The sequence below is a fragment of the Rhinopithecus roxellana genome, chromosome 4, assembly GCF_007565055.1.
Source record: "Rhinopithecus roxellana isolate Shanxi Qingling chromosome 4, ASM756505v1, whole genome shotgun sequence".
Classification (NCBI taxonomy): Eukaryota; Metazoa; Chordata; class Mammalia; order Primates; family Cercopithecidae; genus Rhinopithecus; species Rhinopithecus roxellana.
The window spans coordinates 66,312,419-66,583,612 of NC_044552.1; the positions used below are offsets into that span (position 1 = coordinate 66,312,419).

Below are 271,194 nucleotides of genomic sequence, written 5' to 3' on the forward strand. Positions count from 1 at the left end.
TCTGTAATCTGCTCTAGGAAAATCCCACATCTAGCACACTAACTGCAAGTGAAGCTATAACTTGGTTGAGTTTGCAGGAACCTACTGTAATTTGCCACATCCATCTGGGTTTTTCAGAGATCAAATTGGTGAACTGAATAGGTATAAGTGGGGACCATTATGCTTGTATTCTTAAAGTCATTAAGAGTGGCATTAATCTCTGCCAATTCCCTTAGATGTAATATGGATTATTATTTACTATCTTTCCTGAGAGAGGTAGCTTCAAAAACTTCTATTTGGCCTCTCTATATTTGGCCTGTGACTGTTATTATTGGTCAAAGAACCAACACGAGAATTCTTCCAACTGCTAGGTCTGGCTATTCCAATTATACATTTAGAAACCATTGAGAACAAAGGTCATTTATTACTTGACCTCTGTATACCCCTACCTTAACACAGAGGCCATGTTATTTTTTTAGTAGTTCCTGGGAATTAGAAACAATGTGGGCCCTGTATACAACTTCTCTTGAAAGATTTATGTATTCCCCTTCCCCACTGTACAGTTGCCCAAGTAAATGGTTATAGGTTCCTTTGGGAAGGACTAGGGGAATCGCCTGTATCTTATCTCAGGGTGTATTAGTTCATTTCCACACTACTGTGAAGACATAGCCGAGACTGGGTAAATTATAAAGAAAAGAGATTTGATTGACTCACAGTTCCACATGGCTGGGGAGGCCTCAGGAAACTTACAATCATGGCAGAAGGGGAAGCAAACACATCTTTCTTCATGGCAGCAGAAGAGAGAAGTGCAGAGCAAAGGAGAGCAGGAAAGTCTCTTATAAAACCATCAGATCTTATGAGAACTCACTCACTATCATAAGAACAACATGGGAGTAACTGTCCCCATGATTCAATTACCTTCCCCCATCCCTCTCATGACATGTGGGATTATGGGAACTATAATTCAACATGAGATCTGGGTGGGGACTCAAAGCCTACCCATATCACATGGTGTTGTTAAAATCATCTTCCTCATGAGAAACAAACAGCCTCCTCTTGAGGGTTAGGTCTCAAAACTGAACAAGGGATTGTGACTTTCTTTTGAGGCAGCTGGCTTCAGGCTTCTGCATATCCACTCTGGATTGTGTGTGTGTGTGTGTGTGTGTGTGTGTGTGTGTGTGTGTGTGTGTGTGTGTGTAGAGAGAGAGAGAGAGAAAGTTCCTATATGTCTTGTCTTTAGAAATGCCACAATCTATTGTTCTATTAGCAATCTCCCAAGATCTTCCAAGATCCATATGGTTGGTCCCATATGGTCAAGGCCCCAGGTTGCCATTGCAGCCTTGTGCCTACTACAGTAGTTCTGAATATCTTGCTTGCTTATGACTATAAAGTGCTACCATCTGGCCCCTACTATTCCAGAATTCTGTCATCCCCATTGCTTCTAGATAGTTATTTTCCCTCACAGCATCTCCTGACAGCTCCCACCTCCACAGGACAGCCACCATAAGCTTTTTAATGATGCTAATAGCCCCCTCACCGGTGCATCCCAATTGCTTTGGCAAATAATGTCCCACCAAGGCACATTATCTGCTAGTGGGTTTCCTGGTTTAATAATTCAATTTTTTTTTTAGTTTTTCCCCTACTTCTCTGGGCACTTGCATCCCTTCCTCCACAATCTGCCTGGCAGTTCTGGCATCTCATCTTCATTAAATTTGGGACACCATTTTCCAGGCTTTCAAGGAGAGTCATTTCAGCAGCATATTAGTCTCCCAGGACTTTTGCCCAGCATGAATTCTTGTGGCAGACAACACTGATGGTGTATTAAGCCTATATTAATAACCTCTCCCTTGTCTTGCTTGATATTTTGTTCTTGCTTCCCTTGATCCAACCTTCAGGATCTACTCCCAGGCGTTGTGTCATGGTTCCTGCCAGTGAGTCAGAAGGTTCTGCAGTTACTTGATGTATAAGTGCCTTCCTCCTTTAGTCGGACTAGCCCTTCCCCCATTGGCTAATACTGTTTGGTCCTACTGACAAATAGGCAGCCAAGGTGGGGAAATTGGGAGACAGCCTAGCAAGGCCAGGCATTGTCTTATAAGGTCCCTGCCTCATGGGAACCCTCTGGGTAGTTTTCAAGCCTGGGGGCTTGGAGCCCTATGTCCCAATAAGGAGGAGTCCACTTCTGTTGCAGGCTCAGACATTTCAGGTGAACCTGGGGATTCACATTTCTCAAGCTTCTTTACCTGTGCATCCCCATTCCAAGTCTCAGGGCCTTCTTCCTTCTCTGTCAAGATCCTGACTTTGACATTAAAGACTGGCCGAGGCCAAGGGTTTAATCTTCTTTGAAATTCTGTCACTCTTGGACCTGATTTTCAGCTCTTTCTGCCTTCGGACTACAGAAGATTAGTATTCATCGTTAGCATCTCTCTGAATGTTGCCCAAAGAGCCACTCTCCAATGCTTTGCTTTAAATTGTGAATAAACCTGAGCCTGTTATTCAAGCCTGTTCCTCTCGTCGATGCATCAATGGCACTCAGCAACTGTTTTCCCCCATACCTGTCAAATGCCAGAGACACGGCCCCGGCTGGTCCACCCTCTTCCCCCTGTGTCTTGTCTCTGGTCACCACAGGTAGAAGTCTCAGCAACCACAGACCACAGGAGGTGTTGTCCTAATTGGCATGCAGCTGGCTTTGCAACCAAGTAGCACCCATCTCTCTTATTCCATCCTTACAGTCTGTATCCTGGGTCCTTTCCAGTACTAACTGCCTTAGGCTGGAAGCAAAGCCTGAGAAATGGAGTCTTAGGACTGTGATTTATTGAAAGAATGCTTTCAGAAGGGATTGAAGGAAGCAAGACAGGACAAGGGGGTGGGAGAAGCTAAGCAAGGCTGTGACCTCAGTTGTGGACCAGATTCAGTCTGGTCCCTGGGGGAAACTCTGGAGCACGCATCCTACCGTAGAATTGCTTCCATTATGAGACAAGGGCAAGAGAGGGGCAGGGCCTTTTACACCACATCTGTCAGTCATTGGTTGTGGCTGCCATGGTTGGGGATGGGGAGCATAACCTCCTAACCTGAGTGGTTTTCATGTAGCTGAGGGAAATTTTCTGAAAAAGGAACATGCTATAAGCTGCAAAAACTCATAGCCACTGGAGAATGAAAGCTCTGGCCAGGTAAAGGGATCTGGGCAGGGCATCAACAGCATCCACAGCAAGAACATTTGGCATGGGGACAATAACGTGCTAAATCTCCAGGCACCCTGTTTGCCTGGGAATTTTGTTCCTTCCCCTTACCTCCTACCTCCTAGAAATGCCAAGATAGGTTCAGAAGAGACTTCAGGGTTGATGTTGTGTTTATGCCTTCCTAGAATACGCGACTGGAAAAACAAGCAGACTGGCATCAAGGAATTAGCTATAAATCCAGGTTGGTTCATTTGTTTGAAGAGAAATGACAAACAGAGGGCTGGGCGTGGTGGCTCGCACCTATAAGTCTCAGCCCTTCGGGAGGCTGAGGTGGGTGGATCGCTTGAGGCCAGAAGTTTAAGACCAGCCTGGGCAACATGATGAAACCCTGTCTCTACTAAAAATACAGAAAAGTTAGCTGGGTATGGTGATGTAGGCCTGTAATCCCAGCTACTCACAAAGCTGAAGCACAAGAATTGCTTGACCCTGGGAGGCAGAGGTTGCAGTGAGCCAAGATCACGCCACTGCACTCCAGCCGATAGAGTGAGACTGTGGAAAAAAAGAAAAGAAAAGAAAGAGAGAGAGAAAGAAAGGAAGGAAGAAATAAAGAAGAAAAAGAAAGAAAGAAAGAAAGAAAGAAAGAAGAAAGAAAGAAAGAAAGAAAGAAAGAAAGAAAGAAAGAAAGAAAGAAAGAGAAAGAAAAAGAAAGAAAAGAAAAAGAAAGAAAGAAAGAAGAAAGAGAGGAAAGAAAGGAAAGAAAGAAAAGAAAGAAAGGGAAAGGAAGGGAAGGGAAAGGAAGGGAAGGGAAGAAGGAAGGAAGGAAGGAAGGAAGGAAGGAAGGAAGGAAGGAAGGAAGGAAGGAAGGAAGGAAGGAAGGAAGGAAGGAAGGAAGGAAGGAAGGAGGGAAAGGTATAATGTTCAGGTTGTGGTTACACAGGTCAGGACCAATGAAATTCTGTATTATCCATGCATTTCAACATCAACACCCACTCAGAAAAGCCCCCTCACACTGTCGTGGGGGAAGAGCTACAGATTAGGTCGAATCCATCAGTCTGACATGGTACCAAGCAGATCATAAACCTAAGATGTTAAGATCTAAATTATCTTTTGCTTGGTGATACTTGATTCTCAAAAGTGATTTTGTAATGCTTTGTCTTTAAATGCAGGTATTGTAAAAATCTGATTTGCTAATTAAAATACTGTCCCCATTGCACCTGTGCACACATAATTTTTATTTTTGTTTTTATTTATTTTATTTTATTTTTTGAGACCAGGTCTTGCTCTGTCACCCAGGCTGCATTGCAGTAGCATGATTATAGCTCACTGTAGCCCTGAAATCCTGGCCTCAAGGGATACTCCTGCCTTAGCCTCTCAAGCAGCTGGGACCTGGGACTACAGGCAAATTCCACCACACCCAGCTTTTTTTTTTTTTTTTTTTTTTTTTAAGAGACAGGGTCTCATTATGTCTACCAGTCTGGTCTCAAACTCTTGGCTTCAAGCAATCCTCCTGCCTCAGCCTCCCAAAGTGCTGGGATTGCAAACATGAGCCACGGCTCCCAGCACTTGATTTCTTAAAAGCCAGAAATTTCTTGCTTTTCCCCTCATAAAGATGAATTATCTTTCCTATGGTGAACATATCTTGAAGTCAAATTCAAGTTACATGGTGTGAAAAACGACTTTCATGCTTGTAGCTAAAACGTGGAATTCCTGGGATTTCTGGGAGGTGTTGCTGGTCCACCAGGACTCAACAGGATATCTGAAATGGAGATGTGAGGTAAGCAGGACAGCGTCCAGGCCAGTGTCACTGGAACCTGTGTAGACATAACAAAGGGGAATTTAAGCTGCAAACTGACCGAGCTTAAAATAGATTCACCTGGATTATCCAGGTGAGCCCACTGTAATCACAAGGGTCCTTAAAAGAGTCAGCCCCGGCCAGGACCAGTGGCTCATGCCTGTAATCCCAGCACTTTGGGAGGTCGAGGCAGGCAGATCCCCTGAGGTCAGGAGTTCAAGACCAGCCTGCCCAACATGACGAAGTCCCATCTCCACTAAAAACACAAAAAATTAGCCAGGCGTGGTGTTAGGTCCCTGTAATCCCAGCTACTACTCAGGAGGCTGAGGCAGGACAATCACCTGAACCCGGGAGGCGGAGGTTGCAGTGATCCAAGATCACGCCACTGCACTCCAGCCTGGGTGACAGAGTGAAACTGTCAAAAAAAAAAAAAAAAAAAAAAAAGGAAAAGGAAAAAGAAGCCCCAGGAGGAGGCAAGGAGAGAAGGAAGGCACGAGGTGCAAGTTGCTGACACTGAAGCTGGAGGAAGAAGCTCAGAGACAAGCAAAGTAGGGCACCTGTAGCCCAGGGAGTGGGCAAAGAAATGAATTCTCCCCCAGAACCTCCACAAGGAGTGCAACCTTCCTCAAACTGTGAGGTCACAGATTTGTTGAAGCTGCTCTATTTGTGGTAATTTATTATAGCAGCAATAGGAAATAATATGAGATTGTTCCAGAAATCAGGAAACACATGGAACCTATGCCTTTTACTAATCCCTTTGGTCTAAAATAATTTTTACTGCTTCCATGTAGGAGCCTAGAAATATTTGGTGGTGGCAGGACAAAGAAACAGAAGGTGAGCTTGGCTTGTGAGGTGAGAACTGGGAGAGAATGAGGAACAAAATGAAAACTGTGTGTGTAGACAGTAGTCAAGAGCATGAATGAGTTCAAATGCAGGCTGATTCCCTCTAATCAGTGGATCCAAAAGAAAGGCAATTTATTAGGCTATTTCATTATTTTCTTTGTTCATTTTCAAATAAATATCTCATATGTTTTAAGGAGCTTGTGTATCACAGTTTGTAACTTTTATAATATGCAAATTTTTAAAATTTTTTGAACAAAGTGTGGGTCCCTAGAAATAATAATAAGCAATATAATATGCAAGTCAAATGTAGTGGTCCAATGGCAATTTTTGAAAAATCTACATATCATTGTATTAATAAACCTATAACTTGAGAACCACTGGAAAAGATCACATCGGTTATTTTTTAAATAGATTTCCAATATAATTAGATCTGTTATTTAAAAATAAAAATAAGTCTAGAGTCTAGAAGTGATTTTGATGACTGCCACCAGAGGGCACTGTAGCCTTTGTAGACGATCAAAACGCAGCCATTAAACACTTCCCAGCCACATGTTTATTTCTTTGAGAAAGCAACACTGCAGGACAGAAAATGAACACCAGTAGTATATTTCAACTTTTTTTCATGTCATTTTACTAGATATATATGTTTTTCTTATTTTTATTTTTATCTTACAAGTCAACCTCAAAAACATAAAGTAGGTGAGAAATGAGCCATGCCTCTTTTTTCAGTTTAGAGAGGTAGCTGACACAGGATGAGAGCACAGAAAAACTTAAGCTAAGATTTCCACATTAATATCTTGCTCCCAAACACCATGCAGTGCTAAAAGTCACATTTCCATCATGCAAGCACATTAAAATATATGGCGATTAAAACTCCTGGTTTTTATTTTACGGCATTTGCTCTTTCCATGGGGCACACTTCCCTTTTGAGCTAAAGGTTAAAAAAAAAAAAAAAAAATCAAATACAGAGCAGTTAAGTATCCTTACAGCAAAAGAAATATAAAGCGTCTTTCAATGAAGAATCCATTTCAATATTTTCTAAGTGGTTCTGGGGTCATGTGGGAAAGAACTGAGATGTGCTGAAAAGGCAAGGGAATGTTTCCCTGCTCCACGACACAGAGAAACGTATGTCTGCTCAATGTCTCATTCAAGGAGATGAGTGGCTTTCTGTGAGGAGAGAAATTATCCCCCTTCCACAGTCCATTTCATACAGGCTACAAACATTTAGTTTCAGGGGCTTTTATTTTCAATTATGTATTCCAAAACCCTGGGCAGGGCAGTCATCTCCCAGTTCTAGTACTCGATTTCTCCTGTGAGGTATACAAAAAAAAACTGGAAGAGAAATAAATTGGAAAACCACAATCGGATATCATATTCTTGTTAGACTGAAGAAGAAATGCCCCCTAAAACTTTATGTGGATACGGCAGCTTTTCTGTACTTAACATTACTCATTAAATCACGTATGTGGCTCTATCAAAATACTGTCTTTCGGCCGAGGGTGGTGGCTCACGCCTGTAATCCCAGCACTTTGGGAGGTAGAGGCAGGCGGATCACCTGAAGTCAGGAGTTTGAAACCAGCCAGGGCAACATGGTAAACCCCGGTCTCTACTAAAAATATAAAAATTAGCTGGGCATAGTCCCAGCTACTCGGGAGGCTGAGACAGGAGAATCACTTGAACCCGGGAGGCAGAGGTTGCAGTGAGCTGAGATTGCGCCACTGCACTCCAGCCTGGGCAATAGAGTGAGACTCCGTCTAAAAAAAAAAAGTCTTTCTTACTAAGAGATAATGTACCTACGAATTTAAACATGGCTTAAATTTGAATAGCACTTCTTTTCAAGACTTAAAAACATTTTTTCTTTGAATCTGTTTCTGTGACATTGTTTGTGACTGGAGTGCTACCTGAGTAAATTATCATGATTACATGAAAAGCAATTAAGAGAAGAAGGTCAAAGGACCAACCTCTAATCACTAACTTGGGTCTCAGACATCTGACAGCACATGCCTCAAAAAGCAAACAAAATAAACACTCTCCATTTCTTTAAATACATGTTTTTCATCCAAGGATCTCACAGCACTTCCCAAGTAGTCTAACGTACAGAAAGAAAGGAAAGGAAACACAGCATGATTAAGTGAAAACTCAATCCACAGACAGCCCACCAGCAAGTTGAGGCAGGGCCATTAGGAGGAGACTGTGCTCAAGCACAGAGAGGGCCCCTTAGGTTTCAAATGGAGAATGTAGCCTAACAGCCACCAGGGCCGGCCCTATGCTGAACCCAGTGCAATGAAACACACACTCCAAGTCAAACTTCTTGGTTTCCTAGTGGGCTGTCTGCCAACAGCAACTTAACAAGGTAACAGGTGAAGCAAGGTGGGGGGCGGAGAGAAGGGAAAGGGCAGAGAGCCACTGGGAGTCCTGAGACTCAAGTTCCCGCTTTACCACTTGGGGCTCTGGGCCAGGCACTTCCCTGTAATAATCCACAATCATCTCACAAAGAGCGTGGGGCAGCGGGAGGGGGCTGAAAACACACCCATTTGCAAACTACAAAGTGCCGTGTAAATATAAGGCATGGGTTTCACATTGAAATCTGACTCCAGACACAATCTCTTTCTTATGCTTCCTGGAGTCTCTGTAATCCTATACTTTAGGAGTCTTTCTAGGCCTTTGATCCTACTCTAAGATTTGAGCTCTTGTGGCAAAGCTAAGAATTCTTTAAAGCAACAGAGGCCCTTCCAATGCAGGGCCCAGCATGTCTATTTGCAATATATTAACCAGTGAGGGCATCCCATCAGGCTCCGTTCTGGATCTACACGCTAACAATAGAGGGAAAAGGTCCTCTTCACAACCCCAAAGAGGAGTCCTCTCCAAATCCTAATCTTTAGCAAGTGCCACAGATTTGGATCTACATGTGCTGAGAGATTCTCCACTTCCTTCCTGAGCAGCCACGGTTTTCTCTCTCATTCCACAGTTCACAGACACTGTAGAACTGGGTATAGGAGTTGGCCCTTGGACCCCATGAAACTACCCCAAATGCATTTCAGAGATGACCTGGTCTCAAGAAATATGCTGAAAGTAATCCAGTTTTCCCAATATTCTTTGGACCAGAAAAGTGGCATGAGGCCGAGAGAAGCCTGTCTTCCTACATTGAGTGTCATGGAAAGTGTCACCCACTCTCCCTTTCACTCCTATCTCCCCACCCACGTCTCAGTGTCCACAACCTAGGCTGAGAACTCACAGAAGCAGCCCTACTTTGTAGTACAACCTGGTCAAAAGCAAAAGAATTTACAGGGGGAAAAACACGAATGAGCAGGCAATGGAGCTCCAGAAAGCTAGGTGCAAAATTGTGAAGTTCAGTTTTACTTTCACTTTGGGAAGCTCTGCAGTCAGCTTTAACTAGCAAAGCGAAAACTTCTAGGCTAACGTTCTTGACGTAGCTTTGAAAAATAACTTTAAGCCTTGGCTAAGTAATCCCAGGGATCTTTTTTGCCTTTAAGTTTGAATGGTACTAAAGGAGTTTACATTGAAAGGCTGGGGAAATATGTCTTCAAGAGAAGCCAAAGGAAAGCATTCGAAGGTATTCACAAACCCTGCTCAAAAGTGTCTGGAGCTCTTCAATTTAAGAAAAACTGGAAGTCTACAGGTTGGTGTTGCAAACCAAAGAAAAATAGATGGAAAGGTACTTTGTGTCACACTGTTATTTCTGCTACTGTTATTTGCCGTCCCTTCAATACTCTTTACATTGCCAATCCTAAATAATTTCCCTTCTAGGATCTGCTAATCACAGAAAGAATCAGTAGTTTCCAGGGCCAAAAGGTTAAAGCACTGCTCTCCCAAACCAGGGCATCAGGGTGCAATCTGAGGATCTGAATGTTCCCTCCGTCAGGTCACCACAGGTCAAACTCATCTTCACTAGCTTCCCTAGGTGGAGAAGTACCCACATGTTTGCTGGGCCAAACTGATTGGCCTGGCCTCTTATCTTAGAGAAGCTTCTAGTAGTATAACTTGCTTCTTGTTTTTTATTTTTATTTCTTTCTTTTTTATTTATTTTTTTTTTTTTGAGACGGAGTCTCGCTCTGTCGCCCGGGCTGGAGTGCAGTGGCCGGATCTCAGCTCACTGCGAGCTCCGCCTCCCGGGTTCACACCATTCTCCTGCCTCAGCCTCCCGAGTAGCTGGGACTACAGGTGCCCGCCACCTCACCCGGCTAGATTTTTGTATTTTTTAGTAGAGACGGGGTTTCACCGTGTTAGCCAGGATGGTCTCGATCTCCTGACCTTGTGATCTGCCCGTCTTGGCCTCCCAAAGTGCTGGGATTACAGGCGTGAGCCACCGCCCCCGGCCTATTTTTATTTCTTAATGCTAAGGTTGTTTTTTGTTTGTTTGTTTGTTTGTTTACAGAGTATTAAGGCTTCTTAGTAAAGCTTGGGGAAATACTCAACAACTATTTCCATTTTGTTTGCAGATATAATTCGAGTGGTTTCTTCCATTTGAATGTCAAGCCACACTTTGAAGCTATAAAACAAAATAGGTTATGTCAACAATTTGTCAGGGGTAGGCAGGGCCAACATGAGTACTTGGTGGGTTGTGGTTATTCCTATGATGAGAAATATTCATGGTGATTAGTAAGGGAAGACTTTCATATTGTTTCTCTATGAGTTCTCTTTACCACAATGATTTCCAAATTTCTATTAGTCTTTAATGAAAAGACGACATTAGTTGTGTTGCCTTTGATCTAAGGTTTGCAGGCATAAATGGCACAAAGCTTAAAGTTTATTTAATAGAAAGGATAATCTAAGATGAAAATCCTTTTCTGGTTAAAAGAGTGACTGACAGGAGATAGAAATCTAAATGTAAGAGCTCATGGGGTTTGGGGTGGGGAAGAAAAAGAAAAATTATGAATGCATGCCCCATTTTTTTCCCACAAGATTTCCTGAGCATTCCTCAGACATTATAGTGCAACATCGTAACACCAGTGAATCAATAGTATTTCTATTTTTCTCAAGCAAAAAGTCTAGACTCATCAAATATATACTAAGCACAATATATAATAGTATATCATCTTTTAAAACACTAGTAATTTGAACTTCTATAAATATATTTAAATAACAAACATAGATAGCTATTCACATAGCACACAAGTGACATATAAACATACAAAAATAAAACCATCATGTTTAACTCTTTTGCTGTTTCCGTGGGTTTTTGTTTTGTTTTTTGTTTTTTGTTTTTTGTTTTTGAGCAAAGATATTAAAACAATTCAGATGCCAAAGTCATCTTGTCAATATTGATCCTGGGAAATCTGGATATAAATTCACACTATGTATAGGGATCACAGCCAAGGACAAGAGCAGTAGACATTCTTTGCTGGACATATTACTATCTCCTACCGTTGAGTAGGAAAGTTCGAAGGGAGTAGAGGTCTCCAATTGTGATGAGATGTTTTCTCTAGCTGTTGTAAGGAAAGGAAACATTAATCAGATCCCCTAACCTGCACAAAGTGTGAAAACACTAAGCTGTCCTTTGAGTGAGTGGAAAATGGAACATGCCTCCTCCTTCAGCTCTCCCACACGCCACTGTCTATTAAGTATTTCTCAACATGTGGAAAAGGCACCACCATTCTATACCAAAGGCAAGGAATTTTTGCTCTGCAACACCACGTTTGTCCTTGTAGTCACTGCTATAGAAAACATTCCTCCACTCAAAAAGTTATTTGGACCACACAGCTTCCCAGCCAAGTGGCATATGTACATTCTTCTTTTGAAAAACAGAATGTTTCCATGGACAATTATTCCTGGTAAAATTTGATTTTTGCCCATAGCATTCTCTGGAGAGCAAGGAACAGAAGAGACATTTCTCACATCCCTCCTAGAGCCCTGCATCACCATGAGCTCCCAGTAGGAACACAAAAAACGCCTTTCAACTGAACTCAATCATTCCAGTCTCAATGGACGCGTTACGACTGGAATGAGGAGCCCTGGTGTATTTGGTGATTATCTTCATGTAAGATGCATCTTTAGATGGGAAGCTGATGCTTGAAGGACTGGGATTCAGTTTTCCTTTTAAGGAAAAATGTAAGCTTTTGCAATATCTTGAAGAGTTGCTTATGATAAAATATAAGAGGATAAAACCCTGACTTTGTGCCTCAAATGGAATTTTCAGCACAGGGAGAAGAAGGTGATTTCTTGAGTTCCTGGGGGGTGTCATCAGTGTCATCAGGAGAAGGCGAAGCCCGCTGCTGCTGATAGATGTCCTGGATCAGCAGGGTGTTCATGACTTTCCACTCTCTGTATTTCCTGGCTGTCAGCTTCGGGTCATCCAGCAACTGGTTAATCATGGCCAGATCATGTTCTTTACACTGTGCAAGTAGAAAAAAAGGGGAAGGGGGGATGTTGAGAGTGTCTTAATTTACATAAACCATCTTTACCAACTCTTTTACAAGTACCATATACATTCACATAAAATTACCAAAGCATTTTTGCACGTTCATATTCTAATTCCTGCATCAAGCCTAACAAATATGACATTTGTTTGCATATGCTAGCCACAAAGAAGTGAAGTATCCTACCCAAGAGTTGGTGGAAGAGCTAGACATTTAGCAAAGGTCTTCTATGGTGCCTTTCCCTGATTAATCCATTATTCCACACCGCAGTAACAATTCTACCTTGGTGTGGGACTCATGCCTCCTAAAACGTATCACTGAAGGTGTTAGCATTTCATTGACTATTCATTTTCACTAAGTAAAACTGGAACGTAACACTTTACCTAGGACATAAGGCAACATAAAATATATCTTTTAAGATTTTATTAAATTATCTTTATTTTAATAAATCCCATTAATTTAATTAATATACACAGACTAAATACACAGGTTATCTTTCTAGTCAAAGAAGAGGCTATTAACCTTCCATCAAAACAGTATGTATTCCAATAATATTAATAAACAACCTATTGGTGCTATTCCACTCTGCCTCCTCTGTAACCAATGACACATATTTCTGAAATGTCTAGCTCAGCTTAGAGTTTTCTACAGACAAGGAATGGAGTAAAAATAAGATGTTCATCCTCCATATTAAAAACAAATATTCAGCCCTGACAATTGTATCTCAAATCTATGCCTGTTTTCTCTATCCCTGACCATAGTCCTAAGAATGGATATCCAGTTCAGTGTATCACACTTGATCTGCTGACACAGCCTCCTGAGCAAGACCACTGCCTCCATTGCCCACATCAACTCCACCTCCTTTTAGCAGAGCAGGGATGCATCAAGATGCCGAGTCCCCCTCATGGATCCCCTTACACCAAGGCTCCTCACCTGCACTGGCACCATTTGTTGATACTCTGCTTCCTTCTGACTTTCCAGTCTAATGTACTGGCATGCATTTTCTCACCCACACAACACTAGCTCACACCTCCGTGTCCTTGTGCCACATGGAGAATCTTCCTTGCCTTTCTTCACCTGATAAACTCTAATATTTAGAGTTTCTTTTACAAAGAACACTTTCCAATTTTTCTTTACCCAATTCTTTTCTTTTCTTTTTTTTTTTTTTTTTGTTTTTTGTTTTTTGTTTTTTTTGTTTTTTGTTTTGTTTTTTTGTTTTTTTTTTTTTTTGAGATAGTCTCACTCTGTTGCCCAGGCTGGAGAGCAGTGGCCTGATCTCAGCTCACTGCAACCTCTGCCTCCCAGGTTCAAGCGATTCTCCTGCCTCAGCCTCCTGAGTAGCTGGGATTACAGGCATGCGCCACCACACCTGGCTAATTTTTCTATTTTTAGTAGAGACAGCGTTTTGCCATGTTGGCCAGGCTGGTCTCAAAATCCTGACCTCAAGTGATACACCCGCCTCAACCTCCCAAAGTGCTGGGATTACAGGCGTGAGCCACTGCACCCGGCCCACCCAATTTTTCATAACCCGTAAATCTTACTCACTTGAGGCATCACATTATAAAGGAAACCTCCCCCGCACGCCCAAAATTGGACCGATAAGCTTTTAAGTTTTTGTGTTCTCATGCCTTCCAATGAAGCCCTCTGAGAACTTACCAATGTACATTTAGGTATTTACGAATAAGTCATGGCCCCTCTTCTAAAGCTTAAAGAAGATGACAAGAAACATTTCCTTCATCCCTGTATTCCCTGCACCTAACACAATGCCAAGTGCCATGTAGACATTCAATTAATGCATGTGATTGAACCACCCTTTTTGACTATCCCCAGAAAAGCATGTGTGAAGCTAAAATTCACAACCACTGCCAGCAAGTGGATTTTCACTACTCTCCGGTCATCACACTTTCACATCCCTTTTCTGGCAGTCTCCCAAATAACTATTTCAAAACCTCTTCTCATCTCAAGCCGCCTCTCTCATCCTCACTCACAGCTGATGGCCTTGCTGTCTCTTTTCTGAGGAAACGGAAGCCATCAGAAGAGCACTTCTCCCAAGTTCCTATTGCCCATGAACTACATGGATGCAAATCTATGCCGCCTTCCGCCCTGTTCACAAAGACGGAGCATCTGTGCTCCTAGCAAAGCCCAGTCCCTCCACCTGGGTACAATGGCCCCCACTCTCCTACTTGAGAAATTCATCCCAGCAATTCTCTTCTCTCCTGTGACTCACCAATTTCCCAGATCCCTTCCAGCAGTTTCACTGGTATACATGTTCACTGTTATTTCTTCCATCTTAAAATTCCTCTCTGCCCCCAAGTCCCTGTCCAGCTAATGCTCCACTTTCTCCCTGTCTCCAATAGCCCATTCTTCATAGATTCAGTCGCACCAGGCTTTGGCCCCCACCGTTCACCAAAACTGCTCTTGTGAAGACCATCAGTGACCTCCATGTTGTTAAATCCATAATCCATTAAATCAATGTTACACCAGTGATCCATCTTCAACTTATTTATCAGCAGCACCTAAACCTATTGACTACTCTTCCTTCTTGAACACTTTCGTCATTGTGCTCCTGTGACACATTCTCCTGATTTTTCTTATCCCACAATTGCTACTTACTCTCACCTTGGTTTCTAGTTCCTCCTCGTCATGCCACCTCTTCTCACTGGAGTGTTCTAGAGCACCAGCTTGTATGCTCTTCTCTGCTCTATGTTCATGCTCTTGGTAATCACATGTACTCTCTCCCACTCTCCTATGTGCTGAGGGTCCCAAATTTATATCTCTCCTTACTTCTCCCCTGGACTCCACCATCATTTATCTAAACTTCCTCTTTAGCAGTTCCACATCAACCCCTAAAAGCATCTCAAAAATATCATATCTAAAGCTAAGTTCCTCTTATTCTCTTCATCCCCACCCAACCCACTAACTTCCAATACACATCAAACCCTGTTCCTAATGTAGTCTTCCACAAAGCACTTAATGGTAACTCCGTCTTTCCAGTTGCTCAGGGCAAACACTGGAGTCATTCTTGACTCCTTCTATCACATCCAATCCACCAGCAAAGCCTGATGATTCTACCTTCAAACATGACACAAAGCATGCCATCCCTCTGTTCAGAACCTTCCAGAGGGCCACTGTCTTACTCCAAGTAGAAGCTGGTGTTTGCAATGGCAATGAGGTCCTCAGTGGCTCGAATCCCCGTGTCCCTGGCACACTGCTGCTCTCCCCATGCTCCATCCCCACTACATTACAGCTACCCTGACCTCCCTGCTCTTCCTTAAATGCCCTAGGCACACTCCCGCCCCAAGGTGTTTGCATTTTTGGCCTCAGAAAACCTCAAGCCTCATTCCCTTTCCTTTTTCAGATTTTATACAAATTATGTCTTTCAAGGAGGCCTTTCATGTCTTTCCTATTTAAATATCAATTCCTCAATATTTTATATACCCTCTCTTTTCTGTTCTTTATCAAATTTATCATCACTTATTATATTATAAAACTTAATAGTCAATTATGTTTGTTTATTCTCCTACTAAAACATAAGCTTCCTGAAGGCAGGCCTTTTTGTCTCACATGCACACTGCTATATAGCCCCAAGTGCCTGAAAGAATGACTGACACATGTAGACATCCGTTGAATACTTGTTGGAAAAATGAATATATAAAATAAGAAATAAATGAATATATGAATTACCCACTTGCTTTTTATTTTCTTTTGCATTCTGAATCCTATTTGGAGTCTGAGGAAATCCTTTCCATTAAACAAATAAAGTAGACATAGATAGATTCATAGATCAATAGCTGGATGGATAGATAGATACTGATAGATAGGCCAGCAGATAGATAGATAGATAGATAGATAGATAGATAGATAGATAGATAGAGACAGACAGAAGATAGACATATAGATGGATAAAGATACAAAGCCTTCCTTCCAAAATGGAGAAAAAATGGTGCAGTAGGAAAGCAGAGAGATTATTTATAGAAAGTTAGACAGGGCCAAAAGAGCATATTTCTTCTCTCTGAGTTTTCAATATCTATGCTTCCAAAACAACTTTTCCAAAAAAAAAAAAAAAGGCTTTCTTCCTCTGATATCACCATAGTGCTATTAATGTAAAGTTATTTAAAGAGTTTTATTTTGTTCTAAAGAAATTTAGACATCTGCTTCAGAGGAGGATCCTAATTTTTTATATTAAAAACTAAAGATCTTCAAAGATTAATAAAAATCAGGGAAATTGACTTGGAAAAGCAAACATGAATTAACCCTTCTTTTATATCTAATAAAATTTTTCGAAAAGGGTCTCTTTAATTTTGGGCATTAAGATGACACTTCTCATGTGGCTTTTGGCTCTAAGCAGTTCAAATTTTTTACCATTTGGCTCTGTGTTCATTCTTTTCTGGATGAAAGAAAAAAAATGTAGATAATAATACAGAAGAAGGAAATTAATGAAACAACAGAACCTTCCAAGCTCCTTCCTACACCAGGCACCCTGGGGCTGGGCCTCGTCCAGCAGCCCAGCTTCTCCTGGATGGTGCAGGAGGCTTTTGGAGGGCTTTGAACTGCTTTCACAACATCCGCTCTGCTTTCTGGCAGACAAGCAAGGTTTGGCAGGGATTCTAAAAATATCATGAAAGAGAGAATGCTATACTTTCAGTTTTTACTCCAAATAGTCAGTGCGTAGCTTGACTTAAGACCTAAGCATTGGAAATGTGCTCTACCAGAGCAGCTATGGGAAGAGGAGGTTCACCGCTCTTGTGACATAGGCCAGAGTAACTCAGAGACAGTTTCAGTTGGACCCCTTAATCATTCCATTAATAATTTATTTTCAAATGAAAACAGGCTTAGCCAAAAGTCAGTGAACGGTGAGCTGTTAGAAATTCCTAAATATCTGTATTTAGTGTGCAGCATAATACGATCAACTTTTGCTCAAGGTCAACTTGGAAGTTTGCTCAACTTCCTAGAAGAATTTCCCTGAAGTGCATTCATTCCAGCACTATCCCAGTGCAGGGATTTTTCTTATTTACGGAATGCGCCTATGGCAAATATAAACATTATTGTTAAAACAGTTTCCTTGTTTCTGCATGAAACTCTGTTGTCTTTGCTTGTCCACGCTCCTACTTTGAAGCTTTTAAAAAATAAACATTTCCTCTGTGTATGATATATTCTCTGTGCAATATATAATACTCAGAGAGAAGTGCACAAATAGAAGAAGTGTGCTTACAGAATTATCACAAAATAAACACTTCTATACAACTACTACCGAGGTCACAGAAGGACCCGCAGCCAGCACTCAGAAGCTCCATTCACATCCCCTCTCAGTCCCATCCTCTCCTCTTCCTCAAAGGCAACCACTCTCTTGACTGCTTTGAATTTTAAAAACAATTAGAAATAATTATTATACCCTTCCAATATGAACATGCACACATGTACCAAGTTCTCTCTCTCCTTTGAATAGGTTGACGTGCTTTGCTTTTGTTTGGCTTCTTCAGCAAGACCAATTTCCACATCAGCATATCCTCTTACCTCCTGAGGTTAATAGGACTGCATGACGTGGGTCCTGTTGCATTTTATCAGCCCCCAGCACTACACTTTGGGGAAGCCTAAGGGATCTATGGAAAGAGCTGCTTCCCACAAATGTCCAGAGAGAGCAGTTCCCCAGCTGGGTGGGGCAGGCAGCCCTGAGCGGGCCCCTAATCTTCTCTGCTTCCTGGTATTCAAAACCTTGTGTAATCTCCTCCCTGAAGACGAGATGACCTAATGACTTGCTTCTACTGAATAGAATACTGCAAAAGTAATGTGATGTCATTACTGCCACTAGGTTATAACCCATCTCACTCACTCACTCTCACTGTGTTGCTTGCTCTGAAAGAAGCCAGTTTCCAAGTTGTGACCTGCCCTATGGAGAAGCCCATGTGGCAAGGAACTGAGGGTAGCCTCTGACCAACAGCCAGAGAGCAACTAAGACCCTCAGTCCAACAACCTGAAAGGAGCTGAATCCTGCCAATGACTACATGCAAGGGTTTAGAAACTGATCCCTCTCCATGGAGGAATGAATGCAGCCCCACCTGACACCCTGATCACAGCCTTGTGAGAGACCTGGAGGCAGATTCATTTCACCAAGCCACACCCAGATTCCTGGCCACAGACACTTTGAAATAATAAATGCTGATTGTTGGAAGTTGCTAAGCTTTGGGCAAATTTGTTACCTAGCACTGGATAACTGATACCCTGACAGAAAAGCAAAAGCTGCTGAATTCACCAACGACATGGTCATACTGCATGGAAAGCATAAGGTCACAGAGACCCATAGTGAATGGTAACACTAATTCTTTTCACAAAGTTGGCCCCGCAGTGGCCAGGTGAGGGCATGGTGCCTGTAAAGATCTAAAATCCTGAGTCTGCTGCTCTGTGGAAGGCCTGAGGCCACAGCCTTTTTCCTTCTACTAATGACTCAAACTGCACATGCTCTCCTTGGCCTCTACTTCCTACTTCTCCCAACATGGACGACAGCTTATTATCCGTTAATAGACATTCCACTTCCTTGAATGTCCTTCTCTTGCTATTCATTTCTTCCTGACTCATGGACTTCGTGACAGTGTTCCTAATGCCCCCAGTAAGTCACTTTCCCCCTCAGGCCACCAAAGCACCCTGAGCACATCTCAACTGTAGTATTTTTGCACTTCATTTCAGTCATGTATTTGTTTCTACACCCAGTAGAGTCCATTCAGTGGTCCCAGTCACCTAGAAGAGTGGCTGGTACATAGTAAGAGTCAGAAAACACTTGCTCAATGACAACTTTACTCATTCCTATCAGCTATCACGGACGAAGAAGACAGTAAAATCTCAATACACGATGACCTATTACATTGAATAATCAAACATATTCATCAGCTTTGTACATACTGTGAAATGGCGGCCAGTGATATCTTTTATTATCAATAAAAATTTTAATATTAAATAAGAGTGAATTTCTCTGCATTTGTATTCTCTTTGTATAATGAAAATTCGCTTTTCTTTTTCCATTCCAGCCTCATTTTTGCAGCCTTTTAGGGTGTTCAGATGCTCTCCTGACTAACGGGGACGCCTGACTAAGAGCCACTCAGCCGGCCTCTGTAGGCTTGTCCTTTCGATTGCTGACATTTCTTCCTGGAAAATGACTCAAGTTCTTCATGCCAAAGGCCACAGACAAAACAAAATTCACTTACAGATTTTATCAAAGCTTTTCAGATAAATCGTCTGCTAAATCAGGACTGTTCGACAAAGTATCCTGGCCTCCACGTGTTCCTGCTATAATCTAAATGTGAAAGCAGGACACTTTTGTTAGGAAGAACCATTTCAGCTCAGGGAGGCCCTGAAAATAGCTTCAGTACTTCCTGTGCACTGTCCCTCATTCCCATTGTGAAAACATCTGCTGGTCTATTACCACCGAGTGTGTACTTCCCACTGTCGGGCTCTCACGGTGCTCCTTGGCTGCAATGCCCACAGCTGACAATCACTACATCTTAGATGCAGCTGAAGTCAAAACATTTTCTTCTGGATGTAGTCCTGAAGAATGACACCTTGCATGAATCAGATGAAAACTCGAGATCTTATTTATACCATTGTTTAATCTCACCAGTTGATGATCTCTGTCTCTCATCAACATTTATTGAACCAGGTACTGTGCTAGGTATAAGGGTTACAAAAAAAATTATGCATGGTCCTTGTTGTCTAGGAGCTTAAAATTTGAAATTTTATATCAGAGTGAATGCAAAAATCAAGGCCTATTGTGAAAAACTGCCTTGGGCGCTACCACGTGAATGTCCTAGTGCTTTAAGAATGTCAAGGTCATCTTACCCTATAAAGATTATATTTACTTTTACAGCCCTTCCCTGCACCCACACAAACACGGTGTGATTAGCAAGAATCTCTGCAGAACCAGCCATTCCTTGCCCCCACATTCATAGAGTTCATCCACAATTTGAAATTTTGTTACCTTTAATGTGCTATTCAATGTTCGGATTTTGTGGAGTTTCTCATTTATAGATGGATTTTTACACCGCTTAACAAAGGATTTTCTCAACTCCTTTTTAGTCGAAGGCCGTCGGTCCCCAAGAGGAGATAGACTAGCTTGCTCTAACGATTTGTACAGCTTCTCCATTTCGTCATCTTCAGACACTTTTATCTCTTCTATTTGAAAAAAAAAAAAAGAAAGAAAGAAAGCAATAACAATTAACCCAGTAAAAAAAAAATCAAAGAGAGAACATTCAATACTGTGGTCCTAAGGCATGGCCCTGCTGGCACCCCTCATCTCAGACTTCTCTCTAGAACTGAAAGACAATAAATGTTTGCTGTCTAAGTCACCCAGTTGGTGATACTTTATTATTGCAGAGCCATGTTCCCTGTGAAGGCACCAGGGAAGGAGTTTTTCCAAGCCTCTCTCCTGGCTTCAAGTGGCTCCTTGGTTTGTGGCAGCATAACTCCAATATTCACGTGAGGTGTTCCCTGCATGCATGTCTCTGTGTCCAAACTTCCCCTATTTATGAGGGTATCAGTCATGTTGGATTAGAAACCTGCCCTATTGCCCTCATCTTAACTAGTTAAATCTCCAACAACCCCGTTTTCCAATAAGGTCACATTCTGAGGTATTAGGGGTTAAGACTTCAACATATGAATTTTATTTATTTATTTATTTTATTATTATTATTATTTTGAGATTGTGTTTTATTATTGTTGCCCAAGCTAAAGTGCAATGGCACAATCTTGGCTCACTGAAACCTCCGCCTCCCAAGTTCAAGTGATTCTCCTGTCTCAGCCTCCCAAGTAGCTGGGATTACAGGCACCCACCACCATGCCCAGTTCATTTTTATATTTTTAGTAGAGATGGGTTTTCACCATGTTGCCCAGGCTGGTCTTGAACTCCTGACCTCAGGTGATCCACCTACCTCAGCCTCCCAAAGTTCTGGGATTGCAGGTGTGAGCCACCACGCCCAGCCCAACATATGAATTTTAGAGGGACACAATTCAACCCATACAGAGTCCACCCTCTAGCCTCCTAAATTCATGTGTTTCTCATATGCAATACATTCACCTCATCCCAACAACTCCAAAAGTCTTAACCCATTCCACCATCAACTCTAAGACTAAAAGCTCACCAAGATATCATCCAGGCCGGGAGCGGTGGCTCACGCCTATAAGCCCAACACTTTGGGAGGCCGAGGCAGGCAGATAACCTGAACTCAGGAGTTTGAGACCACCCTTGGCAACACAGTAAAACCCGTGTCTACTAAAATACAAAAGAATAGCTGGGCGTGGTGGTGCGTGCCTGTCATCCCAGCTACTTGGGATACTGAGACATGAGAATCACTTGAGCCCAGGAGGCGGAGGTTGCAGTGAGCCGAGATCACACCACTGCACTCCAGCTTGGGCTACAGAGTGAGACTCTGTCACCAAAAAAATAAATAAATAAAAATTTAAAAAGTGGAAAAAAAAAAAAAATATATATATATATATATAATCTAAACCAGGTACTGGTGAAACTCAGTGGGGCAGTGATTCATCCTGAGGCAAAATTCATCTCCATGTTTAAACCCAATGCAAGTAGAAAAATATCTGCTTCTAAAATACAGAGTGTGGGACAGATAAGCCCTAGCAAATGATACCCATGCTAAAGTTTGAGAACTACTGCCCTAGATGATTGCTTAATTTCCTTCCCAGAACTACCCTTGGAGAGAAGAAACCTGTCTGTGGTCTGTGGTTTTGAGTAGAAAGTGATCATTCCTCATTTTGCCACACAGACTCCGTCTCCCTTCTTAACCACACTTTGCCAGCCTCGGCCCACATGACTGCAGTGAAGCCACTCCACCATAGGAACTACTGGGGACCATGTGGACTGGATGAGGCCAATGACAGTTCCACCATTCTGGCCACAGTCACTGATTCAGAGATAAACATGTGTCTCTGGTCAGGCCATTTGGGGCCAAGGAGACTCAGTTCCAAGACTCTGGAGTATCAGATAAGTAATCTCTCTTTTTTCTTAAGCTGAATGTTGTGATAGTGTGAGCTGGAAGCTTCCAGGAAGCATCCCAAGAATAATGACACTGGAGCCAAAATTCTGAGACACAGATTGGATGATACCGTTGGAGCCCTCTCAGCCTACGGGAGCTAATATGTTACCCATGTTAAGCTACCCCAGGTTTGTTTTTCAGTCATATGCACCTAGATGGGCCTCAAATGATACAGAGGTTACTCAAAGAAAGTCTTCATCTTTTGATGTTGCTTTAATTTCTCACTAAGAATGTTAGTCTGTTATTCCTTTATTCCCTGAAAATAAGCTTGGGAAAGAAATACAATGAGATTTCTTTCTCCACCACATATTCCTTAATGTTTATATGTTTCACTTCCTGTCCAAAGAACCAGCTTGAAAGAGGACTCTATAGAAAGTATGGCATTAGAGGAAATGGAAAAACAGCCTCTCCACTGGGTAGAGAAAAGCATATAATGGTAACCTAGGAACATCAAAACCAAGCAAACTTCACATACCTTAGAGTTTACTCCTCTATGATTAGAAATCTTTACGCAAGAATTAGTTGCCCCCCATCCATCCCAGAAAGTGACCAATACTCTTTCATAAAACAGAAAGCAAAGATGATGCACTCACTTCATAGCTGAGTTAAAGTGTTCGTCAGCACAGTCTCTTTTTTCTCTACCAAACCATCTCAAAAAAGGGAAGAAAATACTCAAAACTACATCTGAAGACAATAAGATTTTTGGCTCAGGCCATGTGCAGACATCAAAAATGGGCTTTTGTCAATAAGCACATGAAAAGATGCTCAATATCATCAGTCATGAGGGAAATGCAAACCAAAACCACCATGAGATGTCCCTTCAACCCCAGGGTGGCTACAATTAAAAAGACAAACAGTAAGTGTCGGTGAGGATGTGGGTAAATTGGAATCCTCATACATTGCTAGTGGAAATGTAAAACAGAGCTGCTACTTTTATTTGATTTTATTTTATTTTATTGTTCAGTTTTTAAAGACAGGGTCTTGGTGTGTCACCTGGGCTGGAGAGCAGTGGCATAAGCATAGCTCATTGCAGGCTAGAACCCTTGGACTCACTAGATTCTCCTGCCTCAGCCTCCCAAGTAGCTGGGACTACAGGTGCATGCCACCATGCTCAGCTAATTGAGTTACCACTTTAGAAAATAGTTTGCCCATTTCTCAAAGTGCTAAACATGGAGTTTAGCATGTGCCCCAGCAATTCCACTCCAACATAAATACCCAAGAGAATTGAAAACATATATTCACACAAAAATTGTACACTGTTCACAACAGTATTATTCATAACAGACTAAACGTGGGAAGAGTCTAAATGTTCATCAGCTGATGAAAGGAAAAACAAAATGTGGCATCTGCACGTGACAGAATAGTATTCAATAATTAAGATAAATAAAGTACTCAATTGTCCAGAATACTTCAACATGGGTGAACCTTGAAAACATTTTGCTAAGTAAAAGAAGCCAGTCACAAACAACCACATTTTGTGTGATTCCATTTATATGAAATGTCCAGATTAGACGAACCCACAGAGACAGAAACTAGAATAATAATTGCCTGGGGTCTGGGAGGGGACAAGCAGGAATGGGGAATGGCAGTTAATGTGTAGGAATTTCTTTTCGTGAGGCTGAAATGTCCCAAAATTAGATTGTGATGACAGTTGCACAACTCCAAATATACTAAAAACCAATGAACTGTACACTTTCATGTGTGAATGTTATGATATGTGAAATATATCTCGATAAAGCTATAAAAAAGTAGTCATTTATGAGATTGTCATGAGAGCTGATGCTACATAGCAGAAATACTAAGCATGGCCACAGTTCTGGGGTCAAGCTGGAGACACTGGAAAGTCTTAAGGAAGTTAAGTGGAAAGAAATCTGACTCCTAAAAGGGGGCATTAGGATTGAGGACTTGGAGTTTTCAGTTTTAAGACACATAGTTATTTTACATGTCCTTTAAAAAAAAAAAATACAGCTAACAAGGTAGAATTCTACTTAGATGAAAGCAAAAACACATAGCTTTCAATACCACAGTATTTTTGAATTAAGGAATATATGTTGGCTGGGCACAGTGGCTCATGCCTGTAATCCTATCACTTTGGGAGGCCGAGGTGGGTGGATCACTTGAGGTCAGGAGTTCGAGACCAGCCTGGCCAACATGGCGAAACCCTGTCTCTACTTAAAAAGAAAAAATTAGCTGGGCATGGTGGTAGATGCCTGTAATCCCAGCTACTCCGGAGGCTGAGGCAGGAGACTTGCTTGAACCCCAGAGGTGAGGTTGCAGTGAGCCGAGATCGCACCACTGCACTCCAGACTTGGGTGACAGAGTGAAACTCTGTCTCGAAAAAAACCAAAACAAAACAAAACAAAAAAACAAACATCAACAAGCAAACCGAACAAGAGTATGACAAAGATAAATAGAATGGTTTCTTCACATTTCTCTGTGTTCACCAAGTAGCTACATTGTGCTACTAAAGACTGTGATAGAAAACAACTTACCAATTGAGCCACTAAAAGAAAAAAAAATACTTTTGGCTAAAACAATTCATTTGTAATTATGTCACAGTAACAATGATTATCATTGCTTCCAAGATGGCTGAATAGGAACCGCTCTGGTCTACAGCTCCCAGTGAAATCAATACAGAAGACAGGTGATTTTTGCATTTCCAACTGAGGTACCTGGTTCACCTCACTGGGACTGGTTGGACAGTGGGTGCAGCCCATGGAGGGCAAGCTGAAGCAGGACGGGGCATCGCCTCACCCGGGAAGTGCAAGGGGTTGGGGGATTTCCCTTTCCTAGCCAAGGGAACCCATGAGTAACTGTACCTGGAGAAACGGTACACTCCCACCCAAATACTGCGCTTTTCCCATGGTCTTCGCAACCAGCAGACCAGGAGATTCCCTCCCATGCCTGGCTCAGCGGGTCCCACACACGTGGAGCCTTGCTCACTGCTAGCACAGCAATCTGAGATCATCTTGGGATGCTGGAGCTTGGCAGGGGTAGGGGCGTTCACCATTGCTGAGGCTTGAGTAGGTGGTTCTATGCTCACAGTGTAAACAAAGCAGCAGGGAAGCTTGAACTGGGTGGAGCCCACTGCAACTCGGCAAGGCCTACTGCCTCTCTAGATTCCACCTCTGTGGGCAGGGAATATCTGAACAAAAGGCAGCAGACAACTTCTGCAGACTTAAACGTCCTTGCCTGACAGCTCTGAAGAGAGCAGTGGTTCTCCCAGCACGGCATTTGAGCTCCAATAATGGACAGACCACCTCCTCAAGTGGGTCCCTGAGCCCTCTGTAGCCTGACTAGAGCCTCACCTCCCAGTAGGGGCTGACAGACACCTCATACAAGTGGGTGCCCCTCGGGGACGAAGCTTCCAGAGGAAGGATCAGGCAGCGATACTTGCTGTTTTGCAGCCTCCGCTGGTGATACCCAGGCAAACAGGGTCTGGAGTGCACCCAAGGGCAAACTCCAACAGACCTGCAGCTAAGGAACCTATCTGTTACAAGGAAAACTAACGAACAGAAAAGAATAACATCAACATCATTAGAAAGGACATCCACACCAAAACTCCACCCATAGGTCACCAACATCAAAGACCAAAGGTAGATAAAACCACAAAGATGGGGAGAAACCAGAGTGGAAAGGCTGAAAATTCCAAAAACCAGAGCGCCTCTTCTCCTCCAAAGGAACACAACTCCTCACCAGCAAGGGAACAAAACTGGGTGGAGAATGAGTTTGACGACTTGACAGAAGTAGGCTTCAGAAAGTCGATAATAACAAACTTCTCTGAGCTAAAGGAGCATGTTATAACCCATCCCAAGGAAGCTAAAATACTTGGAAAAAGATTAGATGAATGGCTAACTAGAATAATCAGTGTAGAGAAGAGTTCAATGACCTGATGGTGCTGAAAACCACAGTACAAGAACTTGGTGAAGCATACACAAGCTTCAACAGCCGATTCAATCAAGTGGAAAAAAGGACATCAGTGGTTGAAGATCAAATTAATGAAATAAAGCGAGAAGACAAAATTAGAGAAAAAAGAATGGAAAGAAACCAACAAAGCCTCCAAGAAATATGGGACTATGTGAAAAGACCAAATCTACATTTGATTGGTGTACCTGAAAGTGACGGGAAGAATGGAACCAAATTGGAAAACACTCTTTAGAATGTTATCCAGGAGACCTTCCCCAACCTAGCAAGGCAGGTCAACATTCAAATTCAGGAAATACAGAGAACACCACAAAGATACTTCTTGAGAAGAACAACCCTGAGACACATAATTGGGAGATTCACCAAGGTTGAAATGAAGGAAAAAATGTTAAGGGCAGCCAGAGAGAAAGGTTGGGTTACCCACAAAGGGAAGCCCATCAGACAAACAGTGGATCTCTCTCGGCAGAAACCCTACAAGCCAGAAGAGAGTGGGGGCCAATATTCAACATTCTTAAAGAAAAGAATTTCCAAACTAGAATTTCATATCCAGCCAAACTAAGCTTCATAAGTGAAGGAGAAATAAAATCCTTTACAGACAAGCAAATGCTGAGAGATTTTGTCACCACCAGGCCTGCCTTATAAGAGCTCTTAAAGGAAGCACTAAACATGGAAAGGAACAACCGGTACCAGCCACTGCAAAAACATGCCAAATTGTAAAGACCATCAATGCTAGGAAGAAACTGCATCAATTAACGGGTAAAAAAAACAGCTAGCATCATAATGACAGGATCAAATTCACACATAACAATACTAAACTTAAATGTAAATGGGCTAAACGTCCCAATTAAAAGACACAGACTGGAAAATTGGATAAAGAGTCAAGACCCACCAGTGTGCTGTAATCAGAGACCCACCTCACGTGCAAAAACACACATAGGCTCAAAATAAAGGGATGGAGGAAGATCTACCAAGCAAATGCAAAGCAAATAAAGCAGGGGTAGCAATCCTGGTCTCTGATAAAACAGACTTTAAACCAACAAAGATCAAAAGAAACAAAGACGGCCATTACATAATGGTAAAGGGGTCAATTCAACAAGAAGAGCTAACTATCCTAAATATATATGCACCCAAGACAGGAGCACCCAGATTCATAAAGCAAGTCCTTAGAGACCTACAAAGAGACTTAGACTCTCACACAATAATAATGGGAGACTTTATCACCCCACAGTCAATATTAGACAGATCAACAAGACAGATAATTAACAAGGATATCCAGGACTTGAACTCAGCTCTGGACCAAGCAGACCTAATAGACATCTACAGAACTCTCCCCACCCCAAATCAACAGAATATACATTCTTCTCAGCACCACATCACACTTATTCTAAAGTTGACCAAATAATTGGAAGTAAAACACTCCTCAGCAAATTTAAAAAAATAGAAATCACGACAAACTGTCTCTCAGACCCCAGTGCAATCAAATTGCAATTCAGGGTTAAGAACTTACTCAAAACTGCACAACTACACGGAAACTGAACAACCTGCTCCTGAATGACTACTGGGTACATAACGAAATGAAGGCAGAAATAAAGATGTTCTTTGAAACCAATGAGAACGAAGACACAACGTACCAGAATCTCTGGGACATATTTAAAGCAGTGTTTACAGGGAAATTTATAGCACAAAATGCCCACAAGAGAAAGCAAGGAAGATCTAAAATTGACACCCTAACATCACAATTAAAAGAACCAGAGAAGTAAGAACAAACAAATTCAAAAGCTAGCAGAAGGCAAGAAATAACTAAGATCAGAGCAGAACCAGAACTGAAGGAGACAGAGACACCAAAAACCCTTCAAAAAATCAGCGAATCCAGGAGCTGTTTTTCTTGAAAAGATCAACAAAATAGATAGAATGGTAGCAACACCAATAAAGAAGAAAAGAAAGAAGTATCAAATAGACACAATAAAAAATGATAAAGGGGATATCACCACTGATCCCACAGAAATACAAACTACCATCAGAGAATACTATAAACACCTATACACAAATAAACTAGAAAGTCTAGAAGAAGCTGAGAAATTCCTGGACACATATACCCTCCCAAGACTAAACCAGGAAGAAGTTGAATCTCTGAATAAACTAATAATAGCTTCTGAAAATTGAGGCAATAATTAATAGCCTACCAACCAAAAAAAGTCCAAGACCAGACAGATTCACAGCCGAATTCTACCAGAGGTACAAAGAGGAGTTGGTACCATTCTTTCTGAAACTATTCCAATCAACAGAAAAAGAGGGAATCTTCCCAAACTCATTTTATGAGGCCAGCATCATCGTGATACCAAAGCCTGGCAGAGACACACACACACAAAAAAAGAATTTTAGGCCAATATCCCCAAAGAACATTGATGTGAAAATTCTCAATAAAATACTGGCAAACCAAATCCAGCAGCATATCAAAAAGCTTATCAACCACAATCAAGTCAGCTTCACCCCTGGGATGCAAGGCTGCTTCAACGTATGCAAATCAATAGATATAATCCATCACATAAACAGAACCAATGACAAAAACTACATGATTATCTCAATAGATGCAAAAAGTCCTTCGACAAAAATCAACAACTTGTCATGCTACAAACTCTCAATAAACTAGGTATTGATGGAATGTATCTCAAAATAATAAGAGCTGTTTATGACAAACCCACAGCCAATATCATACTGAATGGGCAAAAATTGGAAGCATTTCCTTAGAAAACTAGCATAAGACAAGGATGCCCTCTCTCATCACTCCTATTCAACATAGTAATGGAAGTTCTGGCCAGGACAATGAGGCAAGAGAAAGAAACAAAGTGTATTCAATTAGGAAAAGAGGAAGTCAAATTGTCTCTGTTTGCGGATGACAAGATTGTATATTTAGAAAACCCCATTATCTCAGACCAAAGTCTCCTTAAGCTGATAAGCAACTTCAGCAAAGTCTCAGGATACAAAATCAATGTGCAAAAATCACAAGCATTCCTATACACCAATAACAGATAGAGAGCCAAATCATGAGTGAACTCCTATTCACAATTGCTACAAAGAGAATAAATACCTAGGAATCCAACTTATAAGGGATGTGAAGGACTTCTTCAAGGAGAACTACAAACCACTGCTCAGTGAAATAAAAGAAGACACAAACAAACAGAAGAACATTCCATGCTCATGGATAGGAAGAATCAATATCATGAAAATGGCCATACTGCCCAAGGTATTTATAGATTCAATGCTATCCCCATCAAGCTACTACTGAGCTTCTTCACAGAATTGGAAAAAATTACTTTAAATTTCATATGGAAGCAAAAAGGATCCTGCATAACCAAGACAATCCTAAGTCAAAAGAACAAAGCTGGAGGCATCACGCTACCTGACTTCAAACTATACTACAAAGCCACAATAACCAAAACAGCATGGTACTGGTACCAAAACAGATATATAGACCAATGGAACAGAACAGAAGACTCAGAAATAACACCACACATCCACAACCATCTGATCTTTGAGAAACCTGACAGAAACAAGCAACAGGGAAAGGATTCCCTATTTAATAAGTGGTGCTGGGAAAACTGGCTAGCCATATGCACAAAGCTGAAACTGGATTGCTTCCTTACACCCTACACAAAAATTAACACAAGATGGATTAAAGACTTACACGTAAGACCTAAAATCATAAAAACCCTAGAAGAAAACCTAGGCAATACCATTCAGGACATAGGCATGGGCAAAGACTTCATAACTAAACACCAAAAGCAATGACAACAAAAACCAAAATTGACAAATGGGATCTAATTAAACTAAAGAGCTTCTGCACAGCCAAAGAAACTATCATCGAAGTGAACGGGCAACCTACAGAATGAGAGAAAATCTTTGCAATCTATCCATCTGACAAAGGGCTAATATCCAGAATCTACAAAGAACTTAAACAAATTTACAAGAGAAAAACAAACCCATCAAAAAGTGGGCAAAGGATATGAACAGACTCTTCTCAAAAGAAGACATTTATGCAGCCAACAGACATGAAAAAAATGCTCCTTATCACTCATCATCAGAGAAATGCAAATGAAAACCACAATGAGATACCATCTCACGCCAGTTAGAATGGTGATCATTAAAAAGTCAGGAAACAACAGACGCTGGAGAGGATGTGGAGAAATAGGAACGCTTTTACACTGTTGGTGGGAGTGTAAATTAGTTCAACCATTGTGGAAGACAGTATGGCGATTCCTCAAGGATCTAGAACTAGAAATACCATTCGAGCCAGCAATCCCATTACTGGGTATATACCCAAAGGCTTATAAATCATGCCACTATAAAGACACATGCACACATATGTTTATTGCGGCGTTATTCACAATAGCAAAGACTTGTGGATATGTCCATCAATAATAGACTGGATAAAGAAAATGTGGCACATATTCACCATGGAATACTATGCAGCCATAAAAAAGGATGAGTCCATGTCCTTTACAGGGACATAGATGAAGCTGGAAACCATCATTCTCAGCAAAATATCACAAGGGACAGAAAACCAAATACTGCATGTTCTCACTCATAAATGGGAGTTGAACAATGAGTACACATGGACACAGGAAGAGGAACATCACACACTGGGGCCTGTCGGTGGGTGGGGGACTGGGGGAGGGGTAGCATTAGGAGAAATACCTAATGTAAATGACAAGTTGATGGGTGCAGCAAACCAACATGGCACATGTATACCTATGTAACAAACCTGCACGTTGTGCACATGTACCCTAGAACTTAAAGCATAATAATAAAAAAATTATTACATTAAAATCACATACCTGATTCAATACCCATTAAATCAGTAAAGATAAAAATAACTTTAGAATCTCGGGATAACACGGCATATAATATATTCCCTACATGAAAAATAAATGGAACTTCCTTTTGGATAGTTTTATTATTATTTAATGTATTTATATGAAGACATATGATCTTTATGTTAAAAATATCAAAGGGTATCTTCCTCCCCCTCTTCCATTTCCTTTTCTAACTTAAACTTTGGGTTGGGCAGCTGTGTACATGTAAATATAGCTTGATCTTCTAATAACTAACTAAACTTTAAAATTAACAAACAGATAAAGTGAACCTGTTGCGGTAACCAGACATGAAAACAGAATTCATCTAAAATTTCATATATTATGTTCGAAAAAAACAAACATCTTCTATTTAAATCCATCCAAAAATGAGATCATGGCAAGAAGTATGTATGTTCAGATAGGATTAAAGCTGTTCAAGAAATGAGGGAAAAAATGAAAGGCAAATTATCACACAGCTTCCTGCCTCTCAGTCATCCCTCTCTCCTCAGAGAAAGCCTAGAACTGAAAGACTGTGTGTCTGACCCCTAATAACCTGATTCCAGAATCACCCACAAGCATAAAACAGTAAAAATAATAAATGCTGGTGTTAGGAGTCAAGAAAATACCCTTATTGGCTGTTTTGTGTGTCACAATCTAAGAGGTCTGCAACATATCACTAAGTACTCAGGGGATACACCTGTGCCCCAGGTCCACGACTCAGTCAGGGACATTATATGGTTTATATTGTTGCTAATGGCTGGTGCTTAGATCTTCACAGGGCCATAAAATGAACATCCAATTATAATGGAAGCAGGTGATAAGTAGGATCATAGGACAAAAACAGACTCAAAAGGTACAAGTGCAAAACAAAACACAGCTTGTACCTGACCCCAAAGCAAATGCGAGAATCCTTCTCAATTGCTATACTAAGACTACAGCAGGCTTGTCAAACCTTTCTGGCTACCCTTGTACCTCCCAAGAGGCTTTTCAGTAAAGCAGTATTTTTAAAATTTCCCTTTTGCTTTTTATATATTTTTCTAAATTAGGATTTCATAGTAGAAAACACTACATTATTTCTCTTATCTTACAAGATCATAAAGAGCGAAGAAAACAGATTGGCAGAAAAGACCGCTTGTCTCTCTCCCATTGGAGACAGAAGCCAAATTAATTATTTCCACTCCCCTTATCTTCTGAAGCAAAATAAATGAATTTTGTCTGACAGTCAAGTGTTTCCAATGCAATTTTTATCCTTCCTTTCTAGTGTATATTTTAGTCTTCCTACGTAAAACAGCAGGACTTTGATTCTGCCACAGAAGACGCTTTAAAGTCTATCTTACCTCACCTCATACATGTTTTGTCAAGGAAGATGAAAACTATTTTTATTTTATGGATGAGAAAAATAAAGACTCCAGAAAAACAGTAAGTGATCTTTTCAAAATGCAAATTAGTGATGGAGTTAAGAATAAACGTTCACTTTCACACCGTGCAGAACCATGCCCTTCTAGAGCAGTCCTCTCAAACTTTAACAGGCATTCACCTAGGAATCTTGTTAAAATGTAGATTCCATTTGAGTTCATCTGGGATGGTGCCGAGATTGTGAATTTTTAACAAGCTCCTAAGTGATGCTGGAATTGCTGGTCCATGAACCATACTTGAGTAACAAGGCCAGTCTGTTAGCAATTTTTCATGCAACGCTAGCCTCAGGTCATTGGAAGAGAAAGCGACTAGAGTTACAACTAGCACACTGAGATTTGTCCATAAACCAGCACTCTGTACTATGTCTTAATTAAAAAACCAGAACACAGAATGAAAGAAAATTTGGCTTTGCTCAAAGGAGTATGTCCAAAATCCCTGCTTAAAAGTGTCAGTGCCTCATATGTTGAGTTGGTAGGAATGTGGGTTAATGTCAGTGACCCTTCACATGTATTACACTAACTTAGAATGTCTCAAGGGGGTCAGTTATCTAACTAGTTAGACTCAAGAAAGGAGATATATATATATACACACACACACATATATAATATATATATACATATATAATATATATACTGAGCTGGTTTAACAACAACAACAAAACAAAACAACAAAAACATATATTATATATATATATATTTTTTAAACAAGATCCTTCTTGGTGACATTAGCAAATGAGACAAAACAACATTTTTAACCAACAGTTAGAAGTTCACTTCTTTCCAAGATCATGCCAAATGAATGTGCCGCTCCCTTCTCCTCCTCCTCCATACCCCAGTCTATTGTCTGCTCTGACAGCACAGGCATGCCCCAGTAGGCCCAGAATTTGGCTGTCAAGAACACTGTATGCAGATTATCTCTTTAAATGCTATATTTTCAACTTTGCCTCCCCCACTATCTTATTTTTGGTCTTTCCTTGTGCTTTCTAGAATGTGGCTGTTTATTTTCTACTTAGAACCTAAACGCTGGATTCAGAAGACAGGAGGGGAATTCATATGCCATATTTCCTATCAGAATTTGAAAGGAAATTTGTTTCAGATTAGGAAAGTCTAAATGATGTCCCAGGGAAGATAATTTTAGTTCCCCAACATGCAACACTTGGAAAAGCTTAGGTAGAAAACAGCATTTCCTGTTCATATGCAATGTTCTAAGTGCCTGAGAAAGAAAAGACCGTGGAAGGCACTTGTCACTAAGAGCAGAAAAAACTATATAGTCATTTGGGTATTTTGCATACACTTTAAGGCTTTACAAATGTTATTTAATATAGCACCTGATGCCAAAAGATCAGAAGAATTGTATAGGCTTCCTCTAATTAGTAAATTTGACAACTCTACAACGCAGCAAAAGATTTGAAATCATAATGGTAGATTTAAATTATTTAATTAAGAAAAAAATCTGGATAACTCATTTTAGTAGTGAGGACACTACTGACCAACAACATTGGCATAGTATAATTTGAGAGAGAAATCTATTTTTGCTGCTGTTGGGTAGAGATAACGGTCATACGTTGAGTTTTTACTATGTGATATGCACTGTGTTAATTCTTAGACCAACATTATTTCATTATCTTTTAACACTTCTATGAGAAAAGTATTATTAACCCTGATATAAAAGGCAGGATATCAAGACATAGAAAGATTAAAACTCTTTCACCAAATTCACAAAGAGACAAACCTAGGTTCTGACTCGAAAGCTCATTTTCTTAAATACTATGCTATAAATTTATGCTATAAATTTACATAGCTATACTATGCTATGAATATATATCTGATGCATTCTTTTGAATAAAACTCAATGAAGACTATATATTTCCAATCAGGCAATATATAGTCCCTGAGATGGTAGTTGACTGAACTGGACAGACCAAGGCTCAGATCCCTGCTTGAACTACTACATCTTCAAAGGGAGCAATCCCCACCCAGAGCCTCTGCTGCTGAGGTGCCCAGGTTTTGTACCTCAAATTCTGTCTCCACAAGGCCACAGGGCACGAGACCTGAGAGCAGAAAATTGATAAGCCAGCCAGCAATCTAGGACACAAACCACAAAATCAGATTACCTTCTTGGGGCCTTGAACTGGACACTTGAGGATCATGAACCAGTTGAATCAAAAGCAGAAGGTAATAATCATAAATGCATGTGTACAAGACCACAACCATGTATTAAAGAGAGGTATGAGTGCTTAGAAGAAGAGAATGTCAAGTTGGGAGAACACTCTAGTTGGGAAAGGTGAGGTGATTTTAAAAGATGGCAGGTTTGTAACAAACCTGCACATCCTGTGCATGTATCTCAGAACTTAAACTTAAATTAAATTAAATTTTTTTAAAAAGATGGCAGGTAAAATAAATTCCATGAGAAACTAAACATATTAAGAGAAAGAGAGAGAGAGAGAAACAACCAGGTATAAAGCTAAGGTTTTTACTTGTGCTCTCATGAATCTGAGACAATAGTAGTTTCACTTTGATTTCCCTCATTTTCCTCTATTTGTTTTACCTTCTCTGCCAGAGTCATATACGTATCTTCTCTCATGTGTTTGATGTTTCTGTTAAGACAGCTCAAGACTCTTCTACTGTATTATTGCTTTTATCGATAAGAACAAACCTAGTCTATTGGGTGATCTTTAATGGTTGTTTTGTTGTTGTTATTATTGAATCTCGAGGCAATCGTTTTCTGAAATAATCTTAAGTTGACTCCATTGCTCAACTATCTGATTAAGTAGCTTTATATTCTTAAAACAAATATTTCATTTGTTTTTAAATTTTACTCTTCCAAATATATGAGCAGCCAGGATAAGGCAAGATATTTAAAGTAGACATAAAATTACTACATTTGCTCATATGCTAAGAAAGCAGAAAACGTTGGTGTGCATACAAAAAAGATACTTGATCCTTTTTTTTCTTTTTAAAATACGTTAATGAGGTAGAGGCTGAATGAGAACAAAATGGTAGCAGTGGGTGGGAAGCTGGAAAATCACCTAAATTCTAGGATACGAATCCAATGCATTGTAGATAAACATGTCAGCTATGGCCCCCAAACCCACTGAATCCATCAACCATGTGGATCCATGATGGGGACAAGTGAATACAAAGGGTAAAAATGAAAATTTTAGAAAAAGGAAAGGAATGAGGCTAGGGGACACTTCAGGTCAAGAACAGAGAGGAAAGAGAAAGGAAGAAGTTAGCTTATCTCAATTTCACTGGGCAGAATATGAAGGTTGAAACAGATAAATGCCATTATCTTTTTTTTTCTTTCTTTTTTTTTTGAGACAGGGTCTCGCTCTGTTGCCCAGGCTGGAGTGCAGTGGTGCAATCTCGGTTCACTGCAGCCACTGCCTCCTTGGTTCAAGTTACTATCCTGCCTCAGCTTCCCAAGTAGCTGGGACTACAGGTGCCCGCCACCACACCCAGCTAATTTTTTGTATTTTTAGTAGAGATAGGGTTTCACCACGTTATCCAGGATGGTCTCGATCTCCTGACCTCATGATCTGCCCACCTCGGCCTCCCAAAGTGCTGGGATTACAGGCGTGAGCCACCGCGCCCAGCTGCCCTTATCTTTTCAAGATGGCACTCTCATTCCCTTATCGCTATGACTATTATCTACTGCAATCTATGTACTTGCATAATATGACCTAACTAGTTAGATATACCATATTCATGGATGACTTAATGCTTTAAAGGTAGTACTTCTTGCCAAATTAATCTAAACATTTGAGAAATTTTTGACCAAAATCCAAAAATTATATTCTAAATACAACCTGAAAATTAAATTCACAAGATTACCTGAATGATCGTGCCAAGGAGAGGTACACTCTACAGAACACCAAAGAATGCTATAAAGTTAGATTCTAACTACCATACTGACAAAGTGATAAAAAGAAAGATTGGCCCGGGTGATGGCTTACACCTGTAATCCCAGCACTTTTGAGGCCGAGGCAGTCAGATCAGTTAAGGTCAGGAGTTTGAGACCAGCCTGGCCAACATGGTGAAACCCCATCTCTACCAAAAATGCAAAAATTAGCCAGGTGTGGTGGCATGCCTCTAGCTACTCAGGAGGCTGAGGTGGGAGAATCACTTGAACCCGGGAGGCAAAGGTTACAGTGAAAAGAGGTCATGCCACTGCACTCCAACCTGGGTAACAAAATGAGACCCTATCTCAAAAAAAAAAAAAAAAAAAAAAAAAAACAGGAAAAGAAAAAAATTGTTTTGAGCTCAGAACATTTAAGCAAATTTCAAGTACACAATGTAGTATTGCTGACTCTAGTCACTATGCTGTATATTCAATCCCCTGAGCATATTCATTTTATAGCTGAAAGCTGGTACAGCTGTTGTTGTCGCTTTTTTTAAGGGAAAGTTTTCAGTGTATCTCAACATTTAAAGAATTGCTTGGTCCAAGGGCAAGTACACTTTCGAATGTTGAGATACACTGAAAACTTTCTCTTAAAAAAAAAAAGCTGTATCAGCTATCTCAAAAAGTAATAGCACTGGTATATAAACTGATACATGTTAGAATGTTTACTGTAACACTCTGTAATAATAAAAAATTGGAAATCACCTAAATTTCCATCGTTTGAAGAATTAATAATACTACTATACTAGCAGTAGTGTAATATTCACACCACAGAAAATGATGCAGTTATCAAAAATAACAAGGTAGAGCTGCATGTACTAACATGGAAGGTTTATGTGGAAAAGCAAACAGGCTACAGATGGATATTTATCATATAATTCTATTTACATTTTTTTAAAAAGACCAGTGGCGTGTGTGTGTGTGTGTGTGTGTGTGTGTGTGTGTGTGTGTGTATCTGCATTGGTACACAGAAAAAATACACTCCAAATGTTAACTGGAATGCAAGATCCAGAACACAAAAATTGTAGGCATAGTGCTTAGAACAGTTATTACCAAATAATACAAGTACAGTATTTTTTTGAATGAATGAATAGTAACTTTAGTGATAAAGATATGGTAGCATTGGGAAAATGGTGGTAAAGGAAATCTTTATTTGTTCTTGGTATCTTTCTAGATTGTTTGAGATTTTATCAAGTATGTTATAATACTTTTGTGATTAAAACTTAAATATAGATAAAAATACACTCTTGCCTTCCCCCTTCAGATAATGTTATGATGTGTCACAAGAAACAAACAAAGTTCTTGGTAATAAAACAAAATTATTTGTAAAGTACTACCAGGGCCAGACTGCCTGCATGTAGCCCTTTTTCCTAAAAAGTAAAAAATCATCCTAAAAATTGCAGATTTCTGATCCTGCTACATGGCATGACTAGCTAGTCCTTCAGGTTAAAAAATATATTCACTGGTGATAAAGAGGCATACTGAATATTATTGTCCCCTGAGCCTCTTATCATGATATACTCAGCTGTATTTGAAAGCATTTTGAGAAAACAGAGCCTAGCAAGGGGTCTCATGCCAATGGGTCCTGCCAAGGAGGAGGGTCTTCTGTATTTCCAGGGAGCAGTTATAGACATGGAGTTTAATGACTGCCTAGGTGTTCAAACTTCCAAGGCACACTTCATTGCAAATAGGAAGACATTCACAATGTACCTTTCAAATATTTAGAAAATATTTCTAACAGGTACTTTGTAATTTTTAATGGCAAAATGTTAGAGTTTAGATTATGACTGTTCATAACTGCCACGTCTTGCCCTCAAACTTTGCAAATCAGTTCGGTGTTATTTTACATGGTTAAAGGTCTAGTTTGTATGGCTGATATAATACATGATATGTTAATAAATATGGTCATAAAATTGCTATAGATTTGGCTTTGATTTTAACACAAAATATGCCATAGGCTTATTATACATATTTAGTGTCAAGTTCTGTATTGTGATTAATTCAATTCCTCAACAGTCAACTTTTAATCCAGGGGTGTCCAATCTTTTGGCTTCCTTCGGCCACCTTAGAAGAAGAATTGCCTTGGGCTACACGTAAAATACACTAACAATAGCTGATCAGCTAAAAAGAAAAAAAATCACAAAAAATTCTCATAATGTTTTAAGAAAGTTGATGAATTTGTGTTGGGCCACATTCAAAACTGTCCTGAGCCGCAAGTTGGATAAACTCGTTTAATCTTGGCTTTTTGCTAAAAGCTAAAAGCATTTGGCTAACTGATACCTTTTCTGACTTAGCCTCCAGAATAACCACCCTTTTGGTTCCCCTTCTCCCTTAACAGCGGTGAAGTTTTGCTTGTGTTCTTTGCAGTCTATCAATGTTGGGGCACCCCAGAGCTCAGATGTGATTTTTTTTTTTTTTTTTTTTTTTTTTTTTTGAGACAGAGTCTCGCTCTGTTGCCCAGGCTGGAGTGCAGTGGTGCGATCTCAGCTCACTGCAAGCTCTGCCTCTCAGGTTCACGCCATTCTCCTGCCTCAGCCTCCCGAGTAGCTGGGTCTACAGGCGCCCACCACCACGCCCGGCTAATTTTTTTTATTTTTAGTAGAGACGGGATTTCACCGTGTTAGCCAGGATGGTCTCGATCTCCTGACCTTGTGATCCACCCGCCTCGGCCTCCCAAAGTGCTGGGATTACAGGCGTGAGCCACCGCGCCCAGCCAGAACTGACTTCTTCCTTCTCTGTACTCTCTCTCCCCGGGTGATCTCAATTAGTCCCAATTCTTCAAATACAACTATATGCTGAAGATCACCCATTTTAAGTCTCCAAGCCCTCCGCTAAAGTCCAGACTCACATATCCACACAGACTTGACTTCTCCGCCTGGATTTCAAATTCAACTTCAAATTTTTGATTGATATCTCCAAATGGTAGGTCTTTTCCATCTCATGATATGACAACTCTATTCTTTTATTCATTCATGCTGAAAGTCTTGAAATCATCTTTGACTTCTGTCTTTTTCTTCCAAACCTCATGTCAGCAAATTCCATTGTCTCACTTTAAAATATACACAACGTCTGACCGCTTTCCATCTCAACCTAATGTTTTCTTCCTAGCAAATCCCATCACCTCCACCTGAACACAGGCAGCAGTCACCTGCTTTCACAGATGCAGTTCCTGCTTTCACAGATGCTCCCTCATGTCCGTCCACGGAGCCAGAGCAGCTCTTTCCAAACTTCAGTGAGATGGCATTGCTCCTCCCTGCAGCCTCCCTGTAGAGGGAACCCTGCAGGCACTTCGCCTCCCACTTTGAGCAGAACCCAGAGTGCTCACTTGCCTACATGGCCCTATGTGATGGGATCCCTGCCCACCTCTTGCACCTCTGCTCCTGGCCACACGCCCTCCACTCTACGCACTCCACACTGCGTCTTCCTGCCGCTAGTCTTCAATCACCTCCAGCACTGTCGGACTGCCCTTGGTGTGCTTTTTGCTGGAAAACTCTTCCCCGAATATTAATTTGGCTCGCCCTCTCCCCTCCATAGTTTTCTGCTCAAATATCGACTTATCAGAGAGACTTTCCAGGACCACCAATGTAAAATCACACACCCCACCCCATACCCCACCTCTGTCCAGTCTCTCTAATCCCCTTGCCCTGCCTCTTGTAAAAAAAAAAAAAAAAAAAAAAAAAAAAAAAAAAAAAGCATGGCTTTTAACAACCACTGAATCTATCACACGTGCTGTTTCCTACTGTTTCCCTACCAGTCTCTCCCCTCAGTGTTAGCTCTATGGGATTGTTTATTTTGGCTTTTTCTTGCTTTTTGCCCAGCTCATGGCATGGTGCTTGACATATAAAAAGCACTTGACAAATATTGTTGAATGAATGGAGTTCCCACACCCAGTGATATCATAATAGTATTTACATGCTTCTATTTCTAGCGTTAGGTGGGTGACCTGTACTACTTCACCAGTAGTTATTGAAAAACATGCAACATCATGATTGTCGAAGGAGAGAAATTATCTTAGTTATATGTGGCTTGGCTCACATCATGTCTAACTCAACCTTGTGTCTTGCTGATTACTCAGAATTATTCTTAGGTATTAAGTTGATTAGAATCTCAGGCTGTGGAGTCAAACAGAACTGCATTTCAGATACAACTTTCACACTTACTAGTAACATGACTGTTTTAAGTAATTTACTTAATCAGTTTAAGCCCCAGTAAAATAGAGATATTTTTCTTCTTCCATAAAATAGAGGTGATGAAAAAGTACCTACTTCTAACTTGGTAGTAGAAGTGATGAAAAAGTACCTACTTCCGACATGGTGGCAGAGTAGAAACACAGAAACCTTTCTGTCTGAGATCAAGCAACCAGAAAAATGCCCATAATCGCTATTTCTATCAGCATTGTACTTTGGATCTACCCAAAACAAGAAAAATAAGTAAAAGATATAGTGTTTGGAAAGGAAAAAAGCAAAACCATTATCATTTGTAGAAATATGATCATATACATTAAAAAATTAGGATAATTACTAGAATTAAAATGAGAACTTAGAAACCTTGATTCTTAAAAACGCATTTTAAAACCTAATTGCATTCATGTACACCAGCAATAGTTATAAAATGAAAAAGAGAAAAATTGATTTTAAAAATAGCATTTAAAAATATGAAATATATAGCACTAAATCTAACAAATATTTTCAAGACTTTTAATAGAAAATATAAATTGTGAAATTTTATTATAAGATGCAAGAAAGACAAATAAATGGAGAGAGGTAAAGAGACCAATTTCAAGTACTGGAAAATTTTAGACTATAACAATTTCTGTTTCCCCCAGATTGAATCTAAAAATGTAACCGAATTCGCGTCAAATTCCCACAGACTGTGTGTCTGCATGCATGTGCATGTGTGTGTATGTGTGGGTAATTTCACAGGCAATTCTAAAAGGTATATGGAGGTTAAAATGGCCAAGAGTATCCTAAACACCCTTAAAAAAAAGAACAAAGTAGGAAAACGTGTGCCAGATTTTAAAACTTATTTTGTAAAAAGAATGGTATGAGCCAGGGTAGAAAAAATAGCCCACTGGAGACTTACGTGGATGTTTGGGAGAAAAATGGCATGTACAGAAATGATACTAGGAAAATTATATATGCATATGGAGTAAGATGATATTGTATCTCATTCATGGAACACATCAAAATAATTCCAAGTGGACTAAAGTTTATAAAACATGGAAGAATATCTTGAAGATACCAATGTAGGGAGAAATTTCTTAATCAATACCATAAAAACCATTTAACCATAAAGGAAAGGATAGATCATTTTAATCACCTTAAAACTGAGTTCTACTTATTAAAAGATACTACTTTACAAGAAAAGTGAAGTAAAAAAGTAGAAAATATATTTGCAATATGTTAAACTGACAATGAAGGAGTATCCAGAACATATACATTCCTAGAAATCCATTGGAAAAACAAAAATACACCTATGGGTAAAAGAGTGAAATAAACACTCTTAGATGTGCTAATCCATAATCAAGATTACCACCCGTCAATTTTGCAAAAATTTAGAAACCCAACTTTACCAATGAGGATGTGGGGCTTTGAGAGCGCTCACCCATGCTGAAGAGATGTATTTTGGTGGAACCAATTTATAAAGCAATTTCATCTAGTAAAGTTGAAAACAGACATACATCATGGCCAGCAATTCCATTTCCAGGTATATACCCGTAGAGAAACACAGGCATATGTGGACCAAAATAGTTATGTGAGAATTTTCATTAAGAACATTTAAAGACAAGCCAGAGACTAAAAGAAAATATTTGCAAAACACACAAATAAAGGACTTTATAATAGAGAGACGATAGCAAATAACAATGTAGTATATAGTTCAAGATAGCTAGAAGAGAAGATTTTGAATGTGGTTACCACAAATAAATAATAAATGCTTACAGTGATGGATATGGTATTACCCAGATGTGATCATTATACTAGTATAATGAATATATTCATGCATTGAAACATCACTCTGGGCCGGGTGTGGTGGCTGACGCCTGTAATCCCAGCACTTTGGGAGGCCGAGGTGGGTGGATCACCTGAGGTCAGGAGTTTGAGTCCAGCCTGGCCAACATGGTGAAACCCTGTCTCTACTAAAAATACAAAAATTAGCTGGGCATGGTGGCTGTAATAGGGAGGCTGAGGCGAGAGAATCACTGGAACCTGAGAGACGGAGGTTGTAGTGAGCCAAGATTGCACCACTGCACTCCAGCCTAGGTGACAGAGTAAGACTCAGTCTCAAATAAAATTACAAAAAAGAAACATCACACTGTACCACACTAATATGTACAATTATTTTAGGTCAATTACAGGTAAGAAATTAAATAAAAATAAAAAACAAACTGTTATCAATTATAGGTAATTGATCTTACCTATCAATTATAGGTAAGAAATTAAATAAAAATAAAAAACAAACTATAAACTATCTTGTAGACAAAAATGTATCATCAAACTGAATATTCTGCTCTCATGTATTTCCTATACTTATATTGACCCAGTTTGAATCTGGTCCCAAAAACTTACAAAATATACGACTGCCACCAACATCACATAAGCAAAAATCATTAACTTGTACATGTAGAGTAATAAAATGTCGTTTCACGTTAAAAATATCATTCATATACACACACATACAAAGACTCAAAAGAAAACAAAAGGCTAATAAAAAAATAGGCAAAAGATCTCAACAGATACCTCACCAAAGAAAGTATATACAAAAATTAATAAATTCTGAGCAGCCACCTTATATTAAAGAAAAGAAGGCATATAAATAGCAAAAAAGCATCTGAAAAGATGCTCAACATCATGAGTCATTAGGGAATTCTAAATTAAAACAATGAAATGTTACTACCCACCTACTGGCATGGCGAAAATCCAAAACACAGACAACACCGACCGTTGGCAAGGATGTAAAGCAACAGGAACTCTCATTCATTGATGGTGGGAATGCAAAATGGTACAGTCACTTTGCAAGACAGTTTGGCATCTCTTATAAACCTAAACATATTCTTACCATACAATCCAGCAATTGTACTCATTGGTATTTACCCCAAAGAGTTGAAACTTGCATCCATGCAATAATCTGCACCCACATGTTTCTAGCAGGGTTATTCATAATTTTAAAAACTTGGAAGCTACAAAGATGTCTTTCAATAGGTGAATGAGTAACAAACTGTGATGCATCCATACAATGGAATATTATTCAATGATTAAAAAGTAACCCATCAAGCCACAAAAGACTTAGAAGAAGCTTAAATTCATATTACCAAATGAAAGAAGCCAATCTGAAAAGGGTACATACCATTTGATTGCAACTATGTGACATTCTGGAAAAGGTAAAATTAAAGAGGTAGTAAAAAAGACGAGTGGTTGTCAGGTTCTTGGAGGAAGGGTAGAAGGATGAATAGATGGAGCACAGGGGATGTTTTTTATGGCAGTGAAACTAGTCTATATGATACTGTAATAGTAGATACATGACGTTATACATTTGTGAAAACCCATAGAACTGTACAACATAAAGAGTGAACTCCATGCCAGACGCAGTGGTTCACGCCTGTAATCCCAACACTTTGGGAGGCCGAGGAGGGTGGATCACCTGATGTCAGGGGTTTGAGACCAACCTGGTCAACACAGTGAAACCCCGTCTCTACTGAAAATACAAAAATTAGCCGGGCATGGTGGCGAGCACCTGTAATCCTAGCTACTCGGGAGGCTGAGGCAGGAGAATCACTTGAACCCAGTAGGCAGAGGTTTCAGTGAGCCAAGATCGCGCCACTCCACTCCAGCCAGGGTGACAGAGTGAGACCTTGCCTCAAAAAAAAAAAAAAAAAAAAAAAAAACCTAATGTAAACCATAGACTTTAGTTAATAAAAAAGTATGAATATTTATTGCCAGTTGTAACAAATGAACCATACTAATGCAAGGTGTTAATAATAGAGGAAACTGTGTATGGAATGGAGGGGGTATATGTAAACTCTGCACTTTCTGCTAAATTTTTTTATAAATCAAAAACTGCTCTACAAAGTTAAGCCTATTAATTTAAAAATAAGAATGTCTACAGCAGCATTTTACATAACAGCCCACAACTGAAAAAAAAGAGTGTTCACCAACAGTAGATACATTTATTGTTGTATAGTAAAACAATGGAGTACTATCAAACAATGAAAATAAATGAATTCCAACTAGATTAAGAGGATATTACAAGGGGTTTCTGCCATTATGCCTGCATTTCTCTAGGGGTATACACCTGGAAATGGAATTGCTGGCCATGATGTATGCCTATCTTCAACTTTACTAGATGATGACAAATTGCTTTCTAAATTGGTTCCACCAAAATATATCTCTTCAGCATGGGTGAGAGCGCTCTCAATACCCCACACCCTCACAAGTAATTTGCTGGCTAATTATGTTTCTCAGCCCAAATGGTGGCCACATGCTTATTGTTTGTGTGTGCATGCATGTGTGTGTATTTATGGAGTATTTTAGATAGAGAAAGAACACGCTTCTATGCATATGATACTTTTCAGTATAATTAACAATTTCCATGAAACAGAAGAAATGATGAAGCATGTAAATATCAAGAGTCATGAAAAGAACTAGAAAACCAAACGTTTGAACTTAATTAAACCAAAAAGCTTCTGCACAGCAAAAGAAACAATCAGCAGAGTAAACAGGCAACCCACAGTGTGGGAGAAAATCTTCACAATCTGTACATCTGACAAAGGACCAATATCCAGAATCTACAATGAACACAAAGAAATTAGCAAGAAAAACAAACAATCCTATCAAAAAGTGGGCTAAGGACATGACCAGACAGTTCTCAAAAGAAGATATACAAATGGCCAACAAACAAGAAATGCTCAGTTAGTGATGGAAACCACTAATTGTCAGGGAAATGCAAATCAAAACCACAATGTGACACCACCTTTTTTCTGCAAGAATGTTCATAATCAAAAAATATTAGATGTTGGCATGGACATGGTGAGCAGGGATCACTTCTACACTGCTGGTGGGAATGTAAACTAGAACAACCACTGTGGAAAACAGTGTGGAGACTCCTTAAAGAACTAAAAGAAGAACTACAATTTGACCCAGCAATCTCACTACTGGATACCTACTCAGAGGAAAGGAAGTCATTATACGAAAAAAGATACTTGCATGCATGTTTACAGCAGCACAATTCGCAATTGCTAAAATATGGAACCAGCCCAAATGCCAATCCATCAATGAGTGGATAAAGAAATTGTGGTACACATATACCATAGAATACTACTCAGCCATAAAAAGAAACCAAATAACGGCATTCACAGCAATCTTAGATTGAATTGGAGGCCATTATTCTAAGTGAAGTAACTCAGGAATGGAAAACCAAAATTGTATGTTCTCATTCATAAGTGGGAGCTAAGCTATGAGGATGCAAAGGCATGATAAAATGGACTTTGGGGACTCGGGGGAAAAGATAAGAGGGAGGTGAGGAATAAAAGACTACAAGCTGGGTTCAATGTATGCTGCTGAGGTGATGGGTGCACGAAAATCTCAGAAATCACCACTGAAGAACTCATTGATGTAACCACACATCACCACGTGTTCCCCAAAAACCTATGGAAATAAAAAAATTAAAAATAAATAAAAATATACATCTATCTGCGTATAATTTTACTCTCCTGCTAAGGAGTAAATAATAATGACATCAATAACATCAAAAAAGAAAGAAAGCCAAGGAGTTAATCAACAACAAGAAGTTATAAGAAAGAGAAGAAAAATTGAAGACCCCTCTAATAACTTTCCAACCCTCTACGCCACTCGATCACATGATAAGCAAAACAAACACTTCTGCTTTGGTGCCAGACTGACAAGGAGGAGATGTCTGTGACAGGTCACTTTGGCTCAAAGCCACATCAATTTAGAAATGATCCCAGCATCAAACATGACAATACTACCTATTTTTTTCTTCCAGTGCTGTTTTCCATACTCTATACAGACAAAAAGTGCTCAAAATATTGTTGATAAAACACAATTCTAGTAGCATAGTATTAAAAGGGATGTCCAACATGACAAACTTCAAAGACGTATTTCTGTCATGACAGATGCAGTTTTCATCTATAATAAATGTTGTTTTCTGGGCAGGAATTTGTGCAGGAGCAGTGGTACACCTAGTGTACTTAACGCCCAGGGCAGATCACTGTTAATACCCACTCCTCAATGTTTCAAACTGTTTTACATCTAAAATCATGGTGGCTAATATCTGTAATTCCAGCACTTTGGGAGGCCAAGGTGGGTGGATCAGCTGAGGTCAGGAGTTCAAGACCAGCCTGACCAACATGGAGAAACCCCATCTCTACTAAAAATACAAAATTAGCCGGGCGTGGTGGCTCATGCCTGTAATCCCAGCTACTCGGGAGGCTGAGGCAGGAGACTCACTTGAACCCAGGAGGCAAAGTTCGCAGGAACCAGGAGCCAAGATCATGCCATGGCACTCCAGCCTGGGCAACAAGAGTGAAACTCCATCTAAAATATAAAATAAAATAAAATAAAATCCTCACCTCTACATTTACTCATTTCTGAGTGGAAGATTCCTCTTACCTTATTCACATTCTGTCTCCTCTGAGCCTACTACCTTCCTTTTTCAATTATGCCCTGCAACTCCTCAACCCCTCCTATTTCTTTCAAACTGTCATCGCCACTCTAAGCTTACATACCTCCAAATTCTAGATTACATTTGTCACCATCTCCCATACCTTTGCCCCAGTGACTTCCCACCACCTACCACTCCTAACTCCTAGCTTCAGGAAAAATTGTAGGAAGTAGGATGAAAAACAAAGATGATGTAAAATCTGAGTACTATGAATGGCCTAGTTAAATCACACAAATTTGCAGGTAACTTAATCAGCACGACTTCATGACAACTCATAGAGATCTTTAGCCACATGACACAGGATCAGAGAAAGCAGGTGATGAGTCACCCATGCCTGAGATCAATGCCATTGATGCCAATGGTCATATATTAAAGGTTTTCCCAATATCAAATAATACTTCACAAAACAAGATTACTAGGAAATGTTCTAGGAACAAAATTAAGTGTTAAGGATACAAAAACCAAGATCAGTCTTCACCCTGATAGGCATGCTGCAGAACCTCTCGTCTCCCCTTTCCTTCCTCTCTCCACTGCCACCTCAGCTGCTACACAGGCTCCCTAAACCTCCTCATGTCCTGTCTCCCCTTATTCTATTCTTCCCGGCACTCTACAGCTCAAATAATTTTTCTAAAGCATACTTCCAACTCACCCTCATTAGAAATGGTCATCCATTAGCTATTGAAATTAAGGAACACCTATCCCAGTATTCAACCTCAACCAAATGTCCTTTCCATCCCCTTTTCCAATGCCTCCCTTCTCGATGTATAGATCTTGCCACTTAGATGAGATCTTCTCTTGGGTCCCTGCTCTCTTTTAAACCTCTGGAGTGCTCTGTATCTCTTCTGTGGCACCTGTTTTACTCTGCTTTCTTTTGTTAAATGTGTCTAGTTCCTCCCACTCAGCCCATCGGTGTTAACATTTTTGAGACCAGAATTGTACCTTGTTTACAATTTTTTTTTTTTTTTTGAGATGGAGTCTTGCTCTGTCATCCAGGCTGAGGTACAGTGGCATGATCTCGGCTCACTGCAACCTCTGCCTCACAGGTTCAAGCAATTCTCCTGCCTCAGCCTCCAGAGTAGCTGGGATTACAGGTGTGTGCCACCACACCTGGCTAATTTTTGTATTTTTAGTACAGACAGGGTTTCACCATGTTGGCCAGGCTGGTCTCGAACTCCTGACCTCGTGATCCGTCCACCTCAGCCTCACAAAGTGCTGGGATTACAAGCATGAGCCTCCGTGCCCAGCCCCTCTTGTTCACATTTTATTCACTTCAGCACAAAGTACATCAGTACATGTATGTTAGGTACTCAAAAAAAGATATATGCACAATATAATAATGCAAAATTAAATGGAGTCCAGTTTTGGACTTATTTTTTATTACATACTCACTTCCTGAGGAGGCATACTACATGATTACAACAGCAACACTCAAAGTAGCTAGCTCAAGTATGGTTCACACTCAGATTGTGTATAATTTTGTTAATATTTTTTAAATCCTAAAATCTGGCTCATTGATGTCACTTTCCTGAAATGTCCTGCGTGCTCTAGAATGCTTGTCTCTTCTTTAACAATTTTTTTAAAAATTAAGCTTGTTATCTACATGAATCCCAGATCAATTCTGGCTGTGCTTGTACCTGGTAATTTGTTTGTATAAATTGGGTATTAGTCTTATTCACTTATTAAATTGGGTATTAGTCTTATTCGCTGACATACAGCTTTTCAGCATCCAGAGTAAGGTTTCTCCATTCATTAAGTAGAAGTGACATTGTCTCCACATTGTCAGCAGGTAGTGTGTGTTGTACATATGTCTGGAGAGACACACTGTGTGGCTTACTATCACACAGGCATAAGTCATGGCTCAAAAAATTTCTAACAAAAGAAATGAGGAGCACAGGGTAAAATTGAGATGAAATGAACATGTCATTAACCCTCTCACCTCTTTTCCCATTATGCTTTGTGAAATTAATCAGTGAATAATTCCTAGAGCTCTGGAACCTGGAACTCTCAGTGAAGGAAGGCAATAGGACACAATTAACACCCTGATTTTATTTTTTTAATAGCTTACACTACAGGAGGAAATGTCTAACAGAGTATTTAAATTCAGCATAAAATCCTAGCAACCACAATTTTAATTGCATACTAACTGCAAAAATATTTCTTTCATTGTCTAAATAAAAGGAAGGCTATAATACGTGCTGTCTGCTTATTTCAGGACTCAGGTATTAATCTTTAAGAATCTTTGCTAGGATGAAAGCCTCTTTCTCCAGCAAATGCATCTTGAGACCAGGACTTAATCTTTTAAAATCCTAACTCTCGTTTTGATCTATGTTAAGACTTCTATCCCTGACATAAAAGCACCTTGAACGATTTCAGACACAAGAATTTCAGGAATTTTTTATTAGTAACTCAAAAACACTACCTTTTAAAAGTCACAAAAACGAAAAGCTACCTTTGTCTGCAACACATAAACACACATGTAAAAAAAACGCACAATATGAAATTTGATTACTCAACAGCAAGTCATCACAAATGCAAGCAAAGATTGGGTTGCTGTTTCCATAGACATGACTTTAAGTGGTTCAGTTCTTCTGGGAATTTAACCAAAAATCCCCAGCAGCAGCAGAAAATCATCAGCAAAAATTCTGTAACATATGGCAACTGCCAACAAATCAATGAGAAACGAAAAAAAAAAAGCTTTCATTTTCTTTTCCTTTTTCATAAGAGGAATACCGTCACATTGAGCTGTTTGAAGTATACAGATTTTGCTGCACACTCTGCATGTAACTCAAAACTAAATAATACCAGGTTGCTTCATTCTTACATTAAAAGGGCTGTTGGTATCCAGCCAGGCTCTACAGCACATGCAATCCTGGAATGACATTTAGCCAGGAACAAGGACTGTTGCATCTTCCCATGACTCTCTGGCTATGGTCCTAAAAGAAAACTCTCAAGCTCCAGGGTTATCTCTTGGGAAAGAATGCAAATGGGATTTTATTCTCTAGTATGTTTTTGAAGCTATGCTCATCTTGGGGTGTGTGTGTGTGTGTGTGTGTGTGTGTGAAATTTTTTTTACTTCTACTTATGACCCAATGATTAAAGTAAGTGTTTGTCGGAGAAAAATAATAGATGCAGTACTTTTTATTATTTTCTTTAGTTCCACCAGTCCTATATCTGGAAGTCTCTTCTAAGTATCAAGGTAGAGGTCATCTAGTTCAAGATACTTAAAATTATCTCTTCAGTATATCTTTTCAAGAACAAGAAGGCAATCAATAGTCAATGAAAATGTTTGTCTCAGAATGAGTAAACAACTCCAGTGATAAGAAATGCATTACTTTCCAAGGAACCCATTCTATTTTGAACAGCTCACATCAAAAAAAAGTTTTTATGCTGAGCTTCAATCTATCTCCTTTTGCCTTGCACCATTGAACTCAATTTTGTGTTTCCAAGGAGATACAATGAAGCTCAATACTTTGTCCAAATGACAGCACCTCACAAACCTGAGGGTGGGTTCAGACTACTCTTCCTCACAGTCTAATCTTTAGTCCTCTCCATTCCTCAGTGACAAGGCTTCTTTTCTCCTCCCTATGCTACTCATTCACCTCTAGAAATAGGTTGGTTTGCCAATGACTTGATTCACTCCAGTCCTTCTAATGTAAAATAGACAGATGGCCTAAGAGGGGAGGGGTATAAGAAAAATGCCATCAAGGCCAGGCAAGTCTGTGTAAAGCATCTTAAGGTAAGGCCTCAGAGAGTGGTGACAACTGTTGTAACCTAGAAAATTAGTTACCAGGTTGAGTATTCAAATGTACATACTTTTAAAATACTATACACACACACACACACACACACACAAAACTTGGTCTGCAGTTGTGATCCTTGGCCAAATTACTCTGGTACCAAAAATTAAATTAGCAGGGTACCCATCTGAAATTTGTGAACTTAAAGAAACATTCCCTGACTAGGCTAGAGGAGAGGGGAGAACAGTCATCTGTGTCATTAGATACTCTGGCAAGTGATTATGGGAATTTAGCAAGTCAACTTTCTCTCAATGGCACACCAAAAATATACAAACCAAACTCATCATTCTTTAACTGCTCAGTATCTTCCATCAGGTAACCGTGTTTTACAGCAGAATGAATAGCGCACAATCAGAAAAGACGCGTCATGATTGAACAGTAATAAAAACAAGCTAGTCCTGAATAAACGATAAGGACTAGTTAGCTATCAGAGCATTTTTTTAAACCTCATATTATCAACTTCATCACACAATTAATTATTTCCTTTGTTAAGACGTAAAATGTTTTTTGAACGCATAAGTTGTGCTCTCCTTTATATATAAAGGTTCTAATGCTGCACAAAGTGCGTGCAAATTGTCTGTCTTCCCATTAACCACACAGGAGCATTCAGGAGACGATGGGCTAAGAATTAGGTACTGTCTGTGGCACAGCCCAGGGAAAGTGGCTGCTCCAAACTCATTTTGAACTATCAAGGTGATGTTATGAACACAAGACTACAAAATCCTGACTTAACCACCACAAGCTCCAGTGCATGGGACGTGGGACCAAAAACAAAGAGGCAAGTTTTTTCTCCAATGGGTGGAAAAGTATCATTATTTTATGATCACATGTCTTAGAGTTCTGAAGCAGTTGGTTAGTGACACTTATAGCAAGTAATTAGTGGCCTAGTAGCTGGAGTTGTCCACATGCAAACTCCTCTACAAAGCAACATCTGGGCATAGCCCCACTTGACTAAGTATTGAATCACCGTGCATGAGTTTAACCATTCTTGTTACAAATTAATATCAGAGTTCCATACACACACAAATACTCACTCTCTAACAAAGAAAAAAGAATTTCTTGGTTTACCTTTGTCCATGATCTTTGATCCAGCAGGCTTATCCGGGACAATAAGATGGTCATGATTGCTACTCAATGAAGAAGTATCATCACTAGATAAAGAGTTCAAAAATCCACTTTCTGATGTGACAAAGCTGTTTTCCGGGGCCTTGTAGCTGCCTGCCTCTGAGGGTGCAGGTGAATGAACTTGTACAGCAAACGTTATTGGTTGTCCCTCATCTTCAGCAGCAGATGAACTGTTAACTGTGTCAGGCAAGGATTGTCTCTCTTTAGATAAGGAGGAAGGAAAACTGCTGGGTGTCTTCATTGCATTTTCCAGGGAAGAGAAAGAACACGATGTTCCACTCAGGCTGGGTGAGGATGAAGATGCCTGCTGTGCAGCCTATTTTTTTCACAAATAAAACCAAAAAAAAAGAATAAAAGACATCATGATTAAACCATCATTCTTTACCTTTCATTTTCAATCACAGTGTCCCCGTGTTATTTCAAAAAGTGACCAATAATAAAACAGTCAAAAGGTAAAGGCATGATATTTATTTCTGCTTGACACACACTAGGATTTCATTCTCCAAAACTGATTTATATAACTTTACATTCACTGTTCTAGGATCTGAAAAAAATCTCCTTACCATGATTTGTCCTATTCTTCAACACTCCCCAGAAACTTAAAAGACCTCTTTTGGGAATCCTTCAGAATACTGCATTACACTTTGAGCAAAATATAATTTGCAATCTATCACTTAATTCACACTGATGGAACCAGAAAGGTAATTATGAAAAAGGAGAGGCTGGGTGCGATGGCTCATGCCTGTAATCCCAGCACTTTAGAAGGCTGAGAGGGGCAGATCACCTGAGGCCGGGAGTTCGAGACCACCCCGGCCAACATGTTGAAACCCCATCTCTACTAAAAATACAAAAATTAGCCTGGCGTGGTGGGACGTGCCTATAGTCCCAGCTATTCAGGAGGCTGAGGCAGGAGAATCACTTGAACCTGGGAGGCAGAGATTGCAGCAAGCTAAGATCATGCCACTGCACTCCAGTCCGGGTGACAGAGCAAGACGCTGCCTCCAAAAAAGAAAAAGAGAACAAAAGCTGGAGCCATTCCAGAAACAAAATACGAACTTAAACCCTTGAACATCACTCACATATTCCTTAGTGCATTAAAAGCCTTGGCGACATTTTCATCAGTACAGAGAGAAAACATCAAAGCAACATCACCAATGATATGGTTGGCTCTGTGTCCCTACCCAAATCTCACCTCAAACTGTAATCCCCACATGTTGAGGGAGGGACCTGATGGGAGGTGACTGGATCATGGGGGTGGTTTCCCCCATGCTGTTCTCATGATAGTGAGTGAGTTCTCATGAGATCTGGTGGTTTAAGAGTATTTCGTAGTTCCCACCTCACTCACTCTTTCTCCTGCCACCACGTAAGATGTGCCTTGTTTCCCCTTTGCCTTCCTCCATAATTATAAGTTTCCTGAGGCCTCCTCAGCCATGTGGAACTGTGAGTCAATTAAAATCTCTTTTCTTTATAAATTACCCAGTCTCAGGTAGTTCTTTACAGCAGTGTGAAAATTGGCTAATATAACCAACAAGGATACTCTTGGAAAGAACTTGATTTATTCTGAGATTTTTGTCTTTGCTACATTCTGATGCTGAAATATATGCCTTCTTTTAAAAAAAAAAATGGTTACAGTACATATAAGCCTTTGTCTCTTTGGAGTTTTCTTTTTTTAATGTCCTGTGTAGCAAAATAAAGATTCAGCAACTCTATCTTGTTCCTCCATTTTTAATTTTATTGACCAATAAAATCCAAAATCTAGACTCCAGTGCTCTGTGGATCACCCTATATCTCCAACAGCAGATAAGACAGAGAAGGCATTTTATGGTTCAGTTGCATTACATCATCCTATTGGACATGCCTGTCAACGTCAAGCATTCAAAACTCCAAGGAAGGCCAGGCACAGTGGCTCATGCCTGTAATCCCAGCACTTTGGGAGGCCAAGACGGGCAGATCTGTTGAGGCCAGAAGTTCAAGACCAGCCTGGCCAACATGGTGAAACCCCGTCTCTACTAAAATTACAATAATTAGCCAGGCGTGGTGGCTCATGCCTGTAATCCCAGCTACTTGGGAGGCTAAGGCAGGAGAATCACTTGAACTCAGGAAGCGGAAGTTGCAGTAAGCCAAGATCACATGATTGTACTCCAGCCTGGGCAACAGAGTGAGACTCCATCTCAAAAAAAACAAAAACAAACAAAAGAACTCCAAAGCAGTGTCAGGAAGGTTGATAGAGAGAGGAAGCCAAAGAGCAAACTATGATTCTCCTCAAAAACCTCAGAATCATTGCAACTGATTCAGAAGAGTTGACTTTCTTCCGAATCAATATGGCCCCCAGGAAATTTGTAGATTCTGAGCTCTGAGTTTTGATGGGAGAAGCCAATATTTACCCAATGTGTGCCCAATTAGCTCCATGCTAGACATGGATTGTCAGATAATCAAGAAATACACTTTTAAGTAGCATGACATCAAAATCTCTAGTTAAGATACTAACTAATCACACATATCTTCTCAATAATCATATAGTGGAACAGACATAAAAAAAAAATCCATTCAGGAATATGTCAAGTATCTTGTAAACTGGTTACCTTACATCCCTTAGATCTTTAATAACCAAGAGATCAAAGATCTGTAATTTCAATAAAACCCTAGTTATCTAGAAGAGGAAATGCACTACCCCCAAATTGTCTAAATAAATGGCAAGAACAGTTTACTCATTAGCAGGATCTACAAAATAAATATTAACAAAAATATCCATTCTGGCCCAGTCCTGACACGTTCCCCTATTGTGAGCTATTTTAGTAAAACTCAACTTCTATATGATCAACTTCCTTTTTTGAAACAACACCAAACATGAGCTTTTCCTGTTACTCCTGCTGACTCTACTTTAAATTAGATTATAGCAAACTGGGCTGTTTGAACAAGAGACCATGTACACAGGTGCTACAGCACTGTCTGTGAGGTTTTTTGAACCTCAGAACTCTGCAAAGTATCAAGACCTGTTAAATGAGCATCAGAAGGATCTGTGAAGTATCATCCTGTTTGTGGTGCTACTCAAACACAGTGCAAATGCTCTCTCAATCCATTTTCTCTAGGCATCAGGCACCACTTATAAATTTCACTTTTAAATGGAGAAAAGATGAATGAGGGGAAAAAAAGAAAGAGAGAGAAAGAAGAAATAAGAAGACCTGGAGAAGAGGAAAAGGAAAATGAGAAAGCGACTATATGCTCGGGTCGGGGGAGTTTTCATTGGAAAAGAGATTGATAAAATATAAATCAAAGTGAACCTGGAGTTTCAATTCCAAGGATTCAGTATGAAAACACACTTTATAGACCGTGTAGTGCTAAGGCATGGTTCATTATTTCTAACATTATGGAGAAACCAATAGCCAACATCAAGCGTAGAAGTCTTAGCTCAGTGCCTTCTGTGAACCATCTGTGCGATATACTCATAAAGCTCCCCAATGAAGATCACATGAAGAAAAAGGCAGTGCTAGTCTCTCCTCTCCACCCCACCTCTATTGGTAAATACGAGCCCATCCTTCATGTGTCTGTTCAAACACCAAATCCTCCAGGAAGCCTTCTCTGATAGTCTCAGAGCCAGGTAGGTGCTTTGCCTGGTGTTTCTGGGCTTATTTCTATCATAATAGATGGAATGTCATTTTGTGTATCAACTTACACAGTTGTCCCTTGAACAGTAGGGATTCAAACTGCACAGGTCCACTTAAGCACAGATATTTTTCCAATAAATACAGTCGGCCCTCTGTGTCCATGGATTCCAAATCCACAACCAAATGGGGATGAAAACAGCATTTGCGGGATGCAGGATGAGAAACTCGAGGATACAGAAAGCTGACTTTTCGTGTAGGTGGGTTCTGCAGGATCCACTGTGGGACTTGAGTATGCACAGACTTTGGTCTCCATGGGGTTCCTGAAACTAAACCCCCACAGATACCAAGGGGCGACTGGATTGCAACTACTGATTGACTGTTCATCTTTTTGATGAGCTACCTGAGAACAGGCCGGTTTTAATCATTTTTTGCACCTCCATTTTTTGCCTCTTGTTTGACACATAATTGGTAACAAAGTAATGACAAAGAATTGGCCAGAATCAGCTTTGTGAAGAAAAGCACCCCAGAGTTATTCAGCCTCGGGGGGAGAAGCTCCCTGAAATCCTCCATAAAGTTGCTGAGTGATTTATCCAAATCCCAGGATCAAGGGGTTATCGATGCCAATTACAATGCAAATAGCCTGACAAAATGTTCTCATAAGCTCAAATGAAAGTATTATTTTATTTAGTTAGTGATTAATAATTGTATGTGGTTTCATTTCTTTCAGAACACTTAGGTATTAAGTATTTTACATTTAAATGAGGAAATTAAAGACATTTCAAAAATCTTAGTTCTAGTTAAGAGACCACATTAAAAATTAATTACATTAAAATTTACATTACATTACATTAAAAATTAATTACATTACATTACATTAAAAATTACATTAAAAATTAATATTGATTTTTCCTATTGTCTGTATAGGATAGTTTTAATTCTTGAAGAAGCTTCATTCAAATGTTAGCCCTAAAATCTTTTTCTTGGAATTGTTTTTCAAACACAAGTTCGACATGGTAAAAAAATAGTTCAAAATGGCCACCCAAAGCCTATAATTAGGCAGAAGTGAGTAAGCATAGAAATCTTAAGGAGTCAAAGTACATGGAAACAAAAAAGTCCAAACAAAACAAAACCAAAATGAGAAGAAAGGAAGAAAAGTACACAGCTTCCCTTTCCTTATATTGGCCATATTAGCAAAAACAAAAAATAAACCAGTCAATTGTTGTTAAGCCCCAGAAGTATCATGTTTGTATTTCTCCTATATGCCAGGAGAAGCATTACCCTAAATACCAAAAGACCTTGTAATAGTATACTCCTTCTCTGCCACTGACCTTCCACATGACCTTGGGCAATGTGGTGACCGAAGATCTACTCATCACTGTGATCCTTAGTATCCAAGTGACCTTGAAGAAGTCATTTTACCTCCAAGTACCATTCTACTGGCTTCCTGCCTTATCACTACTCCCCACCCCACCCCAGTCCATCCTCCAAACCACAGATAGAGTATTGCTAACACATACAAAAAGTTCACAATATTCCTCCGCAGAAAACCCTCTCGTAACTGCCCATCTTAAGTAGAATAATATCCATAGTCTTCATTAGAGCTCAGAAGGTCCACATGAACCCCTAAGGTCTCCTCTCCCTGCATCTCCTCCCTCCTTCTCCACTCCTTCCTAGCCACACTGGCCTTCTTTCTGTCCCATCAGCACATCTCTGGTCCCTCTTGCCAGAAAGGCTTCCCTGTGGATGTTGGGTGGACTGCCTCCTTCCCATTGCTTGGACCTCCACTGAAATATCACTTCTTCAGCAGGGTCTTCTGTGACACAGCAGACAGAGCAGTATCCTCTCCACCCTCAACCCCTGACCACTCTCCAGCCCATTGCCCTACTTCATCTTCTTCATAGCATTTGTCAGTCCTTGAAGTAATTTGTTTGAATTATTACTGCATTGTCCCTCTTCCTCAACACAGAACTCAAGATGCTCAAGGGAGAAGACACCATCTAGTTTAATTCAGCGTCCCTGTATTTTTTTTTTTTTTAATAAAAACAGCTTTACTAAAACACTGGCTAGGTGTGGTGGCTCATGCCTGTAATCCCAGCACTTCAGGAGGCCGAGGCAGGTGGATGACCTGAGGTCAGGAGTTCAAGACCAGCCTGGCCAACATGGTGAAACCACGTTTCTACTAAAAATACAAAAATTAACTGGGCATGGTGGTCCATGCCTGTAATCCCAGCTACTTGGGAGGCTGAGGCAGAAGAATCACTTGAACCCAGGAGGCGGAGGTTGCAGTGAGCCGAGATCGCACCACTGCACTCTAGCCTGGGCAACAAGAGCAATACTCTGTTTCAAAATAAAAACATACACACACTGAGAAACACATTAATTTATTATGTATTATTATTTAATTAGTTAGCTAACTAGTTAGTGTATATGTTGCTGAATATGAGTGGCTGTGTATTGCAGAAATATTTTAGAGGACAATGAATAAACTGCAATTAGGACAAGGTGCACATTTTCCATTTTTGTTTACCCCAGGCTGCCACTTAAAATCAAATGCTATCACATTTGATGATTCCTTCCTTTCTAACACATCATAAAGTTTTGTATCTCTATGCCTTTTCTTGTGTTCCTTCAACTAGGATTACAATAGCAGACACTTTAGGAACTTACCCAGATCCCCTTTTCCTGGCTCTGCTGCAGCCATCCCCAGCTGCTGCTAGGCCTGAAACTAATGGCTTACATCTGAGGCTTTCACTAGAGGATTACTTTGGCTATTAAGAGATGCCAGGAGACTTTATTCTCAAAAGCTCTTTATGGCACCCCCATATTGGTAACAGTCCCTGAAACATGGTAAATACACAAAAATATTTATCAGCTGCCTAACTCAAATTTATCAAGAGGGGCAAATGATATCCCATAAAGAATATTCTTCATGAAACATAAGCAGCTTGCAAATGCTACCTACGATAGCTATGTTTATTTCTCTGGAACCTGACTTCCTCATTTGTAAAACTCATACAAGATTTCTGTGAGAGTCAAATGAAATCATTCTTCTCAAAGCCATGCAAAAGCACCAGACAAGTGGAAAGTAGTGTATTTCTCATTCACATGAGAAAATATTTATGGAGCAAGAAATTTGTGGGGGTTGTGGATGAAGTCTCAGTAATGACTCACTCACCCATCCATCTGTCCATTAAATGTTTATTTAGGTTCAAATGTGTGCTAGGCAGAGTCATAAATGATGTGGGTAAACAAGAAGATATCAGGCACTGGCTCTGACTTTAAGAATGTAATAATTAGAGAAATAAACCAGTTATACAAAATCTGTAATCAAAAGCAGATTATGATAACAACATGAAAAAACTGTCAAAAAAAAAGAAATACTACAAGAATACAGAGAGTTCAGAAGAGGAAAGAATCACCCTGACCTAGAGGACTAGAGATGTTCTCATGAAGGAAGCTACATCCGAAGCTACCATTTTGAAAGACATTTAGAAGGTGGGATTGGGGTGGGAGTCGGGGGCAAGTGGTCCTGCAAGTGGGGAAACTTTATACCTACAGATGCAAGGGCATGAAAGTCTGGAACGCTTTTGGGAAACAGCAGGCCATTTGTTGGGCTGATGACAAAGGTAAAATCAGCAGCAAGACTGTAAAGGCAGTCTGAAGACAGCCCAAGGGCCTTGAATACCAAGCCAAAGACTCGGGAGGTAATTTAAGAAGCAATGGATTAGAGACTTAAATGTTAGACCTAATACCATAAAAACCCTAGAAGAAAACCTAGGTAATACCATTCAGGATATAGGCATGGGCAAGGACTTCATGTCTAAAACACCAAAAGCAATGGCAACAAAAGCAAAAATTGACAAATGGGATCTAATTAAACTAAAGAGCTTCTGCACAGCAAAAGAAATTACCATCACAGTGAACAGGCAACCTACAGAATGGGAGAAAATTTTTGCAATCTACTCATCTGACAAAGGGCTAATACCCAGAACCTACAAAGAACTCAAACAAATTTACAAGAAAAAAACAAACAACCCCATCAAAAAGTGGGCAAAGGATATGAACAGACATTTCTCAAAAGAAGACATTCATACAGCCAACAGACACATGAAAAAATGCTCATCATCACTCACCATCAGAGAAATGCAAATCAAAACCACAATGAGATACCATCTCACACCAGTTAGAATGGCAATCATTAAAAAGTCAGGAAACAATAGGTGCTGGAGAGGATGTGGAGAAACAGGAACACTTTTACACTGTTGATGGGATTGTAAACTAGTTCAACCATTATAGAAAACAGTATGGCAATTCCTCAAGGATCTCGAGCTAGAAGTACCATATGACCCAGCCATCCCATTACTGGGTGTATACCCAAAGGATTATAAATTATGCTGCTATAAAGACACAGGCACACATATGTTTATTGCGGCACTATTCACAATAGCAAAGACTTGGAATCAACCCAAATGTCCATCAGTGACAGACTGGATTAAGAAAATGTGGCACATATACACCATGGAATACTATGCAGCCACAAAAAAGGATGAGTTTGAGTCCTTTGTAGGGACATGGATGCAGCTGGAAACCATCATTCTTAGCAAACTATCACAAGAACAGAAAACCAAACACCGCATGTTCTCACTCATAGGTTGGAACTGAACAATGAGATCACTTGGACTCGGGAAGGGGAACATCACACACCGGGGCCTATCATGGGGAGGGGGAAGGGGGAGGGTTTGCATTGGGAGTTATACCTGCTGTAAATAATGAGTTGATGGGTGCTGACGAGTTGATGGGTGCAGCATACCAACATGGCACAAGTATATATATGTAACAAACCTGCACGTTATGCACATGTACCCTAGAACTTAAAGTATAATAAAAAAAAAAAAAGAAAGAAAAGAAAAAAAAAAGATGCAGTTCTGATCACATTGATTCACCTGCACAAAAGCTTCCAGTGAATTCTCATTGCTTCTTTTTTTTTTTTAATTATTATTGTACTTTAAGAGAGCCAAATCATGAATGAACTTCCATTCACAATTGCTTCAAAGAGAATAAAATACCTAGGAATCCAACTTACAAGGGATGTAAAGGTCCTCTTCAAGGAGAACTACAAACCACTGCTCAGTGAAATAAAAGAGGACACTAGCAAATGGAAGAACATACCATGCTCATGGATAGGAAGAATCAATATCGTGAAAATGGCCATACTGCCCAAGGTTATTTATAGATTCAATGCCATCCCCATCAAGCTACCAATGAGTTTCTTCACAGAATTGGAAACAACTGCTTTAAAGTTCATATGGAACCAAAAAAGAGCCCGCATTTCCAAGACAATCCTAAGTCAAAAGAACAAAGCTGGAGGCATCATGCTACCTGACTTCAAACTATACTACAAGGCTACAGTAACCAAAACAGCATGGTACTGGTACCAAAACAGAGATATAGACCTATGGAACAGAACAGAGTCCTCAGAAATAATACCACACATCTACAGCCATCTGATCTTTGATAAACCTGAGAAAAACAAGAAATGGGGAAAGGATTCCCTATTTAATAAATGGTGTTGGGAAAATTGGCTAGCCATAAGTAGAAAGCTGAAACTGGATCCTTTCCTTACTCCTTATATGAAAATTAATTCAAGATGGATTAGAGACTTAAATGTTAGACCTAATACCATAAAAACCCTAGAGGAAAATCTAGGTAATACCAGAACTGCATCTTAGGAAGACTAATTGGGAGGTGGTTTTTAGGAGGAGAGAGAGAGAGAGGGACTAGAGACAGGGAAAGAAAAATAGCCTGTTATTTCAATAACTCAGGCCAGGGCTGATGAGGGCCTCCACTAGGCAGTGGGAGCAGAAGGCAGGAGACTGGCGGGGGGACAGCCACCAGGCTGCGTGACTGACTGCCAGGAGAGCAGGCCGTGAAGATGAGCTGTTAAAGTCAGAGGCAAAAATATAAAGACAAATTTTAGCCAAGTCTTAAAATCAGTTAGATATTCAACCATATGGCTTACAATCATTTTTTGAATCTTGAGGAGAAAGGGTGAATTTTTTTCTCTACCTTTTTCACCCAGCTACCCACTTGCATTTCTGTTCTTTCATTTAGTACAGATACTGAATAATCAAATGACTTTGGTAGACAACTGTTCAAGATGTCTTGTTAAGATTAAATGTGAATTTCCAAAATTAATTTCACCTCTTTCTGTGTTTAAACTTTTGTTTTTTTTTTTTCTGTAAAGACGGGGTTTCATCATGTTGCCCAGGCTGGTCTTGAACTTTGGGGCTCAAGCCATACACCACCTCAGGCTGGTGAAAACTTTGACTTCCTCCTCTGTCGCTGCCCAAGGGCCACAGTTTGCAGGATTTATTTTTCCTTATTGCTTCTTTTGTTTATTTTAACTGATCTTTTCCCCTCATTTCAGTATTTAAAAAACTACCTCTGAAAAACATCAAAATGTGAAGATTGCTATGTTGAAATAATCTGCATAAGCTGCTGGAAGCTGGGATTATAAATATTTATCTCCTCTGTCTCATTTGATCTGCCTATTTGAAGGTCTACCTTCCAAATGGATTCAAAATCTAACCATTCCATTTCTCTGCCACCCCACTGCTATCCCCTGATGGAATCACCACCATCTTTCGCAATAGCTTACTGTATAACTCCCTCTTAGTTTTCTGATTCTATGCCAACCTCCCAGAGTCTTTTGCACAGAGCAGATTGAGGGCTCCATTTGAAATGGAAGTTGATTGCATCCCTCCTCTGCTCAAACCTTTCAAAGTCTGCCTAAACAACTCAGGTGTCAAAAGTCCTTAACTGGTCCATAGGCCCTCCACGACATGGCTACCACTATGCTTTGGCTTCATTTCCTACTACTCTCATCTTGGTTCACCCCGCTTCAGCCACAGAGGGCTCCCTGCAGTACTACACATCAAGGAGACCTTGACTCTCACTGTTCCCTTTGCTTGGAAAACTTTTCCCCCAAATATCCACTTGGCTGACTCTCACACCACCTTTCAAGGTTTTGCTCAGATCTTAGCTTTCAGTCGGGCCTGTCCTGGCTCCTCTATTCTTTGCCACAACCCAATATCTACCCCAGCACATCCTGGCTCATTGGAGTCCACTTCTCACATAGCATATATGTTCCTTATTATATGGATTGTTTATTAACAGTCTCCGTCAACTAGAAGTTTGGCTCCATGATGAACATGAATCACAGTCCACTTTATTCACTGATGTGTCCCAAGTATTTAGAACTCTGACTCTCAATAAATACTTGTTGAATGAATGAATATGCCCAGAAGCATAGACCAGGTTATCTCGTGATACTTTTTTAAAATTAAACTTGAAGGAAAAATACCTGGAGTAGATTTTTAGTGACTTTTATAGCTCTTAACTCACTTTGTAGCTTATAAAATTACCAGATTTGAAATGGAAAGTTGGTTCCTTTTTTGCTCTTTTGTGAAACTAAAGGAATCACAGATAATGATTTCTATAGATTGTCTTTCAGAGTGAAACTAAAAGTCTCGCATCTACTTGGAGCCCTTTCAGTAAGCCTGATAAAAGCTGCCCACTTGCAACTTCTTTGAGAATCAATGGATGTTCTTTCCACTATCACCCCTCTGAAGGCTTCAGAAGAAGAAGGAACATAACATAAAAACCTCTTCCTCACTCAGGGAAGATTTCCTGATATGTTATTATCTTGCGAAATGTCATTCAGCCCATTAGAAGCAGAAATCCAAACTGGTTTCATTGTTTATCTTGACTCTATAGCAATTAGAATGATTGGACCCTGAATTAAATATTTTCAAGATTTTTAATTTTTTGAGATAATTTTCCAAAATAGTATTATTTTATACTGTTGAGTTCATTAGAACAAAATGAAAGTTCATCACCCAAAATAATTTTTTTTTTTTTTTTTTTTTTTTTGAGGCGGAGTCTCGCTCTGTCGCCCGGACTGGAACGCAGTGGCCGGATCTCAGCTCACTGCAAGCTCCGCCTCCCGGGTTTACACCATTCTCCTGCCTCAGCCTCCCGAGTAGCTGGGACTACAGGCGCCCGCCACCTCGCCCGGCTAGTTTTTGTATTTTTAGTAGAGACGGGGTTTCACCGTGTTAGCCAGGATGGTCTTGATCTCCTCACCTCGTGATCCACCCGTCTCGGCTTCCCAAAGTGCTGGGATTACAGGCTTGAGCCACCGCGCCCGGCCCCAAAATAATTTTTTAACCAAAAACTTGGGAAAAAAAATATTTTTGCCCCTAAGCTTGTATACCTGAGTCATCGCTAGCCTATACTGTATTGGGCCAAACACTAGCTCAATTCGCTTTCTGGATAAAAGTTACGACTGAGTGCAGTGTCTCACACTTGTAATCCTAGCACTTTGGGAGGCCGAGGTGAGTGGATCGCTTGAGTTCAGGAGCCACAGACCAACCTAGGGAACATGGCAAAACCCCATCTCCACAAAAATTTAACCAGGTATGGTGGTGCACACCTGTAGTCCCAGCTACTCGGGAGGCCAAGGTGGGAGGATGACCTGAGCCAGGGGTGAGGCTGCAGTGAGTTGCAATCATGCCACTGCACTCCAGCCTGTGTGACAGACTGAGACTGTGTCTCAAAATAAAAAAAAAAAAGTTACTATATATATATTTTTAATTTCATCTGCTTAAATAAAAAGCCTAAATGTTAGTTTAACCAAGTGCCTTGCATGTCTGTTTTTCAGAAACAAGAGAAAACAAAAACAAAATCTGCCTGGGAAATATGTGAGCAGGAGGAACACATTCTGTTGCTAAGGGGAAAAAAAAATCTAACTGTTCAACATTTATCTGACTATTTCCAATATATTTCTTTAGAAAATGCTGGCATTAATGGCCTGCCAAAAAATGCTCAACTTAGAACTTCTAAAAAATAACACTTGATTGATGATTCAGAAAATTGAAAGATCCTTCTGAGTTCAGTGACCTAACTTACTGTCCTCATGAGTATCCCTTCATTTATTTGTTTTAAATCAAGTATTCCCTGAACTTCTATTGTGCATCAGGTTAGATTGTCATTACATAATGCAATTGAGCCATGATCCATCATCTAAGAAGGCAATTTGTTTGCCTGTATTTCACCAGGGAGAGTTCTAGAAGGCTCTCCATGATATGGCTACTCGGTTGCTTTTATTTCACCAGGGTGGGTTCTAGATGCCTGACAATGCTCGTAGCAAAGTAACCTGGGATACTAGTTTGCCATTATAAAACTGAAAGTGTCAGTATTTTACAACTAAATAATCATAAAAGAGGTATATTGGTGGGCACAGCGTGAGGGAGAATAAACGAGGAAAAAATGGAGGGAGAACAACTAAACATTTGCATGTCACAGGTTAAAATAGGAGAGTGACACAGAGGCAGACATAGAGACAAAGACAGAGACAGAGAGAAACTTAGCAAAAAGACATAATCCTCTCTTAAATCAACAAAAGGAACATTTTTTGAAGACCTATTCAATACAAAGTTGATAATGTCTTTAGAAGCATTAAAGGGTAATCTAACCGGAAAGTTGTCAAAAGCTGGGAAACATTGTAAGGTCTGACAATATCATTAAGTTTGAATGATATAAAGAAAATAAAAGCTTTTTCTAAAATCCAAAATTGATTTTTAAAAAGAAGAAGAATTACACTAGGGAGAAGCTACGAATATATTGAGAAAGAATAATATTATAAATGTAGTTCAAAAATTGTTCTAAATTTTACCATATTCAAAGTTTAATTGTATTTGTATCTTGCTTAATTTTGGCTAATCATATTTAACAGATATTTTAATAAACATTTATTCAATAAATATTTATGTCTTTTCTTGGCTGCTAGCCAAATAAATTAGAAAACTGACCACAATTCTCCACTGACAGTGTGAAAAAAACAGTAGAGGTCATTATTTAAACAATCAAAATAATACCTTAAATCCAGGAACTTGCAAAACACAATAAAGATAAAAACTATCATACTGAACAGAAATTCTGGCAGAAAAGGTCTGGTAAGTGAATGAGCTACTGTAAACTGTCAGAACCTGTCATCATTTGGGTCTACGATGGACAGTGTCATGGTTCAGTAGAAAGAGCAGGTCCTATAAAGCTAAACAGACTGGGATTCCCATCTCAGGCACTCACTGGACATCTGAACATGCCATTCAACATCTCTGAACCTCAGTTTCCTTAACCATGAAATGAAGACAGGAATATCTACTTTCTCATGACCTAGGATAGGAAACAATTTTTGAAACCAGGGGGAAAAAAAGGCTCTCACCACAATTAAAGTGATGGATAAATCTGACATGTTTTTCAAGAACATGTGTTTACAAACAGAAATTGTGGAACAGTTTTAAAAAGATTAAAAGTGAGATTTGGTGCAAAATTAATTGTGTGTTTTGCATTATTTTTCATGGCAAAAACCAGAATTACTTTTGCACCAACCTATAGCTGACAAAGGACTAATATATAGAATAATAAATTAAGAAATTCTATCATTCCTAAAGAAAAAGGAGGAGGAGGAAGCAGCTAAAAATGTAGGAAAGACTTAGACACTTCACAAAAGAGAAAGTTTTAATGGCTAACAAACATGAGAAGGTGTTTGGCCTCATTAAATGCAATGCATTAAATAAAATGCAAGTTAAATCATACTACTTCTCAGGGTTGCTTGGGGAATTAAGTTTATACATTGAAAGCACTTACATACATCCTCGTACATGGTTGGTGTAAAAACCATAAACCAACTTCCCCAATGATCATTGTATGACCCTTTCTCGAGGCCATTACCGTAATGCTAAGAGCACCCAAATAGGACGCAACTCTCCATAGACTTCACATGAATTAATAATGTGAACTTATTTTTGGTGCTTCCAAAGCTTAGAATCAAATTTGAATTCCTCTCTAGTGAATAGACAAATCACTCCGTGTGCACTTTTAATGCACTATCCCCACTCCCAACTTCCTGCTCTCTTTCTGGCTCTCCTTTTTTCTTTCTGCTGTTTTTTCATCCTAAGTTCGTTTTGCATTGCTATAGTACATGCACATAGGCAAGGCATTTAAATTCTTCCCGAGAAAAAGTAGGGCATAAATAAACACTGTCAAACAAGTCTTTGCAAGCACCGGCCTATCACCTAGAAGCCCTTTGCGTCCTCATGAATCCTCTGAGTACGGTACATCTTTGGGTCACACACAAATAAACCAAGTTTATCATACCAGTGGGTTGCTATGGAGAAGGCTCAAAATCAGCACCCTGAAAATTGCACTTGCTTATTGGCAGGTATCTTAATTTAGCCCATTCTAAAAATTTATCGGTCAAGCTACTTCCTACCCAATTGGAAGAAATGACATCCACACATCTGATCGATGACCAACAGACTACTTATGTCGGTACATACCGAAGACTGAGTCTGGGAAGCGTGAGGAGGGGGTGGTGTCTCTGCAGCTATTTCAGGATCTTCCTGTTCACTTTCACTGTAACATTCTATAACAAAAATGAAAATGCTTAATGCTTTAATGCTGTCATCACTTATTCCACAATGCAAGCAGAGGTTTATCTCCATCTGGCTATTGCAATTTTAATCCAATTCAGAAAGTTCATATCTAATGAACTACCTGGTAACTACCTGGTGCAAAGGAATTACATAAGAGGCAGAAACAAATGGCCAGTTCGGGGCTCCTGAGCTCAAAGAGCATCCAATATGCAGGAAGAAGACAAACAGTAGCTTGGGGAAAGTAAAATAATTCCTCAAAAGAGGTGTGAGTCATAATACCAATAGAGCACAAAATCAGTGGTAATTTTGATCACAGGAATCATAGTGAATTGAAACTGGCAGGATCACTAAACCATCAATGGTGCACAAATTGTGAAGGGAAGTCCCAGGCTGAGGGAGCAGGCTGGGCCAAGTACGTGGAGAACCCTACAGGATATGGCAGAAAACGAAGCTGGAAGGTGGTAGAGGCCATGTCATAGAAGGCCTTACATACCAGGACAAGGAGAAGTTTTGTGTGTAGTTTTGTACTAACTCACAATCTATAAATAGACAATGGGTGCTTATTTTATGGAAAAGAGGACCAAGAAAATGGTTAGGACACAACTGACTTCATGGGTATTGCATTGTACCCCTTTATTGTTTCAAATGAAGTTACCACTTTCCCATTTCTAACTCACTCTAAGATTTTGTGATTTTGTATCAGAAGATATAACTCCCTACTTCCAATTCCCAAGCCCTTTTGGGGTCTGAGCATTTCAGAAAGACTATGAGTTTGGTGGCCCTGGCAGCTAAATCCTCCCTCTTCTGAACACCAAGGTGCAATTGCATCATTAAGAATTAGACTCCTGTAGTTTTTGAACCCTGAAAGCTACCAACTGAGCTAAAAATATGGCCTGTGTCCCAATATGACCTTCAGGTTCCTAGTACAATCTTAGGGTAATTAGTCTCAGCACACATCTGGTGGAAATATCAAAATATCAGGGAGGAAATAGTGGAATGAAAGTCATCTGACCAGCTCATGACGAGATCATGTCTATGAGTAAGAATTCCACAAGTGGAGCAATTAAACATTTGCATCAGCGACTGTTTGAGATGTCATGAAGCACACAGCTGCCGGAGTGTGGGTGAAGTGTGGAAAGCATTCATAGCCAGCATGGGAAGCTCTATTCCATGTTGGTGAGTCTGTGTGAATATGTCTGTCTCCACATATTCTCAGATCATTTTAAATGCCAAAGCATGTTTCCTCAGGATCAGACTATACATAGAACTTAACATTGTTTTTTCACCCTGTTTCAACCTATTCTAATATTCTTGCTAAATTTTCAGAAATTTAAAATAGAACATACCTTCATCCTTTGTAGTGGATTCCTGATGGATTATAGCCAATCCAAGTTTATTTAACCACCTAAAATTAAATAGAGAGCAAATGTTGACCAAAGAGATTAGCCCCCCACCCATTCACCTTCCCCCAGACTTTGTTATGAACTTAGGTAATAATTCTACCATCAGTCTGCACATTTCCAGAAACATCATAAGTTTGTGCCATCGAAACCTAAGGCCTCTGGTTTCACAATACTTTCCATACTCAAGGTATCTTTTGTAAGGTAAGATGTGAGGTGGCCCATTACTCAGTTGGTTAATGATGGCAGCTAAATTAGGTATTCCAAATACATGAACAAATACATCTTCTGTAATTGTGCATTTGAAATTTTTAGCAAGCATCAAATCCTTTATCACTGGATTTAGTAACTTGGCTATTAAAGTTATTGGGTGTTACTCTTAATAATGTCTTAATAATGTCAGTTTATTTTAGAAAAAATTTAGAAAAAGATCATCCATGTTTAATCCAGGAATATTTTTATGTCAATCAGTAAAAAAAATCTGGCTAGAATTTGACAGATATTTTTAAACTAGAAAAAATGTTAATTCCTTGAAGAATTTTATGTAACGTAAAAACTGAAAATGTCCTATTTATCATTTTACTGGCAATGAATTCCAATTAAACATCAATAACAAAAACAGAACGAGACAGAAACTCAAACTTGGCTTATCACTGCAGACCACTGTAGTTCCTTCTCAAGGGTTTACTTAGGAAGATATCTTGAAACACAAATTTTTAAAAGATGGAACACAAAGTGTATCTATGACATATACTCCTAACTCTATTATCTTCCACTTACTGGGGAAGATCTTGTTTATTTCTGTACTTACTTTGAGACAGTGAAAATCCATGCTACGCATTTATCAATTCATCTATGCTTTTGATGTCTTCTAGTCTCGCACTGGGCCATGAACAAGCCATGAACAATTCAGCATGCTACAGTTGCACTAAGCCATAAATATTGCACCTTCCCACCTGTGTAACTGTCAGATAATTAGGAATCCTTATGCAACCCTCAACCTGCCATGGTCTTGTTGTACCTGTTATTTTTTAACAGAAAATATATAATAAATTCAATGCCAGGCGCAGTGGCTCATGCCTCCCAGCACTTCAGGAGGTCAAGGTGGGCGGATCACCTGGGCTCCAAAGTTCAAGACCAGCCTGACCAACATGGAGAAACCCCGTTGCTACTTAAAAAAAATACAAAATTAGGTGGGTGTGGTGGCAGGTGCCTGTAATCTCAGCTACTTGGCAGTCTGAGGCAGGAGAATCGCTTGTACCTGAGCCAAGATCACACCATTGCACTCCAGCCTGCACAACAAGAGTGAAACTCCATCTCAATGAATGAATGAATGAATGAATAAATAAATAAATAAATAAATAAATAAATAAACAAACAAACAAAATAGGAGTTTCTAAAGAACAAAGATGAGCTCCAACCTTTGTTAAGAAATCACCTTCAGCACCATAATAATCACAAACTCCTTAGTAGCCACTTAAAATTGGACCAATAAAGAGCCCAGATATGCAATAGGAACCCAAAAATGTATATCAAGTCTCAATAGGATAACAGGCAAAATAAGGGAACAGAAATTTACAGGAAAAATCAAATAGCTAGACAACATGTGAAAAAAACTTTTCTCAGCCTCAATAGTATTTTGAGAATGCATACTCAAACACAAGAAAATATTTTCACCACTAGATTGGAAAAAAATTAAAAATATTATTGATTTCAAGTATTTAGCAGGAAACAGAAAAAGAAGCATTGTCACCTTTTATTGAATTAAACATGAAAACTGATACAGCCAATTCTGAGAAGGCAATTCAATGGTAATATTACAAATTTAAATATCCATTCCCTTCACCCAACAATTCCAATCATAAATATCAATCCTACAAAAACACACTTTCATATACACAAACAAATGTGGCAGACTGTTCACTGCCAACAAGGCTTGCAATGGCAAAAAAAAAAAAAAAACATTAATAAGAAAATGGATAAATTATTTATTCTATCAACACTGATTCTATCAATTTCCTGTTATAATGAAGCTAATGAGTGGACTAAGACGGGGGTAGGGGGTGTTGGTAATGACTTGGAAAAATATATGAACAAATATATGTACAAATTCATCTTTTGTAATCGTGCTTTCGAAATTACAAATTTCCAAATTTGTAATAGAAATGTGTATAAAATGGAAAGCCCTAATATGCTCTTAATTGAGAAGATCAAGCATACAACAGTATGTTTAGCCTGATCCACTGTACTTCAGAGACTATATATTTTTGTATGTGCATGAATTGGTATGCATAGAAAAGGGTCAGGAAGAATATAATCTTACTGTTAAAAGTGGATGGCTGGGTGCAGTGGCTCACACCTATAATCCCAGCACTTTGGGAGGCTGAGGCAGGTGGATCATGAGGTCAGGACTTAGAGACCAGCCTGACCAACATATTGAAACCCTGTCTCTACTAAAAATACGAAAAATAGCCAGGCCTGATGGCACGCACCTATAATCCCAGCTACTTGGGAGGCTGAGGCAGGAGAATCGCTTGAACCCAGGAGGCAGAGGTTGCAGTGAGCTGAGATTGCACCACTGCACTCCAGCCAGGGCAGCAGAGCGAAACTCCATCTCAAAAAAAAAAAAAAAAAGAAAAAAAAGTGGATAACCCTCTTCTTCCCCTAAGTGGCCTGAGGTGATCTGTGAAAATGGTTTGCAATTCACTTGACCCAGAAAACTCCATAAAACCATGCAAATCAAGAGGTTCAAATCTTTGTGTTCACTTTAAGAACACCTGTGAAATTCCCTAGGCTATCAAAGGTATGCATATATGAAAAGCCACCAAGTTATCTGAAAGATGTCACTTTACAGAAACAATGTGTACCATTCCAACCCTCCAAGGGTGGAGTTGGTAGGTGTGCACAGGCCGAACAACAGGGCTGGACACAGGGCTGGTGGCCCAACAAGAATGCTCAATTTTTCCTGCACATGTTTACAAGTGCAGAGAGTAATGCTGAATTCAAGGGTTTAGATGTAGATTCTCTGGTCATTGACATCCAAGTGAATGAAACACCCAAGATGGGCCACTGTACTTTCAGAGCTCATGGTCGGATGAATTTATATGTGAGCTCCGTCTGCCACATGGAGATGATCCTCGCTGGAAAGGAAGACATTGTTCCTAAACCACAAGAGATGGCTGCATGGGGGGAAAAAAAGTGTCCCATAAGACACTGAAGAAACAAAAACTCACAGCACGAGCATCGATCCTGCATAAAATAAATGCAAATGAAAGCAAAAAGAAAAAAAGTGGTTATCCCTAAGGAGAGTAGTTGAATTAGAAAGTGAGGTGAGGATATAGGAAGTCTTTTGCTTTGTCTAACAAGAATACATTTTATGTATTATTAACTAAAATAAGCATTTAAAAGTTCATTTTTAAAAACTGACCAGGCAAAACACAACACATTTCATGGTTCACTTTTAAAAACACCAGAATAACAATTTTTAGCTTATACGTTAGTTCATAATTGTGTAAGTTGATTCTCCCCCACCCCCAAAAAGCAACTAAAAGTGAAATAGGCAAAATATTCTTTAAAGAGACAAAAAAAAATAGTTTTCACTTGAGTGTCTGAAATAAGAAAAGGCATTTCTAAGCTCCTTTCCCAAACTTGGAAATAGAGCAAAATAGAAGACCGTTGACAATAAAGAAAATATATTTCTCAGCCCTTACGCAAAACTTATATCCTTTTCATCACAACCATTAGTTACTTGCTGTGAAAAACTGGTGATGGTTTAGAATCTTGTTTGACTGTTTTCTTTCTAGGATCCACTGGCTTAGAGTACCTTCTTTGGTAAGAACTTTTTTTAAAAAACATCATGGCAGCAGGAAAATGTCTATCTGTGGCTAAGTAGATGGATGCACAAAAGGACTTATATTTACATAAAAGAAAATGACAGATGTTTCCTGGGAGTTTGTTGTATATTAATTTGACGTGAGTGTGTGTGTTGGAGGAGAACAAGTGTTAAGAAATTGATGTACAAAACAAGAGCATTCTTCCCACAGTGTCTGAGAAAGGCAGCTCCCGTCTTTGCTGAGAAACCAACTCTTTCATTACCCTTAATTATTTACCCCTATACTTTTAAATTGGGACTCACTACAGAACATGCGGAGCTTCTACCAAACTTAATTACATTTCCCTTCATCGTCCCTGAGAGAAATGTCACCATCCAGAAATGCAGTTGCCCAGGGAGAGGAACTTCTAAAACAAGGACTCATCACTCCAAATGCTACCCACTCCCTCCCCCACACCTCTCATCTTACCAAGTAATACCCAGATACATTATTTCCTGGCTTAAACCGGCTGCATCAGTAAGAAGGGACATTCTTCATGTGTTATTGCAAAGTAAATCTCTGTCATCTGCATAATCTTGTGGGAGAAGGGAGAAGTTGCATTGTTCACTACTAGAAAAGTCATTTTTAGAGTAATGAAACTCTATAATGATATTATAAACATGAGAAATTATTATAGATTTCAGGCCCAAACAAAATGGACCATTTAGCCGGATGGACAATTTTCAAGTCTAAAGGTCACTAAGAGATTCGAAAACATGGAGTCCAGACACCTTAAGTTCAAATTTCAATTTGCATCTTGTTTGTCAGCTGAAAGATAACCCCTAAAAGAATTTTAAGTAAAATGAACAGATCTTCATAGCATAGACAGGCGATAAGATCTTGACAATGATAACTGTGAAAGACTTTGATTTCACAGCCAACAGGATGAAGTATATCTATCATATCTACCCATGCAACTCTACTTACCATTAGGTAGGTTTCTGCAAAGGGAGAACATACAATTGGAAGATAAATAAACTGGAAATTTAAATAAACACTGGGGTAGTGAGGAGGGGGATGTAGGATTTACAGAGCACACCTGCATGAAATACAGCCGATTCAGATAAACATGGAAGGGTCTCACACTTTCATTGGTTTAAAAATGCACCTTACAGTGTAGGAGGAAAAATTCACTAGGTAACAAACAAAGCACTTAGAATCAATGGTTTCTCTGCTACTGTCTCACTCACCTCTTGGTGGAGAGAGGAGAACTACTTGCAAGGAATCAGCCACAGAATGAGTGGGAAGGACAGGCCAGGGATGGAAGCTGGAGATGCAAGGCGCTTTTAAAGAACAGCCAGGACAGCAGGAGGTATTGGGCAGGGGAGAGGCGGGCAGCACTTTTTCACTGCCATTCAAGACCAGAAAGGACCATTTGGGATGAACTGAGGCTCAGCGGCGGACTGACCTCACTATCACAGGGCTCCAAGTGCTAGTGGGCAAGACCTTGTGCCTTCCACATCCCACTTACACAGCAAGGGCTTTGCTAACCATCAGGATTTAGCAACTGATGCAAATAAAAAAAAATAAGTAAAGAGCTTTGATGTGGAGATTTTAACATCCTCTCCGTTCATGTATCTGTTCTTATTTTTCTCAGATGCTTAAGAAAACCAAGGGGAGAAAAAAGCTAAAACTAGAAAAAGGGTAGAAACAACTTCTCTCTTTGTCCAAGTAAATCAAAGCTTTGTTTGGAAGACTCAACTGTCAGTTCCTCGCCTTGTTATTTCTAACACAGGGCTTCCCAACTTTCTACAGTACAAAACCATTCTGTCCTCACCTGGAGGGTGATGCTAGGGAGGTGAAGATAGGGGACAGATGAGAATCCTTCTAGCTGGACAAAGCTACTGAAGGAGAGTGTGCGTGTGTGTGTCACGCGCGCGTGCCCATGCACACGTTTGGTGAAAGACAGTTGCTTTTTTCCTTCATGTTTCTAGAGCAAGAGAGCAAAGAGAACTACATAGGGCACATAGGTAAGGAAATCATTATAAGTAAAACAGATTAAGCGTAAGCTCTATGAATGGAGGAATTATGTGTGGTTTTTTCATTGCCATTGCCCACCATCTGCTGCAATGGGGCACGTGGTAGGCGTTCCATAAACGTATTTTCAATTGGTCATTTGAAATAATAAGAGACACTAAGAATTCTGAAAATATGGCTACATTAAATAGAATGCCTTCTGATACCTCCAGTTGGCACCTCAAATACAGCCTGATTCAAATAGCCATTGTTGACCAGGTGAGGTGGCTTATGCCTGTAGTTCCAGCACTTTGGGAGGCTGAGTTGGGTGGATCACTTGAAGTCAGGAGTTCGAGACCAGCCTGGCCAACATGGTGAAACCCTACCTCCACCAAAAACACAAAAAAATTAGCTGGGCATGGTGATGCATGCCTGTAACTTGGGAGGCTGATGCAGGAGAATCATTCAGACTCAGGATGCGCAGGTTGCAGTGAGCCGAGATCGCACCACTGCACTCCAGCCTAGGCAACAGAAAAAGACTCTGTCTCAAAAATAAATAAATAAATAAATAAATGAATAACAACTATGGTGATCACACCTGAATCTAAACCATTAGGAATGGTGTAGAGCAGGTTGTACTCTACACACAACCCACTTATTTTCACAGACCACCTGGCAAATGGAGCTAGGGATCTACAATTTTAAGTTCAATGTACTCTGAGCAAAGACATTTTGCAAAATGTTCGGGACAATACATGGAGAAGTGATAAATACATGAATCATCACGATAATCACACAGCATATATTAAATGCTATAGAGATATTTTGCATGTAGAATTCTGAAAGTTGCAAGATCAGTTACATAATACTTTCAAGCCTCTCTCCTTGTGATGCTGATTCTCCTTTTAACGTGTTCTTTTAATGACTTCTGTCCACTCCTTTCTCTACTTAGTGGTTCCCTGAGAGGAACTGTACAGCCTCTTCCTAAAATAGTCACTTTGATATGTGTAATTCTCCAAACTGTTTCCAAATACTAGAGAAGAATGAAGGCATTGCAAGTGCTAAATAAATTAATCCTTAAAGTAACAGAAATAAATAAAACAATAATTGATATGAACATATGGTTAAAATTCCAACGCCTAACCAAAGTTAAGTACACTCCCATTAAGGATTGGGTTTACCAGTTTCCTCTACTTACACATTCATTTCCTGCACATTCTCAGCTGCAAAATAAAAGGTCTTGATCTGTGGATGGCTGATCTTAAAAGCACTTGAAGGAGGAAAAGCACAAACACATAAAAAATTAGTGTTTATAGTCAACAATGGATCTGAAAATAAATCAGTAAACCATAAGCTTCGTAAATTTGTCTGCTTTCTTCATAAATTTACAAAAAATAATTTGGTAATATTAAATACCTATTGTCTAGTCTCTATTTCGTATAGGGAATTGAGAGTCAATTTTTATGTCAGAATATCCAGAACAGGGCTGAGTCTTAGCTGGTCAGTAGTTTCCATTTAAAATATATAGGCATAACCTTTTCCTCTCACTTGCTAACTGCTTTGCTATAAAGATACAATAAATTCAATTTTAAAGTGATAGAAATGTCACTTCAAAATATTCAGAACAACTACTTCAAGCAAGGTATTTCTTCACTTTCAATCAAATATACAGAAGAATTTTTATAGGAAAATAATCAGGTATGGAACATCCACTCTGCAGCAACACATCAGAAATCTTATCCAAGGCATCCTTTGTTAGTAAAAGAGAAATATGAAATAGATTTTAGTATAAAAGAAAAGTAGAAAACATTGAAGATAACAAACAAGAAGTGTTTCCACTTCGACCTTTAGGCAGGAAGTCCTGCAGCACAGCACAGGCCAGGGTTTTTGTCAATAGTCAATCATTTTCAAACCACAAGAATCAACACTGGACATGTGCAACCACACCACAGAGGCAAAGACTTAAAGTTAACACCAGTTTACTAATCTTGTTAAAAGTACTCAATTGCTGCAACTAGTAACATAGGACAAAAAGGAAAGCCCCCTTCTGATAAGACTGGAAAAGATGTCAAAGGTTGAAGAAATAATAAGAAAAAGGTGGAAATGGACACATATGCAAAATATAGCAGCCTGCTATCATGGGAAGAGCACTTGAATGAAAGTCTAGATACCTGGGTTTACAGCCAGCCCTCTCATGAGATCTAAGCAGGTCACAGACTCTTTGGGCTGTTTCCTTCTCAGGAAAACCAGGACCATGAGCTGGTGATTTTTTTGGTCCCTGTCAGTTCTCAAATATTTTGGATTTAAATTAGATCAGAGTGTAATCTCTAAGCTTAAGACATCTCAGAAAATTCAATTGCAAGGGTGCATCTGATTAACTCCATGAACTAAGAAAGAGAATCTGGTCTTGCTGGCATATCTGCAACTCGGGTGAGTCCTATTTAACTGCTTGTTCTTTTCTTTACTAGAACTGAAGCTTGACATCTGACCTCCCTGCCAGTCCTGGAGGGGTTTTATTCCATCACAGACACAGTCATCAACAACAGTCCATGCCAAGGCTTCATGGGGGTTTTAAAATCCATCTGCTCCACAAAACAAAACTTCCAGAAAATGATAGGTTAAATGCTTTTATTTCTATGTAGGGTGCCAACCCATAATGCTCCAAAATCTCAGACATTCCAATGTTACCTTCACTCACTTCTAAATTATGAAAAGATAGTATCCTGGCTCAGAGTTTTGTGGAAGATGAGAGACAACTTACTGTTTTTTCTTGCATTCGGATGCTCTTTCTACAGTGAAATCAGGCAGGTTGACAAATCCATCAGCTTTCTCTGCCTGAAACAAACACATACCACAAATAGGAATGAATGCATCAATCTTGGGGATTTGTGTATTGAGATCATGTACATGGAATAGGGATGGTATAAATGAAATGAGGGAGAATCAAGAGATACCACCCTGAATCACCATGGAGGTGCCCCAGATACACAATTCATGAGAAAAAAATTAATGTTTTCCTGACAAGTCACTCAGAATCTTTCCATGAGAAGTGACATGACATGACAGAGCTTAGGGATGGTCACCATATAGCAGGCATAGGACCTGCCTCCACCCGCTATGTCTCCGTGGAAAACATAGCTAACCAAACAGAGTCTTATGTCTGCTGAGCCCGTCAGCATCTATAGCATCTTCTATTCCTACTACTCTAGTCAGCTAGCACATAGGAAGAAACCTAACTCACATTCTTGATATATATGGTACCCAGAGCCCTGACTTTGGAGTTAGCAAATCTGCATTCCTATCATGGATCGACCACTTACTGGTTGTTATGATTTAAATGAGCTCAGATAAACAAAACAGCTAAGAGTCACTCAACACACATTATTTCCCCTCCCAAGTCTGTAGGCAGGGCCTTGGGGATTAAATCACAGAGCTACATCTTTCAGAACCTCAGTCCCATCGTTGATTCCTGGGGATTCTTTCTACAAAGAAAAGACTGTAGAAGAAAATTACATTTATGAGGACATAGCATAAATGTCACTTTACATCAGCAAAAACATGTATAGGAAATATAATCACTGTCCCACCTCTCTAAGAATTTGTTGATCTGTGTTTTACAAATAAAGTTTAACTAAGCCATGATGAAGTTAGATTGTTTGTCACCCATAGAATTCAAATCTTCTCGCGTCTACACTGATGTCTCTGAGTACAGAAATAGAATCCACAAGATTAAACATAAATGAGTCTGTGGTTACTGGGAGATGAGTAAAAATGGATTTCGAAAATACAATCTTAATTTTACAAGTTGGCTAGCTATTAAGTTAGTGTCATGGGTGCTTTTAGTTTACTTGATCATTCTGCTCTTTCCTTTATTGTCAACTAGAGTGCAACTTGCATTCTTTTCTTCGGAAAAATTAAACGGTGAAGCATCTAACCCTATGCCCATCTTCTCTCTCTTATGTGACTCAACTCATCTAAATTCTTCATCTGAAATGCCTTCTTCTTATAAGATTCAAAACTCAAGGCTGGGTGCAGTGGTTCATGCCTGTAATTCCAGCACTTTGGGAGGTTGAGACGGGTGGATCACTAGAGGTAAGGTGTTCAAGATCAGCCCAGTCAACATGGTGAAACCCTGTCTCTACTAAAAATACAAAAAAAAAAAAAAAAAAAAAAAAAAATTTAGCTAGTCATGGTGGTGGGCACCTGCAATTTCAGCTACTTGGGAAGCTGAGGCAGGAGGTTAGCTTGAACCTGGGAGGTAGAGGTTGCAGTGAGCCGAGATCACGCCACTGCACTCCAGTGTGGACAACAGAGTGGGACTCTGTCTTAAAAAAAAAAAAAAAAAAAAATTCAAAATTTAATTCTAATGGATACTCTCTTCTTTAAACATTATTTATGCATATGTGTGTGTATACAGAATGAATATGTATTCATTCATATGTATATTATATATATGCAGCTTCTCTCTTGACAGGCTGCTTAATTACTGGATGCTGATTCTCAAAAAGAATATAAGGTATTCAGAGAATACAGACTAAGTCAACTTTCTGTACAATGCACAGTGCTTCCTGTGGATTCTCAATCAACCTTACAAAAAAGTATAGTTTTGAAAAACTATGTTAGGGCCCATCAATTCCACTTTTAGATCTACAAACTGAGTATCCCTTAATTGAAATGCTTGGCACTGTAAGTGTTTTATATTTCAGAATTTTTCTGATTTGGGGATATTTGCATGTACAAACAAGTCAAGCATCCCAAATGTGAAAATCCAACACCCAATGAATACTCCCTTTGAGCATCATGTTGGTGCTCAAAAACTTTCAGATTTTGGAACATTTTGGATTGGATTTTTGGATTACGGATGCTCAACTGTATGCCCAAAGGAATTGAAAAAGGGTACTCAAATACATGTGCAGCCCTGTTCACAAAGCACTCACAACAGCCAAAAGGTAGAAACAGCCCAAATGCCCATTAACAGACAAATGGATAAATTAATTGTGCTGTATCTATACAATGGAATATTATTCAGCCTTAAAAAAAGAATAAAGTACTAATACATGCTATGTGGATGAATCTCGAAAACCTTGTGTTAAGTGAAAGAAACGAGACACAAAAGCTCATCTCTCATATGATTCAATTTATAGGAAATATCCAGAAGTGGAAATCCAGGGAGACAGAACAAAGCTAATTGGTAGCTACCCAGGGCCTAGGCAGTAGGAAATAGGGAGCAACTGCTCAATGGGTAAGGGGTTTCCTTTTGGGGTGATGAAAATGTTTGGAATCTAGATAGGTGAGGAGGTTGCACAATGTCGTGAATGTATTAAATGCCACTGAATTGCTCACTTTAAAGTAGTTAATGTTAGGTTGTATGACTTTCATCTCAATTTTAAGAATCTATGTTAGGGTAAGGCGTTTTTATGTAAATTTCCATAATTAATTTAGAAAGAAAAAATCACTTAGACTCAGCATTTGTTTCTACTTCCTCCTCCCATTCATTTCCATATGTTCCAGAGAAACCGTAGAGACCAAAACTCCGCCCATGTTGCTAAATCCCCTCTACTGTTTTCAGTCCTCACTTAATTGAACTCTAAGTGGTGCTGTAGCTGCTCTCTCCCTCTGGAGCCACCCTCCTGTTGTGGCCTTTTTGACAACACATTACTGCTGCTCCCCTTTTTTCTCTAACTATGCCTTCTTCTCTTTCATGGGGTCTTGTTCTCCTGTCTATTTCTTAAATGTCAGAGTTCCCTAGAGTTCTGTCCACAGACTTATTCTCTTTTTGTTCCAAAACTCTCTATGGATGATCATACACACTCTCATGGCTTCATCTGTCATCACTGTACACACATATCCAAAACCCATACCTTGTATCACCACTGTCTACATATATCCAAAATCCATATCTCAAACTGGGATTCAATCCAGGAACTCCTGTCCCAGATTTCCAGCTGCCTAGTAAGCCTATTCCCATGGGCCCCACAAGAGTAACAAATCCAAAATCAAACTCATTATCTTACTCCATAAAATGCCTATTCCTTTCTCCTGTGTTCTCCACTTCAGTGAACAATATCACTTTCTAGCCAGTTGCCGAAACAGGACATCTGAGAGACATCCCCAACTCTTCCATTCCCTTCTCGGTGCCCATGCACGTAAACTCAAAGTTGTATTGTTGCTGCATCTGCTCACGGGTCTTCAATCCATCCATTACCTACTGCCTCCTTCAACTTACCCTTAATGTTTTGTTGAATTACTATAAAAGTCTCCTAAACTATTCTCCTTCTCTGTAATTCTGCCCTTTCATCAAATTTAGTGTCCAAATCACAGCCACAGTCACAGCAAATCTTTACATCATGAGCATTCTTCATGGCACTGTTCTGATTAAATACCCTGCACGGTGTCCAGTTGCCCTCGGGTCAACTCTAAATGCCTCAGCAGAGGATTTAGACCCTTTATACTCAAGCCCTGATTAGTTCCACAATTTCATCTCTCCCCCTCCCCCATTTAGCCAAAGCCAAACAGAAAAATCAAAAACAAAGGAAAGACAATACTTCTGGCCAGGTGCAGTGGCTCACGCCTGTAATCCCAGCACTTTGGGAGGCCAAGGTAGGCAGATCACCTGAGGTTAGGAGTTTGAGACTAGTTTGGCCAACATGGTGAAACTCCATCTCTACTAAAAATTGCAAAAAGTAGCCAGGCATGGTGGTGGACACCTGTAATCACGGCCACTTAGGAGGCTGAAGCTGAGGCAGGAGAATCGCTTGAACCAGGAGGCAGAAGTTGCAGTGAGCCGAGATCACACCATTGCACTCCAGCCTGGGAAACAGAGCTAAACTCTGTCTCGAAACAAAAAAAAAAAACAATTAACAAACAAAATAATAAAAAAAGAAAAAACAATAGTTCCATGGAGCTGAATTAGAATCAGCACCCAATTTATGGCATGATTAGTTTCTAGAAAACTCATTTTCAGTACAATAAATCTATCTCAAATGATATAATACACAAATCAATCAACAAAAATGTAACATACCTACATACACTTTTAGTAATATTTTTATTCATCTAAAAATAAAATTGGCCAGGCTCAGTGGCTCACACCTGTAATCCCAGCACTTTTGGAGGCCAAAGTGGAAGGATCACTTGAGCCCAGGAGTTCAAGACCAGCCTGGGCAACATGGTGAAATCCCATCTCTGCAAAGGTATAAAAATTAGCCGAGTATGGTGGCACACGCCTGTATTCCCAGCTACTTGAGAGGCTGAGGTGGGAGAATCACCTGAGCCCAGAGGTTGAGGCTGTCATGGGTTGTGATCACACCACTGCACTCCAGCCTGGGTGACAAAGTTAAAATGTGTCTCAAAAAAATAATAATAATAACTAATTAAATCTAATCAATGTAAAAAATAAATGGTAAATCTTCATTTGGGTGGATTCCTTTTCTGCATAAGTGAAACAGCTGACATTCCCTTAAATAGGAGCCTAAATACGTTTGGGTGAAAACACCTTAGTGTTTCCCCAGGAAATTATCACTTTAAAAGCAGAAGCTTTTTTTTTGTATTCTGAAGACAGTTGAGTTATATTCAAAATCACAGATAATTTATGTCAAAAACGGTCCTTGCTTATTTGACTTGCAAAAAAAAAAATGCCTCAAAAATGACAATCACACAGGGCAAATCCTGAGAGAATGACAGTTTTCTTCTCTTCCTCCTCCTTTTCCTCCTCCTACGTTTCTCCAGATCCCTTGTTGCCTATTATATTAACTAAAATGAGTTTGTTGAATGAGATCCTTCTTCTTCAATTCCTAACTTTCTAAAAAGTTTCTTGCAGGTGGCCAAATGGGGTGGCTCACGCCTGTAAACTCAGCACTTTGGGAGGCCGAGGCAGAAGGATCACTTGAGCTCAGGAGTTCAAGACCAGCCCAGGCAACACAGGGAGACCTTGTCTCTACTGAAAAAAAAAAAAAAAAAAAAAAAAAAAAAAAAAGGTTTCCTCCAGGTTCTATATGGGTACCTGCAAGTTTCCCTCGAAATCCTGATATCATAAAAAACTTGTTCTCCTGCCAGAGGTATCAAACCCATCCTTTGGCCATTGTGCAAACTTCTCTTTCCAAATCTAATCTTAAATTCAGAAGAAACACATTCCTTTTACTGTATTTAGTTATCTGGTTGTTTGCCTGCTTCTCCAGTGGATTGTGAGTACCTTGAAGGTAATAACTGTGTTGTTCATACATTTACTTATAAGGTATGGAATAAGTACATGTAAAATAAATAAATACATTTTATGAATGAATGAACGAACTATAATCTTTTTCCTCTAACAATAAAGTGTTAAAATGAGATGCAGAAGGTAGTGTGAAAAAGTTTGACAGTTTCTTTTTTTTTTTTTTTTCAGACGGGAGTCTCTCTCTGTGTTGCCCAGGCTGGAGTGCAGTGGCGCGATCTTGGCTCACTGCAAGCTCCGCCTCCTGGGTTCACGCCATTCTCCTGCCTCAGCCTCCCTAGTAGCTGACACTACAGGCACCCACCACCATACCTGGCTAATTTTTTGTATTTTTTTTAGTAGAGACGAGGTTTCACTGTGTTAACCAGGATAGTCTCGATCTCCTGACCTCGTGATCGGCCTGCCTCAGCCTCCCAAAGTGCTGGGATTACAGGCGTGAGCCACCACACTCAGCAGTTCGGCAGTTTCTAAAAAATGTAAGCATATAATTACCATACAACTGAGCAATTCTACCCCTATCCAAGAGGAACGGATAAAAATGCCCATGCAAAGGTTTGTGTGCAAATCATTACAGCAGCGTTATTCATAATAACCCAGAACTGGAAACAGCCTAAATGCCCATCAACTACTAAATAGAGTAGGACACAGCCATACGATGAAATGCTATGTAATCATGAAAAGGAGCAAACCACTGACACTTGCTGAAACATGAATGAACCCTGAAAACATTCTGCTAAGTGAAAGTGAAACACAAGTGATCACTTATGACTGTGTGATTCCATTTCCATGAAATGTCCAGAAAGGGCAAATCTATAGAGACAGAAAGCAGGACAGTGGTTGCCTGGGGTTAGGGGTGGGCATTAACTGTAAATAGGGATGGAGGATCTTATTGGTACAATAAAAATTATTTAAAACTGTTTTATTATGATGGTTGCACCACTCAGTAAATCTACCAAAAATGGATGAACTGCAAATTTGAATAGTGTGAACTTTATGATACATAAAATGTACCTTAATACAGCTGTTTTTAAAAACATGAGGTGTAGAAGAAGTTTGGAGAATAATATGCAAATGAAATCTCTCCTAGTTGGCCATCAGTGAGACTTGGAAGCAGGTGAAATAGGAGGCTTCTGACAATCCCACTGACGATTCAGTATGATTGGTTCAAACTTCAGATACCAAATTAGGTTTCTATTTCCAATACTCCATGGTTTAGTCTTAACTATAGTTTCAAGCTTGGACTATAGGAATTTTGGAGACACAAATATTTCATGCAATGTTTGCCATACTTCAGACATTTGTAAAAATTAACTAAAATAGAACATTAAATTTTAATGTTTAAATGGCAGAGCACAGAGGCTTTTTAGGACAGTGAAAATACACTGTATTTTTTTAAAACTGGATATATGTCATTATACATTTGTCCAAACCCACAGAATGTACAACACCAAGAGTGAACCCAGGATGAACTATGGAGTCTGGGTGACAATGATGTGTCAATGTCGGCTCATCAATGATAATAAATCTCCCATGCAGATGGAGATATTGATGATGGGGAGGTTGTGCATGAGTATGGGCAGGGAGTAGATGGGCAATAGCTGTACCTTCCTCTTAATTTTGCTGTGAGCCTAAAACTGCTCTAAAAAGATAAAGTATTTTAGAAATTAACTAAAATAGGACATCAGATTTTAGAATTTAAATGCAAAAATAAGTGTTCATTACCATGATAACATTTGGCCTTTTTATACCACAAACATTTTGGAAAATATACAAAATTACTTCTTAGGTACCTACACATGTCAGAAAAGCAGAAAGGCTGACCAGGAGAAATGAGAGTGACGTGTATTCGCGAGTCTAAGTAGGTCAAAGAAGACCAAGCCAGAAGCAGATGAATGGTAATATAGGAAACTGTCATGTAGTTCCTGGTTAAAAAATGAAAAGTAATATTCTCTCTCTACTTTCAATGAAACCATAGTTCCTTAATTCTAAAGCCCTGATTTCTTTACACTTCAATAATTCTGAAATCAGAAGGCACCTTAGAATCTATGTATATTTTCATTGCAACGTTTTCTCCCCTAAAACCTGTTATTAAATAAATTTTAGGTCTTCAATAGAATCTTGAATTCAAGGAAAAAATTAGCTAAAAAAAATTCTTTCTAATATACTTTTGTGTTTTAAGGGAATGTAGAATTGAAATTCTTGAAATTACCTTAAGCAAATTTAATGAGGTTACCCAATGATGATCTGAATCAGGAGAAGCTGCAAAAGTCTCCATTTCTCCACGTAAATCTGTTGTTTTCTCAGTTATTCCCCAGAACCCCCAGGGCACTGGAAACAGATGAGGTCTAAACTCTGAGCTGAGCTGCCCATTCTCATGCCACCTTAGAACAGTTGTCACTAGATTCTCACACTACACACACACTCATGACCACTAGAGAAATCTGAATTATATTCTTTAAAATAGAAAGTGCAAGTAAATGGAGATCGAAGAAAAGATAGTTTAAAATTCACTGTAAAAGTTCTAGTTCTATGGAGAAATAGTCATTCTTACACATTGCTAGTGGTAATGCAAAATGGAACTCAACAGAAGGAAACTGGATAATAATCAGCAAAAACGCACTTGCCCATTGACCCAGAAATTCCATTTCTGGGATCTGTCCTAACTATACCTTGGAGAATATATGGAATGACATGTGCATTGCAGCATTGTTTGTATTTACAAAGGATTGCAAAGAATGCAAATGCCTATCATCAGGGGACAGTTGAATACACTACGGCATCCACACACAGTGAATAACTATGAAAAGTGCCATACGACACATACAGCAATCTCTAGGACATAGTGAGAGAAAAAGTAAGGTTCAGTACTATATATGCAATATGCTAATTTTGTGTAAGAAAGGAGGATGGGATTTGACTCAATATACACACTTGCTGTATTTGCGAAAAGAAACATGGAAAAATAAACCAAAAACAAACAGAAAAGGGGGAAGAAAGAGGATAGAGAACAGAGATGCAAAGGAGACTGACTTGGTTGTAACTTGTTACAGTTTTGACTTTGGAATCGGGTACATGATTGATTTTTTAAATCAAAAACAAACATGAAAAAGAAAAACAATTCTCGAAATTAAAAACAAATAGAAACAAACCTAACTGAATGTAAACATGGTGACATAGCACTACACAAATAATCATTGCTCTGAGACACCTCAGAACTTTGACTATACATACTTCACGGCACACAGGCTAAGTAAGTACTCTTCGCAATGACATGTTATTGTCATCTTTACATAGTCTTGGTAGGTTTTTCTTTTCTTCCCCTCTAAAATTGTACCGAATCTAAAGCTTCCCTCCTTCTCTCCATACAATAGCATCCATGGCATTGCAGCTCATCTGCCCTTTCCTTTCAGAAAAGGAAAAATGAAGATTAGCACACCAACACAATCTACATTCTGCAACTATCACAGAGAGCTGCACGTATTAGCATCGGGCTGTGACAAGCACTGCACCAAAAGAAAGAAAAAATGTCTGTATTTTATTTTCTTGTAGATATCAGAAGCAGACACGGTAGGGAGTGTGCTTGGAATCCTTTTAAGAAATAATAATCTTGAGTAACATCTAATAAGACCTAACATTTATTGAGTGCTAAGCATATGCCAGTGAGGCAGTACTACGATCACAGCCTTAAAAGGAAAAGTAATCCCATGCCAAGTGCCAGAAGCTAGAACACCAAGCTAGCCTGGCATTATACTATGGGAACCCCCATGTGGTACTATTAAAGTGACAGGACTCAGACGAGGACCCAGCAAACAGTCGAATAATTCTAAAGACAAGACGGAAGAAATTCTTCAGAGCTAAAATAGGTTCAGGAACTGAAATGGGAGGAGGAGAGAATCTGCAGTCAACGCATGGCACAGAAAAAAACAACCCTGGATTTGGAATTAATGTCTCGATGCAAGCCACATACTCTGACATCCCAGGCAGAGTACTTAACTTCTGTGAGCCACTGTCCTCACAGTGAATAAGCAGCTACAACCAGCTTCTCCAGACTAAATAGAAATTAACATAGATGTATGTAATAATGTAAAATTTGATAAAGCTATAAAAAATCCAAGAATTTATTATTACTAGTTTCTAGAAAAGCAGGAAAATGGGTGAAAGGAAAACAAAAGAGAAGGACTGACCCTGAAATTAATGTAAAATAAGGGTCTTTTTTTTTTTTGAGATGGAGTCTTACTCTTGTCACCCAGGCTGGAGCGCAGTGGTGCGATCTCATCTCACCGTAACCTCCGCCTCCCAGGTTCAAGTGATTCTTCTGCCTTAGCCTCCCAAGTAGCTGGGGTTACAGGCACGTGCTGCCATGCCCACCTAATTTTTGTATTTTTAACAGAGACAGGTTTTCGCCATATTGACCAGACTGGTCTCAAACTCCTGGCCTCAAGTGATCTGCCCACCTCGGCCTCCAAAAGTGCAAAATAAGTTTTTTGACTGAGTGCACTGTAAGCTGAGCCCTCCGACTAGCTGTTTCTGTGTCTCAGCTCTCCTCTCTTTTCTTTGCATCAGATTAATGGTTGAAAAAAACATTTTAGATTATTTGGAGAATAATAATGCTAGTAAACTTACTATATTCTTCATGTATTATTTGGGGTATATTTTTACTAAAATATTGTTTCATTTGGGTTTAGCGAACATTACCCTATGAATATAATTAGATTTAGATCCAGAGAGACTTTTTTCTTACAAACACCTAGAAATAGATATTCTACATAGACAACAGTTGGTAAATGTTTTTGGCTAGAAAAAAGGCCCAATTTCCTACAGAACCCAGAGAATCTTGGCATTGATTATAAAAACAGACAGAAAGAATTGATTACGCTAATGAGGATGGTTCTGGGGATACTGAGGCTCCAACAGGGGGAAGAGGGGAGGGTTCTGCAGTAAGGAGATCACTTACTCTCAGTGACCCTGACACATGCCCTGTCCTTACCACCCGGGGCACACTGGCAAGACTTCCTGCACCAGCACCTGCATCTCATTGTGGGAAAGCTTCTCTGGCTGCCCTATTCCACTCTTTCACCTGTACAGAAGTCCTCAGAGATCACTGCTCCCTGGGACGAGCTCTCAACCAGCAACGAATGGGACTTGGGGCAGAAGTGCCCCCAGCTAGGTCAGACACCATGGCTCACACCTGCAATCCAAGCACTTTGAGAGGCCAAGGCAGAAGGATCTCTTGAGGCTAGGAGTTCAAGACCCGCCTGGGCAACATAGTGAGACATCTCTCTAAAAAACATACAAAAATTAGCAAAGCACAACTATGTGCACCTGTAGCCTCAACTATGCAAGAAGCTGAGGCAGGAAGATTGCTTGAGCCCAGGAGTTGGAGGTTGCAGTGAGCTATGATCACACCACCACATTTGAGCCTGGATGACAGTGAGATCCCATCTCTAAAAAAGGAAAAATACATAAGTAAACAAATCAATATCCCAGTTCCTTTTTCCCTTAGTGTGAAAACTCTGGGGTACATGTTTTTCACAGGCTTCCAGGGTTCCCCAGGATGAAACTTTGGTTATCCACAGTCACACCCTGCTTGCTAAGGAGAACTTTATTAACTAACTTTTCTACCCTCTCTCACTTCCCTATTCCCTTTCCGAGTATCTCCTGGGTCACTTCTCAAGTAAACTGCTAGCACCCAAATCCTCTTCTTAAGAGTCTGCTTCTGGGAAACCTAAACCAGGGTGCTATTCCCCTTGCAGAAAACATTCCCTCCCAAGAACAGCCCAACTGCTCAGCACAACAATCCCTCCTTACTATTCCCTCCTAAAAGTCAACCAAGGATATGACTATCTCACTATCACATTACATCATATTTAGATTGGTGACCAAGAAGTGGCTGGCATCCTGTTCTATGCTTTGTAAGTCACCTCTCCTAGCTAGCCACTCACAATCTTTCATTCTCTCCTTATGGAGAAAGAGGGAAAGGGCTCTGAAGTAAGGAGACTTCTTGGAGCAAAATCATATTTTAAGTGAAATTAAGCTACTAGTGAACTTTCAGGTAGTCTGACATACAAAGATAGGAATTACCTTCTGAAATGTAATTTTCAAAAACGATTAAGATGCAAACCTCAAAATTTAATAGAGTGTTGTGTAATTGTTCTCTGCCGTGTAAAAACCTTAGCTTCGGCTCAGTCTCATCTCTGCCCTATTCGTTTGGAAGCTTGAAAATCCCAAATGTGCTATTGTTTTCACATATATGGGCTGGTCTCTGCAACAGCATAGCCAAAAAAAAATGAAAGAAAACAATACATATGAAGGAAAGGTTTTAAATGAATCGTAAGAAATTTGATAAAATCTCACCATTACAGACTAAATTTTATCTCTTGCTATCTAATTCATCTACCATCCATGGTTATTGCATGACTTGGGAGAAGAATAGATAAAGGAGCACCATTTAAGAAAATTTAAAATCAGATGCATTCTCTTTGAATATTAGAGATTTAGAAGTAATAGGCCGGGCATGGTGGCTCATTCCTTAATCCCAGCACTTTGGGAGGGCAAGGTGGGCAGATCACCTGAGGTCAGGAGTTTGAGACCAGCCTGGCCAACATGGCGAAAACCTGTCTCTACTAAAAATACAAAAAATTAGCCAACCATGGTGGCGGGTGCCTACAATCCCAGCTACTCGGGAGGCTAAGGCAGGAGAATCACTTGAACCCAAGAGGCGGAGGTCGCAGTCAGCTGAGATCGTGCCATTGCACTCCAGCCTGGGCGACAAGAGCAAAACTCTGTCTCAAAAAAAAAAAAAAAAAAAAGAAGACAAGGTTAATTCTTTCAAAATCCCAGTCAACACACCACATAATCTTGCCTTCATGCAATGTGAAGTTATCAAATACTTCAGGAACTTTCAAATCTCTTCAAGCTGTTTTCATGAGTTTCATGTGCACTATTAAAATACATCACCACCACCACCATGAAGAAAATCCAGTTCAAAAATGGCAAAAGATATTTCTCCCAATAAGATAAGGAAATGGCCAATAAGCACATGTGAAAGTTGCTCAAGGACAACAGTCATTAGGAAAAGGCAAATCAAAGCCACTGTGTGATGGTACCTCACACCCATTAGGATGGTTACTGTAAATAATTAATTAATTAAGTAACAAGCGCTGGTGAGGATGTAGAGAAACTGAAACCCTTGTGTTCTACGGTTGGGAATGTAAAATAGTGTAGCTGCTATGCAAAATAGCATGGTAGTTCCTCAAAAAAAAAAAAAAAAGATAGAACTACCATATGATCCAGCAATTCCACCTCTAGGTATAAAACCGAGAGAATTGAAAGCAGGGTCTCAAAGAGATATTTGTATGGCCATGTTCACAGCAGCAATATTCACAATAGCCCAAAGGTAGAAGCAATCCAAGTGTCTGTCAACAAATATGAATGAATGAACAAAATGTGGTACACACATCAATGGGATAGGATTCAGCTTAAAAAGGAAGACAATTCTGAGACCTGCTTCAACATGGATGAACCCTGAAGACATTATGCTAAGTAAAATAGATCAGTCATAAAAGGATAAATATTGTATGATTCTACTTACAGGAGGGAACTACAGTAGTCAAATTCATAGAGACAGAGAGTAGAAGGGTGGTTGCCAGCGACTGGGAGGAGAAGGAACGGAGAGTTATTATTTAATAGGTACAGAGTCTCAGTTTTGCAAGATGAGAGTTCTGGAGATGGATGATGCTGACGGTTGCACAGTAATTGGAACTTATTTAATGCCACTCAACTATACCCTTAAAAATGGCTAAGATGGTAAACTTCATTAAAAAAATTAATTTTAAAGTTACTACTCTGAAATCGTTGTCAGTAAAAAATGAAAATGCATTTGCCACGGTGAGTTTTACAAGATTCAAGGTGTGAAAATATCAGTGGCTGACAGGCTGCTAATGAGCACCATCTCTTCCACAGGTAACAGACATCTATTCATGCTTCTGTTGAACAGACACAGAAGCGAGGCCCAGAGATGGTAGGTGGTTTGCCCAGGCCGTCAAGGAGCCTCAGCATCAGGGTAGAATCAAGGTAGAATTAAAATTGGGTGCATTTGCTTTCAAGGGAATGTAGAGATACTACACTGTGAGCCCGGGGATATCTTCCCCTGCAGCGTGCCTTTTCCTTGCATCTTTTCTAAGACATTGTTTCAAACATGCTTCGCTAAATTCTGACTCCTTACAGAAATATTCCAATATTTTTTAAACTTTCCACTGCATAGTTTCCTTTTGAAATCTTCTTGAAATATGCTCCATGGAAGATTAAACACAGCAGCACAGTGACAGATGAGTCTAGTTTGTCTGTAGAAGAGGCAGCTGGAACCTGACCCTTAAAAGAGCTTGCCCGAGACAGATGGTAAATCTTCAAATAAAGACTTCTCAGGAAAATCCTCAAACCTAATGAAAAGTTCAGCTCATCCCATGGGCCACTTTGCATTCTGTTGCTTGGGAAATGCGCCCACACTCTCACCACTAACTCATGTGTTACCTGAACTCTTCCTCCAGGGTGGAAAACTCTGTATTGACAAGTACATAATGTCTTCTAGTCTTTTCCCCTGTCTTATAGCTTAAAATCATCCTTTACATGGGGTCGGTAGGTACATTTTTAGACTTTCCTACACAGGACAGGTCATAGTCACTGAGAGAAACCATTCCTGGTGTCTGAAAATTCCTAGCACAATTCTTCTGCATCCTAAAATCTCAATATTTCAGCAAACACATTGCTTTTCTTTGTATACATTCCTTTGATTTTTTAAATATTGCTTTTAGATGCATTCGATCTTCTCAAAGTAGCTTTGAATAATATAGAGACGGTGTTCTTGGTCAACATTTACTTGCAAGAAAATAGATGCATAGAGATTTGCATCACTGACTTAGAGCTACAAGACCTCATAATAAAGTACAGGACTAGAATCCAGGTGCCGTATGTCCCTTATACCATGCTGCCGAAATCCACCTTACTGCCGGCTTGCTTCAAGAATGATCAAATTATATACACACACATATACATATACGTATATTTATACACATGTATATCTAGATATATGTTAATATTTATATACATACATATATGTGCCAATACACATTTATGCACTATAAACATCAATTCAATATATATTAATTTATATTTAAGTTAGTGTGTGTGCACTTATGTACTCTATTTCCTGTTAACTATTTTAAACAATTTTAGGATAAAAGGCATTTTTGATTTTACATTCTACACATTGGCAAATCAACTATCATATATTCATATATAATTATTACAGCCATCAGAAATGATATTGTGGATATACATGTATCAACATGGAAATATGTTTCTAGGTATTACTTAGTGAGCAAATCAAATGACAACAGCATCATGCATAATATTATTTTATTTTTGTAAAACATAGAAACGAATGCTTGGAAACACATACATCAAAATGTCTAAACTCATGCCATGGTGGTAGGAAGCTGTATGATTTTTTTTTTTTTTTTAGATGGAGTTTCACTCTTGTTGCCCAAGCTGGAGTGCAATGGTGCTATCTCGGCTCACTGCAACCTCCACCTCCCAGATACAAGCGATTCTCCTGCCTCACTCTCCTGAGTAGCTGGAATTACAGGCATGCACCACCATACCGGGCTAATTTTGTTTTTGTTTTTATTTTTTTAATACAGACGGGGTTTCTCCATGTTGGTCAGGCTGGTCTCAAACTCCTGACCTCAGGTGATCTGCCTGCCTTGGCCTCCCAAAGTGCTGGGATCACAGATGTGAGCCACCACGCCCGGCTGACCCTGTATGATCTTAAATCATTTATTTATCTCTGTTTGCTTCCATGTCCGTCTTCTTTTTTTTATTTCACTTACTTCTATTTTCAAATTTTTCCTATGAGCACATACTACTGTATAATCTTTTTTACAATTTTTATTTTAATTTTTAGCTGTTTTTTAAGAGATGTGGTCTCACCATGTTGACCAAACTGGTCTGAAACTCCTGGCCTCAAGTGATCCTCCCATCTCAGCTTCCCAAAGTGCTGGGATTACAGGCATGAGCCACCATGCCTGACCCTATTGTATAATCTTTTATTTATTTTATTTTATTTTATTTTATTTTATTTATTTATTTATTTTTTTTTTTTTTTTGAGACGGAGTCTCGCCCTGTCGCCCAGGCTGGAGTGCAGTGGCCGGATCTCAGCTCACTGCAAGCTCCGCCTCCCGGGTTCACGCCATTCTCCTGCCTCAGCCTCCGGAGTAGCTGGGACTACAGGCGCCCGCCACATCGCCCGGCTAGTTTTTTGTATTTTTTTTTAGTAGAGACGGGGTTTCACTGTGTTAGCCAGGATGGTCTTGATCTCCTGACCTCGTGATCCGCCCGTCTCGGCCTCCCAAAGTGCTGGGATTACAGGCTTGAGCCACCACGCCCGGCCTTGTATAATCTTTTAAAGCATTTTTCAGTCACTTTAAATTTCCAAAAAGCAAGAAGTTGGACTCTATATTGTTGTTTTTAAAAAAAAAAAAAAAAAAAGAAGAAGAAGTATGGAAACACCAACAAAAGTACTATGCACTGTCCACCAGAGAAAAGAGGGAGGCTGTGTCCCCTGAGTGGGCACCTCACTGCTGTGAGCTAAGAAGACTGTCCTCTAAAATACCCCAACCACAGCATTCACTCTGGCAATGCCCAAGCATATCACCACCTTCTGAGAACAAGACAAAAGAAACCAACATTTCCTGGCTCTCGGTGTTTCACAATTAATATTGAAAAGTTTGGAAAGAATTTAAAGGAAAATAATATTGGCAACATGAGCAATTGTTCCCATATGACATGGAGTTAGCAACAAGAAGTTATTGAGAACTGCCTATCCCAACTACAGATAGTGTGGGCATAAAGCTAGGACAGGGGAACTATTATTTTAGAAATACATTCAAGGATCTGCAAACGAAAATAATTGTTAGAACACAATGATACATTATAGACAATAAATAAACCAAATACCCATTTAAAAATTAATTTCCACGCATGTGAAATTACAATGTCAGAAGTAACAGATTTCAAGAAACTCCTCAATCATTCTAACATTTAGGTTTCCAAATGTTAACTAAGCAAGTATTTTTACCCCTTTGATCCATGAGTCATTGTCTTATGGTAAACCGGTCACCTACAGCTGCAGAAATGTCACGTTTTGCCCTGTCTAGACATGTCAACATTCCACCTTCTCATCCTCCTTTCTAATACAAATTCTAGGAACATATGTTGGTCAAAAGTTCATCAATTTCACATGGTTAGTTTGAATTGTCTTCACTGAAGAAACTTTTTTTTTTTTTTTTTTTTTTGAGACGCAGTCTCGCTCTGTCGCCCAGGCTGGAGTGCAGTGGTGTGATCTTGGCTCACTGCAACGTCCACCTTCCATGTTCAAGCAATTCTCTTGCCTCAGTCTCCCAAGTAGGTGGGACTACAGGCATAGCCACCATGCCTGGCTACTTTTTACATTTTTAGTAGAGAAGGGGTTTCACATGTTGACCAGGCGGATCTTGAACTCCTGACCTTTAGTAATCCGCCCACCTCAGCCACCCAAAGGGCTGGCACTACAGGCGTGAGCCACCGCGCCCAACCTTGAAGAAACATTTCAAAACATTAGAGTTTTGTTTGGGATACGCTCAGAGGCTGGTTCTTGGCTAAGACAATAAATATAGAGTTCAGCCGGGCGCGGTGGCTCACGCCTGTAATCCCAGCACTTTGGGAGGCCGAGGCGGGCGGATCATGAGGTCAGGATATCGAGACCATCCTGGCTAACATGGTGAAACCCCGTCTTTACTAAAAAATGCAAAAAATGAGCCGGGCGTGGCGGCGGGCGCCTGTAGTCCCAGCTACTCGGGAGGCTGAGGCAGGAGAATGGCGGGAACCCGGGAGGCGGAGCTTGCAGTGAGCCGAGATCGCGCCACTGCACTCCAGACTAGGCGACTGAGCAAGACTCTGTCTCAAAAAATAAATAAATAAATAAATAAATAAATAAATAAATAAATAAAGAGTTCAAATAAATTAAAAGCCCATAATTCTCATTTTGGTAGAAGTCTGGGAACACGTCAGTGTTCAACAATAATGCTCAATTTAATTAGTTGGTTCCTACAACTAATTGATAATTAAGTAATGTAATAATTAAGCAATTCCTTCAAAAAATACTGGTACATGCTCTGTACCTGCCAACTTCTAGGATATAGAGACACAGTTTAAATCAGACAAGTAAAGAATACGTCCTCCGCTGCTTATGTTGGAGCTGGGGGAGAAAGAATATAATAAGCTATGATTAATGTATTCATAAATTCCTATAAAATTTTTTTGCATCTATTGTAAACTCACTCAGACATTTTCCAAAATGTATGCTAATCTATAGCTACCGATGAAAGGTTCAGAAGACTTAATGTCACTTTCCCAGGGAAAGTTAATCCCATCTTTATTTTTTTTGAGCTGAAAAAAAAAAGCGTACTCTATATTTACTGAAACTTTCAGAATAGTTGTCTCATGAAAAGCAAACAGTTTGACTTTCAAGTAACATTTTCTACAAGGGTAAATTCTGCCCAATGTAAAAAGTGATTAGATCTTCACTATAGAGATTCTCATAAAACTGATTTCAAGAAATATGCCTTCCAAAGATAAGATCCTCTGAAATTCACATGAAGTGCACATGCAGCTAGAGATGGAACACGTCTCGTGCAGACAGTTACTTCAATCCCCAAACATGCAAAACTTTCACCATTCAGAAAGTAAAGAAGAAATACAATCACAATTGCACAGACACATTGGATTCGCAAAAAACTTTAAAGTCTCTGTAATATATACTAAACCAGATATTAACCTACAAACCTCTTCAGTTTGTCTAAAGTTTTTATGAAATAGATAGTTGGGGCCGGGTGCAGTGACTCATGCCTGTAATCCCAGCACTTTGGGAGGCTGAGGCACGCAGATTATGAGGTCAAGAGATCAAGATCATCCTGGCCAACATGGTGAAACCTTGTCTCTACTAAAAATACAAAACTTAGCTGGGCATGATGGCGCACGCCTGTAATCCCAGCTACTCGGGAGGCTGAGGCAGGAGAATCACTTGAACCCAGGAGGTGGAGATTGCAGTGAGCCAAGATCATACCACTGCACTTCAGCCTAGCAACAAAGTAAGACTCCGTCTCAAAAAAAAAAAAGAGAGAGAGAGAGAGAAACAGATAGTTGGATGATTCACTTTTTCTAGTTGAGGCCCAGGGGCCTCAAGGCTTCCTTGAACTGGTGATGCAATGGCACAAATGGTGTCAATAAATGAAAACTAAAAAACACAAGTATCAAGTCATTTCATACAAAGAAACAACATACAAAACTAAAATAAACCAAAAAAAGTAAGCAATGGTGAATCTAAATGAAATTCCACCCTTCTTAGTCACAAACTCTTTGTCCCTCAATTTTCATATTATTTTCCCAGTCTCCCCAGGCTCTAAAACTTGGAATCATGCTTATCTTAGCTTCAATTTTTTTGTGTCTTATATCCAAGCACTCTTCAAACCTTGCCCCTTTTTATTTGCATAGTGTGTCCTAAATTCTCACGATGGCCACACTCTAGTCCCGGAGCTCATGTCTGAACGCCTGCATTTTCTCACCATCTCCTAACTGGCCTTCTGGCAGCTCCCTCACTCTCCAAAATATCCAGTTTATTGCTGCTAGGTTCATATTTTTCGCATGCCAATTTCACGTGCTCACCTTCCGGCTCAAGAATAGGCAGTAGCTCCCTACTGCCTGCTGGATCAAACCTACATTCCTACACTATCACTACGTGTCTCAGTCCTCCATTCACTGGCCCTAAGTCACCTCCAAATGGAGAAGCCGTGCAGCCTGGGGAAAAGAGCCTGGCTTTGTTGTTGGGAAACCTTTGTTTCAAATCCCAGCTCTGCTATTTACTCCTTATGAGACTTTGAGCAAGTTACTTAAATTCCCTGAGCTTCAGTAAACTCCCTTGAAAAATGGGAATAATAAAATCTATCTTGCTCGGCTATTATGAGAATTCATTATAATCACTAACACAGTGGGTTGGCACAGCTCATTTATATTTTCATTCCTTTGTTCACATTAGTCCCCAGAATGCACGTCTCCCACCTCTACTCCTCAAAGATCCTAACAATGTGTTAGCAAAATGGGAACAGCTGCGCAGGACCTAATCCGAACCTTGGGCCTTTCTAGCAAATTCAGATTGCTCCTTTTCCCATATCTGTTTTTAAAAACAGAGGTGGAAATCCTCTCCTGGAAAATTATTTTCTGTCAAAATCAGTCCTCACACATGACTCCATTTCTCGAAATTCCCATGGGCAATGTAAATGCTAGAGATTCTTAATTCTTATTTATATATGAAATCAAGAACTATTAATTGAGAGCCTATTAACTGCCAGACACGGAGTAAGTTGCTGAAGATACACCCATGATCTTGTCCTACAGAAATGATCACTTATGGAAAACAGCAAGTCTGACAAGCAAGTACCCAAAAATGAGGACAAGTATGATAGTATGAAAAGTATAGGCCAGGCGAGGTGGCTCACACCTGTAATCCCAGCACTTTGGGAGGCCAAGGCAGGTGGATCACTTGAGGTCAGGAGTTCAAGACCAGCCTGGCCAACATAGTGAAACCTTGTCTCTACTAAAAATACAAAAATTAGCCGGACATGGTGGCCCATGCCTGTAATCCCAGCTACTCAAGGAGGCTGAGGCATGAGAATCGCTTGAAACTGGGAGGCAGAGGTTGCAGTGAGCCGAGATAACACCATTGTACTCCAGCCTGGGCAACAAAGCCAGACTCTGTCTCAAAAAAAAAAAAAAAAAAAAGAAAGAAAAGAAAAGTATAGGTCACTCGGGGAGCAGAGAGGAAGTCAAATTTAGGTCAGGGGAGAAGGTACGTGCCTCTAGAAGAAGGCTATTTAAGCTAAAATGTGACCTATAAGGAGGGATAAGCTTGATGGAATTGGATAGGAGAAAGACTTCAGGGCATGGAGACAGAGTTTTCTGAGCAGGGAAATAGCATATGCGAAGGCTTAGAGAAAGCCAGACCATGTGCTAACAGGAATTGAAAGAAGTGCCATCTTTAAATGGGTTGGGCTGACAAGTGTGAGGAAGTAAGAAAGGTTACCAGTTAAGGTGATTCCCACAAACCAGAAAGTGAGTTTGTACTTTCTCATAAGGGCATGGGAAAACAAAACTATGGATTTTTAAATCCAAGATTTTACCAGCCTGGATTTCTACGGCTGTTAAACTTGCATATGGTTTTGTAGGACTTGGCGAGTAATCTTGTGTGCTGCACCACACTCTAAGCACATAGCATGTGGTGTGAAAAATGGCAGATGAGCCTCTGGACTTGACTGTTCTCAATGAATTCTGGGTAGTACAGTTTGAAGCAGCAACGTGTGGTGAAAGAAAAAGGTAGACCATGCATTGGGTCACTGGGTAACAACAGCACAAAACAGAAGAGAGGCGATGCTGGTCTTCCCAGGCAGTGTCAGGGAATGATAGAGGAGACAAGCAAAGAGAGTCAATGACAATGAGATCACATGTGGTTTCAAAGGAGAATTACCCTAAATTTCATTTCTACAGCTGTTCTCTCAGAACCCCGTTGAAGGCAGAAAACAGGGTGGTCTTAATTGTGTCATGGATCCTGGCCCCAGAGGGAGTCAGGTTGGTATGCTGTAAGTCATGGGCCTAGGAGTCCAAGGGACCTGAATGTGAATCTGTTTTTTTCCCTTTACTCCCGTGTGACTTAGGATAATTGACACAATCTCTCTGCATTTCAGTCTATCCCACTTTCAAAACGTGGAGACAATTACTACCTCTCAGGGTGATTCTGAGGAGTAAATGAGAGCATATATGCAAAATACCTTGAATCATCTATCCCTTGGCCTAGGGTAGACACCAAGTAACAGGTGGCTCTTCCTAAGATGCTATGTACTCTGCTACCTCTCAGCATTAGGTTATACGAGAATGTATAGGGACAGGGCTGGTCGTAACCCAAGGTTAAGGAACATGGAAGGTAGAATGAGAATTCTGCTCTTACGTGCTTAGGCTTAGGTGCTTTGAGAGTGACTTTGTTGAATCTGAATTCTTTTAAGCGGCAGAAAGTAAATAAAGCTTCTTGGCTTGACAGGACATGCTTGGGTCTTATTTCACAGTTGATGTCCACACAGACAAGAGGAGTATGACTGCTAATTAAGTATTCATTGAGTAGCCTTTTCTCCCCCACAATACACATATAATTAAGATTCAGGGTGGGTGTGTGTGTGTGTGTGTGTGTGTGTGGTGGAGGAAGAGAGAAGAAGAATTCCTCTACATGCCATTAGTTTTATAACCATTAGTTTGCATACCATTAGTTTAATCCTATAGTTCCCTAGCCAGATAATGGCAAGCTTATTCTCCATTCAATGCTGCTAACCTAACTGTATTCAAGTACATGCTTTGCAACCTGAATATTTCTTTCTGTATTGCCATGAAAGCAAGCCAGGGCAGGAATGGGTGAGTGTATCTAAGGCTCTATCCCTTTCCTCTTTCTAGCCTAGTCTGTCAACACTGCTGCTCCTTGTGGAAGCATGAAGTTCCTAATGCCTAAAATAGGCTCCTCTAAGAGAATCATAAGCTGAATGAGCTGATGAGGCCAAGCCAACCCAATCTGGAAGCCTGTGTGGTTCAGAAGAACTTCCTTTAAATTCTGTGAAGACAGGGACAGCAGACAGAACATATTTGCTGAATAATTTGATTCCCTGAGAAGATGAACGTCTTGCTTCTATCCAAGCTTTATTACTTCCCACAGACATGCCAAGCTCTATCAGCATCCAACCTTTCTAACAACCTCTGGAAATGCCCTGACCACTATTAAAAGGTAAATCAGCAGGTTCTCTCATGTTATAAAAGATGAAGAGGACAATCGCTTGCCACAGCTACCCCAAAACAGGGGCCTGAAATAATATGAAACAAGAAAGAGACATTTATATTAACCTTAGTTCCTCTTAAGAAGGAAGCTGGCCGGGCGCGGTGGCTCAAGCCTGTAATCCCAGCACTTTGGGAGGTCGAGACGAGCGGATCACGAGGTCAGGAGATCGAGACCATCTTGGCTACCATGGTGAAACCCCATCTCTACTAAAAAAATACAAAAAACTAGCTGGGCGAGGTGGCGGGCGCCTGTAGTCCCAGCTACTCGGGAGGCTGAGGCAGGAGAATGGCGTGAACCCGGGAGGCAGAGCTTGCAGTGAGCTGAGATCCGGCCACTGCACTCCAGCCTGGGCGATAGAGCGAGACTCCGTCAAAAAAAAAAAAAAAAAAAGAAGGAAGCTGTATTTGTTTAGGAAAACTCTCTTACAGTAGAAGGCAAGACCGCAGACCCAGGTTGCCTTAATTTGGGAAAAACCATTCATGCTAGACAAGATGAAGAATGTGTTCAGGAGGGGAGAAGAAAAGAGAGAAAAAGGATGCCAGTGGAAAACTGCACACTCTGCCAGTGACTTTTTGTGAATCCCTTAAAACTTTGATAAAGTTGTTATAACTCACCAAATGCTTGAAAAAAAAAATGTATTTTTAGGGAACCCAAAGAGGAGCTTTGTGCCACATTTTTCATGAGGTGAAGCTGGGGCAATAAGTTTGGAGGCAGAGGAGCAGAGAGGAGTGTGCTTATTCCCAGCACTGGAATTGGATTTGGGTCCGGTTTAACCAAATCTTTAATGAACAGGTGCCCAGGGGTATGTGAGTAACAAAAATTAATTAGTGGCTAGTGAATGTAAATGCATCAACTAAAAATTTGGCCCACAAACCATATGCAGTACTTATTTTGCATGTATAAAGTTACATGATGTACAGCTCTGTTGCTTGAATGACAGGCATGCCCACGTCATTTCACAAGAAGAATGTCACATAAAAAGAACTTTCCTGGCTTATAAGCAACTCCTAAGTACTTTTCCCTTAATTGATTAAAGGCCATCCAATGCTGATCTTCACAGTGCCACAGAGACTCTCACTGTCCTGAGAGCAGCAATCAAACCTCACCGGGGCTTGTGGAGAGCATTCCTCCTTGGAAACGCATCCTCATTTGACGTTCAACAACATCATCACTTTCAACAGGATTCAGGTCATGAAAGATCAGCACGCTTTCTAACAATCACTTTATTTCCAGCCATTTTCAACAGAAAACTAGCCTGGGAAGCAGATCACAACAGTATACTGACTTTTTAAGGAATAAACTAGGCAATTATCTTTTCAAATGTTGTCTAAGCACGACTAGTTTAATGCCATTACAGAGCACACCAGGGGACAAGAGGTGACCGTTGCCAACGCAAAGCTGGCATAGGGGTTAGTGATTCCAAACCAACCCATCTGATAAAGCAGGTCAGGGGGAAAGAAGAAGAAGAAGAAAGTAAAGGAGGAGAAATTGAAAAAGCTTCTCTGAACTGAATCAATTGATACCCTTGTAGGTCGTGAAGCTGAGTCTCCTTTTAGTAGAGAGACCTTAACTATGTAAAGGTGCTATGTTATGTGATGCCCACATAAATCCTGAAACTATTACAATCCCTCATGGAATAGTAACATTATAACAGAACTTAAAAGTCTCCTTTAGCAAGGATGTAAACGTCAACACTCCCTTCCTCCCCAACCAGAGTAGCCAAACAGGATGGGTTTCTTCTCCATAAAACACAATAGCATAACCTACATATCTACTGGACCAGAAATGGCTTCTATAACTTATTTGTTTATTTACTTAGCTCCAATTCCCAGAAATCAAAATTAACTTTCCCACAGGGATCACCTGATCCCTTTAACGTGCCCCTCATTAAAATGGCTGGGAACAGGAGGAAGAAAGCAGACTCACCATTTGATTGCTATACCAGTACAGTGACGACCCCTTCAGTATCACCCAGAACTTTTTCCATTTGTTGCTTAGGAAACTTCCCTTTTCCTTTTTCTTATACAGCCACCCTTGGCAGTCAGCATGGCCCAGATCTTTACACGATATCCTCCTCCGACTCATCGTGAGAAAACCTGCAACGATTACATGAAGAGGTAAAGTATTACCCTGATTTGGTAGGTAAAGTATTATCCTGATTTATGTGACAGAGTGAAAGGCAACTTTTAATTGTTAACCCCCCCAGGGAGTTGGATTTTTCACCAAGATTTATGCAAAGCCTATGCAAAACCAATGCAAAAAAAAAAAAAAAAAAAAAAAAAGCCATGTGTCTGTTTTATTTTTAAACATTCGTTTGATGCTTAGAAGGTATAAGATACAGCCAAAGAAACAGCGCAGCGGGGCTGATATGCAAGTATTAGTCTAAGAATAGTATTCACCAAGAATAAGTTGAAAATAATTAAAATCGTAAGGCTGACAGGCATATCAGTGCAGTAACATCGCTCCTCTCAACAATAACAGCGGTAGTTATGCAATAGATGTTAAAGGGTTAATGGCCACCTCAAAACACAGCTACTTCCCGACTCACTGCCAGTTTTTCTAAGCTCTTTCGACATACCACGAGGGATTAATCCAAATGAACAGCATGTCGTCATTTCTTAAAATCAATTCAACAATAACCAAAAATTAATCTGCCATCCACCTCCTCATATTAGCATTAAGAGACAAAAATCTGATCCCAAGGAAGGCATCCCGGAGGAAAGCCACACTCAACACACACAAAAAGGAGATAAAGAAACAAAGGAGATCTAATTACCTTGAGTTTTCCTCCTCGGCTTCTGACGCAAGGGAACCTGCTGAAAATGCAGGAAGGAAAGAAAAGAGGAAATTTCTGATTGTGTTGTAACATTTGTAAAGAGAGAAGGAGGGAGGAGGTGGCAGTGTTTATGAGCAGGATGGAATCTAAAAAAAAAAAAACCTCTCCAGGCAGAGCTAACGGGGAGCTACTAGCTGAGGCACAAAATGTGCTAATTAGAATCAATATACATTGAGCTGAACCTGAAAAAAAAAAATGTCACAGAGCATTTATCACTAATGTTTCCTGTTCCCACCCACTAGCTGCTCTCTCGCTACTACTTTAGTTATGATAGCACAGTGTTCACGGAAGTTTTAAAAATCAAAAAATATTTCCCCTTTTGTGTTTTTGTGAGAGAAGGAAAAACAGATCTGCTTCTTTTGCAATTTCTAAATAACAATGATTATTCAGATCAACCTGGAGGATAATTGCTACAATCTCAAAATATTAGAGTCACTTGACTATTCCGTTCATAGTCCTGCTCCCACATAGGGTTACACCTAAACCACATGAATTAAATATCCCAGAAAATGAAATTCCACAACCTCTTTTAGTGAGAGTTCAGTAGCAATCAACCCTCCTTATCAGGAAATTCTTATTTACAGAATTGTATTGAAATATCTCTGAATATTTCTCACGTTTTATGGAAGATAAATTAGCTACCACCTACTATTCTGTACTAGCTCTTCAAATCTTCAAATAAGACATATTGTATGAAATATACAATTTTTACACAATACATTTTAAACAAACATAGAATCAGACTACCAGCAAAAATAAAAAATATTTTTAAGTATTTTCAAATATTTGTGTGTCTGTGTGTGTAGAGAGAAAAAAAAATGTGCTTAAAGAAGTTTTGTTTTTTCTTTACAAATATCTAAGCTGAATTGATTTAAATTTGAAAGATAACCTTTTCTGTTAACAGGTAGAGAACTCAGGGGGAAAAAAGCGTAAAAATGAAAAGCAGTTCTAAATTTGGTATGCAATCTTAGTACAGCATTTTATAATGTTTTCTAGAGATGCCTGGCTTATATTCTACATATCTAACTATTGATCTCATAGCTATTGTATATGGTTCTACTGTATGTTTGAAGAAGGGATATGACAGTGAAAAGAGGAGAGGGTCTTTAAATCCAGAGGCCTGGAACCAATTCCTGGCTATATTTTTTTTTTTTTTTTTTTTTGAGACGGAGTCTTGCCCTGTCACCCAGGCTGGAGTGCAGTGGCCGGATCTCAGCTCACTGCCAAGCTCCGCCTCCCGGGTTCAGGCCATTCTCCTGCCTCAGCCTCCCGAGTAGCTGGGACTACAGGTGCCCGCCACCTCACCCGGCTAGATTTTTGTATTTTTTAGTAGAGACTGGGTTTCACCGTGTTAGCCAGGATGGTCTTGATCTCCTGACCTCGTGATCCGCCCGTCTCGGCCTCCCAAAGTGCTGGGATTACAGGCTTGAGCCACCGCGCCTGGCCTAATTCCTGGCTATTATAATTAGTAGCTGTGTTGCCCAAGAAAATAGCACCCTCTGAATCTGCTTCTTCATTTATAAAATGAAGATACTGATAATAATTCTAATCCTATAGGCCTTATAAAGATTTGACAAGATTTATTTGTGAAAATCCTCTGAGAACTAAACAACATTCCTTTATGTGAGTATATGTAATATAATATATCGTTGACATAAACAAATACTTTATATCTAATAAACAGAAAAAAATCATGATTTGTGTAAGTATGATTTATGTTTCCTTCAGCAATTATAATGAAGCTAAAGTGTCTAAATTATATTTCCTGGGAAATACACATCCCACAAAATACTGCACTGACATTTCATCTGACAAATGTTAGAGTAAAATTTATCCCCCCCAAAATTAATCACCCATAAAGATGGCAATAATTGCCTTAAATTTTAAGCAAAGATAGACATGTTATAATCATGGCATGTTACTAAAATCCAGGCAAGTTATCATGAAAAAGACCTAGTCTCAGCTTCACCTCACAAATATCTCCCACACTGACCTGTTTGTGTTCTAAAGTTCCTGTCATTCCCTCAAATCATCTCCTGGGACCTTTTTTTGATATGCCAATTCTCTGAGATCAGTAAAACCCAACTAGTACCTATTGGCAAAATATTTTTGCCCAAATATGTATATCATTTGAGTGGCTAAATGTTAGCTGAGAGCCAAGACTAAGGACAAAGAAGAGAATACGTGAATTTAGATGCTGGATAAGATTTGGGAAATCTGGGGTCCAGGAGTTCCTAGGGGGCACTTAAGACAAACCAAGAACGAGGCTAATAGGGAGAAAAGGGCGTTGTTAACAGTCATTCCTAGAGTGCTCAGGCCCCCAATGAACAAGATGAAATTACATTAGTTCAAACAAGAAGAGCAGCCTTCAGATGAACAAATGAGAGAGAAGTCCCTGGAGGGTAGCAATGGGATCAGCCAAGGCAGAGAGGGAGTGATGCTCCTTCCATCACTCCCAGCTGGGTACCAGTGAGCATTCTCTACCCATTCGTTGTGAGCACCCAGTGGGACTGGAGCCTTCCAGCTCCACCTTCAAACCTTAGGGCTACTTCCAGGGAAAGCCCCAAAATGTGAGCTTTGTCTCAATTCTGCCCAAGACCAACCCTTGTTCTATACCATGTTCTTGTGCCTAGGATGGGATGAGAACAATACCCCAAGCAGAGCGGGCACCCAACCCAAAGAAAGTCTTTTTTTTTTTTTTTTTTTAGAGAGGGGAGCTTAGTTATTGGGTCATTGAGTCACCCCTGTTCTGACAGTAATTCTCTTAAAGCAAATTATTAACTGTTAAAACTGTTCTCCCTGACCAGAAACAGACTGCATTATAGAAATAACAAATTCAGGGAGTTTCGGTTTCACTTAATATACATGAATTTGAAACCTAAATTGGTTTACATGAGACAATGAAAACAATCTTTGAGAACTTTATTGCATCTAAGATAGATTTTACTCCTCACAACAGGAAGTGGAACCCGCGAACTAGTCAGTTTCAAAAAGATCTTCATGTGGTTTTTAACTAGGTAAGTTAAAAAAAAAAAAAAGCAAGCAACCAGTTGAGCATTTTATGAGATGGTTTTTCAATAGGGGAAATTATAACTTGTTATCATCATAAATATTCAGAGCCTAGTAAGATATTTTCTCATTCTATTTTCTTCCAGTTTGAATGCTATAGGTAAAACTAAAACATTATTCTTAAAATCTAATTTTCCCCTAACTTGGTTCTAAAATTGAGGGGAAAATTTTCTTTGAAAATATGTATTTCTTTTTTATTGAAGAAGTGTATTTTTCTTTAACTTTTTAAAGGATGGTTCAAAAACTTCATTTGGCCACGAATCACTCAAAAACACATAGAACAGTAGAAAATACACAAAGGAAACTCCTTTGATGTTGAATGATGAGACTAATGCCCAGGTTACAGGTAACTACTATATTGACTTACAATCCATATAGTAGTTGTTAAACCTTGCAAGCAAAATTTACCCCAAGATGTATTAAAATTCACAGTAAGATGCTCTGTCATTACATCAGACTTCTCAGTGATCCTAATCTTTAGCAAAAACCATACAGTGATATGCTGGTAAAATGGGCTCTCTGGTTGCAGGAGCCCTAACTTGCGGATTTTGTCAATTTCCATGGTACAAACCCTCACATCATTGACAATTTCAAGCTACCAGTATTTTAACAACCAAGCCACAAAAATTCCTGACTATTTTAGAGCCGTACCAAATCGGCACAGCACTGATAGAGCTGTTAGGGATGTTTCTCCAGAAACCCCTGACATCACAACCGTTTTTTATCCTTCCCGGAAAACTAGACTCAACTTTTTAAAGGAGAATCTAAAGCATCCAATTAATAAACATTTACCTGTGAAAACATGAAAAGTTTCCTTAATTTTTTCAGAAGACTAACCACCTTAAATAATACTTAATACATTAATTGAAATAATCTCTCATAGTAGTGAATAATGGAGACAGATAACAGACATTCTAATAATAATAATAATAGAAGCAGAACTAAAAACAGTGACAGAGGTCGGGTGTGATGTGATGACTCACACCTATAATGCCAGTGATTTGGGAGGCTGGGGCAGGAGGATCTCTTGAGCCCAGGAGTTCAAAACTGGCCTGGACAACATAGCAAGACCCCATCTCTTATTTTTAAAAACCACAACGACAGCTAAGAAATATGAATAAAGCTTGCTGGGCGTGGTGGCTCACGCCTGTAATCCCAGCACTTTGGGAGGCCGAAGTGGACGGATCACGAGGTCAGGAGATCCAGACCATCCTGGCTAACATGGTGAAACCCTGTCTCTATTAAAAATACAAAAAATTAGCTGGGCGTGGTGGCGGGCACCTGTAGTCCCAGCTACTTGGAAGGCTGAGGCAGGAGAATGGCGTGAACCCGGGAGGCAGAGCTTGCAGTGAGTCGAGATTGCGCCACTGCAATCCAGCCTGGGTGACAATATGAGACTCAGTCTCAAAAAAAAAAAAGAAAGAAAGAAAGAAATATAAAAAGAAACGTGAATAAAGTTTAATAATCATATCATGCTGATGGGTGCCAGGCACTGCTCTGAGTCTTTTCAAGATACTGGCATTGAACTCTCATAGCCACAAGAGCTATTTCAAGAATAAAACTCTGCAGAGTAGACTGGTAGGGGATTTGTTTGCATTGTTGCTGTTTTGTTAAGAAGTAGGGCAGGGGCTGGGCGCGGGGCTCACGCCTGTAATCCCAGCACTTTGGGAGGCCGAGGCGAGTGGATCACGAGGTCAGGAGATCGAGACCATTCTGGCTAACACGGAGAAACCCCGTCTCTACTAAAAATACAAAAAATTAGCCGGGCGTGGTGGCGGGTGCCCGTATTCCCAGCTACTCAGGAGGCTGAGGCAGGAATAAGCAGAGGCAGGAGAGAAGGTGGTCGTGGAGCAGAGGGAGGAATACAAGAGAAAGGTAGGTCCAAACCTTCCAATACGGTCAGTGTGAAAAAATAAAGGACAAGCCCTTCTTGACCAGGCACGGTGGCTCTCACCTGTAATTCCAGAACCTTGGGAGGCCGGGGCGGGCAGAGCATGAGGTCAAGTGTTCAAGACAAGCCTGGCCAACATGGTGAAAACCTATCTCTACCAAAAATACAAAAATCAGTCGGGTGTGGCGGTGGGCACCTGTAATCCCAGCTACTCAGGAGACTGAGGCAGGAGAATTGCTTGAACCTGGGAGACAGAGGTTGCAGTGAGCTGAGATCATGCCACCACACTCTAGCCTGGGTGACAGAGCAAGACTCGTCTCAAAAAAAAAAAAGAAAAGAAAAGAAAAAACAAAGGACAGATTCACTAGAGATTTGGCAAAAACAGTTTAACTATTGTGTGGGGCTACAAGACCAGTCCGAGTGGGTTGAGAGACGAGTGGGAATGGAAGAAATAAAGACAGCGTTGCAGACTACTCTTTCAAGAATCTTCACTGAAAAGAGGCGTCATGATAGTAACAGGAAGGCACACTGCCAAAGGACAGAGATTGCTACAGACCTCCCTCAAAACCAAGCTTCTGTGCTTAAACCCTTCTATTGCAGTAAGATACAGATACACACTTAGAAAGCTCGTCAACAATACAGTAGCAAAGGCTTCAATTATATTCATATTCTAACTCATTGATCATCCATTTCTTTCTGCTTTTTTTCTTTTTGAGATGATTTTTAAGGGAATTAAGTATACTGTTATCTCTCTGTGTACCCCTTCCCTTTTTCATTTCTCTCTCATTCTCCTCACATTACACTAACTGAATGTGATGTTGATCATTTCCTTGCTTTTTTTTTTTTTCTCGCTCTGTTTCCCAGGCTGGTCTCGAAATCATAGGCTCAAGAGATTTATCCTCCTCAGCCTCCCAAAGTGCTGGGATTACAGGCTCGAGCCACCACACCCGGCCTCCCTCGCATTTTTACTATCTATATATAATATTTTAACAAAACTATAAGTAATAACATTAACACAGACATTTAATTTTCACTATTATGTTTCTGTAATGTTTTCACATTGATACATGTATCTCTAGTTCATTTTCAATGCTGCATAGTGCTGCAGTGAAGAAAAATGCCACAATTTATCTCTACCTATTGATGCACATTTAAATTATCTACAGTGTTATGCTATCACAAAAATGTCACAATTAACAATTTTGTATAACTTCCATTATGCATATATGCAGGTGTCTTTCTGGGCTACGTATGTGTCTGGAAGTGGAATTGCATGATAATAGGATATGTGCGTCTTTAACTTTTTAGATATTCCCACATTTCTTCAAAAGTGTCCTACTTACAGACCCTCCTGCAATATATAAAATTTAGCTCTCTACAACCAGGAATATGTTTTAGTCTTCTATCTCAGAATTTCATAAATCTTTCCTATGTCTCCTTCTACTGTTTCTTTGTTTTTTTCTCTTTCATTAATGTCTGCTCTTATTACCCTTATTTATTTAAATTTTTTAAAAATTTACTCTGTTATTCTTTTTCCAGCTCCTAGAGGTGATGTTTATCTTATTTATATTCTTTGCTTTTATTATAATAAAACAGTCAGAGTTATACATTTACTGTGAATTTTGCTTTACTTGTATCTCCTTGTTTTTCCATCCTAAATCATTTCTTTAGAATGAGACATTGGAATGTATATTTATAGGTTTCTTAGCATATGGAAAATTTTCACCATTTTTTTAAACTTCTAAATTCATTGCATTTTTGTTCAGAACATATGATCTTTATGATACCAATTTCTTGAAATTATTAGCATTTATTTGTGACTTATTACATAATCAAATTTTGTAAACATTCTGTATTAGTCCATTCTCACACTGCTATAAACATACTACCTGAGACTGGGTAATTTATAAACAAAAGAGGTTTAATTGACTCACAGTTCTGCATGGCTGAGGGAGCCTCAGAAAAGTTACAATCAGGGTGGAAGGCAAAGGGGAAGAGAGACACGTCTTACATGGTGACAGGAGAGAGAGAGAGAGAAGCAGGAAGCACCAGATACTAATCAAACAATTAGATCTCATGAGAACTCACTCAATATCACGAGAACAGCATGGGGGAAGCTGCTCCCATAATCCAGTCACCTCCCACCAAGTCCCTCCCTCAACATGCAGGGATTACAATCTGGATTACAATTCCAGATGAGGTGGGGACACAGTCAAATCACATTCTATGTAAACTTAAATCAAAACTGCTAATTTTGTTTTCCAAATCTTTTATATCACTCTTTAATTTTTGTTGCTGGAGTTACAACTTTGTTAGTATTTCTGTCCTTTTATTTTCAAACTTCCGTGTGATTGTTGGCTGGTTTTTGCCATTCCTTTTATAAGGACCGTATGACTACATTTTGATGTTTTTAATATAACAAGATTATCTGTGCCTTTTCATAGGTGAATTTAATCTGCTTACATTTAACAGCATTTTTATTTTGCGGTTTTGGTTTCATTCATTTCATTTTTTATTTTTCCCTTTTTTCTTTCTCACATGCGACTTCTTGGATGTTTAATTTAGTATTTCTAAATTCACCATAAATATAACATAACTTAGCATATTGTAACTCCTGTTTGAATGACTGCTCTCTTGTTATTGCAGTCTACATATTTATTTTTCCATTAAAAATGTTGAGCATATTATTATTCTTAATCATAAATTTATTATGATTAAGTTATTATTTCTCAATCAGAATTCACAAGTTTTCCTATTTCTGGGATCATCTTTGTTTCATTTATCATATAGCTTCCCATTGGATCCACTTTTCTGTTTAGGAGGGTGCCTCTTTGAATAGTCCCTTTTAATGACAATCCATAGGTAGTAAATTCTCAGTCTCCGTGTATATTGTAATGCCTTTATTTTCACCTCAAAATTGAACAATAATTGAGGTGGGTATAAAAGTATTTTCGCCCCTGGCACTTTGACTATTTTGATCATTGGTCTTCTAACAACTGTCACATTGATCAGATTTCTGCTCTCAGTCTATCATTCATTGTACTTGATTTTTCTTTTCACTCTCTTAAGGCATTCTCATCATCCTTGAGATACTGTAACTTTACTGCAATGTTTCTAGTTATGGACTTATCTTTATTTATACTGCTCAATCCTCTAATTGATGCTTGCATCTTTTTTCAAGCATGGAAAATTTTAAAAGGTCTTCAAATAGTGTTTTTCTGCCATTTTCCTCATTCTCTTCTTTTGGGACTACTGTTAGATTTATGTTAGAGATGAGTGATTTTTTTTCCATATCTTAGCTCTTTTTTAATCTCTTTATCTCTCTATGCTACTTACGTCTTATATCAATTTTTCAAATCTAATTCCAAGTTACTAATACTCTTTTTTGAAAGCATCCAATGTTTATGCCATCTATTGAGCTATTGCAAGGAAGGCATTTTCTGACATTTCTAATTTTTTTCAAAACCAACTGATAGTTTATTATTGGTGCCTGATTTTTCTTCAAAAATTTTTAAAAGTTTCTTTGAACCTCGTACTTAAACATTTTGTCGAGTTTTTAACTTTTTATTTAATTTAAGATTAAGCTATCTTCTAATTTTTTATTCTGTATTCTATCTTTCTTAGCATTATCATTTGTAAATGTGTTCTGGGATTTGTCTTAGTCAGTTTGGACTGCTGTAACAGAGTACCATAGATTGAGTGGTTTAAACAACAAATATTTATCTCACAGTTTTGGAAGCTGGGAAGTCCAACATCAAGATGTGGGCAGAGCTGGTGTCTGGTGAGGGCCCTCTTACCGGTTTGCACATGGCCATTTTCTCATTATATCCTCACATGGCCAGGGAGAAAAGTCATCTCTCTCTGGTCTCTTCTTTTTTTTCTATTTTTTTTTTTTTTTTTTTTTTTTTGAGATGGAGTCTCACTCTGTCACCCAGGCTGGAGCACAGTGGTGTGATCTTGGCTCACTGCAAGCTCTGCCTCCAGGGTTCACACCATTCTCCTGCCTCAGCCTCCCAAGTAGCTGGAACTACAGGCGCTCGCCACCACGCCTGGCTAATTTTTTGTATTTTTAGTAGAGACGGGGTTTCACTGAGTTAGCCAGGATGGTCTCAATCTCCTGACCTTGTGATCCACCCGCCTCGGCCTCCCAAAGTGCTGGGATTACAGGCGTCAGCCACTGCACCCGGCCTCTGGTCTCTTCTTATAAGGGCACAAATCTCATTCATCAGGGTGAAGCCCTCATGACCTAATTAACTCTCAAAGGTTCCACCTCCTAAAATTATTACACTGGGGATTAGGGGTTCCATGTATAAATTTGTGAGGACTGAATAGGAGGGACACAAATATCCAGGCTATGACAGAATTTAAATTTGCAGAATTGCAAGTGAAAAAGTATTATGTCTTCTCTTTCTCTGCCTTACTGTCTGTCTATATGGCATTCTCTCTCTCTGTCTCTCTCTCTCTCTCTCTCTCACACACACACACACACTCACTCACTTTCTCTCTCTCTTCCAATCTGTGCTTATGGCTTTCTCTTTTGTGGTTTAGAAGTTACCTCCATTTACTGCAAAACTAGTTCTATAATAATATCCTGATTTAATCACAGAGAATCTTGCACAGATGGTCCCCAATGTATGATGGATAGTTTGACTTACAATGACTTTATGATAGTACAAAAGAAAAAGCAATATGCATTCAGTAGAAGTTGCACCTCAAATTTTGAATTTTGATATTTTCCTGGGCTAGCAATACGTGGTATGATACCTTCACATGGGATTTTCAACACTTTATTATAAAATAGGCTTTGTGTTAGATGATTTTGCCCAGTCGTGGGCTAATTTAAGTGTTCTGAACATGTTTAAGGCAAGCTATGCTAAGCTATGATGTTCAGTAGATTAGGTGTATTAAGTGCATTTTCAACTTAAGATATTTTCAATTTATTACAGATTTATTAGGACATAACCCCATGGTAAGTCAAGAAACATCTGTATGTTCTGTCACTGATCCAGTTGGTGACTAAATTTAGCTCCCGGTTTGGTGCCTGTGTCTGTATCTCCTTCCTCCCAAGGCCCACAACTAGCAAAATGTGTCATCTCAGGCAGTGATTTGGCAACTGTTTCCTCCATTTATCTTTAGCTCCTTTCACAAGTGGGGAAGCTCCATTGTCATCATGGAGTGAAGCTAGCTCTCCCCACATTTAGTGGAACATTTTTTACACCCCCATCCCTTAACCTACAGGCGGAGGCAAACTACTTCCTGCTTCCAGACCAGGTGCCCATCCAGCTCATGGCTTCAGTCACACTGCATTTTTCATTTCTGATCCATAGAGATGCTTACCATGTTTCTGAGACTAACTATCCATTTTTGTCTTTCTATGTTTTTCTTTGTCTATCAGTGCTATATGTTGAAAGATGAATGGAATGTCAAAATGTGTACCATCTTTGAATGGAAGTCAGTTATTTCATTTATAAGATTCCATCTTAAAACCACAAATGACAAACCAATCTCTTCCCATACTGGCCTCAATACACCACCAAAACTTTTTGCTTTTTTGTTTTGGTTTGGTTTGGTTTTTTGTTGTTGTTGCTGTTGTTTGTTTGTTTGTTTGTTTGTTTGTTTGTTTTTGCTTGTTTGTTTTTTGAGACAGGGTCTTGCTTTTTCACCCAGGCTAGAGTACAGTGACATGATCATGGCTCACTGCAGCCTCAAGCTCCCAGGCTCAAGCGATCCTCCCACCACAGCCTCCCAAGTAGCAACTGGGACTACAGGCATACACCAGGACACCTGGCTAATTTTTTATTTTTTGGTAGAGATGGAGTCTTGCCATGTGGCCCAAGCTGGTCTCAAACTCCTGACCTCAAGTGATCCTCTCGCCGAGGTCTTCCAACGTGCTGGGATTATAGGTGTGAGCCACCATACCCAGATAACTTTTTTCTATTCTGCAGAAATATCGGGCACTTTAACAGTTCCTTGCTTTTGACTACTGTATTTCCCTGCCCATTCTTCTCCTGGTTAATGCTTACTCATCCTCTGAGATCCAGGTCAAATGGCACCTCCATATGAAGTCCTCTCTGACATTAGAAGGTGGTTAGTTCTAATACTAATCTCATATTCACCCAGTGTTATTTATTTGTAGCCCCTGTAATAAGCTATTTATGTTATCTCCGAAGATCTTCATGGTAGGTACTATTTTTATCCTCCTGTTCACAGATGAGGAACTTCAGCTTGGTGTGGTTAAGAAACTTCTCTACAGATCACACACAGGTAGTAGCAAAGCCAAGAATGGGACCCAGCCAGTCAGACTCCTAAGCCTATTGTTTAATTACATATTCTCCTGCTGTTCTGTCTTCTATGTTCTCACCACGTTTTGCTATGCCTCTGCCATTGATATTAAAATCTGTTTATTTATCTGTGTGGGACACCATGGTACACACACTGTGGTAACATTGCCTACCCAATGGTCCAACCCAGAGATTACTCCAAACCTGTGAGTAATCTCAGGTTTGCCCTTTCCCCTCTCCTACACATTTGCTCATGCACCACCCCTGTCCAGGTTTCTTCCTAATATTTATCAAATCTCTCTTCCCTCTCTATCTCCACTATTGCTGCCTTAGTCAGATCTGTATCAGTTTTCTCTTAAACAATGACCAACCATCTCATTCCTGGACTCCCCGTCTACAGTCTAGATCCTCAAAACCCATTCAACACACCACTGAACAACTACAACTCTGCTTAAAATGCATCAATGACTGGCCAAGAATTCAAGACAGAATTGATGTTCCTGAACATGCCATGTGCTCAAAATCTAGTACCTAGCCCAGTGACTGACACAAAGTAGGCACTCAAAAAAAATTTAACAAAAAGATTTATGGTCTTATATCAATTTTTCCTTCCTATGATGCCTTTAGTAAGCATGATGACTTCCTAGGTGCATGGCAGATAGTGGAACTTTGACAGATGTCTGCAAAGCCATCTACTGCTCAATTACTCAGAGTTGCAAAACACCTTGGCTAGTAAATAATATCAGCAAAGTTAAGCAACACAAAAGTTTCTCCAATACCTTTCTCACTTCCAAAGAGGCACATCCATAGAGAAAACCACATAGGATTGATTGACATTAAGCTTGAATTCACAGGAAAAGTTGATTCTTGGTATTTTCTTGAAGGTAAAATGGGCTTTTGCTGAACAAATCTCTAGTTCTACTAAAAGACTATTTCCTTAAAATGCACAATACCTTTCTCCCTCATCTTCTTTCAACAAACCCTCCAAATACTGAGAATCTGGAACCAAAGAAATATAGACTGTGGGCCAGATGCGGTGGCTTACACCTGTAATCCCAGCACCTTGGGAAGCCAAGGTGGGCAGATCACCTGAGGTCAGGAGTTTGAGACCAGCCTGACCAACACAGAGAAACCCTGTCTCTACTAAAAATAAAAAAATTAGCCAGGCGTGCTGGTGCATGCCTGTAATCCCAGCTACTCGGGAGGCTGAGGCAGGAAAATCGCTTGAACCCCAAAGGTTGTGGTGAACCGAGATCGCCCCATTGCACTCCAGCCTGGGCAATAAGAGCCAAACTCCATCTAAAAAAGAAAAGAAAAGAAAAGAAAAGAAAAAAGAAATACAGAATGCATGGGGCAAGGGTGGCATGTGAGGACAGAAGTTTTCTAGTTAATGAGCCCCTCCCACCCCTACCAATAATCTATTCCCCAGAGAGCTCTCATGCCCTTCCCACCTAAGTCCTTGTGACAGGAAATATGTTCAAGTCTCCTGTGTTTGACCCGTGTGAAGAGCAGCTTTGGCCCCTTATTTCAACATGGGTTATGTTGATGTAGCCTGAAAGCAAACTGCAAAGTTTCAGCTTTTTTTAATTGACCAGAAACATGAAGAATAAACTCCTCGCTTCTTCTCCCTGAAGTTCACACAACGAGCACGGAGATGGAGTGAGGGGTGAGACATGCATGCTTCATGCAGGCAGAAATCGTGTCCGGGCTGTTTACTACACATAGTCACATAAAGACCGACGCTTTTTAAGTGACAAATGCAGAGCTGTCTTGTGAAGCAAACACAGCAAGTACCAGTTTGCTGTTAGACAGATCATCCCACAGGTGAGAGTCCAGGCAAGAGTAAATAACCACAGTAGCAGACATAAACATGCATTCACATCCACTGACCATTTCCTTGTCAGCAAGAAAACTGAGTGAAATATCTATGATTTATACACATAATTTTTTTTTCAGGGAAAACTTTTTAGGAGCTTTGGGTACAGGAACTACGTATAGCAGTAAAAGAGATTATCTGCCTCATTCCCTGTGAGCCCTGTGATCCTTAAACTAGGCTGTTTTCCTTCTTTAGTTGAACATTGTTCCTAAAATCTATCTAAGACCAGAGAACTTTTTTTTTTTTTGAGATGGAGTCTCGCTCTGTCGCCCAGGCTAGAGTGCAATGGCGCCATCTCAGCTCACTGCAACCTCCACCTCCTGAGTTCAAGCAATTCTCCTGCCTCAGCCTCCTGAGGAGCTGGGATCACAGGCACCCGCCACCACAACCGGCTAATTTTTATATTTTTAGTAGAGACGGGGTTTCACCATGTTGACCAGGATGGTCTCAATCTCCTGACCTCGTGATCCACCTGTCTTGACCTCCCAAAGTGCTGGGATTACAGGCGTGAGCCACCGCGCCTGGCCAACAAGAGAACTTTATAATCAAGCCTTGAAGATTCATATGTGCCAGTATTATTTATTCATTTATTTATTTATTTTAATGAGAAACTGATCTTAAAAGAAAAATAAGCAATCATGATTTCGGGCATAACAGTTGGTTATCACCATAGTGTGATTCAAGGAAACTTTATCAATATCAAGGACTACATAAACCAGTTCTTAGAGAAGTTCGAGGGTAGTACCAAATCTGGTAACTATATTGAAGATTCCCAACACACAATGAGCCAGATTCTAAAGGCATGTGTGTGTGCATGTGTGTGTGTTGAGACAGGGTCTTGCTCTATAGCCAAGACTGGAGTGCAGTGGATCACTGCAGCCTCTATCTCCTGGGCCCAAATAATCCACCCACCTCAGCCTCCCAAGTAACTGGGACTACAGACATGAGGCAGTACACTTGGCTAATTTTTTTTTGTAAAGATGGGGTCTCCCTATGTTGCCCAGGGCTGGTCTCGAACTCCTGGCCTCAGTGATCTTCCCACCTCAGCCTCCCAAAGTGCTGAGATTACAGGCATAAGCCACTTCTCTCGTCCTTAAAGTATGAAGTTCATCCAAAGGACAATGGGACATTGTACCAATGAAAGCAGGCAAGTGGCATAATCAGACTTCCATTTAAGAAAAATTCACTCTGGTTGTCGTGTGGCAAGTGGATTGGAGGGACACAGGGCCAGAGGCAAAAGCCCAGGGGAAGAGGGCAACAGCTGTGGCTGTGAAGATGGAGAAATATTTAAGAAATTGAACTGATAGAAATTGGTGGATTGATACTTTTGGATCTGCATGAAACTTTAGCTTTGAAAATCCCATTGTTTCATTTAGAAGAGAGAAAAGAATACTATCAGGTAACAACTCAGCTTAGCAAAACAGGACAATGCTATTTGGCATACACATGATACAATTTCAAGTAGCACTTCAAATTTAGTTGTGAATTCTGAGCAGTTTTCTTAGCACCAGGTACCGTACCAGCCTCAGTGAAAACTAGCAGGCTAGGATCAACAAAAGGACCTTGAAGGCATATTCCTTCCCCCTACCCCCAACAAGATGGTATGCTCCTCATCTTTATACCCCAGCACCAAGCAGTTTGCTCAACTCATATAACTCAATAAGTGTTAGTTTAGTGGAAATGAAGTGCAATTCAAGATGTGAATTAGGTCAAAGGTGTCAAACCTACTGAAACTACCTAGCATAAAAATAGGTCTCCTGTGCTACATTTTATTTAGAGAAGAAATGACAGCAGAAAATTGAACTAATTTTCTGAACGGAAAGATAAAGTAGGGTAACCACTGAAAAGCTGCTGGAAGAAATGCTTAAAAGAAATGTTCAGCAGTGCCACCCAGACACTGACGGCTGTGAGATAAAAATAACGGAAAAATAGACACATGAGGAGAGCTGGCTGATTGACTCTAGGAGTGGAGATGGCTCATGAAATGAGAAAGATCCGTAAATAGCCAGAGTTCCCACTAATAAGAATAGAATTCATTTGTACACAAGACCAAGGGAAACAGGTTACCTATTATAGTGGTAATGGCTCTAGGTTGGAAATTACATGGATGATATGTTAGTCCTTTGGTAATCACAACTGTGATCTTATTCCAGTACCCAGGGTTATACTTGACGTAGAGACTTTAACTTGTCCAAAGCCAATTAAATCTCCAGTTCCTACTCTTCCTGGCACAGTGCCTGATGCATGATAGAATCAGGATAGGTAAGGGTAAGTAATATTAAGTGAATGTTCCAATGAACGAATAAATTTTTTAAAGCATTTAAATGTTCTCTTATTACCTTGATTTCCAGTTCTTCTTAAACACATAAGATGAACTTCCTCCAGTTGGAAGATTACATCCTTTCAGTGGAAAAGGTGGAGCAATGTAAGAATTAAACATTGCATTACCTTTCCCAAGGGTACAAGAATCCTAATCCTTTCTTTTTTATGTCTTTGTTCCAAATAGTACATACACACATGCTTATAATCTTTTTTTTTTTTTTTTTTTTTTTTTTTTGTGACAGAGTCTTGCTCTGTCACCAGGCTGGAGTGCAGTGGTGTGATCTCAGCTCACTGCAACCTCCAGCTCTCAGGTTCAAGCAATTCCCCACAGGTATGGGCCACCATGCCCAGTTAATTTTTGTATTTTAGTAGAGACAGTGTTTCACCATGTTGGCCAAGATGGTCTCCAGATCCTGACCTTGTGATCCAACTGCCTCAGCCTCCCAAAGTGCTGGGGTTACAGGCATGAGCCACCATGCCCGGCTTATAATCTTAAAATGGATTTTTTCCTATTTAAAAATTTTCATTTTTGTTACTCTGAACTTCAACTTCCTTACTTTATTTTTATAGATCTGCGATGTCCATTTGCATTAAATCTTGACCACAGGACTCCCTTTCAGCATCCTGTAAACAAGTTTTTATATCAACTCCTAGCCAAAGCCTCCTACTGCAGCCACATTGATTCTCTTATTTGTTCCTCTTATTTATGTTCCTTGCAATTATTCACATTTCTATTATCAAAAAACACCCATCCATCCATGCCCATTGGATCACACCTTCCTTTTCTCCAAGCTTTAGATGGCAAATATCCTACAATGCATGACTTCTTTTTTATTTATTTATTTATTTTCTGAGACAGAGTCTTGCTCTGTCACCCAGGCTGGAGTGCAGTGGCACCATCTCGGCTCACTGCAAGCTCTGCCTCCCGGGTTCACGCCATTCTCCTGCCTCAGCCTCCCGAGTAGCTGGGACTACAGGCACCCGCCACCACACCAGGCTAATTTTTTGTATTTTTAGTAGAGAAAGGGTTTCATCATGTTAGCCAGGATGGTCTTGATCTCCTGACCTTGTGACCCGCCCGCCTTGGCCTCCCAAAGTGCTGGGATTACAGGCGTGAGCCACCGTGCCCAGCCAACTTCTTTTTTTTAAAGAAACACCTTATCCCTTATTGGCCACTCCCCATTCATGATTCAGGCCTGCCTGTGTGCGGGTGAGGCCATCCTCCCTGTTGAGTTAATTTTTATATCTGGTGTGAGGTAAAGGCCCAGCAGCATTATTTTATTTTATTTTTTTAATTGAGATGGAGTCACCCCTTGTTTCCAAGGCTGGAGTGCAGTGGCGGATCTCAGCTCACTGCAGCCTCTGCCTCCCAGATTCAAGCGATCCTTTCACCTCAGCCTCCCAGGTAGCTGGGACTGCAGATGTGCAACACCATGCTCGGCTAATTTTTGTATTTTTAGTAGGGACGGGGTTTCACCATGTTGGCCAAGCTGGTCTCAAACTCCTCACCTCAAGTGATCCACCCACCTCAGCCTCCCAAAGTGCTGGGATTTCAGGCATGAACTACCGCACCCGGCCAATACATAACTTCTTATAATTTGTGTTTTCATTTTTAATTTCTGCAGTCTGGTATTTCAAAGTTTCCTGCATTTTTTTCATATCTAACAAGTTTTCTCCTTAATTAGAATTACCACCAGAATTAAAGTGTTTTCATTGCTTTTTCAATTTCTGGGATGTGACATTGTTAGCAAGTCAAGCAAAGGATGTATCAGCCACCCTGCATTTTACTAAGGTGTCCCTTTCAGGAGCCGTCTAGTTAACTCAGTTTCTTCATCCCTGTTACCACAAACTCCCTTGACATCCATTTTCTAATTTGCATCAAGAAACCACAGTCCACATTCCAGATCTGGCAGAAAGTCTATACTTTATCCTCCCAACATACCACTTCTGATTATGCTTTTAGCTCTGCTCCTAAAATTCTGTCCTATACATCCATCATGAGGTCATTCGATTTGCCAAAAGAAGCACACCATACAATCCCACACCACTCCCCACAGTCCCTTCTATTAGAAATGCCATGTTACTGACATCAACTTCCTAATTTTTCCCTGCGTAAGTTTCCTTGTCTAATAGAATTATATACTTGCTCAATTCCCTGACTTATCTTAGGCAAATATATGACTATAAAATTGTTTTAAAAGATACCCATGATTTCAGTGAAATTATTTTTATTTTTTTGAAGGAGAGTCTTGCTCTGTCGCTCAGGCTGGAGTGCAGTGGCGCAATCTGGGCTCATTGCAACCTCCACTTCCCAGGTTCAAGTGATTCTCCTGCCTCAGCCTCCTCAGTCGCTGGGATTACAGGCGCATGCCACCACACCCAGCTAATTTTTGTATTTTTAGTAGAGGCGGGGTTTCACCATGTTGGCCAGGCCGGTCTCAGACTCCTGACCTTGTGATCTGCCCGCCTCGGCCTCCCAAAGTGCTGAGATTACAGGCATTAGCCACCGTGCCCAGCCCAATTTCAGTGAAATTATTAACAGAATTTTTCCTATAGAGTTTGCAGGAGAGGTTCCACCAGTACCATAGCTAGCATCTTCTTAAAATATGATTTATGTACAGTATATTAAAACCATGGTATGCAGCTTAAACTTTAAAAGTAAAAATCTAGAGGTCTTAAATGCTTGGTGACCATAAGACCCTTTAAACCTAGCAACAGGGTCTTTGGTTCTACTGTGGCTAATGAAATTGAAGACAATAAATTGCTGGCCAAACTTGAAGTCAACCTATTATTTTACTCATTCATCAAACTGACAATATCTAAAGCCTGGGGTATTCCAAAGGATACTTACAAGAGCACTGCCATCAATAGTCATGTATGATGTCATCTTAGTAGAAACAAAAGCTAGAAGAGAAAAAATACTTTCAGTTAAATGTGAGATTAAAGTGTTCATGAAAACATATCTCTTTGAGTGGGGAGAGAAAATAATTCTATTGTGATTAATCAATTTTACAATAAAAGTAATTCATTAAATAGCCTTTCGGCCAGGAATGGTGACTCATGCCTCTAGTCCCAGAGCTTTGGGAGGCCAAGGCAGGATGATTGCTTGAGGTCAGTAGTTCAAGACCAGCCTGAACAACATAGGGTGACCCTGTCCCTAAAAGAAAAAAAAAAAAAAAAAACATAGCCAGTTATAGCGTCACACACCTGTAGTCCCAGCTGCTCAGGAGGCTGATGTGGGAGGATTGTTTGAACCCAGGGGTTCAAGGTTACAGTGAGCTATAATGGCAGCACTGCACTCCAGCCTAAGTGACAGAACAAGATCCTGTCTCTTAAAAAAAATTTTTAATGAATAAATAAATAAATAGTTTTTTATTTCAGAACTCAATAAGTCAACTCTTTAAAGTTGAGTTCATAAGATAAGCCAGAATTTCATTTATACATTTGTCAATATTCTTTTCAAGTATTCAACAAGACATGTACATGATTTAAACACTTAATATTGCTTGCTCTCTCTAATATATATATACACACACACACACACATTTTGAGAAGTGGAAATCTTTTCCTCTTTGTGACAAACAATGCAACTAAGATGTGAAAATGTGGCCCATCACTATTATCCAACTTTGAAAACACAGCTAACGCCCCTGCCTCTGAAGTCCCAAACTTTAATACCAAGATGGGCTCCTTTTGATGTTTGCACTGTGTAGTGGGTTGCCTGAAAAACAAGACACTCTGTGGTTTCAAGAAAAGCAAACGAAATCCTCATGTTTTCAACTTTGACAAGCAAGAAACGTGTTAAAGATCCACAAGCCACTGAAACTCTCCCCAAAGCAGACAGCTTTTCAACTTCTTCCCAGTGACACGACAAGTACACATTCATGACCTGTTTGTTTCTTACACCAGTGGAGGTTCCCAAATTCTGAGTAATGGAAACTCCTTTTTCATATCAAAAATGCTATGTTTATATTACGTAGATATTAATAAGACATTTAGTGGTAAAATGTGAAAGAGAGAAACCACAATAAAAAGACTGATAAATTTAATTACTTAATTTTAACTTATTTCTTAAAAAAACACTAAAACCTAAATTTAAAAAATCAAGTCACAAGCTGATAAAAATATCTGAAATATACATTTAATAATACATAAGAACCATAAAATAGAGTTCTTACATGTCACAAAGAAGATAATAAGCAAAGTAATAGAAGAACAAATAAAGGAAAACTGAAAAAAATAAAATACAAATAACTAATGCTTCATCTCATTAGTAATAAAATAAATGCAAAATAAAATACCATGATTCAATTTTTAATCTTCAAGATTGGAAAAAATTAAGTGATGGAAGCCAATTTGGCTGGAGGTGGAGCTGTGCTGAAAAGAATACTCTCAGCCGGGTGCGGTGGCTCAAGCCTGTAATCCCAGCACTTTGGGAGGCCGAGAGGGGCGGATCACGAGGTCAGGAGATCGAGACCATTCTGGCCAACACGGTGAAACCCTGTCTCTAATAAAAAATACAAAAAACTAGCCGGGCGAGGTGGCGGGCTTCTGTGGTCCCAGCTACTCGGGAGGCTGAGGCAGGAGAATGGCGTAAACCCGGGAGGCGGAGCTTGCAGTGAGCTGAGATCCGGCCACTGCACTCCAGCCTGGGCGACAGAGCGAGACTCCGTCTCAAAAAAAAAAAAAAAGAAAAGAATACTCTCACAAGTCGGGATATCAAAATGTTACAGGATCTTTGGGTTGTTGCTCTTCTGGCCAGAAACTTCTGTGGCCAGTGGCACCTTTGCCCAAGTTCTTGTCCTGCATCCAGGAATAATGAGGTACACAGACAAGTAGAAGGGAGCAGGATGAAGAGGAGCTTTATTGAGTGTTAGAACAGCTCAGAGAAGACCCATAGTGGGTAGTTCCTCTCCACAGGCAGGTCGTCCCATGGAGTGTTCAGCTTTCAGCAGAGAGGAGGCCCTGGAGTGGGTCACTCCTCTCTGTAGCTGGTAGTCCCAATGTCTCTGCAGGTCCTGAAGCTCTCAGCAGAGGGTAGCTCCTCCCTGCAACTGGTTGTCGGGATGTCTGCTCAGCTCTGTCTCATCTTGGGGCTTTTACGGCCTCAGAGGTGAGGAAATACACACAGATTGGTCCATAGGTGGCCACGGGAGGGCCCAGAAAAGGCACCACAAGTTCCCACTCCAGTTGGTGAGACTGGCAGCCCGGCCCCCAGTCTTCAGGCCCTCCCCAGCCTGAAGGTGGGCCTCACCAGGGACCTGCCCCCTTCTGCCCTGGAATCTGTCTGCCTCCTGCTGCTGTCCATGCTGCCTGGGCTTGTGGGGACTTTGCTCCCGTCAGAGCAGGCACTGACAGCAGGGAGAAGCCAGGCAGCAAGAGCAGGCACCCCTGAGCCTGCAAGGACAGCAGGGGCCTTCTCAGGCCCCAAAGAGTGCAGTGATGCCTGAGTCTGGGGGTGGGTAAGTCCTATCTACTCTTTGGAGTGGGAGGCCTGGGTTTGCAGCTACAGTTTGGGTGGCTGTAGCTGCACCTGGGAAGGCAGGGCTCCTGCCTGCTCCTGGCCCCCCAAGAGCACAGGGAGACTCAGATCTGTAGGTACAGCTTGGGTGGCTGCAGCCCTGCTCAGGAGGGCAGGGGTTCTGCCTGCCCCACTGTGATTTGGGTGGCTGCAGCAGCACCCAGGGAGCTCCATCTCAACTCAGAATCTTTCTTTTGTATGCATTTTACCTGCTTAATTCCTAACTATCCCTTAAGTCCTCTCTGTTCACACCTATTGCCATCATCCTAGTCCAAGCCATCAGCACCTCCCTCTCGGACCACTGCAAGAACATCCTAGCTGATGTCCCAGCCTTCTCTCTGGCCCAGTGATTTTTTTTTTTTCAGTGCACATCTGACTATTTACCTCTTTCCTTAAATCCCTACAATGGTTATTTGTCGTTAAAGATCAAAATTGTGAAAACCTCCTACAAGTGAGGTTTTGCACCATCTGACCACTACCTCATCTTCAGCCCTTCCTTGGGTTGTTTCCATATCTGTTTCTCTCCATCTCCCTTACTGTCTTTTTTTTTTTTTTTTTTTTTTTTTTTAAGCCCTCAAACACATTTATTTCCATTTCAGAGGCTTGGTGCATGCTTTTTCTCAACAGTCCCCACCTAGGATGGCTTATACCATCTAATTTTTCAACTCTCTGACAGAAGGTCACTCCATCAAGAAAACCTTCCCTGATCCTTAGGAGAGAGCGATCACCTTTTATAGCCTCTCACATTACCTTATTTTTTATTCATAGAAGTTTTCCTCATTGTAGTGAATGATTAATTTTGCAATTGGTTCTTTAACATCTGACTCTCCATTATAATATATCCTACCTGAAGGCAGCCACTGTGTCTAGCCTTGTTCACTTATTTGCTGCTGTGTCCCCAGTCTCTGTATACAGGGGACTGTATATGTCATGCTCTGTATATGTAGTTCAATATATATTTGTTGAGTGAATGAATTAAATATACAAGCAATAAAACCACTCACTATAGATGACTTTCCATAAAGGAAATTTGTGAATTCCAAATTTTTGTTTTGTAAAATATTGGCATCATGAATATCCCATTAGAAGGCTCCTCCCCAATCTGCAGGATATGGAAATGAGATGGTATTGATGTCATACTTCCTTTGGTCAAAGAGCAAAAGGTCAGAAATAATACGCAGTCACTGGCATGGGTGGTGGAGGTGGAATGGGAGACAGCTAGGGCTGGATGTCCCTTTGTGGAGTCTGTGTATGAGCATTTCATTCATAATCTTGAAGTTTCAGTACTTTGTTTCTTTTTGTGTGTCTTTATTTTATTTTATTTTATTTTTAATTTTAAATTTAAAAAAAAATAGAGACAGGGTATTGCTTTGTCGCCCAGGCTGGTCTCAAACTCCTGGTTTTAAACAATCCTCTTGCCTTGGCATCCTAAAGCATTGCGATTACATGAGTGAGCAACCATGCCTGACCAGTACTTTGTTTCTTGAAGTAGTTGAAACATATGAAATCTAAATTCCACTAAAATGATTCAAAAATAATTTTGGGCAGAAGAACCGCCAAAATAAGCTAAGTTCAACTCTTGGTTCTCCTCTTCCAGACAAAGCTCATGGCCATAACCAAGAAGAATTAGGAAAAGAAATAAGGGCTATGGAGACTCATGTACATACTTTTGATTATTTGGACAATGAGAACTGGTTCAGTTATTATCCAGGACACATGGTGTCCATATGTTGATAAGCTAAATGGGTAGCTCCAAGGTTTTGATGAAAATATGTATATAAAGCACACAATAAAAGCAGATTGTGAAAAAAATAATCCTGGCAAAGATGTTTTGAAAGTAATATTTTTTCAGTATTCACAATCCTTTCTGAGAATATCAGTTTAAGCAAAGCGCCTATAAATAAGAATTGAAGGAAGAAATAATGACAATTGGATATGTCTTTATAATGAATTTCTGAATTACCACAAATTTAAAAATAGATAAGAACCTAATGACAGGGTAACAAAACACTTTTGTATATCAAGATGTTTCCAGTTCTTTGCTTTCAACAAAATTAAGGAAAAACCTATTTGAATTGTCTACGGATTATGAAAGTAATTGTTCTGATACATCACCATGTGATATTTGGCATACCCTTGGAAGGAGTTCAAAAAGTGCTCGATTCCTACATATTTACTTATGTGAAAAATATTTCTAAGTGCTTACATACATAAAAACCAATAATAGGATTAAAATTAGTTCTCAGCTCTCTCATTGTAGTAATAAATAATGTTCATTCATGTGTCTGTTACATAATTGGGGGGAATGTCTCATCTATCTCATTAAGTACTGCATATTCAATAAAAATATTCATCTGTTTTATTCAATCATTATCAGTCAAAATGGGTAGCATATCATATTAATGTTTGTTAAATTATGTACCAATAATAATTATAACAATAACTCTGAATAAAATTTTTTGGCTTAAATAATTATGTCACCAAAAAAGTTTTAAATTAATTTCAATTTAAATATGTATTCTTGGCCAGGTACGGTGGCTCATGACTCTAATCCCAGCACTTTGGGAGGCCAAGGTGGGCAGATAGCTTGAGATCACGAGTTCAAGACCAGCCTGGCCAACATGGTGAAACCCCATCTCTGCAAAAAATGCAAAAATTAGCCGGGTGTGGTGGTGCACACTTGTGGTCCCAGCTACCAGGGAGGCTCAGGTGGGAGGATGGCTTGAGCCCAGGAGGCTGAGGTTGCAGTGAGTCATTGCAACTCCAGCCTAGGTGACAGAGCCAGACCCTGTTCCCCCACCACACACACTGAAAAAAACTATTCTTTTAGCTTAAATGTATGATAGAATTATCAATAAAATATTTTCAGGCATAAAATTATATAATAGGACTTGGCACAATGGCTCACACTTGTAATCCCAGCACTTTGGGATGCTGAGGTAGGTGGATCACTTGAGGTCAGGAGTTCAAGAGCAGTCTGGGCAACACAGCAAGACCATATCTCTACAAAAAAAAAAAAAAAAAAAAAAAAAAAATTATGGGACATACCAACTCTTTATGATATCTATATTGCATAGGTTACTTTTATACAGAAGTGTAACCTTTTTAATCATTAATATTTACAATATGCCAGAAAACGCATCTTTTCAACTACGTGTATGACAAAACCTTTAGGTGACAATTTGAAGTATAAGGGGCTACATGAGGCTCCCAAGTTCTTTTATGGGTTTATGGGTACACAACCAGAAATATATGCTTAAAACTAGGCCGGGTTCAGTGGCTTACATCTGTAATCCCAGCAGTTTGGAAGACCAAGATGGAAGGATAACTTAAGACCAGAAGTATGAGACAAGACTGGGCAACATAGCAAAACCCTCATTTTTACAAAAAAGTTAAAAAATTAGCAGGCTATGGTGACATGTACCTGTAGTCCCAGCTACTCAGGAGGCTAAGGTGGGAGGATTGCTTGAGCCCAGGAGTTCAAGTCTGCAATGAGCTTTGATTATGCTATTGCACTCCATCCTGAACAACAGAGTGAGACTCTGTCTCTAAAAGAAAACTACTGCACTAAAGTATGTAGATTAGAGTCAAGCAGCTTTAAGTTCAAATCCCAACTCTGCCACTTGTTAAATGTGAAAACTTATGGAAATTGCTTAATGCTCTGACTAATAAATGCCTCCTCTTTGAGTAATAATAACCAACTCATAAGGTGTTTGTGAGAATTAAACGAGATATCATATGGGAAGCACACAGGGCACAGGGCATGCTTAGTAAGTGGTAGCAATTACCTAGAATGGGAGCCATTACCTAGAAATAGCTTCATTATACAAAACTATTCTTCCTGATGGAATTAGTATACAACTAAAGGGATTGAACAAGTGTAATAACAGGTTTCATCAAATAAAATAGCTTTCACACTTCAAGGTTGGTTAAACTCCCTAGCCAACTCACCAATGCCATTTCTGGTGCTTTGTTTCAGAGTTTAAGGGAATGGTTATCTCGATCATATTTAAAACAGTTATCTTCTTTAAAGAACAATTTTTCAACATACTACAACATGAAACATAGCCAAACCAATGAAATCGTTAATTGTTTAAGTTGGTTAAATGAAATACAACGCATTCCTGATAAACTCTGCAACTGAAAACTGGAAAATATGTTTTGTTAGCAAATGAGTAATAAAGTCAATTGCAAAGAAGAGATTTTCCTTCACATATATTAATAAAGAATCATTCCATTTTGTTTTAATCACAAATTGCATGGTTCTTAAACCAAGTGTGTTCTAGCAATTTTAGAAATTGTTTAGTAAGTTATTTAAGATAGAAATATGGACTCTCATTCTATGTTATTTTAAACCCAGAAAATAAACCAAGAATATCAATCTGCAACAAATAAACTATTTATAAAGAAGGCTAGCATAATTAGTATTTTCTTAGGAATCAAGAAAAAAATTCCACTAAGGGAATTTATTGATTCAACTGATGCAAAAGTAACTGTCTTGGTTATTCCCTAGACTGTTAGCTATACATTATCATCTTTGGAATCATGCAGCAAAATAAGTACCATGACTAATGTTTTCCATGTTTTTAAAAAGAAGATAATTTATTGTGATTTAGAGACGATTTTCCAGTTGAAATAACACAGGAGCTAGGTCGATTCTCTTTCTCACGGAGCCTTAAGTGAAAACAAAACAGGTCTGAACTAAAATTTTTAAAACCCACAGATTAATTTATCCTTTAAAATTATAATGCTAGCATTTGCAAGACATCACAGCAGCAAATGCATTTATACGAAGTTCACAAACACAGGCAAACAATGTGCATTATTCTTAATCCAGAAGCCAGAGCTAAGAGGAAACAAAAAATGCTTGTTATCGTCGTGACAGAAGTCTTGACCATCGTCAAGCAGGTAATCCATGTGGCAGCAAACGTCCACACTCTACTGGAGACAAGCACTGTTTGTAAGCAAGCATGTTCTGTTAAATGATAGTCCATCACAGCAATGCCATGGAAAACAGAAGAGGACATTCATCTTTGCTCTCATATAAAAGCAAAGGACATGCGATAATCCATTCATTTTGCCAATTAGTAGGAGACTTCACTTGTCAAGGCAAAGCAGGAGAGAAGAAAGCAAATGCAAGATGACTTCCCTACTAGCCTGTGTACAGTGACATATGGGGCAGGGGCGGTTTGGGGTTGTGACTTTGTTCAGGAACTTTATGAGGGAGAAAACAGCTTCATCCAAATTATTTTAACTTTCTTTCTCTCTCCTTCCTTCCTTCCTTCCTTCCTTCCTTCCTTCCTTCCTTCCTTCCTTCCTTCCCTCCCTCCCTCCCTCCTTTCTTCTCTCTCTCTCTCTCTCTCTCTCTCTCTCTCTCTCTTTCTCTCTTTCTCTCTTTCTTTCTTTCTTTTCTTTCTTACATGGAGTCTCGCTCTGTCGCCCAGGCTGGAATGTAATGGCGCGATCTTGGCTCACTGCAAGCTCCGCCTCCCGGGTTCACGCCATTCTCCTGCCTCAGCCTCCCCAGTACCTGGGACTACAGGTGCCCGCCACCACGCCCTGCGAATTTTTTGTATTTTTAGTACAGACGGGGTTTCACCGTGTTAGCCAGGATGGTCTCGATTTCCTGACCTCGTGATCCGACCGCCTCGGCCTCCCAAAGTGCTGGGATTACAGGCTTGAGCCACCGCGCTCGGCTGCATTTTTCTTTTTAACTTAAGCTCAAAGTGTCATTCTGATTCCAATCCGTTTTCTACTTGCTATAGAATATTCTCATTCTTTCTCTCTCACTTATCTTCCCTTTTTTATTGTTGTCTTTTCCGCTTATTTCATTGCATTTCTTTTCTGCCTTCTCTCCGCTTTGATGATGAATTGACAGATGGTTTTAAGAACCACAGCTTTTTTCAAACAGAAAAACGATGATGCTTAAAATTACTCTATTTTTGACACCATAGAAATACTGCAATCCATCATCTGCAGAGACTGGCAGGCCTCTTCCCTGCTTTCCCTTCACGAATTCCCACATAAGCTGTCAGCCCTGACAATCAAGGCTCAGACACACAAAATCCACAAAGCTAAGGGAGATTAAAGACTTTCTTTCAGCCAATAATGTCAATCTGTCCTCTCACTGGACCGTTTTACCATAATAACAAACAGGTGGAAAACTGCAAGAGCTCTCAAACGATTTGCCTCTTTTACATCCTGGAAGGGCCTACCAAATGCCAATGGCTATTGGCCATGCCCCTCTTGGAGGTACAGAGCTCCCCTGAGCTGCTGAACTACAGGGGTCTCTTGTCCTTCTGTGGGCCTCCTGAACCTGAAACTTCTAAAATGTGGTCTGCACCTGCAGGGGCCATTAGGCTGGGGCAAGCAGAGACCTGCCGTGGGCTACACCCTGGCCGATCCTCTTCAGAGCACCCAGAGCCCAGCCCGGGCCCACATGCACGCTGTGTTGGCTGCACCCAATCAAGGTTCCCTTCACCAAACCATGGGGTAGACCAGAGGCCCTGAAAAGCACTGGCACTTGTTTCTACAGAGTTGGGTTTGTTCTGTGGTTGTCTTAAGTTCCATGACACCTGCCTGAAGAGCAGTTGTTGTCACTCGTTCTCCAAAACAGAGATAGATGTTCAACGATTCCAATTATTTATATAGGCAGGGGTACCACAACGCATATTTGAACCTACCCCTCAAAGACACACAAACATACACACCTTAGTGGCAGCTCTTGTTCAGTTTTATCAGTGCAGATAAAACACACCATCACACCTGCTTCTCCTATGCCAGCTCCAGATCCAAGGAACCTCTAGGAGCCAGTCACTCTAGGATCCAAGCTAGCTGTGTGCTGAGGTGTGATTCTCAGGGATTGTGACTGAAACTCCAGGAGCCACCTCAAAAGTTTGTGCTGTCCTCAAGCTGCTACATCATAGGAGAAAAGGGGCACCAGCTCCCTAATAAGGACACAGGAAGCACTGGTAGCTCCTAGATAAGGTATCAATTATGAGGCCTACTGCAATCTACCATAGTCTGTTCCATGAGCAGAGCCTGGTTCCTTCCAGGTCCCTACTAGGGCATCCCCCAAATAATACCCCCAATTCCTAGTTTGCTTCACTCTAGCCTGTGAGGCAAGAGCTGACACAGTGCTCTAGGATGAGCCAGTTAGGAATAGCAAGTGATGGCCCTTACCTTTCTGCAATTTGCATCTCTCCATTTCTCCACATGAATAATAATTACATTTTCTGTCTGCAGAAGATGAAATATTTTTCTACTTGGTGAAATTCAGACAGTGTACATGGCTCTGAGGCAGCCAGTCACTTTATTTCTGCTTTGCCAAACATTATTCCATTCAATGCCCTTTACACCAAAGTGAGCAACTATACCCCATACAGCAGGGAACTCTGCAACTGAACATTCACTGGCTAGAAGGCAGCCAAGAAAAAAAATGATTATAAAAGCTGTCAACCGTTTGCACCCATTGCTCTAGAGTTGGAGCCAAATCCTCTTCTGTCTGGCTAGATCTTTCCTTAAGAAATATCATTTCAGGGGTTGGGCGCAGTGACTCACACCTGTAATCCTAGCACTTTGGGAGGCCAAGGTGGGTGGATCACTTGAGGTCACGAGTTCGAAACCAGCCTGACCAACATGGTGACCAAACCCTGTCTCTACTAAAAATACCAAAAAATTTAGCTGGGTGTGGTGGCAGGTGCCTGTAATCCCAGCTACCCAGGAGGCTGAGGCAGGAGAATCGCTTGAACCTGGGAGGCGGAGGTTGCAGTGAGCCAAGATTGTGCCACTGCACTCCAGCCTGGGCAACAGAGAGATACTCCATCTCAGAAGAAAAGAAAGAAAGAAGAGAAACGGAGAAAATAGAGAGGAAAAAAAAGAAAAAGAGAAAAGAAAAAAAAAAAGAACGAAAGAAGGAAGAATAGAAAAGAGAGCAGAGCGAGAGAGAGAGAAAGAAGAGAAAGAGAAAGAAGGCGGGAGAGAGAGAGAAGAAAGAGAAAGAGAGAAGGAGAAAGAGAAGACCGAGAGAGAGAAGGAGAAGAAGAGAAAGAAAAGAAGATAAGAAAGAGGAAAGAAAAAGAAAGAAAGGAAGAAAGAAAGAAAGAAAAGAGAAAGATGCGGGAGGGAGAGAAAAAGGAGGAAAGAAACGAGCAAGAAGAGGGGAGGGAAGAGGGAGGGAGGGAAGGAAGGAGGGAGGGAGGGAGGAAGGAAGGAAAAGAAGGAGGGAGGAAAGGAAAGAAAAGAAAAGATCATTTTTAGGGGCCTTGTAATTTTGCAAAGGTCATGCCCAAGGGTTACCAGACAAGAGAGACCATAAGGAGTTAAACTACTGTATATAATCATGGTAAGGGCTGCTTTACCCAGAATAGGGTGACTTTTCTTGGAGGCTCTTATAATGATATTTGGCAGAACTATTGCAAACTGTTTTCAGCCTTCACAGCAACGCTGTAAAGTAACTTACACTTTTACACATGAAGATACTAATATACAGAGTAGGTAGACTAACTGGTTTACACAACTAGCAAATTAAAGCCAAATTTAAATTCAGATTTTCAAACCCCAGGTCCGGGACCCTGTGGTCATCAGCAGTGCTGTCTCAGAATAATCTTTGCCTTTTCAAATTCTCCTTAGAAGCAGGCTTTTTTTTCCCCCCCCCAAACAGTAGATCTCATTACATTCTTAGACAATGAATGAATCTAATAATTCTTACAGACATTGAAGGCAAGACATGCAGTGGGCACCTAATAAATATCTGTTTACTTACATTGGCCCTGCCTCAACTTTAGGACAAGTTAGAATGAGTAAGCTATTTACCAAATTTAGACAATTCAAGGGAACCTAAGGTGACTAGCAGTGATCTTGTGGCTGCCCAAAGGGCCACTCGTGGGATCACAGTTCAGCTGCCACTGTGTGGTCTGGGAGGGTCTGATCAGCAGGCAATGCAGCTCTCAGAAAGCGACACTGACGAGCTGCACGCGGCTCGTTTGGGAATTGTGCATCCTAGGTGAGGTTTCATTCAGAAATGATGAAGGGCTCACATCCTGGTCAGAATCCCACATAGGCAGGCTATAAATTGAAGGCTTAAACCATATCATGCTGGTAACCACACAGGCACAAGGACCTCAATTTTGCATCTGCTAAAAAATCTGGGTCAGCGTCTCCCAAACATTGAAAGCAAGAACGAGAGAAGTCACTAAAAGACACCTATTTATTTTTTAGGAAGGACTGAAATTAAAGTCATTCTTAAATACCCACCAACCCAAATTGAGATATTTGTTGATACAATCCACATAAGTGAATGCCTTCAGGAATAGATTCGCTTTCTCTGAAATCATAACATGTATGCAAAGAGACACCTAGTGGAAAAATACCTAAGTACAATATTTACCTTAAGACAAAAGATTAAATCGTCCCCACTCCCTAATTTGACATTCTTTCAATTTAAATAGCGCATTTTTAAAAATCACTAGAATCATAAACTCAGAAATCTAAGTTTTCAAAAAGAAAATTTTCAATTTGTTTTTCCAGGAAGCATTGGCTCTTTTATTGGTTGTTGTTGTTTTGTTTTTTTTTTTTGTTTTTTTTTTTTTTATACTTTAAGTTCTAGGGTACATGTGCATAACGTGCAGGTTTGTTACATATGTATACATGTGCCATGTTGGTGTGCTGCACCCATCAACTCGTCAGCACCCATCAATTCATCATTTATATCAGGTATAACTCCCAATGCAATCCCTCCCCCCTCCCCCTCCCCATGATAGGCCCCGATGTGTGATGTTCCCCTTCCCGAGTCCAAGTGATGTCATTGTTCAGTTCCCACCTATGAGTGAGAACATGCGGTGTTTGGTTTTCTGTTCTTGCAATAGTTTGCTGAGAATGATGGTTTCCAGCTGCATCAATGACCCTACAAAGGATGCAAACTCATCCTTTTCTTTGGCTGCATAATATTCCATGGTGTATATGTGCCACATTTTCTTAATCCAGTCTGTCACTGATGGACATTTGAGTTGATTCCAAGTCTTTGCTATTGTGAATAGTGCCGCAATAAACATACGTGTGCATGTGTCTTTATAGCAGCATGATTTATAATCCTTTGGGTATATACCCAGTAGTGGGATGGCTGGGTCATATGGTACATCTAGTTCTAGATCCTTGAGGAATCGCCATACTGTTTTCCATAATGGTTGAACTAGTTTACAATAATTAGACTATCTTACTGTATAAAGTACTGCGAAGTAATACAAAAATTACAGAGCAGACTATAACTGGCCAGTCACTTCACCTTTCTCTGAACACATGTGGGCTTATTTTTTGTTTCCATCCCTTTCTATAGACTTTGCCTGTGAGATTTTCCGCTTGTCTTTGGGTTGCTTTTTTCTTGCTTTTAATTAAGTAAAGTCAAAGAGTTTTTTTTTCCAGCCAGCTTCCTGTGGTCCGCCCAGCTTCCTGTGGTCCACCCACTCTCGTCTTTACATGCTCATTTTCTCACTCGCACCTCACCTACACGCTGTACTGCGCCCACCTCCTCACCTTCCATGCACAGATGCACCTTCCTCTCTCCTTCCTGCCCTAAATACCTTCATTTAACCTCAAAAGTAAAAGTCTGTCATCGCAAAATAGAAGGAATCACCTATTTTTTTCTTTATTCCATAGTACTAAAATTCAGCTATGACAATTGTTTAGATTATTATTTTTAAGCTCCTGTGTAGAAAAAAAAAGTTTAGATTGGAAATTGATTTTTAATTTAACAGATATGTTTAATTGCAATTTCTATGACTTCACAGGCTCAACTTCATGGGATTTTACATCTGAAAGAGGAACATATGCTCTAGCAGAAGCCAGATTGACATTCACCAGGTCCAGGTTCCCTGATGCTGCTGTGCTGCAAAGAGCCAAGCCCTGTGGACAGGCCCAGGAGAACGGGATGCCAAGTAGAGAATGGGAATCCAAGAGACGCCAAGGCTCCAGACGTATGGATGCAAAAGTGATCTTGAAAGTAGGGATCCTCCAATCCTAGTCACCCCAGCTAAAGTCACATGGGTCAAAGATGAACTGCCAAGTCAAGCCAAACCCTCTCCAAATTCCTGTCATGGTCAAAACAAAAAGGTCCTTACTCCACTGTTTTCAATAAGTAAGAAGGTCCTTATTCCTACATCACATATTTGATGGTGACATGTTGAAATATTTTCCTTTGATATTAGCAATAAGCCAAAGATTCTCATTATCACTTAACAACATTGTCTCAAAAGTACTGGAAAACAATGGTAAAAAAATTATGATTAAAAGGTAAAAAATCAAGATTGTCATTATTTTCAGATGATACACTTTTACATGCAGAAAGAATCTACATATTAACAATTACAATTAAAAAGTGGGCCAGGTGTGGTGGCTCATGCCTGTAATCCCAGCACTTTGGGAGGTTATGGTGTGTGGATCGCTAGAGCTCAGGAGTTTGAGACCAGCCTAGGCAACATGGAGAAACCCTGTCTCTACCAAAAATACAAAAAAAAAAAAAAAAAAAAGCTGGTCATGGTGGTGTGCACCTGAGGTCCCAGCTATTTTGGGGGCTGGGGTGAGGAGATCCCTTGAACCTGAGGGATGGAGGTTGCAGTGAGCTGAAATCATGCCACCACTTTCCAGCCTGGGTGTCAGAGCCAGACCCTGTCTCAACATTTTAAAAAAGTGGACATAAGAAGGTTGCTAGCTACAAAGCCAATATGTTAAAATCAGTAACATTTCTACCAGCCACCAACAGTTTGAAAGTAAAATTTCTAAGAAAATAGCAGTATCATAAAAATTCAAATATGTTAGAATGAATCTAATAAAAAAAGATGTATAAGACTTCAATGAAGAAATCAATTTTTGAAAGAAACTTTAAAAAGGTATAAATAAATGGAAAGATGTTGTGTTCATTCATTGGAAGAGTCAATATTGTGAAGATGACTCTGGCTAGTGCTTTTCCTTTGCTGTTATCTTCATTATTCTGTAGTCATAAGGATATTGTCCTACTTTTCCTTCTACAAATTTGATTGCCTTGTCTTCCTTATTAGATCTACAATATACTTGGAATTGATTTTCTATTATGGTTTCAAATAGGGGTCAAGTTTCATCTTTTAAATTAATAGCCAATTATGTCAGTATCATCTATTGAAAATACTGTCATTTCCCCCACTGGTTCTAATCATAAAGGAAAAGCTGTAAGTTGAAACATATTAGAATTAAGAATTCCCATTCATCAAAAGACAACCTTAGGGACTGAGAAAACAAGCAAATGAATGAGAAGAAATATGTGTCATACATATAACTTGCATGAGGCCATGCATTCAGAATCTGTAAAGAACTCCCATGAATCAATAAGGAACAGGCAGAAAACCTAAGACAAAAATGAGAAAAGTCTTACTGGCCTTTGACCAAGGAGGAACATCAATTAGCCAATATATATAGGAGAGACACTAAACCTCATTAACCATCAGGGAAATGCAAGGCAGAACAGCAATGAAACATAATTAAACAGCCACCAAAACAGTGTAATTTTAAAAGACTGACAATGCCAAGCGTTGGCAGGATTGTGGAACCACTGAAAACTCAAAATATTGCCAGTGGAAAATTATTTTGGAAAAGTGTTTGGTAACACTTGCTAAGGTTAATTACATGCATAGTCTATGCCCACAACCTTTACTCTAAGGTGTACATGCCTCAGATATGTGTGCAAATGTATTCTGAAAATGTGTAACAATGGTTCTATCCAGTTCGTTAATAACAACCACAACAAAAAACAGGGCTGGGCATGGTGGCTCAGGCCTATAATCCCAGTGCTTTGAGAGGCCAACGTGGGAAGATCACTGGAGGCCAGAAGTTCAAGACCAGCCTGGGAAACAAAGTGAAACTCTAGCTCTACAAAGAAGTAAATCATTTAAAAAATTGTTTAAAAAAAAAAAAAAAAAAAAACAAATGTCCATCAATGGGAAAATGAATAAATTGTGATATAGTCATTACAATGAACTACATAGCAATCAAAATGACTACTTCTACCCACAGTGACATAACTTTGAGAGAAAGAAGCTAGACACAAAAGAATATAAATTATATGCTTCCATTTATATAAAATAATACAGCAGCCAAAACTAGATCATAGTGTTTAGGGAAGTGTACTCGGCTCATAAAATTATAACAAAATGCAACCACAATGACCGCAAATGGCAGGAGAGTGGTAACCTTTGAGGAGGAGTCAGGAATTATTTATTGGAAGGGGTATAAGAGGGGATTCGGGATCCCAATGGTATTCTATTTCTTGATTCAAGTGGCAGTTGCAAGAATTTACACTTTATGATAAATCATCTAGCTATTTCATTTTTTTCATGTTTTCCACTGTATGTATGTTATATTTCAAAATAAAAGTCATTTTGAAAAGTGAGAACCAGGCCAGATGCTATGGCTTATACCTGCAATCCCAACACTTTGGGAGGCCAGGGTGGAATGATTGTTTGAGGCCAGGAGTTTGAGACCAGCTTGGGCAACATAGTGAGAATCCCCATCTCAACAGAACAATTTAAAAATTAAGTCCAGGTGCAGTGGCTCACGCCTGCAATCCCAGCACTTAGGGAGGCCGAGGCGGGCAGATCACTTGAGGTCAGGAGTTCAAGACCAACCTGGCCAAGATGGTGAAACCCCGTGCCTACTAAAACACAAAAGAAAAAAAAAAATTGCCAGGCATGGTGGTGTACATCTGTAATCCCAGCTACTTGGGAGGCTGAGGCAGGAGAATTGCCTCAGCCTGAACCGGCCTGAACCGGCCTGAACCCGGGAGGTGGAGGTTGCAGTGAGCCGAGATCACAACACTGCACTCCAGCCTGGGTAACAGAGCAAGACCCCATCTCTAAAAAAAAAAAAAAAAAAAAAAAAAAAATTCAAAAAGTAGCCTTGTGTGGTGGTGCATGCCTGTAATCCTAGCTACTTAGGAGGCTGAGATGGGAGGATCACTTGAGCCCAGGAGTTTGAGGTTGCAGTGAGCAATACTGCACTCTAGCCTGGATAGCAATGTGAAAGCTTGTCTCTAAATAAATAAATAAACTCTTGTTGAAGACTTTAGTTTTCCTTGAAGCGAAATGGGCAAGCTTGGCCAGGCATGGTGGCTCAAGCCTGTAATCCCAGCACTTTGGGAGGCCGAGGCAGGTGGATCACCTGAGGTTATGAGTTCAAGACCAGCCTGGCCAACATGGTGAAACCCCATCTCTACTAAAAATACAAAAAATTAGCCAGATGTGGTGGCACACAACCTGTAATCCCAGCTACTTGGGAGGCTGAGGCAGGAGAATAACCTGAACCCAGAAGGTGGAGGTTGCAATGAGCCGAGATGGCACCATTGCTCTCCAGCCTGGGCAACAAGAGTGAAACTCCATCTCAACAACACCACAAAAAAATAGCCTGGCATGCTGACACTTGTCTGTAATCCTGTACTCGGGAGGCTGAGGCAGGAGAATAGCTTGAACCTGGGAATCGGAGGTGGCGGTGAGCTGAGATTGCGCCATTGCACACCAACCTGGGTGACAAAGCAAGACTCTGTCTCAAAATTAAATAAATAAATAAAATGAATGGCTTTGTAGGGTTCTGATCTGACAAACACATTAACAGCTCTGGGTCCAGCACTGAGAACAGACTGAAAGAGAGAAAAGACATAAACAGAGAAATCAATTAAGAGGCTACTGGAATGATCCAGGGAAGAGATTACAGTGTCATCTCTTTTGTTGGACCAGAGCGGTAGCAATAGAAGTGGTAAGAAGTAGATGGATCAAAGTACTTACTCCTCTTTGTCACAATGACCAATCCAGAAAGGAGTACGTGCATCAAGTCAAGATAATCAGGAAATCCTGTCTGAAATATTGGGAAAGAGATTTGTCCCTCTTTTCTGGGGTGTCAGCCATGAATGCTCTGCAAACCTGGAGTTAGCAGTGGTCACCTTTGTGAAATAGTGGAGAAAAGAGATTGAAAATGAAGCCACAACAGCAGGAAGCAGAACCCAGGGAGAGAGTGGAAAAAATCTTCTATGCTACAAAATAGTCAATCCCACAAATTTTCAAGGATGCACATTTGAGGGCGGGGCACGGTACCTCATTCCTGCAATCCCAGCACTTTGGGAGGCTGAGGCGGGTGGATCACCTGAGGTCAGGATTTCAGAACCAGCCTGGTCAACATGGTGAAATCCCGTCTCTACTAAAAATACAAAAAAAAAAAAAAATTAGCCAGGTATGCTGGTGCATGCCTGTAATCCCAGCTACTCAGGAGGCTGAGGCAGGAGAATCACTTGAACCTGGGAGGCGGAGGTTGCAATAAGCCAAGATCATGCATTGCACTCCAGCCTGGGGCACAAGAGCAAAACTCCATCTCAAAAACAAAAAACAAAAAACAAACAAAAACAAAAGGCCGGGCGCGGGAGCTCACACCTGTAATCCCAGCACTTTGGAAGGCCCAGGCGGGTGGATCACGAGGTCAGGAGATGGAGACCATCTTGGCTAATTCAGTGAAACCCTGTCTCTACTAAAAATACAAAAGTTAGCCAGGCACGGTGGTGGGCACCTGTAATCCCAGCTACTCAGGAGGCTGAGGCAGGAGAATGGTGTGAACCTGGGAGGTGGAGCTTGCAGTGAGCCGACATTGCGCCACTGCACTCCAGCCTGGGCGACAGAGCAAAACTCCGTCTCAAAAAATACAAACAATACAATACAATACAATACAATACGATGTAAGTTTGAATATATCTTGTGAAATTTCAGAATTTCAAAGTATACAGAGAATTCTAAAAGTTTACAGACAGAACAAAAATGTTCTATCTCTAAAGAAACAAGAACAGCATTAGATTTCTCATGCAAGATGAGCTGCTGAAGGACATGGGGACAATACCTTTGAAGTTCTTAGTGAAAATAAATTTGTACATAAAGTTCTATATCCAACCAAACACACAATTATTGTGAGTGCAAAATAAACATATTTTAGACATGTTTGTTTATTCCTTATGTGCCCTATGTGAAAACATTGCTTGGTAAAATACTTTAATAAACTGATAAAGACATTTAAAAAGAAAAACATGAGATAGAAAAAGGAAAAGAACATGAGATTAAGATTCAGGGAAAGATGAGCATATAATTAAAAAAAGATGTACACATAAAATACAATCTACTGAAACTATGCAAGTATAGTTCCATATTTCCAGCTTGATATCCCTTAAATTGATTTTGCAATCAATCGTCACACATTTGCAGTTACATTTAATTTCAAGTAATGATTTTGTTGGGAAAAAAGAAAGTACCATTAATAACACCAATGAAGTCTATAAACAGATGAAGGCTAAAATGTAATTAGACATTTTTCTGCTGTTGATGGTATCTATGCCTTCACTAATTCCTTCTTCATAATCTTTGTTTCACTTGTTCTCACCTAAGCTCAGAAAGTAAAAAATGTGAAGTTAATTTTAAAATATCAAAATAACTCAATTACCTGGCAGAACAGAAGGAATTGTAAGTGTGACTGATTTAGAAAGGAAGGGTGTTATATAGAGACACTGGATGTGATAACTTTGCAGCACATAAAATCAGATAAGAAATTGCTACTGTGCTCTGTGTCTAGCTCTCCTCTTCTCCCTCAGCCCCCAGGAAGACCTCCCAGGCCCATGCAGTTAGGAGAGGACACGTGAGTTGTTCTGACCAATGGGAACTTGGCAGAGGTGATGTCATCACTTTGTGTCTGGAGAAGAGTATGAGTGCCCCACACCCTCCTGTGTCATGGCCAACTCTGAAGCCACCTATTGACATGGTGGTGTTGCAGGATGGTGGAGCTTTCATCAGCCTGAATCCCTGAGTGATTATATGGAGTAGAGGAGCCCTCCCCTCCTGATGACCAGCACTGAACATAGAGTTTGGGTAAGAAATCAGAGATACAGCCAGGCACAGTGAGGCTCACGCCTATAATCTCAGCACTTTGGGAGGCCAAGGCAGGTGGACCACAAAGTCAGGAGATCAAGACCATCTTGGCCAACATGGTGAAACCCCGTCTCTATTAAAAATTAGTCAGGCATGGTGGTGTCTGCCTATAGTCCCAGCTACTCGGGAGACTGAGGCAAAAGAATCGCTTGAACCCGGGAGGCAGAGGTTGCAGTGAGCCAAGATCGTACCACTGCACTCCAGCCTGGGTAACAGAGTGAGACTCCGACTCAAAAAAAAAAAAAAAGAAATCAGAGTTACTCGAGAGTTAATTTCAGCATAACACAGTCTAGTCTAATAAGAGCTCCTGTGCCTCATTAATTATTAACAGAAGTCTTTTCTATATTTCTTCAAGCTCTATTTAAATTTTTTCTGTGTAAACTGACATACACCCAAGATAGTTAGTTGCCCTTTTTAACAGTTTGGCTGGAAGGTGATTTTATTAGGAAAGACATTGATGTCTCTACTGAGGATAATAAACTCAGGGAAAATGAAAATGGCAACAAGAAACCTTTTGCTTGCTGAGAAAACTTGATCTTTTCTATTCCCTTTTCCTCACTGTCTACCTATAATACATGCAGAAAATTTTCTGAGGAAATGCCCTATTAATGTGTGGAAATAAAAGATTTAGAGATTTTCAGTTAGTACCTCATCATTCTTGAAATTGGATTCTATTTTTTAGAAAGCTATACCCATATTTTTGAGCTACAATTTTAAAAAAGCAAAAATATTATTAACCAGGAAAACAATAGCTCCAATGTTAACCTGCCCTCTCAATAATCTGAAAAGCTTACAGATACTGTTTTCAAGAAATAATGTCCATATAAGTATTCTTTGGCCAGTTCTTTTTTTGTAATCTAGTTGCCACATTCTTGTTCATATTGTTATATTTTGCACACATATGCACAAAAATTATGAGCCTTAAAGAAGAAAATACATGTGGTCATCTATTTCTTCACCGCCAGCACACAAGTTTTTAACACAGAGTTTATTTTAAAATAAGGCAAGAAACCCTTGGAGTCTGAGTTGTTTCTTTATTAGAGGTGTGAGACCTGGCCCCACACGTTTCTGTTCTGGAAAAAGTCCATTGACACCTTGAATCACTTGGTAACATAAATCAAAATTAAGCCATCCTTAGAACATAAGTTTCATAGGCCATAGCAAGTAAAACATAGTAAGAAAAATATAACCTGATGTTCAAATGCATTCACATAAAACTTCACAATATTTACTGCCCAGCAGGAATATGTCAAAATAATTAGACAAGCATTCTGTACTTAAGAAATCTGTGGAGAACTCAAAATAATTATGGGGCCAAAAATGTAGGCACATGTGAATGAAAACTAAATAGGAACTGTTTGCTCCCACTACACACTCTTGAACTAAGAACTATGTCTATTACACACCAGGACCTGTCGGGGGTGGGGGGCAAGAGGAGGGAGAGCATTAGGAAAAATAACTAATGCATATGGGGCTTAAAACCTAGATGACAGGTTGATAGATGCAGCAAACCACCATGGAACATGTATACCCATGTAACAAACCTGCACATTCTGCACATGTATCCCAGAACTTAAAATAAAATTTTTTTAAAGAGAACTATGTTGATAATAGATTAGAATGACTGGATAAACAAGATTCCTTTAGTATAGCTTAATGACAGGATTAAAAGATGAAAATTGTTAACATACTTTTGCATGAAGTTGGAGGACATTTTATTATCCTAGTAACTGGTTCAAGACTTTCTCTTATGTAAACATTTGACTTTGCTAGAAAAATATCATAATAAACCCCTTTGTCATAAAATCTGAAATCCAGCGGTGTTTGGATGTATGTGGAAAGACCTGCAATGAGGCAGGGAGGGGAAGAGGAGAGGTGGAGCCTGTAAAATGGGGAGAGCAGTGTGATGGAAGAAAGGACACCACGATGTCAGTTTCAGTAGAAAGCGGTGAAGTCTGAGCTTTGCCTTACGTTTGCATCAGGTGGAACCAAGGCAGTATATAAGCACACCTGAAGAAGTAAGTTGCTGGGAATAAAGGCCATGGCTGATGACAAGATCATTCATCACCATCTGATATGGTTTGACCCTGTGCCCCTACCCAAATCTCATGTTTAATTATGATCTTCAGTGTTGGAAGAGGGGCCTGGTGGGAGGTGACTGGATCATGGGGGTGGATTTTCTCTTGTTGTTCTCATGACAATGAGTGAGTTCTCATGAGATCTGGTTGTTTAAAAGTGTATAACAGATCACTTGAGCTCAGGAGTTTGACGTCAGTCTGGGCAAAATAGCAAAGCCCCCTTTCTGTTTTTTAAAATTAAAAAATAAGAATAAATAAAATATAAAAAGTGTGTAGCACTTTCCCCTTCTCTCTCTTTCTCTCTCTCGTTCTGCTATGTGAAGACTGTGACTACTTCCCCTTTGCCTTCCGCCATGATTGTAAGTTTCCTGACACCTCCCCAGCCATGGTTCCTGTACAGCCTGTGGAACAGCGAGCCAATTAAACCTCCTTTCTCTATAAATTTCCCAGTCTCAGGTAGTTCTTTATAGCAGTGTGGGAATGAACTAATATATCGTCATAACTAATACTTATTAAGTGCTTAATTATGCACCAGATATTGTTCTAAGAGCTATATTCATATTAACACATTAAATCCTTACATCAGCTATGGGTACTAATACTGTCTCCATTTAACAGATGAGGGAAGTGAAGTGCATAAAAGTTAAGCAGTTTGCCCAAGGTCATACAGATTGGTGTGTATTTGTGTCACAGATAAGATTCAAACCCCAGAACTCTGAGCTCAGAACCTCCCCTTTGTACCATTGTGCTATCTCTTATTTCATTACAAGAGACTATAAAGTTCATCTAATTCAGTCTTCCAACAAACGCAGTTTCTTATAACAAGCCATGTTCTTACTAGATGGCCACTGTGATGGGAGGTCCCTAATCTGAGAGTCAGAAGTGTTATACTGGAAAACATACTTGACAACTTTTGAAGACAGTAAAATCACCCACTTTTGTCAATACCTTAGGGTAATCAGTTTTGTGTATCATCAATGAAAAGTATGAGTATAAAAAAGCATCAGTTAACATTCCTCAACAAAACATCAAATTTTATAGTAAATAAAGCATTCTTTACTGCAGAAGACAATGCAGACATCTTACTGACTGACTCATGAGTAAATGCGTATCTTTCATACACATGTTGAAACAACAGAATTTATGTCTTAGAAGATGTCTGAACCACTAAGGTATGCACCAAAGCTAATTTGCGTGTCCATGAGTTGGACAACCAGGACAACCGGTTTTAATAACTACAGAATGCCGGGCGCGGTGGCTCAAGCCTGTAATCCCAGCACTTTGGGAGGCCAAGACGGGCGGATCATGAGGTCAGGAGATCGAGACCATCCTGGCTAACACGGTGAAACCCCGTCTCTACTAAAAAATGCAAAAAAACTAGCCGGGCGAGGTGGCGGGCGCCTGTAGTCCCAGCTGGTCGGGAGGCTGAGGCAGGAGAATGGCGTAAACCTGGGAGGCGGAGCTTGCAGTGAGCCAAGATCCGGCCACTGCACTCCAGCCTGGGCCACAGAGCGAGACTCTGTCTGAAAAAAATAAAATAAAATAAAATAAAATAACTACAGAATAAGAAAGAGAAGGGCAATGGTCACCAAAAAGCACAATGGTGACTAATGAGTTATGACTAACAATGTTTCAAAGACAGTTGCAACATTATTGGAAATGGTAGAAACTACATACTGGGGACAATAGTAATTATTTTCTGGGTCATAGGAAATAATAGCATTTAAGTTATTGCTTAATGACTTAAGCAATTCTGGTAAATTTACCAGAATTTCAATTATATCTATAGAGTCACAAAAAGATGTGTCCTTAATAGATAACTGTGGGCAGCCAGGCACAGTGGCTCACGCCTGTAATCCCAGCACTTTGGGAGGCCAAGGCGGGTGAATCATGATGTCAGGAGATTGAGACCACCCTGGCCAACATGGTGAAACCCCACCTCTACTAAAAATACAAAAAATTAGCCAGGTGTGGTGGCAGGCGCCTGTAGTCTGAGCTACCAGAGAGCCTGAGGCAGGAGAATGGCATGAACCCGGAAGGTGGAGGTTGCAGTGAGCCGAGATCACGCCACTGCACTCCAGCCTGGAGACAGAGCAAGACTCCATCTCAAAAAAAATAAGATAACTGGAAAAGAATACTTCCTTTGAATTCCCCAGCAAGTTTAAAATTGTGTTTCATCTTTGGAAAAAAATGAATTAAGGCTTAGTGCAATGGCTCACGCCTATAATCCTAGCTCTTTGGGAGGCTGAGGCAAGAAGATCACTGGAGACCAGGAGTTAGAGATCAGCTTGGGCAACATAATGAGACCCCGTCTTTACAAAAAATTTTAAAAATTAGCTGGGCATGGTGGCATACTTGGGAGGCTGAGGTGAGAGAATCACCTGAACCTGGGAGATCAAGGCTGCAGTGAGCCACGATCATGCCACTACACTCCAGTCTGGGGGACAAAGTGAGACACTGTCTCAAAAACAAACAAACAAGAGTTAAACCAAATAAAAGATGGATACTTTAGTGAGGAGCTAAGACATATAATTCTTTTAAAATCATTTTATAATAGAAAATCAGAGTAATAATGAGAAGAACACACAGGCATTCAACTCCAGTCTTTCCTAGATCATTAGGAATAAACTTATAAACTTTAGAGGTGGGGACATCTTCGGATTGTTTCACTGTTCTACTATAATTATTAAATATAAATATTTAATTGTAATTATTAGTAAATTTGAATCAGTAAGTACTCCATTTCTAGAGCATTCAATTTATACTCGGGCATTTAAACACGCAATTGCTTGTAAAATAGTCTCTTCACATAATTATAGTTTTAAAGCACTTTGATAGTCATGGTATATTCCTTACTCTGAGAGAGGCAAAAAAAAAAAAAAAAGAATCAACCCATAAATAACTAAATAAATTACTTAATTCTCCCACTGAAAAGTAATCTTCAGAGGACCAAAGGTAGTAATACTATGAACTTCCCTCTGCATAAATCCTAGACTAGGATAAACATATCTAGACTACACTAAGTTGATTCACAAACTTGAATGACAAAGTGAAACTCAGGCCTTTCAAGCCATAAATATCACTAAAGAGAAAGAATTTGTTGCAAAGAGTTTTCAATTACATACCAAAAACTTATGAACTTTCTTGGTCCAGTTCTGTTGTCTTTGACCTTTACGGAAAAAAAAAAAAGAGAGAGAGAGAGAAAAGTGAATCATGAGATTTCTGCCTGGACTCAATCACCTGGGAGAAAATCAGAATCCTACCACATCAACCCCAAGAATAAGCAACAGAATAGTAAGTCAATCATCATGATAATGTTAGGGTAGATAGCTAATCAAACACAAACAGGTCAGGCAATGTTAAACCATCAGGTGATGGTCAGGTAGTTGTTAAACTGGCTCTCTAAAATAATAATTGGTGGCAGCTGGTGCCAGGGACAGGCAGTCTCCCAATAGGTAGGAAACACTTGAAGTTGGCAATCAGCAGCTTCCTGATAAGATCTCAGGAGTTGGCAAGTGGGCCCAAGTATGTGTACTAAGGGGCAAAATGGCAGAGTTTAACTAGTATATGACCTCCCTCTAGGAACACTCAACTGGTAAGGGAAAAATGCCTCAAGTGAGCACGCACACAACTTCAGTAAATACACTGAGCATGCTCCCCTCCCAAGTGCTGGCAGGCCACTACGCATGCGGAAAGCTAGTCCCAAGGGAAGAATCAGGGGAGGAGAGACAGAAACCCCTGTACCATGCCGATGTATAAAACCCCAAGTCAAAGATCAAACAGGGTACTTGGATCTCTCAAGTTGTCTGCTTGGCACTTTTCCAAATGTCCTTTACTTCCTTTGGTTCGTGCTCTAAAACTTTTTAATAAGCTCTCACTCCTCAAAAACTTGCCTCAGTCTCTCACTCTAAGTCATGCCCCTCAATCAAATTCTTTCCTTTGAAGAGGCAAGAATCAAGTTGGTGCAGACCTACACAGATTCACCTCTGCTAACAATAACTTCCCAATGTCTCTCTCAAAAAATGAAAACAAAAGTTTAATCTCATAGGAAAGAAGATCCGGGTAGCAAATTATCACAAAATCATTAAACTGAGATCCTCAAATGTGAATTTTTTCTAAAGAGGACAGTAAAAATAATGTTCTGTCCTTTTGAACACATCCCATGATACATTTTTACTTCACTTTTAAATACCACAAAAGATGTGCACATGGATTGAGAACTTCTATCTATTTTCCTGGAATTTTTCCAGTGGGAATGTATTTCTTTTTTTTTTTTTTTTTTTTGAGACAGAGTCTCACTCTATGGCCCAAGCTGGAATGCAGTGGCACACAATCTCAGCTCACTGCAACCTCCACCTTCCGGGTTCAAGTGATTCTCCTGCCCCAGCCTCCTGAGTAGCTGGGATTACAGGCAAGTGCCACCACGCCCAGCTAATTTTTGTATTTTTAGTAGAGACAGGGTTTCGCCATTTTGGTCAGGCTGGTCTTGAACTCCTGACCTTATGATCTGCCCGCCTCCGGCCTCCCAAAGTGCTGGGATTACAGGCATGAGCCACCGCGCCCAGCCAGTGGGAATATGCTTCAAATTAGTAACAATAATCCTGTTCATTGCCTAAAAGCATACATTTATAAAAACACAGATTTTTCTTTTTTAAAATCTATATATCGGCATCTCACAGAAAAATAAAATTGCAGGAAGACATGCTCTGTAAAGGACATATTTCAAGATCTGTATTTTTGAGTACCTGGATTTTTTCTTCTTAAATTTTTTTTCCAAAATTGTATTTTGAAAATGTTTAAAACTGTAGAAAGGTTGTAGGAATAGGTAGCAATGAACAACTAGATGGCCTTCACCTTGATTCCCAAATTATGACATTTTTCCACATTTGCTTTATCTCTCTGTATATCTAAATATTTTGCTGAACCATTTGAATCACTTGTAGACATAAAGATGGTTCACCCCCTATATACTTCAGCATATACTTCCTAAGAGCAATGATCCCACCATAGTTACATAATAATGGTCACACTCAGGAAATTTTTTTTTTTTTTTGAGATGGAGTCTTGCTCTGTGGCCCAGGCTGGAGTACAGTGGTATGATCTTGGCTCACTGCAAGCTCCGCCTCCTGGGTTCACAACATTCTCCTGCCTCAGCCTCCTGAGTAGCTGCGACCACAGGTGCCCACCACCACGCCTGGCTAAATTTTTTTTTTACTTTAATAGAGATGGGGTTTCACCATGTTAGCAAGGGTAGTCTTGATCTCCTGACCTCGTGATCCACCCACGTCAGCCTCCCGAAGTGCTGGGATTACAGGCTTGAGCCACCATGCCCAGCCGAAAATTTTAAATTGACACAATGCAATCAATATACAGTCCAAATGTTCCAATTGTATCACTAATGTCTGTTTCAGTGTGGAATATTTGTTATATTTTATTTTAAATCCTGAATTTAATCAGGGATCACCAAGGCATGTCTACAGTCTCCTTTTACCTTTCACAACACGTTTTTGTAGAGTCCAGGCCAGTTGCTTTGCCTAATACCCCTCAATTTGGATTTGACTGTTCCTTCACAACTAAGGTAAACATTTCTGGCAGAGGTACTCACAGGTTGGAATGCTTTCCTTGTTTTTATACATTCGGAAAACCACATAACAGGCTGGATTAATACTTCCTTTCAATCACTTAATAACACTTAGTGATTGTCTCGTATAAAGTAAATTTAGGGTCACAGTTTGCAATTTACAAAATGCTTTCATATGGATTAATTCATGCAATTTGCACTACAGTCCCATGAGGTAGGTTTTTTATTTTGGTCATCTTTTCTCTTCTGAATGGAATTTTATCCAAGTTCATACAATCAGCAAGTCTAGTTCAGCGGCCAAAATTTAAGTATAGAATTCCTGTAAAAAACACCCTGGAGTAAGAAACCCTCTATTTTCATGTCAAATAAATCCAGATCTCTTTTTCTGTTTTGTAACCTGTACTCCCTGTTGTCCAAACCCTTTGCCTTACAGTTCTTATTTTGTGGTGTTAAATTACAAGGTAGTGAGGCATCATGATTTATCTAAACATTTCCAACCATGATTATTTCAAATTATACTAGTTAAACCAGAAACAATGGGAAAAATTGGTATTAACTTAAAAGTGGCGATATGTTAAAATAAATGAGTGTTAGCTGTATCAAGTAAGCTAACGCTCAAAGTCACTGACTTTTCTTCACGTTTTTGCCTCTGCTTTGGTGCAACTAATAATGTGCTAACTCTTTCTTTCTCCCCAGAACAAGATCTTATGTCACTTCCTCCTACTTTCCAAAGCAATGAAAACAGTATTTCCTGATGTAGTCATCTGTATGTTTGCAAAAACTCTCTAGCATATTAAATTAGGTAGTTTTTCTTATTTACTTTTTGCCTTGGGGGCCTCACAATTGCAGTGTTGTTTAGTCTAGAATCAAGTCAAGAAGAGTTTGGGAATCGGTGTATATAACTTGAGTCACAACCTATAACATGAATCTCTAAAAGACATTCCAGCCAGAAAGAGAAACAAACAGGTTTCCCAACCTATAGCTCAAGGGTACTGACACGGGCAAAAGCCAGACAAGGTTTAGAGTGATACTGAAATCTAAAAAGCAGTACCACCCAAGTCCAGGTCATCGCAACTGCAGATGCTTATCTGGGTGGCATTAGACTCAGATGTACCATCTAAATCATTTTCAGTATAGAAAGATATTCAAGAAAATAGGGTACAATGGTCCACTGACAAAAACCACTTTACTAAGCCTCAAGCTGAGATAACAGATCAAGATCCATTCACTGCTTCATCAGTGCACCATTTCTCTAATACTCAGTGATCTGAATATCTCACTTCAAAGTAAAAGAGAAATTAGAGCAATTGAAAATGTCTGAATAGCGAGTGTGATATTATTATTATTGTCCAGTGTTCAATTTCCTAAAGAAGCAGGAACAGACTCCTGAAAAATATCCAGAGAAAAAAATGAACTATCTTTTCCACTTCCACAGAGCTCTTCAAGCATTACATAACTTTCTTTTGAATTGGCATATTAGGCATCCCCTAAAAGAAATCTCTATACTGGAATCCCAAGGAAAGCATTATTCTTATTCTTCATTTGAATTACTTTTTATGCCAAATACAGTAAAGGAAGTTGCATTGATGATTGTGCTTAAATACACAAATTGTGGCAAGACAGAGAGCAGTAAGAAATGTTTCAACTGTGAAGTCTTTAATAGAACATGTATCATTCATTTTTCCCCCCTAATCCTCAACAGACTCCTATTATCTTCAAATAATAAGAGAGGCTGCCTGCCATTAATTTAATCACTGTAATTTCCTAAGAAATAAAGACTGATGTCTATTGAAAATTATTCCAATTATGTCTTTGAACATGAGTTCAAAACTGGTAAAATTACCACTTTCAATAATATATTAACCTCCTAATTGTTATTAGTTATTCTCACAATCCTCTTAAAGCAAAGAATGACACTGGGGTCCAATTCTTTTGTTCAACTTTGAGACACAATTATTTTTAAAACTTTGCTCAAGTTCAACCCACTTCAGGTGTAATCTAACTCTTTAAAATACATCCTAAGAAGCAATTTCTCTGCTTAAAAACAAAAACTGGGCCGAATCCTTTTTATTGTATCATGTAAAATCAAACTATGTAACCACTTGCAAACAAGTAGAAGTAGATAAAAGTAAAGAAATCTCACAAAAGCACCAATGATAAAAGCACTGGAGGCTAGATGCAGTAGGTTATGCCTGTAATCCCAGCACTTTGGGAGGTCAAGGCTGGGGGATTGTTTGACCTCAGTGAGACAGCCAAGTATAAAGGGGTTCCCAGAGAACACTCGAGTGGCCTTTGCACAGGGAGGCGTGGGCACTGGGGTGGAGCCACGGAATTTCACACCATTTGCAGAGGGGAGGATTCTGGGATGGTAAATGGGAATTCAATCTGTGAGGCAGGAAGCCTACCAGCAGAACTCTCGCTTTGCTGAGAGTCCCTGTTTCCCTTTTTATTTCCTTTTTGCCCAATAAACCCTGCCCTTCTCACCCTTCAAAGTGCCTGCGAGCCTAATCTTTCACGGTTGTGTGACAAGAACTCGGCTCTTAGCTGAACTAAAGAAAAAGTCCTTCACCACCAGGAGTTCAAGATCACCCTGGGCAACAGAGTGAGACCCCATCTCTTTTAAAAAATAAAATATAAAAATTACTTTTTAAAGAAAGTACTTGGCTGGGCATGGTGACTCACGCCTGTAATCCCAGCACTTTGGGAAGTCGAGGCAGGTGGATCATGAGGTCAGGAGATCGAGACCAGCCTGGCTAACATGGTGAAACCCTGTCTCTACTAAAAATACAAAAAATTGGCCGGGTGTAGTGGTGGGAACCTGTAGTTCCAGCTACTCGGGAGGCTGAGGCAGGAGAATGGCATGAACCTGGGAGGTGGAGATTGCAGTGAGCTGAGATTGCACCACTGCACTCCAGCCTGGGCAACAGAGCGAGACTCCACCTCAAAAAAAAAAAAAAAGAAAGTACTAATAGCCAACATTTGTTAAGCTCTGATTATTTAATTTGTACAGTCATGTGCTAGATGCTGCTCATGCATTAAATATTTCATTTTCACAGCAACCCTGTGAAGGTGGTGCTATTTTTACAAATGAAGACCACTGCCCTGGCATCTCCACTCTGGCTGCTGTTGACTGCTCTGTTGGCAGCTGCCACTCTATTGCTCATGGATGGCTGCTGTGCTGCCCCCAACCTCCTCTGGGCACCCCCATCTCACCACAGCCACCCACCAACACACACACACCTCTTTCTGCTCATTACTTTGACGAGGACTTTCCATGGTGGCACGCACTTTGCTGTGGGCATTGCTTGGGGAACAGAGAGCACAGGGGGTCTAGGTCAGCAACGCCTGCACAAGGATCTGCTGCCTCTTCCCATATTGCTAGACTTCTTGGCTCATCTTGGTTTTTGCCAGCAGCCCCATGGCTCTCCCTCCAGTCCAGCCTTTTGTGAGTCTCAGTCCATCAGCTAAGTCTGTACATGTCTAAACCAAAACTGCAGAGAAGTTTAGACTCTCTTCCCCAGAGCTTTGGGACTCTTGCAATACTCCTGGGCATGCCTCTGTCCTGAACCATCTGGAGCTCTCTGACAGCCAGGAGGTGGCTGCCTGTCACACACATGTGTACACATACACACACACACACATACTCTTAGCAGTTGGTTGGTCACCACCTAATGTAGCAGGTCATGTTAGCACACTGTCTTCCCTGACTATCAGGGGAACCCATCCCCAATATTTCAACGTAGGTTCTTTCTATTTTGGGAGTAGGTCACCACACGCTTCAAGGGGCAAATGGCAGAGCAAAGATCACATGCTTCTGAGGAAACAGGGCAAGGACAAAATCAGAAACTCCTGATAAGGGTCTATGTTCAGCAGTGCACATACTGTCTTGAAAAACATCTTAACAGAAAACAGGGTTCAAGAGCAGAGAACCAGTCTGACCAAAAATTTACCAGGCTGGAGTTTCCCAATCCTAGTAAGCCTGAGGGTACAGCAGGAGATCAGGGCATATCTCAGTGCTTATCTCAACCACATAGGACAGACATCCCCAGAGCAGCCATTTATAGACCTCCCCCAGGAATGTAATTCTCTTCCCAGAAAATTAATATCAATATTCCTTGCTAGGAAAAGAAATTAGCAATATCTTTCCTACTTGCACATCCGTTTATAGGTTCTCTGCAAGAAGAAAAATACGGCTCTTTTTGCCTGACCCTACAGGCAGTCAGACCTTATGGTTGTCTTCCCTTGTTCTCTAAAATCGCTGTTATTCTGTTCTTTTTCAAGGTGCACTGATTTCTTATTGTTCAAACACACATTTTATAATCAATTTGTACAGTTAACACAATCGTTACAGTGGTCCTGAGGTGATGTACATCCTCAGCTTACGAAGATAACAGGATTAAGAGATTAAAATAAAGACAAGTGTAAGAAATTATGAAAGTATTATTTGGGAACTGATAAATGTCCATGAAATCTTCACAATTTATGTTCCTCTGCCATGGCTCCAGCCGGTCACTCTGTTCGGGGTCCCTGACTTCCCACAACACCTGACACTGTTCAAAATATTAGTCCCAAATTATTAGCTATATGAAGGACCTGACAGCTACTACTCTCAAACATCTCAGTGTTCTGAGTCTAAATATGCTGTGGACTCTGCGCATACATTTCATGAGGATAAAGGAAGCACAGGGAGATAGGGAAGAAAGGGAACAAGACAGAAATGAAGGAAAAGGAGCCCTTTAGGGCAAGCAGTTTCCAAGATGTGCTCTTGTCGGGTTTTGACCACCCAGAGGGCACCAGGAGGACAGAAACACCAGAGGCAGGGGAAGAGCTGCTATAAGAAGAGGATGTAAAGAAGACAAGGGAGTGTGAAACACAAAAGTCACTTCTCAGATCCACTGTTGCCTTCTCTGCTTCTCCCAGAGGCCAGCACCACATCTTTTCACCTGTTTATCCCACCCTCAACGCCACCACACACCCTAGAAACTACCAGGCTAGAGATTCATTTGTGGCCACTACCAGCACGCAGGCAAAACTCTGTCTGTGTCTCTCCTTGACCAAAATGTATGTACCACCCAAAATGTTGTTAAAATGAGTATCAGCCAGGCGTGGTGGCTCGTGCCTGTAATCCCAGTGCTTTGGGAGGGCGAGGCAGGCAGATCATGAGGTCAGGAGATGCAGACCATCCTAGCTAACATGGTGAAACCCCATCTCTACTAAAAATACAAAAAATTAGCTGGGTGTGGTGGCCGGCACCTGTAGTCCCAGCTACTCGGGAGACTGAGGCAGGAGAATGGTGTAAACCCGGGAGGCGGAGCTTGCAGTGAGCTGAGATCCGGCCACTGCACTTCAGCCTGGGTGACAGAGAGACACTCCATCTCAAAAAAAAAAGGAGTATCATCCTCAATGGCTTTGGATAAAAACAGCGAAAGAACATTAAAGTGAGAAAGACTGACAGGGCCCCAGCCACAGTGGAAGTCAGGAGGATTGGATGCAGAAGGGTTGGATGCAGATCCTGAATGTGTGATATACAATGACACTGATCTCTCTGCTTCCCTACTGGTCCAAAGTCATTACATTTCTTTTTTTCTTTTATTTTCTCTCTCTCTTTTTCTTTTTTCTTTCTTTCTTTCTTTTTTTTTTTTTTTTTTTTTTTTTTTTTTTTGAGACAGAGTCTCGCTCTTTTGTACAGGCTGGAGTGCAGTGGCCGGATCTCAGCTCACTGCAAGCTCCGCCTCCTGGGTTTACGCCATTCTCCTGCCTCAGCCTCCCAAGTAGCTAGGACTACAGGTGCCCACCACCTCGCCCGGCTAGTTTTTTGTATTTTTTAGTAGAGACAGGGTTTCACCGTGTTAGCCAGGATGGTCTCGGTCTCCTGACCTCGTGATCTGCCCATCTCGGCCTCCCAAAGTGCTGGGATTACAGGCTTGAGCCACCGCGCCTGGCCTCGTTTTTTTTTTTAATAGGGTCTCACTCTGTCACCCAGCCTGGCATGATCATGGCTCGCTACAGTCGCAAGCTTCCTGGGCTCAGGAGATCCTCCTGCCTCACCCTCCTAAGTAGCTGGAACTACAGACACACACCACCCCACCTAGCTAATGTTTGTATCTTTTGTAGAGATGGGGTTTCGCCATGTTGCCTAGGCTGGTCTTGCACTTCCGGACTCATGCAGTCCACCCACCTCAGCCTCCCAAAGTGCTGGGATTACAGATGTGAGCCACCGTGCCCAGCCGAAAGTCATTACCATTCTAGGTATTTGGTCCTTCTGGCATGTAAGCAGGTTCCTGACTCAGCACCCCTACCATGAGCATATTTTAAATCCCAGGTTGACGTGCAGGTCTGGCAATGCTATTGGGCAGCTTACATTCAGGGCTCACGGTCACCATGTCCTCACTCTGATTTTGGCTCTGCCAATAACTACAGCATCTATTCCACTTTTTAGAAAACTATGTTGTTTTGACATTTACAAATACATATTTGCATTGTTGTAGGCTTAAAAATGCAAACGAAAAAGTTAATAGAGGAAAACAAAAATCACCATCATCCCCAGGTCCACAGGTACCCACTGTGAACTCATTGTTCATTTCCTGTCCACTTTCTTCTTTTCATTTTGAAAATTTGTAACATAACAAGGGTCATTCTGTACATACAGTTTTGTGTCTGCAAGGCCTACTCTTAGAACTCTGCACGGACAGGGATGACAGCTAATATTTTGGCTGCTTGAGAAGTCACATTTAGATCCTTTCATCACAGTAGAGGCCCTGACATTCCACTAACTTTATCAGGCATGGATGAGATTTTGGACAGCACTTTAATGAGACGCAGTGCTCTGAAGAGCCTTCTTTTCTTATCTCGGCTGTTGAGCGTGAGGTGCTGGGGTGCAGAATAACGTGAAAGTCCATATGAACATTTTCAGTGTTTGAAAACCAGCATATAACACACAGAAGTGCTTCTAAGAACAAGGTCAGGAACACTTTTGAGGCTCAATGGGTAGGGCTATCCAAAATATTTTATTTCATCGTTCAGCATTTCTACGTTCTTTTAAATAAAAGCTACATAAATGGAACAATGCAAAGATTGTTTCACCTAAAAATTCACTTAGTTATTTAAAAAATTGTCAGATTCAAGATCTTCTGGCTCGATTTCAGAGAACTATAAAAACTTTTTCTAAGAAAACATTTTGAGAACACGTTACAAAATATATTGTAATAAGCTTTCAAATACACACCACTTTGATTTAACAATTTCCCAGTGGTCCCCAAAATGTCTTTGCAGAGTTGGTTCCTAGAAAACCTCTTAATCATAATTTAAACTAAATTTAAGTCAGCAGTTTCACTTTGACTTTGCAAACATTTCATGAGTTATTATAGTCAATTACATAATCTCAAATCAAGAGGGCATTGTTATTTGTTCATTGAAAAAACAGACTGTGCCCTGCTAATTCAACTGAAAAATGACTCAAACCCAAAGAAAGCAAAGAAAATGGAGAGCAATCTTCCTTTAAAGAGAGAAGAATGGTTAAGAGTCTCTTCTTTCAACAGAGAATGAGTAACTCTTATATATGTTACCAACATTATGGGCTGGGTGCAGTGGCTCACACCTGTAATCCTAGCACTTTGGGAGGCTGAGGCGGATGGATCAACTGAGGTCAGGAGTTTGAGACCAGCCTGATCAACACGGTGAAACCCTGTCTCTATTAAAATACAAAATTAGCCAGGCATCGTGGCACATGCCTGTAATCCCAACTACATGGGAAGCTGAGGCAGCAGAATTGCTGGAACTCAGGAGGCGGAGGTTGCAGTGAGCTGAGATAGCCCCATTGCACTCCAGCCTGGGCAACAAGAATGAAACTCCATCTCAAAAATAAAATAAAATAAAGATTACCAATATTAGCGTTGTGCACGTGCATACAAACATAATCTAAGGAAGAAGGATGCCAATGTTCCTCTTTATCCCAGGATGTCAACCCAAAGAGTTTAGGAAATACTGCTATTTCTTTCACAAATCAGTTGTGAATTATTCATGCCTTAAAATCCTGTTGTCAGTGGTTAGCATCCTAAAGCCCCTCTCAGTCCTCCCATGAGTGATTTATTTATTTATTTGTTTGTTTATTTATTTATTTATTTATTTTTGAGACGGAGTCTCGCTCTGTCGTCCAGGCTGGAGTGCAGTGGCACGATCGCTGCTCACTGCAAGCTCCGCCTCCTGGGTTCACGCCATTCTCCTGCCTCAGCCTCCCGAGTATTTGGGACTACAGGCACCCGCCATCACACCCAGCTAATTTTTTGTATTTTTAGTAGAGACAGGGTTTCACCGTGTTAGCCAAGATGGTCTCGATCTCCTGACCTCGTGATCCGCCCACCTCGGCCTCCCAAAGTGCTGGGATTGCAGGCGTGAGCAACCGCACCCGGCCTCATGAGTGCTTTATTAAGCTGGAATAAAGCTACTCCATGCCCAATAATAAGCAAGGCTCTGTGCAGTTGAGAGAAGAGACGGGGGACAATTGCTGAGAGCCTAGGGGAAGTGGGCGGGTCCACACTTAGCAGTTTCACTTGGGCTACAGGGCATACTTTTATTCAAAGAAAGGGGTCTATCATGGAATCAATCCAAATGCCCACCAATAACAGACTGGATAAAGAAAATGTGGCACAGATATATCATGGAACACTATGCAGTCATAAAAAGGAATGAGATCATGTCCTCTGCAGGGACATGGACGAAGCTGGAAACCATTATCCTCAGCAAACACTGCATACTCTCACTTATAAGTGGGAGCTGACCGATGAGAACACATGGACACATGAAAGCGCACAACACACACTGACTGGGGCTTCTAAAGAAGATGGGAGTAGTGAAAACATTGGGAAAAACAGCTAATGCGTGCTGGGCTTAATACCTAGCTGATGGGCTGATAGGTGCAGCAAACCACCATGGCACGCATTTACCTATGTAGCAAACCTGCACGTCCTGCACATGTATACTGGAACTTAAAATGACATAAAATAAAAACTTAAGATGGATTGATGGATGGATAGAGGGATGGATAAAAGGACGGATAAGCAATAAAGCAAATACCTTAAAATGTTTAAAAAAAAATAAAAAAGAAAGTAGTCTATGACTTAAAAAAAAAAAAAACTTGGAAAACTGGGAATTTATCCTCTTCAATTTTGCAAAAATTTAGCAATTCTGTGCCCAAATCATGTGTAAAATTCATCAGCTGGCATATGACTTTAAAAATGAAACCCCAGGCCGGGCGCGGTGGCTCAAGCCTGTAATCCCAGCACTTTGGGAGGCCGAGACGGGCGGATCACGAGGTGAGGAGATCAAGACTATCCTGGCTAACACAGTGAAACCCCGTCTCTACTAATCTCTACTAAAAAATACAAAAAAACTAGCTGGGCGAGGTGGCGGGCGCCTGTAGTCCCAGCTACACGGGAGGCTGAGGCAGGAGAATGGCGTAAACCTGGCAGGCGGAGTTTGCAGTGAGCTGAGATCCGGCCACTGCACTCCAGCCTGGGCGACAGAACAAGACTCCGTCTCAAAAAGAAAAAAAAATGAAACCCCAAAGTAAATGAAGACTTCACCTCCCCACTCGTTTTCCAAGCCCCAGGCACGGAGGAAGCATTTCTCCCATGACTGGGAACGGTGTTTTGTCTTCCCTCCCAAAAGGAAAGAACAATTACTTTACATCTTCAATAAAGCTGAAATGCAGGCAGACCTCTTTGTGGGTAAAGTCCAAAGCAGATGCAATTTTAGGTTAAACATAGAGTATTATTACTTATTCTGATTCTTCAACTGAGCCTCTGAAAATATTTGTTTTCTATTTGTTTAAATGTAGGTATTGAGAGACGTGGCTTCTTTTTTTCTTTCTTCCTTAAACAAATGATCAGATGCGGTGGCTCATGCCTGTAATCCCAACATTTCGGGAAGCCGAGGCAGAAGGATCACTTCAGGCCAGGAGCTCCAGAACTGCCTGGGCAATATATGAAGACCCACATCTCTACAGAGAAATGAAAAATTAGCCGGGCATGGTAGCATGCGCTGTAGTACTTAGCTACTTGACAGGCTGAGGTGGGAGGATCCCTTGAGTATGGGAGTTTAAGGATGCACTGAACTATGATGACAACAGTGCACTCCAGCCTGAGTGACACAGTAAGACTCTGTGTCTAAAAACAAACAAACAAAAAAAACACTAACAACATCAATAACAAAACAAAAAGCAAAGTAGATTATTCCTCCTCACCCCAAAAAAACATAAAGTCCAACACAGAAACACCATATTCCCCATGGGCTTTGAAGAAGTAGACATTTTATGCCCCTTAGCAAATTACTCTTGGATAAAATTGACAGCACTCTACTGACTTAAATAAAGATTCTTATATTTGAAAACAATAGTTCTTATTGTTATGGACTAGGAGTGGCTTTCATGGAAAAGTTGCCCTGTTACTTGATCACTGAGAAAGAAGAGCTACAGCAGACCAGCTGTTCTAAACCCAAAGTAATTACTTTTGTTACACTTAGCTCCACATTTAAGTGGCTTATAATCAATAAATCTATAAAACAAGTTAATTCGGCCACTTACTAGAGCATATTTTGCAGTCAATTATGTTGGCACATACACCAAAAAGTTATATTAATTACACTTAAAATATTACATATAGGCTGTATTTAAATTTTAGAGTTGAAATTAACATGTAGTTATACCTGTTTAGATTTTCCAGGTTAAAATCATTGTTGTCATAGTCTCTGGTCTACATGTGTGTCCCGGATCCCTCACATTACAGTTTGGACTCAGCTGGGATATGAGGAAGGAATGATGAGGGAAGGGACCAGCATTCTTATGTGGGTCTTCATCTCCTGGGACCATGCACTGGTAGGAACTAGAGATTTACGATGCTCCCAAACGGGTATGAGACTCTTGGGCACAAGGGTTGAGGCTATCTGGTCCAGGCACCCCTTAAACCTTGAAATATTGGCATGGTGTTTTGTTAAATGCGTCTGTGGGTATACCGTTCTCCAAGCTACAAAATCACTTGTTTAATCTACAGCATAGAACAGGCTGCATTCCTATTTAATGCTGAGAACACTTAAATCCAACTGGCTGATTCTCAATCCATGTCAAAGGCTCAGTTACAATAAACAGCATTTATGTAATATTCTTAAAGGCACATCTATTACTCTGTATCCCAGAGTTATTTATTGAGTCCTGGGACTTTGGGAGACCATGATCGCTGAAATTGTGGGCATAATTTAATGTGATATGTGCATTTACAGCTTTCATCATAGTCTCAAATTGGACCAGGACATATAAAAAGTAAGAATCACGAATCTACATTTTAAGATTAAGTATCTCAAAGGAGGTAGTACTAACAAGTAAAAATAAATAATATCTTATACTCTCAAAAGGTTAAAAAAATTATACTAAGTATTTTTAAATCTACTCCTATATTAAGCTGGGCCAGCATAAATGTGTGTCATTGATTTCCACTGAGAAATTATAAGAGATAGTTCAATGAAACAGAAAGTTGTTTTGTTTTGTTTTGCTTTGAGAGGGAGTCTCGGTCTGTCACTCAGACTGCAGTAACTGCAACCTCCCCCTACCCACCCCTGTTCAAGTGATTCTCGTGTCTCAGCCTCCCAAGTACCTGGCATTACAGGTGCGTGCCACCACACCCGGGTAATTTTGGTATGGTTAGTAGAGATGGGGTTTTGCCATGTTGGCCAGGCTGGTTTCAAACTCCTGACCTCAAGTGAACCGCCCACTTCGACCTCCCAAAGTGTTGGGATTACAGGTGTGAGCCACTGCGCCCAGCCAAAACTGTGCCCAGTCTATTTCTTAAGTTTGCATTTGCAACATCTGAAACGGCATTCAACAGCTTTATGAAACTTTGGGTCAACATTTCTATTACTGAGAGAGAAAAAACAGATTATTCAGCATATAAAATATCTATTAAGAAGCAGTACATCTGATTCAATCATTTGAAGACTCATTTTATACGGTGCAAATTATCCAAGTCCCTTCCTTTTATTTATTCTTCTTTGTATGTCAGGCTTCTTTTGTATTTTTATCGGATACTTTGACACTTTTAGCACAATTGGAATAGGACAAAAATAAGGAAGTAAAACAAAAGGCTGTCAACACAATTACTTAGTACACATTTAAATATCCTTTTTAGTTACAGTTATGAGAGGGCCTGGTACAAGGAATGTGTGTGTTTGTGTGGATGTTTTGGGGGCAAGGGAGATAGTGTACATGTGGTGAGACCACCCCAAGAAGGACATGGGTAAAGGCCTTTGTCCCTAGTTTCCAAGATTGCATGGCCTAAGATGAGGAGAGGGAGTATGAACCCACTGGGGGCCGGGCGAGATGCCTCATACCTGTAATCCCAGCACTTTGGGAGGCTGAGGTAGGAGGATCACTTGATGCCAGGAGTTTGAGACCAGCCTAGGCAACATAGTGAGACCCTCATCTCTACAAAAATAAAAAATTAGCCAGACATGGCAGTATATGCCTGCAGTCCTAGTTACTCAGGAGGCTAAAGTGGGAAGATTGCTTGAGCCCAGGAGTTCAAGCCTGCATGCACTGAGCTACAATCAAACCACCACACTCCAGCCAGGGTGACAGTGCGAGCTTCTGTCTCAAAAACAAAACAAAACAAAACAAAAAACCCAACTGGGAGATTTCCTCTAACTACCACTACTCCCCACTGCAGTGACAGTGGGAGTGGGGAGTGAGGACATTAACTGGGTAAATTCACAGGAATTATGTCATTTAATCCTCACAAACACCCTGTGTCCTAAATTGTACAATATTCACTTTACAGATGAAAAAGCTGAGGCTTGGAGTGTATGTTAGTTTCCTCAAAGTCCCACAGCTATTAGGAAGCACGGTTGATCCCTGGGATGGTGAAGTTTTCCTCTCTCTTCTTCAGACCAACAGGGGTATCTTATCCCTGGGTCATCTGCCCCATTTCCAGTGAAAGCTATGATTGGAAATTAGAGTTCATAGTTGAATGATACTACACCAGATTATCTAAGATCCTCTGAGTATGCATTACTTTGCATAACTAAAAATTTTCCGAGATGGCCGAGTTCCTATTCATTTAGGCAATGACACATTTTCATGTTACTTATTTTGAATAAGTGAATGTCCTATAAATGTACTAGATACCTCCTGCCTACCTAGAAAAGTAGCCTGAAATTCATTTAATTTTATACTGATGACTCTGGGTCGACGGTGAAAACCCCCACTTTCTTGCATGGATGTGTTACAAGGGCAATCCCACCTATTGAGGGTCTCTCACCGTAATCTGAATTAACACTAAGATCTTTGCATTCTTCCAACTGCTTTGTTTTTTCTTTTGTCTTAATTACTTCCTGTCAGACATCACTTCTATTTTCAGTAATACTATGGAGAGTTTCTTCCATCCTCCTCTAGATTAGAAAATCGGAGAAGAATTAATAAATAGATTCTAACTGAGGGCTTGAAGGCATTTGGAATGGAATAAACAGCGTGGTGCCTGAGACTTACCATTTGTTGGTTTTGACATCTACTTGAGCACTCATGGAGTTTTGCTGATTTGCTGATTCCTTGTTGTGTGCTGGATGTGTGAGCTTATAGATAGACAACTTCCAAATAAATGAGATTCAACTACACTTCATTTTCTGTGGAAACCATCCAGAGAGTTCTCATTGCTCAAATTTGTAGATCCATATACTAATGCAAAGAAATGTTTATTCCAGTCTTTATCTGACAGCTACCTTCTGTTATCAAGTTAAATCTCCTGAATCCAGTAACAGAAACATTTATAGACCTTGACTCCACAAACCACTAGGTTCTGCTGTCAGAAATCTCTGAGTCACGCTCACTTTCTGAGGCAGCAAAACCAAATTTGCCCACTTCCTCTTTCTTGTGTGCTTTATTTGTCTCATTTAGTTGTAACCACACGATATGGTGGGAGGAGTCTGGACACGTATGGAAATCCTGCTTCTGCCTTCCCACTAGCTGTAGGACTTTGGATAAACTATTATTCTTTCCAAGTCCCAGCTTTTTCTTTTCTTTTTTTTAGTCGGCAGGGAGGGGATCTTGCTGTGTCTCCCAGGATGGAGTGCAGTGGCATGAGCTCAGCTCACTGTAGCCTCAACATCCCAGGCCCAACTGATCCTCTCGCCTCAGCCTCCCGAGTAGCTGGGACTATAGGCATATGCCACCACGCCTGGCTAATTTTTATATTTTTTGCAGAGACAGGGTTTCACCATGTTGTCCAGGCTGGTCTTGAACTCTCCAGCTTGAGCAATCCACCAGCCTCGGCCTCCCAAGTGCTGGGATTATAGGCATGGGCCACCGTGCCCAGCCCAAGTCTCAGATTTGTCATCTGAAAAGTGACTATAACTTAGGACCCAGAGTGCTTGTATGGATTAAGTGACATAATTTTCATGAATTTGCCCAGTTATCATCAGGCACTTAAGTAGATGCTTAATAATTACTTATTTCCTATCCTTTCCCACCTTCCTTTATTTTGTTTATTGACTCTGCAACACCCAAATACATGGATCACAATAACTAGTTACCATCTTTAGTGAGGCAACATTGACCAGCAATTCAACAGCTTTAGTAAATCTTCCTAAGTTCCCGTCAAATTTTGAATGCAACTATATGATAGCACTTTTCTTTCTGTCTTTTTTTTTTTTTTTTTTTTTTTTTGGACAAAGTCTCGCTCTGTCACCCAGGCTGGAGTGCAATAGCACGATCTCAGCTCACTGCAACCTCCGCCTCCCGGATTCAAGCTATTCTCTTGCCTCAGCGTCCTGAATAGCGGGGATTACAGGTGCATACCACCATGCCCGGCTAATTTTTATATTTTTAGAAGAGACGGGGTTTCACCATGTTGGCCAGGCTGGTCTCAAACTCCAGCCTGACCTTATGATCCGCCTGCCTTGGTCTCCCAAAGTGCTGGGATTACAGGCGTGAGCCACTGTGCCCAGTCTATGATAGCACTTTTCACTTTGTCGTTTGATTATTAGTGTACGTATCCATCAGCTCTCAGAACATCAGGGAGTTGTTTTCTGCAAAACCTCTCCAACTTTAATGACATAATATAGGAAGTGGAGAGACAAGAATGACTCATTCGCCCTTCTTCTTTTCTATCATTTGTTTTGAAGAGAACTAAACACAAAAAGAGCATGATTCTCATACATTCTTCTGTAGCAACTATTGCCCTACTCTAAAATGTACTCCTGGGCAGGCACACTGGTTCATGCCTGTAATTCCAGCATTTTGAGAGGCCAAGACAGGAGGATCGCTTGAGCCCAGAAGTTTGAGACTAGCCTGGGCAACAAAGTGAGACCCCCTCTCTGCAAAAAATTAAAAAATTAACGAGGCATGTTGGTGCACCTGTGGCCCTAATTACATGCGAGTCTGAGTCAGGATGATTGCTTGAGCCCAGGAGGTCAGGGCTTCAGTGAGCCATGATTGTGCCACTGCACTCCAGCCTGAGCAACAGAGCAAGACGTTGTCTAAAATTAAAAAATAAAATAAAATGCACTCCTTAACCAGGCAAGGTGTCATACATCTGTGGTCCCAGCTACTCAGGAGGCTGAGGCAGGAGGATCTGGGCCCAGGAGTTCAAGAGTAGCCTGGTGCAACATAAGGAGATCCCACTTTTGTAAAAAAAATTAAAATTTAGCCTGGTGTGGTGGGGCACACCTGTAGTCCCAGCTACTTGGAAGACTGAGGTGGAAGGATCACTTAAGCCCAGAAGTTTGAGGCTGCAGTGAGCCATGATTTTGCCACTGCACTCCATTCTGGTGACAGAGCAAGACCCTGTCTCAAAAAACATCTTTTAATTAAAAAATAATAATAAACAAATAAAATACACTTAAAATACATCAATAAGCAGCCTTAGAACAGCGTAGAGCAAAAGTCTGCTCTTCCTGAAAGAGTATCGTGTTCGTGCCAATTTTTTCAGACTTCACTTATGTTGAGAATACTTCCTGAAATCACTCTCGTTCTCAATTTCGTGTGATGCAATTTAATAGACAGATAAGCTTAGCATGAATTATTACAGGAAGGGTTGGCATCTCATTCATCTCTGTGTTCCCAACTCATAGCCCATTACCTAGGACACTAGTAAACATTTAATAAATGAATAAAAGAAGAAACCACCATTTATATATTCTAAATGAAGGTTTGCTTGTATGAGTCGGTTTTGGATCTGATATAGTAAGTATTTGGATCAGAAGCCAGAGATCCCAAAAAGCAAGAGGATCTTCCTTTTTATGACCAATATGACCAAATCCATAGACAGTCAGTTACCTATTGAAGGCTCTCTGCTGACCTAATAACACCACGCTCGGCTCATACTTGGGAAATTTCCCGCCTTTATCTCCAGTTTGGAAAAAGAAAAAAAAAAAATCGTCATCTGCATTTCTAGACCAAGTCAACCTGATTTTAAAGCATAAGAAAAGGCCGGGCACGGTGGCGCACGCCTGTAATCCCAACACTTTGGGAGACCAAGGTGGGTGGATCACCTGAAGTCAGAAGTTTGAGACCACCCTGACCAACATGGAGAAACCCTGTCTCTACTAACATGAACATTAGCTGGGTGTGGTGGTGGGTGCCTGTAATCACAGCTACTCCAGAGGCTGAGGCAGGAGAATCGCTTGAACCCAGGAGGAGGAGGTTACAGTGAGCTGAGATTGCGCCATTGCACTCCAGCCTGGGGGACAAGAGCAAAACTCCGTCTCAAAAAAAAAAAAAAAAAAAAAAAAAAAAGGAAAGAAAGAAAAGAAAAGAGAATACGTGAGAAGGCTGGTGCCTCCCCTTGCTGTTACTCGGCCCCCTCCATCTCAGAGTTTACCCAGTCAGGTGTCTGTCTTTGGACAAAAAAAAAAAAAAAAAAAAAAAAAACAGCAGGAGGTCAATAGGCTGGTGCATGTCACCTGCTTTTCAGTGATTCGAACTCCCTTTCTCCTTCCTCTGCTGTTCCCACCCCATCAGTAATTCTACATGCATTCCTCTCTGTGCGTTTGTCCATTTCCACAGCAATCTTTCAGGCACTCCTATGTTCATACTTCTGCCTGTATCTCTGTCTTCTGCCTCCTACTGTACCTATCTATCCCACATACACAACCATACACTACCAGAATAATCTTTCACAAAAATCACATCTCACTAGTTTAAAAACAAAAATCACTAATCGTTCTCCATCCTGGGCTTTCCTTTTCAACCACTGAAACTAACTTCAGTGTGATGGTTAATATTAAGCGTCAAATGGATTGGATTGAAGGATGCAAAGTATTGTTCCTGGGTGTGACTGTGAGGGAGATTAACTTTGAGTCAGTGGACTGGGAGAGGCAAACCCACCTTCAGCACAGATGGGTACCATCCAATCAGCTGCCAGTGCAGCTGGAATAAAGCAGGCAGAAGAAGGTGGGAGAAACCGACTTGCTGAGGCTTCTGGCCTCCATCTTTCTCCCATGCTGGATGCTTCCAGCCCTCAAACATCAGCCTCCAAGTTCTTCAGCTTTTGGACCTTTGGACTTACACCAGTAGTTTATCAAGGGCTCCTGGGCCTTTGGCCGCCGTCTAAAGGCTGCACTGTTGGCTTCCTTACTTTTGAGGTTTGGGGACTCTGATTGGCTTCCTTGCTCCTCAACTTGCAGATGGGACTTCACCTTATGATTGTGTGAGTCAATTCTCCTTAAAAAACTCCCTTTCATATAGACATATATCCGATTAGCTCTGTCTTCTAGACAACCCTAATACACCCAGCTTCCTTCTCCCTGCCTGCCCACCCCTGCCATCTAACTCTGGAAGTCACCCCACATCACTTACATTAACCTCACCAGTGCTTTGCTTCTCATAATTTACTAACATTTCAGCAGATCTATCCAGAACCCCCTACCTTGTCTTCTCGCTCAAGCTTGCTTCCTTTAATTCTTTAAAAATATAAACTTTCAGAGACAGAATGACCTCGAGTTAGAGTCTAACAGTGCAGCGCAATCTTTTCTTTTTTTTTTTAGTTTGAATTGTTTGCTGTATTTTGTTTTAACTTATTTTTATTGATTTATTTATTTTGTAGAGACAAGGTTTCTCTATGTTGCCCAGCTGGCCTCCAACTCCTGGGTCCAAGGCATCCTCCTGACTCAGTCTCCCAAACGGTGGAGATTACAGGCATGAGCCACTGTGCCTGGCCCATTAACAGTCAAGAAACTAAGACCCAGAGATGGCTCATGACACCATGCTGTCAGAAAGCTCTCAGGGTCAATGAACCCTAATCCTATGGGCCCCCTAGGAAAGAGCACACACAGCCAGGGCAGAGGACAGGGAGGATGGATACTGTGCAGTGCCTACCAGCAGCCAGGCTCTGTCCCCGTGCCTTCGCAGGTTTCTTGTGGTTCTCATGAGCCCAGTTTATGACTTCGAAACTCAAAAAGTTTAAGGAACTTGCTCAAAGTCAGACATCTAGTCAATGCCCACACTCAGCTCTCAGACTGAATCTCACTTTTTTTGTATATCTTACTTCCCTCAACCTGCAGCTGCTATAACATTCACATTTGTATTCATGCCTCTCTGTGCAGGTTGCTGGGTGTCAGTGGTTATACTAGTTTGCTGGGAAGCCATCACAAAATACCACAGACTGGGTGGCTTCCACAACAGACATTCATCCACTCACAGTTCTGAGGCCAGAGTCTGAGATCAAGGTGCCTGCAGGTTTGGTTTTAGGGCCCAAACTAATGACCTCAGTTTAACTTAATTACTTTTCTAAAGGCCCTGTCTATCTCCAAATACAGTCGGATATGGTTTGACTCTGTGTCCCCACCCAAATCTGATCTTGTCGCTCCCATAATTCCCACATGTTGTGGGAGGGACCCAGTGGGAGATGACTGAATCACAGAGACAGGTCTTTCCTGTGCTGTTCTCATGACAGTGAATGTGTCTCGTGAGATCTGGTGGTTTTAAAAATGGGGGTTTCTCTGCACAAGCTCTCTCTTTGCCTGCTGCTATCCATGTAAGACATGACTTTGCTCCTCCTTGCCTTCTGCCACGCTCATGAGGTTTCCCCAGCCACGTGGAACTGTGAGTTCTCCATTAAACCTCTTTCCTTTGTAAATTGCCCAGTCTCAGGTATGTTTTTATCAGCAATATGAAAACGGACTAATACACAGTCACATTCTGATGTACTGGGGTTAGGACTCCAGCATATGAATGGCAGTGGGGGGTATGGAGAGATACAGTTTAAGCTTATAATGGTGGTCCAGAACTGTCTTCTACTTCTGTTCTCCTTAATGCCATACCCGCCAAGTAGTCTCTTTCACCAAATTATAATAAAATCACACACATACTAGACAATTTATTTACATTTAGGCTTTTTTGCAAATCTGCATTTAATGTGAGAAGAATCTAGATGTACATTCACCATCTTTATTGCTAACTATACCCTACTCTTTGCTTCAAACACTCATCAAAAACAAAGTGAGTAAAAATGAATGTGTACTCACAGCATGAGTGCCTCCTCTGTGTACTATTAGATGACTGAGCTGCCCTTTCCATCTCTGCATCCTCACACCCGCCCACTGACAAACAGTCACAACCAGCAAGCAAACAGAAAACTTCCTAGGAGGCTCTCACCACTGAAAAGAAGAAAGATAAGGGGTGACTTGAACGTTGCCCCTTTAAATAAAAATGGTTCTCCAGCCATCTCAGGAATTTTGGCCCCGAAAAGGGGCCAAAAGATATGATTAATTTACTTATGTCCTTTCTGTGATCTAAGCTGGAGTGCAGTGGCGCAATTATGGCTCACTGTAGCCTCAACCTCCTTGGCTCAAGCGATCCTCACACCCCAGCTTTCCAGGTAGCTGGGATCATAGGTGCATGCCACCATGCCCTACTAATTTTTGTGTTTTTTTGTAGAGATGTTTTGTATTTTTTTCACCATGTTGACCAGGTTAGTCTCTAACTCCTGAGCTCAGGTGATCTACCTGTCTCAGCCTCCCAAACTACTGGGATTACAGGCATGAGCCACCACACCTGGCCCTTTCTGAAATATTTTAATGAGGGCTCCACATTTAAAATTATACCATCTAATTTGTCTTTTTACAAATCTTACCCAGAAGCCAACCTTCTTTCCCAAAGCAATAGAGGTTTAACAGAGAACATAGTATTCTTTATGTTAGTATCAGACATCTTGAGAATTAACATCGTTCCTTCAGCAAAGCCTATCTTTGCTGTTTAATTGAAATCAATGATCTCGACTAATAAAACTAGCCATGACTTTGTGTGGCTTTTAAGGGAGTTTAACCTGAAACTGGGGATAAAATTAATCAATTTGTGTTGAAGGACTGTAAAGGAATCACGAACACACAACCATTATTACAGTGCAATAAGAGGTAACATGCATTTGTAATTTCTAGATTCTTCATAAAATAATACTTTAGAATGTTCTTTGTTGTCAAATTTTACAGGATGAGACTATTTTTCAATTTAAATTAGATGTGATAAGGTGTGACATCTGCAACTTAGGAACATCTGCTAAAAATGGGTTGCAGTTCTCATTTTAAAAGCGTAAACATCTACATTTGTTTTTTGGTTCTTTTTAAAGGAACTTCTTGCAAATATGTTAAGTCGCCTCAGATGAGCTCAGTTCCCTGAGCTGTCTGAGTCAAACTACCCATTACATGGTCTCAGAATGCCAATAACCTCTCATTCACAGCCTTTATCAATATCACAAATTTGGATATATTTGTATGATTAAGATTAATATCTGTCCCCCCACTCCATGGTGGCAGGGCTCACCATCTAATCCCAGCACACTACCTGAAACGTAACAGGAGCTCACAACTTGTGTTGAGTGACACCCGACCGATGGAAGAAACCAACAGTTATGCTACCTTCGCATCCCCAATGCATCCTACTGTCTCTTATTCAACAATCTCACTGTTCTTCACAGAGCTGTTATATACCATCCTTATATACCTGTTACCCTTCTCTTCCTATTGAACACCAATAACTTCACCATGTTTGGGAGGTGCCACCCTCCTAGTTCTTGGATAAGGCATATTTACTGTCTCTTCTCTGTTCTGTTTTTTTTTCTTCTGTCCTGTATCTTTAGACAATTCCTCTCTACTTTCCTCTTCGATCCACAATCTTTGTGAAATCCTACCCACCTTAAAATAATATTCTTTCCACTAAAGCAATTTAGTCACCGTGCTTTTGTTGTTGTTGTGTGGGTGGGGTTTTTTGTTTGTTTGTTTTTGTTTTTGTGTGAGACGGAGTCTTGCTGTGTCACCTAGGCTGGAGTGCCATGGTGAGATCTTGGCTCACTGCAACCTTCACCTCCCTGGTTCAAGCAATTCTCCTGGATCAGTCTCCCAAGTTGCTGGGATTACAGGTGCCTGCCACCATGCCTGGCTGATTTTTGTATTTTTAGTAGAGATGGGGTTTCACCATGTTGGCCAGGATGGTCTCAAACTCCTGACCTCAAGTGATCCGCCCACCTCAGCCTCCCAAAGTGCTAGGATCACAGGCGTGAGCCACCGCGCTCAGCCATCACTGTGCATTTTTAAACTTTCCCTTTAGTCAACCTTTGTAAAAGAAGTCAGTTCCTGCTGCTCCAATTCTTACTACACACTCAGCTCTCCAAGACCTAATAATACAAGTGGAGCTCAACCTCAACTGAATCAAGATGCCCACCTCAAAACTGCCAGGCATTTCTCAAAAGAGAACGTATGATTGGCCAACAGATGTATGAAAAAATGCTGAACATCACTAACCACCAGGGAAATGCAAATTAAAACCCCAATGATATCACCTCATACCTGTTAGAATGGCTATTTTCTTTCTTTCTATTTTTTTGAAAACTAGAGGAAGGGGAGGAGGTCTAGGATGTTGGCAAGGAAGCAGAGAAAAGAGAATCCTTGCACACTGTTGGTGGGAATGTAAATTAGTACAGCCATTTTGGAAAATACTATGAGGTTCCACAAAAACTAAAAATAAAATTACCATATGATCTAGCAATCCCTATTCTGGATATATATCCAGAGAAATTGAAATTAGTATGTCAAAGAGATATCTGTACTCCCATGTTTATTTCAGCATTATTCACAATAGTTAAGACACAGAATCAGCCTATGTATTCAACAGATAAATGGATAAAGAAAATGTGGTATGTATATACATAATGGAACACTACACAGCCTTAAAAAAGAAGAAGAGTCTGTAATTTGCCACATGGATGGAATTGAAGTACATTATGCTAAATGAAATGAGCCAGGCACATAAATGCAAATACTGTATGATCTCACTTATATGTGGAATCTAAAAAGTTAATCTCATAGAAAGGGAGTTAATAGGTGCTGAGGATGGTGGGGGAAGGGATGGGGAAAGGGGAGATGGTGATCAAAGGGTACAGAGCTTTAGTTAGACTGGAGGAATAAGTGTTGGTGTTGTATTGCACTGCATGGTGAACACAGTTAATAATAATGTATTGTATATTTCAAAATTGATAAAAGAATTTATTTTTAAAGTCCTCACCCCAAACAAATGATGTTGGAAGGGAATAAATACACTAATTATCTTGACTGAATCTTTCTACAGTGTATACATAAATCAAAACAACACATTGTAACCCACAAATATGCACAATTACTATTTGTCAATTAAAAATAAATTAATAAAAAATAAGAAAGAAAAATTGCCAGGCATTTTCTTCTTGCTGAGTTCAAGGAGCGCTTTTCAATCTCTCTCTTACTAACCTCCCTGCAGCACAGGATCCCATCCTAATACTCTTTTCCCTTGGCTTTCAGTACTCCACTTCCTGCCAGTCTTCTTTCATCTCTTCTCAGGCTCCTTGCAAACCCTTGCCTCTTTTAATCCCTTAAATATCAGTGTTCCTTATGATCTTATTCATGTTCTTTTTACATTCTCTTACTACCTTTTATTGAGTTATCACCAGTGCTAATGGCAACCAAATCCATATTTCAAGCTAGACCTCTTGAGTTCCAGAGCTATTCTTCCAATTGACCACTGGCCATCCCCCTCTCCATGAATCACAATTTCCTAAATATGTTTAAAAAAAAAAGTGCTCATTATGTTTCCTCAAACACTTATTTTTAAATAACCTGATTTTTTTAATGGGCAAAGAATCAGAATAGACAGTTCCCGAAAGAAGACAGACAAATGGCCAACAAGTGTATAAAAAATTTTTCAACCTTGCTAATCATTACAAAAATACAAATTAAAACTGTAGTGAGATATCACCTCACACCTGTTGTTAGAATGACTCTTTTCAAAAAAAGATGAATGATAACAAGTGTTGGTGAAGATGTGTAGAAAAGGGAATTCTTGTGTGTATTCAGTCAATGGGAAGGAAAATTAATACAGCCAATATGGAAAACAGTATGGAAGTTTCTCAGAAAATTAAAAATAGAACTACTATATGGGCAGAAACCTCTTTATCTTTTGGATAAATCCTGGATATTTATCCAAAAGAAATGAAATCAGTATATTAAAGAAATGTCTGTGCCCCACGTTCATAGCAGCACTATTCACAATAGCCAAGATACAGAATCAGTCTTTGTCCGTCAACAGATGAACAAATAAAGAAAACGTGATCTATATGCACAATAGAATACACTTAAAAATACTTTTAAAAGAAGGCAATCCTGTTATTTGCAATAACACAGATGAAACTGGAGGACATTTTGTTACATGAAATAAGCCAGTCACAAAAAGATAAATACTGTATGATCTCATTTATATGTGGAACCTAAGAAAGTCAAATCGAGAGAAAGAGAATATAATGGTGGTTGTCAAGGGCTGGTGTAGAGGGAAGGATTGGAGAGATGTTGGTCAAAAAAATCAAAACTTTTTTTTTTTTTTGAGACCAAGTCTTGCTCTGTCGCCAGGCTGGAGTGCAGTGTCATGCTCTCGGCTCACTGTAACCTCAACCTCCTGGGTTCAAGTGATTCTTCTGCCTCAGCCTCCTGAGTAACTGGGACTACAGGCGTGCACCACCACACCCGGCTAATTTTTTGTATTTTTAGTAGAGACGGGGTTTCACCATGTTGGCCAGGCTGGTCTCAAACTCCTGACCTCGTGATCCGCCCGTCTCAGCCTCCCAAAGTGCTGGGATTACAGGCGTGAGCCATCGCATCCAGCCAGAGTCAAAACTTTTATTTAGACGAGAGGAATAAGTTCAAGAGAGCTATTGTACAACATGGTGACCATAGTTAATAACAATGAATTGTATACTTGAAAATTTCCAAGAGAGATTTTGAGTATTCTCATGACCAAAAAAAAGTATGTGAGGTAACACATATGTTAATGGGCTTGATTTCGCTATGCCACAATGTACACATATTTCAAAACACCATGTTGTAAACCATAAATATGTACAATTTGCATTTGTCAATTTAAGATGAATAAATAAAATTTTTTTAGAACTTATTCTTGGGCAGGGCACAGTGGCTCACATCCAACACTTTCGGAGGGTGAGGTGGGAAGATCGCTTGAGCCCAGGAAGGGAAGTTTGCAGTGAGCCGAAATCATGCCACTGACTCCAGGCTGGGTGACAGAGTGAGGCCCTGTCTCAAAAAAATAAAAAATCATGGCCAGGGCACAGTGGCTCACACCTGTAATTCCAGGATTTTGGGAGACTGTGGAGGGCAGATCACCTCAGGTCAGGAGTTTGAGACCAGCCTGGCCAACATGGTGAAACCCTATCTCTACTAAAAATACCAAAATTATCCAAACGTGGTGGTGGGTGCCTGTAATCTTAGCTACTCAGGAGGCTGAGGCAGGAGAATCACTTGAACCCGGGAAGCAGAGGTTGCAGTGAGCCGAGATCACGCCACTCCACTCCATCTTGGGCGAGAGAATGAGACTGTCTCAAAAAAAAAAAAAAAAAAAAAAAAATTAATGTCATACAGATCTCTTAGAGAGTTTAAACTATATATGGTATTTCAATTTAACACTGTAACAGAATGTTTTAAGAGACTACAAAAGTCTATCCTATTGGATATTGGAAACATTTTTCTTTACTATTTGTCTATACTAATGACTTCATTAAAGAAAGATGTTTCGGTTAAGCCTAATCTCTTCAACTCAATCACTGTTCTAGTTATTATGGCTTTACTGTACTGTTATATAGGCAGGTAAATTCCAAAATGGTGTAGAATTGTATGTATGCTTTTATATAAAAGAGATGTAAAACACCAAGGAGCCAAAAATTCATCTTCTGGTGTTTTTTTTTTTTTTTTTTTTTTTTTGGTCTGTGTTTTTGAGACAGGGTCTTGCTCTGTCACCCAGGCTGGAGTGCAGTGGCATGATCGTCGTTCACTGCAGCCTCAAACTCCAGGACTCAAGCAATCTTCCCTTCTCAGCCTCCCAAGTAGTTGAGACTACAGGTGTGTGCCAGCACACCCAGCTAAGTTTTTTCAATTTCTTGTAGAGATGGGGTCCCACTGTGTTGGCAGGGCTGGTCTCAAACTCCTGGTCTCAAGCAATCTTCCCACCTTGGCCCCTGAAAGTGCTGGGATTACAGGTGTGAGCCACCATGCCCAGATATCTTCTGGTTCTGTTTTTGCCTCTGCCATTCTCTGGCATCAAAAAGGGAGTTAACCCAGGTCCTTGGCTAATAATCATAGTACTTACATTTTTGTACTTTTTATAGAGTGCTTTTAATCTGATTTCATTTTGATCACAAAAAACAAGCCTTTGGAGGATTATCAGTTCATCTTAGATAAGAAACTGAGAACAGAGTCAGGGGAAATGCCCAATATAAATGCCAATAGGAGAATCAAATTGGCCACTACAGCTCTGTGCCCAGTAATTCTTGCAAAAGAGGGCCAAGCATATTGGAGAGATTAATGACATAATCATTTGTATATACGTTTGAGCCCATAACTAAAAATACAAAAAAATGCAAACATACCTATGTTTATATTACCAACAAAGATACTAAGAAAAAACTAGTGAAAATCAGATCTATCTTCCTAGAAAACTTTGCTTTCTTCTTACTTTTTAAAACTTGTCCTTCCTCTTGTGTTTCTCTTTCTACTTTAGTATCCTAAGAATTCATTTGCCGGCCGGGCGCGGTGGCTGAAGCCTGTAATCCCAGCACTTTGGGAGGCCGAGACGGGCGAATCACGAGGTCAGGAGTTCGAGACCATCCTGGCTAACACGGTGAAACCCCGTCTCTACTAAAAAATACAAAAAGCTAGCCGGGCGAGGTGGCTGGCGCCTGTAGTCCCAGCTACTTGGGAGGCTGAGGCAGGAGAATGGCGTAAACCCGGGAGGCGGAGCTTGCAGTGAGCTGAGATCCGGCCACTGCACTCCAGGCCGGGCGACAGAGCGAAACTCCGTCTCAAAAAAAAAAAAAAAAAAAAAAAAAAAAAAAAAAAAAAAAAGAATTCATTTGCCTCATCTAACATTAAAGAAAAACTCAGAAAAGTATTAATTACTGTTTCTAATTGAATTCTCATATCTATTGACCATTTCCCCAGTTGATCTCAAGTTTTCACATGAAAAATACAACAGTCTAAATAGCTCTTAGTTTTGTAAAAGACAAAATTGAGATAAGATCAAAACCACAAAAGAACAAGTTTTTGAAAATGTTTTGTATCCCTAAAAATCTCAGGGATAAGTACTCACAGAAAGGGGTTCCTTTCCCTTCAGGGAGGGCCCCATCTACTTTGTAATGATGCCTTCACTAGTGTGATTACTTTTTTTTTTTTTTTGAGACGGTATCTTACTCTGTCGCCCTGGCTGGAGTGCAGTGGCACAATCTCGGCTCACCGCAACCTCCACCTCCTAGGTTCAAGGGGTTTTCCTGCCTCAGCCTCCCAAGTAGCTGAGATTACAGGCATGTGCTACCACGACCAGCTAATTTTTTTGTATTTTTAGTAGAGACAGGGTTTCACCATGTTGGCCAGGTTAATCTTGAACTCCTGACCTCAAATGATCCACCCGCCTTGGCGTCCCAAAGTGCTGGGATTAGAGGCATGAGCCACCACGCCTAGCCCACTAGTGTGATTACTTGATTAACATCTGTCTCTCCATTAGACTAAAAGTCCTTGGAGAACATGGACAGTGAATATTTTTGCTCACCTTTGTACCCTAAGCACTTAATCATCTTGGTGCTCAGTAAATATTTGTAGGGCCAGAGCATTTCTATGAACATGACATTTCTACAGGGAAAAACAGGGTCCAAGAAAGTAAAGAGTGGGAGCCCTTAGAAACTGAACAGCTTTCTCTAATAACAGCTGTTTTATTGACATGAATAAACTGAGTTATAAGTAGCCCAGATCCCCAGTATGGAGTTCAGTGTTAAGATCCTTATTTTGAACATAGTCACAAGGCATAAGGCAAGAACTAGAGTCAGAGGCTCTAAGTCAATTTCTTTTGTGGCAAGGATCACAGATGGGAACGGGCCAGTATCCACCATTAATGACAACTAAGTCCCGGATTTTATCTTAGTCCTGTGGATCTACACCAAGCTCGGGAGCTGATAATCCAGACACACTAGCATCCCTGTATTTGGTCCTGAGATATCAGTCCCCCATCGTTCTTCGAATAGGGAAAACAGAGCCAAATTTAAAGTTTTAAATATAAACATTAATGGGAAATTGATGAAAATCGAAGTACAGAAATTTAGAATCAAAATTAAAATGTGCAATTTTTTTTTTTTTTTTTTTTTGAGACAGTCTCATTCTGCCTCTCAGGCTGGAGTACAGTGGCCCAATCTTGGCTCACTGCAATCTCCGCCTCCCAAGTTCAAGTTATTCTTGTGCCTCAGCCTCCCAAGTAGCTATGAGTACAGGCATGAACCACCAGGTCCGGTTAATTTTTGTATTGTCAGTAGAGACAGGGTTTCACCACATTGGCCAGGCTAGTCTTCGACTCCTGGCCTCAAGCAATCTGCCTGCCTCAGCCTCCCAAAGTGCTGGCATTATAGGCAAGAGCCACTGCTCCCAGCCAACATGTGCAAATTCTTAACCCTCACTTTAGGTAGCACTCTGTAAAACCCTGGTTGGGTTGCCATTATTGGCCCTCTCCTTCACTCATAGGGAAGCATATTTTTTTAGACATATGCTATTATACACTTAATAAACTATAGCACAGCATAACTTGTATATGCACTGGGAAACCAAAGAAATGAATGTGACTCACTTCATTGTGATACTCACTTTATTGCTGTGGTCTGGAAGCAAACCTGCAATATCTCCGAGTTATGCCTGGATACACAAGGTATACTATTCTGCCTTAATAAAAGAAGGAAATCCTGTCATTCACAACATGAATAAACGTGGAGAACATTATGTAAATGTTATGCAATAAGCCAGACACAGAAAAAGCAATACTGCACACTCTCACTTACATGTGGATTCTAAAGAGGTTGAACTCATAGATGCAAAGAATAGGATGGTGGTTAGTTACCAAGGGTTAGGGGAGGAAGAGATGTTGGTCAAACTATACAAAAGTTCAATGAGACAAGAGGAATAAATTCAAGAGAGCAATTGCACAACAAGGTGAGTACAGTTAATAACAGTATAGTGTATTCCTGAAAATCACTAAAAGAGTAAATTTTAAGAGTTCTCACAACAAAAAATGAGTGTGTAAAGTTAGACAATGTTATTTAGTTCAATTTAGCCATTCCACAATATATACATATATTAAAACAACATGTACCTAGTAAGTAGATACAATTTTGTCAATTAATTCGTTAATAGGAATAATAATAATACTGATGGAAAAACTGGATAGTCATATGAAAAAAATTAACTTCAATGCCTACCTCACAGACCTAAACTTGACAGCTGAAACTATAAAGCTTCCAGAAGAAAATATAAAGTAATATTTTTGTGATCTTGGGGATTTCTTACTCAGGATACAGAAAGCACTAAACATAAAAGAAAAAAATTCTAATCACAAGTGACGTTAATAAAATAAGCGAGCCACAAACTGGGAGAAAATAGTCATCAAACATATATCTGTCAAATAATCTGTACCTAGAATACATAAAGAATTCCTCCAACTCAATAATAAAATGACAAGCAGACCAATTAAAAATGAGCAAATGGGCCAGGCATGGTGGCTCACGCTTGTAATCCCAGCACTTTCGGAGGCTGAGGTGGGTAGATCACGAGGTCAGGAGTTCGAGACCAGCCTGGCCAACACAGTGAAACCCCATCTCTACTAAAAATACAAAAAATTAGCTGGGCATGGTGGCAGGCTTCTGTGTTCCCAGCTACTCAGGATGCTAAGGCAGGAGAAACACTTGAACCTGGGAGGCGGAGGTGGCAGTGAGCCAAGATTGCGTCACTGCACTCCAGCCTGGGCAACAGAGCTAGACTCCATCTCAAAAAAAAGAACAAAAAAGAAAAAAAGAGCAAATGACATGGACACTTAACCAAAAAAATGTAAAAATGGCCAATAAACACATAAAACAGTGCTCAACATAGTGAATCATCAGGAAAATGCAATAAAACCACAATGAGATACCACTGCACACCCACTATAATGGCAAAAGTCAGAAAGATGTTGGTCAGATTTGAAGCAAAAAGAACTCTTATACAAAGGTGAGAATGTAAAAAGCTGCAACTGTTTTTTTTTTAAATGTTTGGTGCTTTCTGATAAAGTTAAACATAACATGTTCTGTGACCACCAGTTCTGCCCTTTAGTATTTACTCAAAAGAAAGAAAAACATGTATCCATGCAAAGATTTGTCTATGAATATTCTTAGCTAGTTTGCTTATAATTCAGGTTGGAAACAACCCAACTGTCCATCAATAGGAACAGATAAATTGTAATATGTTCATAAGACAGAATATACAGTAATAAACAGAAACAAAATACTACTGATAATTTTCCCAAGAGCATAGATTAATCTCACACACATCATGCTGAACAAAAGAAGTCAGATATGTAAAAGTACAAGCCACATGATGCCTTTGCTATGAAGTTCTGGAACAGGCAAGACTAACCTTTGGAGAAAGAAATCTGAACAGTGGTGGTCCCCAGTGAGAGTAGAGGCTGGTGGGATTGACCTTAATGGAGCAAGACGGGAAATATTCTGTTTTTTGGTAATAGTTTGAGTTCCATGAACATACATATGCATTTGTCAAAACTCATGGAACTGCAACACTTATGACCTGTGCCTTTCACTACATGAAGGCCATGCCCCAATAAAATAATTTAAATCACAGAAGGTAATTAGAGAATATTAATTCTATGAAATTAAAATTTAACTTGAAAATAAATAAAGGAATAATGTAGGGCAGGACTCATTCCACTCTTCCGCTTCAGAAGGATAAGCCCCAGATTGGGACCGAGATGGAAGGCACAAATCTGCTTTCATTTCCACCTTACTAGAATCATGATGTGCTTCTAGCCGGGTATGGTGACTCACGCCTGTAGTCTCAGCACTTTGGGAAGCCAAGGTGGGTAGATTGCTTGAGCCCAGGATGGGAAGGTTGCAGTGAGCCAAGATCGCACCACTGTGCTCCAGCCTGGGTGACAGAGAGAGACCCTGTCTCAAAAAAAAAAAAAATAGAAGAAGAAGAAGAAGAAGAAGAAGAAGAAGAAGAAGAAGAAGAAGAAGAGGAAGAGGAAGAGGAAGAGGAAGAGGAAGAGGAAGAGGAAGAGGAAGAGGAAGAGGAAGAATAAGAAGAAGAAGGAGGAGGAGAAGGAGGAAGAAGAAGAAGAAAATACATATTTTCTATACAACATGCACCCGATGTCAATAATTATTTTTTCCCTCATTCCATCCATAAACAAAAGCCAGTTTTATCTTCCGGAACCTTCAGAAGATATGATCTGTTTTGGCACTGGCCACATTAGCAGACCTATGTGTGTCTGTCTCAAACATGATGTCAACAAGGGCAACTTTCAAGGAAAAATGTGAATGTTTGTAATTTTTGCTTTATGTGCTGACTTTAGAACCTAACTTAAGATAAGTTACAATTCCATAGTAATTTTATCTATGCAGCAGGGTGATAACTAATATCTTAGATTTAAATGTATAACTAAATTAATGTCATATTATTCTTAGTACTCTGGTTATAATTGAACATACTCATTGTGCGTGAATGAAGTATATTAAAATTCATTCTGCTCTTTTCCCTTCCCTCCCCTTACCCAAAAACAGGAACTATTTATAAAATTTTCAGAGTCTTTTCATTTGGTTTTACTTATCTGGACACATAAGCCATGCATGGTAAATTTCAGACCTATAATTTGTGGCTTCCTGCTTCTAAGATCACTCCAGAATAGTTCTCATGTGACTGTTTTTCTAGTTAAATATTTACACATATACATGGGGTACACAGGCAGTTCATATTTGACATGATTTAATAGCATCTACATCTGTTTCTCACTATAACATGGCAGAAAAATGTGCCTACTAAACATTTTTAAAATATATTTGTTCAAAACATTGTTTCTACTGCTAAGATGTTTTCCATGTTAAGAAAACAGAAGATGGTCCCCCCCACCCGGCCAGGTCCTTTTTAAATCCCTTTCTCTGGTTCAGGGTTCTCTCTTTCTATCAATCATTGCTTTCCAAGCCTAACCAAAGCATGTGTCATGTCTTATTTTTATCAGTGTGTGAGAAGCACAGAATTAAATTGAGACACGAAGAGGGGGGAAACATCTTATTTAAATTTAAAAAGCCTTCAAAAGCAGCAACTAGCTCCGGGTGTGATACTTCAAGATTAGCAAGATCGTGTTTGAATGCACTCCCTGCCTATATAAACAAGCCTGAAGTCTGTTCCGCGCTCCCAATACACGGCTCAGGCATGGGCTTTTTTTTGGAAAAAGAGAAAATTCTTGGCTTTCAAGAGTTCTCTTAATCATTGCTATGTCCCCAAAATTTCAAATCACAACATAAATATCTGTTCTAACTCTCCCCTGTCTATTTAAGGAGGCCAATCATATTTTAGATTTGAGCATTTTTTTCCAAAAATATAACATGTAAATTATGAGAATATTCCCTTCCGAGCACTAATTTAGAATAAATTGCTCTTATCTAGCTTTTATTCTGTTGTTTTGAGTTTCAATCTGCAAAACTGTTTCCTCATTTTTATTCGTATGTTGTTATCTAACCAATAAAAAAGTGAAAAAGAATGAAAACAAAACTCCAAAACTCCTGAATTATAAATCCTAGAAGCTAACCATATAGTTCATAAGTATCAAATAAGCAAAAATAAAAGGAATAATCATTTTCAACTATTTCAAGACATATTTTTCCAATTTGTATCTAATTCAAAACCTCGCCTTTTTCTTTTCTCTTTCCTGTTCATCTTTTGGCCACTTCACAGCTCATTTCACTCTAGAGAAAAAGAGATTGGGGAAAATACAAAGAGATGAGACTCAATAAGTGCAACTGGCCTCAACTGCCCCAAGGAAAAGCTTTGTTTCCAAGAAGCCTAGAAAAACTGGCTCTAATAACGACTGTGGTGCATCTGAGAATTTAAATAAACCTTAATATTCTTAATTCCTGTCACTGATTAAAAAGGGTAGTAGTCAATATTTAGACACTTTGGTTTATGGAATAATAAGAAAAATTGTTTAAAGCTGGCTGTCACACTATGTATCCAGAGAACCCCTTCCTAGGATAGGAAGGACTGAACGTACCAATTGTGCATGAATAAAGTATATTAAGTTTCCCATACAAAACTATACGTACATGGCCGGGCACTGTGGGACGAGCCTGTGATTCCAGCTACTTGGGAGACTAATGTGGGAGGACTGCTTGAGCCCATGGGCTCTAGATCAGTCTGGGCAACATAGCAAGACACCATGTTTAAAAAATTATGTATATAATTTTATCTATAGATATATATATAGACACTCACACATATACGTGTGTATATATGTATATGTGTATACATGAATTCTTTTTTGTTGTTTTTGAGACAGGATCTTGCTCTGTTGCTCAGGCTGGAGCACAGTGGTACAATCAGGGCTCACCAGCCTTGACCTCCTGGGCTCAAGCAATCTTCCCACCTTAGCCTCCTGACTAGCTGGGACTATAGGCGCACACCACCACACCAGGCTAGTTTTTGTATTTTTTGTAGAGACAGGATTTCTCCATGTTGCCCAGCCTAGTTTCGAACTCCTGGGCTCACGCAATCCTCCCATCTCAACCTCCCAAAGTGCTGGGATTACAGGGGTGAGCCATCATGCCCAGCCTATATGTAAATTCACGAATAAATGTTACATTTGAACAATGTTACCTTTGAATAGTAATTCTGACGCTTCAAGTATCTATGCTAATTTTAGAAGGTAATTATAATATGTGTATAAATAAAACCTACAGATGATGCAAAATAGTTTTTACTTATAAACTTATATACTAGATAAACATTTCAGGAAAGAAGGTGATATGTATATTTATAAATTTCCTTCTCAACCTTTGGAGAAGTAAAATATAAAAAGCATCCAAAAGACCCAGGTCAGGCATGGTGGTTCACATCTGTAATCCCAGCACTTCGGGAGCCAGAGGCAGGCAGATCACCTGAGGTCAGGAGTTCAAGACTAGCCTGGCCAAAATGGCAAAACCCCATCTCTACTAAAAACACAAAAAGTTAGCCAGGCATGGTGGCACGAGCCTATAGTCCCAGCTACTTGGGAGGCTGAGGCAGGAGAATTGCTTGAACCTGGGAGGCAGACGCTGCAGTGAGCCAAGATTGCACCACTGCATTTCAGCCAGGGTGACAGAGAGAGACTCTTCCTAAGAAACAAACAAACAACAACCAAAAAAAAAAAAAAAAAAACCCAAGGAACCTTACAAAACCTTTTAGAAGGTAGAAGGTAGAGGAGGAAATAATTCTCAAGTGTTTTCACGAGGACAATGGAACCCCGATACCAAAACCTAACCTGAACATTTTAAGAAAAGAAAACTGTAGACCAGTATCTCTCATGAACATGGATGCAAAAGCTCTTACCAAAATATTTGCAAATTGAACTCAACAAAAAATAAAAAGGATATTATACAATGACTGTGTGGTTACCCAAACTTAACATTTGAAATTCAATCAATATATATCATCATATTAAAACAATAAAGGGGAAAAAAACCACATGATTAACTCAATAGGTGCCAAAAGCGCATTCACCAAACTTCAAAAACATTTATGATTAAAAACCAAACAAAAAACCTTCAGGCATGCAAGAAATAGAAGGGAACTTCATCTCATGAAAAGGCCACCTACAGGCTGGGCAAAGTGTCTCACACCTGTAATCCCAGCATTTTGGGAGGCTGAGGCAGGAGAATCACTTCAGGCCAGGAGCTGAAGACCAGCCTGGGCAAAATAGTGAGGCCCTGCCTCTACAAAAAGTTTTAAAATTTTAAACACACACACACACACACACACACACACACACACACACACACACGCACCCACCCCTATGGTTGGGAAAAATGCAAATGATGTGCTATTGCATACTTCTGCTATCATCGTACCGGCAGTATTAACCAATGTGATAAAATAAGAAAAAATAAAAGACTTAAAGACTTGGAAAAGAAAAGGTAAAACTGCCTCCTAAAGAAAACGTTGGCCAGGCATGTTGACTCACACCCATAATCTCAGCATTTTGGGAGGCTGAGGGAGGCAGATCAATAAGGCCAGGAGTTCCAGACCAGCCTGGCCAACATGGTGAAACCCCCTCTCTACTAAAAATACAAAAATTAGCTGGGCATGGTGGTGCATATCTGTAATTCCAGTTACTCAGGAGGCCAAGGCACGAGAATCACTTGAGCCGGGAAGGTGGAGGTTGCAGTGAGCTGAGATTACACCATTGCACTCTAGCCTGGATGACAGAATGAAACTTTGTCTCAAAAAACAAATTATCTCAAAAGAAATGAGCAGCCTATACATTAAATGCAATTTTTAAATGTAGAAATTGTAATACATAAACTATACTTGAAATCTAATTCAAACAAACAACAAAAACAAAACAAGTGTATGAAACAATTAGAGGAATTTGAACATTATTTAATATTATTAGAGAACTTTATTAATCTTTTTAGATGTGACAAGTGCTTTTTAACAAGAGATTCTAGCAGGTGTTGTCAGCTCTGCATCCCATGCCCTTGGTTCTGAACCATTGCCTTAGATACCCTGCCCAGTTTCTAACACCCAGCATCTGGGTCCCTTTGACTGAGACCTTTACTAGCCCCAGATCCACATGCACAAGGGACTAGAAGTGCTGAGGAATCCACACAGCTGTCCTCTCCATTCTCGCCCCTAGCGCCCCTCAACCAATGACTGCTGGGGGTTGATGAATACATATTCCAGTTCCCTTGCTCCTTGGGGACAGGGAACATGTATTCTCCACAGCCTCCAGGAATTCTGCAGCAGGATGAAGCCATAGTTGGTGGTGACAAACTTTTTGATGCTCGCCCTATTGATCTGTTTCCCTTCCCTCTCTCATTCTACCAAACATTTATTTGGTATTTACAAATAAATGTCTATTTGGTATTTACACATAAATACTTGCATTACCATCTTTGTCTCAGGGTCTGCTTCTGGAGTAACCCAAACTAAAACAGATACATGCAGAAATATCTCAAAATGACATGATGTCTGATTCCCTCAAAATAATATCCAGAGCCCGGTGCAGTGGCTCACACCTGTAATCCCAACACTTTGGGAGGCCGAGGTGGGCAGATCACCTGAGGTCAGGAGTTCAAGACCAGCCTGGCCAACATGGTGAAACCCTGTCTCTACTAAAAATACAAAAATTAGCAGGGCATGGTGGCAGACGCCTGTAATCCCAACTGTTTGGGAGGCTGAGGACGGAGAATCGTTTGAACCCGGGAGGTGGAGGTTGCAGTGAGCCAAGATGGCACCATTGCACTCCAGCCTGGATGACAAAAGCGAAACTCCATCTTAAAAAAAAAAAAAATATATATATATATATATATATATATATATATACACACACACACACACATACACACACAGAGGGAAGATACAGATGAAACATGACTGATCACATTGAAAGTTTTGAAGCTAAGTGATGGGTACAATGGGACTTCATTTTATTATTTTGTCTCCTTTGATAAGTTTGAAATTTTTCATAACAAAGTTAATTTTTTAAAATGAATGCAAAAATACATTGAAAGTCAGAACGTGAAACAGACAACATTTCAAATCAGCAGAAGCATGTGGCTTATCCAACTGGCTAGCCATATGGAACACATCTAATAAAGCTACCTTTTATCAAAATAAATTGCAGGTGAATCAAATATTTGGATATATAAAATAAAATCATGATCAGTTACAGTGGTTCATGCCTATAATCCTAGCACTTTGGATGCCCAAGGTGGAAGGAATACTTGAGCTCAGGAGTTTGAGACCAGCCTGGGCAAGATGGCAAGACCCCATCTCTATTTGAAAAAATAAATAAAATGAATAAATAAATAATAAAAAGAAAATCATAAAACTATTCCAGGTAAATGTGGGATAATTTATTTCTTTTTGGATCTGAGAAGCCTTTTCTACACAATGTACAAGACCGGGTGCAGTGGCTCACACCTGCAATCCCAACATTTTGGGAGGCCAAGGCAGGCAGATCACCTGAGGTCAGGAGTTCGAGACCAGTCTGGCTAACATGGTGAAACCCTGTCTTTACTAAAAATACAAAACTCAGCTGGTCATGGTGGCAGGTGCCTGTAATCCCAACTATTTGGGAGACTGAGGCAGGAGAATCGCTTGAACCCAGGAAGCGGAGGTTGCAGTGAGCTGAGATCGTGCCACTGCACTCCAGCCTGGGTGACAGAGCAAGATTCTGTCTTGAAACAAACAAAAAAATACACAAAACCCGAATTCCAAAAAGATTAGCAAATGTGACTACATAAAATACATTTGAGGGTTTTTTCCAGCATGGAAAAAAAATACCATACAAAGTCAAAAGACAAATGATCAACTGGGAAAAATATTTCAACGCATATGACAATGAGTTCATGTCTTTCATGAATAAAGACCTCTTACAAATCAATTATAAAAGACCAGTAAACCAATAGAAAAACAGGCACAAAGCTTAAAGAGGCAGTTCATAGAAAGGAAACACAAATGGCTTATGAGCACAGGAAAAGACAATCCACCTCAATCATTTTAAAAAAGTAAAATATCAATGAGATAAAATTTTTCATTTATTAGATGGAAATTCTCAAAATATATTCATAAGATGGCTACTAAGTGACAAAATATCAAACATAGAACAGTCTGTAAACTATGCCTCCACCAGTGTATAAAAACTATATATTAATATATATGCATATCTATAGATACACATAGATAAGTATATGTACATATGTGTGTATATGCTTAAATATGCATAGGACATTCTAGAACTACATTGTATAAACTGGTTAGTGATTGCTTCTGAGGAAGAGAACTAAGAGTGGGAACCCAAAGTCTTAAGTGAGAATAAACGTCACTTCCCACCATGTAATTTTTAATGTTTAAATGTATATCTGCATAGTTTTCCAATTCAAAAATAACTGGGTAATAAAATAATCTGAATTACTTTATTCCACAAATATTTACTGACTGAGCATCTACTTTCTGACAATCACTACTTAAGGGTTGAGAATAGAGGTGGGGATGACCAGCGTGAAACTCTGTCCTCACAGCTCTAACATGCTTCTGGGAAGAGAATAATAAAAATCTTCAGTTAATCCTGGTCAATCTAGTAATTTTGACTGCAACTTAATTAATGTTTTCTTTGAGTGTGCTTTTTTGGGGTGTGCTGTTTTACAGTGAATATATTTAGTTTTATATAAAATCACTACTCCAGAAACACATTCTTTAGAACAGACACAATAATTGCCATCATAATTTGAAAGGCCTTGACAAGTGAGAAGAAATGAGAAGAGGTTTGTTGTTCAAGCCTCCATGCATAGCCACATTATTTAAGAATTTCATTCTTGGCTGGGCACAGTGGCTCACGCTTGTAATCCCAGCATTTTGGGAGGCCGAGGCAGGTGGATCCCTTGAGCTCTGGAGTTCAAGACCAGTCTGGACAACATGGCGGAACCCCATCTCTACAAAAAATACAAAAATTAGCCAAGTATGGTGGTGTGCACCTGTGGTCCCAGCTACTCAGGAGGCTGAGGTGGGAGGCTTGAGCCCAGGAGGCAGAGACTGCAATGAGCCAAGACTGCACCACTGCACTGCAGCCTGAGTGATAGAGCCAGACTTTGTCTCAAAGAAAAAAGAAAAAAGCTGTTAACATTGTTTCACATAGAAAAAAATACACATTTTGGCAGATGACATAATCCTGTATCTAGAAAACCCCATAACCTCAGCCCAAAACCTACTTAAGCTGATAAGCAACTTCAGCAAAGTCACAGGAAACAAAATCAATGTGCAAAAATCACTAGTATTCCTATACACCAACAACAGGCAAATAGAGAGCCAAATCATGAATGAATTCCCATTCACAATTGCTGCAAAAAGAATAAAATACCTATGAACACAGCTAAGGACAGAAGAAAAGGACCTCTTCAAGGAGGCCTAAAACCACTGCTCAAAAAAACCAGAGAGGACACAAACAAATGGAAAAACATTCCATGCTCTTGGATAGGAAGAATTAATATCATGAGAATGGCCATACTGCTCAAAGTAATGTATAGATTCAATGCTATTCTCATTGAACTACCATTGACATTCTTCACAGAATTAGAAAAAAAAGATTTTAAAATTCATATGGAACCAAAAAAGAGCCCAAATAGCCAAGACAATCCTAAGTAAAAAGAACAAAACTGGAGACATTATGTTACCCAACTTCAAACTATAATACAAGGCTACAGTAACCAAAATGGCATGGTACTGGTACAAGAACAAACACATAGACCAATGGAAGAGAAAAGAGATCTCAGAAATTAGACCACACACCTACAACCATCTGCTCTTTGACAGACCTGACAAAAACAAGCAATGGGGAAAGAATTCCCTATACAATAAATGGTACTGGAATAACTGGCTAGCCATATGCAGAAGACTGAAACTGGACCTCTTCCTTACACCTTATAGAAAAATTAAGATAGATTGAAGACTTAAATGTAAAACCCAAAACCACAAAAACCCTGGAAGAAAATCTAGGCAATACCATTCAGGTCATAGGCACAGGCAGAGATTTCATGATGGAAATGCCAAAAGCAATTGCAACAAAAGCAAAAATTGACAAGTGGGATCTGATTAAACTAAAGAGCTTCTACACAACAAGAGAAACTATCATCAGAGTGAATAGAAAATCTGCAGAATGGGAGAAAATTTCTGCAATCTATCCATCTGACAAAGGTCTAATATCCAGAGTCTACAAGGGACTTAACAAATTTACAAGAAAAAAACAAACCCATTAAAAAGTAGGCAAAGAACATGAACAGACATTTCTCAAAAGAAGATGTGGCCGGGCGGGGTGGCTCACGCCTGTAATCCCAGCACTTTGTGAGGCTGAGGCGGGTGGATCACGAGGTCAGGAGATTGAGACGATCCGGGCTAACACAGTGAAACCCTGTCTCTACTAAATATACAATTAGCCAACTGAGGTGGTGGGTGCCTGTAGTCCCAGCTACTCGGGAGGCTGGGGCAGTAGAATGGTGTGAACCTGGGAGGCGGAGCTTGCAGTGAGCCGAGATTGCACCACTGCACTCCAGCCTGGGCAACAGAGCAAGACTCCGTCTCAAAAAAAAAAAAAAAAAGAAGAAGATGTACATGTGGCCAACAAACATATGGGGGAAAAAAGCTCAATATCACTGATTATTAGAGATATGCAAATCAAAACCACAATGAGGTACCATCTCACGCCAGTCAAAATGACTAAATGGCTAAATGGCTAAAAAAGCAAAAAACAACAGATGTTGGCAAAGTTGCTGAGAAAAAGGAACACTTTTACACTGTTGGTGGGAGTGTAAATTAGTTCAACCACTGTGGAAAACAGTGTAGCGATTTCTCAAAGAACTAGAGGCAGAAATACCATTTGACCCACCAATTCCTTTACTGGGTATGTACCCAAAGGAATAGAAATCATTTTATTATAAAGATATATGCACACGTATGTTCATTGCAGCACTGTTCACAGTAGCAAATACATGGAATCAACCTAAATGCCCATCAGTGATAGACTGGATAAAGAAAATGTGGTCCATATGCACCATGGAATACTATGCACCCATAAGAAGGAAGGAGATCACGTCCTTTGTAGGGATATGGATGGAGCTGGAAGCTGTTATCCTCAGCAAACTAACGCAGAAAGAGACAACCAAATACGACATGCTCTCAGTGACAGCTGAATGATGAGAACACATGGACACATGGGGGCTAACAACACACACTGGGGCCTGTCAGGGGAGGGTGGTTGGGGGAGGAGGAATATCAGGAAGACTAGCTAGTGGATGCTGGGCTGAATACCTATGTGATGGGTTGATCTGTGCAGCAAACCACCATGGTACACATTTAGCTATGTAACAAACCTGCACATCCTGTACATGTATCCCTGAACTTAAAATAAAAGTTGAAAAAAATACACATTTTAGTTAAAGAACAGGTCAAGCTAAAGAAGAACAAATTCTAAAGTGTGGCTGATGAACACTAGGCTTGCCCACTGCTCTGTCAAAAAAGGAAACCTTGGTCAATCAACTGGGAAACACTGCTTATTAAATTTCTCCAAAATAAAAAATTGTCCCCACCTTGGAGATTTACGATGCTTGTTAACATATTAGCAGCCCTAAGAAATCCTTCAATGGAGGCCAGGCATGGTGGCTCACACCTGTAATCCCAGCAGTTTGGGAGACTGAGACAGGCAGATTACTTCAGCCCAGGAGTTCAAGACCAGCCTGGGCAACATAGCAAGACCCCAAATCTATTTTCTAAAAAGAAAATTTAAAAAAAAATTTTTTAAGAAATCCTTCAATGGAGAACTTTTTTTTTTTTTTTTTTTTTTTTTTTTTTTTTTTTTTTTGCTTAACTTTTTAATCTTTCTCTCTCTTCTCTTTTTCTCCTCTCTCTGACTCAAGTGCGTCCTTTAACTTCATTTAAGACTCTCTTCAGGTCTAGTGTACTCATTTCTAAAATGTAACAGCTCAGACCAGATGAAGTCAATGGTTCCCATTCTAGTTTATCATTCCAGGTTCCCAGTCTTACTTTAGAAAAATTAAGCAATTGAAGCATTTGATGTTATTGCTTTGAAACCCAGCCAAATAAATAATCATCAGCTATTACTGAACTTCAAAGTATTCTGTATGATTGATTAATGTGATATGAAGCGATACTCAAATCACTGGTGCATTTATGAATACCAAGAAAAAAATTTGTATCTTTTTTCAAAGCAACTTAGCATAAATCTTAAAAGATGGAAGAAAAAAATCATCCCAGACACTAGACTGAACAAAAAGGCATTAGTTCAGACTCTAATGTTTCCAGGAAACAGGAAAAGAAGTTTTTAAATTACATTTTAAAAACCTGACAGGTGCAGTGGCTCATGTCTGTAATCCCAGCCCTTTGGGGGACCAACGGGGGAGAATCACCTGAGGCCAGGAGTTTGAAACCTGCCTCAACAACATGGCAAGACCCTGTCTCTAAGAATTTATTGTTTTTAATCAACTGAGAGTAATATTTCTAAGTAACCATTCACAAGAACAACTATGTCAGCCAGGCACAATGGCTCACACTTGTAATATCAACACTTTGGGAGGTTGAGGCAGGAAGATCACTTGAGCTCAGGAGTTTGAGACCAGCTTGGACAACAGAGTGACACTCTGCCTCTACAAAAAATAAAAAAAATTAGCCAGGTGTGGTGGCACATGCCTGTAGTCCCAGCTACTGAGGAGGCTGAGGTGGGAGGATCACTTGAGCCCAGGAGGCTGCAGTGAGCCATGACCGTGCCACTGCACTCCAGCCCGAGTGACAGAGCCAGATCCTGTTGCCAAAAAAAAAAAAAAGAAAGAAAGAAAAGAAAAGAAAAAAAGAAAGAAAGGAGGGAGGAAGGAAGGAATCTAAAAACTAAAAAAAAAGAACAGTTTTTTTTATGAATTCCTAGATTCGTCATGCAAAAAAGAAAGTGAAATTTTTTTTTTCATGAATTATCTAGTCATTTTCCTCCCAAACAGCTCAGCACTAGCTTAGTGGCAAATTCATATGCTTCCAAAAAGTGTGGGAGCAAATTAGAAAAGACTGGATCACCTGACATCAGGAAATGCTCATCTGAGCTCAAATCAGGACAGTCTTTGGTTTGAATCTTTGTTTTTCTTCAGCAAACTCCAAAGTACTTCCCAGCCCCACTCTGGCCTCCACGCTGTCAAAACTTCTTACTAGTTTGTAGCTAACCTGAAGCTGCCATCTGTGAAAATAGAGCACAACCTACCTCCGTCCCAAGGAGCACTCTCTCAGTCCCATGGCAAGAAGAAAGTGAGAAGACTACGTGTGGGCTTAGAACAACTGAAATTCACTATTACCCACCAGATTACTTCCTTATAAGGACAATCTTCTCGGATAGAGCACAGCAGTGACCAACAACAACAAATGCAATATCCAATTTAAAAAAACAACACATATGAGACAAAAGAGATCCAATTCAAGACACTCCCCCAAAAGAAAATGGGGAGGGAAACAACTTTCCTTTTAACAGAATACCAGCAGGACCAACAGGACTTCTATAATTATAGGCTCTTTTTTTTTTTTTTTTTTTTTTTTTTTTTTTTTTTTGAGACAGGATCTCTCTCTGTCACCCAGGCTGGAGTACAGCGGCAAAATCACAGCTCACTATATAGCCTCAACCTCCTGGACTCAAGGAATTCTCCCACCTCAGCCTCCCAAGCAGCTGAGAACACAGATATATACACCATCACGCCCAGTTAACTTTTTTTATGATTGGTAGAGATAAGGTCTTGCTATGTTGCCCAGGCTGATCTAACTCCTGGGCTCAAGCAATCCACCCGCCTCACCTCCCAAAGTGCTGGGATTACAGCCATGACCCCCACGTCTGGTCAGCCTCTCTTTCAACTAACAGTCTGCCTAAAGAAGTTGTCTTACATTCAACTTTAAAACCAATCCAAGCGTTTTTTCTTACAGCACCTCTCACAAGTATGTTCAGCTGTGGGCCTTCCTAAGTTCTTACTCTCTCTTGAATTTATCAGGACACCTCACTTCCAATCTTTCGAGAGGCAAAATAGTCTGGCTCAGTGGTCGACACAGCATTTTCTACAGCCTACTGTCAAAGGCAAAACCTTAGCAAAGGAATTATTTCCTTCCATATTTAAAAATGTTGGAGGAGGTAGCTAGGCAGACATGAGCAGGGCAGGAGAGGGCTCCTTCCTACCCCAGGGATGTCAGGCAACTGTCAAGTGATGGTCAGGCAGTTGTTAAGCTGTCTCTCTAAAATAATAATTCAGGAGGTCGAGGTGGGTGGATCACTTGAGATCAGGAGTTTGAGACCAGGTTGGCCAACATGGCGAAACCCCGTTTCTACTAAAAATACAAAAATTAACCAAGTGTGGCGGCATATGCCTGTAGTCCCAGCTACTTAGGAGGCTGAGGCAGGAGAATTCCTTGAACCCAGGAAGCGGAGGCTGCAGTGAGCTGAGACACCACTGCACTCCAGCCGGGGTGATAGAGTGAGACTCTAAAAATAAATAAATAAATAAATAATGGAGAATTTGAGAAGGAAGGAAGGAAGGGTAAGAAGAAAGAAAAGAAAGAAAGAAAGAAAGAAAGAAAGAAAGAAAGAAAGAAAGAAAGAAAGAAAGAAAGAAAGAAAGAAAGAAAGAAAGAAAGAAAGAAAGAAAGAAAGAAAGAAAGAAAGAGAAAAGAAGCAGTTTTATGACTTCAATAAATAAAATAAATAATAATATAGTAATTTGTTGCAGTCAGTACCAAGGAAAGGCAGTATCCCGATAGACAGAAAACACCTGAAGTTGGTGATCAGCAGCTTCCCAGTAAGATCCCAGGCATGGGATAGTGGGCTCAAGCATGTGCACTAAGAGGCAAAATGGCAGAGTCTAGCTGGTATATGACCTTCCTTGAGGAACATTTGACTCAACAAAAATCCTCAAACGAGCATTCATACAACTCTACTAAACACATATGCATGTAACCCCTCCCAAGTGCTGAAAGGCCACTGTGGGCGAGGACAGCCAACCCCAAGGAAAAATCAAGGGAGGAGAGACACAAACCCCAGAACCATGCCAGTGCAGAAGACCCCAAGTCAAAGATCTGATAGGGCACTTGGTTTTCTCAAGTTGCTCCCTTGTCCCTCTTCCAAATTCACTTCCTTTCATTACTGCTCTGAAACTTTTTAATAAACTTTCACTCCTGTTCTAAAACTTGCCTCAGTCTCTCACTGTCACTCTCCCTTATGCCGCTCAGCCAAATTCTTTTCTCTGAGGAGGCAAGAAATGGGTTGCTACAGACCTGTTAGGATTTGCCGCTACTAACAAAAAGTGCAATTCTCACCAGTGAAACTCTGCCATAATTTTCATTAAGTCACATGCAGGACAAATGCAACTGAAATATCAGGGATCATGATATTTTTATACTTCTCTCCTTGCACAGTATCTGACCTGTTGATAACTGTTCTTTGTTTTTGGGGGGTTTTTTGTTTGTTTTACTGTTTTTTTAGAGATAGGGTCATGCTATGTTGCCAGGCTGGTCTCAAAGTCTGCTAGGACTACAGGCATAAATCACTGTAACCAGCCCATGTTGATAACTTTTTATAAGACAAACTCATCTTCTGGTGAAAGCCAGTGAATGACAAATATTTATCTGACAGTTTAAGTTTATATGTGAAGATGCTATGTTTCCACAATCAAGTTTTATGTGATTTTTGTGTTTAAAAGTTTTCAACTAAAAAATCTTGAAAACTGAAGAGATTCTCTCCTTCAGCACATAAAACTGGGGTTTCCAGCATTTTATACAGGTTCTGCTTGAATTCCTACATCTCCTATGCTAATTAAGAGTGCTCTCCCTCTCCCATCTGTGCAGACTTCTAAATCTCTAGAGAGATCACCAGGTAGAATGTCAGCACAGCTATCCTCCAAGTCTAAGATTGGTTGTCACTTACTGAATGAAGCTCCAGAGAGCAACAGAGACTGAGTAAGGCACTCTGTTGTAAAATAGGCACATTACAAGGTCAGAGAAAGCTGTCAGTAAAAATATGTGTGATCGGAAGGGCCTCAAAATGCCTTACAACAACTTGATGCTCATCTGAGCTTTAAGCAGGCGTGATGGAAACGCTAAGGGGATCTTGGTTAGAAAAAGTTGAAAAAAAAACTGATCTAACGGAAAACCCAGCATTTTTGACCCCCAATTCACTCCTGCCTTCTGGAAACTTTAGAAACTTAGGCTCGTCTCTCATCTTAGGCTCCCAACGCTAGATTAACTTCATTTCCTGATGATCTTCAGGGTGTTACTGGAACTGAAGTCATGAGTTGGATCTTCAAACAAGCCAATTCATTTAGATGTTTTTTGTGATGGTTAATACTGAGTGTCAACTTGATTGCATTGAAGGATGCAAAATATTAATCCTGGGTGTGTCTGTGAGGGTGTTGCCAGAGGAGATTAACATTTAAGTCAGTGATTTGGGGAAGGCAGATCCACTCTTAATCTGGGTGGGCACAATCTAACCTGCTGCCAACAAATATAAGGAGGCAGGCAAACATGAAAAAGTGAGACTGGCTTAGCCTCTCAGCCTACATCTTTCTCCTATGCTGGATGCTTTCCTGCCCTGGAACATCAGACTCCAAGTTCTTCAGTTTTGGGACTCAAACTGGCTCTCCTTGCTCCTCAGCTTGCAGATGGCCTATTGTGGGACCTTGTGATTGTGTGAGTTAATACTTAATAAACTCCCCTTTATATATATATATATATATACACACACACGCATATATATATGGATATATATGTGTATATGTGTGTGTGTGTATATATATCTTATTAGTTCTATCCCTCTAGAGAACCATGACTAATACATTTCTTTAGTCACAGACTGCCCCTCCACCCTAATATCTCATACAACATGCAAGGGCTTAACATAAATGAGTATTAGGAGAGATAAATAAATAAATAAATGAGTATTAGGAGAGAGAAATAAATAAAGTATATTCACCATCTTCATGTACAATGGATAGCACTTCATTGTAGAGAAAGACACAGAAATGAGAAAAACTGAAAGAATCTTCAAAAACACATGGTGTAGTCTTCATTATCAGGCAGCCAACATTTAGAGGTCCAGATCAGGCATTTATCAGCCCACAGCTAGGGGGTAGATGGGTCAGATAGTTTGGCGATCCCAATTCACCCTTAGTTGGAAGGATTTGATTGTCTAACTCATACATCAGTGTTAATAACTCATAACAATTTAAAGACCTTCTCTTTTCAAACATGTGCTCATTTTAACCCAGATATAGCAGCATAAAGAGTCTAGCAGTAAAAAGTCTAGGATTCTGGAAAATCACCGAAACTCTTTGGATCTCAGTTCTCTATCCATAAAGTGGCAGGGTTAGAGTACATGAAGTCAGAATTTCTTCTAGCTAAAGTGTGTTTGGTATCTACGACTCTATAAGGAAAGCCTTGGTATAAGGCATCAAAGGCAAGTGAATAGGGTTCTACAACCCACCCAAGTGCAAGGCTAGGAATACATGCCCCATGGGAAGACCCAGGCTGGGAGGCACCAGGGAGCAGAAGATCAATAGACTTGAATTCAAACTTTACCTAGATAATAAATCAACAGAGACAACTTATTGATGAAGGTCAGGCAATAGAATGTTCTAGAGTGGGGAAACCTTACATAAGAGACCTAATGTTCAAGCCTCAACTTAGTCATTCACTAATAGGGTGGCCTTGGACAGGCCACTTAACTCTTCTGAGCCACAGTTTCCCCCATGGGTGTATTACTATCTGCTCCACATATAGACAACTCAGTATTTGTACTGTTGGAGCTCAGAAACTGATACCTCAAAATATGGTGCTTTAATATACTGAACTAAAGAAGCCTCAAGGTCTCTCTGATTTTCCCCCACCTCCCAACCTCACTGTCTCACCCAAAGCATAAGATGAAGCTAAAGTTCCTTTATCTGCCTAAGATCCAGACCCACCAAGAAGAATGATTGTTTTTTTCTTCCCCTCCCTGTGAGACCAAGAATATAACCACACCTGAACAGACCCTGTCACAAGATAATGTCACAGTACTTTGGGAGGCCAGGATGGGAGGATCACATTAGCCCAGGAGTTTGAGACCAACCTGGGCAACATAGTGAGACTCTGTCTCTACAAAAATAAAATAAAAAGATAATATCTATCTGTCAGATCATTCCAATTCCAAAGATGACTATTTACAAATTGATCTCTCTTCCCAGATACACTTATTCTCCCTAGTAATCCCCTCAACAGAACTCCTCTTCTCTGTGCCCCACCTTGCCACATAATATGTTTTGCCAGGATGGTACATGAGCTTCTGAACCCCAATGGGGAATGGGTAATCACTTTCCTTGTGTACATGTTAATAAATCCGTATGCCTTTTCTCCAGTTAATCTGCCTTTTGTGAGTTGATTTTCCAGTGAATCTTCCAAGGGGAAGTTCCCCTTGGCCCCTACAGTATCAAATAAGAAAATGTGCACACAGCAAAGAAAACAATCAACAAAGTGAAGCTACAACCTGTTCAAGGCCGGGCACGGTGGCTCATGCCTGTAATCCCAGCATTTTGGGAGGCTAAGGTGAGAGGATTGCTTGAGCCCAGGAGTTCAAGACCAGCCTGGGCAACATAGCAAGACTCTCATCTCAAAAAAATAAATAAATAAAAGAAAAAAGAGAAGATACGACCTGTTGAATGGGAGAAAATATCAGCAAACTATTTATCCAGCAAGGGACTAATATTCAGAATACCAAGGAACTCACTCAAACAACTTAACAGTAAAAAATCAAATAATCTCATTCAAAATGAGCAAAGGACATGAATAGACATTCTCAAAAGACATACAAATGACCAATAGATATATTAAAAAATACACAGCATCACTAACTTGCATTGGGGAAATACAAATCAAAACACAATGAAAGTGAAGAAAAAAAACTGCAATGAAATATCATCTCATGCCAGTTAGAATGACTATTATTTAAAAAACAAAAATAACAGATGCTGGTGAGGAGGTGGAGAAAAGGGAACACACACACTGTTGGTGGAAATGTAAATTAGTATGGCCACCGTGGAAAATAGTATGAAGATTTCTTTAAAAACTAGAAATAGAACTGCCACATGCTCCCACATTCCCACTATTAGGTACTTATCCGAAGGAAAAGAAATCAGTATATATAAGGAATACCTGTGCTTGCATGTTTACTGTAGCACTATCCACAATAGCAAAGACATGGAATCAACCTAAGTGTCCATCAGTGGACAAATGGATGAAGAAAATGTGGTGTATGTACACAATGGAATATCATTTGGCCATAAAAAAAAATGAAATCTCGTCATTTGCAGCAATATGGATGGAACTGAAGGTAATTATGTTAAGTAAAATAAGCCAGGCACAGAAAGACAAATATCACAAGTTCTCACTCATATGTGGAAGCTAAAAAGGTTGATCTCATGGAGGTAGAGAATAGAATGATAGATACCAGTAACTGGGAAGGGTGTGTGTATTGGGAGGATGAAGAAAGATTGGTCAGTGGATACAAACATACAAACATACAGTTAGATAGGAGGAAGAGTTCTCTTTCTTTCTTAATTTTTTTTTGAGACCAAGGTCTCACTCTGTTACTCAGGCTGAAGTGCAGTTGCATAATCATGGCTCACTGCAGCCTCGACTTCCCAGTCTCAAGCTATCCTCCCGCCTCAGCCTCCCAGATAACTGTGACTACAAGCATGTGCCACCATGCCCTGCTTAGTTTTTTAAAAATTTTTGTTGCGACGAGGTCCCACTGTGTTGAAGCTGGTCTTGATCTCCTGGGTTCAAGTGATTCTCCCACCTCAGTGTCTCCCAAAGTGCTGAGATTATAGGCATGAGCCACCACGCCTGGCCTAGAAAGAATAAGTCTTATATTCAATAGCAGAGTAGAGTGATTACAGTTAATAACACTGTATTATATATTTCAAAATAGCTATAAGAGAGGACTTGAAATGTTCCCACCACATAGAAATGATAAATACTGGAAGTGATGGATACCCTAAGTAACCCTGACTTGATCCTCACACATTCTATGGATGTAACAAATTATCATATGTAATCCATAAATATGTACAAATATTATACATCAGTAAAAAAGAAAAAATGTGCACAAGCACACTCAATAAATTATAAAACTTCTGAGTTATAAAACTTCTGAGCCAGAGCTCAGAAGTTCCATGTGAACAGGCATTTATGATTTAGAAGGGTATTTTCCTTCTCAAAATAGAGCAAAAATTGAAAGAAAAAGGCTAGGAAAAGACTTTTGAGAAAACAGCATTCTACTTTGCCCATTCTTTAGCCATAGACACTGAGTGTGAATGTAAGTAACTTCTCTAGTCTTTCCAAGAGAAAGAGGGACTGCCTTTCCATGGAAACGTCTGAATAATAAAAAGATTGCTAAACCTGAACCTTTGTCACACTTACTCAAAGCCCAAGACCATGCAATGACATTCAGATAAGCAAAAGAATCTCTGAGTCTCTCTTTTATACCAGGAGACAAGACACAAGCTATAGGGCAGGAAAAGAGGCCAGGTCTCAGCAGCTGAATTAGCCAATGTATGTGAGTTATTGTGAAAAAAGAGACACAGCAACGAGGAAAGAGATTTGGCCACAGGCAAATTTCCGCTATTTACTGGGGAGAAGGGGGAGGGGGGAGGAACCAGGTTGGCTAGGAAGAAAAGTGTTAAGAAACAAAGCTATTTTGACCTAAGGACAAATGTGTGAACTCAGTGCTATACAATGTGAGAAGAAAACTAGTTCTGAGCAGTCTAAGCTTTGTGCCATACACAAAAGTGATCAGGCCCAGAAAGACATGAGTAGAGGACTTCAGTGACATACCATACCACCCTTGCCCTGGGGGCACTTGTTTAAAGTCACTTTGGACCATGGTTCCTGCCTGTAATCCCAGATAGTAATACACCCATTGGGGAAACTGTGGCTCAGAAGAGTTAAGTAGCCTGTCCAAGGCCACCCTTCTACTGAATGGCTAAGTTGAGGCTTGAACTTTAGGTCTCTTATGTAAGGTTTCCCCACTCTAGAACATTCTATTGCCTGACCTTCATCAATAAGTTGTCTCTGTTGATTTATCATCTAGGTAAAGTTTGAATTCAAGTCTATTGATCTTCTGCTCCCTGGTGCCTCCCAGCCTGGGTCTTCCCATGGGGCATGTATTCCTAGCCTTGCACTTGGGTGGGTTGTAGAACCCTATTCACTTGCCTTTGATGCCTTATACCAAGGCTTTCTTTATAGAATCATAGATACCAAACATACTTTAGCTAGAAGAAATTCTGACTTCATGTACTCTAACCCTGCCACTTTATGGATAGGGAACTGAGATCCAGAAAGTTTCGGTGATTTTCCAAATGTGTTCATCTTGTTAGTGATAACTGTTCACAGCCTAGACTTTTTACTGCTAGACTCTTTGTGCTGCTATATCTGGGTTAAAATGAGCACATGTTTGAAAAGAGAAGGTCTTTAAATTGTTATGAGTTACTAACGCTGATGTATGAGTTAGACAGTCACACCCTTCCAACTAAGGGTGAATTGGGATTGCCAAACTATCTGACCCATCTACCCCTTAACTCTGGGCTGGTAAATGCCTGATCTGGACCTCTAAATGTTAACTGCCCAATAACGAAAATCCCGGTATTTTCGGAGGCCAAAGGGGAAGATCACTAGAACCCAGGATTTTGAGACTGGCCTGGGCAACATGATGAAAACTTGTCTCCAAAAGATATACAAAAAATTCCAGGCATGGTGAAGCACACCTGTGGTCCCAGCTACTCAGGAGGCTGAGACAGGAGGATCGCTTGAGCCCGGGAGGTGGAGGTTGCAATGAGCTGAGACTGCAACACTGCACTCCAGCCTGAGCAACAGAGCGAGACCCTGCTTCTAAAAAATAAGAAAAATAAAATCTCTTTGTTCCTGCCTAGCTGCCTCACCCATTACCTTCATGCACAAAAAACAACGTACATTGCTGCCAATGAATAGCTTGTTATTTCAATGTAAATTATCGATAAACAATTTAGGAACTGCCTCTTCTTTTTTCCTTTAAAAACCCACCTGTAACTGCTGTTAATCAGAGTGTATATTCAGAGCAACTTGAATCTGTGCTCCTGGGGGCCATTCTCAAAATTTAGGTTAAAATAAACTCTATACTTGATCATATTTTCTGAATCTCATTATTTAATTTTGACCAATATAATTGGATACAGGTGTGTTAACCTATAAATGAGAGAGGAGAAGAGCCTAATCATTTTTTAAAAAATAAATTCAACCAAGTTCGTTTGGTTCAATCCACTGTCCATGAATTCTCAAAATAGCATAAGAACAGCAAGAGTACATTGAGTAATAATTTATTTTATTTACTTACTTTTATCATTTTTTTAATCTTTTTTTTTAATTTAGAGACTGGAACTTGCTATATTGCCCAAGCTGGTCTCAAACTCCAGGCCTCAAGCATTGCTCCCATCCAAAGTGGTAAGTGGTAGGATTACAGGCATGAGCTATTAAGCCTGGTCTTTTTTGTTTGTTTGTTTGTTTGTTTGTTTTTGTTTTTTGTTTTTGTTTTTGTTTTTGTTTTTGTTTTTGTTTTTTGAGAGGTTCTGGTTCTGTTACCCAGACTGGAGTGCAGTGGTGCAATCGTAGCTCACTTCAGTCTCAAACTCCTGGGATCAAGTGATTCTTCCACACAGCCTCCTGAGTAGCTGGGACTACAAGCACACACCACCACATCCAGCTAATTTTAAAAACTATTTTTATAGAGATGGGGTCTCACTATGTAACCCAGACTGGTCTAGAACACTTGGGCTCAAGTGAACCACCCACCTCACCTCCTAAAGTGCTGGGATTACAGGCGTGAGCTGCCGCACCTGGCCAAGTGATAATTTAATTTCAAGCATGTTCAAGTTGTAAATAATGTCAGTAATGTGAGTGGGGGAAACCTGATAGCAAGAGGAATCTGAGTGGGGATCTAGAGTTAGATCAAGGCTGGAAAGATGGGTCCTCAACATATTGCAGAGTAGCAGTTGAAGATACTTGAGGCTAGGGAACTTCCTGAGAGAGTCTCTAGAATGAACCCTGAAAATTTGAGACAGGTCTCAGTTTATTTTGCCAAGGTTGAGGATGCGTGCCCGTGACACAGCCTCAGGAAGTCTTGAAGACATCTGCCCAATGTCGTCAGGGCACAGCGTGGTTTTATAGATTTTATTTTTTAATTTATTATTATTATTATTATTACTACTGAGATGGAGTCACGCTCTGTCGCCCAGACTGGAGTGCAGTGGTGTGATCTCGGCTCCTTGCAACCTCTGCCTCCCAGGTTCGAGCAATTCTCCTGCCCCAACCTCCCTAGTAGCTGGGATTATAGGTGCATGCCAGCAACACCCAGTTAATTTTTGCATTTTTAGTACAGACGGGTTTCACCATGTTGGCCAGGCTAGTCTCAAACTCCTAACCTCAGGTGATCTGCCCGCCTCAGCCTCCCAAAGTGCTGGGATTACAGGCTTGAGCCACTGCGCCCAGCCAGTTTTATACATTTTAGGGAGACATGAGATATCAATTAAAATGTGTGAGAACAGCCAGGCGCAGTGGCTAACGCCTGTAATCCCAGCATTTTGGAAGGCCAAGGTGGGTGGATTACCTGCGGCTGGGAGTTCGACATCAGCCTGACCAACATGGAGAAACCCCGTCTCCACTAAAAATACAAAATTAGCCAGGCGTGGTAGCGCATGCCTGTAATCCCAGCTACTCCAGAGGCTGAGGCAGGAGAATCGCTTGAATCCGGGAAGTGGAGGTTGCAGTGAGCCGAGATCACGTCATTGCACTCAGCCTGGGAAACGAGCAAAACTCCATCTCAAAAAAAAAAAAAAAAAAAAAAAAAAACAGAAATAAATACATATATATGTATATATATGCATATTATATTTATATATTTCATTTATATATAAAGTATAGATATGTAAGAAGTACATTGGTTAGGTCCGAAAGGCGGAACAACTTGAAGCAAAGGCAGGAAGGCTCAAACTGGAGAGGGCGCTTCCAGGTCACAGATAGGTGGCAGACAAGCTGTTGTGTTGTTCTGCGTCGCTGATCAGTCTTTTCAAAGGAGGCCATCAGATATGCATTTATCACAGTCAGCAGAGGAATAACTTTGAATAGACTGGGAGGCAGGTTTGCCATAAGCAGTTTCCAGCTTGAGTTTTCCTCTTAGCTTAGTGATTGTGGGGGCCCAAGATATTTTCCTTTCACACTAGGGACAGCAACACAGGGTGCCAAGAACTAAATCAAATAAGAGCCCATAGTTAAAAGAAAAAGTTTGAGAGAGATGGAGTACAAGTCACCAGGGTGGAAGAGGCTGAAAGCCCTGGGGCTTGAAGCCTACAGAAGGGATCATTTGGGGATGGAGGTTATGATTGATATTGAAAGGAATGCTGAATCCAGAAAGATTAGCATGAGAAAGATCCTAGATTTGGCCGAAATGGAGCCTTTCAGAGCAGTCTGAACAGAGTGCAATGAACAAAACAGGCAGGAAGTTTGCCAGGCTAAATCAGTTCCGGATCCTTTAATAGTGTGTGAATTTCCCAAGCTTCCTCCTTTTTCATCTTTCTTCCTCCTTTGGCTTTTTTTCCTGTGTCCACTGGAAGGTTCAATGCATAAGGGAAGATAAAACTAATTGCGAAATCTATTAGATGATTAGGGAAGAAATTACTCAAACACTAAAGTTGGAATGAACATTTATAGATTGTGTGGATGTGTTCTTCATTCCTGCTTTATCATTACCACCACTCATTCTGAGTTGATTGCATTAAACCTTAATAATTTATAATGTCTGTATGCCTTCACCTAAAAAGAAGAGTGTGATATGTAAGCCTCTAACTGCTGCCTGAGCTCCAGCTACTACCCTATTGTACTGATAATGTAAAGGAAAATTTAAATATCTCAGGACTCCCAAACCCCTTATGTCAAAGATGTTAAGCATAGAGGTTGAGTCATGCAACATCCTTTTTCAAATGAATAGCTGTTACTGGCATGCATTACCCAGACCCCCACAGAAAGGCAAAAGGCCTCAGGCATCTTTCAAGACTGTTCCCACAGATCATTTGAAGTAAATTCTTTGCTGGCCTCCCATAACCATGGACATGCCAATTATACTTTAGGTCTGCAGTCTAAGTCTGGCTCCTAAACCTGAAGTCTGTTTGATTCCATACCAATAACGTCATTACAAGCTTTTTTTCCCCAGGTACAGAACAAAGACTAGATCAATCATACCTCCACTTACCCAAAGACCTCTGCATAATTGAGTTTTCCTTTACTCCCTGTTTTTTTTTTTTTTTTTAATTCTATTATTCATCTTGTCTTATGTAAAATGTAGATTTCTGGACATTGACTAAAGTCTCACAAGAATGTAACCATTCCTCTTACTACCTACCCGCCCCTCTCCCTATAAGCCTTCCCCTTTTCAGGCTGGAGAGGAGTGGCATGATCATAGCTCACTACAGCCTTAACTTCTGCGACTCAAGTGATCCTCCCACCTAAGCCTCCCAAGTAGCTGGGATCACAGGCACGCACCACCACACCTGGCAATTTTTTTCATTTTTTGGAGAAATGGTGGCAGGGTGGGGGGCTGAGGAAAGGGAGGCAGGCAGGGCTGAATTTTGCTGTGTTACTCAGGCTGGTCTCAAACTCCTGGTCTCAAGTGATCCTCCTGCCTCAGCCTCCAAAAGTACTAGGATTACGGGCATGAGACACTGCATCTAGCCTCCTTCCCTCTTTAAGGAAATGTGTAAATACTAAACCTTCTAAAAGTCTCTTCAGAAAAACAGCCACAAGGCTGAGTATGGTGGCTCACGCCTGTAATGCCAGCACTTTGGGAGGCTGAGACCAGTGGATCACTTGAGTCCAGGAGTTTAAGACCAGCCTGGGCATATGGCGAGACCCTGTCTCTACAGAAAATAACACAAGAAAACTAGTCAAGCTTGGTCGCATGTGCCTGTAGTCCCAGGTACTCAGAAGGCTGAGGCGGGAGGATCACTTGAGCCCAGGAGCTGCAGGTTACCGTGAACTGGGATCCCACCACTGCCTCCAGCCTTGGCGAAAGAGCCAGATGCTATAAAAGAAAAGAAGAAAAGAAGAAGAAGAAGAAGAAGAGGAAGAGGAAGAGGAAGAGGAAGAAGAAGGGGAAGAAGAAGAGGAGGAGGAGGAGGAGGGGAGAAGAAGGAGGAGGAGGAGGAAAGAAAAGGAAGAAGAAAGAAGGAAGGAAGGAAGGAAGGAAGGAAGGAAGGAAGGAAGGAAGGAAGGAAGGAAGGAGGAAGGAAGGAATGGAAGGAAGAAAGAAAGAAGAAGGAAGAAAAGAAAGAAAGATGATCGCGACAGAAAGTCAAAGCCAGCAAGAAAAAGAAAGTACACCCCGACATCACAGACAGCAAAAAAGCATGCCCGCCCTCCCTCGCAACCCAAGCACGAAAGAACTGATTACGAATTAAGGCAATGGGAGGCATCAGGGAGCGGGCATCGGCGGTCCTGCATGTAGGAGGCAGTCAAGTCCTAGGCGGAAGGAAGGAAGGAAGGAAGGAAGGAAGGAAGGAAGGAAGGAAGGAAAGACAGCCACAGATGTGTTTATGGCTCAAGTTTTTCCCAGAAACGCCCTAAAGCTGGCCTAATAAACCTCGATTCATTGAGCCCCTTGCCTCAGTCACTCATTTCAGTTATCATAATATTTTCTCAAAGCCACTGCATCTTTTTGCTTTTTGTTGAGCATTATGTCATGTGCTTCTAGGGACACAAAAAGGAAATAAGTGAAATAAGAAGAAAAAGAAGAAATTTCCTTTTCCTCCTATTCAATTAGTAGAAAGAAGATGTTAAAAGATTTAACATCATGCTTTGCCCACAAAACTCAGGAAAGTGCCATTTTATTAGGTGAAATACAAATGTATGAAAACTCTCCCTATCAGCAGACATCCAAAATGCTCCATTTCCCTGGGAAAGCTTTTCCTCCCCAAGTCACCTCACTTCCCACCATTTCTCTATGCTGATCAGAGAAGTCTCAGGGGCCTCAACCTATCAACCAGCCTTCTTTCCTCTGCCAATCTGACCCAATTATGCACTCACTCTGTCTCTAAAATTACTCACATTGACCCGGGTGTGCTGTGACTGCTGTAGGAGTTATTAAGAAATTATCTTAGGCAGATAGAGAGGAAAAGGGGTCCTTGGAACATTTTCTTCCCTTGTAAAGCAGCTCCAGAAACGTTTCTTGTCTAGCAGGAAAGCCTTGGCTCTTAGAACTGGGTTGGTAATCTTTGATATGCAAATGCGGGCCATTAGAAACTGGGTCCAACCAGCCTGGAAATTCCCACGACTGCCCTCTTGCCCTTGCCCAGATGTGTGCCTGGCAGCATGGGCACCCCTACATATCCCCAAGTGTGCAGAACATCATGGCGCCCTGTATTTGCATATTAAAAGACTAAGGTGGGAGGGCAAGTTTTTTTGCAGGCTTCATGAATGACATGCCTAGTCAAACCAATCCCCTGAGCCCTGTGCAAATCAGACACCGCCCCCTCCAGCCTCCTCATAAAACTGGCTGTTTTCCACCACACTCGGAGTCTCCTCTCGGCTTTGGAGCCGTCCTCCCTCTGTGTCTGTACACGGGAGATTCTTCTTTCTTTCGTCTCCCTTATCTCTTGCCTATTAAATGTTCTGCTTCTTAAAACCACTCCACATGTGTCCATATCGTTTTATCTAATTCACGTAAGTCAAGATCCCTGGTGTTCCTCCCCTCAGCGGAGCCATATCATGAGGACGTCACTGTCCTTTCATGTCCTGGTTTTGTGCTTTTCTTCCGTCTGTATATCCAGTAAATCATTATCACCAAAGATACTTACATCCTGTTTTTCAACTGAAAAATCTCATTCAAACACATTCTCTCATAGAGGCCCCAATGACTTTGGGGCATGTAAAGATATGAGGCTGCCCGTTTCACAAATGGAGAAACTAAGACATGAAGAAAACCCCATGTTCACGGGTTTAGCAACTGGCAGCATAAAGGTCTTCCCTCCGGGATCCAGGATTCTTCCTGGTATAGGAGTGACCAATATGCTGGAGCACGAATCCCAAGTACCATTACAGATGGCACCCGGGGAGAGCTCTGAGCCTACATTTTCCTACTGACTTTCATGGTTATCTCTCTTCTCCCCTCACCTGAAACTTTCCCCTTTTTTCTGAACAGAACAGAAGTTGTTACTCAACTTTTTTCTCCACCGTTACAGGCTCCTGGATCACGCTCTCTCTAACGTTTAGCATACTTATTCTCTACACTGTTCACCATGACAATCACATGTCACTTTGGGTCTTTTTTGTTGTTGTTGCTCTTTTTTGAGACAGGGTTTCACTCTGTCACCGAGCCTGGCATGCAGTGGTGCAATCTCCTCTTCCTGGCTTCAAGCAATCCTCCTACACGCCATCACACCCAGCTAATTTTAATACTTTTTGTAGAGACAGGGTTTCACCGTGTTGCCCAGGCTGGTCTCAAACTCCTGACCTCAGGTGATCCACCCGCCTTGGCCTCCCAAAGTGCTGGGATTACAGGCGTGAGCCACCGCACCCGGTCGGTTCTTTTATTTACTGTTTCATGTGTGTGTTTTGTTGTCACTGTAAATTAGCAAGATATTTGTAGTAACTATTATTTTCTAGTATTCATTTTATATTCTTCATAATGCCTAATACAGAGAAAATTTTACACAAATATTTGCTGAATCGGGATGAATGTCTCAGGGGACTGAACAGAAATTCTAGGCTTAAGACATTATCTTTCTTACAGTCAGATAACTCAAAAATTTTACATGCGTGATGATATGACGAGCTTAAAATCACATGGAGATCAGAGCCCTACTAGTCTCCAGGACCATGAAACACCAAAATAAAATTGCAAAAAACAATGCAAGCCAATTGAGAATAATCCACTTTCTCATCTCTCATATGGATTATTTCTTTTTTTTTTTTTTTTTTTTTTGTTCTTTCATTAACTTCTGCTTTCTTTTGTTTTACATGACTGCTCACCATTTTTTGGTTGAAAATGTCTTAGATTTGTCAATTCTTCAGTATTTAATAATTCTGAATATCTGAGCTTTCCTATGGGCAGTTATCATGAAGAAAGAAATCTCTTCATCTATCCATTCAAAAACTTTGGCTACTGTACCCCATATGGTAAATCTTTGTATCTAAAATATACGATGTGTTAGGAATATGACTTTAATATATTAAAATACACTTGTATCTCTTTTTTTGTAAATACACACTTCTTTTGTGAGATGGGGTCTCACTCTGTCACCCAGGTTGGAGTGTAGTGGTACCAAGTAATCCTCCCAATTCAGCCTCCCAAGTAGCTGAAACCACAGGCATGCGCCACCACGCTTGGCTAATTTTTTGTATACTTTTTGGTAGAGACAGGGTTCCACCATGTTTCCCAGGCTGGTGTCAAACTCCTGAGCTCATGCCCTCTGCCCACCTCAGTGTCCCAAAGTGCTGGGATTACAGGTGTGAGCCACTGCACCTGGCCTCACATGTACATTTTTAAAAAGCAAAAACATTGAAAATTTTACATCAAAATGTTAACTATAATTATTTCAAGGTTATTGGATCATGAAAAGTATTTATCTTTTCCTTGCTTATCTGTGTCATTGGCAATAAAATGCATTCTATGTGTACTAAGGAAAAATAATTATTTTTAAAAATTTAAGCTCTAGATATCAAGAAAGTGGATAACACATTTTACTATGAGGTTGAATTCAAAGTGTTTGCCTAAAGAGATTATTTCTTCTCTCCTTTTTTCTAATTTAGCATATGCTAATCTTTTCTTTCATTCAAGAACTTTTTCTAGTTGTATAATAATTAGAAAGAATGCATGGACTATCTGTGTTAGTCCATTCTCATGCTGCTCTGAAGAAATACCTGAGACTCGGTAATGTATAAAGGAAAAAGGTTTAATTGACTCACAGTTCCGCATGGCCAGGGAGGCCTCAAGAAACTTACAATCATGGTGGAAGGGGAAGCACACATGTCCTTCTTCATGCGGCGGCATGAGAGAGAAGTGCAGAGCAAAGCAGGGGAAAACCTCTTATAAAACCATCAGATCTCGTGAGAACTCACTCACTATCATGAGAACAACGTGAGGAACTGCCCCCATGGTCTAATCACCTCCCACAAGTTCCCTCCCCCAACACATGGGGATTACAATTCGGATTACAGTTTAAGATAAGATTTGGGTGGTCAGACTGTATCCCTATCCAAGCACATCCTCTCAAAACTCTGCTTTCCTATGTTTTAATCTCTGTTTTCTTCCCCTTTTCAATCTAAATTATTAGAAACAATGCTCCATCACCCTCAACCCCAACTCTCCTCAGCTTTGATCTGGAAGCGTCTTTGGGAATGAGATTTTCCTCAAGGTTCAGGCAAATCTGGGCTGAGCACTCCTAAAATCATTATTCACCCAAACAAGCTTGCTCTGGCCTCACTGGGGTTGGATTACACACATTCTCAGCTCCAGGAATGGAGACAAAGGTGGACAAGCACAAAACAACCTTATCCAAAAATAAGAAATTATGTAGCATCCTTTTCCTTATATTATAATACATTCCCTCAGGGCGGCTATATACTGGACTCTCAGGTCAAACACGCCTAGGCTCAAATTCGGACCCCAGAGTCAAACTATTGGGGTTGGAACCCTGACTGTACTATTTCTGGGTGACCTCGAGCCAGGTTTGAAGTTCTCTGAACCTGTGTTTTCTCATCAGAAAAAGGGAAGTAGTTAATAATAACAGCACTTCCTAGAGCTATTTGATTTTAAAAAATAGATAATGAATGTAAGGCCTTTAACACGGTCCCTTGCAAACAGCAAGAGGACAGTATATATTACCTCCATGTGCCACACAGCCAGTGAGGCTGGGGAAGGCCTGCATGGCCTGTTGAAGGAGCTGCAATTATTAGTTGGTGCAAAAGTAGTTGCAGGTTTTGCCATTAAAAACTACTTTTCACCAACCTATAGAAAGAAGGAGTCCTCTTGGACTCTATTTTCTGCCTTCCTCTAAGGCTCACATCAGTGACTTCTACTGCCCAGAAAGTTCCAGGCATTGCCTAGAATGTTTCACGGGCCAGGAGCATCCATCCATTGGCAAAAGGCCACCTCCACAATGATAAGAAACGTGAGCTTGTGGGGAGTAAACAGTGGTTTGGTGCTCAATCCCTGAAGTCCACTGAGATTGACGGAGGAATCGCTTGCCAACTTGCTCCCAATGCACGGAACACAAAGAGGATGCAACGCAAGGTGGAAATTACTACACCCCATGTCTAGGACCCTGTGACTACAGCTAATGCCAACTTGAAAGCAAAGTCACTTCAAGGCAATCTGGAGTCGCTGAGCCTTCATTACTCAGCTCACTTACTGTGTTTTGGTGACTTGGTGTCTCTCTCCCCGTGCTGGTTTCTCAGCTCAGAATATCTGGGACTCCAGCGTTCCTCTCAAGGCAACTAATTTGTACATAACTTTGGAATGTTTGTGAATGTTCACAAAATAAAACTAGTACTCAAGTGCCTGGCTCAAACCTTGTTTGACAGTCCCTCCCTCAAGTCCCCATTACCTACGCAAAAGCTGCTCCAGTTGATTAATCAAGTTGAAAATCTAAGTGCAGAAAACGCTGGTAACTGTGTTCCAGAGTAAAATCCAGCTCTAACTGGAAAACTGTGACCGTATTTGACCAAGAGAGTTCAAGTTCAGACACTTCTCTTTGACAGACTGGCTATAACTGAGTCTAACCAAGAGACAATACTAATTCATACGATTCCAGGGGAATTTCAAAGGTGATCTTGTCCGTTTAATTGTAATGAAATACCTGGCACGTTATGTGGAAAATATTAAGTACTCAATAAGTATTTGGTGAATGTTGAATATTTGTAAGTGAGTCCTTATCATATTATATGGTTAGCATTCACAACCACTAGTAAGAACAACTCCTTGACTATTTTTTATCAGGATAGAAAAAGAGGTTGGGATTTGTGACTTAACAAGGAACCAGAAAATAAGGTCCTTAATATCATTTGCTTCAGGCTTTTAATTGGTGGAAAGAACAAAGTTGTTACAAATGACTTGCACTTCCAGTGAATAAATGCAATGTTCCTGCTGCAATCATTTAATCTGCTAGAATAGCAGGATCTTCAAACATGTTCAAGAAATTGTTGAGATTATATATATTCTCATCAGTCCATAAAACTATTACAGATTTACCCAATAGTGTGCTGTAGTCTGAGCTATTCAAACAGAATAATCGTAAACAAGTAGCCTAAAACATATGGTTTTCATGTTTATAACTGTTTGCTTAGTTTTTCAAATAATTACTGATTTTCTCCTTAAAACATAACTTTGTATAAGTACAGCTTATCTTTGGATAAACTGTGACACTTTACATAGAATTACATTCTGTAGGAGTGAATAATGTTAAATTAAGTTTCCTGGGAAGTGTTTTGGTTGGTTTCATCTTTTTTCCTTTCTCAGAGGTTTGTATTATTCTATCTTATTATTATTATTATTATTATTGAAACAGGGTCGTTGTCTGTCACCCTGGAAGGAATGCAGTGGTATGGTCATCGCTCACTGCAACCTCAGTATCCTGGTCTCAAGTGATCCTCCTGCCTCCATCTCCTGAGCAGCTGAGACTACAGGCATGCTCTCCCACACTTAGCTAATTTTTGTTTTGTTTTGTTTTGTTTTGTTTTTAGTATAGACGAGGTCTTGCTATATGCTGCTTGGGCTGATCTCAAACTCCTGAGCTCAAGTGATCTTTTCACCCCACCCTACCAAAGTGGTGGGTCGAATTCCTGGTTTCAAGTGATCCTCACACCTCAGCCTCCCAAAGTGCTGGGATTACAGGGATGAGCCACTGTGCCTGGCCTATTTTCCTGTTTTAGACTAAGGTTCAGTCTCTATTAATATATGTACATTTGCTTATAAGTAGTTAAATGTTCTATTCCTCTCTGGCATTAGAGATCAGTGCATAAAACTCCTAAGAATGCAGTCTCCTTCACAATAGTCAGGAAAAAAAGAACTTCTACCCCGCCCAAATTTGAAAAAATCTATCTGGTCACAGGTTTCTATTGCACGTTTAGAAAAAGATTATATAAAATTAACAAGTCTAACAAAAATTAAATATGAATCAATTAAGAGAAGGAGAAAAAAGATATTTTTAGTTTTGCACAGATTAAATGAATTAGCTTCCTATAATGATATTTACCTGTTAAAAGAATGTTGTTCTGCTAGGGATAATCATGTAATAGGAATCAGGGCAATTCAAATTCTGCTGAAAAGGGGATTTAAGAGATTCTTATGTCACAGAGAAACTCAAGAATATGCTGGAAATCATGGCTATTTATGCTGTCATTAAAGTACTTATGCAGGTACCAGCCTAAATTTATGGATCAAAGTGATCAACAATTACAGATGAACCACTAAAATGATATAACATCCATTTATTGAGAAGTTTCCACTTGCTATACACTTAGATTGCAGCCCTAGATTTTACATGTGGATCAAAGTTCCATCACATTGCATCATTTTCAGAATATTTGAACTTTTCTTTCAATAGAAACTGAGGTAAGTAAATATCACCCCAAATAGACACTAATGTTCCATATCTAACAAGTAACCAAATTGTCATGATAATCTGGGATAACTATCTAGACTCCATTTATGAAAGGAAGTCGTTTTATAGATTTCACAATAGCCTGATTTTCATTTTGTAAATGTGTCTCATTGTTGAGTGTCTTTATTTACTCCCATTCAATGATGAAGTGACTCTACTGTTTGAGACCCAATGCCACAAGTTAACTTCATAGAAATGAGTCATGTTCAATTTGGCCCCTAGAAGTGCTTGCCAGCAATACAGATGGGTTTATTACTAGCACTTAAAATTGCTTTCATTATTTACCTCCTGTATTAGCTTCCAAGAAGGGCTCCATTGGTTTATAATATTTTTGTTTTCTTCTAAGTATATATATTTACTTTCATTTGGCCCATACATCAAAGCAATTGGTTAGTTTTTTTTATTTTTTCAGAGACAGAGTCTCACTCTGTTGCCCAGGCTGTACAGCCGTGGCATGATCATAGCTCACTGCAGCTTCAAACTCCTATGCTCAAGGGATCCTTCTGCCTCAGCCTCCTGAGCAGCTGGGATTACAGGCCCACACATCACCACACCTGGCCACATTTCTTATTTTTGCAGAGATGGGATCTTGCTTTATTGCCCAGTCTGGTCTTCAGCTCCTAGCCTCAAGCGATCCTCCCACCTCGGCTTCACGAAGTGCTAGGATTACAGGCATCAACCACCACACCTGGCCTGGTTTGGTATTTTTTATCTCAGCTTTTATAGATGAGAAAACTCAAGCGTGGAGAAGTTAAATGCTTGCTTATAGCACAAAACTATTATATACCACAGGCAGGACACTCAGGTCTCCTAACCTTTTGATACGTGGTGTTCCCACTAAAAAAATTGAGCCTAATAGAAGGCCCCATCAATATGGGTCCAACAATACTCAAAATGGAAATTGGATATTTTTTAAATTAGATTGGGTACGGTTATGAAAGAGCAGCATGAGGGATCCTCGTGGTGATGGAACAGTCACATATCTTGACTGTGGTTGTGAACTACCGAGGGATGGTTCTGAGGTCCCCCCAGTCCCCTTTTGCTCCCTGCTGGCTGGAATCATTTCCTACATGGTACCACCTGGCTGCCTAAGAAGACAATCACGGATGTGCAGTCATGCCAAGGCACAGACAGTTTCCTGGAAAAAAAGAACAACTCCTTTCCACTACCTCCTCCCTAAGAAAGTAGAAAAGAATTTCACTTGGACGGTTTTAAAGTAGAGAGCAAATCTGCTCTGCTCAGACTCGCCCTTGGTGTCAAATCACTATTTATGTAACAAAAACTTTAACATAAATGAAAACAATGTAATGTGTAGAATGGTAGTTAGGCCACAGGCTCAGAGACACAAAGATCTGGGTTTGAATCCCTCTCTCCTGCCTATTGTGGTGGTTTGAGGCAGAGGACTTTACCTCTCTAAGCTTCAATTTCATGGAGATAACAATAGTACTATTTCCCAGAACTGTTTTAAGAAGTGGCTGAAATAGCATAAAAAGGAACGAGATCATGTCCTTTGCAGGGACACGGATGGAGCTTGAAGCCATTATCCTCAGCAAACTAACGCAGGAACAGGAAACCAAATACCGCAGTTCTCACTTACAAGTGGGAGCTGAACAATGAGAACACATAGACACAGGGAGGGGAACAGCACACACTGAGGCCTGTGGGGGTCGGGGGAGAGGGAGGGCATCGGGAATAGCTGATGGATGCTGGGCTTAATACCTAGATGTTGGGTTGATTTATGCAGCAAATCACCAAGGCACACATTTACCTATGTAACAAGCCTGCATATCCTGCACATGTACACTGGAACTTAAAAGTTGAAGAAAGAAAAAGAAATTGTAAATGTAAATGTAAACTAAAAGGTAAAAATAAAAGTGCAGATCACAGCGTCTAGAACCTACCAAGCGCTCAGTAATATCATTGGTTTTTATTCAGCACTCCACATATGAAATATTCAGAAAATGCTGTAGACTCTGTCGGGAATCCTATCATGCTGCCATTTCCATTTTGACGCCTAGTGCATGCTGGGTTTTTGTTTCTTTGATTAATTCTTTCATTTCTAACTTGACTTAGTTTTCCTTGATGATCTGGTCATTCTTTATGCAGACTTCTTTTGAAAGACTCATCCACATTCTAGTAACTTTGGGCTGAGTTTAAGCTGGCTCACTTTTCACCTTTCAGCTGCTTCTGTGTCAATCCCTGTGTCAGTCTAGGAGGCCTGTCTTTGCTCACATTTGTTCAGCCCTTTGCCTTTTTGTCTGCCAACTATCTCTCCTTTCTAAGGCAAAGATTGATTCTAAGACAGAGGCAGAAGATTCTTTTAAATGCCTACAAGCCAAAATATTTTATTTTGCTTACGTCCCTGATAAGGGACTCCATGGTGACCTGCTGGCCCTGTGAGATGGCAGGGCCAAGATTCTAACAACAGGAATAATAATTCTTGACTCTACAAAATAACCTGTGACTCTACAAAAATGTTTTCATGACCTCTCCCTATGCGTACCAAGATGATAAAGATATGGCAACATTCCCTAAAAAATGAATTACAATTATACTGGGAGATTTAAATTGAACTTAGAATTAGTAACTGACGAATTGACTATTGAATTTTTTAGGAAATCGTCAAACTCAGGTTTAGACGCAGTTATAAATCATTCAGAGAAAATAACCCATTTTCAGGTCATTCTAGGAATTAATCAGACCAGCCAGCCCCAGTGGGACCATGTTTCCTTTTTCTCACTTCAGAGTTGACACATGTTTCTGCACCAGGCTTACTGTCAAAGGGGATTCCCCTACAAAGACTAAATAACATGAATTTTAAGTGTCATTTCTTAGACTGCAATGAACCACGAACTTTAGCACACTATAACTAAAACATTGCTTTTGTTGTCCTGTTGGTGGAAGACTTAAGGAGGGTTAAATTTTTGTCCATTTCTTTTTTTTTTTTTTAGATGAAGTCTCCCTCATTGACCAAGCTGGAGTGCAGCTGCGTGATCTCGGCTCACCGCACCTCCCGGATTCAAGCGATTCTCATGCCTAACCTCTTGAGCAGCTGGGATTACAGGCGCCTGCCACCATGCCCAGCTAATTTTTATATTTTTAGTAGAAACAGGGTTTCGCCATGTTGGTCAGACTGGTTCTGAACTCCTGACCTCAGGTGATCTGCCTGCCTTGGCCTCCCACAGTCCTGGGATGACAGGCGTGAGCCACCGCACCGGGCTTGTTTATTTTCTTTCAACATTTGTTTTATTTTCATATTACTAAAATAGTTCAGGTATGTGCCACTAATGAAAAATCTGCGGAAAAAATAGAGTACAAAGTACAAAGAAAGAAAAATCATGAGCTCTCCAGCCTGGGCGACAGAGCGAGACTCCGTCTCAAAAAAAAAAGAAAAAGAAAAAGAAAAATCATGAGCTATAAGTCCACTGTTCATATATTAACATTTTAACACATTTCACCCAAATCTTGCTTCTCTGCAGTATTTTTACATAGTTGAAAAAGTTATGTTCCTCCTTTTTTGACTTAGCATTACATCATGAGACTATTTCCATAAATATCATTTTATTGATGACATTTCTTTATATACCACCATGTATTCAACCATTCTGATAACTAGGCTTGTAACATTTATTTTAAATTAATGATTCTTTTAAAAACTCACTTTCACTTTATAAAATTCAGAAAATGCACAAAGCATAAAGAAGAAAAGACAAATTAGTGATTAAATTTTTAAGCGTGGCTGTGGCAACTTGAAAACTGATATTGATAACTGCCATTTAATGCAATGATATTTTTAACCCCCATACAACAACCCAAAAAGTCAGTAAGTTATAGTCACCACTTTATAGGTTCAGAGGTCATAGAGCTGGTGGGTTCAGAGATACAGATTTTGAACAGATATATCTGACCCCCAAACTGTGTTTTCTCTTGGCTAAATTACACTGACCTTCCCATAATTACCTCCACCATCACCTCTACCACCATCATCTCCAACCACCATCTCCACTATCTGTACTGTCACTTCTACCATCACTTCCTCAACCACCTCCACCATATCTACCATCACTTCTACCATCTATCACCTCCACCATCACCTCCAACCACCATCTCCACCACCACCTCAACCACCACCTCCACCATCTCCTCCACAACCACCTCTACCATCTCCACCGTCACTTCCACCATCACCTCCCCTACCACCACCAATTCCACCACCAAGCCCTTTATCTCCACCTCCACCTCTACCACCACGTATTGCCACCCCTTTTACTTTACTGACCTAGGGACTTTTCTGATCCCTGTTCTACACACCCTTTCTTTACACCTTCATATTCTCCTCTCCTGCTTACCTCTGACCTTTTCTAACCTTCACTTTTTAAAGTGCCTGAGTAACAGAGATAAAGCAATGGCTTTCCTACCACATTCATTTTATGAATTATCCCAGTTATTCATTCATTCAACAAATATTTACTGAGAGCAGGCACTGTTCTGAGCACTCGGGAGCATAAGTAACTCCTCCATTTGCAGGATTCTCTTTAAGGCTGAAAAGCTTATTTTTTAGGATTTTTCTTCACACACACACACACACACACACACACACACACACACACCATTTGCTACATTAGACCTACTTCAAATTGTTAACCTGTACTTCATTTATCAGCTCGCACTGCAGAGCCTCCAAGCTGGCTGGAAAGCAGAAGTGAGCTGTTGATTCAAAAGGATACACGAGTCAAAAGGAAAGTCTCAGGCAATAGTCATGAAGTAATTTCTTATCTCTTATTGCCACAGCAAACTACCACAGGAAAGAACTTCCTATTTCCATACTCTGATGATGTATATTTGCTTAACACAGCTTGCCTGAAATAGTTCATACATGGACCCACTCCAGAAAAGACACTTGATTTATAAAAAGAGGAATGGAAGAAAATTAAAAGGTAAATTAAAGAATGAGTTCATCAACACATACACAAACTTACACCCTTTTCCTCCTTGCTTGCATGATGTGAGCAGAAAGAAATGCGTGTTCTTTCTTTTTGTGTTTTCTTCTTTATTTTATTTTATTTTGAGATGGAGTCTTGCTCTGTCGCCCAGGTTGGAGTGCAGTGGTGCAATGTAGGCTCCCTCTAACCTCCACTTCCCAGGTTCAAGCAATGCTCCTGCCTCAGCCTCCCAAGTAGCTGGGATTACAGGTGCATGCTCCCATGACCAGCTGATTTTTGTATTTTTAGTAGAGATGGGGTTTCACCATGTTGGCTAGGCTGGTCTCGAACTCCTGACCTCAGGTGATCAACCTGCCTTGGGCTCCCAAAGTACTGGGATTACAAGTGTGAGCCACCACACCCAGCCTTCTATTTCTATTTTCTTTTCTTGTCCTTTTTTTTTTTTTCCTGTGGAGATGAGGTCTCATTACGTTGCCCCCAGGCTGGTCTCAAACTCCTGACCTCAAGTGATCCTCTCACCATAGTCACCCAAAGTACTGGGATTACAGGCGTGAGCCATCGTGCCCAGCCCTCTGTTTCTATTTTCTACATAAAATAAATAACTGGATAGAAATTAGACTTTATCAAGGACAGCACTAGGAACACATAGGCCACTCAAGACTAATAAAGTCCACTGCTATAGTCAAAGATGCTTCAGGGGGTTATAATTCTGCCTGCTATAATTAAATTCTTTCACATACACCCCAGCAAAGAAAAATCAAGTGCCCCAGACACCCTTACTAAAAGCCTCTGAACCAAGAACATCTAGCCATCATTTTCATACCAGAGATATTGTGTCAAGCCCAAGACCTTTATGAAAGAGTAAAATGCCCCCCAGTTGCCTCCACGCAAAGGAAGCTCCCCGGCAAAGAACACACTTTCTCGAAAGAGGGCGGCCCCAGAGCGCTTCCCCCAATGAACTCCTCAGGACCCAAACACACGCTGAATAGTGCTTTTCTAAATCAAACCTGTGGTCTGCAGTCTAAACACCTATCAAGACAACACCCATTTAAGAAACACAAAAGCACAGTGAGTATACAACTCTCTCCTCTTTCAAAGCTTTCACAGAATTAGAGAATCTTTAGCACCTGGCTTCCCAGATTACAGAGAGCTTAGTGAATACCATATCCCCAAAGCCACATTTCTTACCTCACTACTGTAAGGAGAGTTCTAGGGTATCCATTGCTTTGCCATCTTGATCTGTCAAGCAATTACCTCTCACACATCAGCCAAGGAGTGATATTACTTACATGCAATACAAAGAGAGTAAATCCAAGAGTAGTCTCTTTATTTCTGGATTCTGAAGCCTCATAGTACTCTGAGGCCAAGCTTGAGGATTCTACTCAAAGCAGCCTTAGCTCTGGAGGCTCAGTCAACCCAGAACTAACATTCAAAGCTGATCAGAGAGTAAAGCTCTTTCGAAAGAAGAGGAAGTGTCATCTCCACTTCCTCAATCCTATTGCTCTTCCTTCTCATTGTTATCAAACTCTTCCTTGATGCCCATATCCAGGACAAAGTACATGTAAGGCAAGCACACCCCATCTGCCTGACTTCATTGATCACTAAGCACTGCCCCCAGTGTATTCATTTGCTGAGCACATTGGCAAAACAGTTCATAGTTCTGCTTTCCTGTTTTGGAGGCAAGAATGTTCATTTACAGGGCATGGAGGGTGAGATGATCTGCAGAGTCATTCTCAGCATTTCTGGGTGAAATGCCACTTCAACCCCTTAGGTTCAATCTTCTTTCAGATTTCCCTCTTTCCTCCTTTCCTAATCATTCCTAATGCTCTAATAAACAGAGGGTACACACACATTTGTAAAAGTATTTTAGGAGAAAAATAAGTCTTAGCCTGCCATCTTTTGCAGTACACATAGTAGAGTTTCTAACTTCAAAACTTTTCTTTCCCACACTGGAAAGGAAAATGGCAGGCTGAAAGTCAGAGATATTCCACCTCATTACAAACAAATTCCTGCCCTCCCAATCTCCCTTTCAACACCAGCTTCTTGGTTCTCCATACCTTCCTGGGAAATGAATACAGTCTCACTCTATTTATATTCTGCTCTCAAATAAATCATTAAAAATGGGCTCATGACCAGTGCAATCTTCCAAATGTGGTACCTAAATTTTAGCATGTGTATTGGTTACTTTTCACTGCTTAGCAAATTACGCCAAAATTTAGTGGCTTAAAACAACAAACATCTATTATCCCATGGTATCTCTGGGTAAGGAATCCAGGCCCAGGTTAGCTGGTGGTCCAGCTAAAGATCCCCCTACAAGGTTGCAATCAAAGTGTGGGCTGGAACTGCAGTCATCTCAAGGCTCAGTGAGGGAAAGAAGCTCTTCTAAGATCGCTCATTTGGTTGTTGGTAGGATTCAGTTTCCCGGGGACGATTGGACTGGGGGTCTCAGTTCAATGCCACCTATTGCCTGGAGGCCATCCTCAGTCCCTTGCCACATGGACTCCTACTTAGGGCAGCTTCATATCATGGCAGCTAGCTTCTTAGCAAAAGCAAGCAAGAGTGCAAGAGAATGAGAGAGAGTTCAGTGAGAGCAAGATGGACATCACTTCTGTAACCTAATCTCAGAAGTGACAGTCTATCACTTTTGCCATACCCGATTTGTTAAAAGCAAGTTACTTGGTCCAATCTCCACTCAAGAGGAGGGGATTACACAAGACATAAATTCTGGGAGGCGGGGAGCAAACGGATCTTAGAAAGCTGCCTACTTGGGGGCCGGGTGCGGTGGCTCACGCCTGTAATCCCAGCACTTTGGGAGGCCGAGACGGGCGGATCACGAGGTCAGGAGATTGAGACCATCCTGGCTAACACGGTGAAACCCCGTCTCTACTAAAAAAATACAAAAAACTAGCGGGGCGAGGTGGCAGGCGCCTGTAGTCCCAGCTACTCGGGAGGCTGAGGCAGGAGAATGGCGTAAACCCGGGAGGCGGAGCTTGCAGTGAGCTGAGGTCCGGCCACTGCACTCCAGCCTGGGTGACAGAGCGAGACTCCGTCTCAAAAAAAAAAAAAAAAGAAAGAAAGCTACCTACTAAAGCATGTAAAACTTTTATCCAAACTCAAGTTGCATCTGTCAAACCAAATGTTAACAAAAGGGAAGAATCATTTAAAGATAAAGTCATAAAATACAGTGATAATATTGAAAGAGTATCTGAAATATTAATATAATACTATAGCCCAATACTAGCCCACACTAGTCAATACCAAGATCACACTGCTCAGACCTGGGAAACTAATGACTCTTATTCTTCCATCTCCAAGAAACAGACAAATAGCATACAAGCAAAAACCTAAACTAAACTATACAACGAGAGCTGGGCAGGGTGGCTTATGTCTGGAATCCCAGCACTTTGAAGGCTGGAGGAGGGGGATCTGTTAACTTCAGGAATTTTGGACCACCCTGGGCAACATAGCAAGACCCTGTCTCTAAAAAAAAAAAAAATAAATTTAAATGTTTAAAAAACAACAACTCCAAAACTAGCCTAGAATCTGGACGGTAGCTGATACAATTTCAATAAAAAGAATAACTTTTCACCTAATTACAAGATTGAGAAGGCCTCAAAGGAGACATAGCATCAAACTTTTCTGATTGGGTTTATATAGTCACCTTAAGCAGTCATCCCGTTAGGATCAGAATTCCCTGACACATGGTCTTCCTCCTCCTGCACTCAATGCGTGTGCCCCTTCCTAAGGATGGCCCATCCCAAGAATGACTACATTGCCTGTAGTCCCCACCAATCCCACATGTTACAAACGGAGATCACCTCTTCCATCATCCTTTGTAATCATGATTTGCTTAGACCAGGCCTAACAGAAGGTCTGTTTCATGGCCTGCAGACAACTGGGGGCAAAGAGAAGAGGGCCATTCTGGGTGGAGAAGTAAATAATTCAGTTGACCTTAGATCTTCCTAATTTCAAGACATGTGCTAATGTCCCACACAGGCACTGCTGTCACATGATCCCAAAGGATAAAGACAACACATTTCTTTTCTTTCTTTATTTATTTTTTTTTTGAGACAGAGTCTCACTCTGTGGCCCTGGCTGGAGTTCAGTGGCACAATCTTGGCTCACTGCAACCTTTGCTTCCTGGGTTCAAGCGATTCTCCTGCCTCAACCTCCCTAGTAGCTGGGACTACAGGTGTGCACTATCACACCCGGCTAATTTTGGTATTTTCAGTAGAGATGGAGTTTCACCATGTCGGCCAGGCTGGTCTCAAACTCCTGACCTCAAGTGATCCACCCAAGGCACAACTTTTGAAAGCAAAATAGAAATCTTCTGTATGGCATGTTTTGTATGTCCACTTTTTCAGAAGATTTCAAAGTTACAGATTAAACATGGCCTGTACCCCAATATACTCTATGCCTCAATTCAAATGCCAATAAAAAAAAGTAAAAGTAAAATGTTACTTTTACTTTAGGAAATTTTACTTAAAAGTAAAATATGTTAAAAGTAAATAATGTTGTTGGAAAAGCAGAGAAAGAGAACATGTAACTAAGTTATTAATGCTATTTGGTAAAAGCTACTGCCCTTAAGGAATAAATAATAGTTTGAAATACTTCAGTTTCTGGTTTCAAAGTTTTTCACGTTTTCTTTATAGTCCTGTCTTTCCTTCCTTCCTTGCTTCCTTTCCTTTTTTATTTTTTTGGTTTTTTGTTTTGTTTTGTTTTGTTTTGTTTTGAGACAGGGTCTTGCTCTATTGCGCCAGGAGGCTGGAGTGCAGTGGTGCGATCATGGCTAATTGCAGCCTCGACCTCCCAGGCTCCAGAGATCCTCCCATCTCAGCGCCCTAAGTAGCTGGGACTACAGGCATGAGCCACCACACCTGGCTAATTTTTGTATTTTTTGTAGAGACAGGGTTTTGCTATGTTGCCCAGGCTGGTCTCAAACTCCTAGACTCAAACAATCTGCCTGCCTTGGCATGAGCCATCACGTCTGGCCTTCTTTACATTCATTTCACAGGATGATTGCTATAGACCAAATGCTTATGTCACCTAAATATATATGTTGAGGCCGGGCGTGGTGGCTCACGCCTGTAATCCCAGCACTTTGGGAGGCCGAGGAGGGCAGATCATGAGGTCAGGAGTTCGAGACCAGCGTGACCAACATGGTGAAGCCCTGTCTCCACTAAAAATACAAAAATTAGCTGGGTGTGGTGGCAGGCACCTGTAATACCAACTACTTGGAAGGCTGAGGCAGGAGAATTGCTTGAACCCGGGAGGCAGAGGTTGCAGTGAGTCAAGATCACACCACTGCACTCCAGCCTGGGCGACAGGGCAGGACTCCATCTCCAAATATATATATATAACATATTTTATATTTTATATATATATAATATAGAAATCTAATCCCCAATGTGATTGTATTTAGAGGTGGACCTTTGGGGAGTGATTAGGTCATGAGGACAGTGCCCTCATGAATGGGATTAATTTCCTTATTAAAGAGAACCTGGAGATCTGCCCAGCCCTCCACCATGTGAGGACAGGGCCAGAAGACAGCCACCTATGAACCAGGAAGCAGGTCCTCACCAGACACTGAATCTCCTGGTGCCTTGGTCTTGGATGGCCAGCCTCCAGAGCTGTAAGAAACAAATGTCTGTTGTTTGTAAGCCACCCAGGCTATGGTGTTTTGATATAACAGCCTGAACAACTAAGACAAAGATAAAATGTAAATTGAATCTGCGGAGGAGTGAAAAAATAAAAGAAGATGCTGTATATTTTAAGCAGGAATAAAATGAAGGTTCTCTCCGTGGCTTCTTGTTTGTGTACACTTCTATTTCTGGAAGTGTTGCCTCATCTTCTCCCTAAATTGACTTGTCTTCTAGTTCCCTGCTTTATGTAGAAAAAAAAAAAATGGTACTAGGTGTTATTAAAGGAATTTAGTGGCACCAATAGCATGGCCTGGCTTCTCACCAGACATTTAGATGCCATCATCAAAGACATCCTCAAAAGACATGTTATTTACATTTATGGGGCCAGATTAGAGCCACTTAAATTCTTTGAGTAAAAATCACCTGATTTGTAGAATTAGAATAATCCTCAAAGCGGCCGGACTGTCAGTTCAAGATGGTGGGCTGACCACAGATTTGCTCCCTCCCCAAAGACTCCGTTAAAATGATGAGAAAAGTATAAAAAAATATATAGGGCCGGGCGTGGTGGCTCACGCCTATAATCCCAACACTTTGGGAGCCCCAGGCGGACAGATCACTAGGTCAGGAGATCGAGACCATCCTGGCTAACACGGTAAAACCCCGTCTCTACTAAAAATACAAAAAATTAGCCGGGCGTGGTGGCGGGCGCCTGTAATCCCAGCTACTTGGGAGGCTGAGGCAGGAGAATAGTTTGAGCCCAGGAGGCGGAGGTTGCAGTGAGCGAAGATCGCGTCACTGCACTCCAGCCTGGGTGACAGAGCGAGATTCCGTCTCAAAAGAAAAAAAAAAAGATATAAACCCACAATAACCCAAAAAAAGGAGGAAAAGCATCAGAACTTGAGAGAGCACAACAGATTTCTGGCAGACTGAAAGCCAATAGAGGAGCAATAACAGATGGAGGCAGGCAGGGGAAGCACAATATCCCATTAGTTAGGAGAACACTGCATTGGAGGAAATTGCCCGTGTGCGGTGCTGAATCCCTGAGAGGACCAGAACTCAAGCCAAGAGAAGCTAAGAGAGCTAAATGAGTGATACAGTGACAGGACTGAAAACAGGAAGAGTAATTAAAAGTCTGTAAGAACTCAGCCCCTCCCATACCCCTCTTTCAAATCTCTCTGTCCACCCAGCCTCTGCACAGCAAACACACACAATTCCTTCCCCGGGCAGCATACCGAGGATTTGTCTCTATACACAGTGAAATCATGCAGAGAAGACAGGCATTATATGTGGATATGGGCACTCCAGAGTCAGAATTCCACATTCTGGCATAAGAGTCTCATCTAGCATGTGCCAGATGATGTGCTTCTTTTTTTTTTTTTTTTTTTTTTTTTTTTTTTTTTTGAGACAGAGTCTTGCTCTGTCCCCCAGGCTGGAGTGCAGTGGCGGGATCTCGGCTCACTGCAAGCCCCGCCTCCCGGGTTCAAGCGATTCTCCTGCCTCAGCCTCCCCAGTAGCCGTCATTACAGGCATACGCCACCACACCCAGCTATGTTTTGTATTTTTAGTAGAGACAGGGTTTCACCATGTTGGCCAGGCTGGTCTCAAACTCCTAACCTCAGGTGATCTGTGCACTCGGCCTCCCAAAGTGATGGGATTATAGGTATGAGTCACCACGCCTGGCCTAGATATGCTTCTAATCAGTATCCTTAGAGACAGTCCTGAAGATACTGTACCCATTAAAAAGAACAGGATGCTAAGAAAGGTAAATAATCTGAAAACAAGAAAGACCCCTTGGATATTGCAAATATAATTGTTAAATAAAGATTTGGATGGACAGGTTGGATGACAAATTCAAGTGAAACTTTCAGGAAATATTCAATGACAAAGTCAAAGAAATAACATTAAGAATCCCCCTGAAGTCCAAGAATATTTAGATTAAAAAGTCTCACTGAGTGCCTAAGATGAATTTCAAGTCACTGCAAAATTTCCAAGCTCCAGAAATAAAGAGAAAATCTTAAAATCTCCCAAGCACAGAAAATAAGTCACTTTCACAGAAACAAGGAAATTAAAGGGCTCCAGATTTCACAGAAGTAGCATTAAGGGTTAGAGGGTCAGTGAGCACAGCCTTCAAAGTTCTGAAGGATTTATATTTCACCCTAGAATTTTATGTTCGTTCATCCAGTGTATTAGTCCATTTTCACACTGCTAGAAAGAACTGCCAGAGACTGGGTAATTTATAAAGGCAAGAGGTTTAATTGACTCAGTTCAGCACGGCTAGGGAGGCCTCAGGAAACTTACAATCACCCTGGAAGGTGAAGGGGAAGTAAGGCACCTTCTTCACAAGGTGACAGGAAGGAGAAGTGCTGAGTGATGGAGTAGGAGCCCCTTATAAAACCATCAGATCTCGTGAGAACTCGCTCTCACGAGAACAGCATGGGGGAAACCACCTCCACGATTCAATTACCTCTACCTACCTGGTGTCTCCCTTGACACATGGCGATGATGGGGATTGCAATTGGGTGGGGACTCAAAGCCTAACCATATCATTCAGTAAATATTTTTGAGCACCAGTCTAGGCAGTGGGGAGGCAGCAGTGAACCAAAGAAAGTCCTGCCCTCAGGGAACTTCTTTTCTCATGCTCAGATCAGGATGGTGTGCTCTCTACACAAACTAAGACAGTAAAATATAAAGTGTTAGGTAGAAATAAGTGCTAAGGAGGAAAAATAAATCAGCAGAGGAAATACATAGAGTCTAAGGAAAGGCTAAAAATTAGATGGGGAGGCCAATGAAGGACTCACAAAAGTGACCTCTGAGTGACAGCCTGGAGGAAGTAAAGGTGTAAGCTGCGTAGACAGCTAAGGGAAGAGAGATCAGGCAGACAGAGCCCCAAATGCAAACATCCTGCCACCCCCAGAGCCTCTTGGTGCCACAGGAACAGCATGGGGGCAGGTGTGGCTGGAACAGAGCAGAACAGGTCAGAGATGGAGAGGGGAGCCAGGGAGTCCATGGTTATGGTTAGGTCCTATAGGGATCACTGTGAGAACCTGGGTTTTTGACTCTGACCAACTAAAGCAGGAGCTGACAAACGATTTCTGGAACAGGCCAGATAGTAAATATTTTAGATTTTGTGGGCCAGTCTCTGTTCAGTTACTCAACCCTGCCATTGTGGTATCAAAGCAGCCATAGATAACATGTAAAAGAACAGCTGTGCTCTAATAAAACTTTATTTAGGGCCACTAAAATTTGAACTGCCTGTAAGTTTCACACATCACAAAATCTTCTTTTGAATTTTTTTAAGCATCTAAAAATGTCAAAAAACTGTCATAACTTACCAGCCGTACAAAAGTAGGCAGCAAGTCAAAAGTGGCCCATGGAGAGTAGGTTGCTGATCCCTGAACGAAAGCATCAATTAGGTGTGAAGGTAGAACATGCTCGTTTTCAGATGCATCAGAGCTGACTCAGAAAGATGACTGCCCACATACCCTTTCTTTTATTTTTATTTTTATGTTTTGAGACAGAGTCCTGCTCTCTTGCTCAGGCTGGAGTGCAGTGGCACGATCTCAGCTCACTGCAACCTCTGGCCTCCAGGTTCAGCGATTCTCCTGCTTCAGCCTCCCAAGTAGCTGAGATTACAGGCATCTGCCACCACGCCTGGCTAATTTTTGTATTTTTAGCAGAGACAGGGTATCACCATGCTAGCCAGGCTGGTCTCACACTCCCTACCTTTAGTGATCCTCCCATCTCGGCCTCCCAAAGTGCTGGTTTTACAGGCATGAGCCACTGTGCCCAGCCTCCACATACCTTCTTAGGAAGTTACTTGATGATGGACCCCAGCAAAATAGGGAGTAAACTAAAAAATGGAAGTGGTGGAATCCAGGAAAGAGAAGACTCAACCTGGGAGGGTTGCAAAGGGAAATCCTTGGATGGGAATCAGGCAGCTGAACCAGACAGCAAACATCAGCCTGGAACTTGGTAAGAGAGGAAAAGTTTCCAAAAGCAAAGTATTCAGGGGAAAATGGAGTCACAGAGCATGATATCACCCCTGAAATTATGGAGTAACCAATATGGGCAGTGCAGCCAAAAAAAGAAAAATAGAAAAACTATTAGAAAACATCGAGAAATAACAATAAAAGCAGTAAAGGAACACAATGGAATTACTCTATACTGTTCGGCTTGTGAAGTTAATAACAATTTTTATAGTCATAATAATGCAATACTCACAACTGATTTTCAACTTTGAGGATCAAGGTCTGGAGAAAACATGTAAGAGAAGAAGACACTGTAAGTGGCAGAGTGTGGTGGCTCGCACCCATAATCCGAACTTTGGGAGGCTGAGGCAAGAGGACTGCTTTAGCCCAGGAGTTCAAGCCAAGAATGGGCAACATAGGGAGACACTGTCTCTATGTATATTTTAAAGATAAAAAAAAGAGAAAAGATTAAGACAATATAAACATTAAAGTATGCTGGACTCTGATGGCAGCCACTAGCTACTGAAAATTAAGCTTTAGCTAATTAAAATTTAGTGAAATAAAAATTCAGTGCCTTGGTGGCACCAGCCACAGTTTGAGTGCTCAGTGACCACTGGTGTCCAGGATCTCCCATCTTGCACAGCACAGACATGGAGCATTTCTCTTCCACCGGAAAGTTCCTTTGGAGAGCCCTGGGGGACTTGAGAGGTGGAAAGAGAGGTTTGAGAGCCAACTTACAATTTGAGGATTGTAAGTTGGCCCTCAGGCCGGGCACGGTGGCTCAAGCCTGTAATCCCAGCACTTTGGGAGGCCGAGACAGGCGGATCACGAGGTCAGGAGATCGAGACCATCCTGGCTAACATGGTGAAACCCCGTCTCTACTAAAAAATGCAAAAAACTAGCCGGGCGAGGTGGCGGGCGCCTGTAGTCCCAGCTACTTGGGAGGCTGAGGCAGGAGAATGGCGTAAACCTGGGAGGCGGAGCTTGCAGTGAGCTGAGATCCGGCCACCGCACTCCAGCCTGGGTGGCAGAGCGAGACTCCGTCTCAAAAAAAAAAAAAAAAAAAAAAAAAATAAGTTGGCCCTCAAACTTACAGGAGATTCTCCACAAGCAAGAAACAAGTGGGAGCATATTATTTTAAAAGTTACCCAAGTAACTGACGAGCACTAACCGGGAAGTTAATTATAACACACAAAATCTGTGTGATCAGCTTGGCGTGGAAAGAGCTGCAGCAGGAGAAGGAGGCTTTCCTCTTTGTTTCCCCTCCCTGGAGCCCCTGGGATCTCCTATTGTCCCTGTTTAGCAAAAGTTGGTCCATCCTACAAAGTTTAGCCCTGATGTTCGGAGGTTACTTCCCTCCCTGTTCTCCCAGCATCCCATGCATGTCTCCAGTGCACATTGTCCTGTGTTATTATAACCATGTAGAAGCAGGGCATGCGACATGCATTCTCCAGGTCCCGGTCCTTAGAAGGGCCCTGTGCTTAGTTTAATGCTCTGCAGTCACTCTTGAAATGTTGAATAATTTATGAATAAGAGGTTCCCTATTTTCATTTTGAGCTGGACCCCACAAATTATGGAGCCCTCCTGGTTTGAAGTTTGCCTCTCTAGCTGGACTGTCAGCTCTCTGAAAGCAAGGATGTATCATTTTTGAGTTTGTATCCTCACGATCTAGTACAGGGCCCTCAGTAAAATGACCATTTCCCCTAACTGATACTTAGCTATATTTTTCTTGTGAGGGCTGTAATTTTTTGTACTCCAAGATCCAAGGACATAATCCATCTCTCAGAAAAGCTATGGTTTGTAGGCTATTGGGAGCCTCTCTCACACCATCCAGAAACCGTTTCTGACTTTCTCTGATGCCTGAAATGCCATAATTACAGTTTTAGTCTTTCTTTTTTAAGGCATTTCCTTCTCTTGCACCACCAGTCTCTCTGGGAGAGGTGGCCTTTAAGCTTCGCTATTGAACTTTAACGAATATGAATTTGTCAGATCCCTTTAGTTTAGACAGAAACAACCCCATCCCCAAAGCAGACGAATCATTTTAAGTTCACACTTTGAACACATAACACACAGCTGTTACTGATTTGGGATGACGCTGGTAAGACACGTAGACAAATAACTCAAACAGCTTTCAAGCCTCAGCCACTACAAATCAGCGAAGTGAAAATGTTAATGTTATACATGAAAATATATCAATATTCAAGATTTTCCTGAAGAATTTATAGTCTCCAACACATGTAATATCATCTTGAATTTATGTCTGAAACATTTTCTCATCTTTCCCACTAATCAGGAATAAAAACCCTTCCCTGCTTTATTCACTCTTGGATGTATCTGTGGAATGTGTGCTAAAATCTGGGGGCTTTGCATCTAGGAAAGAAGGAGAGTGAAGACAACCAAGCAGATGAGGAGGCGCAGCGTATGACAAATGCTGTGTGCCTGATGCTGCATAGAAGGATCCTGAGAGAGGCCAAGGCGGGCTGATCACGAGGTCAGGAGTTCAAGACCAGCCTGGCCAAGATGGTGAAACCCAGTCTCTACTAAAAATACAAAAATTACCCAAGCATGGTGGCAGGTGCCTGTAATCCCAGCTACTTGGGAGGCTGAGGCAAATAATTGCTTGAACCTGGGAGGCGGAGGTTGCAGTGCGCCGAGATCGCGCCACTGTACTCCAGCCTGGGTGACAAAGTGAGACTCTGTCTCAAAAAAAAAGGGACTCTGAGAGGTCAGGGATGGAAGAAGGGAATTTGGCAGGCTGTCCTTCATGGAGGACACAGCATAGACCCTGATCTTGAAGCACAGATGAGATACTGAACTGACAGGGGGAGAAGGAGCAGGAGATGACAACCCCTAACGTGAATAGAGGCTCAGATCAGCTGGTTGACGATCAGCTCAGTGGTTCTTACTGGGCTGGCGCAGCCTCCTAATGGGCATTTTAGAGATTTGTGTGGGATTTTGTTTGTCACAGAGATTGAGAGTTGTTCCTGGCATTTGCAGGGAGTAAGATGGGTGGGTGGTGATGGTGGTAGTGGTAAAGGGCGTTTGATTTCCCTGAAAACAAAGGGCAGTCCCTCATAACAAAGAATTATCCTATGTCCTACATAGTTTCTAACATCCCGCCAGATACCTGTATTCATGTGGCCCTTGAACAACATGGCAGTTAGAAGCACTGATCCCCTGAGTAGTTGAAAATCCACATATAACTTTTAACTCCCCCAAAACTTAACTTCTAATAGCCTACTGTTTACCAGAAGCCTTATTGATAATGTGAATAGTCAATTAACACATATTTTATATGTTTCATGTATAATACACTGTATTCTTGCAATAAAGTAAGCTAGAGAAAAGAAAATGTCATTAAGAAAATCATAAGGAAGAGAAAATATATTTGCCATCCATGACATGGAAATGGATTATCATAATGGTCTTCATCCTCATCATCTTCTCGTTGAATAAGCTGAAAAGGAAGAGGAGTTGGTCTTGCTGTCTCAGGGTGGCAGAAGTGGAAGAGCTGAGAAAATAAAAGGGAAACAGGAGAGGAAGGCACAGTCAGTGTAACTTTCACAGAAAAAAAAAAAATCTGCCTCTAAATGGATCCATACAGTTCAAACCCATGTGATTCAAGGGTCAGCTGTAATATGAAGAGTATGGAAGGTTTAACTGACTCTAGAAACAAAGTCTTTTTGCATGGTTTTCACCATATATACATTGTTCCAGGAATGCTACTTTCATAGTTTAAAATGTATCTTGTTGGCCGGGCGCAGTGGCTCAAGCCTGTAATCCCAGCACTTTGGGAGGCCCAGACGGGCGGATCATGAGGTCAGGAGATCAAGACCATCCTGGCTAATATGGTGAAACCACGTCTCTACTAAAAAATACAAAAAACTAGCCGGGCGAGGTGGCAGGCGCCTGTAGTCCCAGCTACTCGGGAGGCTGAGGCAGGAGAATGGCGTAAACCCGGGAGGCGGAGCTTGCAGTGAGCTGAGATCCGGCCACTGCACCACAGCCTGGGCGATAGAGCAAGACTGTCTCAAATAAAATAAAATAAAATAAAATGTATCTTGTAAATTTGTCTTATTTGGCAATTTACAAAGAATTGTTGACCATTTCAGAAATCACATTAGCATGATAGCCCTGATTATGAGTCTTGTAACGATCTGCATTATAGTAGTTGTCACATTCACTGTGATTTGACATGTACATATGACTATGGTTAGTTAAATGTTACCTCAAATGTTAAATAATTTTTTTATTTTTTATTTTTTTAGATGGAGTCTCGCTCTGTCGCCCAGGCTGGAGTGCAGTGGCCGATCTCGGCTCACTGCAAGCTCCGCCTCCCGGGTTCACGCCATCCTCCTGCCTCAGCCTCCCGAGTAGCTGGGACTACAAGCACCCGCCACCACGCCCAGCTAATTTTTTTGTATTTTTAGTAGAGACAGGATTTCACCGTGTTAGCCAGGACCGTGTTGATCTCTGGACCTGGTGATCCGCCCACCTCGGCCTCCCAGAGTTCTGGGATTACAGGCACGAGCCACCGCACCTGGCCAATAATTTTTAGAAGTATCACCAATGTTTAGCTGAATATTAGCCTTAAATCAAAACTTATTCATTATAAATTAGAGTCTGACTATTTCATTTGTTTTCCTAGTGTGATCATGCCTAAGCATTTATACATTAAAATACTGTAGATATTATTTTATTACTGAACGACTTTTGTTTCTCCTATATGTATCTCCTATAAATACACACACACACACACACACACACACACACACATATATATATATATTTTGAGGCTGAGTTTTGCTCTTGTTGCCCAGGCTGCAGTGCAATGGCGTGGTCTCAGCTCACTGCAACCTCCACCTTTGGGGTTCAAGCAATTCTCCTGCCTCAGCCTCCCAAGTAGCTGGGATTATAGGTCCCCACCACCACGCCCAGCTAAGTTTTGTATTTTTAGTAGAAAGGGGGTTTCACTGTGTTGGCCAGGCTGGTCTTGAACTCCTGAACTCAGGTAATCCATCTGCCTCAGCCTCCCAAAGTGCTGGGATTACAGGTGTGAGCTACTGCGCCTGGCCTGTCCTTTATATTTTATTTACAGCAGTAAGAGCTAATAGATATAGAGTGCATATTATGTGCCAGACACATTCTAAAAGCTGTGCATATTGCTTACCTATCCTCTCAATAACTCTATGAGGCAGGTACTGTTGTTACTCCCTTTACAGAGATGAGAAAAGTAAGGCACAGAGAGGTCACTTGCGTGAGACCCCATGGGTAGTAAATGGCAAAGGCTGGATTCAAGCCTGGCCAGGCTGGCTCCAGACCTCGTGCTTTCAGGCAAATTATTGTATATCACTATGTTGTTGTTGTTTGGCTTGTATGTCGGCAGATTATATTATTTATGAATTTTATTTCAAAATAGCAAAGAGGGCATTTCAACATATATTTGATGATGGAAAGGGAAGCACTGAGAACCATTGACTGCAAATTGAGGCTAACATGAAGGAGCAGGAAGTGAGAATTAAAACGAAAGGGGCAGCTGAGGGCTAGGCTGAGACTCATCCAGTGTCAAACTCAGGAGTATGGAAGTGAAGTGTGTAGGATGCCAGCCTCCTTGAAGAAAAAGCATTCTGAACATCACGTATTTTGCTGACATTCTATCATTTCTCTATGCAGAAATATTCTTTTTATTAAAAGAAACAAGATTCTCAAAGGCAAGGACTTTCTTTTCTTTTAAACTTTAAACCTGCAGGTGCAACGCATGGCACGTTATGGCCAAGGAATGTTGTTTGAATTCATTATCTTTTCCAAAAGTAAAGACTAGAGTGCAAATGTTAGTCTTTCCTCCTCTGTGTTCCTCTATGTTTTGCCCCTCGTACACTTATTAGGAAAAACAACAGCTCCATTCTGATATCATTGGGTTACTGTATCAGCCTAACGTATCTGTATTCCCAAGAATGCCAAAGTTTAAAAGAGTCACTTTCTGTTTCAGTAAATGAGATAGTAATTGGAGCAATTTTATCATGGATCATTGCATAACATTGACCTCTTGGCTAATAAATCCCAGAGAGTGTGCAATACTGTTGGGTAAGATCCTTGTTTTACCATTTCTGAATCAAGCCTTACTCAGAGATGATCAGAAGACCACCCCCAGGTCAGGATGCAATACCTGGACTGTTTTTACCTCCCTTGGTCTTGAGGACATGACTGAGCTAAGATTCTGCTGGTGATGTAAAGACCCAACCAACACCTATGAGCCCCGAGTCAGGCTGTTATCTGTTACTGAAGCAGCCTTTTGGCCAGTAGGGATCTCATCTCTAACTCACACAGGCTTCTCCTAGTGTATCCCTTGTCCAGTAGGGATCTCATCTGTCACTCATACAGGCTTCTCCTAGTGTATCCCTTCTTACAACATGTAGTGCAGTTCTGCTAAGCACTCTCTCTCCAGCTCCTGCTTTTCCAGATAAGATTGTGCTTTCTGTAGATTGGCCCTCCCAGGGAACCATCAAGTGAGTGTGCACATTGACATGGCCTAAGAAAAGACTCAGCTTCCCTGCACCTTCTAGACCACGAATGCCACCAGCCAGGCAGTTCAGGAACCTACAAAGATGAATCATCCTGGAGGCGTGATAAGAAGAGACTTGCACAAACTGGATGATCAAAGAATCAGAAACAGGTAAATGAAGTAGGTGCTGAAAATATTGTCCAGTATGTATCTGGAATGGTGTTTCCAGTATAGATGATTTGTCAGATTTTCAAGATGTTACTAGCAGCTAGGAAGTTAAAGTGTTATAGATCAAGATTCATCAAAAAGTAAGGAGGAATTATTCACAGCTCCTTCAATTTGTACAGTTCCAGCAATTTACTATATTGTAAATGGAGGTGTTTCTATGATTATAATTCCACCTACACTCTAAACTGCTAGAAGTGAGAGTCAATATCTTGTTCATAATGTATCTCACAATGCATAGCACATAGTAGGCACTTCATAAATATTATTGAAACAGTAAAGATGGAAGAAGTGAAAAAGATGTAAAGGGATATGTATTAATTTCCTATTGCTCTTCTAACAAATTGCTGCTAACTTAGTGGCTTCAAACAGACATCTCCAACCTCTGGGCCACAAACCAGTATTGGTCCATGGCCTGTTAGATCTAACAGGGTGTCACAGCAGGAGGTGAGTGGCAGGTGAACCAGTGAAGTTTCATCTGTATTTATAGCCACTCCCTATCGCTGGCATTACCACCTCAGCTCCACCGCCTGTCAGATAAGTGGCGGCATTCGATTCTCACAGGTGCAAGAACCCTGTTGTGGAATGCGCTTGTGAGGGATCCAGGCTGTGCACTCCTTATGAGAATCTGGTGCCTGATGATCTGTCGTTCTCTCCCATCACCCCAAGATGGAACTATCTAGTTGCAGGAAAACAAGCTCAGGGCTCCCACTGATTCTACCTTATGGCAAGTTGTATAATTATCTCATTATATATTATAATGTAATGATAATCGAAATAAAGTGCACAATAAATGTAACGTGACTGAATCATCCCCAAACCATCTCCTCCGCACTAGTCCATGGAAAAAATAGTCTTCCATGAAACTAGTCACTGATGCCAAAAAAGTTGGGGACTAATGGCTTAAAACATCACAGATTTATTATTTTACCATTCTGGAGGTCAAAGTCTAAAACGAACTGGCAAGGGTGTGCTCCTGGAGGTAGTAGGAGAGAATCCATCTCCTTGTTTTTTCCAGTTTCTAGAAGCTGCCGGCATTCCATGGCCCATTGCCCCATATCACTCCAGTCTCTGCTTCCATTGCCTGTCACATCTCCTCCTATGACGCTGATGTTCCTGCCTCCCTCTTACAGGGACCTTTGTGAGTACACTAGACCCACTGGGATAGTCCAGGATAATCTCTCCATCTGCAACATCCCTTTGCCATGTAAAATAATATCATCACAGGTTCTAGAATGTAGATATCTTTCCAGGGTGGTAGAGGCGGGCACTATTCGGCCTACAAGCACTCTACCAGGGCAGACTTTCTCCCCTTACCTAATTCCAATAGTTCCTAATACCTGCTTGGACATTCCATGAGTAGCTGGATATCATCAAGCCCCAGAATGTAAGAAAAGATAATGTTTCCAAATCCCTAGCTCAGTTTATATCAACAGTCAAAGCAGAGGAGACACTTGATTTTTCCAGACCCTTTACTTTCCTCACAAATAAATCACCAAGATTTATCACCTCAACTATCTAATATTTCTCAAACTTCTCTCCTTCTTCCAACCCTGCCACCTCACTTCACCTTCAGGCCTCATTTTTGCCAGAATTGCAATAGCGTTCTGGGTAGTCTCACCACCTCAAAGTGAATTTCCCTCACCCCTCCCTCCAAGAGGCTGTGCAATCTCTTTAAAAGGCAAACCTGCCACTCCCTGGGAGCCAAGCACAGCACTCTGAGACATTTATTGAACAGAATTGGTGATAATAGACATTGATTTGAAAAAGAACAGATCCTATTATCTTTGATCTACTTCAGTCCTCATTTGTGAGGGACTATTTTGATTGGACTTCACCCACTACCTGCGGCAGTTTTGTAAGGAAGCCCATTTCTCTGGCAAATTAATTCATGCATAATACACATGAATCATGTTTATAATAATAGCTTTCTAAGATTAAAGGCACATCACAGACGAAATACATGAACTCCTCAGCCTGGACTAAACCAATTACTGCCACCAAGTGGCAAATGTTGTCATTGGAGCCCGGAAGCACAAGGACACAACAGTTTCTTCCCTTCGTTTGTTCTGTTCCAGCCTCCGATGCATAAGAAACGCTATGGAATGTATCCAAGACCCACATCAGAACAGCAAGGAGCTGAGGTTTAGAGGAGTAATTAACAGGATTTTTATATCTAAGCAGGAAAAAAGAAGTAAAAATACTTGTGAGCTTCACCATAGAAATTCGTTATTTTGGCTGGGCGCGGTGGCTCAAGCCTGTAATCCCAGCACTTTGGGAGGCCTAGACGGGCGGATCACGAGGTCAGGAGATCGAGACCATCCCGGCTAATATGGTGAAACCCCGTCTCTACTAAAAATACAAAAAAAACCTAGCCGGGCGAGGTGGCGGGCGCCTGTAGTCCCAGCTACTCGGGAGGCTGAGGCAGGAGAATGGCGTAAACCCAGGAGGCGGAGCTTGCAGTGAGCTGAGATCCGGCCACTGCACTCCAGCCTGGGCGACAGAGCGAGACTCCGTCTCAATAAAAAAAAAAAAAAAAAAAGAAAAAGAAAAAGAAAAAGAAATTCGTTATTTTTTCCTTCTGCTTCTTTCCATTTCAACTTTAAAAACACAGCGTTGCCTTGTTTATTGACAGTAAAAGGGATATGACATTTGGAAAGGTCATTTTCAAAGTAACTCAAGATTACGTCTTTAAGAACTAAAACATATTTTTAAAATGTAGCCACATATAATGGGCATGTATAGATGTCTCCTTGCAAAGGAGTTGGAACAAAATGATGTGCTGTATGTCTTGGTGCAGCCTGAAAGGCCAGTAGCTGCCAAGAAGGATAATTTATTTGGTGTCACAGTGTAAATTCACCACAGTCCAGGGGCAGGCCCATCCTTGCAGGCACAGAAACTCTGTTTTGTCTCTGCCTTTGGATTTTCTGTCCACAGGGATGCCGACTTAGCCTAATCAAGTCACACACAAAAACTAGAACACAATGTACATATTTGTTTAAGATAACAAATATAGCACATCATATATTGATGTTAGTTTGACTGCTGTTTTCTGTGTCTGTATCAGGGGTTGGGGTTAGGGATAGAAGTAAAGAGGAGGGGGAACCAGAGATGTCCATGTCAGAGAGAAGCAGAGAGCTGGGTTGCACAGTTCATTCTGATGCTGTTTCTGCTCTTGTTCTAGTTTATGTGGCTTAGCAACATGCCTCCTTTTTCTGGGTAATTAACATGAGTCTCTGTTCCTTACAAACCAGAGAATGAGCTTAAAAGACTGTTAAACACATAATTATCTCTAATTATGCAGAGTTTAAACAAATGGCTCTTACGATGTTCCCATCTGTAAAACTGATATGCCAATTCCTGCTTAAGACTTAGAGGTCTTGTTCAAGAAACTTGAAATGACTCTGATTCTCATATCCTAATTCCTACTTTACATCAGACACTTATTCTGACATTTATAAAGACAGGCTGGAAACTGTCATTCTTGAAGAAATAGCTGTAGAATAGCCTCTCTAAGCTACTTGGGAATACCAGAATACCAGAACAGCAGTTCTTTACAAACTGCTAATATACACCTTGTAAAATACTGACCGTACTAATGGTCATAGCATCATAAATGGTAACATCATTCATTTTCCCTTTTACACAGGTCCTGCCTATTATCTTTTGTGTATTTGCTACTCTCTTGTTTGGACCTACTTAGGATTTTCAATTGTTTATAATAATATTGTGGTATATTCAAATTGTAATACTTGCTAAAAATGCAAGTTATCAAGTCCCTTTCAGACACAGCTAGTAATTCAGGAAATTTCAGGAAATTTCTGAAGCACAAAATGTTCACCTATGACCTTTCGATGATTATGCAATTATAGCCTCAATATATACTAAATATGGGTTGTCAAGAAGCCAGGAAATCCAGGTAGCAGCAAAGATTGAAATGAGCTAAAATGTAGCTGTGACTTTTTTTTTTTTTTTTTTTTTTTTTTTTTGACATGACATCTCTTACTCAAGGGGGAAGATTTTTACAAGTTAATGATAAGTGAAATAAAAATTGAGAATCAGAACCAAACTAGTCAGGTTCATGGTTCATGCAGGCTGCATCAGCCAGACAGCAGAGAAGGAGAGGGACATACCCCAAAAGGGACTGGAGCCTGGAATGCGCCCCCTGCACCCCCTACAAGTTTGGCAAAAAAAAAAAATACCCAGAACTTAAAGTCATTTAACTCTCTAGTTAATTGTCAGTAATTGCTCAACTGTCTTGGTGCAGCCTGTAATCCAAGCACTTTGAAAGGCCGAGGCAAGAGGATCACTTGAGGGCAGGCATTCAAGACCAGCCTGGGCAACATAGCGAGACCCTGTCTCTACAATAATTTTGAAAATTAGCGAGGCATGGTGGTGAGCACCTGTATTCCCAGCTACTCAAGGGGCTGAGGTGGGAGGATTGCTTGAGCCCAGGAGTTCGAGGCTGCAGTGAGCTATGATCATGCCACTCGACTCCAGCCTGGGCGACAGGGTGAGACTCTGTCTTTAATGAAATCTCACTTAGAAAAGTTTCTCCCACTTAAATGTAAGACCTCAAATTATAAAAATCCTAGAAGAAAACCTAGGAAATATTCTTCACAATATCAGGCTTGCCAAAGAATGTGTATAGTTAAGTCCTCAAAATCAATTATAACAAAAACAAAAATTGCCAAGTGGGACCTAATTAAAATAAAAAGCTTCTGCACAGCAAGAGAAACTATCAAAGGAGTAAACAGACAGCCTACAGAATGGGAGAAAGTATTTGCAAACTATGCATCCAACAAAGATCTAATATCCAGAATCTATAAGGAACTTAAATCAACAAGCAAAAAACAAATAACTCCACTAAAAAGTGAGCAAAGAGGCCAGGCATGGTGGCTCATGCCTGTAATCTCAGCACTTTGAGAGCCCAAGGTGGGCGGATTGCCTGAGCTCAGGAGTTCTAGACCAGCCTGGGCAACATGGTGAAACCCCGCCTCTACTAAAAATACAAAAATTAGCCAGGTGTGGTGGTGCGCGCCTATAATCCCAGCTACTCAGGAGGCTGAGGCAGAGAACTGCTTGAACCCGGGAGGTGGAGGCTGCAGTGAGCCAAGACCTCACCACTTCACTCCAGCCTGAGGGACAAAGCAAAACTCCAAAGTGAGCAAAGAGTATTGACACCTCTCAAAATAAGACATACATGTGGCCAACAAACATAGATAAAAATGCTCATCATCACTAATCATCAGAGAAATACAAATCAAAACCACAATGAGGCCGGGTGCGGTGGCTCAAGCCTGTAATTCCAGCACTTTGGGAGGCTGAGGTGGGCGGATCACTTGAGGTCAGGAGTTCGAGACCAGCCTGGCCAACATGGTGAAACCCCGTCTCTAATAAAAATACAAAAAATTATCCAAGTGTGGTAGCATGCACCCGCAATCCCCAGCTACTGGGGAGGCTGAGACAGGAGAATCACCTGAACCAGGGAGGTGGGGGTTGCAGTTAGCCGAAATTGTGCCACTGCACTCCAGCATGGGTGACAGGGAGAGACACTGTCTCAAAACACACACACACACACACACACACACACAATTCTGTACCATATCACACCAGTCAGAAATGGCTTTTGTTAAAAGCTATTTGGTTAAAAGACAAGAGATGCTGGTGAGGCTGCAGAGAAAAGGGGAAACTTAAGCACTGTTGGTGGGAATGTCAATTTGTCCAGCCACTGTGAAGAGCAGTTTGGAGATTTCTCAAAGAACTTAGGGATTGGCTGCTCTGCCTAGGGCACAGCCATTCTTTTATTTCTTTACTTCTCTAATAAACTTGCTTTCACTTAAAAAAAAAAAAAAAAAGAAAGAAAAGAACTAAGAATTGAACTACCATTTGACAGAAATCCATTACTGGGTATTTACCCAAAGGAAAACAAGTAATTCTACCAAAAGGACACAGGCATCCATATGTTCATTACAGCACTGTTCACAGTGGCAAAAACGTGGAATCAACCCAAGTGCCCATCAACAACGGAACAGATTTTTTTTAAACTGTGTCATACTATACAGCCACAAAAAAAAGAACACCATGGAATACTATACAGCCATAAAGAAGAACACCATGGAATACTATACAGCCATAAAAAAGAACACCATGGAATACTATACAGCCATAAAGAAGAACACCATGGAATACTATACAGCCATAAAAAAGAACACCATGGAATACTATGCAGCCATAAAGAAGAGCACCATGGAATACTACACAGTCATAAAAGAAAACAAAATAATGTCCTTTTGCAGCAACTTGAATGCATTGTCCTAAGCGAACTAACACAGAAACAGAAAATCAAATTCTACATGTTCACCTTTATAAATGGGAGCTAGTCACTGGGTACACATGAACATAAAGATGGGAACAAGAGACACTGGGGAACACAAGAACAGGAGGGAGAGGAGGGCAAGGCTGAAAAACTACCTATTGGGTACTATGGGCTTACTTACCCAGTGACAGGTTCAATCCTACCCCAAATCTCAGCTTCAGGCAATATACCTTTGTAACAAACCTGCACACATACCCTCTGATTCTAAAATAAAAGTTGAAAAGAAAAAAAAAAAAAAAGAGTTCCGCCTTCCTTATCATCAACATCCTCACGATGGGTCAATATAACGCTGTTTTTTGTTTTTTGTTCTCATTTTTGTTTTTTACATATTTGACTTTTGCTGCAGTTTCTGCATTTCAAAGAGAAAAAAATACCAGAGCATCTTTCTGAAGACTCCCTGCTTTCATCCTCAGATACTTCTGGACTATTCTATTACTCTATTCTGAGGAAGGGGAACAGGCACATGGCTAAACTCACAAAACACACCCAAGCATCACCACTGAGTAAGAGGTCAAACTTCTGTTTCCACCAAAAAGTATATGGGTCTCCCAGAGCTGTGCTGTCAACATCAGATGGCCCTCTTGCAGGGTGTAAGCCTGTCTCCCTGAATGCCCCAGCATATCCTGCCCCTGGCAGGAGTTTCCAAAGAGAACTTCACAGGCACTGGCAGAAGGAAAACAAAGGCTTTGTTTGAGACACTGAGTCCAAGCTAAGATAATAACTAAAAGGCCATGACTGACAGCAAAATGCATTTAGGGATAAATTAACATGCAGTTGAATGTAAATTTAAGATCATATTAAGAGTACAGGTAGGAAGATACTATTGGGATAATTTTTTACCCAGAAAAAGAAAAAGTTTGGAGAGAAATTATGTCAGAGATTGTGTATGCATGTATGTGTGTGTGTATTTATTTATGTATTCATGTATGTATGTATGTATTAGTTTTTTTAGAGAGACTGCAGTCTCACTATGTTGCCCAGGCTACTCTCTTTTTTTTTTTTTTTTTTTTTTTTTTGAGACAGAGTCTCGCTCTGTCGCCCAGGCTGGAGTGCAGTGGCCGCATCTCAGCTCACTGCAAGCTCCGCCTCCCGGGTTCACGCCATTCTCCTGCCTCAGCCTCCCGAGTAGCTGGGACTACAGGCGCCCGCCACCTCGCCCGGCTAGTTTTTTGTAGTTTTTAGTAGAGACGGGGTTTCACCGTATTAGCCAGGATGGTCTCGATCTCCTGACCTTGTGATCCGCCCGTCTCGGCCTCCCAAAGTGCTGGGATTACAGGCTTGAGCCACCGCGCCCGGCCCCTCAGGCTACTCTCAAACTCCAGGCCTCAAGTGACTCTTCCACCTCAGCCCCACAAAGTGCTGAGAATACAAGCATGAGCCACCACCCCCGGCCACAGATTAATTAATCTAATAAGAAGTTTGTCAGTAATGAGGCCAGGCGTCGTGGCTCATGCCTGTAATCCCAGCACTTTGGATGGCCAAGGTGAGCAGATCACTTGAGGTCAGGGATTTGAGACCAGCCTGGCCAACATGGCGAAACCTTGTCATTACTAAAAATACAAAAAACAGCCGTGCATGGTGGTGCACACCTGTAGTCCCAGCTACTCGAGAGGCTGAGGCAGGAGAATCACTTGAACCGAGGAGACGGAGGTTGCAGTGAGCCAAGATCACACCACAGCACTCTAGCCTAAGCGACAGAGTGAGACTTTGTCTCAAAAAAAAAAAAAAAAAAAAAAAAAAAAAAAAATTTATGAGTAACGATAGCTTTTTGCAAATAAATTTTAAAATTTATATTAAGATAATATATAGATGACATTATTGTATGATTAAGTCATTATCAAAAAACAAGACATTATTGTATGACTAGTCTTTATCAAAATTTAAGAAATAGAATCCGGCCGGGCGCGGTGGCTCAAGCCTGTAATCCCAGCACTTTGGGAGGCCGAGACGGGCGGATCACGAGGTCAGGAGATCGAGACCATCCTGGCTAACACGGTGAAACCACGTCTCTACTAAAAATACAAAAAAACTAGCCGGGCGAGGTGGCGGGCACCTGTAGTCCCAGCTACTCGGGAGGCTGAGGCAGGAGAATGGCGGGAACCCGGGAGGCGGAGCTTGCAGTGAGCTGAGATCTGGCCACTGCACTCCAGCCCGGGCGACAGAAGGAGACTCCGTCTCAAAAAAAAAAAAAAAAAAAGGAATAGAATCCATGTGTATCTTATAGTCATGTATTGGCAGTTCACACTCTGCATAGTTCTTTTTTTTTGAGACGGAGTTTCAATCTTGTTGCCCAGACTGGAGTGCAGTGGCGAAATCTCAGCTCACTGCAACCTCCACCTCCTGGGTTCAAGCAATTCTCCTGCCTCAGCCTCCCAAGTAGTTGGGATTATAGGCATGCACCACCACACCTGGCTAATTTTTGTATTTTTAGTAGAGACAGGTTTCACTACATTGGTCAGGCTGGTCTTGAACTGCTGATCCTAGGTGATCCACCCACCTCAGCTTCCCAACCTGCTGGGATTACAGGTGTGAGCCACCACGCCCAGCCTGCATAGTTCTGATATGCACAAATTTCTGTTACCAGTCCCCCAACACAACATGGTGCAAATTTCATTTACTAAAATATATTAACTGTAAGTAATTACATAAAGTATAAATTTGACTGCTAGCTCTTCAGTACCTAAATCACTATGCAAATAACATGCACACCGTGATCAGTGACCAATTATGTCACTTCTTCCATAGTCTGCTGTTGGTCACTGAACATCTGTTATTCAATTCACACACAGACAGTGAAGTGTATACAAAAATGAGTTATTAGAAGAGGAAATAAAAATAAAAATTTTAAAAAGGGAATTATCTGGTAAAAATTAAAAAAAAAAGTGCAGCAAAGAAATGAAAAGTAATCAAGCTAGCAGTGCATTTCCAGTGAAACGTAAATGGAGTTACGGAAGAAGTAGCCAAGTATGGATATGTGGGCACCACTCACTGCTACTCCAGAGACTAGATGTACAGCCCAGGAACTTGGTGAACATGAACCTGGCCACATAAGTGAGGAACGTGGTTGTGACACAAAGCGTAAAGATTTTCCAGAGGGAGTGACATGGGCGGATAAAAATAATCACATTAAAGAAACTCAGAAATATTTCTTATTCAAGCACAAAAGATAAAATGTTGGAAGCTGATTCAAACTTAGGAGTATGACAATTCTCCAAGACATAGAAAAAATACTGCCGGCTGAGTGCAGTGGCTCACACCTGTAATCTCAGCACTTTGGGAGGCTGAGGCAGGAGGATCACTTGAGCCCTAGGGGTTTGAGAACAGCCTGGGCCATGGAGCAAAATCCCATCTCTACAAAAAAATACAAAAATTAGCCAGGAGTGGTGGCCCTTGCTGGTAGTCCCATCTTCTTGGGAGGCTGAGGTGGGAGGATTGCTGGAGCCCGGGAAGTTGAGACTAAAGTGAGGCATGATGGTGCCAAAACAGATGCTGCTTCATATCGTAAGTTGTATTATTAGAAGACATCACTGTACAAACTAATCTTGATTATTTTTTTAAAGAGAAATAAAACACTGTAATACTCGACGTTTCTGACATTTTGAGTTACCTGATACTCAATGAACATTTGCTTTACTATTTTTCATTTCCCAATACATTTGTAGATAATAAGAGAGTTTTGACACAGATTTTTAAAAGTCACAGAACAATCTCCCTTGATTAAGATTGCTCTGCACGGTTTCAGCTTGCATGGCCATTTTTGTGGCCCTGCACTACTGTGCAAAGTGAGGATTGTTTGTACTCTATTTTATTATTTTATTTATTTATTTATTTATTTTTGAGACAGAGTCTCACTCTGTCGCCCAGGCTGAAGTGCAATAGTGTGATCTCGGCTCACCTCAAGCTCTGACCCCAGGGTTCAAGTGATTCTCCCACCTCAGCCTCCTGAGTAACTGGGATTACAGGTGCCTGCCACCACGCTCAGTTAATTGTTGTATTTTTAGTAGAGATGGGGTTTCACGATCTTGGCCAGACTGGTCTTGAACTCCTGACCTCTTGATCCATTCGCCTCAGCCTCCCAAAGTGCTGAGATTACCGTGAGCCACTGTGTCCAGCCCTAGTTTATTATTTATTTATTTAGAGACTCTGCTGCCAAGGCTGGAGTATCGTGGTACAGTCATGGCTCACTGGAGCCTTGACCTCCTTCACGGGCTGAAAATGAATGCCTCCTTTTTAGCAATCATCATCATTATTTCACATGTAAAAACAACTATTTCAGTAACACCCCACAAGGATTATCTGCAATTTGAAGACTGATTTCTAAAACTGTGAGCACTGCCCAAGTGAGCAACTTTTCTCATAGCAACGGAATACAGCTGTAGTGTTGCTGCCATTTTCGTGCAGGTTTTCAGTCTTAAAATGAGGGATTTTAGGGATTCCACCCCTTTCCCTAGTCTAGTCTCACATACTGCACTTGGCTATTTCATACTTCTGCGGTGAGTAGCTCGATACCTCACTCTCAGAGCCTGGTGTATCCACTTGGTCATCTGTGGGGAAAAGAAAGAAAGATCAGACTGTTACTGTGTCTATATAGAAAGAAGTAGACATAAGAGACTCCATTTTGTTCTGTATTTGAGATGCTGTTAATTTGTGACCCTACCCCCAACCTTGTCCTTGCAAGAGACATGTGCTGTGGTGACTCAAGGTTTAAAGGATTTTGGGCTGTGCAGGGTGTGCTTTGTTAAAAAGTGCCTGAAGGCAACTTGCTGGTTAAAAGTCATCACCATTCTCTTAATCTCAAGTACCCAGGGATAGGCACACTGCCAAAGGTCGCAGGGACCTCTGCCTAGGAAAGCTAGGTATTGTCCAAGGTTTCTCCCCATGTGATAGTCTGAAATATGGCCTCGTGGGAAGGGAAAGACCTGATCGTTCCCCAGCCTGACACCCGTGAAGGGTCTGTGCTGAGGAGGACTAGTACAAGAGGAAAGAAGGCCTCTTGGCGGTTGTTGGCAGTTGAGATAGAGAAAAGCATCTATCTCCTGCCCGTCCCTGGGCAATGGAACATCTCGGTATAAAACCCGATTGTATGTTCTGTTTACTGAGAAACGAGAAAACCGCCTTTGGGTGAAAGGCGGGACTTGCTAGCGCAATGCTGCTCTTTATGCACTAAAAAGGTTTACGGAGATGTTTACATATGCATATCAAGGCACAGCACTTTTCCTTAAACTTATTCATGTCACAGAGAACTTTATTCATATGTCTTACTGCTGACTTTCTCCCTATAATGATCCTATTATCCTGCCACTTCCTTTTCTTTAAGATGGTAAAGATAATTATCAATAAATGCTAAGGGAACTCAGAGACCGGTGCCGGAGTGGGTCCTCTGTATGCTGAACGCTGATCCCCCGGGCCCACTTTTTCTTTCTCTATACTTTGTCTCTGTGTCTCATTTCTTTTCTCAAGTCTCTTGTTCCACCTAACGAGAAACGCCCACAGGTGTGGAGGGGTAAGCCACCCCTTCACATTTCCCCTTCCTGGAATGCCTTCCCCACCCCTACTATCTAGTTGTCTAACTCGGAGGCCTTTCATGCTTATCTTTATAACTGTAGGCTCTGCCACAGCACTGGCAAACAGTATATGCCCAGTAAATTGTTTTGAAGAAATGAATGAATGAATCCTCAAGTCTCACCTCCAGCCACACCTGCTCTGAGTCTTTCCTGCCTCCGCTAAATGGACCGGGCATTTTCTCCTCTGTAGCTTGTACCTCCCTATCTTTGTTCTGATTAATACTTGATCTTTCAAAAACAGGTACTATTGACTGGGTGCGGTGGCTCATGCCTGTAATCCCAGGACTTTGGGAGGCCGAAGCGGGCAGATCATGAGGTCAGGAAATTGAGACCATCCTGGCTAACACGGTGAAACCCCGTCTCTACTCAATTAAGATTGCCCTGCACGGTTTCAGCTTGCATGGTCATTTTTGTGGCCCTGCACTACTGTGCAAAATGACGATTGTTTGTACTCTATTTTATTATTTTATTTATTTATTTATTTTTGAGACAGAGTCTCACTCTGTCACCCAGGCTGAAGTGCAGTAGTGTGATCTCGGCTCACCGCAAGCTCTGACCCCGGGGTTCAAGTGATTCTCCCGCCTCAGCTTCCTGAGTAACTAGGATTACAGGTGCCTGTCACCACGCTCAGCTAATGGTAGCGGGTGCCTGTAGTCCCAGCTACTCGGGAGGCTGAGGAAGGAGAATGGCGTGAACCCGGGAGGCGGAGCTTGCAGTGAGCCGAGATCACGCCACTGCACTCCAGCCTGGGTGACAGAGCAAGACTCTGTCTCAAAAAAAAAAAAAAAACAAAAAAAAAAACAGATACTATCATTGATTGCCCTCCTTTAAAAAAACATCCTCTCCCTGGTCCCCAGTCCCTCAGATACAGTTCAGAAGTTCAGACTCCTTAGTTGACATTCTTTGTTTATTCTTTCCTTCATTCAGTGAGAATTTATCAATTGTACATGTTATGAACAAGTTGAGGGCCCTATTCTCAAAGGTTAGCCACATGCACTAGCCTGAGAGACACACAAACAGATAATTGTGGTACAATGCAGAGAATGCAGTGAAAGGGATAGAGACAGTGTATTTCGATAGCAAAGGGGAGGGGTCTCATCATTACCCACAGAGCAAGTGGAAAGGAAAAGTTTTCCCTGAGAAGACCACCACTCATCCTAGTCTTACAGATGAGTGAAAATTCACTCATCAAAGGAGAGTGAAATGGAAAGGAGGCACGCACGCTTTTTAAAAATATACTTGGGGCCGGGCGTGGTGGCTCACGCCTGTAATCCCAGCACTCTGGGAGGCCAAGACAGGAAGATCACCTGAGGTCAGGAGTTCAAGACCAGCCTGGCCAACATAGTGAAACCCCATCTCTACTAAAAATACAAAAATTAGCTGGGCATGGTGGTGCATGCCTGTAGTCCCAGCTACTCGGGAAGCTGAGACAGGAGAATCATTTGAACCCAGGAGGTGGAGGTTGCAGTGAGCCAAGATCATGCAACTGCACTCTAGCTTGGGCAACAGAGGGAGACTTCATCTCAAAAAAGAAAAAAAAAGAAAAAAAGAAAAAGAAAAAATATATATATGGTGCTTGGCCAGGTGCAGTGAGTCACACCTATAATTCCAGCACTTTGGGAGGCTGAGGCAGGAGGATGGCTTGAGACCAGGAGTTTGAGACTAGCCTGGGCAACATAGGGAGACCCCCATCTCTACATATAATTTAAAAATTAGCCAGGTGTGGTGGTGCATGCTTGTGGTCCCAGCTACTTGAGAGGTTAAGGTGGGAGGATGGCCTCAGCCTGAAAGGTCGAGGCTGCAGTGAGCCATGATAGTGTCACTGGCACTCCAACCTGGGCAACATAGTGATATCCTGTCTCAAAAAATATATATATATATATATATATATATATAATATTTTTTATATAGTAAGTATATAAATACACTTAATAAATTGGGATATTAAATATATCAGGAAATGATACCACAGGAGTATAGCGGGATCTTCATTCCTCCTTAAATTTCTTAAAACTTCATCATGTGGATACACCATAGTTTGTTCAAACTGTCCCCTATTGGTGGACATTAACGATATTTCTTGTTCTATTATATGCTATCATAAATAACACTTCCAATCGATGACATTGAGCATATTTGTTGCATTTTATGCTTTTGTTTGCTGCAGCTTTGGGATAAATTCCTAGAAGTGCAATTGCCAGTTCAAAAGGTAAATGCAAGGATAATTATGCTAAATATTGATGAATTATTCTCCATAGGAGCTGCATCATTTTGCATTATCATTATTAATATCTGAGACTGCAAGACAATTTATAGGAAGATTTTTTAAAAAAGAAAAGGTGATGCAAAAATTATGGTTTCAGAACTATACTCTAGCAGTGTTCATGAGAAAGAAGAGAGTTAAAAGGTATCCAGGTGCGGTGGCTCACGCTTGTAATCCCAGCACTTTGGGAGGCCGAGGAGGGCAAATCACTTGAGATCAGGATTTCGAGACCAGCCTGGCCAACATGGTGAAACCCCGTCTCTACTAAAAATACAAAAATTAGCTGGGCGCGGTGGCAGGCACCTGTAATCCCAGTTACTCATGAGGCTGAGGCAGGAGAATCGCTTGAACCCGGGAGGCAGAGGTTGCAGTCAATCAAGATCCTGCAACTGCATGCCAGCCTGGGTGACAGAGCGAAACTCTGTCTCGAAAAAAATATTTTTTAATCAAATTTTAAAAGGTATAAGGCATTGAGGAGTTCAAGGTTGTTGAGGTGGAATCACAAAATCCAAGTATTTATTGGAATGGAACTAAGTGCAAAAAAAAAAAAAAAAAAAAAAAAAAAAAAAAAAAAAACAAGGTTTCTCACTAACCTTTGTCATACAACAGAACAAAGCAAATACACAACTCCTGACAACTGTAAGGAAGTGAGAGCCTGACTCTCAAGCAGTGGGGAGTGGAAGGAAAGAAATAGTACATGTCCCATTATTACTAATGCAAGGCTTCTTTGTTCCCCAACTCTATTTGTTCTTTTAAGTAAATCTCCCAACTATAAACTTTGCCTGTTTCAAAAGTTTTCAAGACCTTTACCCTCAATTAGGAAGCCCTATCACACTGGCCCTGTCCTGTTCACGTTCCTCTCCTGACCCTGGAGTCTTATTTTTCCCCAAAAGGGAAGTAGTCAGGGTAGCAAGCAAAGAAAATCACTAAATGTTGAGCAATATGAACCAGGCAATTCAACTCCTACATCTGATCCCCCTGCCCAAACTTTTAAAATCTGTCTTCTGGATTCTTCGGAGAAGCTGGTAAGGGAGGCAGACTGTGTTGCTATATTTATTTATTCCTCTGTAGTTGATTTAAACCAAAAAAGGTACACGTGGATGCAAAATATATGTAAGCAATGATGCAGGTACACACACAATACTCCCTGCAACTTAAGAAGTAGAATATTGGGCTGGGCATGGTGGCTCAAACCTGTAATCTCAGCACTTTGGGAGGCCAAGGCAGGCGGATCACTTGAGGTCAGGAGTTCAAGACCAGCCTGGCCAACACGGGGAAACCCTGTCTCTACTAAAAATACAAAAAAATTAGCTGGGTGTGGTGGCATCCACCTGTAATTCCAGCTACTTGGGAGGCTAAAGCAGGAGAATCACTTGAACTCAGGAGGCAGAGGTTGGGGTGAGCCAAGATTGTGCCACTGCACTGTAGCCTGGGTGACACAGCAAGATGCTGTCCCAAAAACAAAAAAGAAGTAGAATATTACGCTGTCATTGAAGCTATGTATATATTGCTGCTTGATCCCATCCCCTTTCTTCCCCCCCAAATCCAGCAGATGTATTTGCATTTACGATGTATTTGCATTTACAGAGTTAGCTGGATTTGCATCCAACAGATGTATTTGCATTTACAGAGTTGGATGACTATTCTGCAAATGGGGCCACTTTTGCCCCATTGAGTCTTATGTGTGAGTCTTTGTGTTGTCTGAGCAAGGCGCATAATCCCAGAATTGCTGTAAGAATTTGTCCTCAGGAGCACTGGCTTTCCTGTTCATTTAGGATGCATCTCTCTCAGTTCATGGTTGTTAGTCCCGTATATTTCTAACAAACCCAGCAATGCCTGATAAAATATCTTCACAATGATTTGTCCAAGATTAAGTGGTAGCGTAGCAGGAGAGGGTTCCTCATGGTATCTAGGAGCCCATACTGCTCTGAGTGGAAGTCTGTGGTTTCCCAATTCTTGCCTCTGGCCTTGGGAGAGTATCTTTCCTTCTTGCTATATTCTAAGGAAGGATTACAACACATCCTATTTCACTGCTGCTACCCTTGAAAATGGTGGCTGGGCACCGTGGCTCACGCCTGTTATCCCAGCACTTTGGGAGGTCGAGGCAGGTAGATCACGAGGTCAGAAGATCAAGACCACCTTGGCCAACACGGTGAAAACCCATCTCTACTAAAAATACAAAAAAAAAAAAAAAAAAAAAAATTAGCCGGCCTGGTGGCATGCGCCTGTAATCCCAGCTACTTGGGAAGCTGAGGCAAGAGAATCACTTGAACCTGGGAAGCGGAGCTTGCAGTGAGCCAAGATCATGCGACTGCACTCCAGCCTGGGCAACAGAGACTCAGTCTCAAAAGGAAAGAAGAAAAGAAAAAAAGAAAAGAGAAGAGAGGAGAGGAGAGAAAAGAAGAGAGAAAGAAAAGAAAAGAAAAGAGAAGAGAAGAGAAAAGAAAAGGCTTATTAAACCTGGGACAGTTTCAAATAATTGGTAGTGGGTGTCACGTGCGTCCGTGTGAAGAGACCACCAAACAGGCTTTGTGTGAGCAACAAAGCTTTTTAATCACCTGGGTGCAGGCGGGCTGAGTCCGAAAAGAGAGTCAGCGAAGGGAGATAAGGGTGGGGCCGTTTTATAGGATTTCGGTAGGTAAAGGAAAATTCCAGTCAAAGGGGGGTTTTCTCTGGCGGGCAGGAGTGGGGGTCACAAGGTGCTCAGTGGGGGAGCTTTTTGAGCCAGGATGAGCCAGGAAAAGGAATTTCACAAGATAATGTCATCGCTTAAGGCAAGGACCGGCCATTTTCACTTCTTTTGCAGTGGAATGTCATCAGTTAAGGCGAGGCAGGGCATTTGCACTTCTTTTGTGATTCTTCAGTTACTTCAGGCCATCTGGGCATATACGTGCAAGTCACAGGGGATGCGATGGCTTGGCTTGGGCTCAGAGGCCTGACAATAAGTCTCCCCAAATTTAATCTCTTTGAATCAACTTTGATTTTCTAAACTCTGGCAAAAATTATGCAATAAAGAACTTTATTATCTGAATTTGTGCATCCTATCAGCTCCTATTCTGACAATTTTTAATGATTAATTCTGATTTCTAGTTAATAACCACCACCTGGCATATCAGTTATCTATTGTTGTGTAACAAATCCTCTGAAATTTAACAGAGTGAAAAAGCGACAAACATTTATTTTCATTGAAAAAGCAACAAACATTTATTTTCTCACCCAGTTTCTGTTAGTGAGAAACTGGGGAATGGCTTAGTTGAGTAACCGGGGACCTCATATAAGGTTTGGATGTCAAATGGGGCTGCATTCAGCCAAAGACCTGACTGGGTAGAGGATCCCTTGCCACGCCGGCTCACTCCGATGACTGGCAAGTCAGTGCTGGGTGTAGTGAGAAACCTCAGTTCCCCAGCATGTGGCCCTCCCTATAGGACAGCTTGAGTATCCTTACAACATGGCATCTGTGAGATCAAGGCGGACACCTTCCTTGAAAGTCACACAATATCCCTGTTGGTGTCACAGGTCATCTCTATTCAATGTGGGAGAATCTACAGAGGAAAATGAACACGAATTGGTGGGGATCACTGGGGTTCCCCTGAAGGCTGACCACCACTCTCAGCAAATATTTTTCATTTGAAAGAGTGCAAAGCCAAATATCCCCAAATCTGAAGCGTGATAATTTGTAAACTACTCCAATGCACTGAATAAAGAACAGAAATTAAACTTTTAAACTTTTGCGTTTCCTATGCAGAAGAAGATGGATTTCGGATTTTTTGTTTTTTTGGTTTTTTTTTTTGGCAAGAAATCTGACAGTTTGGGGGCTGATGGCACTTTTTGTTTTTGTTGTTTTTGTTTTGTTTTTTAATCAGGCAGCCTCCTGAGCTCAGAGTAGGCTCTGAGAGACTCTGGAGCATCTTTTTTGAGGTTCCAAAAATGAAATTACATTTCATGACTAAAGAGTGAAGAACAACAGCGTGGATAGAAACAATGGGGGACTGTGGCAGAAAGTTGTTATTCAAAGGTTCTGAAGTTTTCCTCTTGAAAGTCCTTGGGTTTTGTTAATTTTCACAGAATAATAAGCTCCACTCAAGGAAGAGTTTTCTTGCCCTTCTACTTCTGACAGTAACTGTCATCATAGAATAATGCTAAACTACATTTTATTTTGTTTTGTTTCACTTTGCTTTCTGGAATGCCCGAAATGACAGCACCCACAGAATTTCTGGAATTTCTTTATGACCTTCTAACGAGGTAGAGAGCCATAAGTCTAATTATAAAACAATGTTAGCCTTGTTATTGCTAGGTTAGCAAGCCAGAAACCTGGCAAAGTTCAACAGAGCAGTAGTTTAAAAATATTTATATAAACCTTTGTTTAGTGCCAAACCCCTGAAGAACGAGTGGATTTTTCCACCAGGTGCATCGACACCATCCAGTAATATTTTCTAAGCCCTCTCTTCCTCATGAATAATCAAATTCAAGATGAATGTATGAGAGAATCTACCAGCAGCATGTGCCAGACATTTTCCCAGGCTTCTGGGAGGTATCAAGAAAGCAAAGATCTTGCCCTCAAGGAGTTAGCAGGTCTCTGCTCAGCATGGAAAACCTTTTAGGCTGAGCCGTGAGTTGGTATATGCCTGTCCCTTATGAACTTGCAATAAGACAGAAAATTGGCCAGGCGCAGTGGATGATGACTTGTAATCCCAGCACTTTGGGAGGCCAAGGAGGGCGGATCACTTGAAGTCAGGAGTTCGAGACCAGCCTGCGCAGCGTGGTAAAACCTGTCTCTACTAAAAATACGAAAATTAGCTGGGCGTGGTAGCATGTGCCTGTAATCCCAGCTATTCGGGAGGCTGAGGCAGAAGAACTCCTTGAACCCAGGAAGCAGAGGTTGCAGTGAGCTGGGATCACGCCACTACACTCCAGACTGGACGACAGAGAGACACTCTGTCTCAAAAAAAAAAAAAAAAAATAGACATAAAATCCTGTGGAACAGGGACTCAATCAGAAGATCTCTTCCTCACTCTTCCTCTTCTTCCTCCCTTCTCCCCAACCTGGTGTTACCTTCCTGGGAGCAGGAATGTTTCTCCTTCCCAATCTTGTCAGTTCAGAGAGTAGTTCTTAAGTTTTCTCCGAATCCAATCAGCATGCACTGTGAGACTGACTGCTGAGACCTCACTCTCGGGTCTTAGACCCTTCGTTCTGCCAGGGTTCCAGTTTTGCGGTGTAACAGCAACCTGGAGCAAATCTCAGCCCCTGGTGATTTGCACAACAGGGTCCTACCTTGCAGTACAACCTGGAGAGCCAGGAACCACTGTCCTGGTGTCAAGAGAGCCACCACCTTTCTGGGAAAGAAGGGCAGCAGAAGCAAAGGTTTCTTCTAAATGGGCTCTGCTTCCTACACCCTAGGGCCTTTCTTCTTTTGCTGAGGAAGAAAAGAACATTATCCTACCCCATCCAAACTAAGGATTCACTTGATTATTTTTATCCTATTTAGAACTCCCCAGTGCCGCCTCCCTGTCCCTCAACTCACTCATAATTCTTTGGAAAGAACAAGACACAATACATAAGCAGCTAGATTTCTGAAGCAGATCACTTAGTCTATTCCTTCTTGAATGAAATGTCCAAGTCTCGTGAAGGCATCTTTCTACACTATGGACTGACAGTCCTAAAACCTTCCACGTAAAAGCAATTTAAAAGCACTATGAATCCAGATGTGGTGGCTCACTCCTATATTCCCAGCACTAGTTCAAGACCAGCCTGGGCCACATAATGAGACCATCTCTACAAAAATAATAAAATAAAATAAAATAAAATAAAACAGTCAGGTGTGGTTGTGCATGCCTGCAGTTCCAGCTGCTCTGAAAGCTGAGGTGGGAGGATTGCTTGAGCCTAGGAGTTTGTGGTTACAGTGAGTTATGATTGTATCACTGCATTTTAGCCTGGGCAACAGAGCAGGACACTGTCTCAAAAAAAAAAAAAAAAAAAAAAAAAAAAAAAAAAAAAAAAAAAAACAGCATTATGGATTACATAAATACAAAGATCCACAATTTCTATTTCTCCCTCCTTTGTTCCTCTTCCCTAGCACAGAGCACACATTTTCTCCACCACCCTTCATCTGTCCATCCCTGGGATCAAAATGACAGTGGACAGCCCACAAGTCCAAAGGCAAGCTTCCCCTGTAGAGCTCTTCTCTTATAAAATGGAATTAAGTGCAGCTGGGCATGGTGGCTCATGCCTGTAATCCCAGCACTTTGGGAGGCCGAGGTGGGCGAATCACGAGGTCAGGAGTTCAAGAGCAGCCTGGCCAACATGGTGAAACCCTGTCTCTACTAAAAATACAAAAATTAGCTGGGTGTGGTGATGCATTCCTGTAATCCCAGCTATTGGGGAGGCTGAGGCAGGAGAATGGCTTGAACCCAGGAGGTGGAGTTTGCAGTGAGCCGAGATCATGCCACTGAACTCCAGCCTGGGTGACAGAGCAAGACTCCATCTCAAAAATAAAATAAAATGGAATTAAGTTGTCAAAACAACATTCTAAAGGAAAAAAGAAAAAGCCTCCAAATAAATAGGGCAATTATCAAAATATGGAGGGTAAATTACTTCTTTCTAGTTGAAAAAGAGTTATTGGCTGGGCATGGTGGCTCACACCTGTAATCCTAGCACTTTAGGAGGCTGAGGCAGGAGGATCCCTTGAGCCCAGGAGTTCAAGACCAGCCTGGTCATTGCGGCTCACACCAGTAATCCCAGCACCTTGGGAGGATCATTTGAGCCCAGGAGTTTGAGACCATCCTGGGCCTCTTAGCAAGACCCTGTCTCTACTAAAAATTTAGAAATTAGCTGGGTATGGTGGTGCATGCCTGCATTCCTAGCTACTCAGGAGGTTGAGGCAGAAGGATTGCTTGAGCCCAGGAGTTTGAGGCTGCAGTGAGCCGTGATTGCACCACTGCACTCCAGCCTGGGCAACAGAGCAAGACCCTGTCTCTAAAAAACAAACAAACCCAAAGATCATGACTCCTAATGGGGATCCCCTCCCTTCCCCTATTGCTGCATTCATACTGGGTTCCAGGGACCTCTTCCTCCCCTAACCCCTTCACTCCTCCTTGCTGGTGCTGGGATGCTTTGCCAGTCCTTTGTGGAATCTCCAGATCTACCTACACTTTTGTAAATAACGCCTTCATAACACTTAATGATGACCCTGTTTGAGAGTATCATCTGTTTCCTGCAGGGACCATGACCACTACTTTGCATGACTGAAATTTTTAGCCTGCACATCTATGCATCTAGCATTTCACTCTTTCCCAAATGAAAAGGAAACTACAAATAAGCTAACCGCAGAGTGCACAATTTTACATAACTAATAAAATGTATTAGGCATTTTGCTGCAAAGAAAATGAAATAAAGATGTTTTATTATGTACATTAGTTAATGAGGCACAGGAAAGGAATGTTAAGAAAAGCAGGAATGTTTGTCTAGTTCATGGTCCATGATAACCACAGATGGCTGCATTTGTAGCCACATGAGTCATTCAAAAGTGATATGAACATGCACACATAACAATTCTTCCGCTTTTAATGAAACATAAGAAACTGTCAAGCTTTGGAAAATAGAAACAAACATATTCAATGCTTTCTGAAAAATCAGACCTTATTTGAAAAGAAAACTGTTCTATCATCAAATGTATTATGCATTTCTTTTTTATCATTTGAAATAATAGCTTATAAATAACATAGGTCCAGAACTAATAAATGAATTTTTACAAGAGATCTTTCTCTCCCTCAAAAAGGTTTAAATTTACTTTTCAAAATAAACAGCAAATTTCCTGGATGTAAGGAAGAGAAAGGAGTTTCCAGAATTAAAGGAGTTTCCAATTGCTTTTCTCTTCTATTTTATTTATTTATTTATTTATTTCAGTAAGAACACAAGGTGAGATCTACTATCTTAACAAATTGTTCAGTGTACACTGCAGTATTGTTGACTATAGGTGCAATGTTGTACCACAAATCTCTAGAGCTTATTCACCTGACTTTACTGAAACTTTATGCCTATTGATTAGTAACTGCCCACTCACCTCAGCCCCTGGCCACCATCATTTCACTCTTTGGTTCTATGAACTTGACTATTTTAAATATCTCATATAAATTGAATCCTGCAGTATTTGTCTTTCTGTCAATAGTTTATTTCACTTAGCGTAATGTCCTTAAGATTTATCCATGTTGTTGAATAATTGCAGAATTTCCTTCTTTTTAAAAGTTAAACAGTATTCCATCGTATGTATGTATACATTTCCTTTATTCATTCCTCTGCTGATGGACATTTAGATTGTTTATATATCTTGAATATTGTGAATAATGTGGCAATAAACCTGAGAATGCTAACACCTCTTTGGGATCCTGATTTCAATTCGTTTGGATAAATATCCAGAAATAATGTTGCTAGGTCACATGGCAGTCCTATTTTTACATTTTTTAGGAACATCCATACTGTTTTCCTTAGTGGCTGCACCATTTTGCATTCTCCATAGTATGCAAGGATTCCAATTTGTCCACATCCTCACCAATATTTGTTGTGTTTTGGTTTTTTAATAATAGCCATCCTGACAGGTGAGAGTTGGTATCTCACCGTGGTTTTGATTTGCATTGCTCTGATGATTAGTGATGATGAGCACCTTTTATCCTCTGGGAGCCTCCCATTTCCTGTCTCTCATTGATGAGAATTTGCCCATGAGGAGTTAATATCCCTATACTCTCCTAATGTGTCAACTAGCTTCTTTCATTGCTGTTCAAGATGCCAGAGCCCATGCTATTCAGATTCTTGGCCCATTTTTTAATTTTTTTTTTCTTTTTTTTGCTATTGAGTTATGAGTTCCTTACATATTTTAGATATCAACGCCTTATCAGATACATAGCTTGCAAATATTTGCTCCCATTTCATAGGTTTTCTTTCCACTCAGTTGATTGTTGCCTTTGCTGTGCAGAAGCTTTGTGATTTGATGTAACTTTACTTATTTTTGTTTTAGTTGCCTGTGTTTTGGGGGTCATAGCCACGAAATCATTGACAAGACCAACATCAAAGAGCATTTCCCCTGTGTTTTCTTCTAGAAGTTTTACAGTTTCAGATTTTATGTTTAAGTCTTTAATCCATTTTGCATTGGATTTCGTATGTGATGTAAGATAAAAGTCCAATTTCACCCCTTTGCACATAGATATCTGATTTTCCCAATACCATGTGTTGAAGAGACTATGATATCCCATTATGTATTCTTGGCACCATTGTTGAAGATCAGTTGACTACATACATGTGAATCTATTTCTGGACTCTCTATTCTGTTCCATTCATGTATACTTCTATCTGTTGGCCAGTAACATACTGTTTTGATTACTGTAGTTTTGTTATACATTCTGAAATCAAGAAATGTGATGCCTCATCTTTGTTCGTCTTTCTCAAGATTGATATGGCTATTCTTGGTCTTTTGTGGTTTCATTTGAACTGTAGAATTGTTTTGTCCCTATCTTCAGACAACATCATCTCCTATATAGAACACCCTAAGGCTCCATTTTTTAAACATGTTAGAACTAATAAAGGAATTCAACAAAGTTGCATAATACAAAATCAACACACAAAAATCAGTTGCATTTCTATACATTAACAAAGAACTATCTAAAAAGGAAATTAGGGAAACAATACCATATACAATAGCACCCAAAAGAATAAAATACTTGGGAACAAACTTAACTAAGGAGGCAAAAGGCTTGCATAAATAAGAATAAACTTAACTAAGGAGGCAAAAGAGTTGTATACTGAAAACTACAAACTTGTATACTGAAAACTTGTATACTGATGAAATAAATTAAAGAAGACACAAAAAAATAGACATCTCATTCCTGGGCTGCAAGACTTAATATTGCTATTCTCCTTTTTTAGAAAAATAAGCAAACTCAAGTATGCAGAGTTAAGTTAGTCATATTTAATCTTTGATTCATTATACATCATCATCATCAGTCCAAGCATATCCCTCTTTTATTTTATTTCATTTTGAAAATAATAAAAGGTACACCCCACATACCCATTATCCTAACCAAGAACTAGAATATTACTCATCAGTCACAAATCTCATATGCTTCCCCACATTTTCTCAGTACCACCTATGTCTTAGACCTCAGCCATTTGCCTTGCCTTAGCCCCAGCCTGTGCCTGACCAACTCACCTAGGCTACCCAGTTCCCTCCTAGGCTGTTGAGGGTCGGCTGTCCCCTTGACTGTCAACTCTGCAGCTGGGTCAACCATACACACCCAGAGTTCCTAGTTCCTCCTGCCCTTTATGGACTCTGACAAAAGACCACACTGCAGGGCATAGGCTTGGCACCTTGAACAGCAACAAAAGAAGGTGACACATTGTGAAAATATAGGGACATTAACTGCTCATGGAAAAATTCTCACCAATGGGAGACAGGAAATGGGACACTCCCAGAGGATAATTTTCTTCTTCCCTTCCTCTCTTCTATAGACTATACCTTACAGCTTTCCAGAGAAGTTTCACTGAGTGGGACACAATTGCCTAGTGCCCATTGTGTCTCTGTTTGGCTCATTTTGAAGTGATAGTCAGTAAGGTTGTACATCATTTTGTGTATTAGTTTGTTGGGTCTGCCATAACAAAGTACCACAGACTGGGTAGCTTAAACAACAGAAATGTGTCTTCTCACAGTTCTGGAGGTGGAAGTCTGATCAAGGTGTCAGCAGCATTGGTTTCTTCTGAGGCTGTTGTTGTTGCTGTTGTTGTTGTTGTTGTTGTTGTTGTTGTTGTTGAGATGGAGTTTTGCTCCTGTTGCCCAGGCTGGAGTACAATGGCGTGATCTCGGCTCACTGCAACCTCCGCCTCCCGGGTTCAAGCAATTCTCCTGCCTCAGCCTCCCAAGTAGCTGGGATTACAGGCACATGCCACCACACATGGCTAATTTTTATATTTTTAGTAGAGATAGGGTTTCACCATGCTGGCCAGGCTGGTCTCGAACTCCTGACCTCAAGTGATTTGCCCGCCTTGGCCTCCCAAAATGCTGGGATTACAGGCTTGAGCCACTACACCCGACCTGAGGCCTCTTTCTTTAGTGTGTAGGGAACTTCTTCTCCCTGACTTCACATGGTCTTTCCTCCATGTGCATACATATCTGTGTCCACATGTCCTTGATTGAGCTCACCATAATGACTGCATTTTAACTGAATCACTTCTTTAAAGACTGAATCTCCAAATACAGTTACATTCTGAGGTACTGGGGTTAAGAGTTCAATATGTGAATTTGGACAGAATGTAAATCAGCCCATGCCATTTTGTGCCACTTCGTGTCTTCTTTTGCCTCCCTTCTCTTTTTTTCTCACCTTGCCTTGGGCTTGTATCTTCCAAATAAATCACCAAGAGTTTCATCCTTGACACTGGCTCTGTTTGCAGAGATTTGGGCTAATGCAACTGTCTGTCACATACCTGTGGCTTTCTTCCTTTCCCACAATCTTGCTGCCTCGCCATGGGTAACCAACATCCTAAACTTGGTCTTTTCACGTAAGTGTTGTGTCTAAATTATATATTTTTCAGTTTTACCTGTTTCTGAATGTTTAAAAAGAATGTAGCTGGGCGTGGTGGCTCACACCTATAATCCCAGCACTTTGGGAGGCTGAGGCAGGTGGATCACGAGGTCAAGAGATGGAGACCATGTTGGCCAACATGGTGAAACTCTGTCTCTACTAAAAATAAAAAAATTAGCTTGGTGTGGTGGTGCGCACCTGTAGTCCCAGCTACTTGGTAAGCTGAGGCAGGAGAATTGCTTGAACCGGGAAGCGGAGGTTGCAATGAGCCGAGATCATGCCACTGCACTCCATGCACTCCAGCCTGGGCAACAGAGCAACACGCCATCTCAAAAAAAAAAAATAAATAAGAGTGTAACTTTGTATGTTGTCTTCTGATGCTTTTTCCCACTCAGCACTGTATTAATAAAACTCATCTCTTTGATATGAATAGCTGTAATTTATTCATTTTTACTTGCTGCAGAATATTCCATGGTAAGAATATACCGCAATGTAAACCTTTTTTGTCAACAGACATTGAGTTGTGTTCTACAAAGGCAGATGGCCAAACAGCACACATAACAGGCCCCCTAGAGACCCTCTGCTGGGGATGCCTTGAGAAAAAGCAGTAGTAGGAGTGCAGGTCCCCTGCTGTCAATTTCATCTGGGGCACTAAATAGACGGCTAAAGAAGCCCACTCTTGAAATCCAAAAAAGGTTCCCTAAACCTTGTGGGGATTGTAAGCTCTATGATGAAGGAGGCACCAGGCCTCTCCTGGCATCATCAGAGGTTGTGTTTGCAGCTAAGCAACATTGCAAACTAGCAGCAGGATTTGCTTCATTAGCATCCATGGCTGGGGAACAAGGGGCCCTTCCCTCCCCTAACAGCAGCAGCAGAATGGGGTCTAAGCCTTGCATTTGATGAGACTTCACTGCCCTAAGTCTTAGGTCATTGCCAGTTTCCATGGAGCTCCACAAGAGCCTGACTTCTTTTCTGGGAGATTAACTTGTAGAACACTTTGACATGTTAGCATTGTCTTCTGAGGTAGTTAGTGGTTTGTTTGTTTGTTTGTTTTGAGATGGAGTCTCATTCTGTCACCCAGGCTGGAGTGCAGTGGCATAATCTCAGCTCACTGCAACCTCCCACCTCCTGGGTTCAAGTGATTCTCCTGCCTCAGCCTCCCAAGTAGCTGGGATTACAGGTGCCCACCACCACGCCTGGCTAATATTTGTATTTTTAGTAGAGACGGGGTTTCACCATGTTGGCCAGGCTGGTCTCAAACCCCTGATCTCAAGTGATCCACCCGCCTTGGCCTCCCAAAGTGCTGGGATTGCAGGTGTGAGCCACTGCGCCCAGCCTAGTGTTTCTAAACCCCAGGATATATATCTAGGAGTGAAACTGCCGAGTCATAGGGTATGTGAATATTCAACGCTAATTTAACCTCATACCCGTAATATACCAGATCCCACTGATCGTTCTAGCATATCCTCCAAGTATTTTCTAATCATTTCACTTTTGCCAGTCAGTTAGGTAGAGAGCAGCATCTCCCTGTGGTTTTGACTTCACTTTCCCTGCTCGCTAGTGAAAATCACTTCATGTGTACATGGACCATCTGATTCTCTTTTGCGAAATGACTTTTTGCTCATTTTTGTGTTGATTTGTCTTTCTCTTGCCAATTTGTATGAATTGTATGTATACATTCTTACTGCCAATCCTTAGGATTTTTTAATCTCTCAATTTGTAACTTTAAAAAAAATTTTTCTTTAAGGTGTCCTATGATGAGGAAAAGTTCTAAGCTTTAGCATAGTTGAATTTATTAGTCTTTTCTTTTGTACTCAGACCTTTTATTGTCTTCTATAAGAAATCTTTCCCTATCCAAGGTTATAAAAACAAACTTCAAAATGATTCACAAAGAATAAATCATAATAGAAGTTAAAAATTAGTTAGAATTGAAGGGTAATGAAAATGCCATATACCAAGCCTTGCAAAACATGGCAAAAGAAATGTTTTGGAGAAAATGCAGTCTTGAGTAGTAATATTAGAAAAGAAGAGTTGTAGATTAATAAGCTAAATATCCAACTTAAGAAACATGTCAGAGACCATTCATCCTGACCAGTATCACTCTACCAACCTTCCTTGAAGTTGCAGTGGCTGTGATTGTCATTTCTTTTGTTTTTTGAGATGAGGGTCTTGCTTTGTCATCCAGACTGGAGTGCAGTGGTGTGAACATGGTTTACAGTAACTTAAATTTCCCGGGTTCCAGTGATTCTCCTACCTCAGCCTCCCAAATAGCCGGGCCCACAGGTGTGCACCACCAAGCCTGGTTGTTATATGTTTTTGAGAGATGGGGGTCTCACTATGGTGCCTAGGCTGGTCTTGAACTTTTGGTCTCAAGCAATGCTCCTAGCTCAACCTCCCAAGTGTTGGGTTTCTGACTGTTAGCCACCACACCCGGCCTTATTATTGTCATTTCTAGGCCAGGTTGGTTGAGTATTCATTTTCCTGAGGCCCATCCCCCAATTTACCAGGTGGATAATACCAGGGTCACCTTGAAGTCCAAAATTGGAGACACCATAACCAAACTGGAGACACCAGGAGCAAGCCAAGTCCCTGAGTCACTAGCTGGAGGAGAGCCACAGAGCATTACCCAACCTGGAACATCCAAAGTGGACTTTGATGAGGAAAATGTAAACTCTTATTGTGTGAAGTCATTGAGATTTGGGAGTTGTTTGTTATAGCATGAGCCTAATACAATAAGTTAAAAAAAAAAAAAAAAAGGAGGAAGAATTCCAAAGGAAACAGAAGAAAAGAGAAAATAAAGAGCAGAAATCAGTGAAATTGAAAACAAAGAAACAACAGAAAGGCCCAACAAAGGGACCACTGTTCTTTCCTGAACCTCAGGAAAGCCATCAGATAACTGTCCGATTCTGTTCTTAGTCCTCTTGCCAAGTCTATTTTCCTCTCCCTACGCTGTTCATAAGAAGAGCATATCGAGAACCTGCATATATAAAGCTGTGTGGGTTGGATTCTTTGTTACTTATACCTCCAATGGCCAAATACACTTTCTTCCATCACAGGAACCAAAGGAAAGAGATGGTCTGAGCACAGAGAATGAATTTAGGAAAGAGGTGACTGGTTTGGGCTGCATCAGGAAAACGCGAAGGTTAAAGACGAGAGCAAGAGACCAAAATGCAGGGAGTACAGGTGGAAAAGGGCAAGTGGAACAGAGGCACCCAGGGCAGGAGAGCAGGGCTTCCTGGCAAGCTTAGGACGCATGCTCCCCCTGCAACGAGAGAAGGTAAAAGCAGAGTTGTCTTATTTGCATGCATCAAGTATTTTCCATTGCCAAGAAAAGAATTCAATCCCATTTCCCATGTAATGAGTGAAGCGTAGTCTATGTTTTCAGTTAATTCTACAAGAGTCCTTTTGAAAAAAGTACTCCAAAGAATTAATTGGGAAAACAATCATACAAAGCCCTGGTAATAGTCACCATCATCATCCATTGCTGTTTACAAAGGAGTCTCTGTTTTTAATCATGCGGGATCTCTTTATTTTAATTTGTTTTCTTTGTTGAACTGCATCATAATTGACTGTCTCCTGCTACTTGTTATCTTTTTGTAGAGCAGGATGTGTGGGGGAGCAGAATTTCCACTTGTTTCCTTTCATCAACAAAGTAGAACATCACAGACTCAGATGAGCTCTATGTAACAATACGCAAAGGACATTACTTGAAAACTCAACTTTCTTGTCTCAGACTTTTATTGGTGTAGTTTGTTGTCTCCAAAAGAGCTGCAACAATATTCTCAGTGGTTCTGCCACTCAGCCCCTTGGGATGAAGTTTCTTAGTAATATTTCACTATTTAGTCTACAGCCTCACTATGTATGTATGTACGTTTTGTTTGTTTGCTTGTTTGAGACCGAGTCTCACTCTGTCATGAGGCTGGAGTGCAGTGGTGCAAACTGGGCTTACTGCAGCCTCTACCTCTCAGGCTCAAGCGATCTCCCATCTCAGCCTCCCGAGTAGCTGGGACTACAGGTGTACACCACCACACTCGGTTAATGTTGTTTGTTTGTTTGGAGGCAGGATCTCACCATGTTGTCCGGGCTACTCTCGAACTCCTGGGCTCAAGCAATCCACCCACCTCAGCCACCCAAAGTGCTGAGATTACAGGCATGAGCCAACTGCACCCAGCCAGCCTTAGTATTAATAGACCTGGTTTCCTCAGGTCCAAATCCCTCTCCTTCAATCAAACGTTATACAACTGGAACTGTCCTCCACATCAGCTCCATTTATAGAGCATTCTATTTCCTTACCTCCCCACCATTAACTTTTCCCTGGCTAATTTGAAACTGCCTTATGAACTTTAAATGAGTTCTTTGTGGACGACAGAAAGTGCTTACATTCTTAGCAGTTCCTGTAATCCTGTAACCAAAGAAGCATTGTTGATGGCCAAGGTCTATTCTTCCTATAAATATGATTGAGTTCTGACACCTGGTATAACGTTTTCTTTAAAATGAGAGCCAATGTAATAAAATTCTATATGGAATGGTCTGTAAAATGCTTTAATAAAATTAAAACAATTTCACAGGAAATTTTAATAATTTTTTCTAACTTTCTTTTCTGATTGCACAGTTAATTTTACCATCTAGTTACTTCAATAATATTTTCTCTGCCTACAGAGCAAATATAAGGGTAAATTATACAGACCCTGCTTTAGAAAAGCTTACAATTCAAGCTGGTCTAACTAACACGATGAGTCAATGCTATGGAAAAACAGAAGAAACCAATTAATTCTGTTCAGAGTAAGACCAAAGAGGATCTCGTATGGATGACCTTGGGACTTATTGGGGTAACTAGACTGAGAAGGATGAGTCCATTACCAGGATTTAAGAATCCAGAACTAAGTGCTAAGTAAGGAGTTTGAGGAAAGCATCAGCTAAAATTCACGAATTGTTAAATTACCACATACATGAAGTTTTATACCCTGGCATTTGTGTTTTACGTTGGCTAAAGAGTATAATTCAATAAGACCATTGGACACCTTTAAAGGCGCTTCAGTGGTATTTTTTCATTGAGGAGAAGTCTGCAGAAGGGTAGCCCTTTCAAGTAAAACAGTACTCTAAGCACGGTTAGCTTGCATGTTCTTCCATTTATTTAAGTGCCTTAAAAACAAAACGAGAATCAAAATCTTTTTTTTTTTTTTTTTTTTTTGAGACGGAGTCTGGCTCTGTCGCCCAGGCTGGAGTGCAGTGGCCGGATCTCAGCTCACTGCAAGCTCCGCCTCCCGGGCTTATGCCATTCTCCTGCCTCAGCCTCCCGAGTAGCTGGGACTACAGGCGCCCGCCACGTCGCCCGGCTAGTTTTTTGTATTTTTTTAGTAGAGACGGGGTTTCTTTTTTTTTTTTTTTTTTTTTTTTTTTTTTTTTTTTTTTTTTTTTTTGAGGCAGAGTCTCACTCTGTCGCCGGGGCTGGAGTGCAGTGGCCGGATCTCAGCTCACTGCAAGCTCCGCCTCCCGGGTTCAGGCCATTCTCCTGCCTCAGCCTCCCGAGTAGCTGGGACTACAGGCGCCCGCCACTTCGCCCGGCTAGTTTTTTTGTATTTTTAGTAGAGACGGGGTTTCACCGTGTTAGCCAGGATGGTCTCGATCTCCTGACCTCGTGATCCGCCCGTCTCGGCCTCCCAAAGTGCTGGGATTACAGGCTTGAGCCACCGCGCCCGGCGAGACGGGGTTTCAACGTGTTAGCCAGGATGGTCTCGATCTGCTGATCTCGTGATCCGCCCATCTCGGCCTCCCAAAGTGCTGGGATTACAGGCTTGAGCCACCGCGCCCGGCCGAGAATCAAAATCTGGACAGATCTTGGTTTAGTTCTTTTCTTCTCTAAAAGTAGGTTTCTGTTTTTTTTGGAGGGGATTTAATTGCTCATCTAATCTAAATGCCCATAACAAAAATAATACAAAATGCCAATGTAACCAATCCACCATGATTGTTTTTTCTTTTTTTCCTAGGAATTAACAGTGGCAGGCCCCGGAAATAGATGGGTAAGAGCAAATCTGTGGTCATCAGCAGGTGCACAGTCCAATGGGTGTGTGAGATGCATGCACAGGGCAGACAGTACAGACGGCAACTGTGTTGGAATTAACAGGGTAGACCCTGGAAACAGATGAGCAAGAGCAAATCTGCAGTCATCACTAGGTGCATGGTGCAGTGGGGGTGTGTGAGATGCACAGGGCAGACAGTACAGCCTGCAACTGTGGCGCAGGGACAGAACGGGATTGAATTTCGCTAAAAAGACAAAGGAAGAAAAAGTATGGTATCTGTCCTCAGGGCACTTGCAACCCATTAGGTAGAATCATATGAACTGCAGATTACGCAGGTAAAATATGGCCACATATCCACACCTTCATAGGGCTCTGCCTGACACACGGATGACACAATCACAGGAGCCCAAGCAGGGAAGGGGCCGAGAAAAAGTGGACACAACCCCACCCCAGTCCAGCGGTGCAGATCAATAAACCAAGACTTACGGCCAACCTGAAATAGATTCTATTCATGAAAGTCCTTCCAGAAACAACATTCAGGATGATGGCATCAGTGTTACCCAAGTGTCTGATGGTCTGGATGTCACATCTGTGTGTGTGCCCAAATGGATGAAATTCATGCACAACCAATAAACTGCACAAAAGTGATTGTTATGCTGAGCCGAACAACCATTTTTTACTTCCCTTTGTCTCTCCCATAGTTTCTCTTTCCTTTTCACTTCCTGGACCTACCAAAGCCTTGGGTGGGCAGGCATCCAGTGACTGTCCTTTTCAGCTTCGACGATGGCAACACAATCTCTTGACTTTGTATTTGTGGAAGAGTTCCTTTTCACGATGAGAATTTCCAAAATTGATACCATTCTACATTATTCCTTTATTTAAAACCAAAGGAAACATAGAAACGAGTTTGAGAAATACCATTTCAAGATGGGGATGGGAGGCAAAAACGCTTCAGCCAATTAGGAGGTGGGCAAAATGCTCTGATTCCCTTTGTCTTCATATATCATTTTGTTGAAGGTAATGGAAGGGATTAAATAAAAAAGATATGCTGATGATAAATCAAGTTAATATTAAAAGAATACTCCAGGCCGAGCACGGTGTTTCACGCCTGTAATCCCAGCACTTTGGGAGGCTGAGGTGAGCGGATCATCTGGGGTTGGGAGTTCGAGACCAGCCTGACCAACATGAAGAAACCCATCTCTACTAAAAATATAAGATTAGTCAGGTGTGGTGGCACATGCCTGTAATCCCAGCTACTTGGGAGTCTGAGGCAGGAGAATCACTTGAACCCGGTAGGCAGAGGTTGCAGTGAGCCAAGATCGCACCATTGCACTCCAGCCTGGCCAACAAGAGTGAAACTCCGTCTCAAAAAAAAAAAAAAAAAAAACTCTATTATTCTCAATATTCTAAATGTGTGTCCAATCATAGACTTCGCCATTTCTTGAGTTCTGACTCAGCCAAAACATCCGAGTGAGATTTCTAACAGTAAAAACTGCATCTCTAGGCCACTGACCACACTGCAGCCCTCTGACAGTGTCACACTGGCATTATTTTGCTGCTTATGGACAAAAGAATGAGCAATTGCCTGTTAGCTGGCTCTGAATACCTTATTCACTAGAGGCTGAGATGGAGTCAGTACCGCTACTACAGGAATACGAGTCAACATCTCTTAATGTTGTGTGCCAGACTATGCGAAGAAAGGGCCTTAAAACATTCTCTCATGTAATCACCGTAAGCCTTTGAAGTAGACGCTATTATTATCCCCATTTCATAGATAACTGAGGAGTGGAGAGGTCAGACACTTGCTTCAAGTCACAGATCTTGTAAATGGCAAAGTGAGATAGCTGGGTGATTCGACTTCAAAAGCCGAGCCCCCGCCTGCTTCTATCTGCTTGATGCCAATTTCCAAAAGTCAAAGGCTTCTAAATTCGCACTAATTCCTCAAATCCCTCCCTTATCCTGGTGCAGTCTCAGTTGGAGTGACAGAAAGTTTAGATATGAGTAAGAAAACAGAACCTGACACTCAATTAAAAGGACAATTGCTTCCTTCAGAGACAATCTTACTTTATATTAAACTTCATTTCTGAAGCTCTCTGATTCTCTAAAATAATCAAAATGTTCAGCCCAAGATATGTCAAAATGGTGAAGAAATATCTTAAAATCCACTTTTTATCCCTCTAACAATAAAGTTAAATCCTCCCCTTTAATGGGTCTAGTCAGTGAAAGAACATTTCTCTCATTTTAATCATTTTTCTCCTGATATTTTCTCTCCTTTTAATCATTTCTTCACAAACATCTGAATGTTTACAATGCTCCAGGCAAGAGGAGAGAAAATGATGAGAATATCCTTATCCCCGCGTGTGAGGAGTAATTACTCCATTGACCTTTTAAATACCTCTGAGGTTTATTTCTTAATTTTTTCCATCCAACTTCAGTTTCACAACTTCTTCATGAAACAAGGAGCTTGGTAAAGGAGGCCAGCGAGTAACAGGTTGACTGTGAGCGTGACATGAATGCTCAGGCTGTCTTCCTCAGAGAACAGTGATTCCAATGGTCAGTGACATGCAGGAGGGAATGCAGGATTAGGACTGACTTTCCTTAGGTGTAGACTCACTTGTTTTTTTTTTTTTTTTTTTTTTTTTGAGACCGAGTCTCGCTCTGTCGCCCGGGCTGGAATGCAGTGGCCGGATCTCAGCTCACTGCAAGCTCCGCCTCCCGGGCTTACGCCATTCTCCTGCCTCAGCCTCCCGAGTAGCTGGGACTACAGGCGCCCGCCACGTCGCCCGGCTAGTTTTTTGTTTTTTGTTTTTTGTTTTTTTTTTTTTTTTTTTTTGAGGCGGAGTCTCGCTCTGTCGCCCGTTCTGGAGTGCAGTGGCCGGATCTCAGCTCACTGCAAGCTCCGCCTCCCGGGTTCACGCCATTCTCCTGCCTCAGCCTCCCGAGTAGCTGGGACTACAGGCGCCCGCCACCTCGCCCGGCTAGTTTTTGTATTTTTAGTAGAGAGGGGTTTCACCGTGTTAGCCAGGATGGTCTCGATCTCCTGACCTCGTGATCCGCCCGTCTCGGCCTCCCAAAGTGCTGGGATTACAGGCTTGAGCCACCGCGCCCGGCCGACTCACTTGTTTTAATCCCTGAGGTATGGTGTAAATGGGCAGTGCATGAACAGGTGATCAACTCAGAAGACGAGCTTCAGAAAGGTTGCCATAGAACTTTAGAATATGCCTAGGGATGGCCAAGTTACAACCAGAATTGAGTCCTTAATCACTGACTCCATGTGTATTTCTATGGAAGGGATATGGACTATGTGCTCCAAAAATTCTGAAAAACTGTGTGTGACAGTCTCCTGGCTGTGTAGCAAGCATTATTTTGTTGCTTATAGACAAAATTTCTCTCCTCTATCCAAATCAGTAGGCCATAGGCCATTATTTAAGAAAAATTTTTGAGTACAAAAAATTTGTCTTTTATATACACACATGCACACATACATAGGGTTTGGGACAGACTCCACACCCCTAAAACTAGAGGAAAAACGAGGCCCTCTAGCTGGTCTGAACATGATGTAATCGCTTTTTCCTTTACTTATGTAAAAGGTACCCTTTGTCAAATCAGCACACTTCTGGCAATAATTCTGGCCCCAAATAAATAGAAACTCTAAGGTGAAACTTAGCAATTGTGAAATTTCCAAATAATTAAAAGGTAAATTTTACAGCAAAAAGATTTTTTCTAATTCCATATGGCCATAGGCTATAAAATATATATGTAAGTTCCCTTAGGTATTACCAAATGTGTGTTGAGGTCCTCAGCTAGGGTTGAGGGACCCTAACTAGGGTTAATACATCATGCAAAGTTTTCCATGTATTGGAAGAAACATCAGAAGTTGGCCGGGCGCGGTGGCTCAAGCCTGTAATCCCAGCACTTTGGGAGGCCGAGACGGGCGGATCACGAGGTCAGGAGATCGAGACCATCCTGGCTAACACGGTGAAACCCCGTCTCTACTAAAGAAATACAAAAACTTAGCCGGGCGATGTGGCGGGCGCCTGTAGTCCCAGCTACTTGGGAGGCTGAGGCGAGAGAATGGCGTAAACCCAGGAGGAGGAACTTGCAGTGAGCTGAGATCCGGCCACTGCACTCCAGCCTGGGAGACAGAGCAAGACTCCGTCTCAAAAAAAAAAAAAAAAAAAAAAAAAAAAAAAAAAAAAAAAAAAAAAAAAAAAAGAAGTCAGCTTTTGTGTGCTCCTTAAGCCAGTTTTAAAATAGATTTTAAAATACTCACCTTCCAGCTGATTAGCATGAAAGGTTTGAAAAAAATACAAAAGCAGAGTGCTATGGATTGAATGTTTAATGTCCTCCCAAAATTCCTATGTTGAAACCCTAATCTCCAACGCAATGGTATTAGGAGGCGGGGCTAATACTATCAGCGGGCCTTTGGGAGGTGAGTAGGTCCTGAGAGTGGAGCCCTCATGAATATTAGTGCCTTTACAAGAAGGGAAAGGAGAGCTTGCTTGCTTTCTTTCTCTCTCTCTGCCATGTGAGGATGCAATGGGAAGACAGCTATCTGCAAACCGGGATAAGGGTGCTCACCAGGAACTCACCTTGATCTTGGACTTCCCAGCCTCCAGAATAGTGAGAAGTTTCATTTAAGCTACCCAGAGTATGGTATTTTGTTATTGCAGCCTGAGCTGATTAAGACACAGAGTAACTTACAAAATCAATAACATCAAGTATCATTGGCCAAACCAATGAGCGGCCATACCAAAAGTAGTTTACTTTTAAGATGTCCATCCTCCACAGAATCTCCAAGGAAGTAGCTTGCAGTAGTCTCATCCCCACAGAAATGACGCAGTGATTTTATGAACAGGGTAGGAGCAAAACGTGAACTAATGGTCTACAAATCTAATCTCATCTACAGTAGGAGAAAACAAGTCAGGCCTACTTCTCCATACCACGCATGCCTATGGTAGCAAAAAGGCAGCATGAGTCTCATGTTTTGCTGGTGACATTCAAGTGTCAGACACATTTACTTACTCGAGCTCTTTGGGGGATGAAAAGTTTTGTGTCAATACCTCAGGGTTTGCTGCAATACTAACAACCTAAAAGTGAATGTTGACAGTCTTCCAGGGAAAAAATTTTAAAAAGAAAGCCCACAAAATAGATTCGACAATTTCAGGTTTGGTGTGGAAACAACTGAGAGAGAAGTAGAGATAGGAAATGGACAAATATATAGACTGAAACACTACTTAAGGAGGATACAGGATTTCTTTAAAAATACTTCTTCTGAAAGAGATGGTACCCCCCGACCCACCCCGTCAACAAGAGGCAGTTTTGGAAATGTGAGCACGTTAGGGGTGCCACTGATGGGCGGCCACTACAGAGATTTAATGTGTTGGAGCATGGGTACTCCACAAGCCCTGCAGCCTACGGCCCTCACAGCAAAGAACTGACCCCATCAACACAACTTTCAGCTGCCCCACCAAATATTCATATAGATGGAAACTCAGTTTACCATAACAAATCTATGATCTCATTTCTTTTTATACATAAACACACAGAGAATTTTCTGCCCAGTTTTAATATGCTTTGAATTTTTCAAGAATGCAATGAGAAGATTCTGTAAATGGAAGGAAGCCTGTACAGCCAAGTGATTACGAGCAAGGAAGCCAGAGCCAGGCTGCTTTCCTTTTAATCCCAGCTCTACCATTATGAGCAGATAACCAGGATAACCAGCAATAACCTGGATAATTCCCTCATATGTAAAATGGGACTAACAGCAGTACTCACCTCATAAATTTATTAGAAAGGTATTAGAACAATGCCAGGCATACCACAAGCACTGTATGAGTGAAGCCATTACAGACTTGGTATGCCTAAAACTTTATCAAGAATTGGCCACATTTTAGAAAATCATACTGCTGACATCAACCCCGTTCCTGGTATTGAACTGCCAATGCAGCGGGTCTGAATTGATAACTACCACATTCATGGTGATTTTTCATATATTTATATTTATACACACACACACGAAGTATGTGCCCTGCTTAGTAATTTAATTACGTCTTGTAATATAACCATGCTAGAGCATTTACAGATGAAAATAATTACTTCATTATAAATTATTTTATCTGTTTCAGTTAGAACATCACTGATGTGTATGTTTTAGAGGCTGATTATATTACCTGCTAGTTTCATTTCAGAATAGTAAATGGAACGATGTTTTTATGAGTGAAGGTAAGCTTTATCATCCACGATTTTCATTTGAAGATTGAAAAGTGATGCTATAAAATATTATAATAGGGGTAAGGTGTTGAGTTGTGTCCGGTAGAGTTTTAAAAATCACTCTTTTAAAGTATCCTGTCAAGGAGTTCAAGATCAGCCTGGCCAACATGGTGAAACTCCATCTCTACTAAAAATACAAAAATTAGCCAGGTGTGGTGGCGCATGAGCCTGTAATCCCACCTACTCGGGAGGCTGAGGCGGGAGAATTGCGTGAACCTGGGAGGCAGAGGCTGCAGTGAGTCGAGCTTGTACCACTGCACTCCAGCCTGGGCGACAGAGTGAGACTCCGTCTCAGAAAAAAAAAATTTTTTTAAAGAAATAAAAATAAAGAATCCTGTCAAAAAGCATCATCAAGCAACTTCACATGTCAACACATGTCCACAATTAAACCTGGATTACTACTGAGGCAAGCAGTTTCCATTAATTTCTAAGAAATCTTATTTATATATGTACATACGTAGAGGTTTACAAAGGTTTGTTTTTTTGTTTGTTTTGTTTTAAGCAGCAATATATTTTTCAAACACAATTCAGGAGAAAACCTCAAATAAAAAGAAAGCCAAAGCTGTGGAGGGTGACTGAAGGTAGAGGAGCCAGAAACTTCTCTGGCGGGTCCTGGGACTCCAGGGAACAAAGGCTGAAAAGCACCGATCTGGTTGGCCACTGCCTATAATGAAGACTGCCTGCCGAACATTCGTTTAAAGGATGGCTATTCAACTCACAAGTGGCATTTTCCCCACAGAAAAAGAGCTCACCAGCCAGCTAAGGCTTCCAAAGCGATTGAACTCAGTTATGCAGCAGAACTACAGCTCGGAGTTCTCCCCACAATCTGGGGAGTAAGAGGAGATGTTGCCACCCACTTCCTCGGCATAAAGCCAGCTCAAGACAAGAGTAAAACAGGCAGGGCTGGCTCACCCCTCCTCAGCACCAGCGCCCTACATGAGATCTCCCCATCCCATACCCCACCCTCCTAGTGTGCTGAACACCCTGCGGTCACACAGTGCAAGGCTCTTCCTTCCGTCTGCCAAACACCCTTGGGTCTCTATGAAATACCAGACATTTTTTTCTTTCTTTTTTTTTTTTTTTGACGTGGAGTCTCCTTCTGTCACCCAGGCTGGAGTGCAGTGGCCTGATCTCGGCTCACAATCTCTGCCTCCAGGGTTCAAGTGATTCTCCTGTC

The 271,194-nt window shown here is 40.7% G+C and overlaps 1 protein-coding gene across 5 annotated transcripts; it reads right to left on the bottom strand.

Annotated features, from left to right (window-relative positions):
* Positions 1-10,145: 10,145 nt before the first annotated feature.
* On the bottom strand, positions 10,146-217,033 carry IPCEF1 (interaction protein for cytohesin exchange factors 1). Of its 5 annotated transcripts, none has more exons than XM_030928346.1 (12): positions 216,910-217,033; positions 145,373-145,416; positions 120,527-120,579; positions 102,177-102,216; positions 101,327-101,496; positions 76,989-77,062; positions 75,426-75,497; positions 68,346-68,404; positions 66,904-66,989; positions 51,840-52,212; positions 20,134-20,327; positions 10,146-12,143 (listed from the first exon to the last, which is right to left on the bottom strand). In XM_030928346.1, the coding sequence occupies exons 3-12, from the start codon at positions 120,560-120,562 to the stop codon at positions 11,931-11,933; spliced, it is 1,317 nt and encodes a 438-aa protein (XP_030784206.1). In that variant the 5' UTR covers positions 120,563-120,579; positions 145,373-145,416; positions 216,910-217,033; the 3' UTR covers positions 10,146-11,930. The 5 variants fall into 5 exon arrangements, with proteins under 5 accessions (XP_030784206.1, XP_010355865.1, XP_030784207.1 ...); XM_010357563.2 differs by having other exon boundaries at positions 10,866-12,143; positions 102,177-102,213; XM_030928347.1 differs by lacking the exons at positions 145,373-145,416; positions 216,910-217,033 and adding an exon at positions 126,105-126,126 and having other exon boundaries at positions 10,866-12,143.
* Between the last annotated feature and the right edge of the window lie 54,161 nt (positions 217,034-271,194).

Excerpts from the sequence above, each read along its gene's own strand:
- IPCEF1 (XM_030928344.1), bottom strand. The coding sequence starts at position 109,274 with ATGAGATCTAATTGTTTGATTAGTATCTGGTGCTTCCTGCTTCTCTCT. Across the intron at positions 75,498-76,988 it reads TCCGAATGCAAGAAAAAACA|TGCTTTTAAGATCAGCCATC; the intron begins GTAAGTTGTCTC and ends TCCTCCTTCAAG. Across the intron at positions 68,405-75,425 it reads AATGTGCAGGAAATGAATGT|GTGGTTAAATAAACTTGGAT; the intron begins GTAAGTAGAGGA and ends ATTTAATTTTAG.